Source organism: Lonchura striata, chromosome 1 (assembly GCF_046129695.1).
Source record: "Lonchura striata isolate bLonStr1 chromosome 1, bLonStr1.mat, whole genome shotgun sequence".
Taxonomy (NCBI): Eukaryota; Metazoa; Chordata; class Aves; order Passeriformes; family Estrildidae; genus Lonchura; species Lonchura striata.
Window position 1 is genome coordinate 132983261 of NC_134603.1, and position 261438 is coordinate 133244698.

Genomic DNA, 261438 nt, shown 5'->3' on the forward strand with positions numbered 1-261438 from the left:
TAATCATCATCATGAAAAGAAAGTAATTTTAAGAAAATCTACTGGTTTTCTCAGACAAACAAAAACTATTCTTCCCTAGAGCTCTGGAAGACTTGCTTTGAAAAACAGGTCAGTTTATTATCTTGTCCTAAATAATACTGGCTAAAAACTAATCTGAAATATCTTTCCTACTGTCTCTTCCATGCCAGAAATATTTAACTGTGGGTTATACATCCCCTGGAGTTTAGCAGTTCATTCATTATAGAAACAACTCCATGCTCTTGCATTTCTGAGAGAAAAACCTAATTTCTTTCCATCAATCCATGCTCAAACCCCAGATTTGACTCTTTAGTTTTTTCACCTAGTGACAAAGTCAGACTAAGAAGTTAATGGCCCTTCTCTGCCCTGGGTGTTCTCATTTCTTCCCAGGTGCTTTGTTCCTGCTGCCACACCACATGGTCCCTTCACCTGCACTGCTGCTTGGTGCTGGAAACCAAGTTAGGAATTAGAACTATTAAAAAAAATAATATTATGAACTTTACCCAGATCAATCCCCAGTTTGTTTTCCGTAAGATCCATGGCAAAAAAAAAAAAAAAAATAAAATCCATCGGAACTCTAAAGGCCATATCCTACAGCAGAAGGGCAGGAGAGAGGTGCTAATATGGATATAAATCTTGAAAGTCACTGAGAAACTGAATGGCTGAGTGTTGGGTTGTCCCTGCCAGAAGGTGGAAGGACACATGAGAGAATGAAAAAAAATTGTGTTTTTAAAAGTATGCTCCCAGACTAATGAACTGGATTTGTTAAATGCTATAATTTCTTCATCTTTAGTGAAGTCCGGGAACACCTGACTTGTTAAAAGAAAGCAATCATTATACAGGAAGGTATACAGGTCAAAGTGTCGCATTCTGAAAGTAATAGCATGATGCCATTTGTATCCCAGGGGCTACAAATGGGATAATTTTCATGCTAATCTTTGCAGTCATACTTACAGTGTTCACAAAAGGGAAAATTCAATCATCCACTATACAACAAGGTTCAGAGTTTCATAATAGTTTCACTATGTAAATTGACTTTACCTGGTCATCTGCTCAGCTGTCTGTATTCAGGAGATGTCTTGAGTTTGATTCCTGAGGCATAGCAAAGATGTCTGAACAGACTCACTGTTCGGAGGTGAAAATCTTTGTAAGGAGTGAGGAAAATCAGACCTCACATGTATTACAGAAATGCTCAGCATATGCAATGGACTAAGTAGAAGAAATACTCCAAGTACAGCCTTGTGTGAGTCATTATATTTTACCAGAGGACTGATCCAGCTTATTCCCAAGGCTTGTCTCTGCCTCTGATATGTGCTATTTGTGACTAGATATGGCATCACTGAAATGGAGAGTAGCTGGGTTCTTGTTCTCTTCCCTGTGACATCAATGCACACCAGGAGCCAAGCGAGTCAGAGATGAGTGAGGGTATTAGCTCTAATTCCCAGCCTTTCATACCACTAATCCGTTATTGAACCGTTAGGGCAAAATAGACAATTTTCAAGTTTTGTCCCCAGGATGATTTCCTCGGCTGCCCTCCTACCTCTCCAAGAAGTAGCAGTACCCAGCATAGATTCAAGCAGGAAAAGGAAGGTTTAAGAAGCCACCTAATGCTCTGTGCAGAGATCACTGTCTGGATGGATATAGGAAATCCATTGTTTTATTTCTAGCTGCAGTCAGTAAGTTTTCACACTGAAGATGAATCACTAGGAGCAACTGATAGGCATAGTAAAACTGGAGGTTGTTAGTCTGCTGATGAGCAGGAGCCAAAGGCTAAAAACTTTCTCAATGCTGTGAAGCACTTTGTCCAGCAGGCCTAGCTTGAGCTCTGCCTGAAGACATTGTTTTCTTTCAAAGTCTATGAGTGCCTCTGTTTCTTCTGTTCCATTTCACATTTGTTGGGTGTCTCAAGTCACACAGCTGCCACGAAGAATGTTTGGAAACAACCTCATCATGGAGGCTCTGAAAAAACACCCAGGTAATACCCTCATAAAGAGGGAGAGAGCGAGCAAGAGCTCTGAGAAGAACTCACCATGATCTGCGAGGCAGGGAACAACTGCAGGATGCTGAGATGCACAGGAGGATGTAGCTGTCTCAAACTAGGCACAGTGGGGCTGGTTCTGGGGCAAAGGAAGACTGCCTATCTCCTTCTAAATGGGCTGTAGGAGTCTGCAAAGGGCACCTGGGCACCCCATGCCCTGCAGGCAAAGGTATCTCACCCAAGGGAGTGCCTACATTCCCCTGAGAACCCAGGGGGATGTCTCTGGGCGACATCGCTGGACACTGTGGGCAACAGTCCTGGTGTGACATCCTGCTGTGCCCAAGACAGTGAATTCACCCCTAGAGCATTTGGTTTTCATGGTGAGTGACTCTCAGGGCTCCAGCTGATCTGCTGCTCCCTTGGCTGAGCAAAGCACACCCTTTTGCCAGGGTCAGACCTGGAACCCCTTGTGCAGGAGATGCTGAGCCATGTGAGAGCATCTTAATAGAGAGGGAACTTCATCCCATCCCTATTTCTGTCCAAGGGAAACCTAAACTCCACTTCTATTAAAAAATATGAGAAAATGTCTCAAAGTGTGGAAAAAAGTGACATGCCAGATTTAATTCTTCTGCTTGACCTTTTTTTTTTTTTGACAACTTCAGCTCTCATCCTCAGGAACATCAACCTCATGGACCATCCAGAGCTCTTTTTGGCACTCTGGGGACTGCTGGACATACATCACTTCCATCTCAGCAGCTCCTTTGCTGGTACCAAAACAAGAGGCAAAATATTCTTCTTGCTCTTAGATTTATTCAACATCTGCACATACAGACATGTAGCTCAACTCTTTCAGTTATCCACACAGCTGTAAAGCAAATTACAAAGTCTTTGGTTTTGACCTAGGATTACTAGACATGGAAATTTGCCTAGGATTACTAGGATTGACTCATCCATAACTGGAGTATGTCAGAACAATAATTCTTTGAGGAAAGAGAGATTTTTGCGACTGATCCAATAGGAATTTTACATCAGCAGTATTCCTCTTATAGTGTGAGCCCTGAGGACATATTTCGGATGCATTCGTGACACAAAGAATATCCTAAAGTTCTGGGGACAGCCTTCTTGACACGAAGAATATCCTAAAGTTCTGGGGACAGCCTTTTTTTCGACCAAGATGCAGGGAACTTTCTGAGATGGACTTACTGTTTTGCTCTCAGCATCAGAGAGATAGGTAGCAGTGCCTTTTTTCCCTCAATTCATGAAATGAAGACACAGAGATGTGAAGTACAAGCCCACAAAAAACAGTAACCAGTATTGCTTTGGAATAACAGATCTGATAAAAATATTTTTTTTTTTCAAAGAAAGCTCCCTGAAGCACAATTTAATCTCAGTTTTAATAATTTAAAAGTATTGTGTTATTAGCCTCACTTTCTTATAAAAGCACTGAAACATTAAACAAGACTACATTAGATTAGGGATTCTTTTTATAAGAAGAATATCTATGCTAGTTCTCTGAATAATGTCTAGGAAGTTATTTTTTAAATGACCTTGTGAATCTTTCAGCTTTTTTACATTGTATTAATGTGAGGAGACTTATTTCTAGAATTCAAAATGGCAGGAAAAATCCCTCATTTTCTTATAAAAGAAGTTATTTCCTCAACCATTACTTGTAAGTAAGTGTTAATAGAAACATGTGATTATATATAGACACATAAATAATATATATTTTAAAACAACAATTATTTGAAATATATAGCCAAGATTGGTGGTATTGTCCACAATACATAGAAATTTAAAGAGTCAATGATGCTGACATTCCTGTATCAGCAGTTTTAGAAAGGGCACAGTGGCATAACATTGTGAAGAAATGTCCTCACATGAGCATGATGCTAAAAGATGAAGAGCACAGAAAGGAAAGAGTTAAATGCACAACAACTGTGTTTGAATCATTCCTTGAATCCTGAATGTTGCTATAATGATGAAAAAGCAAAATAATCAGACAATTACTACTATAAAATCTTTGCTGATGTAAATGACCACTTAGTAAAGTATTACTGCACGACTTACAGAAATTTTTTATCAAGTGAACAAAGAATCAAAAGTTTCCAGCCTTTGCTCTAATAAAAATTCTAAACTTGATGCTGGGCACAGCCCTCACAATGGGTTAAAAACCTGGGCCTGCCTCTTACATGTTCTATCCCCTGAGATCTGTCTGGACAAACCAACCACTTCCTTTCGTCAAGGATGTTCATACCACAACAAGAAAATTCACGAGGTCTTGGTCATCTCCTCCTATGCAAAATCCTATAGCAGAAGAGGGGCTGGGGGAAAGAGCACCTGAAATTTTTCCTGCCATGAGTTGAATACCAGTGCTGGAGCTTGCCTGTGGAAACCCAGCTATGGAGCCCTACATTGTGCAAGGCAACTGGGCCATCCCATCACTACAGCTCTCTATCAGCCATGGCCCTTTCAAGATGCTGTGTACAAAAAATCCCATGATTGAACATTAAAACAACATTTTCTATAGCATAAGCCCCAGAGAAATCTTAACAAAGATACAGGTTTTGTAATGTTTATATCCATAAAAGGCAAAAATTGGTTTAATGTGTCCCTTCATCTTTCCCACTTTCTAGCTCCTCTTTCCCTTATATTCAATTTACTATCTGTTCCTTTAGGTGAAGGGATGGAGCCTCACTGTATCTTTTTCTACACCCTGTTAAGAAAAAGGCTTTTATTTTAGTATATGAGATTAATATCCATTGTTTGGTGTGCTGCTATTGCCCTCTTCAAGCTGTATCACTGTATCAATGAGGACCAGTACAGGAGCTGCAGAGGTAGATAAATCATAAAAAGTGCCAAGTATATAATGTAGCAAGGGCTGAGTGTGATAGCGACTAAGCAAGTAGTGTTTGCTGTGAAAAGTGGTGTTATGAAACAGCATTTCTGTTACGAGTGTAGTTAAGAGTGGTTCTGCACTCATTGACTCTCATAGAAAAATCTTTTTCCTCCCTGGGACACAAGAAAATCCCATTTCAGACTCAGTGCTTCTCTAAAGGCTCTCAGTACTGCAGGCATCAAGGTGAAGCCCCTCTATGGCTGCAGCACCTCCTCCAAGGCTGCAGAGCCTGATGCTGCTCCAGCTGCTCCTCTGCCTCTCCTCAGCTGCAGCATCCCCCATACTCATGAAAATCACTGGTGCAGGAGAGGTGCTGGGGCTTATATATCAGCTAGAACCTGTTGGGACACACAACTGAGAGTATAACTGAGCTTGGTGATTCCTATTGACCAGGAAACATGTTGCTAAATGGGAAAGAGGATTTCAAAGCCTCAGGTTGCTTGCTAAAATAACTCAAAAGTCAGTGTCTTCATCAATGTGGCCCAAGCAGGACAGGTCAGCCTCCAGACAGGTTTCTACTTAGGCATTCTTCTCTAAGTACATGGAAGTGCAGCCTCTGCAGATCTAAGGTGTCAGCTCTTGGTCTGCTTCGTGCTTCCTCTACACTTCATAGCTGGGAGTGTGCTTCTCTTCCCTTCCTCTGACACACTGACAGTTCACAATTCACTTTTATTTAAAATTAAATCAATAAGAAAAACAAAGGATTAAATCCATGAATGATCAATTCAGCTTCCTGATGCTGTTTTAGGCATATGACATTACAAACTTCTATTATTACTTAGCTTAATTGATTAAGGATTTAACATGCGAGTAAAATCACTGGGAAAGAAATTCAAATAAATGGGCTCCCCTACCATGAACAGGTGAGGGGCTGAAGTTGTCTGGCTCACCATATAGATAGTTTTGCTGTTTATTCTGATCAACTTGGGTGCCTGTGCCAAGGCTGAATTGTTAATTATGATGCACACTTGTTTTGTGAATAGATTTAAAGACCAAATAGAGTTCAAAGGCAGTTGAGGTGCTTTATAAATAAGTAAAGTTCTGAGCATGGCATAGACCTAAGGACACCTCTTATGAGTCTCTCCTTCCAGAATATCAACTTCCACAAATGTAAGTGTGATTGCAAAACCAACTTTATGAGCACAGCAGGTCCTGCACAGATCTTTGGAGCTTGTCCCTTCTCTGATCACTGTAATTAATAGTCAGTTCACTGTAATTAATAGTCAGTCAGTTTTGGGACTGACTGTAGCTTTTGGTATCAGGGAAAAAATGGGACTTCTACCAATTCTTGAGCAGCTTCTCCACAGTCAGTGAGCTGAGTAAATACCAGCACTTGATATCTACCTCAGAATGACAGGTAAGAAAAATGAACACTTGTAGATGAACATGCCTTTTGGATTCACAGATAGGGTTGAACAGGCCTGATATTTTGCCTTTTCTTCTGTAGCTGTTTATAATCAGAACTATGCATGGAGAGAACAAATTTTCTGATTATATTTTCTTTTATTATTTAAAAATGAGAAACAGCAGTGTCATCTTAGTTGCAGAGAATAAAAAGCAAACTGTTATTAAAACTAGGACCACTGTTTGTCATGCTAACACACTAATTTGCATTCATTTCCCACCTTCTCGTCAAAGCACTTTGCAGGTTCCTTGTAGATTTCCTTGCAATCATTGAGAATTTCACCCTTTACAGGATTATAACCTCATTGAAAGCCAAGGAGGCAGCAAGAACTGATGAACCTCTAAACAGAAAATAGGATGCTTTCATGAAAGGGGTCAGAGAAAAGAAGTACTTTCCAAGTCAGGAGATGTTGAGTGTTGGTATGCCAAGATTCACAAATGAGCACATGGGTACTGCCAACTCCATGCTGGAATTACTCTTTTTGGGAGAGGATGGGAGATCCCCGAATCCAAAGGTGTTTCAGAAGAGGCAGCATGGGCCCACAGTGGGCACCAGCTGGCACTTGCCCCATCAGGGCTTCTGGTGACACTGCACGGCCAGGGTCATTGTCACTCACCAATGGGCAAACCAGGCTCCAAGGCAGCCAGAGCCTGGGCTGCACAGACAGGGCTGCAGAGGTGCCAGCACTCAGCACCTCCACATCTGGCACTGCCTCAGAGAGGGCAAAGGAAGGGTGGTCTCGTGCCTCACTCAACACCAGACTGAGGAGTCACTCAAGCAAGGCAGAATATATAAGATCCACACATATGGAAATGGGTTTAGTGCTTTTTCAACCACTAACACTCACAGTTGCAAAGTACTAACAGAAGCAAGAACTAAATACAAATCAAACTGGACTTGAAATTCTAGAAACCATGAGATTTTTAGTTGTATAAAACTTTAAAAACTTTGGAAATGTGGTAAATATCATGCTGTTTCTCTGAGCAGGTGAATGTAGGAGAGGGTAGAGGAGTTGGTAAAAAATATGTGGGCAGATGATTTGGTAATTATTTACATAAGTGTTCCTGTACTTCCCCTCAGAAAGTAGCTAGTCCTCTCCATAAGTGAGGTATGAAAGCACACTGAACAATAGGTCCATTTTCTTGCTCTTAAGAATTCTCCAAAATTGAACCCAACACAATTTTTCCCTCAAGTCTTCTGTTTTCCACTTTGGTTTTTAACGCCTAAAATTGTATTGAAAATTAGACTGTAAAAATGGTTTTCTGGTGGCTGTATGACCATGAGATTTTTATACCAGGACAAAATAGTTTAAAAGCAAAATTCTTGCTTCCCTGATTAATAACTTGGCACTTGTTCTGAGTGGCCTTCCCCCACCTCCTTTTTTATTTGTTTATTCACTCATTTGTTGCTTTGTAGTTGTTTGTTTTTAAAGCCTTCTAGTTCTTTATTTTTTGTGCCCCATCCACAGCTATAAAAATTCAAATTGTGAGTTTTGACTTCAGAGGTATTTGTATAAATTCATTGCTCTCATGAGCATTTGAACACCTCTACAGTCTGCTTAGGAGGCTGTCAGAAGAAGTCTACCCTAAACATGAAAAAGTAAGTACCTCTAGTTACCCACACTGATTTTCACTGACCACTTCTTTCATGACAGTGATTTTATTTTCCATGTGAACCTAAAAACTCTGTAATCTGATTAAATTTTAATTATATGAGCAAGAACATCCATATTATGTGAGTGGAATTCAGCCTGGCTGTTACTATGTGGATGCAGTAGCCATAATCACTTTGAGATATTGTGGTTATTTGTTTCCAAATGTGTCCTTAGATTGATAATATAAAACCCTGACTGTCATTTGATATAATTTCGAACAATGCTATTTGGAGGAACCAAATGGTCAGTCATCAGAGCAGAGTGGGGTCAGAAAGTTGCATTTTATCAGTTTCATAATAAGATTATCAGAGGACATGATCAGCACACGGTGAGAAAACAAAACACGGTTTCTTTGCTGTAGATAACAATAGCAATAATAACAACAATTATAGTACTAATAATACACAGATGTATGTGCTATTTCATTCCATTGTTCTCAAAGCACTTCTACAAAGACAGGTGAGATGGTTTAACTCCAGTAAAAGGTAGATAGAAGGAAATGCATAACTGGCAACCAAATATCTTGTTTTCCCTGCCCAGCTAGTGTCACACTCTGTCTTTCTCTCACTGTACTTGGCTATTTGTTACTTTTGTTTCTCTAGTTCTACAGTATGTGTAAATAAATAAATAAAAGTCATAGGAAAGCTAGATGAATTTGCAGTTTCTTTAACCCCAAAGTCATGGGAGGCTTGCAGCAGAGCTGAGCTATGTTAGCAATTTTACAATTGTAATGTGCAAAGCACTAGAGCTAACTAGTGCTAGACTAGTGCTAACTAACTAACTTGCTGACACGGCTGAGGACACAAATGTGTGGCGAGCTAATGCAAATAACACTTCCTTTATTTCTCCTCTGATAGCAAGGAGTCTGGCAGTTTAATAGGTATGGAAATAGGTGCAAGCAGTGGTCATGTTTTGGACTAAATTCCTCATACACCAGCCTAAAAGGGGCATATATATGCCATGCTTCTGTTTGATCAAAGCATTCGTGTCCTGAAATGTGGACTGCAGGTTCTGGGGCAGGCAGATCCTTCTCATGCCCCAGTACAGGGGAGGGAAGCTGTTCACACTGGTGGGATATGGCGTGGGTTGGACACCAGTCCTGCAGTGTCAGAACCACAGTCAACAGAAAAGATGATATTTCTGTCCACCTCTTTCCGAGGAACCACAGACATCAGGCAGTCCTGATACAGATTTAATATCTGGAAAAATATTTGCAGCAGCATGTGTTATTATTGGTGTTACAGCAGCACCTAGAGACCCATCCTGGGACTGGGATTCCCTCTTCCTGGCAATAGGCAAAGAGGGGCTGAAGGACCCTGCAATTAAGAGGTTACAGTCTAAATGGAAAGGACAGACAACAACTGGAGTGAAAGTAGTTGAGAAGCTGAATGAGGGGTTTGCCTCTGCCAGCAGATAGCCTGACCATCCTTGGATTTGTTATCACCTAAGCACAAAGGGACCCACAACCTGCTGGTGAGCTGGCTGCACTGGCACACAGTGTTTTAGCCTGAAGTTTAATATATGGCTTATCTTTGGGCTTGACTTACCAGGAAAGACATTGTTAGAAATGGAACAATATGAATTGTTTAATGTTGTGAGCCAAAACAAGAAGTTTCTAGTTCATTGAGGAAGTTGTGACGTCGAAAGACCTGCGGCTGAGGCTATATGGAAAATAAATATTAAGATGCCAGTGTTCATCCAAATTAGCTGGCCTTTTGGAGTGCTGTTACAGTGAGCTGGAAATCAGACATTCTGGACTTTATCCAGGTTGCTGTAAGAATAGGTCACTTTTTCTGCCCATTGCCTGAAATAAACAAATATTACCATAATACTTAATTTTTGCCTAAATCAACAGAAAACCACAAAAATGCTAATTTTCTAAGAGTGCAGTGTTTTAATTAATGGTAAAGACCATATTTCGTTTAATGTGTTTCTATTTTAGGATCCTAAAGTCTCAGGTCTGGAAAGCTAAACACAAAATTGGAAGGATAATTAGAGACATCATGAAAATATTTGCCTTACTTCCTTCTGATCTTTCAATACATTCTTGAAAATTGTGTATTCCACCACTAGAAATAAAGTTTTCTGTGTGTCTATAGAAAAGAGAAAAATAGGTCTTGGCATAGCATTTATTCATTTTCATTAGAAAGAGCACTTTCCCAACCATGACTTTATATGAGTAAGTAACATAGTGGAACCTAATGCAAAGTGAATATTTCCTGTATCTTGCAGGAAATGCTTTCAGGAATCACCATCTCCAGAGAAAAACGTTTAAAAAATATTTAAAAAAATATTTTCCTCTTTAGTTTTAGTTAGTGCTACCTTAAGGAAAGTTTTTACTCTTTAAGGCCTATGTCTGGGTAAGAATGAAGCACAGAAAAATATAAGCTTCACTAGAAATAAATTAAGCCAGGGATGCTTCTGTGTTTATTTTCCTGTGACTTCCTCAAAGTAGTGTAAAATCAGATCATTATGTAGAACTTTCTCTGATGCTGAGGAGTGAAGGATATCTTCTGCTCTGGGAGAGGCAGTCTTCAGCACTCAGCCTCCTTGGTAAAGTCCCTTCAAATAGCTATATTAGCACAAATTCCCAAAATCTGCTTCCCTGTTTCAGATTATTTCATAAGGAGGAAAAAAAAAGACAATTTGTAATTTTTCATTTCCTAAATACAAAGTTTCCAGTCCTAAACTTGGATCATCACCCTGAAAGCACACTAGAAAAAGATAACTGTATAATTTTACCACACAAACTGTTCCCCAATCAAACAGCATTCCCAGGATATCCCATCAGCTATACTTAATTCTTAAATCCCTGAGAAAAGTCCTCTGAAAAGAAATAGGGTCAACTAGTCCACAAACTGTTTTTTAGAGGGCATACCTCTCTTCTAAGCAATCTTCCTTCTGAATAATGACCTGGCTCTAGTTAGAAAAATAAAAAGGAGCTTCCATGGCCAAAGAGGAGGTGTTAGGAAGTTTTGCAGGGTTTTTTCCCCTGTGCTGCTCTTCCTCATGCTGGACACAAGCTGTGGGTTGGAGGAGCCAGCTCAGGGTGCCAGCACAGAGAGGTGGCTCCTGGGGCCATGGGGCCCTGAGCCCACCTGGTCCCCCAGCCCAGCCCAGCTCGGTGTGGTTCCCCTGCTCCCCACCCAGCCGAAGGCTTGGCTGAAGATGGTTTGGGAATGGCAAAGATCCCACAGAGTGCGGCAACAGCTCCCAGAGGAGGCTCAGACAACGTCAGTGGTTTGCAGGATCTGGTTCAGAATGCTGAAATTCAAGAGATTATGTGTTTGGTGCCCTCATGCCCTGACACGTGAGTGCCTCATCCTGTGGTTTTCTTTGGCCAGAATGAGAATTTTGGTCTTTTTTCGCTGCATAGATTTCAAGTGTAAGTCTGTGTTTTCTTGGCTATTAACTGTAGTACTTACACATTTTGAGAGGTTGGGAGGGCTTGCCAAGGCACCATTCAGCATCTCTTCCCAAGGCAACCTTCTGTTAGGACACAAAACAAGGCAGGTGAGGCACTGTGATTCCTGTGCACTGGTGGGAGCTGGGGGGAATCAGCAGGATGGATCCACAGTGGTCAAACACCACGAGCTCTAAGGTACCGAGGTCCCCTCTCCCCTGGCACATGGAACTCACCTTCCTTGGGAGACTTCTTCCAAAGCCCCACTGGGTGCAAGTGGGCAGATCATCATCCCGGTTGTGTTAAACATAATTTTTAATAAACTCACTATGGAGACTTCCATTAACTTCAAGAACCAAGATCAGCTTTGTAAGAGGGCACAACTATTTTAGTCAATGTGATTTAGGCATATAGTCACACACTCAGTCTGACTTTAAATAAGGTTCAAAGTGATGCAGTTTAAGTTAAATTTTGTTTACAAAAAATTAATAAATGTGAAGTTATTCTTCATTATTTGCTTTAAATTTGATTGTCCTTCCTCTTTCAGCTATATTGTTTTCCTAATTACATTTTGCTGACTTTAGTATGTTTAGAATTTTAATACATTCAGTTACAGAGTGAATTAACTCTTCAGTTAGTAAATAGAACAAAGTATTGTGCAAAAGCATGTACTAGCCAATGTTTAAAACAGCCCTTAGGCTTTTGTTTGCCAGTACCTCTTCCCTATATTTTGGATTGCTGCAGCAGTGCCCAAAGTTATCCAAGTCAGATATACAGAAGAATAATGATTAGCCTAAGGAAATTGTTCCTGCAAACTGGCTGTTGTGTACATTGTTGGTCCCTTCACCAAGAAAATGGAAATGGAAATGGAAAAAATACCAAAAGCTTCATATACCCACTTTTTTTTTTTTGTTGGTTGGGTTTTTTTGTTTGTTTGTTTGTTTGTTTGTGGTTTTTTTGGTTGTTTTTTTTTTTTGTTTTGTTTTTTTTTCTGCTGAATAATCTGAGCTGTGGAAATAATATAGGAGAATATGAACATCCAGCATTTTGACTTTACAAAATTCAGGAACCTCTTAGTTGTGATAATCTCAGCTGTGAAATAATGAACAGGACTAGGAAACAAACCTCTTGAAGCTGAAGTTTGGCACTTTTATGCAGTGAAGGAGCAACTGCAGAGAATAAAATGGGACCTGGATGATTGGTGGACACTGCTGTCAGCAACAACTGGGTTTGCTGTTCTCTCTGCACTCCTACCTGTGTTTTAAGGGAAGGCACCAGGAAACATTGTGTCCTTCTGATGAAGCTCACTGATCATAAAATACAAGATTGGTTCTCTGAAAAATTAAATGTAAGTTTATTTAAATTGCCAGTGTTTTCCTGGATGATTGATACCCTAAGGAAGGGAAGGAAGATTTGTGGGGTTCAGATGAGAATGTTAAAGTCACAGGAGAAAGAGACGGGGATCTGGCTGCAGGTGAGCTCTGTACTACAGGAAAATTGTTGCCTCCAACCAAGAACTGAGCAAAATGAAACAAAGCAGATGAGACACAGAAGAAAACTCTTTGGAGAATCCAGAATAAGGAGAGGAATATTGGTCAGAAGTTAAAATTGTTTGGAGTCTTCCAAAAATTTTGGGATGTTTATGAGAAAACTGATACCAGGTGGGAACTCTGCAAGGAGATGGCAAAGAAAACATTAGAACAGATAGTAGGAACAAATTCAAAAATAATGAAAAAAAAATGGTTTGATAAAGATTGCAGAAAAACAGCTGAGATTGACATATAGAAATGTTGGAGCCTTCAGAATCAGAATTGAACTCCAGATGAGAAACACTCTAAAGCCAGAAGAAAACTCGAGATCAGCAGTGAAAGTGGAAAGGCAATACTTCCATGGCTTGGGAAAAAAAAATAATTAGGTTAGAAAGATCAGTAAAATAAATACATTTTATAAGGGTATTGATGTGTGGAAGAGAGGATATTAACCATGTCTATGTCTGATAAAGAACAAATAAGGAATCATTTTCATTATAAAAAACTCAATTACAGAAGGGCAAGGAAAAGTGCTTTTATATGTCCACTACAGGGAGATGTTTAATAGTGAATAAAAATATGTCTCCCAGACACATGAGCTATTTGTGGAAGGATTAAATTTTGAAGTGATTCAAGAGGCAATCAGGACCTCAGGAACAACAAGACACCAGGTGCTGATAATGTTGCCATCGAATTATCAGACATGGGAAAGAATATGGAAATACTTTCCCACGATTTAGAGGTTTTAAAAAGAATTACAAGACAATGAAAGCAGGTAATGAGACAGTTGTTGGGAAAGAATAAAAGGAAAAAAAAATTAGAAACAACAACTCCCTCATCTTATTGCTCTTTATGGCCCATAGTATTCTCTTGGTATTTTTATCATCACATCCCTTTTAGTGAGGCTATGTATGAAATATATGTTCTGGAAAAAAATATCTTCTACAAATTAGCTGTTTTCATTTTGCCATTAGTAGAGAAAAAACTTAGATTATTCTTATGCTATATTTTTTATATATGAGTTAAAATGGAAGCCTGTTGAAAACTTTGTGCATTTATCAGAACGGTGTGACTGAGCTTGGACTGTGAAATTAGAGTACAAAATGTGGAATTGCATCTGTTCCATTTGAGAGACTTAGGGCAATATACTAACACTACTGCTGGAAAGAATAGTACAGTTACAGCACAGCTCCCAAAACATCCAGCTTTTGCAAACATAGGTGCTGCTTTGGAAATTCTGTGAAGGCAAAGCAAAGACTTGAAAAGCATTAGGAGAAAACCAAGACCAAAGTGCAATGAAAACTTTGCATTTTGCTTAAGTAATCAGGACAGGGAAAAATATGCCTTTAACAGGAAAGAAAGTGCAAAAGTTGTGAGAGATACAAAGAATGCCTAGTCTTTAATATTATGATTTTATTATAGATTTAAAAAAATATTCAAATGATGATACACCTCTAAATTGTCACATTCACTAGACAGAATCATAGATCATAAGAATCTGCAAAAAGAAGATTTCTTCTGCTGTAATTTCATTTAACCACGTTGTGGTTTTAAGTCCAAGTGTAAAATAAACCCCATGTATCCATTCACTCTCTCTCTCTCTCAACCTGGTGGAATGGGGAGGAGATTTAAAGTAAAACTTGCATGTTGAGATAAGAAAACATAATGATTGAAAATAAAATAAAATACAGTAATAATGGTGATTGATAATAATAATAATGATGATAATAAAAGAACCAACAAGTGATGCACAATTCAATCTCTCACCACCCACTGACCAATGCCAGACACCCATTCCTGAGCCCAGATCTGCCAACTCCTCCCAGTTTATATACTGGGCATGGCTTTCCATGGAATGGAATATCCCTTTGATCAGCTCAGGTCACCTGTCCCAGCTATGCCCCCTCCCAGTTTCTTTTGCACATCTCCTCACTGGCAGAACATGACACACACACACACACAAAAAAAAAAAATCCTTGACTCAGAATAAACACACGTTAGCAAAAAACCAAAACATCAGTGTGCCATCAACACCATTCTCGTTCCAAATCCAAACCACAGCACTGTGACAGCTACTGAGAAGAATTTGATTCTATCCCAGCTAAAACCCAGGTACCATAATAAAATGCTACAAACCATCTATTTGTATGGAGTGATAGGCTATTTCCAACTATGTGTTATGGCAATAATAAACCAGTATTGAACCAGTATTCCTGGGTCTTGCATTATTCTTTAAGTCAATGTAGAGTTCATGTGTAGTGCTCAAGTACGATTAGAGAGGGTCAGTTTTCTAAAACCAGCCTTGTAGCTAACTTTAAGGATTTGAAGTTTCCCAGTTCTTCTTATATTCCTAGTGGTAATCCAGGGTCCAAGTGTACAGGCACAGCACAAGGTTAGCAGCTCTGATTTAACAGAATAATCAAACTAGTACTATGAGTTTTGCAAATACATTTATTTTTCCAAGTTTTAAGACTGATCCCACAAACTGCACTGAAGATTATTATCCCACCTTTTTTATTAATGTGAATACAGTACGCACAGCATAAAATTATTAGCAGACACTGTGTGCTGGTACACTGAGCTCCCACCTGCACCTAAGAAAAGAACGATCATTTGGAGGTATTTATTATCCCCATCTTGGCTGAGAGTTCAGAGCAGCTTTCCATTAGAGGAAGAAAAGAAAACAATAACAGACACAGAGGACACTCTTTGATGAGAAACTGCCTAAAAAAGAAATAATAAGCTGAAAAAGATGGAATATAATGGGTGCCTAAATTTCCAACAAAAAAAATACAGCTCAGTTTCTGAAAAAGGATGTAAAACTGGATGTGATATGTCTTCTTCCCTCGTGAGAAACCAGTTGCTTTTTTCCCAATATCCAGATCAGTGGGCAGGCAGTTTGATTCCTGACTCCACCCCTGTACCTCTGCAGGACTGAGCTCTGCCTGCTGCCGACCTGGCAAAGGAGGGACACCCATCCATTGCCTGCAATGCCATCTCCTGCTCTTAGACCACCTAAAGGCACTGAGGAGATATCCTAATTTTTATTTTTCTACTCTCCCTGGTGCTGTCTGAAGCAGGAGATGGGTGGGCAGAAAATAAAAAAGAGATGGGACAATAAATATGGGTGAAAGTTATCCAGCACAGGTTGCAAAACCAAGTTCCAATTGCTGGAGTGAATTCACAGTGCTAACTTTCAAAGCAAATGTTTCCATGGAGTGACTAGGCCAGGATTTATCCTAGGGCTGATGCTGGTATGAATTGCAGTGAAAGGTAAGTTCATGCAAAGCACATTATGTGGCCTTGCTGTGCCAGAGAGGGAAATTGAATTCCCAGGATGCCACTTGGTGTTCACACCGAGCAATTCCTGCAGGACCTTTCTTTCCATCCAATGGGCTGTTTTTTGGAGGATTTCCCTTGACCCACAGTTTTTGCCAGTTTTAATTAGTATGCTGGATTTTTGTTTCATTGCTGTATAAGAGGCAATGTGACTGCTGCCTTCATTGTTACATTTCTATTTTCTCAGATGACATAAAATATAGATCAAAACACATAGCAAAGAGTAGCATACTGCCTTACAACCCCAGAATAGGAAGCCAGAGAAGATTATGTCTTTTCAGTTAGAAAAACTTGTTTCTGGTGGTTTTTTCCCCCAAAATAGTTACAAGCTGAGATCAGAGAAGTGCTGGTTGTAAACCAAGGCTCATAGTACAGACAGTAGGATTCTAAACTTTTGGGACAGGGAATTGGGCAACACTGAGCTAAAAGGTGTGCTAGAGGGGAATCTTGGGATTGCATTTAAGACTGAAGGGATGCATTTAGTCTGTTGTTTTCCCTGCATCAGGTTTGAACGTGTTTCAAGCCATAGTTCTGCCCTATTGTGGTTAGATATTACATTTCTGTTATATTTCCTACATGAAGAAATTGGAGCTCTTACTGTGTGTTTCTCTTGGCTTTGTATTTTGGGACTGGCTGCTGCCTGGAGCCCTCTGTGATAAGGGAGAGAGAAAAGTTTATGGAGGCATTTGTAGGTATGGTTGGAAAAGCAGAGCTGTCAACGAAAGCATCAGAATGGGAAAGTGATGAAGCGGTAGGCAGGAAAAGTTATGAAAAAACTGCATTAAATTTGGAAAAAATGTGAAGAAGGGTGAAATCTTTCTGCAGTACAGAAATATTTCTAAATTACAGACTGCTCTCCTCATAGTTCTGTTGCTGAAAATCAAAACCACTGCAGCATGGCCTGAGTGCTGTAAGCCGTGAAAACTCACAGCAAGGGCCTGGCCAGCAGTATCTGTGCATCTTGTCCATGGGAATACACTCCTGCTTTGTGGATAAAGGACTTCAAAACTCCTGGATCTCCTGATAGTAAAAAAACTAAAAACTCAAAAATTTAAAATTAAAATTTCAAAATTTAAAATTTAAAAATTATATTTAGTGAGAGAAAGCAGATCAGAATTGCATGGATTTGTTTTCTATATATGGAAACATTTAGAACCCAAAACTGTAGTCATTCTATCCAGCATCTAAGTAACTCCTGAAAAGTACAGTCAGAAGGTAATTCAGTTGTCTACAGGTTAAGGGAAAATGTGAAGTCTATTACTGAGAAAAGTGATCCAAACCCTTAGAGGTAACAGAGTGGCTGGCAATTTCATTGCATTTAATAGCATCTAAGGAAGATTTTTTCTTGCTGAAGTACTTATTATTAAGTGAGGTAAATTCTGTTTATTCTATTTTGCATTTATTCTATCTATGCTTATACATACCTTGAAAAGCAAATAGATGTACTTTTTCTGTTGTAAAATAGAAGATAAATAGACAGCAGAAAAAAAGTTCGATTTTTTTTCCTGGTGGAAAATACATTTTTCAGTTAAAACACACAGAAAGTTAGATTCTAGGCATATTTTTAGCTACAAAAATGGAAACTTCTAAGTAGTTCTTTCAAGCAATAAAGAAATCAAAGCTGCCTGCAGAACACAGGCAGTACTTACAAAAATACTGTTTTGCTGAAAACTTAATTTCACATCAAAATAACATTTGAGAGAAACCTTTTAATCAGTCAAAGAACCTACCATGCTGTTTGATACCCTAGTCAGTCCTACAGTGTCCTCTTTGCTGCTCCTGCCATCATCCTGCAAATCTTATCCATTTCCTCATGGAGCTGTGGATTAATGCCCAAGCTGTGAAGAATTGTTCTGCCTCCAAACCATTTCCTATCAGAGAATGGCATCCGGGGAAGGATGGTCCTAAAGGTTAAATCTTCTGAAGACAGCTGTGGATCCACAGGATAAATTACTCTCTCAGTCCTCCCCTGCACAAGGACTGCAGCTGGTTGAGCATCTCACATTTTTCAATAGCTCTTCACCGTTTTTCAGCTGCTTAATCACCAGCTGATTCTGCTGTAAGTCTCAGCTGTTCAGCACTTCTCCCATCCCTGGTGATGAGGAGGATCCATGTGGGTCTCAGTTTCTTTCTTTGACTGAATCTGAGACCCACAGATCCAGCCCTGGAAGTTGTCTTCTCCATCCTTCTGTTGTTGCACTCTATTGGTCTTCTAGTGTCTGCATGAAAAAGGTCAATATGGCTTAAGAGCTGCTTTAAAATGTGTATAATGATTAATCAAAGTGTCTTTGCCTAGAGAAGGGAGGGAGTTTGACATGGGGTAGTCATGGTGTATAACCCTAATGCTGGTGGGAAGATGCAGGCAGGTAAGGTGCCTCACACTGCTGTGTGACACACACCGACAGCAGAGAAGGTAGCTGGGTCTATTTGTCTGTCCATGTCTGACTTAACCTTTATCATCTTGCTGTTGGCACAGAGATATTACCACAGGATCACCAGCAGGCATTAATCACCCTACTGTGAGAAAAACAAGAAGAGAAAAAAAAAAAAACACCAAAAAAATAAAAAGATAGCTACAATTTTTCCTCTCTGAAAGAATGGATTTCTTGAATTTATTTACAGAATGCAAAAAGTGTCTCCAAGATTTATATCCATATATTAGCTTGAAAAATCTTTCAAGATTTCTGGCAGTTTTCAGACATTACCTCTAAATGAGAGCTCTTCTAGCATCCCTCATCACCGAGTCAGGATGTTCAGGGTTTCTGAGGAGCTTTGTTTATCTGAAACCCACTGCTTTCTTTCCAGTTCCCAGTGCTGGACAGCAATCACTTCTGGGTGGTCTTATATCTGAAAGAGAGGATTGCTTTGTCACAATGCAGTGACTTCTGAATAATTAACCACCAAACAAGCCAGACCACTGCAGTTTATTCCTCAGACTCACCTCCATGAATGAGGAAGGCTCCATTCTGCTCTTTACAGATGGTCTGTGGCTAGAAAAGTGTGTTGCAGAATTGCTTTAGCTGGGAACAGCAAGTGGATTGCCAAACTGAGGGCCTTAGAAAGGGACATGAATTAGCAGAGCTGCCATCAGAGGACTGACACAAGATGCTTGGCCACCCTTGTTAACCCATTTGCAGTAATGAATGAAAAAAGAAGCCCATAAAATACTTTTTTTTTTAAAGGATAAAACTGTGGCACAGTAAATGGTTGATTTATATGCTTGGGTACCTGTTTCTGGATAAATGCTAAATCTAATAGAAATACTCAGGGTTTCATGCATATATCCAGACTTGTGAAACTTTCCAGATATTGATCTTTCAGATGTTGTCTATAGAAAAAGTGGACATTAGAAATGTAAAATTTTATTAAATGAGGAACAAATAAGATACATTATCAGTGATGTGACTGTGCAATTTTTTTAGCGATAAATCTATATATGCAATTTAAAGCAAGTTTCCATGGCTGGTCTTTATAACCTTCCCATCATGAGTCTTAAAAAGTTTAAAATTAATACTAAAGCCAGACTCCAATGCACTGATTGTTCTACCCTGAGAAAAGCCATATTTGAGCCTGGGATGGTTTGGTCATGTCAGGATATGTCTGAGGCTTAACACACACAGCTGTACCACTGCAAAAAACACTTGAAAACTCATTCTGTCTTCTGCATTGCTCCCCCACTGCTTTCACGCCCACTTTTTCACAGAAAGCATAACCTAGATCTATTTTCTTGACAATCAGGGAGGATTTTCCCTGTAGGAACCTGGCTGTAATATGACATACAGGCAGAAGTGCAGTGATTATCATTCTGTGTGCGTGATTTGGGTGCAGTGAGGGACCACACAGCAATTATCACTGCCTTGAAATGGTGCTTTAAGATGTTAGAGACTCCAAGGGAAGATTTTTTTGCATGTTTCTAGAAGAGATGGGAAAAGTTAGAAGAATAGTGTCTGAAAAGTCCTCTTTTTGATTTTACTTTGCAAACACAAGCACTGTGAGCTAAGGAGAGAGAGTCACTAGATGTAAGACGTTGTAATGGCATTTTTCAACTGATTTTGTCATTATCTTTGCACAGAATGCATCCACATTTTCAGAGGGGAAGTACAGAGATAAAAGATAAATGCTTTTTACAGTGCTTGCCAAAAGAAATTCAAGTATTTGTTAATTCTGGATGCGTATATGTCTTTTGACAGTTGTTGCCATCATTGATCTTCACTGTATGGATATAGTGATGTAGGACCCATGGGCTTTTTGTGTAACAAACGGAGCAGGCAAACATGAATGAAAATGAAGAGTTTTATGTTTTAAAATCAATTTATTAATAATCTATTTGTGCTGGGGAAGGAGGAGGTGAGACCATATTTAAAAGTACAAAGATGTTGCAATGCTGCTCATTTAAAAAAAATCTGACCTTACGAAGAAATAACGTGTTATACCTAAAAACTCTGGCTGTAAACTTATCCCTGACTTTGAGTCTCACCCTGTCTGCTTGCACAGCAGTGCTGTGGGCTCACTCACTTATTTCTTGGGCAGGTCAGGAAAGACAAACGTGGAAAACAGTGGGATAAACCAGTCCTCAGCCTGAATGAGGGCAGTAAAATGTGGTCATCAGTCTTTTCCTCATGCTAGTAATTTTTGATGGAAGATGAAATTAGATTCAATGACTAAATAAAAAATGATTACAATCCACATAAGAAGTTCATTTTTGGATTTCAAAAATACAAGACCTCAGGAAATCTGTTTCATGTACTTGAACTGATTTAGTCTGTTGGGCAACTGTTTGCACTGTTTTTTGCTATGGTAGAGGTAATTTTCTTCACAGTAGCTGTTTTGGGGCTGTGTTTTGAATTTCTGCTGAACACAATGTTGGCAACTCAGGGATGCTTTCATTATTGCTAACCAGTACTTCACAGAGTCAAAGCCCTTTCTGATTCTCACACCACCCCACCAGACAGGGGGTATGCAAGGAGCTGGGAGGGGACAACCAGGACAGCTGACTCCAATCACAGGGATATTCACAGGGATATTCCAGACCATATGGCATCATGATCAGTATATAAAGCTGTGGGGAAGATTGTTCAGGAGTTCACTGCTCAGGCACTGGCTAGGCATCCATCAGTTGGTGGTGAGCAATTATTTTAATTTTCATCACTTGCCTTTCTTGAATTTTAATTATCTCTGCTGTCTTCTTTTTAATTTCTGCCTTCTTGTTGTTGGTTTTGTTTATTATTATTATTGTTGTTGTTGTTGTTGTTGTTGTTGTTAACTCCTCTCAACCCAAGAGTCTTCACACTTATCCTCTCCCAATTTTCTTGCCCCCATACAGCCTGGGGGAAGGTTGAACAGGCAGATGTCCGGTGCTTAGCTGCCATCTGCAGTTAAACCATGACACTCTTTCATGCCAAATACAATGCTACATATCTTTTAGTGCTGTCTGGAACTATTTATGAAGCTTGTGCAATTCTTGCCAGACTGGTGTCCCTATGTTCTAAATAAACGGTCGTGTTGCATTTGAAGGAAGCCTGTCCCTGTGTAGCAGGTATTTGGCAATCTGAAACTCCACAAGAAGTAATTTGACACAAATCCAGCTCCCTATTCAAAGAAATATTAACCTTTCATAATAAGCTGCAATTCTTGCTGAAAATTCAGTACATACCTAAAAGGAGTTTCTTGTATAAAACTATCACTTTAGTTGACCTCATAGATGAACATCTTTGCGCAGAACCAGCAGAGGTTATGACTGATCACCAGTCTAAGTACTCACATTTATTAAAGGACAGTGGAAAAAGTCCAAGGACTGCTTCAGCTGAAGTACCAAATTCCCTTTACAATGGTGTTTCACTGAAAATGGATCTGTTAAACTGCCTTGTCTCTATGAAGCAGAAAAGTAGGCTGTGGTTTTAGCTTCAGGAATCTCAGACAACATGGAAAAAGGAACTGCGACATGTCAAAACAGTGGAGAGAGTGAGGTCATGGATACTCCACCTCCATCCCAAGTAATCGCTGCCTGGGAGTCCTGGAGCATGTGAACATTTTCTTTCCCCTTGAAGTGGAGGCCTGGAGGCTGCTGGGGGACCCCTTGGTGCTCACATGAATGCAGTGCTGGGACTATATGTCATTGTCATAGACAGATAAACACATGTAAGCATGACCCCTACATATAAACCTGTCAAGAATTTGTAATTATAGACTAATCTGGAATCAGTATGCATTTTCACCTTCTCTGTTTTGGAGGTTTGGTGATCAAGAAATTGCAGCTCCAGCGGTATTGTTCTGTCTAGAATTAGGCATGGTGCATCAAAAAGGCAAGGCTGCTTCCTCAAAAAAGAGTATCCCATATAAACTGAGCTGGAATCCTTCTTCAGAGTGTCCAGGGAAACTCAGAATATCCTTAATCTGCAAAAGTGGGATAGAGAAAATCAAAAGTGCTTTTAGGCTTCCAGGGTGACTGCACATAATGTTTTTCTGTAGCCTAGCCAACCATAATAAACTTTCAAGCAGCCTTGAAACCAGGATGCAAATGAAGACAATCAGAAACATGAAAACATCAATGCCATTTTACTTTTCCATTATTAAAAGTTATGCAGGCAAGAATATCATGATATGCCATTCATCTGCAGCTTCTAACTAGTAACAAGATTTTCAGACCTAGATCATTGAATCTAGGTTTTTCAGTGGAGCTAAATGGATTCATTTGAGAGCAGAAAGTGTGAAACAGGCTGAGAATCATGCATTGTCTCCACTTATCACCATGCTATATGTCTGAGATAATGAGTGACAAGTTCTGTGCCCAACGACATGGAAAATGAGAAAAATTATAGCATTAATCACAGTGGTGTCAGTTCTCTGGAGAGTTGACACTTAGCTATGTATTAGGTTTGTAGTTTACAGTGTAATTAAATTAATTTATTTAGCTAAATGTTATTAAATTAATCCTTATTAATCTCATATGAAAAGACAGAGTGAATTTGAGGGTAACGATAGCATTATTTCATCTCTGCACACAAATAAAGAAATGGTATAAACAGACATCATGACATAAACATAATGATAGAATAACTCTCTTACCAATATCACACTAAAGGTCATTCTACTCAACTTTTAGGTGTCCACCCGTGAGTAGCAGTGGTAGCTTATGGACAATAAGAATGGAGGTATGTCCAGCCAGTGGATTAGGGATTCTTAAGCTAAAAGTAGAATGTGGGCTATTGTGCTTACTAAGCAGTAAAAAAGCACTTACATTAGTAATTTTGGCCATGGAAATATCCTGCAAAAATAAGTCCTATAATTTAACTGTAGCCCAACAAATAATTCTAAATTTTTAATTCTAAAATTTCAGTTTGCAATCACAGCTTATGAATACTGGCAGGATTGAGAAAGCACTTTTAGCACCTAGACAAGCTTTCCAGGACTGCCTTTCCTTCAGACTTTGAGGAAGTTAACAGAATTTGTTCACAATTGCATTGCTGTAAAGGTCATGAGATCTCAAACAACATAAGGGATTAGAGACACAGGCCAAAAAGAAGCCTTGCCCACTCAGTATTCTTGTGTCAACTGAGATCAGTACTTCCTTATAAACATCAATAGATAATAAAACTGAAAGTGATTGCCTGAACCAACAAAACAACCCATCACTAATGGAAATACTACTGACATGACTTTGAAAGGCAGTGATAGATGAGAAAGGAAACTGAGAGAAAAAAACAGAAACTCTGAGATGTTTGACTCAATTTTGTGTGATGTCTTTCTTGGGAAAGAGGAGGCTTTGGAGATTTAGTGGCTGTAACCCTCTCAAGCAAAAGAATCAAAGATAAAAGGCCTTTATAAGGCAGTGAGTTGGCACAGGACATGGGATAATATTACTAAGATAGATACTGCAGGGTATCATAGGATTGGATTAAGAGACAATTAATGCTTGAATTTCTTTAAAGATAAAATATTCTTTCATGTTGCAAGGAAAAACACATTGTTTACTCTTCTTCAAAGCTTAAATTAATCATAGATTTTTTTAATTCCTAATTGGAGTCCTTTATTTTAGAAAGATATATTTAATTTTCAGTTAAGTTGAAAAGTCATTTTAAAGATGAGTATTTTCCTTTTGTGAAAAATTACCTTTTCTTGTAATTTTTTCTCTTTTTGAAAGTCCCATTTAAATATAAAGACAAAAATGAAGCTGCAGGCTTTGCTCTTAAAAGTGCATCTCTATCACTACTTTTTTGATGCATGAGCATGATAAACTCTTTGATGTGGCCTTGAGAGGATCCAGATTTTCTTGGATTCATGCAAACAAAATGGATATATCTTCAAAGCAGAAAATCTTCCAGCTCTTTTTGTCTATAACAGATAAGCACCCCTTAAAAAGAAAGAAAATGGCAGAATTTGTACTTTAAAAAAGAAGGATAGAGTTTAAAGATATATTTCATTCTGTTTACTAGCTGGTTATGCAGGTTCTATAGTTATTTGTTTGTAAGAAATATTTTATTCCAGTGGTGTTTAGGTGCCAGGATATTTTTGCATGACCCTTAAGTACATTTTAAAAATAATTTTCTTTTTTTACTGGTCCATAAACGTCCCCAGCTGGGAAGCACATTTCTGTCTTTGCAGGAAGAGAAACATGCAGCAGTATGAACATGACAGAGTGACTTAGGATCTGAAGTTTTATCATCTGCTACTGATTTACCCTTGGACTATTTAGTGAATGAGTTCGGACTTGTGAATACAAACACCAAGAAAACATATGGCTGGACTCTCAATCTATAGTAGCACATAACAATATTATTGTTATCTCCAGACAGTGTCCATCCTCAGACAATATGCGCTTATTAAAATGCACCATACAAAATGAAGTAGTTTTGATTTTTGTTTGTTTCAGCAGCTGGAGCATGTCAATCAGCCATGAGGCCATGGAAGACCAAGGATTTTAGGATTTTGGAATCACAACTTCTAGGATAAAAGAAACTAAAAAACAAGATTACATTTTACTTCATAAGTTGCTTGAATATGTTTGAAAGAATTTTTTTTGACAAAAATTTATACAAAAAAGAAAAACTGAAGAGCATAAAACATTTTGAAAATGTATGCTTCAGTCTTTGTTTATCAAAGTATTGTAAGTAATTTTTCATTGCCCCTTTCAATGCCATTTGATCAAAAAGTAGGAGAATACTGAGTATCTAACACAATCCTAAGTATCTAACACTAATATATTATTTTTTGTGTCATACTTGGAAATAACTTAATTCAAAGTTAAGACTAATTCAAAATCTCATTTATTCTCAAAGACTTCCTGCTATGGAATAAAGTTTGAAATGAAACAATTTCCTTTGAAAGAAAGGATATGGAGCTAGACTGAGGTTTTAGTAGAAAGAGGGTGTCCAGCACTGATCAGTTTTTCTGGCAGCTGGGAGGGAATAAAACATCAAGGTATCATTAAGATCATTGATGTAACATCCTTGAGTAACCTGTAGTGAGCTGTGATATTAGGAATTTTCTACCTAGTGCCAAGACACTGTCTTTCAACTTCCATGAAGTAACCAACGCTGGTACCCCCCTCTGCATGTTAGGCAGACTGGAGGCTCCCAGAGAAAGGGTTCACATGATTTTGTGCTCCCTCGACATCATGTTCTTCTCTTGTCTTACTGTGTGGAACACATCGTGCTGGAAAGAAGGAGAAATCTAAACTGTTCTTAAAAAGTCATAATTCTCACAACAAAACAAGTCAATGCAGAGGGACCTGCCAGTGTCCTTCTAAAACTATGACAAGTTTGTCACTTTGTCTGAGTGTCACAGAGAAGCTCTAACTTGGTTTTGGTTATGGACAGTTGGAGATGATGAAAATTAATGTGGCAAATGAAAAATAAGTTTGTACAAACCACTAGAAAGTGAGTTATGTTGTTTCTAGCTGGAGACTAAAGGTTGTCTTTCTTAAACACAACAGTAAAACCAGGATGCTGGAAGCTGATTTACAATTCACCTACCATTGCCACAGCTGTGATTCAGAATTTTGGGTTCACTCTCAGACCTGTGTATGATGCCACAGAACAGAGTTTTCTGCTTTCCTGTGGATGCTTGTACAGCTACTCTCAGCCTGCAGATACTGCAGAGCATGGGGAAGAGTAATGAAAAGAGGAGAAATGTTTCTAACCTGCAAGAGTAAAGAGGTATCCTAAGTGCTTGAAGAGGTACTGATGTGCTACAAACTGGAGAAAAATGGAGCCATTTTCTGTCCTGTTATTTATACAAGAATAGTTGAGTCCCTCTTAAAAAATGTGCTAAGTTTTTCTGACCTTTTGGGGGTTTTGGCTCTGTTGTGTAAATGACATTCTAACCCTTGCTGGTAAACTTCCTCTGCTGATCCAGAAATGAAAGCTGCCAATAGCTTTGTTTGAAACAGAGGCAGTTTGTTCTGGCTAATCCAACCAGAAGTGTCTTTGTATATACCATTAGCTATTTTTTTTCATACCTGGCAAGGAAAGCAAGAGGCTGATAAATGATTATTCTCTTACCTGCTGGCTACATTAGAATGAACAGGATTGCAAGCAGCTGTTGCAACAGCCTTAACAGAAAGCACACTTACTCCACACTAAAAACTTTTCCAAAAAGCATAGTAGAAATGTGTAAATATCTTTTCACTTAGTATCATACTAAAAATTGCTAAAAGTTCCCTGGATCCCACTGGTGATGGTACTTTTTGCAGCTTAGTGCAAAGCAGAAACTGGCTGAAATCTTTCGGTCACATTGGTTTCTGATTCCTGCTCCCCTTTTTTTTCAGCAGTGTTCTGTGTCTTTCTGGTCTGGGAACACACGAGTTCAACAATCTGTCACTGCTGTCCTAGGAAAATGGGGTATTTTAGTACTTCCTGCATGCAGAGCCTTGCCTCCTGGGTTCAACATCTGCAGACAACAGCCAAAGGCTATTAGCATTACTTTCTGTATTGTTACAGTGCCCAGAAATTCCAGGCAAGAATCAGGCCTGATTGTGACGGGCGCTGAACGAGCACAGCTGGAGTGTCCTGCTCTGAAGGATTCATGGACCTTTCAGCAGTAGTCCTGATTATAATAATTTACAGACACTAGCAGAACCTAGGGCAATTTAGCCTGTGAAATATATAAGTATGGTGTGGAGTAACTCATGAAAATGGCACAAAGGCATATTCACATAAAAAACTTAATCCATGTGCCAAGGTTTAGAAGACTAATTCATTCTATCGCCACTGGACAATGGGGATGATACAAGAAGCCATTCAAAGCCCTGAATCACAACTTGGAAAAGCTCTTGCCCCATATTCCCTGGAAAAAAAAAAAAAAAGATGAACATAAATTGTAGGCTTCATGTTTAGGCAGTTTTAACACCTCCAAACCCAGAGTTTCACAAAAAATTCACCATAAATATTCACTTCAAATAAGTCTGATTAAAAGCATACTAACACTAAATAATTCTGAGAATATGTGAAGTTTTATAAAATTTTAAAATCATTGTAAATTAAGGTAGTTGTAAAGGCTTCATATAATAATTGGAAGTTTTAATTTCTATGGAGTCATCTCCATCCATTTCTTTTTACCATATTACCATATTAATATTACTTTTTATTATTATTACTTATTACTCTTACTATATGACCATTATTATTAGTTATTACTATTACTATATTAAATACTGAATTTAACTTCATACCTAAAGTTATGAGCATACAAGCTTTGCATTTCAATGTCAATCTAAGTAAAATTAATGGAACCTTATTAAACCTAACAAAAGAAATGCTTCTATGTTCATACAGCAGTTTTAGAAGCTATTATCATTCACCTATATAGATGCCATTTGCCTATAAAAGGTAACTTAGGCTATATATGCAATATGTAGACATTTATATAAAACATAAGATTTTTCTATACAAGAGAAAGATATATTTTAACATATTAGAAGTTTTGCAATATCATTGTTTTCTGCCACAATCTAGAATCACTAGAAAGAAGATAAGAATGAAAGGCCACAGGAGATGATTCTGAAGGTCTGTACAGACCCTCTGTGCAGCTCAATATCCTCTCTCCAGCTGGGTCCCAGAGGGAGTGAGTGGAGGGGAGCACAGACACAGGAGAGCCCAGGGCCACGCTGGATGTGCCAGGCACAGCCACGGCTCCCAGGCCTTGGAGACCACAGTGGCTTCTGTGCATTCAGGAACTCTGATTGTGCTCAGCTCATCCAGCCTCCCATCACCCCATGCAAACTTTGAGCTTCACCACCCCCTGCAGCCAGACCATTCACATGACAAGTTTTCCAAAATTTGTTTTGAATAGGTCTCCTTTTGGTTTCCTTTGATGTCCCCTGTTCTTTAACTGAAAAAGCCAGAAAATCAACAGTGCCTGATTCACGTTGTCCCTGTGTGCTCCATGATTTTATGGAGTTTTAAATTTGGAATAAATTTCTAAAGAATCTTCTGTGCAGCACACTTTTGGTTCTCAAAAATTTAAAGAGAAGATTGTAATTAGCAATGATGTCAGTCCCTTCAATAGATCATTCTCTAGTGGCTTTGCATATGAAGCATATGTAGCATATGAAGACATTTTCTTTTCTAGGTATCAAATTTTTAGAATCTATTTTTGTTAGTGAACTGCAGGAAAGCACAGACACATGCACACATGAGAACAAACATTTCATTTGCTTTCTGTGAGAGGAGACAAAAAAGCAGTGCTTGCCAGCTTCATATTGTTAAGATGATTCCTAAATATCATGAAGGACTGTGAAACTTCCCATTAGCTGCAGGCACACAAGTCTTATATTTGATTTACTTATAAAAACCACATTGTACCGTGTAAAGCAGATTTGCAACTTTTTAAGGATATTTTGAAGTCTAGACACTTAGCGTTGTAAAAGAGCCTGACATGATTAACTCCACCTCTAGGTTGAGAAATTGATGCACATTCTAATAGTTCACAGGCCATCTTTCAAAAAACCCACCTTTCTGTCATCTCAGATTGTTTGCTCTTATGAATCTCACAAAGTCTGAATATACTTCAGAAAAATGTTCAAGCATTATTCAAAATTATGGCAACTCCAAAGGCTTGCTGACATTTTTGAAGCTACTGAGTAGCACTGAGGTATCTATGTAATTCATCTGCAGTGTAAAGCAGGTGAGGCAGCTGAAGACAGAAATACTTGATTTGATTGTTGCTGTTGTTGCTCCATGCAATGTGGAAACTGAAGGCATTATGGATGAGAACAGGGCAGGACAATTGTAATTTATGATGCATGGAGTCACTATGGAAAATTAATTCTTCCATACTTGATAGGGATACCATCTATTATAAACAAGGCTTCAAATAAGTATTGCATCATTATTTATTTGTTGTTATATCAATTAAATGTGTTTCAAGTACCATGATTTTGCAATTTTTTAATGATTTACAAATCTGGACTATTATGAATAAGCAGCAAATTTCTCCTGAGGAGCACTGGAAGACCTTAACCAGATAAAGATGCTCAGATTTTGGATAACCTGTTGGGTAAGAACAGCTGGGTTGCAGCTGTCTGGAGCTGGAGACAGAGGGCAGGGCACTGACCTGGAGCTGAGGTGTTAGTACAAAAGATGCTGCTGGCTTTCCTTGGCTCCCAAAAAGCCACAGGTGGCTCTGGGACAGTCTCAAGAGAGTGAAGAATTAGCAAAGTTGTAGACAGAGAGTCTTTGCCTCATTTTTTCAGAAGTCTGTGGTGTATTATGTTAGTTATTATTACTATTGATAGCAATGTGTGCTATATCCAGCATATTTATTATGCTTAGCATTAACAACAGATGCTGCAGGATGATAATACAAATGTAAAAGGAAAAATAAAGCAATAGGTTTAACAACTGTGCAGTTGTTCATTGCTTCTTCAGTACCCCATTAATCACACAGCTCACTGATGGATATTGGCTGTGAACCAATGTGACAGATGGTGAATAAAAATCAATGTCTTTTAAAAACCACCCACAGAAATATATTTCAGTTTTACATTTTGGGCCTGCATCTCTTCTCCTAGCTATTAGGCAGTGCAGCATAAATACACATCTCTGTGAATAACTGCAATGAAAAGAGATCCAAATCATCTTTAAGACAAAATACAGGGACATTGCTTAGAAATAAGTAAACTTATTTTGGAATTTATTTTCCAATGCATTATGGAATTTATGCTACCTGATAGTACTAATATAAAATGCAATTGATTGTGTGTTTGAAAATCAAATGGAAGTAAGGAACTGTCATTGAGAGACTGATCTCCAGGTGACACAAAGAGTCATATTTGAAAATTTTTCTAGAGATTGCATAAAGGAAGGCTAATTCTCTTACCCTATACCCTTCACTACCATACTTGTTCTTCAATCCTTGTGGCTTCCTCTATTGTCAAGACCACAGCTGACATAAAAGTCAACTGGATTAATCTTCTCCTCTTCCAGTATTTTTTAAAATGTACTAATTTAGTAGCATTATAAAATATTCTATAGTTGAGGTGTGAATACCTTTAGAATTTTCATGCACTTAGGTATATAGATACTGTGTTTGTTGTGAAAATAATTTTGAAAATAATAATGCTAAAATATTGATTTATCCTCTAGCAAAACCACTTGGGAATACCTTTAAATATATTTATTTTAAAGAAGAATACCTTTAAATATTTTTGATAGAAAATAAACAAATTTCAAAACTTCAGATGTTTTATTTACGTACTTAAAAAAAGAAAGTTCTAATTTCCATTTCTAAGTGAAGCTTTTTCAGACTTCTAGACTGCACAAAGACATTTCCCTATGTCATGTTGTCAGGTATAGGCAACAAGAAAATACCTATGAAAAAACTTCCACTCTGATGAAAGCCACCCACTGATTCACACCTAGTTTGCTCCTTTCCATTTTGTTACTTCACTCTGTGACATCTGACACATTTGCTTTTGATTACTGAACTCCTTTAAGCATGTCCCTTATCTAATTTTCAGAGCATCTGTCTCTTTTCAAGATATACTTACCTAATATTCCACTTATGGTGCTATTTAGATTAAATACGAGATGTGAGTGCAGTGATTCATGTCAGTGCCCTGGGTCCAGCCAAGACAGGGTTAAAATCAACCCTGTCCTGGCCGGAAGCAGAATACAAAGAAAAACCTTTTGCCAGAAAAAGAATGATTCTGAATTCCACCAGGACAAAAAAAACAATGGATGCAAGATTCCACTGCATCTCTGAGCTTACAACCACCTGGGCAGAAACCAGATAACCAACAATAGTTCTTCAGATGGCATACCTGAAATAGATGTGCAGGCTGTAGGAGATGGGTACACAGAAAATGTGGCATTATTACTTGAACAACAAAGCAAGAGACTGGGACAAAAGCCAGGAGGGAGAAGCTGGCTCTGGCTGGCTGTCCCAGCAGCAGAGCCCCAGCTGCTCTCAGAGGTGCCACCAAGCTCAGAGCAGGGCTGGGCTGGTCTCAGTGTGCCACAAGGGCTGGGTGCATGAGGGGCAGCCCAGCAGCAGGAAGGTGGTGCTGGCTCTAAGCAGTTTAAAGTGCTGGCATCATGCAGGCAGCTACAAAAGTCAAAGCAAAATTTTTGGCCTTTTTCTTTAGTGGTTAGATATATTAACAAGACAAAATCCTGCTACCAAGTTTGACTGGCTAAGTATAGTTAAGGGCACATAATATTGTCTTGCCACTTTAAGTTTTAGATCTAGCCTTTTTGTTGCTTCTGCTAATACTCAGATGTTTTACTGCAAATATTTTGTATTTTGTTGTTGCTGTGGTTTGGGATTTTTTTCCTAGAAAACTTTCTTAGCAGTACTCCTAAAAGAATAAGCCAGTAGCTACACAGCAGCACTGATGAAATTTCTAGTATCCAAAGCATCCACAATTAAAACCTGTTATTTCAAGTTTTTTTACAATAGCTTTCACAATATTCTATTAAAAGTTAAGGTACTTTTGAAATGCTTTTGAATATGACATGCAAATACACCTGCATACCTCTAATTTGCAAAATACTCGTTAAAAACCAATTAAAAATTTTTAAATATTTAACAGCTGTAATAATTTTATATTGTGACTGAACTGTCAACAATAATTCTTTATTAGCAGCTCTCTGCACTGTAAAACTGCAGGCAGCAGATGCAGTGTAGCTGAAGCACATAAAAACAATTTCACAAAGTGTAAAATCAGAAAATCTGAATATGTTTTCGTTAAATGCTTTGATGGTCATGAACTGATTGCAAACAGAACATCAAACATCAGGATAAAATCTCTAGCATATTAAACATCTCAAACATGGTATGCTTCAAGGAGGTCTGTGAGACAAGGATCCATACCATGTATTGAAGACTGTGCTTCTAAAAAAATTGCAGCATAAAACTATGGATGGTCCCAGTCCAGAGCATGATCCAAGGGTGATATGTGGTCCAAAAGTTAACAACAACATTGCTTATTTACAGTGGGCAACGTAAGCAAAGGTGAGCAGAACTGCTGCATCTTGTGAATGAAAAGGAGAGTTTTCAAATCTGACATTTCTCTACTTGTGTGACCTTTTAAATGTGCCCATATAACTGCTTGGGCAAATCTGAGGATGAATGGCTCTAACCTTGCATCCTTTCAATTATTTCTTGGGGAAACAAGTTACCATAGGAGAATGACCTGCTACAGCCAAAGTCTTCCACTTCTGTTCCTCTATTCCTGTCTTTCACCTGGAAGACACAAGGCAGCTGCCCACTCACCCTCTCTCCTCCTACCTCACATATCCTGCAGATCCTGCAGATCTGCACTTATTTATGCTCGGGTAAATAAGTGCACATCTGGTTCTCATTGCAGCACATGTAATCTGTGGAGAATGCACTCCAGCACTGCAGCCAGAATTCTGTGCAAGAAAGGCCACAGTGAAATGAAGAGAGAAGGGCACTGGAATCCCACCAGAGATCTGGAGAACAAGGAGAATGAAGCTGAAATAATACTGCCCTTATTGTGTGCAATGACAAGACTTTAGTGCGTGGGTTTTTCTGCACTCAAAGGCCTTTGGCAAAGGAAGATTTCACTTCCTGTCAAAACAGACAGAAAAAGGACACAATCATATAGACAACAAGAGTAGCTGGGGATTAAGAATAAAATACAAAATAAGAGGCATGTGAAAATGCCATGCAAATACACCTGCATGCCTCTAATTTGCAAACACCATTTATTAATTGTATCAGAGCATTGTGATCCCCTTATCACATACCAGGGATGGAAAACCCAAGGAATGTTTGAATACTTTCCGGATTATGTAGTTCAGGTAAAAATAAAATTACTCTGTTACCAAGTAAATATGATCTTACAAAATCAACCAAAGAAAAAGATGCTGTCTTCTGGCCAGAAAAAAAAATATAAAATTTTTAATAGCACATCTAAAATTATCCTAGATCTGCACCATTTTTATTTGGGTTTTGCAAAAAGCCTTTGCAAAATCTTTAGGGAGATACACCAAATATACAGAATCAACCATCATGCTTCAGAAGAAGAAAAAAATTTTTTTTTAATATTTCTGATACTGGAGCTTGTAAAGAAACAGAGCACATGTTTTTCTCCATTCTGCTGTCAGCTATTTTTTGCTTATCTTCATTTGATGCTTGGCAACAACAGAATTTATTTTCCCTGTCTCTGTTGACTGAAGTGATGTGGTCCCTTCCTTCCCGGCTCTCAGCACTGCTTGTACATTACTGCAGAGGGTAAGACAAGCCATTAGATATTAATTTTACAGACTAGAGCAGTAGCTATTTTGCAAAGTAAAAGTATAGGATGAGAGAAGACAAGTCATATATACTCTGACATGTGAGTAGGCTAAATCAGAGCAATATCACAACACAAAGCAGGAAACTTCTGTAAAACTTGAATCCTCTTCACTAACTTCAGCATTCTGAAGAAAAAAGTTGCTCATCACATGGCTGTTACCCAAACACCTGCTCTGTAAATTAACCAGTGATTTTCACCTCTAGTGAGGTCGATAAAGTATTTCAAACCCATCCTTACAAACTATGCTGATTAAATAAAATGGACATGCAATCATTCTGTTCTAAAACACGTAAAGTATTTCTCTAGAGACTTATTTAGTCCTCTTCTCCACACTGAAAATAATTAGATCCTCAGAGTGAAGTGCCATACAAGTTTGGTAAGGACAGCAGAATTACTAGTTTTCTGTTCATTACATGGTCCTTGCAGCAACACACAGGAAGTGATGAAAGAAGACATTACACCAAATATTTTCCAGAGGCAGCTTAAAAACTCTTCTCCCTGAACCACTGCAGCCAGATTCATTTAGACCATTCACAATCAAAGATTTGATTTAAAGAGTGTATCCAGCAGGAACTCATCAACCCGTGTCACTAAAGAATTAAAAGCCTTAGAAAGAAACCCCTTCTCTGAACCCAGGCCAAAGTCTAAATTTGCTCTAATTTCAACAGTCTCAAGCAATCATACCCAGCACTTGTCAGGACAGCCACCCCTACAGCATGAAGACCTGGACTTTTCCAAATTTCTGTCCTGGTTAACAACCATCATCTTTTAAGACAGGGAGAGCCAGGAACTCCTTTGCATTGAAAACATATGTTTTGCATTTTGCAGGTGTGATTTGAGCCCTGTTCTCACAACAGGATAATTCCTTTCCCTCTGTGTGTGAGCTGGCAGGGAGAACAGGGACAGAAGGTATCATTCCCCAATATAAAAGGGAGAATTTAGGCACAGAGGAGTAAGGATAAATATTTATTAATTTGAATGTCCTGTTTGAAGAAGTAAGGTCTGAATTTCCAGAGCTTTGTACTATTTAGAAATGTGTTCAAAATAAGACAAATTGCAGAGACTCCAGCTGTGGTTGCTATTTATGCTTTTATAAACCAGAGCTCCCAAGTCAGCTGGAAAATGGGTAAAAAGAAAACAATCCCGAAGACCGCCTTTGAAAACTTTGATTTACTTGATCTGTCCAGGGCTACAAAAACATCAGTGGGTAAATTAGAACTAGGCCTCACTTTCTGGGGCAATGTTCTCTGTATACGGTGACTCCTTTCTCTTTAGTACCTGCCTGATCCTCAGTTCAGTGTCTGTGTAATAAAACAAATTGAGCTCCTGATTCAGTCCCAAACCAGTTCTACACTGGGCAGCATACATCCTGAAGTCAAAGACCACAATGACCATGTACAATGCAATTTCTAAAATAGTAATTTTCTCCACAACTTCTCTATGTTTTGATTAAAAAAATATTCTATTAGAAACAAAAACCTCAACCAAACAAAAACACAGTAGCTATTTAGTACAAGGAGTCTCAGATTCTGAAATCTGGGCATGTCATCTTTTGCTTGTTCATTGGACCAAACTGAAGAAAATCTCATAATTTCAGCATATTGACAAGTATCTTTCCCACCAGAAACATTCTGGTTCACTGTTGCTTGAGCTAATGAACCTTCAGTAATGCATTGTCATCCTCCTTGAGGACCAGCCCTGTAGAGGGAAAGAGATGTTCTGAGACCAAGAGATACAAGTCTTCTACCAGAAAGGAATGAACTTTGGAAACTCTGGTTTTTCCCAAGGAAAGGCAAAATATGGACAGTATAAAGTCATCCTCAATTCAACCCCTCTCACCTCTGGCTCTTCCTCCCTCTTTATTGGGCAGTTCCTCTGCACCAGCTGAGCTTTGATGCTGAGATTGATAGGTAAATGCATTTTGGGATGCAAATGGTAAATTCTGGAACTAAATGAAGTATACCTGGCCATGTGCTCCCCCACAGAAAGTCTTGCTTAGCTTTTTTATTTATTTTACTTTCTGGCAAATATAGCTGACAAGATTTAATGAATAATTAGTCTGTAAAAAATACATGAGCAGTGATAAGAAAAGGTACATCCACATTGTATTCTTTTCCATATTTCTATTTTTTGCTCTAAAATGAGGAAAAAAAAGCCCAAACCCCAAACATAAAACAAAACAATGGTTTTTTTTGGGTAATCAGGACAATATATTTTACATTGACCTTTATCTTAAAAAATAGGTGAAGCATGTCATCAGAAATTAAATTAAATTATTCAGTCTGTGGTAGATAATTAAAAAGACAATTTAATTTCAAATGCTTAAATTCTAGAAAAGTTATATAACTGAAAAAGGATTAATAGAGAGAAATATTAAGTAGGTTTAAAATAAAGCTGGATCTGGAAGTAAAAATTTTATTTTACTACTTTTTTTCAGAAGTAATGCACATACCAGCTTATGAAAATTTTCATAAATTCATGCTATATTTTGATCTTTTGTCAACAAGAAAAATAACTTTACAATTCCAAGCATCAATACTCCTTTCTTAACACTTATTGAAATTTTTCTTTTACTGTCTTGACATGACATTTTGACAAGTGATTTGCCTAACATTGAAAAAAAAAAAAAAAAAAAAAATAGAAGGTAGGAGACAGTTTATCTTTCCATTTAAAGAGTTTAAGTTTGGTAGGCTTTTTTTTTTCAGGTGAGATCTTCAGGAATTATTCTTTTGCCTGGTTACCAAATTGGAAAAAAAAAAAATCACCTATACACCTCCAAAGAAGTGTCATACCTTATCATTCCTTCATTTATCCACTTTCATTTAAAAATCTGTAAGCAAACACATACACACTTTGGCCCCGATCCAATCAGAACATAATTACTTATGTAATGCATACATAATTACATCTTTAGTCAAAGTACCTACATGGCTTCAGCACAAGTACCTACATGGCTTTAGCACATAATTAGATCCTCTTGGCATTAAAATCTTAAAATAGATGAGGAAAAAGAAGTGCCTCCAGTATATTTTTTTAAAAGCTGAATAGTATTTAGGATAAAAAGCTGAATAGATTTTAGGATAACAATGCCTCCTGTTGTTATCCTAAAAATCAAAACACTTCCAGCAAACAGAAAATGGACACTTCATAAGAGAATTTATTTTCAGGCCAGATGATGAACCTGAACAATTTGGCATGGCACTAATTTAATTCCAATTAAGCCAAAAAGAAAGAGCTTGAGCCCATGATGTTATTTGGCAGAGGTTTCTGCACTAAAGGAACAGCTGTTCTTGTAAAGGTTTCTGTCCCTCTGGAGTCCCACTTTAAGTAGTGGCTTAATGTAATTTTATTCTATTGAAGAGGGAAAGAGGATTAAAAAAACCAACAACCCAACTCAAACCAAGTCCTTTTATTAATAGGTGAACTTGGTACCTCTGGAAGATCTTTTGTCACAGTGTAGAGATCACCCATTTTTAACTGGCTGCCATTAGCCCCATTTGGTAAATGGGACCAAATAATCAAAATTATACCACCAAAACAAATCACAAAAAATATCAAAATTTTCATCAAAATGCTGACGTATACAGTGGCAAACTACTGGAATGGATGAGGACAGAAACATCAGGAATTAACAATATAGCGAGAGAGAGGCACGTGTATCCTTCACAGTGCTTCAGCAGTGTTAGAGCAATGAACAAAATTCCACATGATCAGAAGCAATTGACCTGCTGTGTCAATGTATTCATTAGACCTGAAGTCCCTGGAAAAGCTTCTTCCCCAAAGCACTGGATTCAGCTGCTGCTTGCTGCTTCAGGGAATTGTAGCTGCCTATTTAATTTTTATCAATCAGCAATTAATTAGCAGTTTCTTACAGAAAACATCTGATAAACAAACATAAAATAAACTCATACAGAATTCCCTAATGATGGCCTCCTCTTCAAAACACACTTGAAAAGAAAAGCTAGTATAAGATCTTTTAAAAAAAGGAAACCAAAGAAACACTCTTTAGTTTCAAGTGATTTATCCAGAGTGGAAGACGAATGGTCTTTGCGTGTTTGTCAATTGTTGGTTTATACTTTGCAAATACAAGGACCTGCAAAAAGACAAAGAGAGCACTAGAATTGCCTAGGTTCCTCCTTGCATAGGTTTATAAAAACCCTTTCAAACCTCAGGGCTAGGGGTAGAGCAGAGGAAAACAGAGTAATTTAAGGGAAGACTAAAAGGAACTTTTGTGTGAACTGATTTAATGGCTACTTGAAAGGTAAATGTAAAATTCTTATTAAGGTTATTTATTAATCTTGTCTCCTTCAATTTCACCCCTGGGTGGGTCTTGCCTGAGTTTTAGCAGAAATTAAGTTATTTGAGATATAAGGAAAGCACAATACTACTGATTTATTCTCTCTCTTGTTCTCATACATGAATTGTAACCTACAAAATGTTCTCACCTTGCCACAGAACACATCAGCAATAAGAAACATAAGGATTGTATAAGAAAAGAGTGAAAAAAAAGCTGTAAGTTTTATCTCTTCAAAGCAAAGTAGACTGTCCACAACCTCAACTGCATGATCCTTCATTTGTGATGCAGTGATAAAGTTGTAGGGTGACAAATTTGCTGAGAAGTTAAGAAAGAAATGTTGGGATGAAGTATGACATTCTATAATAAAAAAGTGGACCAATAAGACAAGATGTAAAAGCTGTGAGCCATCCTCATAATTCTATTTTCTGAGCAAATATGGAATTTTTGGACAACTCATTCTCCCTGTTGAAAACTCCCTTTTCAAGGAGAGAGGGATGAGGTGATCTAATTCAATCATACTTTTTTTGCTGTCACCCAGCTGGAGCAAGAGATGGGATACAGCTCCAGCTCTATATTGAGAAGAGGCAGGCTGGACTGTCACACTAGTGGCTTTGGGGTCAGATTTTGGAAAGCCTTTCAGAGGATGCTTTTGTCTATGATATATGTGCATCATCGTGCAGGCTTTGCTTGCACAGAGCAGCCATTGCCCTTGTGGATGCAAACAAGTCTCTGCTGACATCAAAGTGTGTTCACGGTCTTGTGCATACCCAGCAGTTTCTTGGTGATGTGAGCTTTTTTGTTTCTCTAGACACAACAGACCGTGAAGCTTAGCACATTGGGGATATTTTCACCACTTTCTCTGTATGCATTTTCCCCCTCTTTGGCCAGCTGTTCGCCAGTATCTCTTCCTTCATCTGGACTTACAGTCAAGCACAGGAAAAGGGGCTTCTAGAACATCCCTTTCTAGTACTGTGTATTTGCTGGAGACAGCTATAGCCATCCCCAGAATTTGCTTCTCTATAAACACAGAAGTACTACATCTGCATGACTCAAGAGTGATGTTTGGGGACAGCCTGGTGTGCTGCAGGTGTGCTCTGACCCAGCTGGGAGCAAATCCCAGTAAAGAACCAGGCTGCTGCTGGAGGCAGAGAAACCTCCTGGCAATCACAACCACTATCACTCAAAGTGAGAGGAGAGCAGGATGCTGCCAGCCCTAGAGGAACATGGCATCTCTTATGTACATGTTAATGTTGCTGTGTGTCATGGTTTGACACTGGCACAATGCCAGTGCCCCCATGAAAATGCAATCTCTCAATTGAATGCTGTGAAATGAAATTGAGAACAGAGCAAATCAGGCCCAAGCTTAATAACAGAAAGAAAACTTTATTAAGCTACTACTATAGAAGAAAAAAAAAAGGGAAAAAAAAAACACACACAAAGATCAAAATGAAAACCTTCTAAAGCATTCCTCCTCCCACCACCCAACTCCAACAAACCACAGCGAGACCAATCTGGACCCCAGTCAGGTTCCCACCCTCCAGACAATCGATACTCAGTCCATCGAGGGAACAGAGTCTCTCCTGTGCCACAGACCCCCCAGGAAACACAGCTGCCACATCCTGTGTTTCCATGTCACACATGGCACCGCCCGGAGAAAAAGTTTGCCATGGTGACCCTTCTCCTTTCCATGCACAGTGCTCTCACCACCAATGCATGGCTGGACAGACTGCTTTTAGGATTTTTCCTTTCAAGGATGCCCTGGTGTGAGGGGAAAAAACAACAGTTCAGTTTTTCATTTTTTGGGACCACAGTCTCCCCCCCATTTTCCCCTGGGGCCAAGAGTCCAAGAACAGACATCTTCTTCTCTTCTCCTTCTTTGAGGACAGGGGGCACCACCACAAACCCTCTAACTTTTCTCTGTTCACTCCACTTCTGTCTTTTCCCAGCTGAAGCATGGTCTCTTTGGCTCACTGGCATCTCTCTCTTGGAGGAGAAAAATTGGTTCAGTCTATGGCCAACAAGGAAAAGTCCAGCCAAAAAAAACCCCACTCCATCATCTCCTCCCACCTAGAATTTCTCCTTCTAACATCCCAGGGTCCAAGCTGTCTCTCTTCCTCTCTTTCAAACTGAGGAGAAGAAAAATTTCACAAAGCTTTCATTTCTCAGGAAGGGTTAAAAGTCCTGACTCCCAGGAAGGGTTAAAAGTCCTGACTCCCAGGATGGCTCGATGCCCGGGCTCTGGCTCTCACAGGCAGCTGGGCACCTTGTGGCCCCCAGCTCTTCTCCTCCCTGCAGTGAACTGCTGACAAAACCTCCGCTGTCTCTTTCTCTTGAGAGAAAGAGAGAGACTCTGGGGGGGAACAGAGACATCCCAGATTTCTCCACCCTTCCATCTGCAGGGGGTTCCAGTCCCTCCACCCTTGGGCCCACCTCAGTCAGGCCATGGGCCTTCCCCTCCCCACCCAGCCACGGCCGGGCAGGGGAGAGGCTGCACTGCGGCTGACCGGAGCCAAAGAGAGAGAGTTCTCCTGGGAATTCTGCTTTTAACCCCTCTGTGTTCTCAAAGGCGTGTCCACCTTCAATTGATCAATATCCAAATTGACCTCTTCCTTCCAAGAAAATTCTTTTTCTGTGTCAAACCACAGCACTGCAGTGCTCCTTGTACTGAAAGCTGGGTGTCCCAGCCTGGCATAGTGCTGGCCCAAAGCTGAAAGACCTGACCAAATCCACAACAACTAGAAATCTCACACAGCTGAGCCACTGGGCTTTATATCATGAATTGTAAGTCAGCTGCTGATTTGAAGAATGGTTTTGGACTGTCATGTATGCCTGTATGTTTTATCAGCTTAGCCCAGTGTTACTGAATTTGTCATTTCTCCTTTTGGAAGGAAAGGCTGTTCAAAGGCAGCACAGCTGTTTGTGCTCTGGAGGATCTAGCCATGCCAATAGAGGAGTTTCAGAATAGGAGCTTTAAAATTCTCCTGTCACAGCAGAGTGAGGAATGATTTGATTTGCTCTGGTGGGTGATCACCTGTACGTACAAATTCATTATCTGCATTCCAGGTGTCTAGGGAGATTAGTAATTCACTCAAGTGTGTCTCTGGTGGCTGAAGAGTATATCTGAATTCCTTGCTGTGTCTCCCCACTTCACTGTCGGGAACGCAATCAGAAATATTAAGCACAACCTTCCAAATTATAGTGGCAGGAATTTGTCAGTCCTTGCTTGCATGATGTGATATTGAAACCTTAAAACACACAAGTCTCAGGGTTCATTCCACACCAGTGCCTGGAACAAGGTAGAAGGGACATGTAAAAAATAGATTGTCATCCCAGACAGACACCACAGTTATGAAATTAATACCTTGGATACCTCCCTGACTAAGGCTCTCCAGTTTCCTAGACCTATTCTCCAAAATGTTCCCAATCATACCATCGTGGAGCCTACCCTTAAGTACAGCTAATGCCCCACCCTCTAAGATTCCTGTGGGATCAGATCTAGATCAGATCTAGATCAGATCCAGAAGGTGTTGCCAAATTGCACCTCACACACAGCCATCAGATCAGGCTCCTCTGAATCTGTAGTAATGTATTTGTTAATGTGGCTGAGAGGCTACGTATCATTTGCCTTAAGGGGGGTTATGGAGATAATTTTCTTATAACAGTTTATACAAGAACATGTCTGACATATTTTCTTTTTGATGTAGCTCTCTTGCTTCACTTCCTAATTTTTAATTTCCAGAATCCTGTCCCCTCTTGCATGTTCTCATGCTGGCCCAATGGACCTCATGTTCTGCACTTCTGGTGACCCCAGTGGAAAGGGAAAGACTACTCATAGAATACAGCCTGCTGACCAATATGCTGTCCTGATGGGTGCTAAAGCTGGATCTGAACTCTCTCATGATGAAGTAAAATTGAACCTTCACCATCCATAGAATGGTTGGATATTGTACAGCAGAGGCAGCAGTGGTGTAAGTCTCGGTACTTAATTTTTATGATCATCCCATTCAATGGGGGATGGATGCTCTGCTCATATCTTGAGGCATCAATCTTTCCCTGTGTATTTTACACAGTGTTTATTCCAGTACTCTGTATTTCATCTACATCCTTCAATGAATCTTGCTTTTGGTTTTTTGTGCTCCTCTGCAAAAAACAACCCCAGCCATGAAATTAACTAAATGAAAAGGTGGATAAACAACACAATTTGAAAGGTTGCCCTGTTAGAAAAATTTCACTCTATGAACAAAAAATGCCTGAAAACAAAGTGATCTTTCACTTTCTAGTAATGAGAAGTACAAGTTACTTGGGGCTTTTGACAGCAGTAGCTCTCAAAATTGTATGGCAACAGTTCTGAGAACAGTGACCCCCTCTATCAAATGAGGATGAGCATTTCTCCTCAGAGCTGATACTGGAGTCAATATACATAAATTCTTTCCAGACTCAAGCTTTAATTCTACAACCAATTCATCAGAAATACAACATAACTACCTCATACAGGAATCCCTGGTGGCAGCTATATTGATAATCTCTCTTGGATTAGAAAAACCTGCTCCATGCAATGATATGACGTTGTAAAGAAATAAAAACCAGCTCACTTATAAGTTTCTCTCACTTTCTTGTCTGAGAAAATGCTTCTGACATGCCTGGAACCTTTGATTATTCCTGGTAATTATACAAAGTTCTTAAAACATTGATAGTTGACTGTTCTAATTAAAATGTCAGGTAAGAAGATCACCAGTTAAGAAGCCCTTGAATCAGATACTTTCCTTCCCAGCTCCAGTCTTGGCATCCAAAACAGTGACCACTTTGGTTATAGAGCTTAACTTGGATCACAGTAGAGCACTTGGATCCCAGCTCTCTCCCCTTGGGACCCTGCCTTGCTACAAGTTCTGTATGAACTGATGCTTCAGTCTCTACTGAGTCCTGCTGAAATCATGATGGTGGCTGAGGATGAGAGATGACCAAGCTTCCTCATTTTGATATTTTATTAATAAAATTGTTGTTGGATGAATATAAATGAATGTTAATAGTCAGCAGTGATTATTAAAGGATAAGGGAGTAATTTTTTTTCAACTGGGGCTAATAAAAATTTTCAGACTATTTTTTTAGCAAAAAGGAAAAAACACAATATATAAGGATGGTTTTTCTACTTCAAAATCTGTCCAAAGGTTCACAGAAAGATGAATATTTAAAAGAGCAACTTCCTTTTGTTTTGGTTCCTTTGCAAGCAAAGCCTCAAATCTATACCAACAAAACTGGCTGTTTTAAGAAATCTCTTTGAAGACTAAAATACTGTCAATAATCTGTTCTCTACAATTGAATATCTGAATATCTATACACATATACATAACATGTTTTACTTGTCTCTTCCTAATTTAAACTGGAGCAATCAGAAAACTTTCAAAGGTTGTTTCACTGTATTTTAGGCTGAACAGTGCCCACTCATTATTAACTTTTTCCCATTTACAACTGTGTGTGAATCTCAGTTAAAATTTTCCTTCCTTATGGAAAAACCCTTTTATTTTTCATATTTTTTCTATGACTTTATGGAAATTAGTATTCTTTTTTCCCAGTTCCAACTGTGAAAGTAGCAAAAGAAATACACATTGTGCATCACTCCCTTGGAAGTCTAGATTTGTCTTTTTTATTATTGAGGACATATTTTAGATTACTTATTGGTTTTAGGAAAGTCAGTGCATCATCTTGTTTAATGAGCAGTTTTCATAGAGCTCTTTTTTATTTTTATGCCATGATTTCTGACTGATACAACTGTACACATCTTCTGCTGCACAGACCCCCTGAGAAGCTCTTTGTATTGATGGATTTTTTAGGCCTATTATATTATATTATATTAGCCTCCAGGCATTTGAAGTAATTAAAGGCAAAGGCTGCTGTTGTAGTAACTCTTTTGGGGTGTAGTGACTGTGTGCAGCTTGGCAAAGATGCTGCTGCACCTTTATCAGGTTCTAAACACTCACAGCCACAGAAATCACACTTCTACTGTGGCAAAGCAAGGGACCATGTAAAGAAAAACATATAAAGAGAATTGTGAAGGTTAAATCAGCAAGAAATGAGTCTATGCTTTCAAAAATAATGGATCAGGATAAGGATAATGAGCACCCAAATGGACCTATAAATGAGCACTCATTCATTCTATATCATGAGATTTTTGAACCCTGACATCCCTCAGCCATCTGAGGTCTTTTTTCTGAAAGATTTCTTGTAGCTAACCCCTTGTCTGGAGGATTAAAAAGTTTTGTAGGTGGATAATGATCACCAACACCAAAAATCTATTACTAGTAATGTAGAGCAATAACCTTTTAATTATCTTGGGGTGTTTTTGTTGTGTGGTTTTTTTTGGTTTTTTTTTTTTTTTTTTTTTTTGGTCTGTAATGTTTTCACTTTTACCCCCCTCCCCAAAAAGCTATAGTTTGTCCATGAAAGACATTCTCAAGATACAGATAAACAGATGCAAAAACTAGCGCTGGTGGGATGCAAAGAAATTTATATATCCCTAAAAGCTCTGACACTTCTTAAATATTTTTAATTAAAACTAGTCATAAATTAGGCTTTTTCCCCTTCAAAATTTTGTCCAAAATGTGAAATCCAGTTATATGGCTTTGGCTTCATTAACCCTGTATGAGCTGCCTTGTGTTCTCCTCATCTGAACAGAGATCAAGAAGGTGCAAATAGCTGTATATGATGGAGAATTGTATTTAAAAAGCAGATTAGCTCTCAGAAAGCCTGTTAGTAGCCTGTATCCAGAAAATGTAATTCATTTCTTTTGCATGAAATTCATGCGCTACCTAATGAAACTTTTCATTAATGGGCTGTTGCATACACAACAGCTTTGTATCTGTAACATGAACTTTTCACTTGGAGTTCTCTTTATTAAGTGCAAAAAGCATACCTAGTTTGTACACTGGCCTATCTGTGCAGAATTTAGGCATTAACATTTGAAAACTGATCCTATATCCTATTCAAGTCAGGAAATGGATTTTATATACTTATCTATATGCTGCTGAAAAGGATCAATTTGTTACAGCTGAGGAAAGAATCCTTCTGTCAGTAACTCTATAAGGGCCAGCTACGATAAATTGCTGCCAGCAGGCTTCAGTGTAAGGCCCAAATTGATCATCCAATGCTTGTTGTGATTTGGATGAGTTTCTGACATGTAGGATGCAAGGAATTGACTGGAATCTTGCAATCACAGTACCTGTCAAAGTATTCTATTTACTTTTCTGCCAGTTTTATTATTAACAACCCATTAAACTACCTGATTAAAAAAAAAAAAAAGACAAAAAAGAAAAGCCATTTCTTTTCTTTGCATGCATTTAAATGGAGAAGGGATTCTTCTTGCTTTGGTCCATGACTTTCTGTGTGGAGTAAAAAAGTTGTAATGCTTTTGCATTTTCTCAGTAACTTCCTAGAACCTGATTATCATTTGGTGGTCAGAGACTCTAACCACCCTTATCAGCATCATTAAGAGATGGTTGTCAACTTTTTGATATATGGCAGCAATTTTTATTGTAAATCTATAAAATGCCTTTGGTTGCCAAATCTAATAAAAGCTCAAAAGGAAATTTTTTTTTTTCTAGCTGTAGGCAGCCAGCCATAACCATGTAAGATGATGAAGAAACAAAAATGATTTATTCTTTTCCAGTGAGCTCAATCTCAACTTCATCCTTGATAAACAAATCTTTACTTCGAAATATAACTTCTTGCCTTAAAAGTGGATAGGACAGAAGGTGAACCAATTACTGAATTTAACTTCTTAATTTAAAGTCATAGAACATTTAAGTGGGTTTTTTCCAGATTTATCTTCCATATATTCAATCAAATTCTATACACTGGATATGAAGGTCATAACTTAAATAAAGCAAACAATGAGCTTTAAGCAATATGATCAATAAAAATTCAGTCTTTGTAAGGGTCTCAAAAAGACAATGGAACTAATATTAGGTAAATTCTGCTAATAAAAATATGTAGTGAGATGGTAAATAATTTAGAATGGGAACATACTTACATTCTCCTAGATGTTTACTAGTCCCTTTGTTTATTACATAACCCATAGGCATGGTTATATAGTATCATGTGTCAAAATACATGGATGGGAAATCCCAGAGTGAGCTCCCTGACAAGAGATGCAACAGTGACAAGAACATGACACCTGGAAAAGAGCTTTCAGCTCAGAAGACATACAGACTTTCAGATGCTGAAGCTGGCACCAGAAGTCTTAAGAGTTTGTCCTTGCTAGCGACCTTGTGAACAGATGATCTTGCTTAGATCTTCTTTAATTTAGCTAGAGATTAAATAGATTACAATGCAGATGGTGGGATCAGCGAAACTGCTAAAGCTGAATTAAGCCCTTCAATAAAGTTTTCTACAGTATCTCTGGAAATATGTCACAGTTTAAGCCTAGCTGAAAATTAAGCACCACACAGCAGCGCACTCAACCCTCCTCTCCCCAACTAACCTGATCAAATTGGGAGGAGAACCTAAATAAAACATATAGATTGAGATAAAAACAGTTTTATAGGGAAAGAAAAAGCCACACACACAAGCAAAGAGAAACAAGGAATCAATTCAGTTCTTCCCATGGGCAGGCAGGTGTTCAGCCACCCCCAGGAGAGCAGGGCTCTCCTGGACGACAAACACCATTGCTCCAAAAGTCCCCCAGGTTCCTCCTTCTTCCCCCACACTTAGTATGCATGACCATGACGCTCCATGGTCTGGAATATCCCTTTGGTCAGTTGTCACCTGTCCTGGCTGTGCCTTCTCCCAACCTCCCATTCACTCCTGGTCCCCTTGCCAACATGGCAGAACGAAAAGCAGGAAAAGCCTTGACCCTGTGTAAACTCTGCTCAGCAATAATAAAATCATCTCTGTTTTTTTATCATGTGTCCAGCACAAATCCAAAACATAGCCCCATGCCAGCCACCATGAAGAAAGTAACCCTACCCCAGCCAAATCCAGCACAAAATGGCAAGCAGAGGTTTGAGACCTTGTCAAAATGGAACAATTCTCTCACTCCATTTGGGGAGTGAGATTCATTCTACAAAAAATATTATCTGAACCGATTAACTGTAAGAAAAACATTTGACTCACTAGATGAAATCAGTCTCTGATCAGCTATTTACAGTTTGCAAGCAGAAGCTGGCAGACATGCTTATCTGTAATTGCTTTTTTATTGAATTTTGATATTGACTGTAATCCGTATATACATCCCCATACCTTATTGAAATGAAGGCTTAGACTTCATTACTTACTTTAACAACAGTGTAATCAGGAAGTGACTGAGAGGAAAACACAAGAGCATGACAAACAAACAAAAAATAAAAGACAATGAACATTCAAATACTTCTTACAAGCAATATTACATAGGATTGCCTTATGGACTAATTGTAACTCACAGACACACTCCAATTACAATGGAACCTTCAGTTAACTTGCATTTCTTCCCTCTGCCATAGAAGTATGAGACTGGAACACCTGCTGAACTATCAAAACCATCAACATGACATACTCCCTTATTATACAAAAGAGGAATGATATTTGAAAGCTCCTTCCAGCCCAGTCTACCACTAAGCATTAAACCAGAACCAAGGCTCCATCACGTTAAAATAAAACTACAGTACAGAAAACCAATATAATTCACAGCATCCCATTCTGCATTTCACAAACATCCTCTTTGATTCAAAGGCATATAAGTATTCCTGCCTCTCTTAATTAGCATAAAGACTTATTGCAGAATAGAAACTTGAGACAGGGAGGCAAATAGGTAGGAAATAAAAAGACCATTCATAAATATACAGTTCAGTAGTTTCCAGAATGTATTAGTATTTTAATTATTTTCCTGCTCCAATCCTCCATGAATCTCTAGATTATTTCTTTCAACACAGATGGTTATAAAAAAATCAGTCAGCACAGTAAAGCATAACCTTCCACTCCCTGCTTTTTTTCTTGCTTTCCATGCCTTCGCTTGACACTTAGGGACCTACCATTGGAATACTGTTGAGGCAGTTATTGGTGTAAAAGGCACTGTCTTGCTTTAAAAATAAGAAGTTCAGGCTGCCCCTATTTTAACAACTTATTTCCCTGTGCCAGTTTGAATTAATTTATTGTGTCATAGGTCAGAACTAGAGGCTACATTTCTGTCATACCCATCTCCTCCTACAGGAGTTCTTCACAAGATCTTATTGCCAAGGGAGGCCCTTGTGAGGCTGACAGCACCATTGCATTGCAATTTGGAGGAGTTACTGCAATGTGCCTTATCCTAATAATTTCAGTGACCTTACATTTATTTTCCATGTCACTCAATTTATTTTAATTTTGCAAATTATAGTAGTCATAATACACAGGTACTCTATCATCAACATTTTTTAAGTTGATATTTTAAAAAAGTCATAGTTTTTCTGTGGAAAATACCAGATGTGCTAGAATAAAGAGAGGAATATTGTAGCAGTAAATGCTGTATCTTTTAATACAGCCTGCACTTACAGAATATATAAGCACATAATAAATTTATAAATATATATAATTGCACATGTGCAACTGCGTGCCTGTTCCTTTTGGAAGCTACTCTGTAGTTTGAGAATAAAGTGCTCAAGAAGTTAATTATGTGGGTACTTTGTCCTTTGCTATGGAATTCAGGATTTAAAAGGGTTTTGAAAATCTAGGGCAAAATGTGAATAGAATCCATCCCAACCTGATCTCTGAGTAAAAAACTTCTGTTACATATAGTAAAACAAGTACAAATGCAACCAGAGTCAAAGAATCTAATCTAATGTTGCATGTAATTCAATATAGAAAGTCTTTGTTGTGATATCTTGCTATACCTAACTTTTGTTTCTTGTTCTATTTCCTAAATGGTAACAATCTCTTTTAAAAATTACAGGAGCAGGGTGGAGCAGCATGGGGCAGCTGCTGTGTTATAGCAGACCCTATTTTGGAGCATTTTTAACAGCTCATAAAATGTTTCTCACAGAAATTGTCACTGCTGCGCTAACATCTACTTGATGTTTCACAGAATATCTTGATTATACAAGTATAGTCTAAGCACACTTATATTTGTGGGTCTGATCTCCATGTGTCTAATCACAGTCTATACTCCTTGCATTCTTGATTGGCAATCAACTTTGTTAAAGCAAAATTTGAGAAATTACAGGAAGTCTAGTTGTTGGATCAAGGAGAAGAGATACAAACCCACTGTGAATACCTGATGAATGGAAGAGCCTGTGGGACAAGACAGATGTGAACAAATAATTCACTCTCCACAGGGTGTAATGAAGAGGCAAGTAATTCTAAGACCCAAAACAAGATCAAGAAAAAGAAAGGAGAATATTTTTGAAGACATCAATGTGGAAGTTAAAATATCCATGGCTCATTATATTTGGAGCATAATGTTCTTTGAAAGGTAGAACAAAAACTTTGGTTAAGACATCTAATTACTGCAGAATATTTGAAGTCAGAAGCCTTACATTAGTCTGTAGCAGACAGCCCTTAACACAGCTCATCTCATGTCTGAGCAGCAGTAATTGTGGTAGATAATAACAACAACAATGCTGCACATAATAGCAATCGAAGGGCAAGTAGTGCTGCGCTGAAGAGTGGCTAAAAGCCAATGAATGTCTCTTTTTGAAGACTGCAAACACTCTGGCAAATAAAATGTCAATGTTTTATTAGGAGCAACATGCTCCTATTGGGATCAGGATAAGCTGTGATGAAAAATACCAACTTTGAAAGGATCCCACAGCCTTGCCATAAAATATGTATTTCATTTTAACTGGAGGAAAAGAAAATCAAATTACTCATCACCCCACTGAAAGACAGGCAGCAAATTCATCCATATTAAAACCACCCTAAGTATGTCTGTGACTTTTAAGATGAGCACACATTGCTCCAAAAGCACTGTAGGTGGATTGATGATGCAGGCAGATACCATCAATCCACCCTGGAGCCCCCCTGGTCCAGCTTCCCCTCAGCAGCAGAATAGAAACCTGCCAGAGGAAATTCTGAGCTCCAGGGTATAAAAACGCTTTCAGTTCTTGGATATCAGTGTCAGCTTGCAGGATCTGAAGACCATTTCCATAGAAATGCAGTCTAAAGCTGAAAAAGAGACACTGTGGCATCCTGCTCCAGCTGGTTTGCATGGAATTTCCCTGTGACAATGTTAGTGGTCACCATGGATTTTAGATCTGTTGGGAGAGCAAATCTGAACCAAACCGTAGGGAATCTTTACATAGTTGTTTTTAAAAAATGCATTGCAAAGTTCCATTTTTCTGTGTATATCAGCCAGTGAGTCACAGCCTTTATTGTTACCTCATTTTATTGATTTTTCCAAAGATAGACCAGAGAAAATTGAAATAATGTGAAAATTGCTCCACTGTATCTTTCATATTAAAACAAAGCAAATACCTCTGAGATACAAAATCCATTGAAAATTAATCCACCAACAGGTAAGGAACAAACTGGTAATAAAATATTTGTTCATTTGTTCTTAGTTAATACGTAATTAGTTAATACGTAAACTTGTGAATCAACAAAATAAAATAACAAAGTCCCCTGACCCTTGAAATAAAATATTTTCTCCTCTGCAATAAATGTTCAGGCATTTGCATGTCATTAAATGAGTAGTTTAGAAAATTGCAAAGAGAACTGGCAGGAAGAAAAATGCAGTCCAGATACAGCTGTACCTCAGCAGCAGAATACCATGAAGTCCACTTCCAGATAAAACTGTATAATAGTATATCTGAGATAATACATGAGAGAATTGTAGAATGGTTTGTGTTGGAAGGGACCTTAAAGATCATGTAGTTCTAACCCCCCTGACATAAGCATGGACACCTACAACCACACCAAGTTCCTCAAAGCCCATCTAGCACGGACTTGAACATTTCCACAGATGGGACATCCATAACTTTTCTGGACAGCTCTTCCAGTGCCTCATCACAGTAAGGAATATTCAACACAGTAATTGTTATCTGTAGACATGGTAGCAAAAAAAAGCTGCTAAGTAAAAAGAGTCAAATTCCTGTTTGAACCAGTTTATGGTTGACAATATTTTTAATTTCTCTAATTTGAGATTTATTCATTTATGATCAATGTCACTGTTTGCATTAAGGAGCAAGATGTGTCCCTTCATTGACAGAAGTTTGTCAAGGGAATAAGCAGAGGGCAGTAGCCCTGAAAAATTGTGCTCTTTGTATTTTAAACAGAAGCTTGAGAAATCAAGCTTTTTTCACCATTGTATTTGATGAGACTGTTCAGATTTACAGCTCTTTGATGATCTGATCCTGAAAGCCAAAAGCATACAATTGAATATTGAAAAATGGAAGAATGCAAGTAAATATTATAGAGTCTTGCAACACAGCCCTATCCCTTTCAATGATAAAATCTATTGATAAAATGTGGCCAGATCTGCAGAAACAGAACCTGCACATGGTCCTTAGATTAATGCCATCAAACCTGCACACAGTTAGTAGGGTCAGCTGGCAGCAGGATGCTTGCACAAGAAAGAAAGGAGAGAATTGGCACACCATAACAGCCTGTTACAAATGGAAGATGAAAATGGTTATTTTAAATTAATGTAACATAAGAAAAAACATTTCAAATACATGCCTTTTTGTTGGCTCACTTGCTTTTCCCTCATCAAACTGATCACACAATGACATGAGCAGCATGGTGCCATCATGGCACTGGGTTTCCTAACAAAATGAAACAAACAGAAGATAAGTTGAACATAAATATATTGGCGGTTTCTTTCTAAATAAAGTGAGAAAGCTTTTATTTGAGGAGAGACATCTGTATTTAACTAGCATTTTAATGAGATTTTAAAACTGCCAAGGTAATGTTGTCAGACATGTCAAAGTTAATTGAAAGCACATACCCTACAAAGTTGTTCTGAAGGCAAAAAGTCATTATTCCAGTGTTCCTTCTAAAAGTGATGAGCTGCTTCCTGGCCTCTGCTGTGAGTGGAAATCCATACTAGAAGCTGCAGACTAGTTTGCTTGCTTGGAAAACCACATTTGAATTAGTACACTGGATAAGTGGCAACATGTGTGAATTGGTGTGTATGATAAAGCAGATTCTCAGTGTTTATGATTAGAGATACAAGTGGGAGTAAGGCAGCCTTCGTAAACTGTATTTTATTTATTTTAGACTAAATAATACCATTGGATAAAGGAGAATGCTTTTCCATGTTTAAAGAAAATTATATATTATAGAATAAACCCTCTCTCAGCAAAGAACAAATTATTCTGTGTTGAAAAGAGGATGTTAATCAAATTAAGGCAGCTTGAGAGAAGGATACCTAGCATCTGGGGACATGGAGTAGATATGGTTTGCATCTCACAGAAAAAGACCCATATGCATAATTCTATTATGATACTTTTCATTAAAGTACATCATAACAATATCCCAAGAGAATAAACTCATTGAACAAGATTATATGATCTCACTTACCTGAAATCTATGAAGTCAGCTTTAGTCCAAGGTATAAACAAAGTGAAATTCCCATCCTCATACAACATTTTAATTTTCAGACAAAATGCACAAACTACTGGTATAAAAGTAATTAGAAGGCAGAGTTTCATTGAGTTGTATGAAAGTAGAACTCTCAACTACTAACAATGTTACCTCCTTTTTTTTTTACTTTAATGAATTCTGAAAACAATTGCAAAACAGAATTACTTAATGTATCATTGCTGCTGCAGGAACGTGAGGGTTATATAAATTTGTGACAGATTAGATAAACCTATATTGCAAAAGCTGTTCTTCAAGTTATCAAATCCCTTTCTGATCTGGTCTGTGTACTTAATAAATTCAGCTGGACGGGAAGACTTTCCCATCCTTTTAAAGTTTATCCTACTCCATACATTTCCAACTGCCTAGGAAAGAACAATTTGTGATATCTTTATTACAAATGTTGAATACCTAATATCCTAAACATTTATAGACTTGCTTAACTCATCTGGCTGAATACAAGAAGATGAAGAGCTGGATCTTCTACAGACAGGCAGAATTCAGTGCCACAACTGATTGATTCTCAGATGTCATTCTCAAAGGTACTTGTGTCAAAAGTGTTAGAAAAACTACAGATAAGGATGCTTAGAGACATCCCAGTAAAAACAGTAGTAACAACAATGAAATTTAAGGCAACATTATGCTTACTGTATTTCTCCTTCAAAACATTTCTCCTTCAAAGCATTTCTCTTTCATTGTTCCAGGGTTGAAATATCAAAAATATACCACCCATTGTCTACAAGCAGCGGTAGCAACAGATCCCAGCTCCTACTGACTCCATGTCCTGCACCTCCTGTGCATCTCCACCCACACGCAATATCACTGAAGCTTTTCTGTGTCCTGCCTCCCAGGGTGCCTTCACATCCATCAAATGCTCCACACCTACTGGGATGAGTAAGTGGCAACATAGTTAGGACTAGTTCAAAGCTAGAGCTACTAAATGATCTGTTGCTCCCCTTAAGGATTTATATTTGACAGAACTAAATAATTTTTTTTAGTGGTATGATGCATTTGGATCTTGCCTGTTTATCCAGTCACTGGTCCTCATCATAGTTTTTAGAACTGAACATTTTGGAAAATCCCATCCACTGTCAACTTTGGCTGAAATTAACTAATTACTTTCAATACTGCAAAAGGTAGAGAAATGGGCTAATGAATTTAGAAACAGAATCATTTTAGGGAACTAAGCAGAGAAATTATACAAAATCTGTAGTGAATGCTGGGCTCCAGGACGGCTTAGATGAATGGAGACGAGAGATCTCTGAAGGCTGCTCTTGGGATATCAGGTTTATTAGGGATGGAGAAAGGTCTTGCTTGGAGCTGCCAGACGCAGCATGTGGCAAGGCCTGAGGGGATGGGGGAGGGGAGAGACAAGGGGTAGAGAGGATGCTCTAGGACAGGGTGGAAGTTCCAAGAGGGGGGAAGTTACAAGAGAGCATCTGGCCCCCCAGAGACCTCTTATCAGGGGGCTTCAAGGTGGTCTAGAACAAGGTTTGGGCCAATGGGGTCACAGACACTTGATGTTTTAGGGAAGGGTTACAGGTGCAGGGTGAACCATACATTTTGGGGGTTGAGATAGAACAGTCCATTTGACTTTTGGACCTATCTGCCAACAAAATATTCTCGGGCATCTTCATACTTCCCTTTACAATTCACTTCCTCTGAATGAACTGCAGCTCACCATCATTGGCACAGAAAACACAGAAATGCTGGAAGCATTCTTTGCCGTCCTTCTGACTGGCTCAGGCATTAACAGTTTTCACACTTTCATCCCACACAAAACATATACCTTACAAAGTAATTTTTGATTGCTAGGCCAAGGACAAAGGCTGAAGGTCAGACACATCAGCCCTCATTATACAATGGTGATATGGCAAAGCACTGACCGAATATCTAAGACATTATGAATCCCAAAGTTGACTGAGAGCCAAGCACTTTCTATGTTCGAGGTTCAAATTTCTTACTAGCACAGCAGAGATAGGCCCTGGCCTCCCTGAGTACCCTGTAATGGAGATAATGAAGACAGAACATCAGCTGGAGGTAAAATTTCTGAAGAAAAAGAAAATTTGATGATATCTAGAGATTTGTATAGAAGATGTTTTTCTTAGTATTTTCTTGATTATGCTATTTTTTTCTATTTACTTGAGATAGTAGCATGTCCTGAACATAAAAAAAAAATAAGTGATAAAAGGGGTTTGATGACAGTATTTTGAAGGACAGAATGGAAACTATAATGGCAGAGGGCTCATTAGAGAATAGTAGCATGAAGAAAGGCTCAGAAGTACTTGTGGGAAAAGGAAGAGTGACATGTGAAAGGAAATTATAATAAATAAACTGAAGGTGGCTGAAAGTACCTAGATAGGACTAGGGCCATGAAAAGGTCTGATCACAAAGGTATGTGCTCTGAATATCTCCTTTAGTATCACAAGCATCAATGAGTCAGACTATGTGCCTTGTGCTAATGGTGACAATAGCACATCACTACAAGTATTTAACTGCTTAACATCAAGTACAAATTCATATAATGCACTAAAGAGAATTCTTTTTGATTGGAGAAGGGGACTTTTGCTGCCAGAGCAGTTACATCTCTAGAGATACACCTAAGCATTTTAGTGAGAAGCCAGTGTCTGTAAAACTGTGACTCTGGGCCATGTTGTGCGATTCTTCAGCACCTTGCTACATCTCAAGTACTTCTTCTTCCTTATGGAATTATGACAAAGCTGAAATAAAAATCTTTTAGTTAAGCCTTTCAGTCTGCTGTTCAAGCTGAAGATTCTAAGAGGTGAATCAGTGTACAAGGCTGAGAAGAAAGTGAATGTATGCATCATCTTAAATCAGCTCTGAAAAAAAGACAATAAACCTAAATGAGCCTGTTTTTAAAGGGGCTTCACAGACCAGCAAACCCTTTGCAAAGTACACAAACTACATACACCCCACTGAATCAGAGGGAGCCCTTTTTAACATTAATCAAGATCTTTCCAGGAGGCTCTTGTGGGCAACTTAGTTCATTGGAAATTAAGTCTGAAATGGGTCAGGCCACGACTTCAGTGTTTATAAATTTATGGTGAAGGAGGAGAAAGAGGAAGAAGTACTCTGGGCACCAGGGCAAAGATTCCCCTGCAGTCAGTGGTGAAGATCATGGTGAAGCAGTGGTGGAGCAGAGATGCACCTGCAGCCAGTGGAGGACCCCACCATGGAACAAGGGGATGCCCAAAGGAGGTTGTGATCCCCTGGGAAGCCCATGCTGGGGCAGGCTCCTGGCTGGACCTCTGAAGCTGTGGAGATGGGACTCCATGCTGGAGGAAATTTGTTGGCAGGACTTGTGACCCTGTGGAAGGGACTGGAGGTGGAACAGTCTGTTTCTGAAGAACTGGAGCCCCTGGGAAGGACCCATGTTGGAGCAGGGGAAGATTGAGAGGAGGAAGCAGCATCAGAAACAATGTCATGGATTGACTCCTGCCTCCATTCCTCAGTCCCCAGCACTGCTGAGAGGAAGAGAATCAGGAATAAAGTAAAGCCTAGGGAGAGGAGAGGCATTTCCTTGGTGGGGAAAGGCATTTTTAATTTTTGGTTTTACTTCTTATTAAACTACTCTGATTTGATTGGTAATAAATTAAATTTATTTCTCCAAGTCAAATCTGTTTTCCTTGTGACCTTAACTGCTGAGTGATCTCTTCCTGCCCTTATCTCAGCCCACAAGCCTTTTGTTGCATTGTCTCTCCTCTGTCCAGATGAAGAGGTGAGTGATAGAGCAGCTTTGGTGTGCAGCTGGTGTCCAGACAGGCAATTCAGCAAATTCCTTTCACAAGTTGTAAGAGAACACTGATCTTCTAGGATGCTTGTTAGAGATAAGCACTAAAAATCCAGTGAAGAGGTGACAGGTCTGTGATGCTTTGACTTGGATAATCACTGTCAAATCAATTTTTTTTTTAATGCCTTATATACTTAGATGTATAAATATAGAGACCTGACAGGTCTTTCTTGAGCAACTCTTATGAGAAATGAGATCCATATTGAATTAACTTCAGTAACACACAAAAATAGTCAATGTAATTCCCAGTTTTGTCCTCAGCTTGGTTGTGTTGAGGGCTGAAATACAAAACCTGCAGAAACATTACCTTCACAGCACTCCTGCATACTCTTCTCTGCCTCTCCATATAAATGCACACATTTCCTGCAGCAGCTCTAGAGCACCATTCTGCCACAAAGGGAGATAGATCAGCCCTCAGCAAAGCCACATATGAGCCTCTGCAGCTTTTACAGACCCACACTCATAGAAATACCCTGAAGAGAATTTAGGAGACATGAGGGAAGACGTGTACCACAGTCATGTTCTCATTAAACACCGTATCTACCTTTTGTAAAACATAATAAATTACAGTCCAATGGTCACAAAATCTCTGAGGTCAACACAGACTAGTTTTCCTGTCACACCATGTCCTGGGTATAAGCTAAGTGGAGAGGATTCTGTCTATACACAAAAACTGTTTTTTAGTTTTTCCTCTAAAGTATAGAAATACTACCTTCAGAAGGGAATTTCTCACTGCTTGTAGAATACATCTGATTTGTTGCCACTTCAAGGACTGTAATATTTATTTGCATTTAGTCTTTGCATACTTTTGAAGGTTAGGTTGAATGTGTTCTTGTTCATGAAAACAATTGCAAGAAATGTAAAATCTAGATAGGTAGCAGCCTTAGAAAAAAATATTTTAGCATCAGATAAAAGTAAGATTTATATTTAGAGGTATCAATTCCTCATCTTGTTAGTGCTGTGCCAGCACTTCATGATTACCCTGTGTGAACAGAGAACAATACACCTGTGAAGGGTGAGCTTAACCTCAAATTCTTGCATGGCACACAGGATGCTTGAGTGGATCCAGCCGTAGACTAGGATAATACTCTAAATCCTGGGAGTGCCAGAGATGGATTTATTAGGGAAAAAAAACCCAATCAGCTATCTAATTTCTCTTAGGAACTGACAACTTGATTCTGCCATTCTTAAAATAAGTATTTTATTTGGTAGAACAATACTACTGAATTTAAGCATGCAGCTGGAGAACTTGAAAAGATGAGTCTTGATCCTCTGTAAAAACAATGTCCATTCAGTAACTACAGGCAAAAAAACTGTACTTCTTAAGATTCTACAGCCTCTTTTTTTTTTTTTTTTTCAGAAACATATGCTTTTCGGGTTCTTCCTAAATGTCCAGATATAACAATCTTTCAATCTTTGGGCAATACAACAATGGATTTTTCTCAATTAACTTCCTAGAATATCATAAATCAGGAATAATGTATTTCAAGTATATTTTACCTGTCTTATGAAAATAGAAATGGAGAACTGCTTGAAGGAATGAATTAATTTCATATGTTCTTCAGGCATATCTATTTTAATCATTATTTTTTTAAAGCTTTAACACTGGGACTGAGAAAGGGGTTTGAAATACATATCCCATTTCTAGCAAGGAATAGGCTGCTAACTCCTGCTTTAGATAATGTAATTCCATTATTTCTATATCCTTCCATATCCAAACTATTTCCATTTCCTTCAAGCCAGCTAGAAGAAATACAGTGCATTCAGTTTCACCCTCTGGCTGATAGGCATTGTCACAGCACTGCAATTTAAAGTTTGCAAATATTTCAAGAAGCTGATTTAATGCACTCACAATATACAGTTGCTTTGAGCTTTTTTTTTCACTCCTGTAGGAAGCACTGCAATAGATTTTCTGGGCAGATAGTAGATTCTCCATAATAAGAAAACTTTAAAAACAGACCAGATGAATACAACAGAATCATAGAATTGTTCACAGGAAGTGTAATTTCCAATTTAGATCAAGTTTTGCAGGATCCTGACTAATAGGTATGCCAATTGGAGGAAAGACAAGTTTCATCTTCTCTGTAATACACTTTTAGGCAGTTGGAGAAAAATATCAGGACCCTCTCTAGTCTTCTCTTCTCCAGGCTGAGCAAAACCAGGTCCCTCAACACTCCATCTCCAGCCCACTGTAGAGATTTTCTGCTGGAGTCTCAAAACTGTCATTCCTTCTCTGCTAAGTCCCACCTTGCAAGAGATAGATCTGGACACAGCACTCCCAGTGTGGCCTTAGAAGTGCCTTCCAGGAATGTGCCTATTCCTTGTCTTTCTGGCTGTGTTCATTGCTTGCAAGGAGCTGTGCTGACTGGTACTCAACTTGCTGCCCACCCAGGCCTGGCCCCCATCTGCCCAGTTTGCGCCCAGCTGTATTATTCTGTCTAGCATGGAATTTTTCACATACACTCATTTATAAAATATATATAGTATAGAATAGTCTTTATATAATGTTTATATTTAGATATATGTTCATGAGCTGATTTGGAACAAATATTTTTTTCTGGAGCCTTTTTTATGACTTTAATATCCTAACATTCTTGCTTTACTCTTTGGTGTAATACTGAACAAAAAAGCAGGTAATCTCTCCTGCTTTGTATACAGAAGTAGATGAACTTTTTATAGCCTTAACTGAATAAAATATTTTCACCTGGTTTTACCCTGAACTTAAATGCTGTTTTGCTTTACAGTAGAATAAGAAAAAGTATTTATTATATACATTTATTATGGGCCATTTATTATATCCATGGACCTGAGCATCTTGAATTATATTTTAAATTTTATCAACCAGTCCTTGAAAATCACTTTTTCTGTTAATAGATCCACAATTTAACACACACTTCATAACAGTTCACAGACCTTTGGAGGATCTCAGGGGTTTAAATGCAGTAATCAACAGTAAGTAGCAAAATGACCTACTCTTACGCAAAGCAAAGCTGAGTCACAGTAAGTTTTTACCAGTGGCAGCTTTGTGTAGAAAGTCTTTAAAGTCATCAGCTTTTCTAAATGGTACTGGCAGATGATTTTTTTCTTATGTCTAACATGCAATGCATAATATTCAGAGCTGTTTTTAAAAGGATAGCTAAGAAATGAGAATACAATTCTTCAGTGCCTTATTTTTTACTTATGGCATGGTTATGGAAAAGTCTTAAGGGCAGATACTCACACCAGCTCTGAAGATCGAATTTTACAGCTTTGTCACATATTTTTCAATTTAGAAGAATTGAAAATTCAATTTACAAGAATTTTCTCTTTAGAGTCAACTCCTGAAGTATGCAGGACAATGAAGGAGAAGCCCTTAGAGACATTTCCAAGGGCACTAGGGGACTTATGCCATTGCTGAAGTATCTAAATACTTCATATATTCATCCCTCTAGAGCTGGTGAGTAGGCACAAGTTTATCAAGGGAAAGAAAAGGAGCAAGAGAAGAAGGGTTAAGCAGCTCAAGGTCTATCTTCCCATCTCCATTGGAACTGTCAAAATGAATTCATTTCTCACTCAAGAGGCAAAGTTTTAACAGGAGAATCTGAAATGTTGTTTTATCAAGTGTATCCTTACTCAGGCAAGGACTTGAGAAAGTTGGCAGAGTTACCTTCTTCCTATCCCATCATCCCCAGGGCTGTGAAAGCTTCACATAATATTTGGCATTCTGGACTGGTGGGTCAGAATAATACCTGTGCTAATTCTACAACTGACAATACCTTTTCACCTCCACATAGCTACATTATGGGGTACCAATATTGTGCTAGGAGGTGTTTTCCACTCTGAAGGAGCATAATGATGATCAACCAGTTTGGCTGTCAGCTCAAACCTGTCTCTGATTATTTTCTGCAGCAGATCACCAAAATATAGGACTGAAAAGAATCTGTAGAGAAGCCAGACAGTTTATCTCTCTCTACCTAATCCCTGATGGCAGCTGGCAAATAGTTGAAATCTGTGATGGAAGTTCACCATTGCACCCCTCCATATCAGCTGAAGCAGTGATCTCATGAAAGAAATTTTTATTTCTAGGCTTTGTGGTCTACACCTTGTTTTGCTTTGCCTGGAAAACCGAGTAGGGAATGGGAAGGAGATGATTAAGAATGGGAAGGAGATGGTTATTTGGTCTGAGATGACTGGGTACAGCAAGGACTTACCTAGTCATAGGAGACTAGACTGTACAAACTATTTTGGACTCCATGGGGTCCTCTTCAGATCTTCCAGGGAGAAAGATATGACACCTTACAGATAATGTATTCGTCTCCATCATCCTTCTTATCACCACTAAAACCTTGCTGAATGAATCCCTAATACTTGGTTACTCACAGTTAATACCATGACATCTGACTTCTTACCTGCAGCAACTAAGAAATCAGCATCTGCTTTACTTTTTAATGATCCCTTAGATCTTCTCTTGGTATTTTCAGACTGAGCAGATTATCTTACAACTTCTTGGACCACACTTGTTTGGCAGCTGATTACTCTCACAGCTTATTGTCTTTTTTATCTAGCTGCTGCTTGATTCTTGAATACAGTTCTCCAGAAAGAAGCATCTTTATTACTTAAAGCAAGAGCTACAGTCCTCATTGCTCCCCATCCGGGCCTGAAATTTGAAAGCTAAATGAACATGGAAAAAGGAGAATTCCTTACTACAGTGACCTTATAGTTACTTGGCAGAAAGGTTTGAATCCATTTCTTTCTTGAAGAAATTTTCCCCAAGTTAAATCAAATAATTATGGATTTTAGGGTCATTCAAAAGTTTAAAGTGCCCACCCAAATCCATTCACCAAGAAAAAACTCTACTTTAAAACATGGTTAACTAACAACCGAAATTTGAAACCACAAAATCTTTTGATTTATTTGCACAAGACCAAAAATAGCTATGGCCACATGCCTCTTAATACTTTAATGAAAAATTTTTAAAATCTAGGAAATTCCTAGCCCCAAAATTACTTCTAAAACAAATTTCAAATGTCACTCTTTAAAACATCCAATATTTACATTTAAAAAATAATATTATTTTAAAGATATATTATATTTTATTATTTTAAAGATCTATTAATATATTATATAAATTATGCAGATTTTCTAGTGATTTGGGAATGAATTTTCTTCATAGCACATTGTACCCTATGAAAAACCCTAACATCTCCAAATTTCTGATTATTTTCTACTGAAACAGGATAGATATTTATAAAAAGCATTTTCCCACTCCCCACACAATAATTAGTTCACCGAATCTGTCTCCAGCCCAGGGCTCTAGATATGAAACATTAGTTGGGGTACAACAGCATTGCTGACTGTATGTTTGAGATACTGCATGTTCTATGTTCCTGTTTTCCTTCAATTTTTCACAAAAACCCGTGAAGGTTGCTCTCCTAGCTTTCTGCCCTTTAAATTTAGTCTCCTTTTATTTTTTTTTTTTTTTAATGCCTGAATGCCTCAGAATCTCCTTTGTTTAAATTAGGCTGGCCATTTTAATCTTTTACATTTAGTGTTTAAAATGTGAGAGTGAGCAGAAACCCTTCATTCCCAGGGACAAGGGGCATAAGAGATATTTGCTGCTGCCAGGGTGCTGGCTGTGAGCCAGCACCCACTTTCTTTTCTCAGGACAGGAGAAAAAGCATCCTGCTGGCATGAGAGGAAGCAATCCAAACCAAGCAGCTCCACAGCACCTGCAGGAAGCACCTGATTGCCTCTGTCTTGTGTGTGAGAGCAGCAGCTCCTGCTGAGTTCCTGCTGGCATTCTGAATGCAGCCGTGTTCTTCTCCCACAGAGGGTGAAAATAGGTCTAAATTCACATTGAAATGGGTGGTATGATACGCCACCCTGCTCTGCTTCAGTCTGCTCCTGGATCATGCTAATAGGAAAGTGTTATACTCGACTGATTCAGCCAGTGAATCTGTCTTCTCACTGATGCAAATTAGACAAAAACACTTGGAAGTCACACCTAAGTGAAACAACAATATGAAGCAGGATAAGTAATCCCTACCAAATAACTCCTGAATTCCATTTGCAAAAGCTGGGACAGCCAGCCAGCCATCAGCCCCAAGGAAGAAAGAATATGGCAGAGATGCTTTTCCAGCTGACACTTTCTGAGATGCTACAAGCAGTGGAGAAAGAGCATTATCAAATTTTTGTGGGGATTCCATTTTTCTGCTGACAAGTACCGCAAAGACATTTTAATGCCACTCAGTTTTGCATACACTTTGCTGGGAAATGTTTTCATGGAGTACACTAATTAAATGCTCATTTATAGTCACCAGATTTTATTATGACAGTATTTTTCCTCAAAATAGCAACAAATCTTTCTGCCTGAGCTGTGCTGCGGCCAGTTGACAGGGTACAGTAATGCTAAGTAGCGACAAGAAATAATTGTATTTGTGAGCCACAAAACACAAGTGTTACACAACTAATTTTGAGGGGAAGGGCATGATGGGATGGCCAGAAAGAGAAAGGCCACATGCTGAAGGCAGCTGACAGAGGTGACAAATGCATTTCTTTGGGCTTTCAAAAGTAAGAAGAGTTGGGAGACCTCTAGAGGCAAATACAGCCTGGCTGAAGCATTTCCTGGGCTCTCCTTGATTTGGCTGTGCTCTCCCTGGTGGTTTCCATACTAAATGCCCATGGCAGGATACACTGAGTAGTTGTGGGTCAGTAGGTCATCTTCATGTAGGAAAATAAAAACTTAAGTTGTGAAAAAAATAATCTTCTCTTACTTAATTCTTAACTTTCCCAAGAGATCCTCTTACTCATTGGTAGCATGGTGTTTCTGTCTCTCTATCTATCTATCTATCTATCTATCTATCTATCTATCTATCTATCTATCTATCTCAATTAGCTCCAAAGGAGAGTAGAGGAGAAAAAAGTGCATGAAAACAATTAAATTAAAAAATAATTCTAATACAATGACAAAGAGATTCTAGAGACATATTTGGCGAAAAGAAAAATAAAGGAAAGGTGATGGGTTTTCAATCTATGAGTGCCAAATTGGAAGAAAATAAACTCTTATTTTAAAAGCTCAAAATCTACCACAGAAATACCAGAAGTAGAATCAGAAAAAGATTTTTAGGCTTCTGGAACACAACTCATGCAAGTTCCCTTCTATCACATCCAGATTAGGACATCAAAGCAGATGAGAAGATAAACAGGGAGCCATCATATTCACTCTCCTCAGAGTGAAACAGCCTTTAACTACCTTTCAGGAAAATACAGATGTCTGGGACAATTTCTAAACCTTTTTTGCCACATAGCTTAATGTGCTTTTGTAATGGAGGGAATCGTCTTGCCTTTTGCATGGCCTAAATGTCTCTTGAGGAAATCAGTGTATCTAAACCTAGAAGTAAGTTTTTAGCACAATAGGTACATGAGATGAACTTTCCTGCATGATGGGGCCAATGCAGCATCCCACATCATCCTGTCTCTTAGAAACTACCAGAAAAAGTGTTTTGATTTCATCTCAAAGTTATGAAGCAGAAAAATGGTGACAAGTAGGAGGAGATTTCTCTCCTCCCCGTTCTTCCTTCTTAAAGTAGTATTTTGCCTGCATCCTCACCTAGTACTCATATTCTTCACAAATTATGAAATTTTCAACTTCAGTATTATTCTTTGCTACAATTATTCTTTTAGTTATCTAGATAACTAGATAATACAACGTGTGCAGTTAGAATACTCAGAAACTAGCTGGTAAGATATATTTCAGTCTCAAAAAAAAAAAAAATCCAACCAATTTTGTCATCAGTTTCCTACAAACAGCATAATATACGCAAAAGCATAGTAAAACTCTGCTCAGCACTTCTGCTTGTCTCTCTTCACTCTTCTCTACAGATACAAAAGAGCACTGGGAGCTGAGTTCTTAAGCAAATATGCAGTAGGGTACTTGGACCCAGTTTTACAGAAGTTATCTAGCAGTTATGCCAGTGAAAGCATCACTCCCAACTCTCTCTGAGCTATTCCAGTTAGACATTTTTCATTTGCCTCATGAGGCTAATGCTATACATCCTTCTTGTAACAGCTGCTGAAACAAAAGATAGTCTCCCAACCTGAATGTTGTAAACTCAGAGGAATGAGTCCTTTCCAAGAGACTTCAGAGATGGTTCCACTAAACAAACCTTCACTATTTGGATTGCTTTATTTTCTGAACTAAATACATTCTACAGTAAGAAAATTCATCTTGATATAATGGTTTTTCTCTGGGCACAAAGATCTCTTGCAGTTTAATAATAGCTGCAATAAAGAAACAGACAAATAAACAAAATCTGTAGCCCTGTCTTTCAAATATTTTTGCATTCTCAACCTCATGCTGAAAAAAAAATCAAACCATAGAGCAAAAAACCATAAATGAAAACACATATCAAAAAGAGCAGATTCCTTCACCATTTCACAGGAAAACAGTTTATTAAATCTTAAACAGCTGAAAGAATATCTCATAAGCATTTCATACTGGAAAGTAAAATGAATTTGCAGAAACATGTTCAGCCCACTGGACATTATGTGCTTGTTATTAAATGTTATATATGGCACTGTGATATGTGACTGAAGTTACTCTGAGAAGAAGGGAATTATATCCTGACTTTCCTTGGAAGAGATTGGGAACACCTTTAAATGAATGTCCTAGATCTTTAACAAGAATTGTGTCATCTGAAATATACAACTCATACACACATCATCTCATGCACTTGCAGTAAATATAATCATTATTAGAAGAATGAAACCCACAAAGGTTTTAGTTTTGACTATGGTCTAATAAATATGGAAAGAATATAAGTGTTAAACAATTAATTTATGTTTTAAAAGTTACTGACCCTCAGTTTCCAACTCATCTTCCAGCTCATAGAGACATGTGGTGAGCCACGTTCCATGCCCCAACAAAATTCAAGAAATCACTATGGAAAACTCTCCTTGCAAACTGAGTTCAGTGATGTTACATTGAGAAAAATTATGCCAGCCTCACAAAAGATTCTGATTTGCCTAAGATTACCTTGCAGTCAAACTTGTCCTACCACACCTCTAATGATATCCTTAGAATTCACCCTCTTTAGAAAGGGTGTATGGAAATTATAATTATTGAATTCACACCATGTGCTCAAACTGGTACCAGAAATTTTAAGCACATCTCTCTCAAACTATTTTCTGTGATTTGCAGCCTTCTTTGAGTATTCAGCTAACATTTAACTTATGCTCACAGTTCAGAGGGGAACATTACACTGGACAACAAATGGTCAATATCACGAAAGAATAAAGATGCAATTGTATAAATGTGTATGCTTGAGTAGCGTGGAAAGAAGTGACAGTCCTGGATGTATTTCCTGACTGAATTTGAATTATTTTCACATTCTGTAAGTGACAAAAATCAGGCTATGAAGAATTAGAAAAGAAGGACCTTGTTAAGCCCCTGTGAGGTGAAGCACAACTCAGAACATAACAGTACAGAAAACACAGAACATAACAGGATGGAAAACTATGCCATATTGCTGCCAACTGGCAGCAAAAAGTAACAGTATAAGAAAGGTCCAGCATAAAAAAATGACAAAACTACAACATGCAGGAAGTTACAGGATTGCAATTTATTGTCTGAGACATTTGTTATTTATGTGCACAATTCAGATTTTTCACTGTCATCTGAAAGAAATCTCTAAATCTTTTTCTAAATCTGTTCTACAGACAAGGTCCAAAACACAAACAGGACTGAAATGCGTTGACAGTCCTCTGATTGAAAAGTTCTAACATTCTTGCTTTTTGATATTCCGCAATAACTAAAATGACTGGTTTGGACTTATGAAGGTGATAACTACTGCATCTCCTCTCTTCCTAGGATTTATTTTTCTCTTTGAAATAGCAGTGTTTAAAAACAAAACACAGAGGAGTATTTTAGACATGACTGCCTCCAAAGGCTTCATGATGATAAAGAGCTAAGGAGGGGGTTGTACCCCAAAGCCATAAAATATATCAAAAATAGAAATAGAGGGAAAAAAAAAAAAAGTGGCAGACAAAATGAGATTCCTCTGGGAGATCTTGTTACATTTAAATGTCTGGACCATCTAGAGCCAGACCATCTAGACCTCTCATCCCTGTCTCTGTATCTGTTTCAAATGACTGAAGAAGCACCAGCCTTACAGTGCTCCTTCAGAAATACAGGACTGATCTAGGAGCTCTTCATCTGATTTCACTTAAGTGCCAGGAGGAAAGGAGGTGAGCTAAGGGAGACCTCAGATGCACAGCCATCTGTGCCTCTGCTGTACAGAGTGAATCATTAGGTTCAGATGAAGGCAAGCAGCATTTTAACGCTCAGACATTTCCCTCAAGATTTGTGTTCTGTGATTTGCAGCTCTCTCTGAGCATCTGATCCTCAATAACTACACTTAGTTTCTATTAGAAGTTTGGTTGGTGAGATTTAAATGGGCAGCTGTTACAGGAAAAACAGCATCAGATTTTCAATTACTAACCATACTGGAATAAATATGTCAGTTGTGTGCATGTGTGAAGAGAAGTGAGAGGAGAATAACACTGGAAGTGAGAAGGTGAATTTGTCTTGTGAATCAACATGATAAGCATGAATTTTGTCTCTGTAGTGCTTTCGTGCTAGATCTCTATTCCAGGCTAGTGTTTGGCCCCAACTGCATGCAATCACTTACTTGTTTTGTCATCAGAACCTAAATTTAAGTCCTTTGAGATGCAAACATTCTCATCCTACTTTCTTTAATATGTGTTGTATATTTAGAAATCTACTCATAATTATGCTCCCAATTCCATACAGTAAGTTTAACTATAAAAGTAGTAGCTGATGTTCTCATGCTAATCAAACCCTCTAGACTCACATGGGTTATAATTATGATGCTGGATGAAATGCTGAAAATTAATCCCTACTCTGCAGATTCCTTACAGGCTGCAGAGTGAAGGAGGAGACTATAGGGAAAATCAGATGTATCTGGAGAAATCTGAAGTTTTTCCTCTTCACCTACTGTCTCTAAATATTGCATAAAGATGGTTACCCTTTTCCAATGAATTCCGCCAATATCATCTTTACTTAAAAAGCTCAGAGAAATCAATTAGTTTTCTTCTCTAATGTATCTTTGTGATCCCGATAACCAGCCATAAAGGCAGTTAAACATTGCCCAGCTTCCCTGTACTACATGCCATTATGGCCAAGCATGTGTAAAGCCCCTCAAGCCCACACATGGATGTGTGATCCCGAGGCTCTGGCAGGCATTCTGTGGGTGGGAGACAGCAGTGCCTCCCTCTAGAGACTACAGTTAACACCTCCACCCTGAAAACATCTCCCCACTCAAGGACCTCTATGTCAGTCACTCATCATGGTGCTGTGAGAGAACTTTCACACCCAACACAACACCAATTTGTTTGGAGGGCCAAAACCTAATTTTACACATGTCAAATTGAGTGACAAACAAATGATGAAAATGAGAATGATTAAGCCTACATTTACTGGAGTTTAATTAGTTATGTGTCTATAACAGTTATATTTTTCAGGCAATGAGAGTTTTTTAAAATGCAATGCTAATCAGAAATACGAATTTCTGTCTAGCAGAGTCAGGATTGGAACCAAAATTCACCTTTTTCACAAAACCAGTATTGCCTTTTAGCACTGCTTTAGTTTAATTTAAAACATATACTGAGGGGGTAAGCAAAGCCTTAATGACACATAGACCCCAGGCCACTCTTGCAAAGATAGATAATTTAATCAGTATGAAAATACATATTTCAGTCTTGAGGTTTAATAGATTTTTACAGTACTTTGAACTTCAAATAATGTGAAATTTCTTGTTTTAAATACATTTTTGTATTAAGGGGAAACTTACATTGATGTGACTTCATAAGTATGTATGATTTATTAAATATGCCTGCTGGTGGTTTGTAGACATCTCATAAGGCTCTTAAATAGTTTCTAGTGAAATTTTGTGTAATCTAGAATATTTTATGATTTATATACCGCACAAGCACTAGAGAGGACATTTCTTGTAACTGCCAGTGCATTTAATTCTCCTGAACAGATTTTCTTTTTGATGCTTGGCTGACATTCTCTCTAGAATCATGTACAGCTAGACACTGGCTTAATGAAGCCTGGGGTGTTGGATTCCAAGTGAAGATAGAAAATACTTGCTCATTCTGAGGGAATCAGATGCCCACTCTTTGGAAACATTCCCTAGATTTTCATTATCTTGTTTGCTTTTCCTTTCCCTTCTCTACACAGTGCAAGCAAAACCCACTGTGTTTCTACTACCAATATGGATAACTATTGAGTGCTGTACTAATGAAAACAAGTATTGCTAAATTAAAATAGCCTCTTCTAGAGAAAATTGAATGTGGCAGAAGTACAACAACTGGAATGTCTCTATTCATTTTTGTTTATTCTTTGAAAACTTGGATACAAGTGAACTTTTTGTATTTTTCATTTTCTATTTCTTTGCTTTTGTTTCTCCAAATTAATGACTGAATGCATTGTTCTTTAAAAAACCCAAAAAACACACTAAAACCCAACAAATTATCTTCTAGAGGCATATGTCAGGGTTTTTTTCCTTCACTTTAAAATGTTTTGGAGATCCTCTTAGAACATCCTGAGTTGTGAACTGAAGAATCAACTCAGGGAGATTAAATGACATAATATAAGTTAAAAATATAAATTTAAGCAAAGAGACAAATGTAATTACCCATGCCTTTTTTGTACATTAAGAGAAATACTGAGATTATTGTGCATTATGCAACTGATTTAAATAACTCTATTGTGACATTAAAACAATTTATACATTACTCTAATGAGTTACCTGATATTGGATAAATACATGAGTCCTGATTTTTCAGGTTTCTACAAAACAAAGCTAACAAAAAATTAACAATCATTAATTTTGAAAAGAGCTGTTTTAAAAAGACAGTTCTTGAATAATTGGATAGTTTATGGGATTAGAAATAAAACACTGTTCTATTCTTTAAATAATCCTAGTCTAAACTGTTTGCGTGTTTTCCAGACTCTTGAGCATTTCTGTAGTTCTCCTGATGTTTCCTTTCATGTTGGGAATGGACTTCTGCAACTGACAGTAGTTTCTTAAATATGTTTACCTGTCACTCTGCAAACCCCTAATTCTGGAGTGATCTCCTTTTCCAAAAATGAAAAGCAAAATTATCTCATTAGGGATGCTTGGTCTGAATGGCAGCTATAATCACTCTATGAATTTCCCCCTCACAGAGCTGATGTGTTTTCCAGCAGGCAGGCTTTGGAAGCCTGCATTGCTGCTGATAGTGCTGTAACTGTTCTCAGAGTTTTCAGCCAGATCACTTCCAGGAGTGAAGAATACCAAGTTGTATGTAAATAATTAAATATTCCTATGTAGGCCTTATAGGGACTGACATAACTTATGCTAAAACCAATGGCAAAGTCCCATTCTTTTGACCCTGAACTGGATTAGGGTGAATGTATTACCTTTTTTATTTAAATGATGTGTTTTGCAAATTCCAGTATTTTATCCAAGTTCTGAATATAGACCTCACTCAAATGCATTATTTACAATCATTTTATCAAAAGATACAGCATGCCTTCTGTAGACAGCTCAATGCTCACACCTCCCATGCTTCAAACAAACCAAATCTGAGCAAACTCTTCTTTGATAATACTGTGCTCTGGGTAATTCCTATGGGGTACACCATGCCAAGCAAAAAAGATATATAACTTATGACAGAAAATAACTTGTCTCCATACAGCTTGCAATGCAGGCATCTGCAAAAGATTTTGGAAATATCTCTACACAATTGATAGATCCAGCTGGGAATTTTTCTTTTGAATTCTTCACCTGACCAAGAAAATTAGCAGAGTGCCTGTCACAAGTGGCATCCTTACTTCTAGAACCATTAAATGAAAAAAAAAAATACATTTACAGAATAAAAGATGGTGCAAATGAGACAAATTACACAACTGCAAAATTTACATACTGTGTGGAAAAATATTTTCCCTCATAACAAAAAAAAAAATCACTGAAATTTTAGAAGGTTTGGACCTCCCTCACTTTTCACGTACAAAGCAAAACTATAATATCACAACATAGAACACTAGCTCAGCCTCTTCTCTGCAGAATTCAGTGTTGTAATGACTCCTGAGCACAGGCGGAAATAAAACCATTGGGTACAGTTAATAATTTCCAGTAGTTATTTATGGGTGGGATCAGTATTTCACACACATACTAAGAAGTAAGTACTCATGCTTGCAGTCCCATGGGGCACAGGGGAATTGCTTAAAGCAGAACAAATGAGAAAGTGCTGCTTCTGTGTCAAGGTAATGGTTAACAAAATAGGAATTCATTAAAAAACCACCCAGACTTTAGGAAAGCTATTTCCAGATTATGGGATGACAGATTTATACTTAAGCAGATGAATACTATTCACTAAGAAAACAGAGAAACATGCAATCCATTTTGAAAAAAATATAAAACCCATCAGTTAAAATGTGATGCATTCCAATTATAGAATGAACAGTACTAGCTGGGTAACATACAAAAAAACCCTAAATAGCTGGACCTTGGGAGAAACTGGCTGTCTATTTTGCCTCTTTCAATTTACTGCTGCAGTGTCAGGAAGGGGCAATCTCCCACTTTCCCTAGGCTTCAGCATAAGGTTTTCCTTCTGAGCAGCTCCTCTTCCACAAACATCTGAAGCATTTAGAACTGTGACTCACCCAAGCCCACCGCGGGGCAGCTGTGGCATGAGAGGGACACGACTGCAGTGAGTCCATAGGGGTGCTGCTCCGTGGTGCCAGACCTAGTGCAGCTAATGAGAACATCCCCTGATGTAACTTCTCCTACCAGAGAATGCTGTGAAGAGTGAATTGTGGCACTATGAGAGCTCATAAAAGCAGCTTCCACTGTTTCTCTTTGGCTTCCACTGGTTCTCTTTTCTCCACAGGAGATAAAAAGATAAAAGGATAAAACCAACAGTGAAAGTTTAAATCCTAAAGGGATAACAATTTACATCAGTATTCTTTGAGTCTCTCAATTCTTATCATGGTTTCCCCCCCCACCCCAATGTGAAGGAGGACAATTTTCTTCAATGGTATTATCTGGAGGAACTCTTTTATCAGCTGCTGGGAAAAGTGGCAAAAAGTTCCTTTTTCTTGGACCTTGGTGCATGCTAAGCCCAGCACCTCCTTCGGAGCACTAAGCTCCCTTGTTCCTGTCCCTCCCACCCTTCTCAGAATGGCTTGAGCCGCAAAAAGGCAGCCAGCTGCTTTTGCATGCAGGTTTCTGTAAGAAAGGCAAGCTGTAAAATTTGGCTGTAGTCTGTAAGAGAAAGTGGCAGCTGGAAGAAAAACACCTGAGAACTGCTTCAGCAGGTGCTAACTTTCCATTCAGAAGTAAGCCAGGCGACTCTAAAGCCAGGGTTCACTTTATTTGATGGCAGCAAAACCCTTCACACAGAAAAACGAAATTAAAAAGCTGTCCTCAGCCGGGTGGCGGTACCTTTTGAGCAAGTTTGTTTGCCTCCTGACTCCACCTGCTGGGAAGACACCCCACTACCTGCTATCCGCGCTGGCATGTTCGTCAGGAGCGCTGAGGTGAATCACCGTGCGTTCGCTGGGCTCCCACCCTCACTGTGGCTCTCTGGATATTTAAATATTGGGCAGCTTGCAACAGTCATAGCAGAAAAGTCCTCCCCTGCACTACTTCATGCACCACCACTCGACGCTCTTCCGAGAGGTGGTGGGGGGGTGTTGGCTTAATTGCCCCTGGATGCCCGTGTAGCTGGGGTCTGCTTTTCTGAGGAGACCAGAGGTACCCAGAGGTGCTTGGAACCAGGTCTTTCACGGCCTCTTCTTAGAGTTAGTTTAAAACGTTTACATGACTTCTGAAGCAGAAACGGGAATTTAGATGACTCTGCCGTCGGATGAACGCTGCGGCCACCTCTTGCTCATCCTCCCCAGCTTGGTGGACGGTAGGTAGATGGTTCATGCAAGCTGGAAGAGCATCAGAGGAGACGGGGCAGACGGGAGGACGCGGGACAACATCCCCGGGGCGCCCACGGGCCCCAGCAACCCTCGATCCGCTGCGGGGGCAGCGCCCCACCCGCCCAGGTGCCGGATCGCAGGGGTCCCACACTCCACGCCCTATGCTCCCCAGGCTTTCCTTTCCAAAAGATGCCCGCGATAGAAGCTCAACGCTGGCTCGGATCTGAAGATCTTCTCCTCCAAGAGGAGGAGGAGGAGGAGGAGGAGGCGAGGTCGCCGGCCGAGCCTCTGACATCGCCGGGTCCGAGCTCCTGCGGAGCGACGCACCCCCAGTGCGGATAGAGCCCGGCCGATGGCGGTCCGGGAACTCCCGGCCCCGCACGGAAGGGACCTCCGGTACAAAGGACAGTCGGCCGGGCTGCCGAGCCCCCCTCCCCCGCGGGGACGAGGGGCATGGGGGACGCGTCCCTGCCCCTGGCCGGGCGTCTCTCGGCCCCGCGCAGCAGGACCCCCGCTCCTCGGGCGCTGTGTGGGGAGCGCCGCACGGCCGCGCTCCCGCCGCCCCCGCAGCGCCGGCCCCGGCACGGCCGCCCCGCCGGCGGCAGCGCCGGAGCCGCGGGAGGCGGGGGCGGGGGAGGCGCTGCCGCCGCCGCCGGGCGGGCTCCGGCCGCCCCGCACCGACGTCGGCGCGAAGCCCCGCCGCGCCCGGGGTGGAGCGGGGAGTGGGCGCGTCGCGGGAGAGAGCAGGCAGATGCTTCCCGAGGCGCAGCCCCGCCGGAGGGGCTCGACCCTGGCCAGTGGCTGTCCGCCCCCTCCGGGACGCGAAGACCCACCGGGTGGGTCTCGGGGAGCGGGCAGCGCCATGCGCCCCTCCGAGGAGTGAAGGGGCGGCCGGGCTGCTCGGGTGCGGGCACGGAGCCGCCGCGGAGGTGGCCCGAGGTGACGGGAGGCCGGGAGAGGTGCCGCGCCAGCGTCGGTAGCGCTGCCACCGTAAGTCCTGGCAACTTAGCCGCCAGCCCTTCCCACCCGCCGCCCCCGGGACAGCGGCCGCGGGGCAGGCGGGAGCGGGGTACCGGGGGGAACACAGTCTCTGGCTGGCACTGCACCCAAAATTTAGGTGGAAGAGGGAGTGGGTTGTAGGAGCTCCGACCCGCTGGGCAGCGTGTGCGGGGCACCCTGTGGGAAGGGGCGAGGGCCGGCCGGCCGCCGCTGCCCGGAGCCGGCGGTCGGGGCGCAGCGCGGGCACGGGGCACGGTGGATCCCGGAGTTTGCGCTGCGGCTTCTGCGCTGGGGAGCAAGTCAGTGCCGGCAGCGTACCGGCTGTAGAGCAGCCGCTCTCCGCGCTGGAACTACAGCGCCTTTAAATGACACCTGAGTCACTAGTTCGTGCTTCTCGGGCACGTCAGATGTTATCTCCGTGTTATTTTTCTTCTGCTGGACCGGTATCTGTACTTACTTTGGCGTTTCACACCGCAAATGTAATAAACAACATTAGTAGGTTTTAGAATATTGCCATTGATGACAGTAGATTGATGTAGGAGGCTATTTACTGAATCTGTCCAAATACAATATAGTGCCTGTCAATTTTGTCTTTAAATTGCTATATTGATTTCATTCTTGTAGGTTTTTTTGACAAGGTTAATGTAGTTGACAATTTGCAAAGGAGAGAAAAACTTCTGGTTTATTTTAGTTACAGAATGGCAATTGTAGCTGAAATGATGAATGAAAAAATCATTCATAAAAAAGAGTCAATAGAAAGATGTGTGTCCTAAGACCTCTCAAAGTCAATATTGTCGATATCTAACAGATTATGTCTTCCTGACAAGCTTTTACATACACTGGTAACCCTTGAACTTCTTAAGGGTAATGCAGTGTGTGATACTCTTCTCAGGACTGTGCACTTTAGAGTTAAGTAGTCTGATTAGAGGGAGTATAGAATGAATTAAACAAGGCATCACAATATAATGCCTTTGCTTTTTCATAGGCACTGAATGAAATTAAGGTCTTGCTTCTGCTCCTTTTCCCCCTCAGTGGTTGAAGGATGACGCTGTTGGGGGAACCCTTGTGTTTGGTCAGCGAAAGGGTCCTTATGCTGCTTTAGGGCTGTGTATCAGGGCTGACCAGGATGACATTTCTTTGCTGCCAACAGCTCAAACTGCAGGTGGTGTTGAGCTGAAGAGAGAATTTAATTCACCTCTCAGAATCCTAGGCATAATTGTCAAGTAGATAAATTAAATACAGGAGAGCTAATACTTCAGTGTAATTTCTTCAGACATGCGATAACCTTTGCTGGTAGGCAACTTTTGCTAAGCTACCACTCTGATTCTTACTATAGCTGTCATATGCTAGCTGACATGAAATAGTTCTGAATGAACTAAAAACTGTGTTTCTGTATCTACTGGTATGTATTAGAGTATGAAAACTCTATAAATCTTGGGTAGATGTTGGTCCTGTTAAGATAAATGGCAAAATCCCAATTAACCCCTCCAAAGGGTGGGTTTCAGTGTACATCTTCATTATCATTTATAGTGAGTGACAACCAAATTTACTTTGTAGTTGAAGTGGCAATGTTTAAATCTGGCTAGTGATGGCACTTCAAACATCTCTACATGTAACTGCTTTAGAATCATGGATAAGAGCCACACAGCTCTTAATAGTTGTTTTTAAAAGCTATACAGAGTAAACTGTATTGTTCTTTCAAGAGGAATAGGCAGTTCAGATTTGACTTACACTCCAGTTTTTATGTTTCATCAGACTTAATCACTTTTTCATAAAAAAGTTGGATTGCAGTTTGCATGTGCACCATATTTTAACCAAAGTATTCAAGCAGCAAATAATATTTTCTGATTATTCTGTTTATGGCAAAGAAGTTTACAGGTAAACTGCTAAATATTTGAGCTACTATAAAAATCTCAGCAAACAATTAAGCCATGTTACAGTTTAGTTTTGTGCAGTTCCTAAGCTTTGTTGAGAGATGAATGAACAGAAGCATCTTTTCCAAAAATCTAAATGAAATAGTAATGAATATGTCTACAATGATTAGCTTCATAAACTGACAGAATCTAGTTCAGCAAACTTTTTCTTTGTATGTATACAGCTGAGTGATTTTGAAAAGAATCTGAAAAAGTTGAGAATTTTCATTAACGGTGGAAACAATGTTCTATAGAGGGTTTGATGAATTATTTTTATTCCAGCTCTCTTGTAGATTGAGATAAAATGGGATGTTTAAAACCTAACCAGTTAATTTTAAATCTTTATCTGTAGACCTATAAGAAGCTACATGCAAGTCCTATTACATAATAATAGCGGTGTGACCAGCATATCTGTCAGTAATTCCTACTAGTTTTGTATAAGTGAAAATGGAGGAAGAGAGAGCTTATCATGACTCAAAGTTCCTGAAAAATCTATTAGATAGGAAAAACGACTTTTCTATGTTTGTTTTTTTAATGCACGCAAATAGAAGTTTTGGGAAAATAAGCAACTAAATAATTGAGCTATACTTGACTGAAAGTTATTCTAGGAAATGAAATTCAGTTTTGAAAGTGATAGTTGGTTCTATGTATTACTAATCTGGTAAACTCAGTTTTGTTTTATTTCTGGTAATGTGTTTCTGGGTCCTAACTGTTGTCATTTGTCAGTATTGAAGCTCATATTAATGCCAGCACAGATCTTACCTGGGCCTTTCAGGAGTGATCTTGTTATGTGCTGAGCACTTTCAACCATTGCTTGTGTTAGAGAGGCATCCAGTCAGCTCCCTACCTAGAATGACACACACAGAGTTAAATTCACTCTCTTGAAAAATTTGCACTGTAAATAGCCAAGAAGATCTAAGACATCTAGCCAAAGGCCAGATGATGATCTCGGTCTGAAACATGAATACTCTATGTAACAACAGTAGACTGTGTACCTTTTAAGAAGATTAAATTCTTAAAAGATTAATTGATTTTTTGATAAAGGTACTCAGAAATGAATGACCAATATCTTAAGGTTGTATGTTATTTCCGACTGATCTTATTTTCTTCAGTATTAATCTCTATATTTAGTAACATTGGACTTCCATAGAACAGCATATAATTACACATTGTTTTATGTTGGTTTTTGCTCTTATAGCCACTTTCCATTTGACATTGCTTTTAGTCACTTCAATGGAGTGAATTTCGAAGTAACTTAAATAAAGAGACACACTGAATTGCTCACAGGGAGAACTAATATAAGACAACAATAGCAGAGGGAATTGTCCACGTCTCAGTTAAGAAGGAGCACTGCTAACAATGTTGGGCTTGATAGTTACCTGGAAGTTACAATTGGAAAATCCAAATTTCCTGCAAGTGTAGTTACAGCCATTTCAGATGGACACCTTTTAATCAAGGTGGTATCCACAGCTACCACAGGAATCTTTCTTCAGGGCATCTTTTGAACAAACCAAGGATATGGCCTTGCCTTAGCAGAGAGGCTGTGAGCTGTTCAGCTGGCCCCATGCTTTTGAGGTGACTCTCAGTTAAGGAGCATGGGAAGGACCTGGGGGTGGTAGCTGCCCCCTGGCAGCTCCTTTTGACTCTTTGTGCTGCTCTGGATGTATGCAGAGATTTACCACTTAACCAAGGAAGTACAAGAAATTTGGGTGTTCAGCCATAAGAAGACAGTGTAGTCATTGGTCACAGTGGATAGGGAACAGCACTGGGAACACAAGTACATATCAAGCACATCAGAGGTATGCTGATGCTGTTTTTCCATGGTTCCCAAAATGCCTTCAGAATTAGAATCATTAGGTAGATAGGAGAACTAGAACTGGATTTAGCAAGTTACATGTTGAAGTGTAGTCCTGAAAGATGGCTTTCTACAAGGATCAGAATAACCTGTGTACTAGAGACTGAGGAAACGTGTGGAGGAAGACTCCTGGGTCCAGGGGCTGGATGGATGGTGCAGTACTCATTTTCTTGCATAGCAATATTGTACACAAAACCAACTGAAAAATGCATTTCATGTAAGTGCATCTTATCTGCTTCACCTCAACATGATGGCTACACTCCTTTTTCCAAAGTTATCATGTGGGGTTCAGGAAAGGTGACATAGTGTGGCATCTGAACCCTGGATTTTTTATCATTTTTAGTATAGAAGACCTGATACTGATTTGGCAGAAAGGCTGTTCTCACCACACTCCTAGGACTGTTTTTTGAAAAGGCATGCATTTCAGTTTAATATGTCACATTTCAGTGTTGCAGTTCCAGGTGACACTGTTCAGCAAATAATTTCTTGCTTGCTCATATCCAGCAGTGTATATAAGAACCAAACCACTTCACCTGTGGTTTCTGATGAATAATGTTAACTATTACCAAGAGTTAGATGAATAATACATTCGATAAATTCAAATAAATAAGCAATATTTTTAAATGTATGGTTTCACTGCATTTTATTCAAGATAGCTCTAATGGTTCATATTTTCCAGGAGAATTAAGGTATGATGTAAACTTTTTGGTGGTTTTGACATGTTTATTTTGTGATGTCCTCATTACCTCGGGGTAAAGCAGGAGTTATAAAATTGTTATTATTCAAAAAGAGGTGTTTGAAATGCCTTTCTTTTCCTGGGTGGTCTACAAAGTGCTTAACTGCCCCTCAACAATTAGAAAAAAATATTTTTATTCTGGTTATTTCTAGAAATTGAACATCCTTCAGGCAATGCCAAGTGAGTTTACAGACGTATTTAGAGGTTGTTTGAGTCAAGATGAATTGTGCCATGTCTTCAGAGTTGTCTTCTCAGAATTAAGCTGACAATTAAAAATATCTCTTTTAAATATATTGCATGCCTCTGAAAATACAGTATTGCCTTTACAAAGATGTCAAAGCTTCATAAAGAAGATTAAGACTGTGCTGTGGTATACTTGTAGAAGAAAAACAAACTAAACTTCTCTTTCACCTTTTATTAGTGACTGGAATGAGACTCCACATTTGGCAGTGTCCCTTCAAAGGTCAACTACATTTTCTGTTTGTGGTTTTTTAATAATGAAATATTTGCTTGCTTTTCAGTGCTCACGTAAAAAAAAAAAAAAACCCTGTAATTCATGGCACTGTTTAGAGCTTGATGGAAGACAGAGAAAAGTAACCACAGACTGAATAATTTCATAGATGAATTAGCCAATTCTGTTTCTCTCAGGCAGCACTGAGGCATTATCTAACATCAGAAAGCTCAAGTGACTGTAGCATCTAAGCTATGATGTATGCAGATGGATGACTCTTTTTTAATCTTGATTTTCCTCCAGCTGATATCAGCAATGAGTGTTAACTGATTAGAAAAATCACAGGTAGCTCTTCAGCTTTATTTTATTTGTATCTTGATGTTCCCTACAAGTGTTGCATGCCAGAGCAATTATCCTGGCATATTGTAGCAAATCTAGCTATCACGATTTAAGGGAATCATTGAATACCAGCTTGGAGAGAAGCTCAGCATGATCTGGCCATGTGCTCAGAAAGTCAGACGTGTCCTGGGCTACACAGAAAGCAGTGTGAGGTCAAGGGAGGTGATTCTCCCACTCTGTTCTGCACCTGTGAGACCCCACCTGCAGTGCTGCATCCAGTTCTGAGACCACCAACAAAGCAGGATGTGAACCTCTTGCAGCAGTTCTGGAGGAGGAATGTGAAGTTGATCAGAGGACTGGAACACCTCAGTTGTGAGGACAGACTGAGAGAGTTGGGGCTGTTCAGCCTGGAGAAGAGAAAGCTCCAGGAGACCTTATAGCAGCCCTCCAGTACTTAAAATGGGTCGACAAGAGGGCTGGAGAGTGACATTCTACAAGGGCATGTAGTGATAGGACAAAAGGGAATGGCTTTAAACTGAAAGAGGGCAGATTTAGATTGTATCATAGGAAAAACTTTAGATAAGAGTGGTGAGACACTAGAATGGGTTGCCCAGAGAAGTTGCAGATGCTGCATACTTGGAAGCGTTCAAGGCCAAGCTGGATGTGGCTTGTGATCTGTGAAGATGCAACATGAGTCCTCAAAAGGATTTTCCTGTTTAAATTTAGCCCCCATTATGGTTCAGTGCCAAACTGGTGATGTTTTACTCTTCCTTCAGTACAAAATCAATTTATGTCTCACTTTTGTGCAAGCTATATTCTTTTGAGAAGAACTATCACCATGTGATTTTTTTTCCAGCTTTATTTGATATAAATCTCTGTTCACATAATCTTAGTGACCCGTAGCCTTAGTAGCTTGTGTTCTGTAGTCTTCATTACCTTAGGCACTGTGCAGGTGCTTCATCACTGGTTCCATCTCTTGCTTTGCACTTCCTGTATAAACTATACATACATACTATACTAGCTCACTAAACTGGATGAGCATTTCATACTCTTAAATATGCTGTGTGCAATCTCATTCAGCCTTAAATATTTAAGGACAGGAGAGAGAGGATGCTCACACCTTCACTACTTAGATTGCTTAGAGAAACTTTCTGAAGTTTTTTGGATTTGGTAAAAAAAGGTGTCTATTACTGATGAGTGTTCATTGACTAGAAGCTGGATGCCTCTGGATAAGAACTCCTTTTGTTCTCACCAGCCAATCCAGCTCCTAATGGGATCTTCATTTTCTTTTGTCTTAAAAACAATACAGAAAGAGAAGGTAAATTTACTGCTGTTATCCTCAGCTGTGCTGATACTGCAGAGGTGGAAACATTGGACTGAAGGGTATGGGATGTAGAAATTACATCAAATAACACAAAATTTAAAGACCGAAACATTTTGGAGGAAAGGGAATACTCAGAAGAAAGGGGTATTTTGAATGCTATATGCAGCTGAGCATTTGGTGGCAGAGATAAACTGGGAAGTTATGCTACACAATGCCTGATTAACTAATAGACAGCACTGTCTTACATTTACCTATATTGTAGCGGGGGGGGAAATTCAATTTACATTTCAAAGGGCAGTTTAGTCAAACTAGCTTAGAGAATCTCTGGTAAATCTTTGGCTTTGCTTCAGGGTGTTTAAGAACATTGAGAAAGTGAAAGAGTAAGCCATAGACAGCTGATCACAGGCTCCTTACTGTGCAGAGTTGTAGTGCTTGGAATTTAGCAAGTCCTCTAAACTCTGATCTTGATTAAAATTCGATGATGGGGAACAAATGGTGTGAGTGGAGATTTCCTTTAATATTTTCAGGACCATTTTCACAACTACAGACTGCTGAAGGGTCTGACTCTTTTAAGACTTTGAGCTATTTTGTGTTAGAATACAATGTTTTCCTCTGTGTTCAAATGTTGCCAAGTACATTTTGGGTTGAAGCAGGATCAAATAATAAATAACTATCATTGTTACCATATGTTCTCACAGATAAATCAGACCCAGTATTTTCTTGTCAGCTGTTTTTCCTTGAATTTTTTGGTTTTATTGTCTCAGAGTATTTCATAGTGTATACTTCCTAAAGACTGGAGTCATTTCAGCACTGAACAGAAAACAAGCATGTGTGGATTTATAAGTGTTTAAATATCTGCTGACTTTATTGGCAATCAGATTTAAAATGTTTTGGAAGAAAAGTATTTATCCAATGAAATGCCTGATGTAATCAGAGGTCATCACTGGAGAAACCAGTAGGTAGCCACCAAATAAATTTATCACTTCTTTTTCATCTGCTGTTCAAATTTAAATGCAGAATAATAAGCCAAGTCCACACCAGTACTTTGTCATTGTTTAACTGTCTGAGTTGTCTGCAGAGTGACAGAAATTACACAAATCTTTGCATTTAAACTAGCAGCCTCCCCTTTGTAAGAGGAAAAGAAGTGGAGCTTAAATGGCCTATAGTGTGTGAGAAATTAGTGTGATTAAGCCAGAAGGAGATATGTATGCACTGTATGCAGAAAGGGTCCTGAGGAACCTCAAATATTAACTGAAAGTATCTCCATCCCCTTGCAAAATATTGGGACAGTGCTTTATTAGCATCAAAGCCTATAATTTATCTACTTATTTACATAACTTTCAACACATGGCCAGTATATTATTTACTGTAATGTGAATCATCAAATGCTACAGACATATCATATACCACATCAAAGAACATGTTTGATGAGAGGTTTCTTGAAGTGATGAATTATATTTTTTTTTTCAACTGATGTGTAATTCCACATGGAGAAATCACACGGGTTTAATATTTAAAGAAAGTTAGTTATGCTAATTACTTCAGTATAGAATTTAATTCTGAACTAATTTTATTGTTGAAAATGTTCAATTTTTTCAGAAGTGAAAATTAAACATATTAATTAATTACAGGATTTTAAAAATAAAATCTTGGGTTTACTATCACTATAAAAATACTTTTCCAAGTGATCAAAATTTCAGTCATGTGTAAAAAAAATTATATTAAAATACTATTTTAATATTTTAAATTTCACTGTAATATAATAAGTGTCTTGAACTCAACAGCAGACATGGTTTGGAGGGACAAGGATGCAACAGACTGGAGGAGATATTGGGAGAGAAAACAGCCTTATTCACAGTGCATACTTATTATTAAAAAATTATATATATATATATCTTAAGACTCTTGGATTTATTTGGAAAGTTTTAGCCAGCTAATTTTCACAATCTCTGAAGATCTCCTCCAGTGCATGATACATTCCTTTGCTTATGTTCACTAATTCTGGTCGCCCTTTTTGCCTGAGAAGTCCTTGTGCTAGCATGCAGTGGAAAATGGACTTGGCAGTAGATGGCTTCTGAGTCAAGACTGAACCTTCCACAGTTGTGTAAGAACACACCCACACATGTACAGCCCAGATCTTCTAGAGATTCCCACTGCAGTCACAGTTTTGAAGTAGTATAAGCCAGTTTGTGCTGACTAAGTGAGAGCTGAGAGAACATGCCTAAAGGGCAAAAAAGCAGAAAGAAGTATGAACAGTATAGAAAGATGGAAATGGTTTCACACATGGAAGAGGAATACTAGAATTAGGAGTTAGTACTGAGGACCGGTAGAGTCGGGAGTGTGGGGCAGAAGTCATCTGAGAAGGACAAGCTTGTAGAACACATTAGATACTGAGGGAGAAACTGACATTTCCAGCAACAGGCATTTAGAGACTAGATGGGGGTAGGAGCTTGCAGGACATCAGAACATTAGGATGAAGATGTACTGGAAAAGAAAGAATTATCTCCCCCCTTCCCCACTAAATATACTGGAGTTATGAAGCTGGGAAAAATGGGAGCGTTAAGAAAGGGAGACAGCGAATGACTGGGAAGAGATTCAAACTGCAGTGGCAGAAAGCTGTGAAGGAACTAGGTCTGGCAAGGAATTGTAAATGGTACTGAAAGAATGGAGAGTGGAAAGAGATGAGAAGAAACAGCTAATGTCCGTGAGGAGACAGGAGTACAACAGAAAAAAGTTCATGATGGAGAAGCTCAGAGTAGAAAGAGGCACTATCCTTGACAATGCTCCAGTCATACATGACCTGCCAGAGCCTCACCCAAATTCTGCTGTCAGCACACATCTGTGAAGACTTTTGGTGAAGAACTTTTGTGTTAGCGTTTAAAGGCTCTAGTCTCTCACATGAGCCGTTTTCACCACGTGTAAAACACTGGTGTAATGGATTTATTGTGTCAGGTTCAGTGGGTAGGGTACAGAAGCTAATTACTTTTAGCAGCTCTTTAGTACAACACATTCAGTGTGTGAGCAGGGCTTGCAGGCTGTAAGCTATGTACCAGTTTTTATGATAGTAATCTAAACTAAGCTCACAGACAGAAACTGGAGAAAATGTTTTGATACTCACACAGAGAAAGGCTAGAAGTGTAGACCTTTTGAAAGAAGAAAGTTTCATTTAATGTACAGGTTTGGTTGATGGAATCTTCTTTTTGCTGGACTTAAGGCAAAGAATGAGGAAGATCCTGCTTCTCATATGATTTATACAGAGAGATGAGAAAATTCGTAGCTGTCTGTAAGGCAAAAGTTTTGAAGCTGGCAGAGGAAATGTGGATAGACGGAGCAATTTGAAGTATATGGTTTCAGAGAGAGAAATTCTCTGTTGAGCAAAGAAATCTTAGGAAAGCTGAAGACCTACTGAGTCCTTTGGTGTGAGTGAATCAACCAGCTGAAACTGATTAAAAATAGACTGTTTTTGCTGAGGAGCGGTAAAAATTAAATAAAAGTATGTATGTTAGTGGAGGAGACTTGAACATCCTAGAATACCACTAGAATAACTAGAGAATAAAAGATACAGATCAGATGAGGGCACATTTGGTGATGGCATGTAGATGATAAAATGTGGGTCAGCTGTCATTTGTGTACATAGTCCCAGAGAGAAGCAGCAACCAAAGTTCATGTTAGAAGCATGGTCCTGAGCCACAAACCCAGCAAGTTGCAGTGACCATGAGAGCATCATAAAATGAAAAATGAAAAGCAGTTGTTTAAGAATATGTGTGCTAAATACTGCAAAGAAACCAAGGAGATCAAAGGTGAAAAGTGTGCAGCTGAAGAATGTTGCTGAGGAAAGCAGCCAGCAGAAATGTTGATGTTAAAAAAAAAAAAAAAGGAGATTTATAGTGGTGAGATATACATCTTTTCCAATAAATTAGGAAAAAGTAGCCATAAAAATGAGCATCAGTATTTGGGACAAGTTTTGTGACTAACTAGGAAAATTGGAATCTGTGACATACAGCATAGCTAGTAATATACAAGAACATTTATTCTCTGCAGATGAAAGTCCAAAGATACAAGTAAACACCCAGATATCTCTATAATGGGCACTCCTGCAGAAATAATTTTGCATAGAAAGGTTAGCTATACATTAAATTTGATAAATACATTAAAAGCAGAAAAAAAAATAAAAATAATATTTGGCCTGGCAGGTCTGTGTAATGGTTTATGAGCGTGTTTGAAAACAGAGGATGCCAACTTCTTGCTGCAGAATCTACCTAGAAGGCAGTACTAGAAGTGCACTGCTCTGTGATAGCTATTTCCTCTGTGAGCCCTTGGCAATAAAGGTGTTAATTAGAAAAGTGAAGAAGGCATGGGAAAGGGTGCACTTGATGATGGCAGTAGAGAAGGAAAATGATAGGGTATTCCATGTAGGCATAGATATTAAAGATCTTTAAGGCAATGAATCAAGAACAAATCAACACAAGAACAATCATGCAATCATGCAGGAGCAAAACAACCCACTCATGCTAAATGTCATCACTTCCAGGCCCTCTGTAACAACCAAATTCATTATGTTGGATGCACAGTTTGATACTGGAAAGCCTGATAGGACAAGGAGAGCAGCTAATTAGTGCTTTCCAACACTTTATCCAGAAGGCAATGTTTCAGAAAATCTGCTGGTAAATTATTTGCACATGATATATTGAAGAATAAAGGTCTTGGAATAGCAGAATGTCTCACACTCTTACCAGAGTGAATGCCACTAAAATCCAGTAGTGTTAATCACATGATACTGGGGACATTTAGAAATCACAGTCACATTCAAATCATTAGCAAGTAGATGAGTGGTAACAGTAGAGCACTGGAATGGATTGCCCAGAGAATGTGGAATTCCCCTCCTTGTGGAGATTCAAACTAGGCAGATCTAGCTTTGAAGTTAGGCCTGCTTTGAGCAGGGGGCTTACTAGATTATCTCCAGAGGTCCTTTACAGATAATTTTGTTCTATGACTCAGGGAACTACTGTGGTCTCGAAAGGAGGCATCCACGCATATCCAAAAATGGAAAAAATGTATAAGAGTTGAAAGCACTGATCTCTCCAAAGGAAATTAAACTCAGAGTAGGGTAAGCAACTCATCTGCTGAATAACAGAAATTATGTCATCTCTATAAGAACCTGAAGGAGGAACACGCTTTTATGTACAATTAAAAAATGGCCTAGGAAATTTAGAAAATAGACACAGTTTGCCTTGAAATAAAAGGCAACATTCCATGGGAAAATACCTCTACAGGATCTGCTGCATGAGCTGTGGATATTGCAATAGCAATGTACATTTATGCAACATTAAGAAAAGCACAATTCACTGTCAGCTATCTTTTAAATGTTTTTCCTTCCATGTGTTATATATTGCTTCTTCATCGTTCATGTGTATGATATGCTGAGCTACTGAAAGTAGGTAGTAAGTTTTAGAAGTCTTTGATTAAGGAAAAAAATGCCAACCCATCAATGCGACACTGTGGAACCATAATAATGCAATCTCTCACCAAACAGCAGTAGTTTTGAGGTTAATTATTTGTCAGTGAAGCATTTATATTGCAGAAATGAACACCAAGGAAAAAGCCATTTTTCCAAGAGAAATTAATAAATCTGTTTACCATGAAAGGTTATATGTAGTACAATAAACGAGATCCACTGACTACCAGTGATAAAGTATCGAAGCACTGTTTAAGTGGGCACTATTCATCCTTAAAAACCCAAGGAGGAAGGATTCCAAGGGCAAAAGAAGTGTGAGAACTTGCATTTAAAACTGTAATAACTATTCCCAAAAAGGCTAAATAAGAGTTATGCAAGTGGTTTCTAACTTTGGAGTTCCCTTTATAAGCTGGAAAAGCTTTAATTATGACTTTATTACACAAATTTGGTTTTATGAATTTAATTCCAAGAGAAGAGACCTTATATGACATATGGACAACCAGTGATTTACAAACACATACAGTATTACAGGCAAGTACCATGTTTTCCTTTTGAAGATCTCTTAGCAACATTGAACTCAGAGTCTTTGGAAAAAATATAATCCATTAGTAAAAGCAAAGGTGGAAAGAGAAAACAGTGTAGTAATTTAAGTGCCTTAGACTTAAAAAAACCCTTGAAGCTAAAGCTGTTATACTTAAAATACTGTTGAGAGCTAAAGTGATCTTAATGCTGCTGAATAAAACTCATCAATCTTCAAGAAGGTGACAGTCTGACAGCCAGTCTGTTAGTGTTTAGCTTTAATCCTAGTCCATGAAGAACTTACATTTCTCTGAGGGTCATTACCATTAGCCTGATAAAAGAAGTACATCTCTGTTCTTCATACTTTGATTCCTTTTAAGGTATTTTTTTAAGAGCAGATTTTACACATTGCAAAAGAAATTAAATGCTGCAAGGGCACGAGGTAGCTCCCATAGCTGAAAGAACTGCCATCCTGTCAGAGAGACTGAGATGTGTCAGGGGCAGGTTTTTCTGTGACAGGAACTAATACAAGATGTGATATTTTATTCAAAGCAGTTAAAATGGGGTATCCTGTAAAATATCTTAAGATACTTTTTTACCATACTTAAGACAACTCTAGAATTTTCATGGGTTTTCATGCCTGTGTCACTGTCTGTTTATAAAGAGAAGAATATCATAGTGGCAAAATCCTGTTTGGTACGCTGACTTCCTCAAAATCTGCTAAATCCCAAAGCAATAGGATTATATATGAAGAGTTCCCAGGTAAAAGTAAAAAAAGAGAGACCCCTTTTGAACCTTTTGAGACCCCTTCAGATATCCACATATCTATTTGAGAGAGAGATCTAGTCATAAACTGCCTTTTCTCTTTCTCCATTTTGCTTAATTTGTACATTATTATTCCTGAGCAGTTTCCTCTTTCTTAATTCCCTTTGAAATTTCAGGATAATCCTTGTGTATGGACAAAGCATGAGGGTGGAAATTTTGAGAAGGTGTATTTGGTTTTCTTTAAAATCAATAATCTAGAATTTTTTCTTATAATTTTATTAAAGCAGCATTTCAAAAACTATTTCCCATAGTATCCTCATCCTAAGTGAAATTTTAAGGCAATAAAGAGCAAGTAAGAAGCACTGCCAAACAGACAGGACAAAGACCTTCTTGAGTGTACAAGCTCACTTTTGTGATGTGACTTCTCCCAAGAGCAGAAAAAGGGAAATCTATCTACATTGTTTATTTAGGTAGAACTAGAGGTTTCTGTAGCTATGAGATACACTCCTAAAGTATGCTCTATATGCTGTGCTACGTCAAAGGAATTAAATAGCAAAATATCATAGAGCTACCAAGGAGTGTGAAGTTAGAACAAGGTAAGTAGGCACACCCTGGTTTGGGTGAGAAAAAGGAAATGTGTGTTGGTGGATGACAAGCACATCTGTACTGTTACCATATCAGTTATTGCAACAAATACTTCTTCCAATTACAAAAAGAAGGATACTTTTAGAAGGCATATTGATACTTCTTTTAAAATTAAGTAAACCAAGTTTGTGACCCCTTCTGTATCACACTTGTTAGATTAAAGCCTTAACTCTTACTTTAAAATGCAGAACAGAAATAATGGTAAACAGATTTTAAGATGCAGCCTTCTCATCAGGAATAGAAGCATCATGGGGAAAGAGTTAATAGGAAAATAAAAGAAAAAATGCTCATGAAATATGGCTATTGCTGCTGCTACTACTACAAGAGAAAAAAAAGAGGCATGAGAAAATGACAGAAAAGAAAGAAAACTCTGAGTTTGTGGGAAACCCCAAGCTTAAGGAGCACTGAGAGGTTTTAATTTTGAATTTTCTTAGTCCGGTTTTAAGGAGCTACCCTAAAAAGCAGTCTGTTTCAGTTTAGTCAGATCTACTTCACCCACCTCTCAGAGCTCTTGCTGGAGGTTGATGAGGTGCCCGGTAGGTGGCATCCTTTTAACACAGTGCTGGCATCAGTTGGTTTGGGTTGAGGTTGTGGTTTTTCGGGTTTTTTTCTTAGTTAGAAAAAAAACTCTTTTTTTTTTCTTTTTTGCAGAATTTGAATGGATGATCACATAATTGGCATATGCAGAAGTTATATTGTTATGAGAACTTTTATTCAAGGTTCTCAAATCTGGCATTTCCAAGCTTCAAAAAAATCTCAATTTAGGAATCTAAATGGAAGAAAGAGAGGGAGAAAGTGTTTTTCCTCATTGGTTCAGAACAAGTTTCTGAGGGAGTTTACAGTGAGCTACATGTTCACAGCACCTACTGAAATCACTCTGTGTTTTCTGACTTGAAGGCTCTGGTTTAAATTAAAGACTTGTTTCCATAACGTGGTGATTAGGATATCATATTTACATTTGAGCAATTGATGCCTGAAATTGTGACATCTTGTCATCTGCACTTAATTAGCCTCTGTTATATCTTGTTCATTTTTGGAATGTATTCATTTTTTTCTTCCTAAGAAATAATGATCATGATAGCTGGGGAAGCCTGTGTTATCACAAACCCATCTCTGCTTCAGTGTTTGCACACTGTTCTACATGAGAATGATGTCATCAGATGTGATCTGAACAAGCACATGCTTCAGGCTGTTAGTGTTTGGCACAAGGCATCAGCATCAGGTGCCAGCTCTCCATTCAATTAGAGCAGTGCCCCCTCCTACAGCACACAGATAATTCACAGGCTGATTGCAGGTGGAAAATAGATCTCCTTAACTTGCTGAGAAACACATCATGGATCAGGAAGTTGAGTAGCCAGGGATATCTGGGGATGTCTTGAGAAAGTGTTTCCAAAGAGCTCTTCTGCAACTCAACTTTCACCTCTGGGTCTGCTTGAAGGTTCACCTTGCTTGGGGCAGAAAAGCAGAAGTTCACTGTGGCTGGAAACAAGACCAACAAAGAAGTTCTCTGTCACTGTCTACTAATACAAGATCTGAAATAAATACACTTGGTGGCTGAACAAGTCTCACTAGTTCCAAAGCCATCTTTGCACAGAATAGGATTTACAGATCTGTATCAAATGGAACATAGCGGGAGTTTTTAAACATTTTTCTGCAGTTTACTACTCTGAGGTTTGTGGATTGACATGGGGATAAAGATGGCATAGTGTCCTCTGCCAATCTGCAACTCGTCTAGTTGTATATGCAAGTCCTGGTACTGTAATAAATCAATTATATTGTCAATTTGCATCAGACTGAGACATCACCAAGAAATTTAAAGAAAGTGAGTTTAAGATACTGGTTTATTTCATTTCTTATGTTATTTGTTCTGAATACGTATTTAATCCAAAATTATGTTGAAGATGTTTTTTTAAGGGGAATACAGCTGGTTTTATATTCTCTATACATGTGCACTCAATGTTGTGCTTTTCACATACACACCAGTCAAAGAGTTCACCTCTATAACTTCTTCCATCCCTGCCTACTTTGCCTGGGACAATCTATCCCAGGGAAAACTCCCCAAAAGACAAAAGTAAAAAAGGATGTGGATTATTGCTGGTAAATATATAAAATAGAAACAGTATTTTCAGAGCTAGAAAAATTAAATTAAAATAAAAGTATGGGAAACCTTTTTTTGGTTCAATTGTTGAAAAGTAGTATCACATTGAATGAATATGTCTGAGGACTACAAGGATAATTTTCTAACCAAATGTGAAGTGCAAAGTCATCTTTCTGAGTCTGCAGACAGACCATCTCTATTTATCCACTGCCAACCATAACTTTCCCAGGTTGTACCAAGCTGAAATTCATATGATAGGATCATACCCACCCTTCAGAGTGTGAGTGGCAGTGTATGAATCAAGCCAATTTATAAATCTGTTACTGCTGCTTGGGAAAATCTCAGAGGAGATGGATTAGTAGCATCAGGGGAAGGAACCCAGTAAATAATGTTTCAGGCCTGGATAGACTGATAAACTCTTCTGAAATAAGCAGGCTGCTGGAGGAAAGTGAAGGGGCAAAATTCCTTCTTCCTTTGACCCCTCAGCAGGAATGGAGTTTCAATATTTGAGCTAGACATGGGGGAGAGATAATAATGCAGAGAACACACTGGGGCAGTGCTCTCTTAGTTGTCAGAGCACACACCATTGCAGCAGACACAGATCTCAGCCCTTGCTCAGTGATGCTCCCAAGCTGCTTTAGTGACTCAGCTTCATTGCTGATGTTAAAGCAGTAGGTGGCTGGTAGCAAGGACTGTCTGTAATCATAACTCGAGCTCTGTGGCAATTGCTTAATTAATCAGCAGCCTGTTCAGTGCATCTGGGACAGCTCACTGTGCAGGCATGGAGAGCTGTGCTCACACAGCCCCCAGGGGTGTTTCACATCTGCAAATGTTGCAACTTGGTCCTAGATCTGGCTGAGGAGTGCAGAGCTCAACATTGCTGAGCAGGTACCTGAGGACGGTCATGTAGGGAAATTTCTTTCCAATAAAGCTAGGCTTTATTGCTTGCTACTAAGTGGTCTGTGGGACAGACTCCCCCCATATTTAAGCAAACTGGGGTCCAGTTTGAAGAAAGGAAGAATTATTGAATGTCTCAATGCAGAATTAATTAATTAATCAGATTCTATAGGGAACCTTTATCCCTATGAATTATTGAAGTTTCTTTAAATTAAACTAGCATCTGTCTCAGAGTAGTTTAAACCTACTCTTCAGGGCTCTTCAAACACCAAACCAAAACACTGTTCCCATCCCAGAAGATTTACCAGCTAAGCCAAGAGAAAGATGTACTCCATGTGGTTAAAAACAGATATAGTTTATGAGAGACTGTAGTTAATAGCAACATATTCAGTAATACTACAAGTTTATTTGGAGCACTTCTTCTGTGGCAGATGTTTCAGAAAATGTGGGAAAGTTTAATTATATAGTTAGTTAATTAAGAAATTACAGCAGGCACTGAATGAAATTAGGGGCTATAATCAGGAAGGGAAAGTTTTTTAATAGATCAACTTTGAAAACAGAAGTGTGAGTAATGCTGAGAGACTTAGAGGGCAGGAAAAGAGACAGTAAGATGAGTCAAGTAGGATTTTGACACAGCATTGTCCAGTATGAATAAAGAAGATATGGCAGACTTATAGTTATTAGATTGTAGAAGAAAACATGGATTCAAAAGAAATCCTGATATTAAAAGAGCAAGTATGGAAGAGATCCAGAGGATAGATTGGAGTAAGTATATGGAAATTTTGAAATTAATTTTTAAAAGAATTTAAAAAAAAATATACGTGATGAAGTTTTTGTAAGAGAATATATAAATAGGTATGGGTCTTCAAGTTGGCAAAACTCTCTTTAGACAGCTTTGTCCTGGAGCTTGAGTCTTGTAATAGATCACAATAAATAGCTGCACTGGATAAGCTTACCAAAAATAGAATTGTGAAGGTCCTTCTATGGCATTTTCCTCTTATACTTTTTTGCTTGATGGCAATATTTCTTTAGATTACATCTATATTTAGTGATACCCCAGATAGATTTGTGGCTGGATTGTTGTATTGGTGTTTGGTTATCCAGTAGATTCCTGGGTTTGTTTCTATTTTGTTTTTTTGTAAATGCTTCCCAAATTGTGTCCTCCTTTATGTCCTTTAAAATATAAAACCTGTAAAAAGAAAGCAAACTTCACGTGTGTAGCAGCTACTGCTTTTTGATTAGTATTTGTTCCTGGTTTAGCTTTTGAACCTACTAACTTGAAGCACCTTTCAGTTGCTTTGCCTTTTTACTGAAAATGATGTGGTTTTGACTCAGGGAAGAGAGTTATTGATGGTGAAGTTGCAAAGCAATGTGTGGTTTGAAGAGGCAAATATTTGCTTGAGCAAGTGCATTTTTTTTCATATTGTGACACACTGTGAGTTTAATAATTATTGCTTACTATATCAACTTGGGTATGTCACGCTCCTTTTTTAGGCATGATTTATGTGATTTCTGCTCACATACCTGACTTGATATTTGGACAAGCCCTCAGGATCTAATTGTGCTTCAGCTGAAATCACCACTAAAACCAACATAGATCAAAAAAGTTACTAATAATCTTGTGAAATACCCAGAGTGGGAAATTCTGAGAAAAAATTATTGATGTTATTCTTGATTTATTGATCAAGAATTAGACAAGGGATAAGTTAACAAAATTACTGAGCAGTTCAGAATGCAACTGTATTATGCCCATACTTGGTTTCATGTTTATCTATTAATTACATTTTCCGCAACTATCTCTGCCTTCCAGATTGGCAACACATATGCAAAACACATTTAAAACTATTTTGCCACAAACAGACAGAAGTAATGAGCTCATTTCTATGGAAATAATTCAACACTGCCATTGTTGTCTGCCTACCAACTGATCTGTAAAAATGTTTGTCCAAATTTATTATCTTCTCATTTATTGAGAAATGCTCTTATTTTTATAAGAGCATAAAATACACATAGGAGGTAATTGATTCATAAATAAACTTGACTTTCCGTAAGATAATTAATCTGGCTTTAATTCAGAAGAAAAAAAATTAAATCAATGCTAGCAGGTAGCACTTGTAGGGGAGAGAAATATCAACTGTGAGACTAATTATTACTTGTCTTGTGTTTTGCAATATTTCATCAATGCAAATCCACTAATCCATCTGAAGGTGATCCTGCTCACATTTGCAAATGTAATTCAAAAACCTTTGCATTGAATAAAAGTATCTGCCGGGAAAAAAAAAAAAAAAAACCCAGACAAGTAAACTAACTCTAAATCTATTCCTATTTGATGTTTTCATGAGCTTTCATAATTTCTGAGGGCAACAAGGGAATGCATCAGAAAATTTATTTGAAAAATTAGAGTGGGAGTCAAGATTTAGATTCTCAGAAGATCTGGCTTCAAACACACAAATTAAGGGATTTATCCAAATGCATTAAGTGATGGGTATACTCAGGTTTCCTTTGTGCATTTTAGTGTTCCATGTTTCTTCAGCCCTTTTCAGCAGGATTACTTCTACCATTAGTGAAAATTTGTCAAGTAAGGTCAAGCCCCAGAAGGTGAACAACTGGCCTGATTTGACATCTGATGTATCAGATTTCAAGATTTTTAAGCTTCAAGATTGTTGAAATAATTCTGGAAAGTCAGCAAGGAACACTAGAGTGTAATGGGTGTTTTCTTAGATGATAGTCTTTGTCCAGAATCAATACTGAACCAATACTGCAGGTATGTTTGATGACTAAACACAGAGAACAGTCAAAAACAAGATTCTGCTCATTACTTAATGGTAACTAAGGACATTACTTAGTGTTTCTGTTTGTTTATTTCTTTGTGAGATTATTTAGACAGATAACTATGCTGTATAAAACAATTTCCAGCACCACAACAAAACACAGAACAAAAACTTACTTCATTCCTCCCCTGGTTTCCTCTGTTCCAGTCAATAGAAGGCAGGAAGTTTTTGAGACTTCTTCAGCAAAGATTTGCTGAAAAACTATCGAATCCAGATATTTCAATTATATTGTACCTCTATATAGTCTTCCTCCATGCAGCATCAATAAAACTAGAATGGCAGTCTTTCCCTGCTGACCAAGATCCTGTCAGCAGATCCCAGTGAAACATATAGTGCACAAAAAGTATTTACAAGACTGGTCCTTAGATGATGATATGGTACTGCTGCAAAGGGTTGGAAGACTACCCTGATGTATCTCAGAAACAGAAATTAGAATTATTTGGTATTTAAGGTGTAATTTGTAAAGTACCTTCTAGACCTTTGAAATTAAAAGTGCAATAAAGGCTGCTGCTATATCAAACAAATAACTGAAGAAAAAATATTCTTAAGTAGCTGCCATAGTACTTGCTATATTTTGTCATGTGTGTTCATAATACACTGCTAGTTTCAATACAACAGAATTAGAATATCAATTGCCTGTTTTTATTAGAGCACATTAAACTGTTTAACCAAAGTGAAATTGATTGCATTGAATTGCAAATTTGAAGTGAGGAAAAGCAGTGGAAAATGAAATTAGGTTCACTAGAGGGAAGTTAATATGCTCTTTAGCTCTCCTGTACAATAATACAAGCTTGAAATATGACTGCATATTCTGCTAAAATTAGGTTATACGTTTAGCTTTGTTTATTAGGCTTTACATTGCCTTTTGGTTGTTTGCTGAAGCTTCTCTGGGTCTTAATGTCATCAAAATTAACTCATGCATGGCTACCAGGCAGATATGGCACAAAGCTGGTCATCCCATTATCTCTGGTTTCACCTGAGTTGCATGGGAGCCAAATCACTCATACTGAAGTGAAGGTGAACTCAAAAGCTCCCCAATGAACTTAACTATATTTATAGTATAAAAATAAACAAGTATAAGGAGGCAGGGCATTTTGTTTTACTCTGATTTACTGCTCAAAGGTCTGCAAAACACAACACTCCCTGCCCTTGTGAGTCAGTGCTGGAGCTCAGCTGCACAGAGTGCTTTGCATTCCCACGGTGCTGCAGGTATCCCAGCTAACAAGGAAACAGACTCTGCTTATGTGATGGGAAGACAAATCACACTGAAGTTACTGCTGGGTTTGATGGATGCTTTTCCCCTGGTATGGAAAGGGGAGTGTTGGCTAGCACTGACCTGTATTAGGAGGAAAATAGTAAAATACTTAGGGGATAAGTAGTTCAGATTTTCAGATCCAGACTATGTAAACATGTTTGATGTTGAGATATAATGTTGGTCGTTAGTGAAATGGCTACATAGAAAAAATTCTCAACATTTACTTTGTTTCCCTCAATGTTTATGATACAGAGGAGCAGTGGTGTAGTTTAAGCAGTTCTGTGCATAACTGTCTGAAGAGGTAATCATCACATTTAAGATTATAGCTATACTTCCTGCTAGCTTGACAGAATTCTTAATTTTCAGTTTGATAATAAGAACAACTTTTTCTTTAGCAGGTTCTGCTGGCTAAATTTATTGTGACTGTGACAGAGACTTCTCAGAAGTAGCATTTGCACTCAGGTTTGACTGAGTGTTTGATTGCAAACTAATTTTTTGAAATGGCATTAACAGAATGTGGGAATAGTTTCCTAAAATCCCAATACAGGATGACAAGGAACTGTATAAGGATAATATAATGCACAGCAAGGCAAAATTAATAAATTCAGAATACCTAATGCAGCCTGATTTTAAGAAAAGTCTCTAGGGAATAGGTAGCAAAATGTTTGACATTTTGTACTGCATGTAATATTGGAGTATCAAGAGGCCCTATAGCTTGTATTTCTCTAATGACAACTATTACTTGTGTAAAATTTGTGTCCCTTATAATTATCCTGGTGCTTATTATGTAAGTATATATGTTGCTCTGACAATAATACTGAAAGAGCTGCAGGCATTGTGAAAGATTTGCATTGTACATAGTGGTATCAATGAAATGAACATATCTTCATAATAAAAAGTACAACACATTAAATTTACAACAATGAAAGATTTTTCTTTCAATTTTTTTAAATGTATGGGTCATGGGCAGCACAGACAAAAAGGGTTCTTGTACAAGTTTTTGCTCATGTCCTTGTGAAATTCCAGAGCAAAAAAGTTACTTTGATGAATTTCATATGTCAGAATCCAATAAAAGTTGTCATTAATGACTAGCTAAGTATGTTTGCCTTCCTTATGACCTTTGTGTGCTTGCATAGACAGTGAATATATGCCAGCATATTTGACTGGGATTAAGAGCAACATGATTTAGATTTGACTTGCTTTATCACTTTATACAAATAATTTCATTACCTCAAGCCTGTCAGTTATTCCTTGTGGTGAAAGGCTTGTGACCATGTACTTAATAGACTGTTGGAAGTTATGTGAGTAAAATTTTAGCACCTTTCTCAATTCTGATGTCTTCTGGTCTGTTCTCCAAACAATATGTGCATCTTTATTTTGGTAAACTTTGAAGTACTATTTCTGTACTAGTTTATAATTTAATATTGGTATTGATATTATTCAAAGAGAAAAACCATTTGGGCTGAAAATATTAACCTTATTTGATTTTTCTGAAATGTCATAGGTATAATAGCAATAATAATTTTAAACAATGTGTAATGTCACAGTAGAGTCAATAATTTTGAGGTGTGTTAATTTCCATTTTCGGTTTCATCTGAGGAATAAGAAAAAATGGGGTTATAAAGATGTTCAACTATCTATCCCTGTTGTGGGAAATTTTGCTGATTTTGAATATAGCCAGAAGTTTACAGGGAATAAAAAGTACAAAAGTATCCCAAATAAGAAATCTTAGGCAGATACAGGGCATTTGAATTGAACCTACACTATTTTTTAATGGTTGTATTTGTTGTATGGTATGAATTAGCTGATAAAGGAAAATGTGAATGAGGGAATGCAGACTCAGTTCATATGAGACTATATAGCAGCTCTGGTAACTACAGAAAATTGTCTAAGGGATCAGACAAAAGTATGTCATCTCAGTTTAATAGCAGAAATAATATGATCATTCTTTTCCCCATGTGTTGCCACCAAAAAAAACCCAAAAAACAAAAAAAAAAAAAAAAAAAAAAAAAAAACCCAAGCTTTTCCTAATGGAATCATGACACTTTCCAATGGAAAGCCAAAACACTTTAGTGAAATTATTATTTTCCCTTGGCCAAAAATTTGAATATAGATTCAAGACTTGTCATTCTAGCATACGTCTATCTTTTTGTGGGAAACTGCCTTTACATGACAGAAGAATCCTGAAATATTGGAATTAAGGCTCCTAATCAACATGCTGCACTTCTCATTTGGCTTTACCCTCATTAGTGACTGACCCAGATGATACATACCACACTCCAGTGGCTCTCTGACACCATAAAAAATGCACACTGGAGTAGTATTTTATGCAGTTCTCTCCAATAAGTAACTCAGAGTTTTAAGGCTTTGTAAGCATGTGTGTATCTCAGGCTACATTCCCAATCACAGCAATGCCACCATAACTTGAAACCTGTTGGAGAAGCCTCTGGCACACACAGCCTCAGATGATTTACAGCTCTCCCAAAAGTTGCTGGATGAAGTTTGGAAGCTGGCATGGGCCTGGGATGTAGCTGGCATGTGGATACTCTGTTTTCAAAGACAAGACAGTTGAATAGTACATGTAAGAGTTATTGCATGTCTTAGTGCCAGGGAACTGTTTAGGGCATGTTTGGATAAGTAGTACAAATGTAATCTCAGTGTCTTTCTTGAATGTGCTACATTTTGTATTGTGCTCATTCCCAAGTTCCATTAACAATTTTCTGTTTCTATAAGCTGAACTTTAGAAAAGAACAACTGTAGTATTGTTTTACAACATGTATGTGTAAATTCATCATTTCAAATGCATCTTGCTAATATTAATCTGAAGACAGTCTAAGCATGCCATGAAATACAGCAGTTTATGATTCTAAATCAAGGACTACACTGATAGTATCTTTCTCATAAGCTTAGGAAAGTTAGATTTTTCCATGCTGGAATAATTCATACTCTCGAATCTTACAAAAAACATTGCCTTTAATGGGAGTCTGTTTCACTCAAAGGGAACAATAATGGGGATCCATTTGTCTTCTCTGTGTCCATATAGATACCCGCCTTCAGGGAAAATAAGGGCATTGTGAGACAGAGAGGTCGGCTTACCACTTATGGTATCTCATGAAGACTTGTGCATACCAGAGACCTGGGAACTAATAATTTTTCCCTATATCAAAACGGTTTTTTGCAAATATTAGGTTATATAAACGTTCAGTCAGGTGTACTGGTGGACCAGGGTGGACCAGCACCCCCAATAGCCAAACTCCAGGACTTCCCAACTTTCTGCTGTTGAGCTGAGAATTTTGGCAGGTTCTGTCTCCATGGGCTGGAGCCTGAAAGCTCCAGTGGAAATGAGGGATTTGGGGCCAGTGGTGGGGGCATGGCCGGGTGGAGCTGTGGGCTGTGAGCAGGGAGCCAGGGCGCTGTGCGGGCGCGGGGCTGGGGTGCCCTGGCAGCTCTGGGGACAGCAAGGTGGGTGATCAGCAAGCGTGACAGGACCAGGAATGCTGATTTCACTGAGCAGCTGCTGCCTGCAGTGAGGTTATTTCCTGGAGGAAGTTTTCATGTGCTGGGATTGTCAGAATGAAATATTCTCTCAGTTTCCAGTTCGTGGGAAATTAAAAAGGGATTTGTTATTTGATTCAGAGTAAAACCAAATAGCCCTCTCTGCTTCCCACCAAAACTTTTTCACAAATCAGAAATGCTACTCCTCAGCCAGCTTCACTCAACAAACAGGCCACTGGGAGAATGTGCTTAATTCATGCTTTTATTGAGATCTGATTTTGCAGGCCAATGCAAGACTGAAAAAACAAATTTGTTCATAGATAAGGTACCCATTGTAATACTAAGCTTCTAAATCAGCAGTTTCTGCATTTGATCAGTTCTTTCATCTTTACCTATGGTAATAAAACTCAACTCTGAAGCTAATGCAGAAGTGCTGATCAGAATTCATCCCAATGCTTTTCAGAAAGCCAAAATAACATTTGGATTAGAGAGCACAATACTTTTCCTTGAATGTTTGGAATATTAAAACACAACTCAAGCTATAGATTTTAAATGTCAGTACTCAGAATAATATCTAAATCACACAAAACCCAAGCAAAGGAGACATCTAGATAACAGAGGCCTGCTTTCAACTTGTGACAGAAAGCATAATAATGGTTTGTTTTTGTTTTTGTTTTTTTTTTTTTTTGAGACACTGTTGGTGTGGAACAAGCATCCTCAATCTATACAGCATCTAAGTAAGTATCCTCTTCAGAGTTCCTGAAATGCTTTTCTGACAAAAATGTTTGCATAGCTCACCCTGTGCTAAGTATTAATTTTTACAGTTTACTGCTCAGAAATAATTTTTAAACTTGCGTTCATTTTCTTGACCTTCAGAATCCCTGGTCCAATGCCTGAAGTGCTGACCAGGAAAGCAGCCATTCCCGGTAGTGGGGACTTATTTGTTATTGATCAGTTTGCCATAGATACCTAGGACAAGGGATTTTTTAAACAGGAAGGTGTGCCACCATCTCCTGAATTTGTGGTCTGGTTTACAGAGAGTGTGAGTCATTATAGTCCCTTGTAGGGGACTTTTCATGTTTCCAGATGTCCTATGTCATGGCCAGGACAGTACTGTTACAATTGCAAGGCAAACAGCTCTTGGCAAGTGGCATTTACCAGTTACAGTGTAAATTAGTGTGGAGAAACCAGCCAGCACAGCCCTGTCTGTGTCAGAAACTGGATGGTGAATAAAGCTCACCTGAGTGAATCTTCAGCTGCAGTGAGATGGGTAGTTCATCAGCAGATGAATAATGTAATTAATTCTGAATTAGTGTTGGGGAATCCCAGCACACTTAGGAAAAACAAACTCATGTCCTCAAAGATGCAGTTTGCTCTGCCTGTACTCCCTGGGGCCATGGCTGCAGGCAGGGGAGCTCTGGCTGATGCTGGCACCCCTGAGAGAACTTTGTTGTGGTTTTCCTAGATCCCAGAGAATTTACTGAGCAGGGCTCTTTGTGCAAGTCCACTGGCTTCAGACAGAATATGGTGCTACTAATGTAACAGGGGAAACTGGTAAAAATCTGGCTTGAAGTGGTTACTGTAGCCAGCCTTTGGTCCTTTGTTTTACTTGGGCGTAGTCTCTGATCTGTTAGGGAATAGAGCATAAAACTTGGTTCCTTTCTTCCACAACTAAAGACACACAAGATTTTTCTGTGCCCGCATCACTTGGTACCAGGAGGCAGTCAACCAGCACCAACCAGAGGGATAAAATAAAGGATATTTAAACAACTTCAGAGAGTTATGCCTCCAAAAATGACAGTAACAACACAAAACTGAGACATTGTGGACTCATCTTTGCAGTTTCTTGATATATTTCAGAAGATTTTCTGGATTATATTTTTGATGTGATATAAGATTGTTTTTATCATAGAACATAAGTATGTATCTTTAAATATACTACTGGGTTTGACACTGTAGCATTGTCTCAGAAAATTTCTTATTGTCATAGAAAATTTCTACCTTAGCATTGCTTGCACAGCTATCTACTACTATGTCATAGTATACTACATAGTCTACTACTATATATGAGTGTTTCTATAGAAATGAACAACACTAATTGTTTTACTGGAAGCAATGAATTGTTTTTCTGGTTGCATAATGAACAACAGGAAAAATGTTAATTCTTCATAGAAGCTTCTAGAAGATTAATATTTTACATGAAGTATTGATACTGACAGTTCATACCATTATTCTCTTCCAGTTTCAGGTGCTTTCCTCATTCATTCCCTCTCAACAGGGAGATATCTCTCTCTCCTAATTTGGTTTTCAAGGTCACTATTGAAATAGTTAGTTTTTGGAGGAAACTAGCAGATATTCCATCATTTCCTAAAACTCCTTGACATACCTTTAAGAAATATTAGTGAAAACCCTGTCTGTCTCCTGGCAAAATCCTATAAAAGCTGAAAACTCTTAAGGCTTTGAAACTCAAATCCAAGTTGTGTACAGACATAAGAGGTCATTCTTAGTCTATTGAACCTGAGCCCTGACAGGACAGAGGCCTCATGGCAGATTCAGCTCTCACTGATGCCAGCAGAGAAAAGTCCATTCAAATTCTAACATAGCAACTTCATGACATCAGGAGATGACAGGTGCTTTAACTCCTGTGCAGATTTAATACAACAGCTGCTTCAAAAATTAATACATACTAATATATAATAAATTGCCTTTTTAAATTGTTCTCAAGTAGTAATGTTAGAAGTGCAGGCACTTTTGTTTAGGAGATTTTTCATTTAAAATGTTTGCCAAAGTGCTTTAAAAAGCAATGTGAAATTATCTCAGCAAAATGGTTCTAAAATGTGTTCATTTTTGAGAGACTTGCTTCTTGACGCAAGTCTATAAAGAAGATGATCTTGAAAGGCCAACATCTTGATTTTAAAAAAATAGAAAACAGAAAAAACCACAAAATATTTAATGGTAACACAAGACAGAAGTTTTCAAATTTTTTTTTTTTTTTTTTTTTTTTTTTTGGGAAAAGTAGCATTTGTGCATTTGGTCTAGAAAAAACAAATAGTTTTATTTAATAATGAAAAGCATCCATTAAGAAAACACCAAAACACTGCATTTGTGTGATTTTTAATCCCTTCATAGACCTCCAAATACTGTCAGCTTCTTCATTTTGTTTGTGAGAGCTCACTGAGAAATTACAAGAAAAAGATAAAGAGGAATGATTACTACAGAAAAAACTGAATTGCATCTGCATAATGTATCAAGAGTTGTTTTGGTGGAGACCACTTTAGATGTATACTGTCCAAGTACTTCCAACTCAGGTTTCTGTGTTTATTATGCTAGCAAAATACTGTAGTCATTGAAAGACATACAACTCTTGGGATAACTCCATGTACACGTCACTGAGAAATTCTGGTGCAATTCTTAGCAAAATTTGTTTTGGGGATTATGGCTCTGGCGTGTTTGTAATTGCAGTCCTAAGAGTGGCTCAAAAGCTAGAGCTAGTTATAACTTCTACATCATAAGGGCAGATCCTTCAATGCTTATTGAGAAAAATTGCTCATTGGTTTCAGTGGGAATTTAGCCTCATCAATAAGCCCTACAAAGGCCCTAGAGAGTTCCATTTCATAAATCAATTATAGTTCATTCATCAAAAAAAGCTAATTCTGATTCAGTTTAGAACAACCAATCTCATTTCAAATCATTAGTTACCTAATCATGAAGGAAATTAAAATATTGTTAGAATTAATCATGTGTGACTCAGCAGTCCAAGAGACCTTCAGCTAGCAGATTGAGTTGAAACTTTCCACTATGCAATATGCTAAACAAATATAACTGGGGATTTTATTAGATCAGAGCATTGTCTGTGCATAAGGTGGTTGTGAGGAAAGTCTAGTGTAAGGTTATTGATAATGCATGATGAAGACAAAGCAGTTCTGATAAAGGATGTGGTTATCTGAAGAAAGCAAATACAACTTGAGGTGAAAATCTTGCTTTTCTACTCAGAAGCTGTGTTGTCAGCAGAAGTAATGACAATAGTATCTGTAATACTGTTGCCATTATAAAAATGATGGAGAAGCTACCTTTGCTTTGTAAATGAACTCCAGTTTTTTTTTTTTTTTTTAATTTATTAGATGATGTTTAACATAGGAGGTTTATTAATTCCAGAGGGGGAACTGGTCTTACTGCTTTGGGATAGTACTTTGGGACTTTAAAGCAGTGGTTGGTGCAGCTGTGCTCAGATAGGAACCTGTTGGGCTGCTTGTCCTCAAATAGCTTTGGCCCCTTTCCAGAAAAAACAGACAGAAGCACTATTTTGTGGTCCTATCAGTAAACATGGCAAGAAGTCAAACACGTGGGAGCTTGTGTCAGCTTTTCTTTTTTTCCTTTGCAATAATACTCCATGAGCTTTCATAAGTCATGATCAGCCTGTTTACAAAACACATCACAGCTGTGTAAATAAAGTGCCTCCCTCTGGCAATTATATAGGCATCAGGACAAAATGCAGTGCTGCTGAATTCTAGTTATACTACTGCTGAAATCTGATTGCAGTATTACTATAAACAAGAAAATAAAATACCTAATGGGCAATGGGGATGAAGAAGGTTTGAATGGTTATTTTTGCTTTTCCTGTCTATTCCTGTTTCAAATATGCACTAATTCTAATGCCCTGGGCATGAATCTCATGTCTAATCTATTGCATTCCTTTAGATTAAATTCAGGTGGTAATGCTTTAATCATATTTTGATATTCATATCTCATTGAAGAGAGTAGTATTTGTTCTTCCTTTTATACTGATACTGAATTGGATAGTTCTCTTTAAAACTGAAGCAAGACTGTGCTTCTCATGCCTAAACTCCAAATTTACTGCACAGTAGTTTGGCTATTCAAACATAATGAGAAAGAAATGTGCTTCAAATTTGTAATTACTAAAACTGCTGCACTCGTGGGTTGCTCTGTTTTCTTTTGCTGCTCATGACAGCACTATGGTTACAGTTCTATTGATTAAAATAATTAATATTCTAGGACAAATAAGATAATAAAGCTTTCCTGTGAGTGTATGCTTTCTTAATTAATTAATTTGATTTGACTAGTTGGCTTTAGTTTCTTTGGTATCAGTAAAAACCAGAAACCTCAGAAAGTGTCTATGCAATAAAGGTTCTGTGCATTTCTGTATGTCCATTATTAAATAGGTTTCGTGGGAAATATCAGAAGCCTCTGATATTTTTCTTTTCCCACACCTGGGAAATACCAGTCATTTAAAGTCTCTTTCTGACAGCTGTGGTAGTTTTCTTAGCATAATTTGATCTCAGTCCAGAGCTATGATCTTCATCCTTCAACTGGTGAGGTCTCATTGCTTTTTGGGGTTGAGTGGTGTCATTATTCCTGCAGAAGTACCATCTGTAATCTGAAATCTACTGAAGTCACATAAAAATTTTCTGCTGATATCAGTAGACTTTGAATTAGGTTTGAGCAGTTTCAGCATAAAGACAAATAACAACTTTCATATATGTTAGAAAATTGCTTGCAAAGCATAAAAACCCATTTGACACTCATTAAAACACCCATGGTTTTGGTGAACTTTTGTTGTTCATGACTTCAGATTGTAAGCTAGCTGTTTAGTTTAAAAGGACACTGAAGGTTTTCCTAAATTAATTACAGGCTCTTAAAGTTGCTGAAACAAGTAATTTGACCATGATTACTTTAATGCAAAGTAGTGATTTTACCCACAAAAACTGCAATTGGGAAAAAAAATAGATTGATTCTCTGACACAACTTGTTTTTAGAAAGATCTATCATGAAACTTGAATTCCTCTGATAAGTTGTGTTACACTCCAGTGAATGCTGTGGGCCACCTTGTGTGAGCAAATATTATTTTCTGTGAGTAATGGCTGCAAAGACCAAGCCATCTGTCAACAACTGACTTCTTTGTACTTCTTACTGCTTCAGTTGCCTTACTCTGGTAGCTAAATGAGATGTTATAATTAGGAACCCACCAACACTGTATTCATTTTAGAGGTCAAGTTCTGAACACAATTTTCTGACAAATCTCCCAGTACTGTCTGTGGGAATGTTATTTGTGTCAGGATTAAGTTCCTTATTTGACTGTTAATTTCATGGCTGGGCTGCACAGCTTGGTAATAGAGAAGCTCATAAAATAAAGATGCCCTAGTTCTGTGACTAAACTCTGTAATGCATGTGAAAATTGGTTTTATCTTTTTATAATTACAGCTGGTATTTCAGTGTTCACTGCCAGCTCCCACTTTCCTCCATCCACACCCTCTTTATTTCTTCCCGATACTGGCACAAACATTAATTTGATCACTTTCCAAGATATTTGTAAAAAAGTTCTCTATAATTTATAGCTGATCCTGACAGGATTGCTGAAAATAAACAACTGATATGTATCTATATAGCTGTGTTGACATTCGTTCTGGTTTATGTTTTCAGAGGACACAGGTGTAGATATGTGTTTTCTTTCTGTCTCAACAATCAGATAAGTAAAGTATCTTTTAAATACCGTAAGAAGAACAGCAATTACAGCTGTTTTTTGTACCAGTTATGTTTTGCAGCTATAGGAATTATTAACTTCTCTAAAAAGCCCCCATTTTTTATCTTTGCTTCTGACACACAACAAGCCTATACTTCATTTCCTGCATCCACTGCAGCAACAGACCTGTCTGCTCTTGTACTGCTATCTGTGTCTATCTTAGTACATAATTTGGTACAACAGGAGCGAAACAGAAGATCAATGCAGTTGGTGCTTATGTTTGTCACATATTCATAGTGCACGTATGGATATTTTACTCCAGCCTAGGGTTACCCTGGTTCCTCAAACTAAACTGATGCCTCTGTTCCTATGCATGATCACCAAGACTGGCAGCAGCCAGAGAACAGCAAGCTGGAGAGGTGGCATTAAGCAGTGAAACTGGGAGAAAAAGCTCCTAGAGGGAAATTACTCCCTCATGTTGATTTTTTGTTGTTGGTGGCGGTGGTGGTTTTTTTGGTCAGTTGTTTTTATTTTCCTTACTGAATGGAGAGTGGACCAGAGCTTCCTGCTGTTGCAAGAGCACCTCGGGTAGCAGACAAGGTCTGAGTACAGTAGAAATGTCTCAACAAGTGTTTTCTGTGACTCCGCTCCTATCCCTGACTGCCTGTCCACACTGAGGAACAACAGAGGTCATGTTCTATTAGAGATTCTGCATCAGCCTGGGCTGGCTCCTCCTGGTCCCCAGGCAATCAGCTATCTGGTATTCCTCCCAGCACACAAGCTTTCCCCCATTCCCATAAGTGGACACTGAATGGCACAAGTCTCTGTCTGGGACCCAAGCAGAGCTGTGTTATGGCATGCTGCATGCACAGCTGGACAGTCACTGGCACACAGCTTGACGCTTGTACAGGCTGGGACTAGGAGGGGAGCTTCTGATGCAGTTAGCTGTCACATCATGGAGTTCACCCACAACTCAAGACCACAGACATTTATTAAGGTACAACAACCTTTGTAACATGCATCATCTCCTCTCAGTCACGATCCAAGTGTCAGAAACATCATGCTACTCCCATTCCACTAAAATGGCCTGCACAGAAACATATGCTGGTCTGAACTGGACTCTGGAATGCTGACACAGATTTGCTTTGCAAAAGCACTAGATGCAAGCCAGAGAGTCACTGCTGTTTCTGCTTTTGAAGTGTTCTTCAAAATACTTGTGAGATGCATGGACAGGATCACAGAGTGACTGAAGAGTGTGCTTGGATAGATGTTGTCCTGTATCCCAGAGCAGAGACAGCCAAATGCGCAACATAATCAAAGACAGTTCTCTCCAGGAGACCAATTCAAGCTCTCCAGAATACAGGTACTCCTGCTGTGCTGCCCCCAAAAGGCAGTTATCGCCCTTGCTCATCAAGAATGATTTTCATCCTTTCAAATTTAAGATTGTTTGGCTCATCAGTCCTCTTCACTCATCAATCATGATGCAGCCCTCTGAGCCTGCCAGTGCTAGGCTGCTCCTCAGGAAACCTTCAGCCCTTTCATGGCACAGTATAATTAGCACCTTCTGGAGTTTTGCATCTCACCACTACAAAAGAGATAAAAGTCAATAGTAAAAGATCAGAAAGGGTGGATGGACAACAACTGACATGGGGAAGTTAGATGAGGGTTCCAAGCTAGGATTAGAGAAGAGGAAGGGGGAAGGAGTGCTAGAGATTCAGAGTCAAGGGCTGACTTTTGATTATAAATATGGCATCAGATACACAGTATTTGGTTCATTTTATGGGTGCCAAAAGACCTCAGATTTTGGCAGAAACACTTTGGGGTTTAAGAATTTTTTGACGTTCATGCATGTGGGTAGAACTCTGTGACAACACAGCCCACTTTGGACTGGCCCTTTAGTTCTTTGGGGCAAGCATGCTTTTCATTTATACTTAAGAGCAAAACTTCTGGAATAGTTTTCTCCCAAAGGTGGAAGCCAAGCAACTCCACCAACAAAACTTACATGCACTAAGTGGAAATACTGAAGTAATCTGCTTCAGAATTCCTTTGCTCTAAAACAAAATGCTTATACAGATAGGGCCAGTGAGTACCTTTGAAAATTGCTTTTTCATGCTGTTGCAGTGGATCTCTGTTCTTTTTTCCCTTTTTTAAAATTATTTTTTTCAATTCTCCTACTGAGACTTCAGTGTACTATCCTATTCCCACATATATTTCTAGTCTTTCAATATCCCTACCTGCTCTTCCTGACACACTAGTTCTCCCTTGCCTTATCCCTTCTGTTTTTTCTTCTCTTATCTTTGTCTTCCAGAGCAACAAGCTCATTCTAAAAGTTTTTATTATTTTTCCTTCCTTCCTCTATGCCTGTCTCTTCTTCCTCACGATGGTGTTCAGCTGCTCTCATCAGGTATTCTTTGCTGAACCTTCTTCTTCCCTTCATCCATCCTGTCCTTGTGTCTCTCCTGAATTCCATCCTGATTTCCAGCTGCATCTCTAGTGCTCTGGCACTTTTTTTCTCTGTGGGTCCTCTCATGCAACACTTGATACATAAATAGCTTCTAACAAGTACATACTTGATAGTAAAGTACATCCTGCAGCTTCTGCATTCAACCATTTGCAATTATTTGGTCTCATCTGCTATTACCTTAACTGACATTATCTTTTCTTCCCTGTCTCTCTCTTTGAAAGAAAAGAACATAGGTCAGAGACAGGTCTTTACTGCCCTCTGTTTAAGGGGTTCCTATGTTCAATATCTGCTTGCTGTTGTAAAAAAATTTGTGTAGAATAGCCTGGCTCCCTCATTTAGATCCATTAATTAACTTCTTGCTTGCTGTGTTCAGACAGTACAATGTTTTTATCTCTATTTTTTTAATATTTTATCTGTGATGTCTTATTTGTGCTCGTAACATGCAGCTCTCAGAGTGCTCTGCAAACTAGATCCACAGCAGGTACCCTGCAATCTGCAGCAGAACAAGGCATAAGAACAGTTCTTTCACCACACACAAGTTCTGTGCAGACTCTCCTGATGTCACTGTTGTGTGTGATACCTTTATTGGATTCTTGTGTGGCTGTACTACTGGTTGAATGAGCTATCTCAGTGCAAAATTCTGAAAAAGCTATCTTGTATTGCTGGTCTTGCTTATTTTCTCATAGATAAATAGTAGAAGTAACATCACACTAAAGAAAGTACAATCTTGCACACAATTCTGTTCACATGATCAACAGTGGATGTTTTCATTTTGAATTCAGTAGCAAAAAACTTGAAAAATACTTTTATTTCCTAGTTTTCATTATATCTGTCAGATCTACATTGAGAAAAGCATTGGTTTTTCTTTTTCCCAGATACTGATTGTCAGGTGACACAAATGTTATACATAAATACATGTGCTAACATAACAAGTTTTGTTACTTTCAAAAATATGACAAAATTACTAAGAAAAAACACTCTTCATTTCTTTCACACCACCCTTGACATATTTAACTTTGGTAAATTGTGTGAGTGATTTCAAATTCATGTTTTGTGGTATGGGAATACAACCAATTTTCTTCAGGAAAATGAGAAAATTAAGTCTTCTCTTCTGAGACTTCCTTAGTTATAACATGGGTATTATGATATTCACCCTTTAATAATGCATATAATTTATTTCAACATAACTGTAATGGCTGGGAGATCTAAACTGACAATTTACAACTCATCAACTTAATTAGCACTTCTAGTCATCTTTGTGACAATGAATAGTTCAGATGAGTCTTGGAACAATAAGCTAATTCTAATTCGAAGTGCATGACCCAAAAGAAACCAGATGAATGTTAATTTTTTCAGTAAAGCTCAAAAAATTATGTTGTAAAGCTTCAGCTTTAAAGGAACCAGGAGTCATAGAACCACAGAATCACAGCTGAGTGGAAGTTGGAGACATAAGAAGGTCTCCAGTCCAAAATATTTAAACTTGAAGTCATATCAGCTAGAAGATTAAGGTTTCTTGTGTCTTTCTTCAGCTGAGTCTTGAAAATCTGCAAGGATGGAGACCATAAGATCTCTCTAGAAAACCTGCTCCAATGAGTGACTGTCCATAAAGTGAAAAAGTTTTTTCTTATATCCTGTCAGAAATTTTTACTTTCAATTTATGTTTATTGTCACTTGTCCTCCTACAGTTTTGGTGGCTTTCTGCTGAACTCATTTCATTTTATTAACGCTGCATTTTTTTGTGGAGAACCTGAAAATGTATGCAATGTTCCAAATGTGATCTAACAAGTAGCAAGTAGAGATTAATAATCATGTCCCTGAATCTTCTGCCTGTGCTTAGTACAGCCCAGGATACTGTTGTCCATCTTGGCTGCCAGAGCATGCTGCTGGCTCATGCTGGCTCATCTTGCAAGCTTCCAAGACTCCCAGGTGCAGAACTTTGCACAGATTATCATAAAATTTCATTATGTTCCTGTGTCAGCCTGTTCCTGCAACCTGTGTTCCTCTGCATGACAGACTTGCCCTTAAGGCTGTTCTTCCCAGTTTGGTGTCCTATGCAATTTTGATGGAACTGTACTCAATCACCTCCTCCGAGTCACTGGCAAGGTGCTGGAGAGACAAGGTGTTGGTCCTGGAACAGAGCCATGCAACAGTGCACTTGTTGTTGCGCTTGTTGAAACCTTCTAGTAGTGTGTGAGACATTGACTGCAAGCCTGACTGTCCCAACAGGTTTTTGCCCCTCCCAAGTGTCCTCACACTCAGGCTATAAAGTTCTAGTTTGTTTACTAGGAATAAGGTGGAAAGGCTTGATTATGAAACGTTGCACATAAAAATAGTGTTGTAGGATGAGCAGTCAACCTTCGTAGGGCTAGGTACAATCAGCACGCTGAATGTGAGAATGAGCAGGAAGGAACTGCTCCCCAGTGGGCATTTAGATTTGGGATGATTTTTTTGAGTATAGATTCTAGTTCATTCTTTTTTTCTCCTCTGTCATTCAAGAATTGATTGTGGCTAATGCCCCTTAAAATGTTAGAATTACTCAAAATTTCTGTATCATTACTGCATTGCAAAGGGTCCAGGATTTTTGCTGGCCTCTTCTTCTAAAGGTCTGGTGTTGTGGTATTGCAATACTTGTGTCATATCACCCATTTGGGGTTGGTGGTAATAGTAAAGGTGCGGAGGCTGGATTCCCATGCAGAGGAGTGCACAGGAATCAAAGGTGAACCTCCATGCCTACAGCTTGGGGGGCAATAAAAACAAATAATAGTTTTAGCCTGTGCATATTTTCTGTTTTACTCTTTTGGGCAGTCCATATAAATTAGGATTGTATAAAATGTAGAAATGTAGAAACTGCATAGGTTCTAGAATAGCCAAGTAGGTGACCTCACTACTAAGCACTGCACACAGTGTCATATTCCTGTAGGAAGAACACTGAATATGTCAGTCCAAAACAGTCTACAGACTAAGAAAATAGATGTTCAGATTTCTCTATGAAAATAAAAGGGGGTATTGGATGCATGTTTTCCTCTTTCTCTTTGACATAAAACAACATATTTATTCCTTCACTGCCTACTGAAAGTTGCTTTGGGCCTGAACTGCAAGGTCGTCTGCACCAAAACAGTCTCAAAGACAGCATTAGTTGATGTGGGTTGAAATCATGCCAGAGCGCATTCGAACAGATAAGAGGAAGGATGATGCAAACTTGTTGCTTGCACCATACCCAGATATTATTTTAAATAAAAGTATAAATATAGTTGCAGTGGATTTTGACAGAGGAATTGATAATTTTAGAGGCTTAGTTTTAGGTGTGTGGGAACTTGTAAAGCACATATAAATATGAACTATAGGTACTTCTTGGAAGGGCAATTTTTTATGTGCCCCCCAAAAAAAGTATTTAAATTCCAACTGTATCTTTATTTGGTTTTCTAAATCATTTTCTGAAACTTCCCTGAGTGTCTAGTTCTTTTTCCCCAATATGAGTAGCAGTACAAACAGGGAAAGGGTGCTTGTTAACAAAATCAGATTTAAAATCAGAAGAGGTTTTCCAGCTCACCTGGATGAGCTTTTGATAAGGGCCTTACTCATAGTTTATATTTCCCACTGCTTTAGTCTTTTGTGGTAGTGGATCTTTATGAACCTGAGCATTTATAGGTCTCAACAAATAACAGATATATTTCTAAATTGCCAGTTGTCATTGATGAAGCAGAAGGTGACAAAACTTTGTATACAACAACCCTTACTGGGTAAAAGAAAATTAGATAAAGAAAACATTTAAACCAACTGCCACCAAATAAAAACCTCAGCCAAACAGAACTCTGGAAATCACAAAATTTGACAAATATTCACTTATCAAGCTTCACTTTACAATTGGATTGGGCTGCCCAGAGTGGAATCTCCATCCCTAGAGGTGCTCATTTGGCATGTGGATGTGGCACTTGGTGATATACTCTAATAGTGAACATAGCAGTAGTCAGTTAATGGTTGAACTCAGTCTTCTTAGATGTCTTTTTCAGCCTTAATGATTCCATTATTCTTTCTTTGTAAATGTGTTGTGTTAGTTTATTATATGGTATTTTTTTACAGCTATATGTCTTACCATCAGAGTTATAGATTAAATATACACATATCTCAAAGAATATGCATAGTGGCTAAAATGCAATTATGTGAAGATTGATGAAAGATATAAAGTGCAAAATCATAAGATGAAACAAAAATTGGCTTGTGTTTTATGTGCTTCCAAAGCCAAACATTTTATCATCACAAAATTACATCAAACATTGTCATTAAAAATAATGTTCACAGAAGATTAGGGCAACAGTACAATGGTTTGTCTTTCTGCATTTCATCCTTCCTAAATTTTGTTAGATTAAATAGTTGCTAATAATTGTTACAGCTTGTTTTGGTGGACACAACTGGCAATTTAATATTTCTGAAATTACTGAGTTCCAAGAGCTTTAATACTCTTTAAAATATTGTGGTACTGATGTGCAGCATCATTTGGCTTCTTTCTATCTGCCTGCCCCTCAGCTTTTAAAGAAATGACATTATGCCTAGAAGCACAATATTTTTCTTTTTTTAAAAAAGTCTTTAACTGACACTTTCCATGATCTTTTGATGCCACCCATTCCTTAATGCCTGGTCGCTGAGAATTTTTTAACATTACAAAAAATCTCCCAGTATATGCTAGCCATTGGCAAACATTCTATTATTCACTTGGTTTATTCTAGTTTAGGTATTATGCATAGCCTCTGGGCTTCTAAAACACCCATACAAGTGAAGATCTCAGTAACCGTCTGCCACCTGAGGAGACAGAAGATTATTTCCCATTTATTTTAGAACTGTGTAAGGCATCATCCTTTAATCCTCGTCAGTACATGTCAGTCTTTTACTTGATCATTCACCTTCAAGGCTGTAGGTATTTCACCATGAGAACAAATGCTTTCAACCCCTAGGAACCGGCACAAAATCACTGGGTATCATGCCATACTTGTGTCATTGGCAATTTAAAAAAAATGCAGATACTTTAAAAAAGCAGTCCTGTAAATTAGGAGTAAAACTGCCATGTGTGTATGTACTAGTTTATCCTAAGTATAACAGAGTTAATTAATCATTCTGCTTAGAAACTTGATATTCTGGTAGACATAATGTTGTTTATAAGCTGCTACTGCTGCTAAGGAAAACTCTCACAATCTGTTATATTTATCCATCATTTATCAAAGGACAACAAAGATAAATAAAAGATGATGTCATTGCTGTGCATTCAGCCACCACAAAGATGCTCTGCTACAGCTGTCATCACAATAGGGAACAAAAAGAAAATGTACACCACCACTGGTAGTGTAACTGCCTGCTCCTGAAAGGGACTTGCACAGCAGTGCCATCTCCTCCTTCCAGCATGTGAGGTGGAGCTGACTGTGATGTCAGTCAGGAAAACCAGAACCCTGTCAGTTGTCTGAGCTGCCTCTCCAAGTAGACCTGTGCTTTTATGGTACCCTCCATAACCATAGTGATACATCCATTTCCTTTTACTATTTAGCTTTCTCTTAGAAGACATTTAGCAATGGTACTTTAAACTTCCAGTTTTGCTTCTTCGTGGAGTTGTCAACAATATCCTAATACATTATTGTAACAATATCTCCTTTCACTGTCAGACCCTTTGTATAATGGAGAAAATGCTTCAGTAATTTTGGGCTATTTTTTTCTAATGAAGTTGCTTGTTATTCTAGTGCTTTTGTCTTATATCAGTTCTGGGATTTGCTTTTCATTAAGCCTAAAGTCTCATAAATTTTAAGATAACTGGCATCTTATCATCTTGGCATCTTATTGTGTACCACCTAAAGGCACCATTCATGCAATATCTGAACTGTTTACCAAAGAACTGAAAATCCATAGTGTAGCAAGCTGAATGTAAAACTACAGAGAAAATGGAAGTTATGAACAGAACCACATTAAATGTTCAGGGAATGCAGGAAAAAAGCCATTTCCTTGTCTGAATCAAAAACGTTGATGGGGGAGGGCTGTTGTGGAGCCCACTAGCTTCACTCCCATTGTCCAGGTGTAATTCTTCATCTGGCTATAATACTGCAGTAGCCTCTCCTACCGTGTCTTAGTGAAGAGACAAAAATGGCAATTTTTTCTTTAGGAAGATGACTCAATTGGTATTGCAACCAAAAGGCCAAAAGGAAATGACTTTCAGCTGTCAGCCACAAAAGTGACCATTGAAATGGATTATATGAGGTGTTCCTCTGACATGCAGCTACAAGGCAAGAGCATGGTTAAACAGATGATATTGAAAAATAGCATTTTTCAAATAAAACCAGTAGATATTAGATAAGACAGCAGATATATTTGCATTCATTGGCAATATAAGTGGGGCTCTGGCTCCATTTTTTTCTTGTCAGGTTTTACTTGAAGTGTAAAATCACATGGTAAATGTGAAGCATGAAAGGGTGAGCTGTGTTCCCTTCCTGCCTATAATTAAGATCCATTACCCCACAAGTTAGTGTAAGACCTAAATGGCTGAAGTAGCTACCTTTTATGAAGAAGTAGAAGTGGTAACAAGTCTGCAGTTTGGAGAGGAGAAAGCCATAGGGATGTGCTCCAGGTTTACAAAATCATGAAGGTGGTTAATGAGATAAATGCATGTCAAAGTCTTATTCACCAAGTCCCACAAGGCTGGAAATAGGGAGCTATAATTCCAAACAGATAAAAGTAACTGGTGAACCAGTGAAAGTTCACTGTTGCCACAGGACTCTGTGAAAAGCAGAGTATTGGCAGGTTTTCCAAGAGGGATTGGACAAATTAACAGTGAGCTGATACTGTTGGGGATTAAACAGGGATGAGGAGACTGTTCAAAACTGCCTTACTTCAATAGCCACAGACTTACTTCTCAGATACTGTCATCATCTCTTCTGTCATGAGCAAATACTGTTTTCCTATTGCTGCATAATAATAAAAGATTTTCTATAAAGACACCAGGGTACCTATTTGAGTGCTTTCTAAATGTGCATATGGACTGTTTTTTCTGATGTGCAACCAGATCTTCTGTCTGGAATGCTATGCTCATTGTCTCTTTTCCTGTCATTCGTGGACAACAGAAATTGGAAGTCATGGACAGCCTCTTTCCAAATTTCAAAATGCTGCTGACTCTTTCCTATATTTAGACATCTTCTCCCATTTTTTGAGACAGCTTTCTCACACAGGTTTTATGTTACTCTCCTCTGGACATTAATTTGTCCCCAGCTTTGTTAAAAAGCTGATTTGATAAGTGTTCAAAAGGGGACATTATACTCTATAGACAACCTCACGTATGGGTGAGGAGAAAATTTGGATTTTAAAACTGAAATAATATCAGGCTCTGGAGAGAGCCCCACAACACTGATATACCTCATTTTGCTGACGGAAAACATTTTGTACCAAGTTCTTAAATCTTATTTTTCAGCTGGGTCTGCATCCATCTTATAATGCTGTCATCTAGACCATGTTTCCCAGCTTTTTTTGTGTGAAATTTTCAGGGACTGTGTTATAAAAATCCTGTTCAAGTCACACCAACAGCAGTCTCAATGGTTAGATAACCTGGCGTGAAATTAGTCTGGCTCGATACAATTTCTTCTTGACACACTCACAAAGATTGTTTCTTATCAGGGTATTATTTACTAGGTAGTCATAAATTGTTTGCCTTCTATCACAGTTCAGTATCATTTTGTATATTGAAATTAGGCTGAGTTATTTAATGTCTTCAGAATCATCTCATTTCCCTTTTTTATGACTAGGTCATCCATCATCTTCAGGGGCATCAGTCATGCCCCTGTATCCCTCTGGAAGCTCAGCCTCCTTAGGTTCACAGTCTCTTTTCCTTCATTCATGGGGCTTTTCTAGTCTGCACTGTGCTAAGAGTTGCTTGACAGTCACATATCTCGGGCATTATTCAGTTAGTCAGCCTCTCTCTCTACTTCTAAATAACCCCGGTGTATCTCACTAATGCACCAACCACTTGTTAGGGAAAACCCTTAATTCTCTTTCTTGGACCACCTCACATCATTGGGAGCAGCCCCTGGTGAATAACCACTTTGCTGTTCCCCTTAAAACCCTCTTGTTCTATGATTTTTATTGACCTCAGCAGTGGTCAGTCTGTTCAGGCAGTTGGTTGGAGATCTTCCTTTTACTCCATTCTCCCTCTGTATTGACCCATTTCTCTTGTCATATAGCTAAGTTTCCTGGCACAGATATATTTTCCTTTGCATGTTTTCCTTCTTTGATCAACACAAGGGGTTACTGATCTGTGACAATGTCTCCTGGATATTGTCCTAGTATACATAATGGTTAAGGACAGAGTAGGATTTAAGGAACCAATCTACAAGGTAAAAACAAAATATGGTCATGGTAACTTCCTTAATATTTTAGTTCTCACAGTCTCATAGTAAAATAATAAATAAAATACAAATAAAATGCAAATTCAAAATAGAGGTATTGATTAATTGCTCCAGTGTGTGTTAAAAATACACTGCTAACCATAATAAATCTCTCTTTCTTGAAAAAACATATTTTGAATTCTTTCAGAATTCTTTGAGATTCCCATACCCATTTGCTCTGAATAAAGCAGACTATCTTCCTAACATAAGACTTTAGGTATATAAATCAGTTAAGCCAGCTATGACATGACATTTCAAAGCTTCTATATAGTTTAAGAAAATCAGCTCCTAACAGTACTAAAATATCTCATTGAAACACACAAATTTAGCAATATTCCTCAGAAGAAAAATGTTTCTCCTTCTTACAGCATTTATGTTTAATCTTGTTTCCTATCTATACTTTTGCTTCCAAGAATTATTATGACAGTCATTAAAGTAGACATTCCTTTTTAAATCTATCAATCACCATTGACATTTTTTTCTGGTTTTTGGCACTTTGCATTTCTAGAATCACAGTCTTTCCATCCTTTGCTAAATGTCAAAGATGACACAAAATACTATGTTTCACTGTTCTAAGTAAAATAGTTTTTTTCTTTTTTAAAAAAGAGCACAAATTCATCTTCCTGAATGAGCTAAAATAAGCAGTGGTTCTATATGTTTTCAAGTGTTGCAAAAATCAGAATACAATATTGGTAAGGCTTGTTTCCAACACAGCTGTATCTCCTCTAACAGTCATTTTGACATAGAACAAATTTCCAATTATTTACTATTGCAGACTGTTCTAAATTCATTTATTCTGAGTTAAAAGCACAGCAAATATGCTGAAATTATGATGGTAGCTTGAACAATTTATTTTCTGCAGTATCCCTTCTCTTCAATGCTAATGTTAAAATGTAAAGCTGCTTATTTATTCCTCAAGATCTTTTTATTCCCTAAAGGATTATTTTAAAAACTTTAAAGCCTATAATAACACTGCTCTGGTTTGGTTTAAAAAATTATGTTATTCATGTGATCTAAGAAACAGTTGGATGAAATGTCTTTGTAGGCATGTCTCAAACATTTTTCAAGTTTTCATTAAGTCATTTTTCATTTTCCCTGTTAAGAAAATTTTACATCATTGGAATCAAAATAGTGATGGAAATGCATTCCCTTGATAGACTTAACTGAGAGGTTTCAAGCATGTCCAAGGTTTCAATCACTCTCATTCTTTTTGTGTGGACAATGGCAGGTTTGGATGAGCCAATCCAAATTTCTCAATTACCCTTTGTGAAAAATGACCTCTCTTTATGGAAATTGAGAAGAACATTATTTGTATAATTAAAAAAAATACTGAGCTGGAAAGATCCTTGAACACTTGAATTTATTACCCATCTCAGAGATTTGCATTTCGAAAGCGAATATATTCCAAAAGTTTTTGCTTTGTTTATTTTGGTTTTATCTGAGAAATATATTCCTTTTTTCTTGGTAATAGAGAAGCATGGACTAGTTTTCAAATTCCTGCGTATAGAGCAATTGCAAATAACATGCAAATTTGCTACAGAATAAAAGTGGTATTGTTGACAAATTATTTTAATGCACTATCATGGCAGTACTAAGAAGTCTTCTTTCAGTCTCCACAACAAATTAATGAGGAAAAAATGTGGCATGCCTCTAACTCAGTAATATGGAGAATTTTTCACAATTAGTTAAGGCAGTTCTTGCTGGTTTTAGGACAGTGCTTTAGTCAGATTTCCATTTTCAATCAGATATGTGTTTCTGAGTTCTACGTACATATATGACTGATGCTAGTCAGCTGCCTATTTTTGTAGTCCAAAGACTGAATCATTATAAATAAATAGACCCTGATCTAAATTTTAATTCTTGCCTGGAAATACTCTGGGATTCTCACATCTGGTTCCCTGGGAATGCTTGCCAAAAGAGAACAGTTCTCATTCCCAGCCAATGCTCCACAGAAGGCATCAGGAATGGCTGCAGTGGCTCATTCACCAGTGTCACTAGCAGGAACAGCAGTGAAAATGAGCAGTGCAGGTTAGGCCTGTGCTCCTGTTGTGCCATACCCAGGGTTTTAGCTCCCCTGCCTGACTGCAGGTGAAATGCTAGTCTAGTCTGATTCTTCATTTATGTTGTCTTCCCAGGAGAGGTGTTGAAACAGAGGATTTCAAGCATTGCATGGGATGTGCTGAAACAGCAGCCACATTTCTGAAGGATGGGGCTTTTAGTAAATTTTGAGACTGGAAATGTAAAAAGAGCTGCTGCTGCTGCAAGGCAGGTAGAGGTAATGTAAACTGATTTCTGCCTGTGTCTCCTAGATGAGACATTATTTTCAATCTTTCTTCTGAGGCAGACTATCAGCAGTGATGGAACTGTTAGGAATTGAGAGCTACATCCCCAGGCCAGTAGAAAAGGGCACCAGACACAATTCAAAAGTAGATCTTCCAGGCTCTTTGTAGCTCCTGTTACAGAGGGGTTATATCTGTTATATCTGGGGTTTAATCTGTAGAATATTTCAGCTAGGCAGTGATAGTATCTTTCCCACAACCCCTGAATACAGGCCAGTCATTTTAAAATTCTTTCCTTTTGTCACTCTACTAAAACCTGTGTTAACTGAAGACAAATGTGATTTTACCCTAAATGTTGGCCTGAGAATAGAAAAGGAATGTCAACTGAGCTAACCCATTGTAGTGGAATGATGGAAACTTATTTTTCTGGGTTTTGTTGTTTCTGAAGGGACAGTGACTTACCATGATCTCTGAGCAAATGGTGGAGAAAAAATTATTTTTTATAAAAAAGAACAAAATCTCACATTTCCTTTTTTTTTAGCCTAAATTAAATAACAGGTTTACGTGAAGTTTCAGAGAACCATGCCTTTGTCCTCTCTTCCATGTGATATCTTACTAATGTCATTTAGTATCAATATTGCTTCAGTTTAAGTTTGCAGTTTTAATGGACTTCATGGCTCTCCTTTCTCTTTAAGTGCTCTTACAGCAACATTGAATCATGCAAATCTGTGCAAGTACTTTGTCAACAACCATTCAGCCTCCTGAAGTGTGCTAGCCATTTCTAAATTTACATTTATTACAGTGTTATGGGCACTAAGGATATCAAACTATTAATAAAATTGGTGTGAGGAATCTAGCTAAAAGGAAACTTTCATTTTCAGTTAGTACAAAAATAGGAAATACTTTTTTCCAGGCATATCCAAGCTAGAGTAACCTAAAGTCTGCCAATTTCTTTTCTAATACATATTCCTTTGCATATAAATATGTAATTGTAATGAAAAGTCTCTCAGTCAGGTCTCTGTGTACAATTTTACCATTTGTAGTAGAAATAATAAGAAAGCAATATCAAAACAGAAATAAAAAATATCTTATTGCATGTAGCATTCACTGAACACTGTTCCTAATTCATTGTCTGTCTCAGTAATCAGATCTCCATCAAATCATGAGGAAACATCTAAGATGAAGTAGTGTATAGAAGTCTATTGGTTTTAGTAGTTTGACAAAAAGAATATACCTAAAAATGGGTGGGTTATTCTCTTGGTAGGAGAAGGACTAGATGTTACTGTATAATCCATTGCCCTACAAACTGGAACGCAGGTCTAACCTCTCCTAAATAAGAAGATATGAAAAGCCTGAATCAAGATTTGTACTTAAATGCTGTGCAGAGAGCTTTTTATGTTTTGTTTTGTTTCATCACATATTGAAAATGCAAATATTTAGTTTGAGGCTATTAATATGGAAGACAAAGGTCAAATGCTCATCTTATACCATGATTCATATTTGAAAGAAAATTAAAGCTTAAGTGACTTGGCTATAACTTCAGCCGAAACTTGCTACACTTTGAGCATCACATTCTAACTTTTTATTAATGCTTCCATGATAATTTTTGTAAAGAACTGATTTTATCTGGTATCATTTAGGTATTGTTCACAAATGTGATATTTTAAACTGTTGATAAGGACTAAAGAGAGGCATTTGGAGAAGAACTGTTCTCTGCCTGTGCACACCTGCACCTCAGAGCTGCAGCTGGCATCTCCACAGGCTCGTCACTGCTTGTGCACCATGTGCTTCAATCTAGCAGATACGGGTTTGTGGTGAGATGAAACTGTGAAAGCAAAATGCTTGCCAGTATTCTTCTGAGAAAGTGATAAAGGATCTGAGAGAGTAATTAAGGATCAATATGAAAGTATTCTCTTGAAGCTGAACTTGTTGCCGTTTTTAATACTAGTTACTACAATTACTGTCAGGTGACTGAGTTACTACCTAACACAGAGAAATCCTTGAATTTCAAAGCTCTAACAAGAATCTAGGAGTCTATGAGAGACAGTGCAGAAACCCTGCAGTTGCCACTAGTTTAAAAGCTGGCTTAGGTTCAGCTAATATTAACAATGTGCATGTCTGCTTGTTAAGCAGGTATATGTAGCTGTAATACTTAAGATGTATGCAGAGAGGAGTGATGAAGAGTGACAGCTGAGCAGAATGCTGCTTTATGTGGATGTTAAATATTTCCTATTTCTAAATTAATCCATTTGTCATCTCCACTACTTCTATCTATTAATTGGTGCTTAAAAGTCCTCATGTTGCATGTACAAGGAGAGATATGCAGCGTAAATGTGATAAGAACCTAAAGTGCACAGCAGATAATGTTCTGGGATATGTAATAATGGCCCAATTCATGGTCAATGGTCCTGTTAAAATTTGTCTCCCATTGGATTCAATTTAGGAAAACATGAAAATGCAGACCTTAGTCTGACTCCCTTAAATTATCTCTCTCTTTGCTGATTGGGTTTTCCTATAAATTATACCAATTCATAAAAGGCTTAATCTTGGAATGAGGAATGTTTGCATATGGATTTCTTTGTAGCCAGTAGTCAGTGAATTAACAAGGTAAGAAGAAGTCTTGAGCTCACTTTTTGGCTGCTGGAACATGCGAATGGCTTTATATGTCTGCTTTTGCATTAATCAGTATTTTAGTCAGCAAGGGGCTCTATCTGTATTCATGGCTATTGTCACACTGTGAAGACGTTCACTTCCCCAATCTACATTTCTATCTGTGGCATAACTGCTTTGAGTCAGCTACACAGGGACAGATCGTGGCCTCAGAATGAGTGAGCATGAAACCTGGGGCATAGTACAATTTGCAGGCTTTCACTGACTTCATAGGATATAGGAAAATGACCATAGTGCAAAAAGGCCAAGGTCTAGCACTTCAGGCCAGTCTTTTCACAGCCTTCATATGTGATATCTGATAGATAAAGAGAGAAAGTTGCATTCCTGAAGATGAAACATTGCACCATACTGCTGGGCTGAAATAACAGATGTGCCAGCTATGAAGAGTTTGAAGATGCCTTTGGCAAGGAGCACAGCACAAAGGGCTGATGACACGACACAACATACACACCTGCACACATGCACACCCTGTCTTGTCACATGAACATCCAGAGAAACAAGCAGTTTCAGAGGGCTTCTTTGTTTCAGAGTGTTGAGCACAGAGAGTGACACAAACAGCACTCTGTTGGAAATTACCAGTGCTGCCTGGTTTTAGCCTGTGACTGAATATGTGCAGAAAAGTTGCAGTCTTGTTCCAGAGGCTTCCTCACCTATTCCCATAATCCCAGGCATCTTGCTTGGCAAGGAATAGTCATGGCAGTGGAGCTGGGGTTTCATGGGAGGACACTGATTTTCCCTCTGCAGAGCAGGAGATGAAGATAAGTTGTTATCTGGGTTGTATACCCAGCAAACTGTGCTCATCCCAGTGTTGTGCAGAGCCTGTGTAGCTCAGGAACTCAGTTTTTGCTCAGGTTGCACAGGCAGCCAAGGGTGAGGCACGGTCATGGCGCCTACAGGGACATGTCTGCTGTGCACAGGCCTCACAGACATCCAGGGCTCTGGGAGCAGCAGGCAGCTCTGCCCACCCTCTGTTCAGTGCACAGAAAAATTCATCATGAGGGAGCAATTTCCCTCTAGGAGCCTGTCCCTTCCACTCTCACTGTTCAGCATGAAATTTTTACCCTGCTGTTTTTCACCACTCCAATGGCTGAGGCTGCTCCTTCTCTCCTGGCTGCCACAGAGGACAGCAGCTCACAGGGTACAGAGTCCCTGGGGCACAGCAGGCTGCTGGTAGCTGCCCATTGCCACTCCTGCCGTGGGGGATGTGCGGAGAAAGCTGCTCTTTTGGAGCCCAGCTCCTTCTGCCCTTCACACCAGCTCTCTGGCAAGAGCAGCGGGCCCCAGCCTTCCTGAACTGAGCCCTGGATAACCTGGGGTCTGCTCAGCAATGGCTGCAAACAGCCAGTGGAGTTTATATGCTGTATAGTCCATCAGACACTTAAGGATACGCCAGCTTCCTTCTCTCTCTCTCTGATGGACAGCTGAGTCAAAGGAGCTGCACTTTCCCTTTTCCTTGCTACAGCATGTTGTGTCCATGCTGCTGCAAGTATTCAGAAGGGTATGGACCAGGAAGTCATGCTGGAGCCTCACAGCTGAGGACATGTTAGAGAGGGAAGAGAAAAGGAAGAAAGAACATGGATGCTGTGGTTGAAAGGCACCCAACATATGAACAAAGCAAACACAGCAGCCCTCAGTTTGCCTCAATCCTCTGGAGATCTTCAAAGGTGGTGGAAATGACAACTCTTTGTGAATACCCTTTTGCTTTGGTGTCAGGACAGTAGTAAGTGGCTTCCAAGAGAAAAAATCTTGACAGTGTGCCAAGAGGAGCCGCAGTAAGATTTGGTGGTGACTCTGGGCCCACACTAAGCTGCTGTTCATCCTCACAGGTCAGTGCAGAGAACAGGCAGTGGCTTTGAGTCCTCCACTGCTTGCTGCAGACCTCCAGGTGTTGTGACTTCTCCTTCAATTAGTCCATGGTGATCAGGTCGTTTTCATGCCAGCCTTTAGTATTTCCTGTTTTTACTGTTTGGCTACACTACTTCATCCGATCCTTACACTTGAACTTCTTCCATAATTCTCTTCCCCCTATGATTTTATTATCTCTAACACTCATCTCTTCCAGTTAATAAGTTACAAGCATGCTTCTTTCCTCTACCATCCAACTTTTCTTCTTTAATAAAGTTTTCCTATTGGCTTCAATAGTTTTGCAATAAATATCTGCAGTTGGAGAGGGAGCATCCTTGCTTTCTGAAGTCACAGATTTTTATCTCCAATTGTGCTAAAAGATCCCATTCTCAGCCTCTGGCTATACCTTCTCATGTGCATTGTAGAGTTCTGGTTCCTGTAGAACCTATCAGGCCCTGGTGCAAACTCACTGACGCCACACATTCTGCTCACCTGCCTCAGCAGGGCTTGTGCTTCCCACTTCTGAGGCCATTCCTCCAGTCTCAGGCTCAGGGACACCCTGGGCTTTCTGTGTAGCTGAAGAAGTAGATGAGTGCATCTGTTTGAGGAGCTGAATTCTGTTCCTAGGACTCCAATTTGACAGAAATGTCCCTTCTGCTGTTCCAGCTCTGCAGATGGTACACACTACATAGCTTCTGATTATACTGTCAGTAATATATGCATAACTGATAGAAAAATGGATTCTGGAGTGTAGTAGGTCTTATTATTCTTTGGATCTGTTTATAGTAAATACCTCTCTCATTCCTAGAATTATTGCTGTCGTATTTAGTACTAAAATTACAGACTAAGTGGTGCAGCAAAGTATTTCTATGACATTCAGAAATAACAGACTCAAAAGACATCAGTCTAAATATACTGAGCTGCAATATGTTCCAGAAGTTCAGTCCTTTAAATGTGCCTATTGCAATAGGACTGAATTGGGCTGTGATGGGAGTAGGATAAGGATGAATGCTATGTCAGTGTATGGTGAAAAATAGTCTTGTAGCAGAGGGGTTGATTGGACCTGTGAAGTCAAAGACCTATTTCCCTGCTCTGCTACAGATTACAAGTGCAAACTCAGAAAATGCAACATAAAATACCATTGACTTCAGAGGCCTAAGTTAGAAGGGCTAGTTCTGGAAAAAGGATGTAGTGTTTTAAAGCATGAACAGCTAGATGCATTGCTTCTACTTCACCTATTTGTACCTATTCTGAGGGCTCTCATCCACCCCTTTTCCCTTGAACCTTGAAATCTATACTTAACCTGCTGCTGAGACACTTATCTTCCTTTTTTCAGGGGTGTTTAAGTGCTGGGAAAGAGGTCTTAAGAGGCAGGATGTTTTCAAAATAGAGTGCTGAACTCGAAGGCACAGATCAATAGCTGTTGAAAACTCAGCTTACTGCTATATTTTGCTGCTATTATCCCTCTCCAGAGTCCCACTAAGTCACCAGGAGTGTCAAAAGAAGGATAATGTACTAAGCAAATCTGATTTTAGTTCTGTTACATCATTCCCCTATCTGCTCCAATATTCTTCTAGGGGTTAGGCTAATTTTATTTTATTCTTCTAGGGGTTAGGCCATATTAACCTGGATGTTTTTTGGAACCAACCTCAAAGAAAATGTTTGCAGGTCTGGCACAAGGAAATGTTTGTAATGCTGTTAGTGATTACTTTTTATGAGATTATTCTCTGAAATAGGTGACTCAGACCTTGTGTTGGCTGTAGTTTAGAGACAAGACATGAATTCTAATTTCTTATGAGTTAGCCTGAATTCATGAATGGAAGAAAACTCTTGTCTGGCAGAGTCACAAACACACACACACGCACACACACACACACACCACACGCACAGGCACTCTCTCAGGAACTGGTCTTCCAGAGGCCACAAAGTCCCTTTAACTTTGTTCTCAGGCATTGTTAGAGAGGGCTCTCTGTCTGTAAACCATTCTGTCTTTTCCTGAGGGTTTGGAGGGAGGTACTGTTTCTGTAAAATATATGTCAGCTAACTAAATTTATTCTGATACTGTGCCTCAGTATGAAATCCTCTGTAAAGGCTATGATTTCTTTTTCAAAATGAGATCTGCCATACTTCCATTTTCTATATACCTTTTGATTACAAATTAAAGGAAGTTCAGGTAAATAATCAAGAGCAAATATGTCAGTTTTTAGCTTGAAAGAATTCTTTGCACACCCTGACAGATAAAAGTTGTAACTAAACATTTAATTTCATTCCATCTAGCTTCTCCATCCTTCAAGCCTCCCAAAGTAGCAGAATAAATACAAAGGCAACACTGTTCCAAGCAGCTGTGAAATGAGTCCTCTGTATATAGTACTAAACAATTCAAATGACCAGAACTGAATATTCCTGTTAAGTTGTGTTGCAAGCATCTGGCGATCTGTGAGCTGTGGTTGTCTTATCATGCTCTTTTCTTCCTACACTTTTTTCCACTTGTGTAACCTGAGTCCTGTGCATGCCTTGGGACTCTCTTGAACAAGGTGCTGTACCAGCTTGCATTGCAGTTATCATGGTGCGGCTGTGGCCCTAATTTTGAGACTCCCTGTCACTAAATAGTGAGGATTAATAAGCCTGTCCTGCTCCTGTTTCTTTTCTTCCTGAAGCAAAAACAGTCATGAGCTAAATGACTTTATTGTTCAGGCAGATTACAAACTGGAAATTTAATAGAATGACAAGCTATTTCCATAAATAAAACAATTAATTTATGTTCTTTTTCTGTTCTGTGGGCATATTGCGCTGGTAAAATCAGAAAGGTGGAGTCAGTCTTTGAGGATAAAGCAGGTTCTATTTAATCTTGCTTTATTGTCAAGTATTTCAAGGTTCTCAAGGGCTTACTAGTTCACATTCTTATTGGGCATCTTTCTGAGGGTACAATAAGAGGATTGTGGAAGCAAAATGTGCTTTAGAGGCAGCTAAAATTTTGAATGCCTCCTTCCCTTCGCTGATTACCTTACCTGGATGGGCAAGTCCAGCTATCCAGGTCTCTGCCTGGGTGGAACAGTCCCATAGACCCTGTAAAAGCCTAGGGCAAGGATGGGTGAAGGAGACAGTCCTGGTCATAGGCTAGAGTGAAAAAGAGTGAAGCAAAGCAGCGTTTGAACAAAGAGCTTGTGTAAAATGACCTTCCCATATAATGGGATACAAATATTTCACTGGCTACTTTTATCCCTCTGGGCTGTACTTCTAGGAATTAAACAATTCCTCCATTTTTCAAAGATGTCTATACAGATGGACACATCAGGCACAAGTTCAGTATTTTCCTGATTAGATGATTAGTAGCCAAGACTGCATGAAATTGGTGGGCGTGTGATCATGCAGTTTATCTGCAAAAATATACCATCAGTTTTTCTGGAAATTTACCTTAAATTTTAAAAACCTTAAAATTTTAAATTTAAAATTTTAAGGTTTTTAAAATTTATCTATTTTTTCAACATTTCATAGGATTGTTAGTAGTCATCCACCTCATGTGATTAGTCCAACAACAGAATAATTATTCCCTGACAAAACAACACAAAAATACTACATTGGCATTCTTAGGAACACTCTGGATATCCATGTGCAAAATCTTGTACTTCTTTGGGCCCTCTTATTTCTCATGCTTTCCCTTTTTAGATTTTGCTTATGGATATAATTATTAAAATTAGTTTTGAAAAACTAGCAGGAGATTAGCTGCTAGTTTGCATATTTGAATGGTTTTATTCAATGAAGATCAATTTACTAATTTTTAAATTAATTTTCTTTAGTGCTTCCAACCATTTGGAGAGGATTCGTTATTATAAATTATTTAATCAAAGTACTGTATTATGAATGCCATATTTAATTAGTAAAGATATCAGGTAAACTGTTATAGTTTTTCATTATAATTATAAATCTACATATAGTTATATTAAAACTAGGAAGTCAGTAATCAGTACAGTGCTGCAGCAATCTGCGATGTGTATCTGTTCTTATAAAAGATGTAATTTGAATTTATTTATGGTTTCAAGTTCTCAGATGACATAGATTAATGATGAACTGCAGGAGTTTGGACCAGCAAAAATTTTTGCTGATAATATGTAAAGGCTTAAAATATTAGGAAAAAAAGAGTTCTTTCAAAGGTTCTTTCAAATTAAATTTTAATTTAATTTAAGTTCACCAATAGTTACTAATAATGACTATGTCATGGTGACAAAGTTTTAAACTAAGAAGTAGTACTAATCACAGGTCAGAAACGGTCAATACTTTGAAAAAGGTGAAAGCCACAATTAAAGAAAACACACTCCAACTAGATTTTGCTATCTCCACAACTGTTCATGTTCATACTATAAGTAGAGAGAAGAGTGCTTGCCAATTTGAGACCTTAAAATGTTATTGTCTAAATTCTATTAATCCTTTACAGATTTTGTGGAACTACTGCTGTTTCTACTGCATTGAGTAAAGATTGTCTTTTCACACAGCCTTCTTCGGCATAGTACAAAGTGACACTATGAACAACTACTTGCAAATAGTCAGACCAGACTAAGAATTCATTATAGAATTTGTTCTGTTCAAAGGAGAAGCCCAACGTATTCCTGGAGAACTTATATCACTGGAGGTTTTACCTTCTGGGCTCCCAGCTGGGGCACAGGTTAGTCTATGATTGCAAGAGCTCAGAAATAGAGATGGTGTTAGACACCAGAGCTCAGTCCCATGTGCAAATGCATGAGTACAAGAGTTTTCTGTTAGAGTCTGTTCAGCTAGGGAGTGCTGCTGTTTAGTTGTGTAGCATATGTTCTCTTGTTTACATCAAAACAAATGTACCCAAGGCTAGACTGAGCCAGGGGCTCCTGGGAGAGTACTTGACTGACTCTTGAAATGTAGTGACTGGTTCCAGAATGGATATTGCAGTTCTCTGGAGTACAGCTGTCAGTTAGCTGTGTTTGCCTTTCACTGTTTGCAACTTCTTGACATAAGTTAAATTTCAGAAAGGCAGAGATTTGACTTCAAGGAAAACCAAAGACTAAGAAAGATGAAAAGGTGACAATTGACTTAGTGATACTACTGATATGGTAGTTCAGCTTTACACCCTTATTAGCAAACAAGGAACAAAATTATGCATATCTTATTGGGTTCCTGTAATTCTCCTGAGATAGGGCCAATTACAGATGAAAATATATTGATGAGTTTATGCACTAGAGAATTTTAGTCTAGTGTTTCACCTAATTAAATCCTAACAGGATAAAAGAAAAGCACTCCTCCCTAGAGATGCAGGTGGGGGCATACTGCTAATATCTATGTATGCTACACACCACTGACTGCAAGACAAGGCTCAAAGTAACTGGGTAGTTCTGATAAAGCTGTCTTCTTAATGGATATTTGAGAGTATATACTTTCATATATATGTATGATCAAATGATTGTCTCACATTTCTTGTCATAACCTCCACCATCCCAAACTCAGTGAAGAAGAGGTACTGATTGAAGAAATTAAATAATTCTTTAAAATTAAGTCAATAACTTATGTAGATGTCGCACAATTATTCCCCAGATTACAACAATTCAAATGAGCAAGAAAGACATTTATTGTAGGCCTTCTTTTGGGTATTCCTTCTCAAGACATATCTTGAGAGATTTACACCTGAACCCCTGTAGGACATCATCTTGTCCTGTCATGCATGGCTCCCCATACATCTATGGGGAAAACTGGGAATGCAAAATCATATTCCACTGAAGAATACTAAAGTGGTTTAGGTGTCTTGAGAGCAAACACCAAGTGCTGGAGCCTAATTCTGTGGTAAGAGAAGAACACTGCTGATGGCTTGAGTAACAGTCTTGTCTGCTCCCTGCTAGCAGGGGCTCACACCAGATCTGTCTTGCAAAATCTTACTCTTTGAAGCCTTGCACATTCATCCACAGGTTTCTTCAGATAATAGGCAAGCCTTCCACTTGGATTATGAGTAATACCTGCATAAAAATGGCATCCTTGCAACTGTAATGAAGTTAGAGCAATGCAGACCTTTGATCGTACTCATTTGGCAGTGAGGGCAAGCATCAGTTATAAACAGATAAACCCAGAATATGAGGTTTGCCATGCATTTTATGGTAGTTTCTAACACATTGCTTATCTGTGTATCATAGAATCCTATCTGTGACTCAAATTTTAGAGATATGTAATTATAGGGATGAGCAGCATGCTACAAATCAATACAGATACATGTGAAGCAGTACATAGATTTTACCATATAGTACATAGATTTTTACCACAAGTTAGCAGCACAGTCTTTACTTCTGCTCTTGATCTGATCTGACAGAGTGAAAAGAGCAGTTCACAAACCATTCATATATTCACAGATAGATCTCACAAGTGTACTTGAAAGCCTGTGCTACAATCACTTCCATGCCTTTGCACCTGTCAACCAAGAGATGAAAGTAAATCTGAGGGCTGCCAATATCTTCATGTACAACTATTTGCCCAGCCACCATGTCTTATAGCCTCTTCGTCTGCAGCAAAGAGAGCTAGAAACCACTATTTTTATAAAAACAGAGCATTCAGGAAAGGCTGCCTACACATGCAGGCTGATTAAAGCATGAGTTCTTTGGTCACAGTTTATTGTGAAACACAGAGAGGGGCCACTTGAGTCTCAGGTAAAAATAGCAATATTAAAAGGCAATTTATATCTTAGATTTTTTCTTTAATGTTTTGTTTTGCAAATTTCATTAAATACAATCAGAAATAACTGGCTTACTTTTTTATGTTACATCAAGAGCGATCTCTGTTGACTGACTGAGATGGAGTTGGAAATCAACAGAAGGCAATGCCTATTTATTTTTTCAGGCATTTTCAGCATCTGTTGAACTTCAGCATTATTGCTATGCTTTTCAAAGCTTTCATCCTTACAAGACAGTTCAAGAAGGGAACAACAGCAAGAAAGGTTCATAAGGATGATTTTTTAAATATATATTTTTAAATAGTCTGTCAGCCTTTGCTTTTCAGTCCTTGAAAATCCAGCCAGCATCCTTCTAGTATTCAAGTGTCATTCTAGAAACTGAATCATATCCAAAGCCCATACTTCCATAGTGGAGCTCTCTGTAATAAACTGTTCTCTGAAAAATTGCTAACAAACCTTTCCAAACTGTAGCCATTTTCCAATAAATACTGCCACAAGAAGGAAGTGTATGAGAATGAAACACCAGTCCTGGAGTCAGTCTTGCCAGCAGCTCTGTCCTGTACTTGATGCTGGTTGCCCTGGTTTCTGTCAACCCGGGACATTGGTTTAGTATATCAAATTGCTCTTTTATTGGACCTCACATTCCACACCTGAAAAATAGATGTAGAATGTTTTGCTTTTTTTTCCAAGACTGAAATGTGAACCATGCTTAGAAAAGTAGTGCTAAATGTTATGGTTTATGAGATGCACCTTAGTCTCATGTCACTGTAGCAACTTCTGTGTGTCATGAGAAAGCTGGGGCTGTGGAGCCCCTTCAGAAACTCCTTCAGCTGCCATTTCCACCCTAGGAAGGACTGAAGAGACCTCAGCCAAATGGCCCCAAAATATTCCCATAAATGGAAAGTTGCAAATTGTTCCCACATTTATCCCAGAGGAAAGCAGAGATGTCTTTGATCTTGTCTTTTGTCAGCCATTTTCACCCCTTTGCACATTTTGGCCTTCCTGAGAAACTTAATGCCATCAATGCCACAGTACCCCTTATCCATGTTGCAAACCCCAGTGTGTTCCTAATGTATTGTTGCTGAAAATAGACTTATCTGTGAGAAGAAGGGTAAACTGTCACAAAACATACAATATATAACTGCAATGTAATGACTCTATCACCCTTAAATAATAAAGAAGTATATGGACAAGTCATGCATCTTTTTTATTTAAGAAAATTATCTGTAAAATACTGGAATTCCGGACTTTGTAAACAAATACTGAAAAATTTGGGCTGCTGTTTGTTTATTAGAGCTTCCTACCTGCAACTCGCCTAAAAATGTGCTTGTAAGGGAAATTGTTTGCACTAGGACAATGTAGACCAGGTAAAAGAATGAATAATATCTCAGCTGAAAATTCTTCACAAAGATATTGGAAGTACTTTCTTAAAAAGCAGCTTATTTGGTGTAGAGTCTTTTTAAAGTCTTTAAAAAAACCCTGGCATTTTTAATGTAAACAAGAAACTGTTGCTAAGCCCTTTGAAAATAGTCTGGTGATACAATGAATTTTTTTTTCACTTGTGATCTACAGGTAGCTAATTTGAGGGATTTAATATCATTAAACTGCATTATAGTAAATTACTGCAATTTATTTTTTGTTTTCTGAAAAACTGTGTATAGATAAGAGTGTAAATGTATTTCTAGTCTGAATCAGACATAACTGGTAATGTCCCTTTCTGTTCTTTTTAATGTTGCTTGGCATTTTTGTATTAAAATATTTTTTCTGATTCATAGTTTTGAGGGACAATGCCAATTTTTGAAATAAAAGCATGCAGCAACATATGCATTTCTATAAAGTTCTTATAGGATAACTTAATCAGGTTCAGAACAGGCTATTTGCAAACAAAAAGGATAGAAAGACTGTATATCTTCTCTAAGCATAGGATGAAAGAGATTTTAAGTTTCTAATCTGGAGTGCAGAATGAGCATAAGTACCTTACTGAGCATGTGCTAAACACAGGTTTTAGCCTGTGCTCATTGTTGTAGCTCTCACTGTTCTGAGTTAACCAATTTAGAGAGTCTGTTTCTCGTGACTGTAGGACTGTAGCACAGCAAGGCCAAATATGAGCCCTCAAGTGAAGGCAATGTGGTTTTATTTTCAAACAAAATCTGTTCTATTCATTCACACTCTCGTAGCACATATTCACAAAGACACAAGATACGTGTGCCCATGTCATGGCTTCAGCACACAGATTCCACATTTTACCCAGGTTGTCTGTCCAGGCTTTCTCAATGTTGCTTGGAGGATAAGGGATGGAAGTCACTGAGCCCTCCTCCCTTTTCCTTGCTGCTTTTTAGCTTGGAAACTCTCAGCACTATGTGTGCACTGCTTTTTGTATGATTATATGGGTCTCTTGTGGCTCCTACTCTGTCACTGTCTTCTCACCACCATCTCTAAATGCACCAGGTCTGCTTCAGACTGTTTGTAAGTGGCCTTTATTTTAGTATATCCCTTCTTTCAGTCTGTCCTCTGTGTCCTTGGTGCTGGGTGCCCTGAGAAGATGCACATAAATTACTTGGAATCCTGGGAACTGCTACATCTCTCCTCTCCTGGAAATTGTTCATTCCAGGGTTTCTAAACCTAGATATTCCCAATAATTCTCCATTCAAGTGACCTTAGCATTTTTATGACAGATGATTCTTCAATCCATCCTGAAAGGTTCTCAGGCTGCATTGCTGTGCAGCGGAGAATAATGGGCTGTAGGCCTGTTGCTGCCTCTGGAGCTCAAACCAATGTAACAACAACATTTAAATTCACAAGAACAATAATGACTCAGATTAAGAGAAAGAAAAATAAAGTAGTCAGATGCCTTGCCTTCCCCAGTTGCCTATCAGAAGGATTTTCTCTTTGTGGCTTAGCTAGTAGTATCACAGTCAGGAGCCAGCAGACAGCATTAAGGACAGCAGGTATCAGGAAGTAAACACCACTGGAGTGACTTGCTGATTTTGTCTTTGTTACCCTAATAGGGAAATTGTATACCACTTCCCATGACTGTATTTCTAACTATGCAGGTGACACTGAGTTTTGAGCTATTCTTTTGGACTGAGTCTTTGACTCGAACAAGCTCCAGTTTGATGTCATCATGATTTTTGATTTGCAAATACTGATTTGGAATGTACTAAAGCACCCCAAAGTATCAAGGAAGGGTAGTTCTTGCAGTGCTTGCTGCTGTTGTTCCCCAGTAGAAGATCTTTGGCAGTTTCATGAAAACCATGACATGAAGTTCATGGAACCAATGGAGAAATGCATAATTATGTAAAAAGAGACATTTAAATGTATTAATGTATTAATGTATCATGTCTTACAAGTACTTGTTTGTCTCGCTGATATGAAATGAAAGAGATGAGTGTATAGCACAGATATCACCTGGAAGCTATAGTGCTTTTAACATTCCCATTTTTTTAAAGAATATTAACATGAAAAGACCAGACTTTTCAAGTGTCATTCAGAGAGGGACATTTATTATTCCTTGGCCCATCTCTTACCTCAGGCAGCCTTTGAGAGTGTCTTTGCAGAGAGAAGAGAAGATGCTGAGGAGGAAAGAGCATGTTCTCACAATATTCTAAAAAAATCAGTGGCTTTGTGTTCTAAATCTTAAATTGCTAGTAAGTGTTCACATATGAGAACATAACAGCTACCAAAATAAAATAATAATTTCCCCTTTTTACAATACTTTACTTTTCCTCAGAGAGAAGCATATGCTTTGCCACCTGCACTTGAGGTATTTGTTTGCTACTGCAATTTATATCACTAGTGATATCAGACCAGTTCTAAGAAGGGCTTTTATTGAAGGGAATTGTGTTCCTTCTAATATCTGATTACTCTGAATTTCTGAAGCACCAAAAGAAAAGAAATGCTGCCTAGATGCTACTTGTGTTCATGCTGAGCTGACCTTCATCTCTTGAATGTTGGCATTGAAGCCAACGTGTCTTCTTGGCAAGTAAAAGACTCTTTATACGAGTGTCACAATTCAGAGTGAGGGTCAGGTTTATTATGTTGATAAATCATCTTCATTAAGAATTAGGTTACACTTATTTCTGCACACTTATTTCTGGGAAAGGACAACATCAGTTGTCTCACAGAGGGATAAAGTAGTGACTCAGACTAACCGTACCTACCAGTCTAATTTGCTTGCTCTTGAGAAGAAATTTTTTGCAACCCTGCACATGAGTGGGTTTTTTCCTTCATCTTCGACAGGACATTGCTGCTGGTCCACTGAAATGCTCTAGCTGAGTCTCCAAGTTCCACACTCAATTATTTTAAAAGGAAAAGGTTTGAATGTGTCTTTTCTTCCTGTGTCTGAGCAATGATGTACCAACATCACCAGCATGACAAAAGGTAGAGCTCTAGGTTTTCAGAGTTGGTACTCAAAATGAAAGCAAATTAAAAAGCATTTAAAATAATAAGGGATGTAAAAATCTTAGTCATATTAGACCCTTATACATCTGCCAAAATCAAGTGTTGCGACATAGGTTTTTCTGGCACTGAGATAATGGAGCCTGTTGTGAGAGCCAACTTTTGACACTAATTTGCAATGCATTGCTATTACAAATTTCTAGGCTAATCCCTTTGCCAAGGTTTTGCTTGCTATGAAACCAGTTTACTGACCTCCTATTAGGAATTCCTGCACCAATTATATCCCTGTCTCCTGTGCAATATAGCAATAATGGATAGGTAAAATAAAATTGCCATTATTTTATAAGTATTCTTGTGTATTTGGAATGAAAATTATTTGGGATAGGATACACACCATAGCTATGATACAGGAACTAAAATGTTTAACTAGCATGATTTACATTTTTATTCTGAAAAAATGGTTTAGCCATTTCCTTTCTTGGCCAGGAAAATCATCTGGTGTATAATGAATGGGTTACAACATGATTAACATTTCCAAGGGAATGCAGAAACTGGTCTTGGAAATAGCAGCCTCCATGCTTTCAAAGTTTATATTTGAAACCTCAAGGCAGATTTTTGATGACTGCTCATAATACTCTCATTAATCATAGAATCATAGAATGGCTTTTGTTTCAAAGGGACCTTAAAGATCACCCAGTTCTACTGCCCCTTTAGTCAGGGACTCTGCCTAAACCAGGTCACTCAGAATCCCATCTAACACAGCCTTGAGAAATTCTAGGGATGGGTCAATATAAACTTGCATATTGTTAGTGAAATTAAGGTTTAATTAAGAGACCAGGCACTCTATGGGTTGTGCACCTTAGCCTGGCTGTTTTTCTCTTGAGTTAAAAACCTAGATATCTGCAGTGGTAGTGCTGCTGTGTATGGGAATAACTCCCATTTACTTACAGTAAAGGATGAGGATCTGTCCTGTTGTATTTTAAATTGTTCATGTTCTGTGTCTTCAAGGCAAGGATTCCATGTGGAACTGAAGGACTGGTTCTTTGTTAAAGGTTGCAGCATTGATTTGTTTAAAAAGACTTTGACATTGAACTGTGAAGCTTTTGAAGAGTACAATTTGGCTGGACAGATGTACTGACACAAAAACAAATAAAGCACATTAATGTATTTTATAAACCCACTGAAGCAAGATTTCTGTGATGGTGATTCACTTTAGCCTGGACATACAGAGAATACAGTTATCTGATTGATAACGGCATAACTACATTTATAAATAAATTGATCTTGAGACTCTGACAGATGAATTAGAAAAAAATGTTAGTGAGAAAGAGTCTAATAAAAATAAATGTTTTTAGTAACTCTGTTCGGCTCTCTTTGATTTTCTGCCAGGAGGAAGTCTTCTCTGTCTTGGTCTGAGTCCCCTGTGTGTGAGAGGTTTCCCATCCCAGTTGCAGTGGTAGCAACCTACATGGTGGTCAGCCCACGGTGGCCTCACTGCTTGCATTCATTTCCATGGCATGGGCAGCCCACTTTTACTCTGCTTATACAGCTCTTTTCTGGGACTGCTTGTTATGGGAGGAAGCACTGATAAGCTGCTTCCATATAGGTGTGAATTTATATCATACACAGATGCTTATTCCTAGTGCTGACTCCCAACTTCTCCATCACATGATGCAGGAAGAAACCAGATCAGGAGGCAAATTTTCTAGATGAGGAAAAGGATAAGATAATTGGTTGGTCCCCAAAAGTACTGGATTATCCTCTTGTTCTTCAAGCACATTATGATGTATATTTTGTTTTCCTCTGTGTATAAAGTGATGTAAGTTATCTGGTCCATTATTTCTCTTGCCAGGAGTAGGGAGGACTGAACATTCAAAATTGAGTCATTCTCATATAGCCCACACAAAGGAGACAAAACAATTTGTATCACTTTGTTGCACTAGCTCAGATCTGTTTCTAATACTTTGGTGGCTTGTCTGCACCTTTTACCAACAGCACTCATTTCAGGGGAAGCAATGGTTACTATGCCCCAGGAAAACAGTTTAATGGACCAGAGGCATACAGAAAGACGTGTGCTGATTTAGTTCATACTGTGTTCAAAAGGGCAAGAGTCTTGCTGATGCCTGTGCCCTGCTCTGCAACTTGTACCAGAACCTCTGTATGCACAATGTAAACTGGATCCTTTCCTCTAGGATTAACCCCAAATCTCTTTTCACTGTCATTCCCTGTGCCTTTCCCAGTCTTATCAAACAAAATTGAGGTTTTGTGTAGTGTGAGACTGTTAAATCAAATAAGACCAGAATATTCACTACTTCTAAAGACTATGCTGGAATATTTTTTCAAGAAGGGATAGAAAACAGATTTTGCAATTCCTTACATTGCCTAAAATACAGAAATGCTATTTGTAACAGCTGTCTAGTTAATGAAAATATTATTATTTAATGATAATTTTAATACTCTCTGGTCTTAGTTTCAGGTTTGTCATCAAAGTTTATGACTATTTTTATCCTGTCCCTTATTTTTGCACAAATGTCCTTGTAAATGAACAAAAATTACCACCTTTCCCAACATCATTCCTTCCTCAGTCAAAACCTGTAGTTAGCACTGTGCCCCAGTATCCTGTCCTGAAATAGCTATTGCTTTTCTTCTGTGGAGAGAATTGTGAAAAGTTTAAGGCTGTTGCATTATGAAGGCTACAGATGGTTTGCATTCTCCTTCCAAAGACTCAAAATGCCTTCAATTTTTCTTTGTGGCTCAGATAATGAAGGAGATACTGTTCTTGTTTTTATATGAAAAACCTATTAACACTTCTCCACAGAGTACAGAAAGCTGCAATTCAGGTCTTAGGCTGGCAAACATTTCCTTGCTTCTGTTCTGTGCACACTTACAGAGGGGGTTACGCTTGTCTTGACAATAATTTCTAAATCTGTAAATGCCAAAGACACTGGAGACCTTAACTATTTCTCCTCATTCTGACAAAATAAATGGGAATTAAATGTTTGTGTAGTAATTTGCAGCAGTTCTAGTCAAGTATATTTGCTGTGCTTGAGAAAGTATGAAGTTCCCTGCATAGCTCTTTCCAGAATACAGAAAATTTTACATCTAAGGTCTAGTCCCCTGTTCATACCTTTTGTTCTCTAACTGCATCAAGGACACTAGGATATACAAATCTTACATTACACTTACAAACAGAAAGGGAAGAAAACACTGTAGGAAAGCATGAATTGGCAAGGAAGTTTGCAGATACCACTATGACTTGTTTTTAAAGTTTATTTTCCTTGGGTGTACCTGTTTGTTATATCATTATGGCACACTGCATATTTGTAAAAAAAAAAAAAAGTATGTATGACTTGATCAGTGGGGAAAGAGAGAACAGCCTATGTTTTGGTGTGAAATATCTATCACCATAGTGGAGAAGGCATTCTCCTGTCAGCATTCATAACTTCAAAGAACTATTGGTGCACTTGAATCCTATGTATTTTCTAAGAGTGCAATTTTTATAATCGCACAAGAGCTTCCTGATGTATTTTTATGCTTCTCAAAGCAAATGTTTATTTCTGGAAGTCCTTAAATAGTGTTATAATGATGCAAATTTCAATGATTTAATTCCCCAAATGTGTTTAGTGACCAGGATCTTTAGGTAAACTGCTACATGTAACCAAGATGTATGTTTGTCTGACTGTATTTGCCAGGCTTTTTTGAAAAGTGCAGTTACTCTTAGGTTTACTTTAAGTATGAAAATGATTCTTTGCTTCTATTTTCAATGGAATATAAAAATTTTGCATAGTTTCAATTAAAAAAAAAAGCCTGAAAACAGAAATGATAGTCCATACATATGAATTTAGAAGGCTCAGGTGAAATTGCCTTAAATTCCAGTACCAGTAGAGTGTGTTTGATGCTATTATCTGATGAAACTTTATCAGTAAAGAATTGCACTAATTTTTACACTACCTCATTCCCATTTTGGTACCATTTTTCGGTCTTAAAACTGGTTAGGGAAGATATTCCACTGTTTTTATAACATAACTTCAAGTAAGAAGCAATGTCCTGTTCAAGTCGTAGATTGTAAAGTGAAAAAAAGTAGTTAATTTATATCCAGGAAAAAAAAAAAGAAACAGTTTATCTTCTGTGCTGGCATTAGAAATCATGGCTATTCTTTTTGGAATTAGAGTGTCACAATCCACAGGCTTTTCATTCTGTCTCCTCAGAACAAAAATTTATTTCTGTGTCTGACAACTGACTTTGGTTAACTTCCAATACATGAGCTTGGCTTTTGAAACAAAATTTCAAGAAATAGCCCAATATTCATATAGACTCAGAACCTGCATCCCTGGAGACAGCTTTACACCATGATTTTAGGAAATTGTGGAGATTAAAATCTCTCTTGGCATTAGAACATGTGTTGGGCTTTGTTGGAGCTTCAGGTTGTGCAGCCTATGGAAGGAGATTGGAGCAGGAAAGCACACGTCAGAGTGTGTTAGCAACAAGTCTGTATGAAGGCTTTGTTGAATTTTATGAGTCTTGTAATTAAGCAGGACAGTGAACTTATTCCTAAGCCCTCATTATTAATTTGATTTGAGCAAGGCATTGTTGTTTGTGTGGACAGTGCTGTGTACCTTAGCTCAGAGCTGCAATTACCAGGGAGGATGTCTGAGCAAGAAATCCAGGATGAGTAAAGAGATTTGTCTTTTCGTCAGCTTTGCTCTCTGCAGGAGACTGCCCTTCTCTTTGCAGCAGCCTTCTTTTTCTCTGTCTGCTTCAAACTTCTTTTCATTGAAATCAATATCAAATGTTGACTTTGTTTGAACAGTACTACTGACACAAAGTAAGGCCAAAGTTAAATCAGAAAAAAATATTTTTTGCAACTTCAAAATTGATAATAATTTAAGAGTTGTTACATGTAATTTACATTTATGGGCCAGATGTTTATTCCTGTTCAATCTGCAGTATATAACATTATTAATTACTTAGTCCTGGAATTAAGGCTTGAATCCACACTCAAAAATTAAGGTACTTAAAAATATTTTTTATTTAAAAATCAGTTTGCGTTCATTAAAAATAAATAGAACAACAATTTTTCACAGAAAATTTTTCCTATTTCAGATATTTTAGGTCTCATAGTCTGTATTTCACTGTCTCATATAGTCATTTTTTATAAATGCTGCAATCCAATGCTTGAATTCCCACACTGAAGAACCTGACATCAAAAATGGAGTTACTAAACAATCTTTCCCAAAACTGTCACTTCTAAAATTAAAATCTCATATGAGATATTTATTTAGCTATAGACATCTGCTTGAACCACTGACCTATATCCTGGCACAAGAATTCTCAGTGAGACCCTATTATACGCAGTGCTGACAGTATCACTTTTTTTACAATGGTTAAGTCCTGTGCAAACAGAAAGATACAGAAAAGTCTGAAAAGCCACAGTCCTGGTCTTCCAAAAAATTGAGTACTACAAAATAAGCAATTTTTTTCCAGGGAATTGTCACTGCAACTGTTGGAAAAACGGCCCCACATTAAATAAAGATGGAGCACTGGTGAGTTTTGCTAAGAAGTATCTATGCATTGTTGAGTATCCTGCACCCAGACCAGCTCCAAAACAATATCATCACTTCATTTGCTTTCCTTTGAAAATGAAAGCTGAAATGCAAATGCAGTGTAATGGGAGTTAAAATTACAGCACTAGAGATAGGACATTGATTTTCAACACATCCAAACAGAAGAGTTATAAAATAATTCCAAGGTCACTTAATAGGCAAAGGGGGATTTAGGCTCTTTTGTATATCTGTTGGTAACTCCTTAATTATCTCACCAGAGCAGAGCAATTTGACAGTATTCTGACCAATAGCTATAGAGAGAAAATAAAATAAGGTGCACCTGGTAGAAACAAGAAACAGACCCTTTAAATAACTTTAAGCCATTAGTTTTAATGAAAAGACTGTTGCTGCTTTATTCCAGAAGAGATGCAAATAAGTCCTAATCTTCCAACTAGAATCTTTATTTTCATCTAAGCTTTGCTTTGTGCTTTAATCAGCAGCATTTGATCATATAAAAACAAACATTTCCTGGTTTTCAAGTAGGAGATATTAGTCAAGATTTGCTTGATATATATGATAGTTGTAGCTTAAATGAGAACCTAAACTATATAAAATGAAAAATGCAATAAAAAATCTGTTAATTTTTTTTAATTAAGTCAAACAGGTAATTTTGTTATGGTATGTGACTAATACTTTCCTTGAAAGTGAGGAAGTGATATATGATTGCCTATGGTCAGAGTTCAGAGCTTTGACACTGTCCTAATGTACTTGGGCCTTTCCCCAGGAGCCCTTTTGTACAGGTGGGACCCCTGATTGCAGCACTTTTCCATACCATGTCAAAGCACAGAGGATTTATTTCATGTGCATATTTCAGAGTGTCTTTAGTTAAATGTCCTGCAGAATAGTATTGAAGTTCTTCCACCCTGTTACACAGACAACTGCCCACTGTCAAGCCACTGTTGATTCCTTTGTGGGCAAAGAATTTAAGAAGGGAGGTGTCCCATCCAGTAATATGAGAGAGCAGCCCACAACATAACACATCCATTGACATCAGGTAAGAGACACCAGATGTCATCAGAAGCCACAGAAACCTTCTGCCAAACTGTTCAGGGTGTAGATGGCCTGCTGCTGCTGATCTGCTGCTTTGCCTCCAGAAGGTCTGTGGATGCATAGATAGAAAGGGATAGCACTCATAATGTGCACCAGGGGTCACTAATTTCAGAAACCTAACATAGGATACAGCACCCCTGTGTGCTGTGTCTGCATCTCTTGAAACATGAACACTGTAAACCAGGTAAATGCTGTGTATTCCTCTTGAGCACAGGAATACTGGCAGTGCCAGGATGCAAGTCTGTGTTGCATCCTTTTGGCTGAATCATCAGATTGAGGAGTTGGTTCAGTATCTGTCATCAGACTAAGGAATGGGTTCAGAATCTGTTAGCAGAAGTCCTGGTACTAGCTGGGACCTAATTTCAAGAGCTCCAAGCATCTGTTTTCCTCTCATCATCTTGCATGACTTATGCATCTGAATTTCCCTGTGGAGGTCAGTGTGTTGGCTTTAGCCCAATCCTTTCTGATCGAGTAAAAGCAGCTCTTGGCAAGGATTCTACTTTCTGTTTGAAGTCCTCTCCTGACTTTTGCAGTTTGATGGCCAGAATGGAATAAGCAATTTTTCTTTTATGCTGCCTTTCATGTCAAAGGTAATGTTCATACTTCAGTTCATGCACCGATTATTTTTTCCTCATATGTTCTGCTTTTCCTGGCAGAACTCATGAAAGTAAAGCCAGATTTGTGCTGCTAATGATCAAGTTACAGATAACTCAGTTTAATGATCTAGTTTTGAGTCAAAACCTAGATCCACTGAGAAAAATGATACCAAGAGCAGGATTCAAGACCTGCCCATTAGCTTAAGTCTAGCTAAGCCATTGAAGCCATTGAAGTATTAAGCCATTGAAGTGCTGTACCAAAAGCTGGTTTTACTGGACGTAGATCAAATCACACAAGAAGGAAGTGACATAAAACCATATTATGCAAGTCAGAAAATAAGTTTATTATTTGTTTTTGTCCCATTATTCTAATTTGAATATCAAGTAAGCAAGCCAATCTAGTAGAATTATTCAGTAGAGATGAATGGCTGGACAAGAGTTAATGCAAAAATTCAAGGAGCAAATGTTGCATCATAGGAGCAGTATGATTTTTCACATCCTCTCCCATTACTGTGAATATGATTACAGGAGATGCATGAAGAAATTACTTTCATTATTAAAACACTTCAAACCACAAAATGCACACTTTTGGTTATTGTCATTGATCACTCCCCATATGTTGATGACACTGGAGAAAAAGTGGAGTTTCATGCATTTGATACTGCCCAGGAACCACAACAAGTGAAAATTTTTTATTTTATACCAGCTGCAGTAAATTAAAAGATTTAACATAAAGTTTTTCAGCAGCACGTACCCAGTCCCCTGCCCAGCAGCTCCTCTCTCTGTGTAGCAATGTGATACTGCATGTTGGTGATAGGATGCAGTGGGTGTCCAGATGCAGCTTGCTATGGGGAGCATTTCTGAAGCCGTGCCTAAACAAGGCTGACACAGATGGATGCATGGGCTGAGTCCTTCTTTGTTTACCAGCTGTTTGAACTGTACAATCTGAAAGCATTTAATCCCTCTTACAGTGGTTCTTTCAGACCTCACTTCCTAAAGTAGCTTTTGTGGAGTCGTTAATTTACTTGTTCATTTTAGAGTGGTTTGCTTGTTTTGGTTTTGGTTTGGGGATTTTTGTTTGATTGGGTTTTTTTTGCTGTTTATATTTTTGCTGTTTCTTTTGAAGTCTTTTCAAAGGGATTGTGGGATTCATTATTTGAATCTGGATTACCAAGTCTTTTCATTAAGAGGGAAATTAAAGTTGAATGAGTTTGTCATGGTGAGATCCCTGGAGCAGAAATAAATAACCAGAACTCCAGAAGCCTATCCTAATTCTATAACAAAGGGCTGGGGATTTTGAGACATAATACAACCAGCTAGGTAGGGTGTAAAGCTTTGAGATAAATTCCATATGAGTGTTTTACTGAAACAGTAAGGGAAGCAGTTAGCACAATATTCACTGAAAGTAAACTAAATTTATATTGCACCAGATTTTCCTTTCTATGCTGTGGAACTCTGTGCTATCATTATAGAATTATGACTATATTTAAAGAACATGGAAATAGTATCTTCTGTAAAAAAAATCCACGGGTGAAAGGAAGCAAAGGATAGTGGGAAAATGCTAAATGTAGGGAAGGGAACTATGAGTATAAGGTGTGGAAGGAGAAGTTTTAGGACGTATAGGCACAGTAAAGTACATTCTGCTACTTGTGTCTTTGCTGTGAACTGTACTATTAAACTGTGCTACTAATTTCACAGTGATGTCTTCCTCAGTCAAAGAATTTTTTTTTTTTCCTTGTAGATATGTGAAACACCTGCTCAAATGGGATCATTGAATGAGGCTTAAAAAGTGGTATTTTCTTGCACATACTGGTAAAAAATTAATTAATAAGAACTCCCAAGGCTTAAAATATTATGGATATTTTTATCTTAATAAAGAAAAAATATACAGATGCTGTTTACAGTCCACAAATAAAATACATGGCTTTTGCATTGCATTTTTGCTTTTCTATGTGCAATGTGTGAGCTAGGTGACATGTAAATCCTGATTTTACTCTAAGAAGCCAAAGCTGAGCCTCTCACTTCCTTGGTGAAGCACTAAGTACAGTGCAGAAGATCCAAAATGCAATATTTTGATTGTTAAAGAAAAAAATATCCTTTTGGTGCTTTTTAAATTGGTGGTGCCTGAAAAATATATTTCATAGAAAGGTCAAGTGCTGCATCAGGATGAATACTTGGCAAGCTTTAGGCAAAAATGGAGTTTTTGCTTTTTACTTTTGCTTTTTACTAATAAGCAAATAAAAGTCCGAGAACTTTCCACCACCATAAGGCCAAATAAACACTAGAGGGGCAAAAGGCCTCAAGACATGATCTCTACAGATCTCATAATAGGCTGTGTTAAATTCCCTACATCTTGAGATTTTATACCTCTCTGCAGAAGTTTACACACATACCCATAGACACTTGTACATTTGGATTTAATGAGAGAGTCAGGATGAGAAACAAGGTCAGCTACAGGTGCTTTTGAAAAGACTGTTCTGACTTCTTTCCAGAGCCATCAGAAATCTTTTCTGAATCTCAGTACTCATCCAAATGCGCTTCCCTTTGTGTCCTCTATCTGCTATATGAAGTACTTTCCATATGAAGGCACTTTGGCAATGTAATTTATGGAAGAGACCGTCTATTATTTTTCCACATGAAGCTTTAGATCGTGGATGGATATTTGAAGTTTTTAACATCACAGAGAGTCTAAAGTTTCAAGTCTTTTAATTTATTGCCAGTGAAATAAATATTAAAGTTGGCAGCCTATGGTGTAACAGGAAAATCTTCCTGAGAATTTCATATTACTTCCAGAGTTTTATTTTGAAAAGTCTTACAAATAGGCTGCTACATTGGAAGCATTTATTTTCTTGTTTAACTTTATCATTTGTGATCCAGATTATCCTTTGTCTCTGTGGCTGGATTTGGTAGGAAGATTTGGGGAAGCCCTAAGCCTACCTGTTACAGAAGCATTCAAGTTCCAGCTCTATATGCTAAACTAAGAGCAGTCCTCTGGCACCTGCATGGGTCTGGAATGTGCTCAGAAAGGAAAATTGACTCTATGTTTTTAGCTGACTCAAAACTTGGAGGCTTGTCCTTAGTGGCTTCAGATGTCATTCTGGGGTTGGTTCTGAATCCTTTGGGTACTGGAGCCAGAAATTAATTTCATCTGCCCCAGCAAAATAAAACCCTGCTAACGACATTGTTCAGCCAGTGTATATCAAGACTTTACCAAAAGCAAACCTTGGCATAAGGAAGCATTTGGAATTAAGAAACACATTATAAGTGATTGTAATTGGACTTTGACTGACTTGCTTGAGAATTGCAGTGGTCCCAGAGGCTTCCAGTGCTAACTGTGGAGCAGGTGGGAGCCAGACCACACGATGCTTTACCCCCAGCCTGCCTTACTAGCCCTGGCTCAGGGTCTTTTGAGAGGCCCTGTTCCCCACTAGTGCCCACAAACTTAAGCTGCACATTATTTGTTGGGCTAGAATGTCATATACAAAACAGCACATGAAAAGACAACAAAATCAAATAAATGAACTTTAAAATAATAGCAGTAATATCAAATGAGACAGTGACATTGCCAAGAGGCTAATAAAAAGAAATCAGTATACCATTTAATGGGCTCGGAAGAGACAATATAAGTGACAAGAAATCATTCCCATGTTAGGCCATTTTCCTTTTCAAGGGAAGTTAGTTCACTTCCCATTGCTGTCTCAGAGCTCCACTCAACATTCATAATGGAGGAAGAAAAAGCCATAGCTCACAGAAAGGCAGTTCTCCTGGAGGCAGTGAGAACCTTGGCACTTTGGAGATATGGGTCTGATCTTACTCCCTGAACAATGGACAGCAAAAGCAAAATCTGTGAGAATCAGCCTAAAATCTCATTGTTGCCCTCAGAATGCAGGGTAGAAGAGATCTTCAGTAAATGCAGCTTAATACACTAAGCTTAATTCACTAACTTCTCTAGAACATATTCATGATAGCTCATCTTGGCAGAAAGATGAAGACTTATAGATCCAAAGCCTCTGCTCTGCTCCTCCTGGCTGGGAAGTTTGTGGTGAAAGACCTTGTTTCTCCTTTATACGGCTTTCTCATGCTTCATCATCTTTCTTGGTCTTTTGTTTTGTTGTTTGTTTTTGTTTTTGTTTTTGTTTTACATATTACATCCACTACTAACTTGCCAGAAAATGAAGGTTTTTTCCATGGACTCTAATACTTGGGTTCCAGTGAAACCGCTGGGATAACTGGCTGGTCATTCTTAACCATGTGTATTTAGGAGCTGTGGAAGGTATTGCTGAGACTCTGAACTCCACAAGTGTTTATGAAAATTCTTCTGCTTATTAATATTTATACACAGAGGAAGAGGTCACCAGAGCTGCTGTTTGCATGGCTGGCAGCTGGTGTCCCTGAAGGGTCATTGTTAATACTGGTAGTGAGGAATGACTGACCTTTCAGCTCACAAGGTGCATTCACATGCTTCAGCCACCATCAATTTTAGCCATCTCCTGATCCTGTTTTCCTGCAAATAGTGTCTCATCTGGATTCAACTGTTCCTCTGGGAGACTTGGATGAAACTGGACTCCAGACTGCAAGCCCAGAGCAATGTTTAAGACAAAGAACCAAGGCTTTTTATAAAATTTTCTTGTAGCCTATGAGTGAGTTACACCAGTAATGACTTCTCTCACTATTTAAGTGATTCCCATTCCCTCATCTGTATTCCTTGTTAATCCACTCTAATTTACAGATAAAAAGAGGAACCATGAAAAAAACAGTAACCTTCTTTCTGCAGGTCTTGGCAAAGATGCATTTTACCCTTTAGTTTAACCTAAGCACTGTGAACTTCACCTGCCCAGTTATTATTGAAAGTACATCTCTTCATGTATGTTAGCCTGGAAGCCTTCCACAGAATTTTTAGTTGCTAATAACTACCTCTTGGGAAAATGTCAGTTCATAGCACTTTACTATATGTAAATTGCCCTGTCAAACTTCTGAAATTGTGGAAATTTTGATGGCTACATTCAATTTAACCTTTTATAGTAATGGTGCCATAATTCCTGACAGGGACAATAAAACATCCAAGCACTACATCTGTGATATTCAAATAATCTGTAATAACTGATGCAGATAATCTTATTTTTAATGATTTACCTTTTTTTTCTTATATCCCCATCAATCACTACGTTATTGTATTTTTATTCATCTTTAGAGTAGATGTAAGAATAGTTTAAAATGCAGTGACAGCTTTGGGTCACTTTTCTGCTCATTATAGAGTAGGTGTAATACAGAAGTATCTGTGTTGTAGTAGATGTAATAATTTAAGAGCATAGGTAAAGCAAGATGTATCAGCAGAGGTAAAAAATCTTTAGATAAACCAACTGGTGTATTTGTAAAAGTTAGTTGAGACCTCAGACACGCAAAGGCTTTTCCAGAGACTGTCACAGGAGGGTTTGAATGTCTCAAAATGTGTCTCCTTTTATTATAGAATTTAAAATACCCTCATAATACTTTAGATACAACCCTTAGAGATCAACAATTATATACCCTGACCTCAAATCAAAATCAAGATTTTTATTCATTATTTGCAAAACTGCTATAAAATCAGAACCAGACTCAAGAAAAATGCATTATTTCCACACAGGCTCATATTTTTTGAGGTTGAATTGAAACCTACATCCAGCTGTAGCATGGACTATTCTGCCAAGTGAAAACAAAATATTTTAAATTTATGTCATGTACATTTGATTTAAAACAATCTATTCACAGGATTTTCACACTTCATATGACTTATATAAAAACACTGACATAATAAGAACTTATAATATTTTTCTTGGTTTTTTTCCCCACCCCATAAAATATTCACTTGCTTCTAATAATTTATAGGACTGTATACTTAGGATAAAAAAAGACTAGTGGGAGTTTGCCTGAGGAAGGATTGAATGGAAAATTGAGAGGGAACTGGCTAAAAATAAATATTAAATAACTACTTTTCTTTGCAGTATGTGCTGCAACCAAAAGAAAAAAAAATTAACAAAAAACTTAATATGTGAAATCAAGAAAGGATTGACCAAATCAAGTGTTGATCCAAGAGGCAAGAACGTAATGTATGATGTAATATTTATCCAATTATTTGAAGATTCTTTTGGTGTGATACAGAAAGAATTTGGTAATTGGAAAAACTACGTTACATTCACATCTTACACTGTAATTTTTCTTACTTCTCCCTAACTCTTTATGTGTGCTTCCAAAGTCCATCCAGGTCTGCCTTGTCATTATATTCTTGTTCCACTGAACTCAAGAATTTTTTAGAGTATTTTTAAATATATTGACAGGTATGCTTGGTATGTAAGGTCTAGGCTGCAGGTAAAGTATATTTGGGGTGGTGTTCCAGCTAAAGTTATAATGCAACCATGCACGTGGCTTTTTCCTTAACTCAAAAGTTTTGACTGAAACTGTGTAGCTTGTTTCAGTTTCTTTAGCAATGTGTATTTAGCTCTACCCTTACAATTCTTCTTTTTAAATTATACTAATATAGATCTTATCCACAAAGGTGATATGGACTGTGAAAGCTGTATTCCCTGTTCAAATATTATATATAGAGAGAATAATTATAAATTTCTGCTTTAATTTTGCAGGCTGTGCAAAACATTTTAGTCTGACATAAATATATGCAATTCTTTCAAAACCTTTGTTTCACAGCAGGGTAGTATTCATCCCAAGCTTTTGTCTGTGTCCAAGCTGCACTGTCTCTAAGATTAGATAATTGCATATTTTCTTATTGTACAAGCACTGTTGCAAAGTTCTCCCGAAACTGCAAGCACTTTTCAAAAGACATTTTGCAGTTGGGCCTAAAAGGCTAAAATTATACTGTGCTACTGTGTGACATGATAAGCCAGAGATTCATAATGATGCAGCAAAATGGCAAGGAAGTGTTCTGCTTTGAGGAACGTTCAGTGATGAACTAGGCATTCCTGCAGTGTGCTTGCTCTCATCTGTTCAGTGTGGACCAGTGGCCAAAGCTGCTTCACTCAGTCCCACTCTCCCAGCACTCTGAATGGCAGGAATGCTGTGCTATAGATTTTATTCCTCTGCTTTGTTACACAGCTTTCCGGTTTTTTTCCTCCTTCTTTGTTCCAAAGATTGGAAATATTTGACTTTATCATGGTAACATTTCCTGGCACTTAGCAAGATTTTTAAAATATTGCTGATTTTATCTTGTTAACCATTACTGAAAGCAGAGCTAGTAAAATCCTGAGTGTTGCTTCAGAATTGTAAGGTTTGCATTCAACTTCAGTATTTCAAATTTGATTGTAAGAGCTAAAAAAAAAATTAAAGCCTTCATCATCAAGTGTGAACATTGTGAACTTAAAATTGTATCCTGGGCTGCATCCAAAGCAGTGTGGTGAGTCGATCGAGGGAGGGGATTCTGTCCCTCTGCTGCCTCTGATGAGACTCCACCTGGGTGCTGCACCCAGCACCCATAGGAAGAATGTGAAGCTGTTGGAATGAGTCCAGAGGAGGCTATGAAGATGATCAGAGAGCTGGAACTGTCTTCTATGGAAAAAAAAACCTGAAAGAGCTGGAGGTCTTTAGCCTGGAGGAGAGAAGGCTCTAGGGAGACTTTATTGTAGCCTTTCAGTAGCTAACAGGTTCTTACAAGGAAGATAGGGAAAAGTTTTCACCAGGGTTTGTAGTCACAGGAAAAGATCAATGGTTTTAAACTGAAAGAAGTTAGATTTTGACTGTATATAAGGAAGAATTTTTACAGTGAGGGAGATGAAACCCTGGTACAAGTTGCCCAGAAGTTTTGAATGCCTCTTCCCCCAAAGTGTTCAAGACCAGGCTGGATGGGGCCCTGAGCAACATGGGCTGGTGGAAGGTGTCCCTATCCATGGCAGAGGGGTTTTGACCTAGAGGATATTTAAATGTCCCTTCCAGCCCAAACCACTCTATGATACTTTGATGGGTGCTGAGAGCCTGATGTAATTCTTATGTGAGAAATCATCGTTTTGTAACAATGAGATTATTTCAAGAGCATATCCTCTGAGTAGTGATAGAAGGCAATGAACTCATTTTTCAGAGTCACGGTATGATCCATTTTCTGTCCTGCGTTATGGCTGAAGTAAAAACATAATTGCATGTGTTGTTTCTTCTTTCACTGCAAAAGCATAAAAGTCACTTTTCTTTTCATTTCAATTCCACAAAAGCTTGAATTGTTCCATGCAGGGGCAGATGAGCTGTTATTACTCAGCATCTCCTCCATCTCTAAATCCCTTCCTTTAACCACTGTTTGTATCAGGAGAGCTTGTGGAGCAAAGGCATAAAATCTAGTCCCTCGGGTACTATTTCTGGGTAAAATAGTATAATATTGCCAAATTCAGAAAAAATGCAACAAGGTACAGAGGCTCCTGTAAATGCTGAACTCCAGAATTGCTTGGTATGCAACTCTTGACATAATGCTGTCAACATTTTGAGCTAGAATACTTCATAGAAGACATTTTCAAAAGTCTGAAACTAACTTTTTTGAAACTAATTACACAGTCAGGTTTGTGTAAGTACTCCACACTTTGTCTGCCAACAAATCTGCTGAAATACTTTGCTAATCTCTTCCTGAAATTTTCTTTGCTTTTACTTGGAACCTCATAAAACCCTCTGTTCAACAGCCAAGAGGATCATTAGCAATGGCTTTCTAAGCTCTGAAGAATTAGAGGGAATTCTGGCTACTGGGGTTTTTTTGGCTACTAACAAGCAGTAGGCACCACCCTCAATTTACAGTTATTAGAGGATGCACTACACCCACCCATATGTACATGTAAGACAAATGGGATTTGAATCAGTGCTCAGCTATATACCTCAGCACCCTCCTCCTAAGTTATGCCCTGGCAGGTGGAAGGAATCAGCTCCTCTAACATCTTTGATGCTTTATTTTCATGAAATGTTCAGCCTTTCCTGAAAATCTTCTGGATAATTTGGCTCGTATATTTTTAAAGTCCTAGATAAATAATTCTTATTCAAACCATATTTATTGGCTTTTTTGTTGTTTTTGTTTTTTCAAAGTATACTTGTCTCTGTTGTATTACCCAGTCTAAGAACTACCATCTTCAGTTTCCTCACTGGTGTGTATGATCACATTGGCTGCTCAGATATGTAATGTGGGGGCTTAGAAAATTTGTGATTACCTTAAAAATAGACACAGACAATTCTGTAGCTACTTTCTTCCTATTTTCATCTGGTTTATTGGAAAGTATTTGGTTAAAGGGAAACCTAAGGTAAAATAACCTCTTTTTATTGACTGTTTTTAAATGGAAAAATGAAATACCAAGTGTTGAAGCTCCCATGTAATCCAAATGAATCAATAAAGTGGAATTATTTGGTCATTTCCTCTGTGTAAATCTGAAATTGCCTATTTGCCATGGCTGATAGTTTCAGTTTGTTAACATAGCACACACTGGAGATGAAGTTCACAGTCTCCACCAGGCAAGCTAATGGAAACTATGATCTGTTACAATAGCAGCTGAGCAGTCATCACAAAAATTAGCATTTAGGTCTCCAACACTCCCAAAATAAATTAGATAAGCTGTGAGTGTCCTGGATACCTGCAGTTTTAATGTTGCAATATCTTTATGTGCCTGACACCAGAAACTGAGAATGTGGAATTTTTATTTCTCAGGTGATTCCTGAATGAAAAGGAGGGTTAGACAAAATGCTGAGGTACTGCACAAAGGTAAGGCACAGAGAGTACAGGAGTAGAAGACAGTAGATACATATCCTGCCTTGCCTCATCTCCCTGGACACTTAACTAGAGGCTGTAAGGAGACCCATCTCTCTGCCTGAGACTGATGGTCATCAGTTTTTGGCATAATAACTGAGGAGCAAACACGATTCCTACTGGAAGTACCAGGAGATCCTGGTGCCACTTAAACCATTTCAAGACTATTGCAGGCTCACAGCTAGAGAATGTGCTGGGAGGGACTGGCTCTACTACCATCTCAGGGATGGGGATTGAACTCCTGGCATTTCCTCTCCTGTTGGGGCTATAAGTACAATGATGGTCTGCACAAGACCTGGGATTGTAGAAGGGTGATATACAGCTCACTCCCAAAGTAACCTAAATGAGGAACCCAGGGGTAAGATGTCCCACTGGGAGTGAGGGGATAATTTTAATGCTTTCCTCAAAAGTATCTGCATGTTTGGCTACACACACTGACCTCCTCCTCCTCCAAAATCCTTAAACACTCAGCAGCAGGATCTGCTGGCTTGTCTGTGCCTTGCCCAGTGGTGTCTGCCCAGTGTTTCCCAGTGTTACTGAAGGCAGAAGAGGTTGGTGCCTTCTGTGCTGAGTGGCAAGGCACTCCCCAGGAGGCTCTGCAAGCCTCTAAATAAGAAAATATAGAGATCTTGTGGTCTGAGGTGTGTACTCAGCTAGTCACCTTGAGAAAGCTGCGTAGGGTGGAAAAGAATCTCCCAAAGAGACTTGCAGCTTAGGAAGGTTGCAAGTGAAGTTTCATAAATTCTGAGTATAATAAACACACTGAGAAAGAGATTTTTGCATTACACTTCTGTACTTAGCCACAACTTCTCAAATTCCCATTTTAGAAACCATTTTTAAAACCATTTCTTTATCTAAAGGTATGTCAGCAGCATTGTGAAAGATGGCACTGCAGATTTATCAGAGCAGAATAATTAAAGAAGTTTTTTCCAGTCTTTCTTTCTTTCTTTTCTTTCTTTCTTTCTTTCTTTCTTTCTTTCTTTCTTTCTTTCTTTCTTTCTTTCTTTCTTTCTTTCTTTCCTTCCTTCCTTCCTTCCTTCCTTCCTTCCTTCCTTCCTTCCTTCCTTCCTTTCAATTCTTCAGAACATGGCAGAGAATTATTGCTGTTCTGCCTTCTTTTACATCTTCCTCATACACCCTTCTTTCTGACTAAATCTAATTTCCCTTGTTGGCCTTGTGCAAATTGCTGTGCAGGGAAGGTTGTCCCATTTTCTGGATGACCCAATGGTAATTGTAATGGAAGGCCTGTTCAGCACCTGTAGATAACTGGACAGAGACAAAAGAGATGTCATTACTGAGTAGGATCCTGTGTTCATCCTCAGATAAGTTTCAGGTATAATCCCAAGGTTTCAGTGATACCACTATTATATCTGAAGCAGAAGGAATACCTTAGCACACAATGAGCTACATAAATGCTACTTTTGCAGAAAAAGAAATAACAATATTCTAGTTCAAATAACAGTCAGGGATGTCATATGTAACTATTATAAGCAACTGGGGCAGAAGAATTAATACAATTATGGAAAATATTTTTTTATGATTGATCCCTAAATATGGATATTCTAAAATTGAAATGCATGCAGCATGTTATGCTAACTTAACATTGAGTAAGTATGTCATTTGACTTAGGGAAAAAGACTAAATTTTATAGGAACAGAAGTCAGCATAGCACCTAAAACCTGCCTGGAAACTCCAGCAAAGGAAATAAATTTTGGTGTAATTTTATACATTGCCATAATAATCATACTTACATAAGCTCCCATGATCCCAAGAACTATCAGTGCATTATCTGTAATTCCTGTTGTTTATGGTCATAAGCATCAGCTCAGGAAAAACTCACGCATACCTTAAAACATCTGCAATACCTGTTCTTAAAACAGCTTGAAATATTATTGTTTCTCCACCTGTAATTGTAAAAAAGAAAATAAATTTAAAATCACATTTAAATAGATTTTTAAATTGTACAGCTGAAAACTAATTTCCTCACCTCTTCATAGTGTGGCCCTATAGTGTGGCTGTGGAGCTGGCACAAGTCAGGTGGTCCTGAGCAGCCAGAAGATGGCATGGAGAACAGCTTCCTGTGGGTTCTGCCATGGAAGCCCGTGTGTGCTTGAGTCGTGCTGCGAGCACACACTGGGGAGCAGTCTCATTTCTGTTCCACCCTCTGCTCCTGGCAGCACAGCTGCAGCGCTCTGGGCTGTCCAGCCTTCCTTCAGCTGCAGGCGTGCTGCCCATGGCCCATAGTGTCCATGCCAAAAGGTGATCGTTCTAACACAAATGACCCAAAACAGCACTTGAGCATACTGCTTTGAGCATCATCCCAGCTTGTCTGGCATGTCACACCTCAACCTGAATCACTGGAGATGAGCCATGGAGATGTTGGTTTGTTCCTCTGTCTGACAGAGTCCATCTCCTGGGGTTCCCCTTGTGCGAATCTTTCTGCCTCCCTGTTGCTTCTGCCCTGCCCATTGACCAACAGTTTGTATTTGCATGTATCTTCTAATTTCAATGAGATCATCATCCTTGATCCAGTACTGATGCCAGCTTAAGTGTGCTGTAGTGTAATGGGCCAGTCTTATAGTTGAAAAAAAAAAAAACCTTACTCAGGGGCTTTATAGTCTGATAGTTAAAATATTGTTGTTCAGCTATTCTTGAAATTATTGCCAGTAGAAAAGATTTCTGTGAAAAAGACAAAAAAGCACTAAATTTTATCTGGCATGTTAGCCATTCCTATGGTCACAGCTGGCTAAAATAAAAATTACTATAAATAAATAAAGTAGCTAGGATTTAGCATGGGAAATAGTTCTTACTCATTTACTCATATGTATTATTATATGGTGCAGTCATTTTAGTTAACACAAAGGGAAATGATGTGTTAAATATTTTACAGATTGCTTTTTTTAATTAGGAGAGACAGGAGAAAGAAACATTTTAAATAGTTCTTTCAGTAGACAATTAGTTCTTTCAGTAGACAATAACAAATGTTCACAAAATCTCATGAGAATAAGATTTACCCACATCTACAGCTGTACCCAATCTGGTGTTGCAGGCATAAACCCAGCCTGGTGCTGCAGGCACTCTTGGCACAAAGTGCAGGAAAAGCAGGTATAGCAGATAAATTCAGCTGGCTTTGATCTTTCTTATGCTTTCTAGGTCACAGTATTGTGTTAATCTCTCTGCCATTGGAAGAAACTGTTGTGTATTTTAAAGGTGTTAATAGTATGTAAGGCAAAGTGCTCCCTTTGCCAACGTGATACCAATGCCTACATATGCAGCAGAAGTGATGATGCTAACAAGAATAGAGGCACCTACTAGACTGGCTTTACACCACACTGCAGAGCACTTTGCAGTACAGTGAGTAACTGGATGAACACCATATTCATGCTTGTACTCACTGTACAGCTGTGCAAGAGCCATTGTTTTTATGTTCTTCATTAATCTTTATTGTCGGTTTGAACCAATACAGACTGCAGGGAAGAGCCTGGAAAATATGCAGACAATTCCAGGCATTTTTCTCTGATCTAGATGTCCAGTTTTTGCTTTAGTTGAGTTGTCTACCATGAATAATCAAATGCAAGTTTGTGGCCCACAGTGTAACTACATATTATTTCTGTATCATTTGCATCTTGCATAACTTTTGGCACAGCAGAATGGTTCTGGGAAGATTCAGATAGTAAGAACACTACTTCCTATTAGAGACAAGTCCTCTGAGCCCTCTTTGCCATCACTTTATGTTTCATGTAATCTCAGTCACACATGACTGCAACATGTGCTACACATAACTGGGTCACATGTGCTACATTTAAGTGGAAGTGCCAAACCTTTATCACATTTTGACATTATGCATTTCTGCTTTAGATGAAGACAATATTTCATTTCCCCTCTGAAGATGAGTGCCCTTCCAGACCATTTAAAGATGAGAAAAGCTGTTACAATGCTGTTGCTGAGACAAATGTTACACAAGTCATTGTGTTATTCACTGCATGTCAACTCGACTAGACATCCAAACCCCCATGCCTTTTTCTCATTAAATTCATGGGTTTCAAATGTGTAGGGTGCTCACGGGATTGTTTGTCCAGGTAGAAAACACCTAATTTCTAGTTTTTAAGCTGTCTGAAAAATGAAGGTGTGAGAGTGCTTGCTATATTACTGTGACTGAAGGTGATCACAGCCACATGTCCTGTGTTGCTCAGCACATACACCACGAGTGGTCTGTGAGACACCAGAAGGCACAATGTGTTTTGACAAAAGCTGCATTTCTCACTTAAATAGAGAACTTACTTTTATATAAAACTTAAAATGGTGTGTTACTGCAAAGAACTCCACTTGCTTGAACTCCCACAACTGTGAAGCAATGAGATTATACCTGGATGATTTTCCACATAGGCCGGATAGGTGTTGATGCAGGAAAAGCCCAGAAAACCAAAAAGTTGCTGATCCAGTTCCCTTCTAACCTGGGGAGCCATGTCCATGCTCTGCCTCCCCAGTACTTTGAAGCAGTCATGCTGGATGGCCTGAGGCTTACACTGCTGTGTGTCTATCCACAGCCCAGCCACCCAGCTGCATCAGGGGGCGTGTAATCCCACCGTGTTGTTCCCAGTTTCTCTTTTCCTGCCACACAGGCTTGTTCACCTAGCTAGAGATGACTCAAACTCTGGCTTTCCCTAGCCTCATAAACATGTCTTTAGAGCTGCTATTACACTTATTTGCAAACTGGATCTTTCTGGGTTTGGCAAGTCAGGTTTAAAATATCCAGATTGTTCATAGGTCTGCAACTCTATATTAGTTTAGAAGCATCGGGAAAAGGACAACCAAGGTAGCCTCAGCTGACAAGACACAGGGTTTAACATGGATCTGCTGCTGGTGACCTAGTAATATGGAGCTGTACCCCACACCATCTGTACTCACCACCAGAGATCCACAGAGGAGACTAAATTTAAAGTGTACCAATGTTCAATTAGACCAAACTTGAGCACATGTAAGGCCGGAGGTGCTCAAACAACCACACACACACAGTCTAGACTAAGTCTAAAAATATGCTCATACACAAAGACAAGGAATTTATCATAAAAGAAAAAGTCCAATTATGCTTTTATTTTTTGTTGTTTAATTCCCAGAAGGGTCGTCTACAACGTGTCTCTCCAAGAAGACTCCACAATGAAAAAAACAACCCAGAGTTGCTTCTTACTCATCATCCTTCTAACTGTAAGTCCAAGAAAACGGAACTGCTCATGACACCTGCTGCATTTAAACTTGTGGTGATGTTGACAAAAATGAGTACCAAGTTATACTTGTTATACTCCACAGGTGAAGGAAGAGTTTCCTTACAAATAAAATTCAAAAGAAGATAAATAAGATTATCTAATAAAAGTTTGAACTTGGTGAGACAGAACTGCAAGTCTGAAGAGGATTATGCATATGACTTTTCATTTCTGTGTTTTATAGGCTAAAGTGTATCATGGGAATATGTGTTTGAAAACTGCCCTTAATGTTGTTCTGTGAAACAAACTGAATTAAGTAGTGATGGATTTTCACTGTTTATAGTTGATCTGCTATTAGGAAAGCAACCAAAATGAAAAATAACCTTATAAATATATTTATTAGTTCAAATGCTATTTTCAACTGTTTCATATCAACATTACATTTATTTTAATGTATGCAACATTGTTGAGTAATTGTGGTTCTAAACATGTTGTAAATTCATTTCTGCCTGACTAATAATAATTCATATAAGTTGAATCCTTTTGCTAATCTCTACTTGTGAAACCTCAATTTATTATTGATCATCATAAAATCATAGACATTACAGGCAGTCAGAATTGAGAATACTGCCCAGAGCCTAAGTTACAGAATGATCAAAATGTATCTGAGTGATGCTGCTGGGAACAACCACCTCACTACCCTGATGTGGTACGAGTAATTTGCGTGATGTCTGCCACCTTATTCCTCATCTAGCTCTAGCTCTGTGCTCCTGAAGAAAACCTTCTTCTTCTTCTTCTTCTTCTTCTTCTTCTTCTTCTTCTTCTTCTTCTTCTTCTTCTTCTACTTCTTCTTCTACTTCTTCTTCTTCTTCTTCTTCTTTTTTCTTCTTCTTCTTCTTCTTCTTCTTCTTCTTCTTCTTCTTCTTCTTGTGTTTTCTTGGTTAGCTCCTCCTGCCTCTACTTCTCATCTTCTTCTTTAACATTTGAATGTGAAATATCTCTGTGCACCTCCTCATCAAATCCCATGCTGTAGAAGCAAAAGAACCCACATGCTGTAGAAAATATGTTGGAGACCATAAGCAACTGCTCTACCTGCTCTACCTGGGTTGTACCTCTCCTCTTAGCCTAGCAGAGTTTGTCTACAACCCTGCTTGCCCACTTAAATTTATATAGATAAAAAATGAAAGGAAAGTAGAGAACAGTAAGAGAATGATGGATAGAAGGAGATAAAAAGAAAACAATTAAATGAGATAATGGAGAATCCAGGAGAACAGCAAAGAACACATTATTTCAGGAAAATATTGAATCCATGGTTCAGGATTAGGACCCTTCATCAAAGAAGAGCTGAAGAGATGGAGAAATAATTGAAGAGAGTTAATACATTTCTGCTTACTTGGTCCCAAGAAAATTTGGGACCTGAGGTATACTAGAGTATTCTGGCGTTTGTGACCATTTGGGCTGGTTGTTCTACCTATCCTACAGGGGTGCATGTGACAATGCACTGCCTATGAAATCACCCATGGACAGAGATGTCTGTAACAAAGAGCCGGAGAGAAACCAGCTTTCTTCTGGTTTGAATCCCATCTGATCTGCACAGCTTAATAGGGGTCTTGACAAAGAACAACAATTCTTCCTATAAAAAAACAATGCCAAAAAAAGAAATAGATCCAGCTTATTTTTGCTCCCAGTCAAGTGACAGGACTGTAAATATTCTCATAACTAAAATTGTCAACAGCACTTTGAGCACTTGAGGTGCTTTAACCTACAGTATGGGTTTGTAGGTCAGCCCTGGGGCACTGATCCTTGCCCTGTTGTCCCCAGATCTTTTAAATCTCTCACCCATGAGAGCATGTGTGCAATGTTAGATCTGTGTTCATTTCTGCAGCACTCCAGGGTAGGATTTATTTTAAAAACTCTTTAGTGAGATCTGCATTAATTTTAAATATCTTTGCACCAAAGAGCAGTTCATATTCTGACCTCAATGGATAACTTAACTTACATTTTCATGCTTCCAGTCTCTATGTGCCTTCCTTCCCCACTGCAGTGGGAATACTGTGCTCTACTTTGACATTTCTTAGGTTTTAATGTCCCTTTTGGTAGGGAAGAAGCCAAAGTCACAGAAGTAGACCATGAATAAACTTTTTTTTTTCCTTCACAAAACTTATCCACAATAGTGCTGTGAGACCAAATATGAAAAATATTTTGCCTCAGACATTTTTCCAAAAACTTCCCCATCTGCAGATGGTAGAAGCCATTCATTTTTTGCATTTTATTTATTGTTTGTGATGAATAAAGGGTTTCTCTCTTTCAAAAAGGCTGTTCCCACTCTGTTGGTTCTTCAAATCACTCTGTTGTTCATAGAACTGTGAGACATGTCAGCCACTATCTGAGGCTGAGGAAAATACAGTAATTAAGGTGATTTGTGAAACAGACAGGACTGATCTCCTATCTCTCTCCTCTACCCACCCCACAAGACAGCCTCTAGATCTCCCTTCTTTGATGACTTCCATGGTTTTCTGTCATTCTGTCATTTGTGACCTGCACTCCCCGTTGGTCACTGCGAGTTGTTGCAAAGCAGCCCAACCTTTTGAGGTTTTTGTTTTCCCCTCTGGGCTCCATGCTCTCTGTTTGTGCTGTTTGGCCACTGTAGGTGCTGGTGGTTCCCCTGTGGTGGTCACCCCTATTGAGCAGGGGAGACTTTTACCTGAAATCTCTTTTCTTAGTGTAGCTGTGATTCCGTAACACAATCTCAGAGCTGGAGCACACCCTGCCCCTCTATACAGAGTCACTGCTTTCCTCAGATTCTTCTCATATCTCTCCTTCAATTTTTTGTCACAGATAAAAGATTACTTACTGGTGTGTCCAGACACTTCCTTCCCACCACCTCCTTTAGACTTGTCACCGAGGGCTTTTGGTACCTTCTGATAGAAACCATCTCTTTTATGCATGTAATTTTTTGCATAGAATTTATAGCCCTTCCATGTACAGATCCATAATAACCCGTCTTTGCCAAAAAAAACCTGAAGCATCAGTTGTTCCAAGACCTAATTTAGAAATACAAGCAACTCCCTTGCTTTTGGATGCAGGATAATGCCTCACCATATAATCATCTACTATAAAAAGGGAATTCCACTGGAAAATTTAATTGTTCATTATGTCATAGCTCACTTTATACTGATGCTCTCTAGTTTTTTGCAATTATTGAGAGCCACAGAATGTGGCTGAGATTTTTTTTTTCCCTCAAGTACATGAGTCCTGGTATGCTGGAGCAATTAGTTCATGTCCTCAGTGCACATGTCTCTTCACAAGAAAGATGGAGCACCAGCACAGTGTGCCCAGCAGCATCAAACTTCTGAAAATGAGGAAGAAGAAGTTTTGGGTCTGTCCTGTGTGATCGATCAATTTTTGAACATTGACAGAAGAGATTTCTATTCTCTGCTTTATTTTGTCAAGTAAGAACTGTGCCTACAAATGGCCCTGGAAATGATGATTGATGAAGTAGTTTTTCCCACATACACCAATTTTGTGTCCTGAGCCAACCACAATATGCATAGTAAGGACTAAACAGATACTGCAGCTGAAGGCCACACTATTTTTAATTAGGCCCACTGGACCAATATTCTATTTTAAAATAAATTCATTTTGAGTGAAAAACAAATTGTGCACATTCACTGAGTCCAGATCTGTTAAATTGTTACCAAGCCCTAATCACAAAGATCTGCAGAGTCTGGTGCTTCTTTCCAACACCTGAAAGACTCGTGAATAATTCCTGTTCACAAAACATTGAAAATTAATTCTATGAAAAGCGAAATGTAATTTTCAGAGACTGCATAAACTGGTGTATTTTGGAATAGAGCTGTGGTAGGGTAGGTTCAAGCCTCCAGAACCATTAGTCAAGCACATGCCACCATGATGGGGGAGCTGCCCATGGTGCACCTGTTTGATCCTCACAGCTGGGAGGGCAACACGCACTGGTGGAGTGGTGTGGCCACAAACTCTGCTGGGCTCCTGCTCCTGCTCAGCTCAGTGGCTCTCAGTGTCCACCTCTGAAACCCATGCCTGTGCAGGTACTGTGAGAACAAGCCTTTTCCTGCTTATACAGCATCTCTTCCAGCATCTTGTCCAGAGCAGATCTCCCATGGGCCAGAAGAGCTGCTGAAGATCTGTCACCGCCTCCTTTGTCTCGCTTCTTCTGAGCCTTCTTGCTGTCTGGCACCTCTGGCAGCCCAGGATCTTCCTCAGCCTTGGATGGTGAGATCCCCCTGGGTCTCATCACCTTAGGCCATGCCTTTGGAAGCTGCTGTTCTGCATGTACACTTCACTCTGTAACTATTTATGGATTGCTTCACGCTGTAAGTATGTGCACTCAGAAGTTCTGAACCTGTTCTCACACAAGGGAAGCTCAGGAAAGCAAATTGCTGATATTTTAAGGTGGCAAGGATTAGTGTGAGACTTTGGGAGTCAAGCTGCTCATCATTTCCCAAGAAACAGGAATGCTGTATGCTATTCACCCAGTTTCGGGGATGATCAGGACGTTTTAACTACATCTTTGCTTTTTTAAAAAATAAGGCTGTTGCTATGCAGCTGATTGCAGCAAAGAGGCCTCTCACAGGAGGATAATCAGGGCTTCAAGAAAATATCCATGAAGTATTCTGGATTAGCCCACGGATTTTATCAGGCTAAAATGAATGTAAAGCTTCTTCTGTAAGCAAATTTTGTAGAAATGGAAAAGAACTGTAAGATTTATGATTTGATTTTCAATACAACAACCTTGTCTTCATCTACTGCACCTGATAATCTCATGCTTGTTTAAACAGCTGCCAAAATCTGCCATGTTAGTCATATGGGATCTCACTGAGATAATTACCATCCTGCTCCAACAGAGGTAGAGTATGGGAAAATTCTAACATTCAGTGATTAAGTAAAACATGTCATGTTGTAGTATTTCCCCAAAGAAATTGCCTGCTGCTTCCTAGCACACTTCTGATGGATAGAAATGATTATGTTTACTGAATATCTTATGCTAATGACCTTCCTAAGGTATCAGTTATTTTCTTATCTGTCCCAACACTAACAATTGTGAAAAGTAGTTCGAACATAATCAAAGTATGAGAAGGGCTCTGAAACTCATCTAAATATCATGCTGAGCTCTTGCTCTAAAATGTGATGTATGGAAGAATAGAGTTTAGTGATCCACAAAGAGATGACTGCACACAGCAGTTTTAAAAGAATTATACCAAGTGAATGTTTGAGCTGTTGAAATCAATAAAAAATAGTTAGAGCATCCAGAATTTCTACTAGTCTGAGCTCACCAATAATTGTTGCTAAATTACTATTTTTAGTGGAAGAGGGGGAGAGAAAAAAGACAGCTACAAATGCCTTCTTTTCCCAAATGTCATGTACAATTAGTGTTAGTGTCCTGCAAGCTCCTTGATGGCAGAGGAAAAATATTTGGGGATGCTTATTCATCATGTCCAATATTTTGTGGGGGAAGAAAAAGTGAAAGACTTTTATGTTTAATTTATATGCATTCTCCCTTGCAGAAACGCAACAGCCTGGCACAGGTTAACAGCAGTTTGTCTTACAGAAACCAGGGCATTGTTTGTTCATTCTTGTATAATTTAATAATGAAGTCAAATTTTTTGCAGAATCCTTTATTCATTCTAGGTATAAAGTAAACTTCAGCATTCCCAGCAGCCTGTAATTTCTCTTTGTAATGATAATTCACTTTTTTATGTCAGTCATTTGTCACGTGGTGGCTTGGTGGTCGTATGTATGACGTCATTTACTTGGACTTTTAGGAGTGACATCATATGTACGGCTGCTAAACTGCTGCATGGGACATCACTTAAACTGTTTTCTCCTGAAGATTTCAGTACATTTTTAAGCAATGATCACATTGATTATTGTGAATTATTTATTTCTCCTTAATAAAGAATGTTTATAAATGAATGACGCATTCCTTTATTGCATAAACATCATCTATATTTCCATCTGAAGTAGCTGATGAATGGATGGGAAGGCTTTTTAATGTGCAGTAATGGAGTCTGAAAATTTAAAATTTATTCCATATTTTATGTGTTCAATATTTGTAAGTAGTTGCCAGGTGAAGATTAATTGACCTGGGCTTTTTTGTGGTACAAATGCATCTTTTAAGTCTTAATTTCTAAAATACATTGACAAAACAATTAAAACATTGTAGCAGAGATGAGTTGAAATCATTAATTCCACGAGAGCTGCTACAAATGCTGACACTCAGATATTCAGGGGACATTCCCAGCCTCTCCCATTAACATGATACAGACTAAACTTTCTCTCCCATGTAGCCATATCCAAGCTCCTGCTCTTTCTGAAAAGAGAATAATGACAGAGAGATGTATTCCTGCCCCATTTGCCTTTTTCTGACTGTACAGTAAGGAGTGAGGAAGACTAAAACAAATAATAATGTCTGACATTACAAACTGCATCAAAATTCTTGTCTGACTGAACTGCGGGTATATAAAGGCTGGATCATCAGCCCACTGGACTGACTTTGGGAAGTCAGGCTTTAAATTCTGGGTGGTGGACATGGGATTCTCTTTTGCATGGTAAAAATCCAGTATTTGAAACAGGGATATGACTTCTCCACCTCCAACAAGCCAGAAAAATAATATTGCATTAATCTGCTGAAGTGGTAGTTTGATTTAAATGGAGAAGAAAATTGTGTTCAAGCTTCAAAGGCCAGCTTTTTAAATCTAGCCAAACAAAAATGAGGAACAGTGATCAAATGAAAGAGCAGATTTAAAGGGCATATCACAGATGAATAATCCCAGTGACATACCTATGTATAACCCCTTAATTTGATTTCACACACAAACTATTCAATTGCATAAAAAGTGCCCAAAAAGATTTTTGGGCAATTAACTTTGAAAATCTGAGTCATTGTGTTTAGTAGAAATAAAAATAAAAAAGGAAAACAAAAAAATTAAAAGAATAAAAGTCATTTAAGAGACAATTACAAATCCAGTGTTATTCCAACTTTTATCCAAACTTGCTTTCATTTTACTGGAGACCATTAAGTGATTTCCACTGATGAGGTTTAGTGACATAACTAATTCATATTTTTATCTGTCCGAGTGAATTGTTGGCCTAAATGTGGGCAGTAGAAATTTTGCTGGCAATTTCAGCTGCTCCAAGATTGCCTTGTGCAGGGGCAGTAGATTGGGCGTCCTGGTTACATGGCTGAGCACTCTTATATAATTTTGTACACAATGCAAGACACCATAGGCATTGTCTACCTTCAAGGATCAGAATATTCTCATTAAACTCTACCCAATAAGACTGACTTCTTCAGGAATTGCACGCTGCAAGTAACAAAACTATCTATAAGAGTAAAGGTGACTTTAGTGTCTGAATTGTGTTTCACCCCTCAAAACCATCATCCCACACATAGATGTTTTCCCAAACTGGCCCAGAATTGCAGAGAAATTATCAAGAAGAAAGATATTGCATCAGAAGTCCTCCTTGGAACTTGAAACTGTTATTTCTGTCTTGAGAACAAACAGCTTGAGGTATTATTCAAAATAAGAATGGGGAAAATTAGCATGCAGTATCTACTAACCACTTCAGAGCAGCACCAGAGCCTGTGTCATGGACATGGACATGAAGGGCTAAGACAAAGCTGAGGTTGTTCAAAGAATCTCATCTGCACTTTCCTGTGCTGGATTTACGATTTTGCTTGGCTGGTTTTTAAAGGTTCTTGGGGACTCCAGCTGCTCCTCTTAGTTTTTTTTAAAACTAAGAAACATGTGATGTTTGGCTTTGCTTCTGTATTTCCTGTTCTGACTTTCTAGATATTTAATTTTTCACTTGTATGGCCAGGTGAAATGTTCCAAATGGCTTCATTGCCCAAAGGTACCTTGGGGGGAGGGGGAGAGGGTGATGTATACATATATCTGAAATTTATATAAAATTATCTCTGCCAGAAAATATTTTCATTCTTATTCTTCCTACTTTATTTCAAGCACCTACTTAAGTACAACAAGATTGACTGCCTCCATGTCCTCCAGCTAGCAGGTGTATACAGTTGAAAACATCTGTGTCAAGAGATGAAATCAGATCAGATTAGAAAAACATAATTGATTTGATTAAACTGACATGGTTTGGTACAGAAGTATCAGGATAAAAGTAATGGCTTTTTTTTTAATGAAGTCAAACTGTGGTTTTGCTGTGTATTTACAAGGGTGGTTTAGCATGCAAATGGAGAGGGATACTAACATATTGATGGACTACAATTGCCTGTGATGTGACATAAAAAGGGGCAGCAAAATGTAAGAAGTAAGCCAATATTTGAACTTTCAAACCTGTCATGCTTTAAGTTCAAACAACTATGAATGCATGCCTAAAGATCTCTGTATTAGCATTTGCTGCTAAAAAGGTCAAGTTTTTGTGTTTATCAGAGTCCTAGACTTTGAAGGAGCCTGCAAATGAATCTGAATGTGCTTGTGATGGCTTTAGTACCATTTAGTGTCGGGGAAAACAGAGGGTGATAATAGGAAAGTGCTACAGCAATGCTGCTTTTGAGTGGGGAAGCAGTGGAAGTCATCTTTTACAAGCAAAGAAGAGTCATGATACAGGATTGAGGCAGAACAGGACAAAATAAACCTCCACACCTTCATTTCTGCTCACAGACCTTGGCTGTACAAGTGGGGGAGGGAAAGAGGGATAGACGGAGGATGGAAGGAAGGATGGAAGGAAGGAAGGAAGGATGGATGGATGGAAGGAAGGAAGGAAGGATGGATGGATGGATGGATGGATGGATGGACGGATGGATGGATGGATGGATGGATGGGTAGCAAAAGGACATAAGTGACCTCTCTAGCTGAGATCTTTGACTTCCAGAGGCAGTGATCTTTTCCTTTAACCGACAGGCAGCTCAGAATGGGATAATTCAGAAGATGCCACTATATCAAAGAGGACCTTGCTATTTAGACTATCAAGTTTAGGGAGACTTTTAAGGTACTTAACTAGGAGATAAAGTCAGGTATTGAGGTTTAAACTCTACCTGGTGTTTCTATGAACTGTTGCAGAAGCTCAAAGCAGGTGACATAAAACATGAAGCAATCAGTTGACAGCAAAGATTGTGTCACTGAGATGTTTTTTCTGCACTGTCTAGAGTTAAATCAGCATAAGTAAATAGAAATTCATGGGTTTAACTTTGGGAAGACAGAAAATTCTCTTGCAGACACTAAATTAAATGAAAATATTTTGATGACTTTATCAAGTATTTAGTGACCCTCTCTTCACCAAGAAAAATGGCTTGGTTAAAATATTATGTTTTCATGAGATAAATTAATAAAATTCATTAATTAGCTTGTAAGTAGCACAAGGCCCATCATAATGATAAACATATGTGCAAATAAAAGGCCTTTCAAGAATTAATAATAAGAATTTCTGATCCTCACTTTTTAAAAATGTAATTCTCTTTGCTTATCCAGTTGTACTAACAGCTTTTCCTTTCCATACAGAGAATTGTTCCAAGTCTTTCTTCTACTGTAAATTATACTGATCCTACATTAGAGCCTGTAGTAACTGAAAATTCAATCATACGGCAGAAGATTATAGATTCACAGTTCAAATGTTATGAAAGGATGAACAGAGCTCCTCCATACAAGAAAAAAGGTAAAAAGGGTTTTTAAGAATCTGTATTTTGACATGTGTGGTTATATAACTATAAACAAACATTTTTTTTCTCTATACTAACCCAGTCTTCCTCAGTGTGCAGTTTCCTTTCCACAAGCAGTAATCAAATTCACACTTAGCATCCTCCTAAGTGCAAAGAAAGGAAAAAGTCTGGAAGGAGCCCAGGGAATTGAACAGCTCTTCATTCCTCTGTCCCTTACATTTCTGGCTCAGTACTTTGCTGCTTGGGTCTCTCTTGTTCTTGCTTGGGGGATAGCATTTTCCTGAACCTCTCAGCAAGGTCACACCTGATTATGAATCCTAAATATAAACATTGTTCTGTTTGCATCACTCAGTGTTTCAATTTTTTTGCCATTTATCTATTGACTGCTGTGTGTTGTGTTCTGTACCAGCACAAGTTCCATGTACTCTATATTCAGAAGCAACAATAGGAAAAAGGAGTTTATAAAACATCTTTATTGAATACTACGCATATGTGAAAATTAATATAAAGGGAAATGACAAATAGTAGTGGTGCTGAAATTGCATATAAAGCAGCATTTCTGTTTGGGACTGAGAGTTCTGGTCACTTTTCCTCAAAGAAGATATGAATGAAGATACGAGGAGCTAGAGAAAAAAATATCAAGTTTGAGACTTATGCATGTAAACAACAGATACTGAGGACATCGTTTAAAGGGAAAATATATTTTAAACAATTAAAAAAATACCTAACCTAATAACGGTGTTGGAGATAATGTGGGATTTTTTTGTAATACAGGAATAAAGACATTTCTACAGCTCTTATCTTAAAAATTTTACTGGGCTCTGTAAGACACAAAGAATAATTAGAAGTTAAGAAAATCAGGTCTTTGTGTAGAAATATTTGGGAATGAATATAGAGATCCCCACTGCTTAAAATAGGCTTTAATTCAGGTGAATAATTAGGAATACCCACAAGCAGTTAAACAGGGTTATTGGATAGAAGGAATGATGTTTCAGGCATAAATAAGCCTTTTAGTTGCTGGACTTGCAGGAGAAGTAACTCACTGTTTCTTGTTAGAGTACTCTTTTAGTCTCCAGATCTATAAACACCTGATTTTTGCACCCATTGTGAGTAACTGCTGGATTAACCTTTCTTTTGCACTCAGCTTGTGTGATAAGTTGCAAAGGGCCGATTTTCCAGCATGAGCTGGGAATTCATAAATATCAAGACATGAATTCCTAGTAGTGTTCTCAAGGGCAGTGCTGTCACAGGAGGACAGCAGGGAAGTGCCTGCAGTCCTTCAGTTGGCAGCCAGATCTAAGTGACACCACTGGGGCTGTGGGTTCATGGCAACATGCACTTAATTTGTTTATAACCCAGAATGAAGATATTGGGTGACTACACAATGGTGCCAGCAACACTGAAGTTGTGTTCTGAACTGAGGATATAAATAAAATGAGGAACTCAGGCACATGACCACCCCTCCAGAGCAGCACACTGTGTGTATATATATATATATATATATATGTCTGTGTGTGTATATGCATACATAGATAGATAGACAGATAAAGATAAATGTGAGCATATATATATATATCCTAATAATTACCTTGAAAGACAAGCCCATGATGCATAGATTGACCTATGTGATTATTTTTATTTATCAGGCCAGGCAAAGGATTTAAAATTTTAAAACTAGATATTCCCTCCAACTCCATTTGGCACTACTTTTCAAAAACAAGCTCAAATTGCAATAATTTTCTACTCTTCTTCTTCTTTGATATTACAAAAATATTCCTAAAAGTTTTTCAGATGCATTTCAAATATATAGAAGAACATGACAATGCCCGAAGGAAAGATAACAAACTGTTGATATGATGATTAGTTAATTAAGTTAACAAGTAACATTAGCACATTTAACTTGATAACTGAAAAATATATGTGCATAAAATCTTAGCTAATGAAGAAAAAGTGTGCATAAAAATTTCTTTTCTGAACCAGATTTAATCTGGAAAAACTTAACTTTGGAATTTTTATGCTTTTTATTTTTAATCAACAACTACTTGACATACAAACAGTTATTGGTGCAAATTGGAACCATTCAAGTGTCTTTTTACTGTTTTCTTGCTTCAGTAAGAAAGTTTATCTGTGGATAGTTTCAAAAGCTTTAGAAACAACTAACTACCCATATGTTAATAACTTGCTTCTATTTCTTCTATTATGATTCCTTCAGAAACAGCCTTCATTTTAATACTTCTTCAGGCCCAATATGAAAAAAAGCTAAAATGTATCTTATTCTATTTCACTTTAAGCTGATGGTTTTGGTGATAAATACTTTTTCCTCAACACAAACTGGCTTTGAATAAAAAATAGCCAGGAAGTGTAGGGGGGGTTTAATGTGTTTCTTGTATAAATGCACAATGAGTCATGTTGCACGTTACAGCAAGAAGTCTTAGAGCACAATTTCTGAGGACCACGGCATGTACAATCTCTGTAACAGAGCAGCAGTGAGCTGTGTTCTGCCTCCTGGCACTGCTGCTGTTTGGGGGCTGGGAACATCCCACAGCCTCAACAGCATCACCTTCCCAGAAGGGGCATGGTGAGGACAGGGTCACATCATGCTGACCTAAACATCAGCAGGCAGAATCTGCCTGCTCCACATCAGTCTTGCACCTGTTTCACTGGATTTGTAGCTACATCATCAATCTCTGGTGTCGGACAGGGCAACAGCCTGACAGGGATCTGTGTCTGCTAATGTTGCTTTTTGCTGGGATGTCTCCACAAATGCTTCCTATCTTTACGTTTCAAATGCCTGATTTTCAAACCTACTGAGCAGCAAAAGGTGAAATGAAAAGTGGATGTCTCACGGGTCTTTGGGTACACTAGTGTACGTGCTGACAGAAAAAGAATCAAGAAGTTTGTAGGATTGGATCTTACATTCAAAGTTCAATTCAACATGCTTTAAAATGTAACTTTCTGGTAAAATGAACACCACTAACATCAGGTCAGTAAAAACAAGTACCTTGTAGCACCTGAATGACACTCTAAGTGTAGCAATATTAAAAGGATATATTACAAAAAGAAAACTTGATTGTATGCAGGACCAATAATCCTTGAAAGGCTAGAACAGAGTGTTTCAGGAGGGAATTAACTCTTTTTGTGGAATTAACTCTTGCAATCCTCTTGAATGTCCAGGTCTGTTCTGCAACCGAACATGGGATGGATGGTTGTGCTGGGATGACACACCAGCTGGAAGGCTCACTGCTCAGAATTGTCCAGATTATTTTCCAGACTTCGATCCAACTGGTACAGTATTTCTTTTTTATCATTTTATCTTTCAAAGGTAGTCTTCAGAACATTTGTACCATTGAGTGGATGTGCTCAATCCAGTGGTATTTTTGCAGCTCTGTGAAATCTCAGAAAGTTTGGTAGAAATTAAAACACATAAAACTTTTGGGTTCAGTAATTAGCATATTTTAATTTTTAAAATATTTAATATGTATTTATATTTATGTAAATATAACCAATGGATTTATGGAATCTAGCTTGTGAAAATGTCCGCTTCTGATTTACATCAAAATATTCTTAGCACCTCATTCTAAGATTTTTATTATGAAGAGAAGATGCTTATGTGCTTGAAATATGTATCAGTATGTTCTTTGTTTGGTTTATATTGGAAAATATAATTTTATGAAAGAAGATGAGAAGAAATAATGTTCTTTCAGTCTCTGAGTTTCAGTTCTTAGCTGAATTATTCATACAAATACTAAAAGTAGACTGAGAGAAGTAATTGAAGAATGCTTAAAAGGAAAAATTAAAAATCAATGGAAGTATTTTTAAATAGATACGAGGAAATATTAGACACAAGTTTAATTCTGCAAAGAGTACTGTTTGAAGAGAGACATAATTGTGTGTTCCTTGCTCAGGACATGTTACTTATAGCTGGTCCTTAATGTCACATGGTGCTAAATTCCACATAGTCACAATGTACCAATTGCAGTTAAAATATATGAAATTAAACATTTGGGAAGGAGAGTGCATAAATCTGAAAAATTTAAAAAAGCTTAACCCCATTGCATGTGCCCAACAGGAAATTAAGGAAACAAACTATTGCATAGCTGGGAGTTAATGATCCAGCACCATTAACTAAAATTGTTGATTTTTTTTGAGCTTATTGCTTATTTAGAAACTGAGAGTTTCCAGATTGAATCAAGCCCTGTACACATTTTGCTGAATCCAATTTACAATAGCAGCCATATTGATTTTTATTTCTGTTCTTCATTAATCAAGCTGTCCATAATTACAGAATTCACACAGCAAGGTGCAAATTTCTAATGTTAGACCCAGTCTGGCCTCCATTCAATCTTTGGTGAAGGAGTGCTTTTCTTTCTAGTGAAAGTAGGCTTTGGACAGGATGGATCAAACGAAATCTGTTTGCTCAGGAATCCTGTGCTTGGAAAGTGAGCTTGTGTGGTGAGGTCACTATGCACTTCCTGTGGAAACACCCTGAGACCAACCCAACACATCTTTCCAGCAAGTTACACCCCTGAGACAGACAATGGGCACCAAATCACAAGGTCTTGTCTTTTGTGCCCTTTCTTCACAAGACTTGATCTCTTTTCAGTACAGTGTCATAGTTTTCAAGAAGAAGTCTTGGAGCAGGGTCATGATCATGGCTCATCATTGGAGCATCTGGGAACAACAGAATGGGAAGCTGAAACCCTCAACTGCAGGATTGCCTTTCACTCAGGCCTCTCTCTCTGTGGACCAGTACTTCAACCATTAGACTATTTGCACACAAGATTCCAAAAGAGCATTTTAGAAGAATTGGCCAAACTTGGTTCAGTTCCCAGAAAGAAGTGCCTGCATTCAGGAGAGAGCCTGAGACTCTGGATCCTGAGGTTGCACAAAATTTTTCCTGCATGCATATTAGTAGTGCCTTTAAGATGTGGTATGTACCTTCTGCTCCAGACCCCATTTTACTCATTATATCCTTCCTACACAGCAACAGCCTTTTTTATGATTAGGAAGATCTACTACAAGTCTTTTCCTTTCCCTGCTTCCATGGTTTTCAACAAAGAAAAAAATATATGGCACTAACAGTCTTGTTTTATGTTATATATTTATATAATCCATGCAATGCTCGGCTTGTACCTGCAGAGGTGGGTGTTTGGCAGCCTTGTGATCAGAGAAGTTCCCCCATGACTAAAGGTCCTCATCCTTCATAGATAGGAGTGATTTCAGAGCCACTCTCCTACTTGCTCCCCAACCATCTATTCTCAAGTTTTCCTCTTGTCTGTCTCCAGTGACTTGTTCTGAACTAATTGCTCTGCTACAACAGCACTCTTCAAAGAAACACTTGAAGCCATCCATGGAGAAGCACCTCACTCCACTTTGTAATGTTCATTAATGCCAAGGCCTGTGGCTTGTACACTGATTGCAAATCACTCCTTAATGTACAAATGCCTGTCATGAAGTCTGGCCCACAGTGTGTGCATACTGCAGTTACTCTTTCTGGTAAGATTTAAAGGTTGAAATTTGTGAATTTTTTAGTATTCCTGTTCTCTGTACACAGCCGTAGGAAGAAAAGCCTCCTTCAGTAATTAATTTCCTACTGTTCTCTCTGCTGTCCTCTTTAGGAGAAATACCTGTGGTCTTCTGGACAAGTATTTTCCTCTGGGGCATTTCTCTCCTCCTGTCAGACTCTTTGCCTGAATCCTGGTCAGTTAACCCTGTTTCCCAGTTTTGGCAGCAGTTCAGCATCTCCTGGTTGAGACAGAGCTGCTTTCCTAGAATAGCTGTTGAGTAACCCAGCATGTGTTACAGATGTGGCATCAAACCAGTGAGTAGTCAGCCTTGCTTTGCAGGTGGCTGGTTGTCACATGGAGACTTAATAAAGTAGGAGGGAGACAAGAAATAAGGGGGGGTGTCTACAAGTCTGTCAACTGCTAATGAAAGTGGCTGCCACTAACAGGTGGCCAAAAGCACAGGCTGAACTGTCCTGAGAAGTCTATCAGGTTTTGTATCACAAGTCATTATTTTCTTTGGTACCTTATTCATGTTAAACAAAATATAGCCAGCTTTTCTGCTGAGAAACAGAAACTTCATCCTAAAAAATAGCAATTTTCCATGATGAAAACTGTAGTGACTGTCAGATTTCCTCCCCACTGAGTCTCTGACATCCAAATACCTCAGTATGTATTTTAGGCATGCAAGTAACCCCATGGATTTCTGAAACAAGTATTTCATGCAGCATTGGTTTGGGCTGCACCATGATCTGCAAAACCACTGTGTATCAGCTAATCAATGGCTATGTCACTTCACTAAGAGGCCATCTACAGCTTTGAGATCTGAAATAAAATAATGTCCTTCCTCTGTATTTATTTTTTTGCTTTGATACTTACATTGTTCATAATTGAAAAAGTGAAACATTATTGTCGGCATAGTATCAAATCCTCCTCCCATCCATATCTGTGGATGCCAAATACCAGCCCTCTGTATCCAATCCCCAACAACATTCAGCACTGATGCCAAGAAGAAATTGATGGAGTATGTTGGCAAGTAAACAAGGTGAAATTGTATTCTGAAGAAAAGAACACAGAAGCAAAGTGAAGGAGAACATGTTCAGTGCTCTCTTCATTTTCTGTCTGACAACTTCACAGTTAACTACCAAGTGCAGTCCCACCTATTTCACTGAACTTAGATCAGTTCTTACTAGACAGGAATCTGTGTTCTGAAAGAAGCAATCTCTTTCTCACAGTGCACATCATGCACAATGTGATAATGCATAAAAACAAATCAATTTGTCTGGAAAACATAACAAGACCTGCTTTAATGCCAGTGACAGCAGGAAATTCATTGTCTTATCCACTTCTGGCTGTGAAGCTCTGAGCAGGGCTATTTTATGTGCTCCTATTCAGGCAACATGTAATTCTCTCAAATTGTATTTTATATTCATATTTTAGACAGGTTAAATCTTTGGTATAATCCCTCTGAAATGGCTCCAGGTCACACTGAAACTGGTAAGAGTTTAGGTTTTGAGGAATGCAGTATGTAATTCATGCTGGCAATATTCTTACTAATGGAAGAAAAAAAAGTACATTCTAGCAAGGCAGGTTTGCCGAGGGGAACAGGAGGAGCTGAGCCTTGCCCTGTGCCACCTGTGGGCTGTTGGGTTTGTGGCTGGGGAGTCTTACATTGCCCCCCTCACTGTCCCTGTACAGTGCCTTTAGTCAGGATTATTTTGGTGCAGTCATACAACAAGGGAGCCAAATGTGGAAGTTTTTTGTGGCTGACACCCCTTTTCATCTCAGTTTCACTCTCTTTACTTTTTGGCAGAAAGCAGTGTTTAAGGGCAGTATCCACCCCACTTTGTGAACCAAAGGTGCATTTAGCAAAACTCCCCTCAGCTCTCTGCTTTGTTGGGTTTCTGTCTTTAGTTCCTTTTTGTAAGCTGTTACTCAAAACTCTTCATGTAGCTCCAGGAGAAGAGTTTCTAGAAGTGCAATTTGGAAGCAAATCCATATGCATCCATAAGCAATTAGATGATTATTAATCAGATGATGATTAATGTGCTGTTGCCTCTCACAATTGAAGAACATGCCTTGCTTTCCTGCTGTGCCACTGGGAGAGCACTTGTCTTGCTGCAACAAAATCTAAATTTTGGCTGCATTTAACTAAAATAGTTCTGGATTTCTGCTGGTCCTATTTTCTTGTCTTGAAGGATATAATTTAGACAATTATAAAAATGACAAAACTGAACTCTTTGTCCGGCTGCTTCTTTTCTCCCTACCCTTCTGTGTATTTCTGTCTTGCTCCTTAGCAAGTTTGACAGCTGTGTTTTAAAAATCAATTCCTATCCCCATACTGCCCAATATCACTGTTATAAAGATTGTAGTTCTGCTCACTAAGACACTCTGAAGACAGTGATAATCCTTCATTTATTAGGATACTGGAATTGAAGTTTTCTAGGATCTTCATTGCATTATATGAGATCATTTTTTTCATTTTTGAAAATGTTTCTTCCAGGATATTTTACTAAAGATGTAAGTAAATCAGATGTACAACATCAACTATTCCTTCATCAGCAAAACAAAGCACTGCACAGGTCTATCCAAACAATGGCAAAGAATTCAGTGTCTGGTATGTGCTGAGCATGACTGCAACAGTAGAGAACTTTCTTCTTCCATCTTATAACTCACCAATAAACAAAAAACTGATGTTGGCTCCTTTAACATGTGCTAGCTATAGCTCTGGTCTAATTGTGAAAAGCCTGATTGATAGAGCTATCATGTTGTTCCAGAAATATTAAGATATTTGTTGCATATAGATGACTGAAGGTTTTTTAATGAGCATATGATTCATAAAAGCACTATTAGTGGCATAAACAATACCCATGGAAAAAATTGCTACTGGTTAATCTTTCAAGACACTTCACTGCTCTCATGAAACTTGCTTTGTGGATGAGATTACTCTCATCCATTTTGCCAAGACAGTTCTTGAAGTGTCTATCTCTCTCAGTTAACTGCAAAGATTCTGCACAGCTACCTATGAATTATGTAGCTTTAAGGTTCCTACAATCAGGTGAGATCAGTACAATGTGATGTCACTGTTCTTCCACTGCAAAGAATGCAATGCCCAAGTGGTATCCCATCCAAGCTGATAGGGTACAGACAGAGCCTAGAAAATTAGTGCTTACACAGTATTTTAATAATCTCAAAGCCCAAACTTCCATTTTGCCTTGCTATTGTTGTCTTACCCATCCTAGTATGTGTGTATTTTTTCAGACTTTACCATATTCTTCTGGTTAACACAAAGAACCAACACATGCCCAGGTTCAATATCCCCCACCTGCTACTGGGTCACTCAAGAATAACTTGCAGTAGAACAGTGGTTGGATTGCAGCTCTGTTTCTGTATAAAATAGATTTAGAAGAGATGTTTGACCTCTTTGAGTCGCTAGTATGGACAGTAAAGAGGGCTTATTCCCCAGCCGTCTATTCTCATGTCACAGCGAGAAATCTGTGGCACATCAGCACTTTCAGAGTAGGATTAGTTTTCAGTCGGATCAGTGTTTGTCTGGGACAAGGAAAAGTATAAAGTGAAAGGTTTGTCTCTAACTTAAAGAGGCCACATTATACTCTGGCAGAGTGCCTACCCAGGCACTGAAGTACAGAGATGATGGATGACATTGCCATACGTTCTCTGTAGCAGATTAACAGAAGCCGTGCACTTCGCAGAGTGCGCGGGATAATCAGTGCAACGCTTGCACACTGTGTTCCATGGTAGCATAAGCATTAATCTTTCATCTGTGACTCAAAACTTTTTCCAACTTTTGATAGTATCTGGCAATGAGTAAAAGGGAACATTGCTACATGGGCAGTCTGAGATTATCTCAAAGCTTTAGCTGTGGAAGGCTAAAATAACATGTACTGTTCCTCTTGGTATTGTTGATGCACGTATTGATATTTAACAAGTCCCTCAAAACAATGATTTGAAGTCCACAATAATTGCAAAAATATGTTGTGTTCTGGAGGATTTTTTTTTTTCTTTTTTCTGCAAGGTCACTATAAAGTATATTTGTATTCAGAGTAAAATAACTCATTCTGTACTATCTTTACCTTATCCATATGATCAGTTCCTTTCTTTAGGCTTTAGGAGTATGAATCTTACAAATTAACAGAACTATTAATCATCAGATGAAGAAAAGTAAGTGGGAATGTTAACCACAAAAAACGAAAATTTCTATGTTCAGATTCCTATGGTCTCTGTAAAAGTGTATTGACTGGAAATGCTGATAATCTAAGTATAAAGCAAATCAAATTATAGAGCTGGAAAAGGCAAAGGAAATTCAAGATAGACTTTTCAGACTATTTTAAAAGTCAGAGCAATTAAACAGAATTAAAAAACACACTTTTCATACGTCTCTGTGACACTATCTAAGAAAACATCAAATAATTGTTTATTATTTTATACATTTATGATTTTATCCTGTCTTTGTTACTTGGGCAAACATTCCAGTAACTCCCATGTGGCTAATGCTTGAGGAAAGGCCAAAGAAACTGGTCCAAAACTTGACAGGTGATTAGGAGTGACATCTGCATCCAGGGTGCCCCTGGCAGGAGTTGAGGCTGTCGGGGGGCACAGACACAGCCCACGCCTGCAGCTCTGGGCATCCCGCAGAGCTGAGCCCCCCCTGTCCCCCAGCACAGCACAGGACATGCAGAGCCAGGAGCACGAGCCAGGAACACCTTCCATGTGGCAGGGCTGGCAGGAAGGATGCCAGAGCCACCTGTGCGAAGGAGCCAGCGCCAGAGACACCTGTGTAGAGGCCAAAGGCTCGTCAGATTATTGAGAGAGAGAGCTCTGCAGCCATCTTAAATTAAACTGGATACATGGGACCAGTGCCAAAACGTTTGTGAGGCTGCTTCTCCCTGTGCCTGCATGCTGTGCAGACCCTGAGGAGAGCAAGCAATGCTCTGACTCTGCAGGTCAGGATTCCACCGGTGGGGAGGCTGGGAGAGACTTCTCCACCCCTCTGCACAGAGCCCTGGGCTGGGCTGGGCTGTTGGCATCTCCAGCACCCAGGCTCTGGTTTATACATTACCAATTGCCCTTTATCTACACAGTTTTTTTAACTCATTTATACTTGAAACTCTTCCTTCAGGACTGGCATCAGCACCTGTGGTTATTTTCTCTCCCATAAACTGCTGTCAACAGCCTCTTTAAATGGATTATTATCAGCTAAATACTGTGATATATACCCTAGTGGGTGCAGTGAAACAGGAGACAGCTAAACAAGCTTACTACCAGTTAAGTCTCAGAAAAAAGCAAAACAACAAAACAACAAGGTGTATATTAATTACACATGTTGAAAATAATTTCGATTTTATTACACATTTTATTCCCAAAGATATTATTTTATATGGGTTTTTTTAATTCATAATATGCATATATTAAAATAACTATTATTGCAATTTATCATCAGAGAGGGCCTCAAAATATTGTGATGAAACTGGAAATTGGTTCCGCCATCCTGAGAGCAACCGAACTTGGTCCAACTACACCCTGTGCAACTCTTTCACCTCTGAAAAATTGAAGGTATGCTGAACTTAAAGAAGCAGTGGTTGTTTGGCAGTGTTTTGGGCTGGGCTAGCAATAATACACATGAGAGAGACCAGAATAGCCCTATCTCAGCTTTATTTGTTGCACAAGACTTAAATAATGTTGTTCTTGTTATTTTAGCTTATCCAAATTATTTAATGAGTGCTCAAACCTCAATATTGGTTTACTGTGGGGTGGATAATTTAGTGGTTATTCATGTGATAAGTTTTGCAGTATTTTTCAGATACATTTTTAATTCCTGTGATTTTCCCTGATTGACCAACAATTATAAAATAATCTTTTAGAATCTTTTTGCTTTCTGTAACAATAATATTCCAAGATGTTGATGTCTTCTCTTCAGGGCTAGTAATATTAATGTAAGTCAAAATTATTTCTCTTAAGCAAAAAGTATTACCCTGTACTCACACTCTTAAAAAAATTATTTATTAAGGTATCATTAATCCAGAAAATCTTACAAGCAGGAGCACATTTAACTTTGACTTTTACTGAAATAATTGAGAGTATTTACAATAAAGAATTAAGAATTTGCATCAATATTTCTAAAATCAAGGTGCTAAACTGAAAGAGAAGGACTAAATATAAATGCACCAAAAGAAGGAGAGAGAAATCTGAGAAAAGCTTTTAAAAAATTAAATTAGGGAAGCTCATAAAAAAATATATTTCTCAAATGCAAGTGGAGGTTCAGGAAAATATGATTACAGATTTGTGACAGAATAATTTGTGACTATTTGGAACAGTGGAAGGAAAATATTCAAGAAGTAATTTGATTTGGGGTTTGTGTTGGAGGACCTCTTCTTACACAGCCAAAAAGCAGTATGCAGGTATATTTAGTAGTAACTGAGCCCAAAGGGCCTTGGAAACGTCTGTTGGACTAGGCAGGAGGTGAATTCTAAGGGTTTTTGCAGCATGACAAACCATCATGGTAAAATGAGGCTCATCTATGTGACAAGGTAAGAATAATAGTAACAATATTAGCTTACAGAGGCATTACATGGAAGCACCATAAATATAAAATTTTTCCAGATGTTGGCGCATGTAAGGAGGCAAAAAATTTGGTTCTGTTACCTATTATCCATGCCTTTCAGAAGAAGAATTTTGAACATTATTCATGCAGTGAACAGACAGAATATAAAGGAAAATTACATGGACATCATTATTTTTCTAAAACAGAAAGTTTTGAAAAATGCAGAAAGAATCTATGTTTACAGAAATACCAAGTTAGATTATGACCTTTAAACCAAGTCTTCAGTAAACAGAAATGTGCCTCATTTGAAGACTGTTTCCACTTACATACACATAATATATTCACTTTACTGAGTCAAAGGTATTACTCTTAGAGAATTCTCTTCCCTCAAGAGTTCTAGAGGAACAAGGAAGAGCATTTAAGTTTTCTAAATCGAGGTTAAAAAATCTGAACAAACAAAAAATGTAATGAGTCAGCATGTTGTGACATGTCAAGGAATGCAGAAATTTGTAAAAGTGCTCATTATTAGTTTGAAATTAACAGAAAATACCAATATGCTAAGCTTTTGAGACAGTTCATTAAAAAAGACTTATAGCCAGTTCTTAAAAACATAATGATAGACCATATGCTTTGTTTGCTGACATTTCAGCCCATTTTGATCTGTCACCATTGTTAAATTTTAAGGCTTTTTTTAAGCATTTGGCATAGTAAATTTGCAGGATGCAATAAAAAAGCAGTTGCTGAATCCCAAATATAGTTGCTTTAGCACTTGAGCACAGAAAGTTAGATAGATTGAATAACAAAGAATACTCCAGGGTGTACATAAACTTGCATGTAACTATCTGGGGGTCTTTCCTACTTCTAGATATTTTAGGCTATAGGTCATATAAAAGATAGGTAGAAAAATATATTCTTGAACAGATCGTCTGTAAATTAAGTTCAGGCTTTAAGAATATATCCATTTAATATTGTTAAAAAACCACAGCAATCATGTAGTCTAAGTGGAACAAATGTCACACGTACATAGGTGTACCTCTCCCACTACTCTGTATAGGAGAAAGTTGTCTCATCTTCTCCACTCTCAGGCTGTCCTCTCTGGGACTGCAGGTGCCCTCAGAACAGGTTATCAAGCTTTGGTGCTCAGTAACAATGCAGTGGTTAATCTTTGTGAAGAACCAGGTGACCTAGGGTATTTTCAGTAAACACTAATCGTTTTCCCTAACTTGGTGAATGGTATTTACACTCAGATCATATCTCTTCTGCGTGGTCAGATCAGTGTAAATGTGACTCTGGTTTAAATCTGAATCAGGCCACCAACACCTAGGTTATTTAATGAAGAAACTTATTTGAATGTTGTAAAATGTCTCGAGACCAAATTACCTAAGATGTGCACCTTTACTATGAGGAATGGTTTTGCTTTCTGAATTGTTTTCATATTTGTTCTCAAGGGAAAGTTTAAAACTAGTTGGAAACACCAAAAGATATGTGAGTGTCAAAACTTCACGCTACAAAAAGCAAATCACCTAATCACTGAGAAGAGGAAAATTACTCATGCATAGCAAAAGAAAAATTAACAAAGTAGAGCTAAAAAGAGAATAAACCCAGCAGAGAAACTGAGACTTCCAGTGGTGAAGCTGGCATGGCATTTAGCCTCCTTCACTCGCTTTTCTGACAGATCACTGAAGCTTAAGAGCTTAGCTGAGACCAAAGTGGGATATTTAAATACCTCAAAATTCTGATGTCCAGGTGCTGTCCTGCAATTTTATTTTACAACTGGTGTAAAAAATTTGGCATAAATAATTTAGATTTCCCTGCCACGAGTCACAGTGCAAGCCCAATTATCTGTCCATGGGTACTGGATTCACAGCACTGTCAAACCACTGAGTTGCCCAGCACCAAGGTTCACACTAATGTGAACCAGAATTTGTCTCAGGATGTGCTGTCCTTGTGTGGTGTGCATTGAGGATAATGGTCACCTCAGCTGCTGCATTCATGACTCTGAAGGCCATGGTCATAAGCCCCCTCTGACTTCTCCTCTCCAAAAAGGAGAATCCCAGCCTTTGTACCTGCAGAAACTCAACCTCAGCTATTTTAGTTGACTTTTTCGCCTTTCCTTACTATTCTGTGTTCATGGGATATGGAGACTAGAAGCACACATGCATTTAAGGTTAGTGCTGTAAATTTCAAACATTTGTTGTTGTTTGGCACCCTCAGTGCCTTTTTTTCATCATAATCAATATTTTGCTGGCTTTTTGGCTATTATTACACAGTAAGTCAATGATTCAGAGAACTGGCCTGGATGACTCCAAGATCTATTTTCTGAGTTTAGTTTCCAGCCCTAAGTTAAGCATTGTGTAGACAGGATTTAGATCACTTGTCCTAGGTCTATCAGTCCACTTTTTTCCTGTATTAAGGCTCATATCTTTTTGTCCCCTCAGTCAAATGAGGCCCTTTGTGAGGGCCTCACTATAATCTGGAAGACCTAAGTATCACCTGGAAATTTAGAAGATTTTCTGGATCAGCTCATTGATTAATAAATTGAACAAAAATCCAGCCCTAATACAAGTCCTGAGGGCAGTTAAGTACTGACTCATATCCAAAAGTGACCATTAAGCTTTTGATCCCTGCTGTTTAAGCTTCTTTCAACCCATAAAAGTTTACTACCAATCCTGCAGCAACCTATTTTATTTAATTCGCTTTTTTATATGTGTGTGAAAACTTGTCATGGCCATATTAAAAATATATATGTATTACTTAGAGCTTGGGAAAGTTAGTGACACAATGTGAGCAGGGATTTCACCAGATTTCATCTGATGTATTTCAGTATGTTCCTGACGGAACAGATCTGCATATGTAAGAAATACATCTTTAGATCATGAGTCATTCTATTTAATAGATTGCTGATATTAAAAATATATGGAAAAAGAATGTTTGAAAGAAAAAAAATACAAAATGGAAGGTTGGTTTTGTAGATTCCTTCTTAATGAGAAAACAAATGAAGTGCCTGCAAATTGTTCATGCTTGCCTTTTCTTTTTGTTAAATTGCAGATGGCATTCATACTTTATTATATGGCAATCGTTGGCCACGCTTTGTCCATAACATCCCTGTTGATTTCCTTGGCAATTTTCTTCTATTTCAAGTAAGTGTTTCTTACAGACACTCTCTCTTCTTTCCCTGAGGCATCTCAACCAAAGGAAATCTTGGAAGTTGTCATGGCAGTGAGAAGCAGCTCTTCTGAGTGCCTTTTTATATAATCCTGATAAAGAAGTCTGAGCACAGGCTCCTCTCACCAATGGGACCTCTCCCAGTGGAGCATAGCCAAGGCCAGGTTGTTATGTTTGTCAGGACTGGTGTGGAAGTGCAGCCCATGGGGAAATGGTGCAACTGGAGATGCAGTAAGGCCTTTTATTTACCTATTGCCTGATGTTCCTTAAGAGCATGTCCAGAGCTTGCCAGGCACCATAACTGGGGCTTGGGGCAGTGACTGGGAGCTCTAAGAAGAACAGCACTACCAGCAACTGAGGCTGAAGGACTGAGCTATTGACCTGAGTAGGTGCTTACAGAATTCAGCCCTAAGAGTGAATCTGGCTCTAGTGTTCAGCCTGTTATCCTCATTAAAAGAAAAACAGAATACTGCTGTATTAGAATTTTAAAGGAGATTGATTTTCACTGAAAGCAGTACAGCTACTGTATGGCAGCTTAACTAGAGCATTTCAATCTTGTTCTTTAGTGAATCTGTCTACTGTCAATTAGATGCCTCTGCCTCAACTGCCAGACAGGAAGAGTAGTAAAAGATCAAGTCCCAAACATCACCATCACCAAGAATAAGACTAGGAAACATAGGAAAATTAAATGGTTGGACTTTTAATAGATTATAAGATTCTATAAGATTGCAAACTCCAAATAGGTGGATCCAAATACAGGCTGTGAATTCTGGTAATTTCCAAAGAGGCAATTTGATATATGCCTGTGATAAAACATCTAAATCAGCTACAGAGATAGCTAGAAACTCTGCCAAATGAACTGATGAATTCCCTTCCCATCTAAGAAGATAAATAGCACAAAACCATAGCAAAGTAATGCTTTGATAAAACTGGAAAGACCACAGTTTTATCTGATTTGGAACCCCATACCCTGGTTTGAGTTCTTTGGGACAGTAAAGGCAGGATCTGGTCAAATTAGGTATGCTAAAAGGACCAGAGAGGTGACTCCTTGCAGCAAGCAAAGCAGGGTCAGCCTGTCTGACTCACTGTGAGCTCTGAGTCATGAACAACAGTCCCAGGCTGCACTGAAAGACTGGTCTTTGCAGCAGCCTTCCAGACAGTAACACACCTCCTCCTCTCTTTCCTCCTCCGCTTCTCCTTCCCCTGCCATGACTAAGCCATGGCACAAAGGTTATAGGGAGAAGAGAGAAAGGAATTAAACCAAAGTGCTTCATAATGGGAAGACAAAGAGGAAACCAAAGTACAGTCACAGGAAAGTAAGAGTGAAACTGTGGGAGCAGGGCTTGTGTAACCTTCAGCTGTTTTTATCATCTGGCTATGACAGCAATAGATTATTTGACCTTCAGCTGAAGGGAAGCTGTCAATCAGACAGTCCATCAGCTAGCAAGAGATGATTTCAGGACTGCGTAATAGCCTTTGACTTTAGAGGCAGTTTGCAGGGATTGCAGTTTCCCACATATAAGGTTTCGCTGGCAGGGATTTATTTTCAGTTCACTTTTGGGTATCAAGATTCATAATGATCTGGCATCACAGATGTTGCAGTACTTTCAGAAGGGAATAATGAATCAGTAGTGATGAGCAACACTAAGCAATGTGAACTCATAACAGTTGAAAGTATTAATAAAGTAGAGTGTCTAACAGCTTTATGCATCACCATATTATTGCAAGATTTCTATAATTGCAGAGTGAGACCCCGTTATCTTATTTAATAAAAAACAAAATAAAGAGGTACTCCTACCTCCAAATCACTTCCAATTGAATTAATAAAACAGACATTTGTATAAAGACAGATGGGGAGTACAGCAAATCTATATTTGCCAGAATAATAGATGGTGTGTTATGAATGCACCTGCAATCTAGTTGCTGCCAAGGATTTTAAAAGGAGTTGAAGCGTAATGGATGGAAGGACATTTTGTGAAATTTTTGGGGAGTTTTCCCCAGGGGCAAGGGAGGACATGGTACAAAGCATGAAAATAATTTGATAACTAAACAATGTTGGGGGAGAAGAAAATAAGTGGACATGAAAATGAGTGCTTTCAGTATTCATACATGAGAAAAATGAGCAGTTCTATGAGGAAAACATTCTACTTGCAACAGTAAACTAGAGATAAGAACAGTAAAGTAAGGGTGACTGTGAGTAGGTAAGAGAACCTGTCTGAAAAAGGAAATGTAGGAGACAGAGTCAATGTGAACCACAGGGGAGACACAAGAAAAACAGCAGACTGAAACTCTAAAGAGACAATGGATAGAGGCTTGGAGACACAAAAGCTCGCAAGTTTTAGACATGGATAACTAGCTTAGTTATGTATTTTTGCATACTGATTTATCAGAATCACACAGAATCACAGAATATGTCGTGTTGGAAGGGACCCTCAGGCATCATCAATTCCAACTCCTGGCCCTGCATAGCACCATCCCCAAGAGTCACACCACATGCCCAAGAGTGAAGCAGAGTAGGGAGAATACAGAAAGATGGTGGGGACAATGCCAAGGAGCCTCCAAAAGCTTCACGAAGAAATTATTAATATCATGAAAAGGGCCAGGAAGAGAACTAAAACAGGTCAAAGGAGAAGATTGCAAATGATGGTCAAAACCACCAGAAAGGATGAATCAAGTAAGAGTTTAGTTCCATTTTCTCCTCTTGGTGTGGACAAAGTCAGGCAGATGTTGATGCCATTGTGATGGCAAACACTGAAGGTCAAATTGGAAAGTGAGGGTATGGAAATAAATGTTAATGCTACAGGTGAATCTTTAACACAAGAGCTGTAATCAAGGAAAAAAGGAAATACTGAGGGAAATGGACAAGAAAGTAAAACTAAGACAGGATGGCAGGTAGGGAAAGGAGGCTGGGTGGCAGACAAAGGCAACATGTACTGAAAGACAGTCCAATTTAATACATGAATAAGACTGACAAAAGTCAAGTAGAGTAATGAGGAAGGACAGGAATGGGAGTTGAGACACACTTACCTGGCTGAGATTATCATAAAGAGTCCCTGTACCAGAAACCACATAGAAAGGCACCTCAAGAGACAAGGGTCTGCATTTCTGTGGCCAGGAGCTGAAGAGATTATTCCCAGTTATAAGGAAATATTTTATTTCTTGGGAACAGAACTGATGTCACACTAGTCCTGTTCCCAGGGCTGCAAAAGAAAGATAAACAGTGAAAAGTGTGTTATAGTGTCCCAAAAAAAGTGGGATTAAGTGGCATAGTCAAAGTATTGTGATGGAGTAGGAGGACAAAGGAAGACTCAGGACTCAATAATATCATCAGAGCATAGGAGCAGAAAAGGGAAGTCAGAATAGATTTGTGATGGAGACAAATACAGGTGGAGTAAGCGCAAGAATGTAGAGTAGCTCCAGTGTAGTAGCTCCAAAGAATGGTCTGGTTTTTTTCACTACCATGTCCTACAGAGAATCAAACAGAAAGTTCATGAACCCAGCCCTGTATCTGGTGCTCAGTATTTGCCAATAGCTGGTGCTAAAGGAGTGTTTTATAATCAGGGCCAAGTGTACAGACATATTCTCATTCCTAGCCACCAGGATCTGCATCTCATGGACATCCTGAACAGAAGATGGTGACTTGATAAGTAAGGAGGTCTAAAGAAGTGATAAGCATTACTGGATGCTAATAACCATAACCAGAAAGATGAGCTCAAGCTAAAGAACTCCATGCAATGACTTGGCAAGTAGGTGTAAGGAAAATAAAGAATAAATGGCAGGGGTTAAAGAAAGGAAATAAATCAAGCAAGCAAGCAAAATAAGCAGAAAATAGTCCAATTGGCTAGATTAGCTCTCTCTTTTTGAAGAGAGTGCACTGTTCATTGGCCTCCACAAGCAGAGGAGAAGGAAGCCACAGGCTGTGTTCCATTCCAGACTGCAAAACACTCCTAGTGCTGAGCTTACCCCAGTAAGACAGTAGCATTTCTTAGCTGTTCTTTACCTAGCAGTTTTGCCTCCTCTCTCAGTGATCTAGGTCAGCACATCATTATCTAACAGCTCCATTACTGCCTCTCTGCAATCACCCTCTGTCAGCCTGGTGCTGTGCTCTGGGGCATGGGGAGCTGCAGGGGCCTTTTCCTCTGCCTCAAGGATGTATGAGGAGGTGAGATGAGTATTTGAGTATGAATTAGAAATGGGAGATTATTTAGGTCTGAAACTGCAGGTTCTGAAAACTTATGAAACTCAGCTACCCACAATATTATCAATCCTACCTTCCCTAAAACCAGTGATTTCAAGAGATTTCTTCTCCTACTGGGCAGGAAAACAACCTCCTCTGGTTTGGGATCTCAGATGGAGTTAGAAATATGCAGGATACCAACCCAAATCCCCTGTAATTTAAAGAGATTCCTGTCCAAATTCCCATCCTGTTCCACTAATAATTCCTGAAGTAGAAAATAATTTTCATCTGAGTATTTGAGAAATTGAGTCACCAGAGAACAGTTGCTTATAAAGCAGTATTCCTGATATTCATTACTTGCATCATGCATATCCAAAAATTCTCAGGGTTCTGCTTCACCACTTAATATCTCAATTACCATGAATTAAAAAAAGGCATCAAGAGCTAAGAATGTAGCTGGATAGGTCTTTACAACATGGTCTAAGAAGCATGTGGTGCTAAACAGGTGTAAAAACAAACCCAAAAATTTTTCAGAGGTTATGGCCGCAATGCTAGGCATGTGTTTTCCAATTATGCCTTGCCAAAAGACATTCTTGAGAGACTGTTGCCAGAAAGAGCTTGTTAAAGTGACATCAGAGGAAAAATACTAATTTACGACATGTGTTACATATTTTTCAGGAGCCTCAGCTGTCAAAGGATAACACTGCATAAGAATTTGTTCTTTTCCTATGTGCTGAACTCCTTGTTTACAATTGCCCACCTCATTGCTGTCGTCCCTAACCCAGGCCTTGTAAAAAGAGACCCTGTAAGTACTGCATGACTCCTCTCCATCCTAACACCCAAGTAAAATCACTATGGCCGTGCCAAAACCTAGAACTCCCATTCCTCAGCTTATGATAGCCATCTGTGAAAACACACACAGAGGGTGCAGATTCTGAGAATTTCACCCAAACTTGCTCAGATCTTTCACCAAGCAATAAAAACCTTTGAATCTTGTACAAGCCCCAGACTTGTTCCAGCCAGCTCATCCATGCAAGTATGTGTCAGACCTCCACTGCTCCTAGCAGTGACTACTGATGATTCCCAACAAAGCCCCTGAGCTGATAGATGCCTCTGGTGACTGCTTGTCCTTCTTCACAAACCACACACAGGGGAGGGACAGGATGGAAAGAGAGATGGCTTATTTCAATATAACACACAAAAAGGTCTATTTGCTTCATTTTTTAACTTGGGAGACAGTAAATCAAAGCATTAGTTACCTTCACTGCTCTTAGGTAGTGATACAAACTGTGCCAGCCCCTCAGCTGATAAATATATATGGCAGATCTCAGTCATCCAGCTCTTGCCCCCTAACCCAGCAATTACACTGTGCTCAGTCCTTACAGCAGCCCCAGCCAATGTGAAATTAATGCAAACTTGGTAATCTCAAGTTTCATTTTAACACTAATCAGCTTGTAGTCTAATAGGACCATTCAATTATAATTCAAACATTTATCTGCCTCTAATTTCATGAAAGGAATTAAATATTAGCACCTGATATCTGATCACATGTGTGGCTGTCAAATGTGTTCTGATTAAGTAAGTTAATTAAAGCAGAAAATATATAGCCTAAAGAAAACATCACCAGTCTCAGAAACCATCTGGAGATTAAAAAATAGAAGAGCAGAAGAATAATTTAAAAATCACACATTTTGTTTCTCTTCATTGCATAGCATCATGCGTAGATAGCCTGTGCACGAGATGCAATGAAAATACACTTGATATTTGAAGATTAAAAGCTAGCAGAGATATCAGACACCTAAATTGAAGTAAAATCATTACCTCAGGGTTAAGAATGATACTTTCTGGCAGCACAAATAAATTATCTGAAATAGTTTAAACTAAAAGTTGAGGGCATGGGACGGAGTCTTGTATGTTAAGATTTCATTTTAAAACTGTATCTAGTGTCTTTTGGCCTGATCTTTATTGGAAGTGAACTCTCAACACCGGTGAAATCAATGAGAAAGCTCTCAGAGGCTCCCATAGAGCCACACAGCCACAGAACTGGTTCCAGCCTGCTGAGCATCACATGTTGATACCCCCAGCCCCCATTGCTATGGCACAAATAGTATAAAAGTGACAGCAGTGTTGCCATTGCTTTGCAATTTCTTCTTCTGAAGCAAATTTGCATGTCTTTGACTCAGCAGGGAAAGGCTGTCTACAGACAAAGTACAAAACTTGGGGCCAGAAATCTGGGGTGTCTCATTTCGGTCCCACCATCAAGTACGGGATGAGGGTACACTCACTTCTTGATCTTGCCTCATATTTTAGATTTCCCTCCCATAAAACAAAAAAAAAAAATAATAAAAAGGAGGTAAGGTGACATGCTAATATGTTCAAAGCCGCCCAACAGGAGCACATTTTTAACATATAATGAAATTACAGAAAATCTCTATATGAGTGTATGAAGTCTTAGAGGATTTATGTTTACAATGCTAAAAAAACCCACAAAAATTCCTATAATATTTTTATGCTAATGCCTATTAACAGAGCAAATGACAGCTTTACAGCTTGGGTTTTTTCTACTCCTACTGCACCCTTTGCTTTAATAAGTCCATTTGAAGATTACTGCTTCTGACTTCCTCTAGTTTGCTGCACTTATCCACTTTCTACATGCACATCTTTGGAGCTTCACAGGTTCATGTATGTATGGCTCTCACCTTTCGTGTATACAGACATACTGAAATGTGTAGATTGAATTTCAAGCAATTATGGATACCACTCAGGTAGCAGCCATATACTGAGATGAGGTTGCTTGTATTTATTCTGCAAAATAATAAATGTGTTTCCACCCCAACAGTTCCTGCCTTTTTTTTCCTACCTAAAGTTTCACAATAGATTTTAAATGTGAAATGCCATGGGAAAATACTTTCAGTGATTCATAATTTATGAGGACCTCAACAAATTAATATAATTTTGAAAGAAGAAATCTCTTAAATAACAAGGACAAAATTCAGGAGGAGCAAGAAAGGAAATACCTTCCTAACTCAAACACAGTCCCACTCTCCCTGTGACCCAGGGAGAAACAACATGAGACAATCCAAAGCATCATTTATATGAGGAGAGTCTGTACCACATCCTTACTCACATTGCTGCTAAGAGTTAAATCCTTTGATGATCATTCTGCTCAGGTAAAATGGTAAGTCAAGCAACTTTTATAATAATCTTAACTTGCTTATTTACTTCATGTTTTCTGGTTATCCAATTTTCTCTCTCTCTGTTTCTCTTTCTGTCGGATTTATCTGGATCTGAAACCATGGAAAAGAAGGATCTGAGTCCAGGTGGCCATACAAGAAATGAAGAAACAATGGGCAAGGCTCAAAGACATTTAAATTAAAATAAACAGGACATGTGTATGAACACTGATTTACATATACTGAAAATTTTCACTGTTTTATCTGAACTAGGAACTGCATTAATTATGCTGTTACTGGAACTGCATTCATAGGAAGAGATATCATCTATCACCTTCCTAAATGAGACTGACTCATAGTAGAAGGGTGATCTATGGACAGCACATTATGTACTCCATTAAAACCTCCAGAAATAGAAATAAAACTCTTTCTGATAAATCTCTCAATATAGTCTTACACATCAGATTTGTATTTTTCATTCTCTGTATTCCACAAGAGTAGTAATTTTAATACTCAGTACTGATGGGACTAAAGGGAAGTGACAGTTAATGCCTGAAGCTCTGCTAATGAGAAATTAAGCAATTAATCAGATCCATGGGCATCATATAAATATGCTTTTAGGTGGCACTAAGTTTGGTCACAAATTAGTAAAGTCTCAGTAATCAGAACCTATTCCACAAAGGCTTTTAGAGATCTTACTGTATTTTTTTCTCTTTTGCGTTCTAGTAGAGATATCTCTTCTCTTACTTCTGCAGGTTCTTCTGTAGCCTTTTCACCTTATAAGTGGTAGTTTCACCCTTTCTTCTGTCATTATATGGTGTGAAAGTTTATATTTTGACTGCAGTTTTGTATAGGCCATAGCAAGGGCCAGTGCTTCACTGGAATTTCCTAGGAGCCCTGTGTGGGGTGTCATGCTTGTCCATGTTATGTCAGAGAGTAAGGACACAGCAACCATGCAGGCACACTCCAATCTCACAGTCAAGGCCCATCTAATTGCCACACAGCTTCTTTAGGCCTTAATGTGTAAACAATCTGTACACCCTCTTATATGGGTTCAGTAGCAGACCTGGGATGGAAGAACCCAAAGCAATCCCTGTTTAATTACATGCACCACGATTCATTTCCTCCTGGCAGCATCTGTAACTAACTCAGCCCTTGGACATGAGGGCTGAGAGGATGGAGGCTGTTTTTCCCTCCTTGTGTAGATGTAGATACATTTTAAAGCTCTTGAGCCAGTTTACCACCCTAGCTGATGGTGGAACGTGCACTCTTGTGTCTGGCAGGAGTCCATAGTCCCTTTCTCTTTGTAAGCATTTCACTAAGCTTGATGACAGTGTGGGTATGAGGTGGGATGACAAGGGATACTTGTCATCTGTACTGCCCAAAACCCATCTCCTGGAACAAGCAAGCCTTCAAAGCACTAAGGTCTTCTAAGCATCTTACTGATTTCAGCATTATTAGTTAGACCAAGAGAACACAAAGTCTGGTGACCACTAACATTAAAGTTTTGAAGCAAGCCCATGGTAGTAGCAATACTAAAAATTCTAGCTTTCTTGTGGACACCAGAACACTATAAATAATTGTTCCATTAACAAATTAAAGTGAAAACCACAACTGCCCAATTGTGCTAGGTTTTCCTCCCTACCACAATTACAGCAAAACTGTAAAACACTGAGCTAGGTGGACAGAAATAAAACACTGATCTGTGTAGACAGATGACAAGTGTAAAAGAATAGTTACTGTAATTTATGGGGTTTCAGTACTGGTATTCACCTGTTCCCAAAGGAATAGAGAGACAATGTAAGACAAGAAATCAAAGGAGATCTGCAGCATTTTGGGAAGAGTGTCAATTTGGGTACTTTTTACCATACAAATGTTATCTTCTCACCTCTTCTTGCTTTAATTTCCTGCTGATCTAGCCTGGCAGAGCATGGGGGTTTTAAAACATATTTTTATCAAACATGGTGGTCATAAATTATATCAGTGAGGACAAATGGCAAAACTGCTGCTCTCTGTGACCCGTTTTCCTTGGTTGTTCCAGCAGTCCCCATCATGGAGTAGACTTCCCTGGAAACAGCAAAGGTCGAGATCCGCAAAGGTCGATATCCACAAAGGAAAGGGGCGCTTCAATCTTCTGAGTTATTTCATGTATTATATTTGGGGTAGAGCTTCAGGAGGTGCCATTCTTGTTAAATAATTTTATTCTTTTTTTCATGTGATGATTTCCACAACTTTTCTGTCACTGTCAAAGCATCTCTGAAGTCTTTTATCTTTGTACATATTTTCTTCCATCATCCTTCCATTAGATTACTTATAGGAGCCTCAGCAGCCAGTTTAGCCACCAAGAGGTGACACAGGGCCTGGGCAATTGTGAAGTCAATAGAATGAGAGCAAGAACAGGAAGATTTGGCATGAATGTTGAAAGTTAGAGAGAAGCTGTCCCCACTAAGAAGAATTTCTGAATTGGACAAAGCACCATATCACATTGCTGAGGTTCACAGCTGTGGTGGCTGAGCCCACGAGGTTCAAGCAAGCACAGTTCCTGATTTTTATGTGTCTGCAGAGGGGTTACCACAGAGGTGGCAGGGGAAGGAAATTCCTACTCTATCTGTGCCCTCATCCACAAAGAAAGGGAGGGATGATAGCTTTCATGCAGCACAATGCAAAAATTTTCATGTCAAAATAACTCCGACTCTATCAGATCCTGTGTATGAGCTCTTATTTAGAAGCCTGAGTGCCATTTCCTCCAGAAATGTGTTTCCAGAAAGAACCTTGTAATGCAAAATGCATTTTTGCCCAGAAGCTGAAGGCATCAAATCCCAGAGCTCATTCCCAGGTTTTCTGTCCGCATTTTTTCTGCTCAGGAGAGGTAGACCTGCACTCAAATGCCCACTACAAGTCCAAACTTCAGAAGTAAATATCTATGAAAAGTCAGATTTAACCTGCCATTCTGTCTAGTCATTATTCATCTGCACCATCTTTGGACCCTGATGCTCTGCCATTGTGGCAGTGAGAAGTGAGCACTCCCAGCATAGTTGTTCCCAAAATCAGTAGAATCTCAGGAACCCAGTTCTTGCTGTTGTTCTTCTGTTTAGCCACAGTGGCCATTTGCAGCCATGAGGCTGTTGAAGCAAAGCACACACTGCAAAGCACACGCTTTTTCTTTATTCAAAACGAGTGAATCCATTCCAGATTTGCTGAAATTCATGACATGTCTCCAGAACTGCTGCCCAAGGAAGGTGTGCTTACTTTACCCTCAGATCTGCACTGTCTCCAAAAGGCTGTCTTCCACGGTATGGAATTGTGTTTGACTTAGACGTCTCTCTGAGGCTTTTTTCATTTTTGCTTTTGGTCTTCCTAAGAGATGGGAGAGATGACAAAGGGAAGATGATGTAAAAATTTGGGATAGTACCTGGGCAACCATAACTTTCTGTCAATTGCGCTGTCTCCAATGTGTCTGAGAGACTGAGAGTTAAACAGATGATAATATGTCATTAGTGCCTAAAAACACAGGCATAGAAAAATGTCAAGTAGACACTCCTTAAATGTCAGATCAACAAGTGCAGATGCTAACAGTTGCCTTTTGATGGATTTTGTGTTACACTGTATGGACATGTCGCACCCTGATGGACTTCTGTTTTACACAAGGCCTCCCACACTCATAGAACATTTAAGCAGCTTAGGTGTTGATATTTCTCTGTGAATATAAATCAATTATATCTAGAAACATTCAAGGCATCTCTCCAAGTTTTCCTTGCAGTATGCCTTTAAAAGGGTCTAAGTGAAATGTGAGAAATTTGAGTATGAATTGCCAAAAAAGATTTTTCAAAATCCTTCAAAACATTGGATTCTTAAAAAAAATAATTCCCCTCAGAAGGGCAGTACCATAATGTTTCCAAAACACAATACTCCCCCCAATATCATGCTGCCACAGCCATTTTCCTGGCTGGGATTTGTCTGATTAAATGGCAGTGCTTCCTGTAGAGGCAGCTGTGTCTCATTCCAAGACAATTTACCTTGCTCTAAAGCTGGTGGCTAAAACAAGAAAAGTGAATTAAATGCAGAGTGCTCATTTCTCTCCAGGGACTACATCATCCTATACATCTATACCATGAAGTCAGACATGCCCTTCAATGACTGCTGTGCTGTGCACACCAGCAGTATTGCCCATTTTCAGCCATGTCCCTGCTACCCTGCATTTCTTGAAGGCATCTAAGACCAAACAGAAGTAGCTTGAATCAGAAGAGAAAAAAAAATGAAACATCAAAGTGCCTTTACAGATGACAGCCAAACATGTGGAATAAGGGTATGGAAGAAGGACCAGTAATGACTTTCAGCAAGAGTCAACCATCAAGAGGCTTGGGTTAGTTATGCACATGACCTTTAGATTTAGTTGACAGAATGAGCTATTGGGCAATAATAGATCAGTTTTTTGGATAAGCAAACTTCTTTGCTCACCATCTCACCCCTGAGTGGCTTATGCTTGCATACACCCAATTGACTGACTTCAGGATTTTCTGGCATTCCCTTGGCCCCACATCCTTTGAAGGGTTGGCAGCTCTATCTAGCAGCAGGTCACCCCAGGAAAGACACTGGAGTAGCATCTGAGCAAACCCAGAGAATTAAAACACTCATAAACATTTAAGGTCAGACATGCCTTACATTTGGACACCTGTTTTGCAGACACGTTCAGCTGACCTAGTCACCCCATGCTAAAGATAGACAAACCTACATTCAGGATACCATCCATCTGGCTTATTTTAGATATATCCTTTAGGATGAGGTAATTTTTACTATAATCTCCATCATCTCTATCATTATGTTTTGATTACAGAAGAGACAGACTGGATGTCTATATTTAATATCACAAATCCCAGTTGTATCATTAGGAAACTCCTGGAGCATTTAACTGAATCATGAGTGGATATATCCATGTCATCAAAGAGTACCTAGTCCCCAGGAAATTCTTTTGCAGGTCTAGATCTTACACCTCAAACATAAGGTAGGTGTATTTGACTGCTAGATATGCTCCATGTAAACTACCCTGGCTCAGGGCTCAATGCCCAGAGCTCAGCTATGCCTGGATGCAAATTTGAGTAACCTCTACCTTGTCATGTCATCCTGTGCCTGGCCACTCTTGCTCGGGTGTCAAGTCTACCATGACAGTTGCCTGGAATAGCAGGAGCTCTTAACCTTTTTGTCAGGGATTGCCTCCCTCCACTGGGAGAAGGTGGCAGCAGATCCTCTCCAAATGAACAGCAGTTTGCACTGTCTTGTGCTATTTTTTTACACAGCCCTGCCCTTGTTTTCTCTCCCTCTCTGCTGGCCTATCTGCTCTCCTCCATCAGTCAGGATCATACCTACAATGGCTCCCTTAAAAGCTGCCTCTCTCTGGCAACACCACTCAGAAACCAAGCTGATAAAACCCCTTAGGAATGGTGAGGCTGTTTTGCCTCGCCTCACGCCCTGTGTCACACTTGCCATCCTGCAGGTGAGGAGCCAGTGGCCACTGCACACTGAGACAGGGCCAGTTGTGCAGTGAGAGCCCCTCTGCCCTGCAGAGCTCAAAGCTGCAGTCCAGGGAGAACTATTGCTACCACAGCCAGGACTCAGAGAAGTGCAGATGTAGCCTTATTAATTCCTGTCCAGAATGTGTTAATCTGGGCTGGCTGCTTTGCTACAGCATAGACATGGATACACATGCTGTTACCAATATTCCCTGTTGCTTAATTTCATATTTTCCTGTCTTTTAACACAAAACCTGGTAGCCCTCTGAGAACTATGTATATTTCATTCTGTAAATGGTTAAAAAGTATATTAAAGAGTTAATCTCCTTCCAAACCCCAGTATGCCAGGTTTCTGACTGGAACACAGTTTAATGGTGAATCATTGCAGATACATTGTATAATGGTGTGATGTTCTGATAGCCAGTGATTTACAGCTACAACACTTAGCACAGTCTTGCTTTGGAAAAAAACTTTTATTGCTTATTTGTGTAACATATGGATACCTGGAATTTAAGAATATTTTCACAGAATAGTGTTCTAATAGTCAGAAAAAAAACATACAATATTTTAAAGCAGAGAAGTAATCAAACTTGAAGCTGCTCCTTTAAAATTATAAGTTTAGAATGTTTGAGAACATATTGTATTGCCTTCAAACTCAATTTGAATAAATCCTATCTGGCTTCCATGGCAAGCTGTAATCTCTTCGAGGAGGGTCCTTTGCTGCCATGCACTGGGGAGGTTTCCCAGAGGAACTAAGTTAGTAAGGTCAAATATATTTATTTCCCTTTAAACAAAGAAGTGTACAGCTGTAGTGAAGGCTCATATAGCTGGCTTGTTTTAACATGGATAACCTTGGCTGGGCTGTTATCAGCAATTTATTTGAAATGTTGGTGGGGGGCATTTCAATGGATAGCGAGCTTTGGAGAAGAGACATTTCCATATGCACACTAAAGGGCTTTCCCACACTTGCTTTCCACAGGGCAGGATCTCTGGAGTTGACAAGGACTGATGTAAAATACAGACCTCCCAGCCTGCCCCCTTGAGTTCCTTTACCCAGGAAAGCAGTGCAGGAATGGGCACACACAGGAATCTGGATGACTTTACTGTGCCAAAACAGAGTCAAGCCTTGTGCTCTGACTGAATTACTAGCACAACCTTCCTCAAAAACTAGCAGGTTTATTTCATATTAGATTTTGTTATTATAATTGAAAGTGGAGTTTGGGGGTTTATGCAGTTCAAGAATTTTTACTTGACTTGCCCCAGTGAGGGTAAGTGCTGCAGTTAATGGTGCAGTTTTCTGTCCATAAGCTATTAACCAATAACCAAGGAGAGCCTTAACAGAGAAATTACAAGCACATGTGATGAGAACCTGCTGGATTAGCTGAGGAGAGCACTATGCCAATTACATTATTGTGCAATTGCAAGGTCTTGCATAGGCAGATGATCCTTTGGGATTCCTTTGGCAGGACTGGAACATTAAAAGTATTTATTACATGCCAGTATACCCTGCAAAACATCATAGACACCATTTCTATATCTTTCTTGTAAAAGGAGAGTAAATTGATTTCTTTCTCCTCTGGGAAATGTTCCAGAATCCTTTTGAAGTACTTTTGTTGCATACTGTAGATGTGGTGTTTACAAGATTTCCATAACTCTCTGAGAGATTTGCAAGTGAGAGGTAGGACAGACTGTATTACTGTTGACCCCTTTTGCCCCAGAGTAATTAGGCCACGCTCATTGCAGTCATTGGAGTTTGCTTTTATGAGGAAGGAGAATCAGCAATAAGGGACCTTTTATTCTTTGGGTGCTGTCCTGCAGATCTGTAGAGAATCTTTGTCTCTGTGCCCATCAATGCAATGCAAACATAGCCAGAGGCAGCCTCCTTGCTCACAGATTGAGTTTATTTCCACACTGTATTCAACCAAAAGAGGGTCATTCTTGGTCATCCTACCAGAAGCACAAAAATAGATGCTTTTTTAGGTGGTTACCTGACTTTGAGGGCTGGTAATTTTTTCCTGATAATTTTTTCACACTTCCCCTTGCTATAGCCATCAACAGGACAGTGCAGGACAGTCCTGTCTTTTTCCAGGCTGTCAAAAAGTGGAGTATTTGTTTATTCCTTTGTTCAGGAGACCAACCTGAGCAACAGTCATGGGGCTGCACTAGAAAGGACCCTGTGCTGCTCATTAATTAGAACTCACTAGCTTCAGTCACCTGCACACCTGCAGACTGAAAAGCTCATGACTTTAAATTCCCCTTCAGAGTGTGAAGCTCCTGCAATGATCCTTTCCTGGATTTCACTGTGCTGAATATTGCACAAGACACAACAAGGACAGAGTCTCTGCCTCAAAGAACCTACAACAACTTTTGTCTTTGGCAGAAAATGAATTTCCTGCACATGTTTTTATCTCAAAGTTAGCAGGCATAAAATCCTAGATCTTGGAATGGTTTGGTTGGAAGGAACTGTAAATATCATCTAATTCCAACATCCCTGCCATGGGCAGAGACACCTTCCTTTAGACCAGGTTGCTTAGAGCCCCACTCAATGTGGTCTTGGTATAGGAGCTTTACAACCCTTCTGGTCAACCTGTTCAAGTGTCTCACCACCCTTACGTCAAAAATATCAGTCTTTATAAATTATAGATATCAGTCTTTATAGATTATAGTAAAGATTTATAAATTACAGTAAAGAAAACAATCAGTTATCAAGCTGGTGGAAAATTTGCTTCTGTATCATCTTGCAGTTTTATTTTACTTGTTTCTGTAAAAATAAACACTATATAAAACTTACTATTTTTGCTATTTTCTCAATTAAGATTAATATACACCAAGGTGATTGTTACATTTGTCATATTTTATTTTTACTAATCCTATTCTTATCAGTAAAAGGTTCTCTTTTACTGAAAAATCTCTTTTACTTGCTCTGAACAAAGAAAAACTGTTTTACTTATTGTAGGGAAATATTTCCTTTGCATCACTTAGCCATAGCTGAAATACATTGAATTTATTGCCTCATCCAAAGCAGACTGATTTTTGTTTCCTTTTGAATAAAATGAATTTAACATCCTATCTCAATGCACTGTTGTGTTTAAACTCCTTATGATAAGTTCTTCACATAAATTCTCAAATTAATGTGATGTGTACGAAAGCACTAGTCATAATAACCCTTTATGCTTTGCCAAGGGTTTTCTTACTTCTCTAACTTATTAAATCAGAAGTTACTAAGTTCCTCAAGAGTCGTTGTGTTATCTGCATGTCCATTGCTCTAAAGGATAAGTAAAAGATTTCATTTTTGAAGCTACAAGTCATAGTTCAAATAGAGGATACACAAAAGAAGGAGATGTTGGGAAATGAAGCAAAAGGAGCTCTACAGCTGTTAGGGAATGTTTTTTCTATGTGTGCATTTGTTTGAGCTACAGAAACAAGTTCCAGCAAATACTGACTTGGTTCTGGTGGAAGGTGTGTCCTGTCAGTCTGTGCTCAGAGGGCTGGTGAGCAGTGCATACAGACAAGAGGCAAAGAGGAGCAAGGATCCTCCACAGCCACCATCCTTTCAGGTGGGCAGTATGAAACAGGGAAAGAATTAAGTCAAAATGACAGATTTGAGAAGTATCATGGATTTTACTGCAGAACTCACCATCTGTGCTCAGTTCCTCCTCTAGCTGTTCCTAGAGCCCAGGTGACTGGATGGAACACTGGGACAATTTGGCCCTGGCAAGAGCAGGACCAGCCCACGTGCACCATGCAGGCAGCCTGAGTCACTCCCACTAAAGCCATCAGGAAAACGATGCCTTGAGCTCTTAGGTGGCCCCTCTGACCTGCAGCTCCTCCACAAGAGGACACAGTGCTGGCCCAGCCCAAACCTCAGAACTGCTGTGATGGCTCAGGAAGTTTGCTTGCGTTTTAGAGGCCAGGGTGGCTGGCTGATGCCAGGGAGGGCACCTGAACCCGTGTGCAGACTGAGGCAAGTGCCTGTCAGACAAGGCAGCCCTTGTAGGGATGGGTTATCAATAAGAGGAGAAGGGACAAAGGTAAGCCACCAGCTAGGAGGCTGCATTGAGTCTGGGCTAGGAAACAAGGCAATAAACATATTGACCCAAACCTGTGAAAAAGAGTCCAGGAATTCTATAAGAGCCTTAATGAACAGTTTTGCCCACAAAAAAGAAGCAAATACATCTTCACTTATTTGTTTTGGTGGTGGTGGTAGTGGTGGTTGGTTGGGCTGGGCTGGGTTCAGTATACAGTCATTTTGGAAACACTTTTAAGAACTGCTCAGCCACAGTGTGGAAAAAAGATGTAACAGTCTGTTCTGTCCTGCATGGTGAGAAGAAAACATGAATTACCAGAGAATAAAAAACAGTTCTTCTCACTAATCTTGTCAGAATCCTATTTCCTTACCTATCAATAAACCTATATTTTCATGAATACCAACCTGCACAGCAAATATTGAAACAGAACTAAATACACATGTATAGGCAATTGGGAATTGGGAACAGAAGGTGATGGACTGGATGACTGAGAAGATTTTCTGATCCAGAGGGGCAGTCCAGACAAATGCAAAACATGCAGTTCCCCCCTCTGCTGAACTGCAAAACTGTCTCTTGAAAGAGACGAGTCCTAATGACATCTTGTACAGCCCAGGTAGTCAGCTTAGAAAATATCTACAGAAGTTAAGGGAAAGAAGTATTCTCCTGTGGCAACAGATGGGGACTATTACTTTGCTATCACTGCTATGACCTCAGATTTCCAGGTAGCATGTGGTGCTCCCCAGAAGCAGTGTGTGTCTGCCAGAACAGCAATGCCTAACCACTCCTCCTGGTCCTCCTGGGTTGTGGTGACAAGGAAGTTCAGGTGAAGGACCTCACTGCCCTCTCTAAGAAAGCAAATGGACATGAGACACATTCAGAAGAGGAGCAGCATCGTCCCTCACCAGCTGGCACTCCAGTAGTGGACACAACATGGTTCCCTCCACCATCTGCCCACTGCTTCCCAGAAATGTGTAGCCACAATCCCTTGTCAAGGTCTGTCTGCAACCTTGTCTGAACCATGCAAGGGAACTGCTTCACCAGCTCCATTCAGCTCCACATGTCAATTTGTTATTTCATCAAAATAGAGCAAAGCTGTCACCTTGCAAAGAAGTAAAGACAGTATTCCTGGTACCCTACAAAAAGAATCTCTGCTGCCACAAAAACTTGCACATTCCAAAGGGATTCAGAGCTGGTGGCTGTTTAAAGCGTAAATGACTTTGGCTTAGAAGAAAGATGTGAAAAAACTTAGAAAAATTTTATCAAAAGGAAGTAATCCAAATTGGAGCTCAATGTTACTGTCTTTTCCACAGCCCTCCTTTGACCTCTAGAACAAGTTGTTTGCTTCAGTTCTAAAAAAAACCATACTGAGTTTTGAAGGAAATATTTTTTTGTACTTTTTGTAGTGCTGTTACTGAAATTTTCTTCTACTTTGTGTGGGCTTTTACTTAATTTAATTTATAGAATCACAAAATCTCTAGATTGGAAGAGACCTTCAAAATCATCAAGTCCAACCCATGCCCTAACACCTCAACTAAACTATAGCACTGAGGGACAAATCCAGTCTTTTTTTAAACACATCTGGGGACAGCGACTCCACCACATCCCTGGGCAAGCCATTCCAGAACTTTGCCACTCTTTTTCCAAAAAACTTTTTCCTGAATCTCTTTTTGTCCAGGCTAATTTTAATTTAATTTAATTCAATTCAATTCAATTCAATTCAATTTAATTCATTTAGTTCATCTTATTTATTAAAGTTTGAAATCCTTCTCACTGATAGATGATGAAAAAAACTCACCAAAAAACACAAAGAGATGGGAATTTTTGCTCCCCTTTGTTTCCTTATAGCCTAGCAGCATTTGTCTTTGCCTACTTAAATGCAAAATGCTGGTCAAGTGTGTGACTTTCTCTCATTTATCTAACAGGTAAGCTGCAAAGTGCTGCAATTCTTCCATCAGTACATGCTGGGTTGCAACTACTTCTGGATGCTCTGCGAAGGCATTTATCTCCACACGCTGATCGTGGTGGCAGTGTTTGCTGAAGAGCAGCGTTTGCACTGGTATTACCTCTTGGGCTGGGGTATGTATGTTACCATTTGTAGCAGGATAGTCAGTGCACTCAGATATTTTTAATTCTTCTAGTACTTATGTATCACTTATGATCTAGTTAATATCATTAGCTCATAGCTTAAGACCAAGTTCTTGGACCCTTGATTTGAGCATATATAGTTACATGGACTTAGAAACTTTAAAAAAACAGCACAAAAAAAAAGTATTTTTATTTGCTTCATCTTGGGATTTGCAGAAAAAAATGCTTAAGCTCTGTTAAGAAAAGCTAGGGAGAAAATATATTTCTACTCAAGTCTATATCTTTTCTCAAAGAAAAGTTGTTTATTTCTGTCACATATATGCAAAAACATGAATGTGTGACTGTACCTATAAAGTATAATTTTCATGGAATCAAGAGGAAAAATCAGTATCTGTGTCTCACCAAATGAAGCAATATGCAGCATACAAAGAGGAACCAGAATTTCTCTGGAAGTGAAACAGTATCAGATATATCTTGGCACATGTTGTTTTACAGGAAAAAAAATGATTTTACCTACTTGTAGATAATGGCTTTGCTGTCAGGACTGGTTTTGTCCAACAGCATGTGGTCACATTCATACTGCTCGAAGAACCATGACTAGGTCTGGTTCTTCATCTTCAAATATGCAATCTCTTCTCTTTTCATTAAGGAACCCCTTGCCTTTTTAATGGGTAACAGCAGATATTTTTCCTTTGGACTACCTGTTTCAATAAAAGACCACATAAATATAATCAATATATTACAATGAATCTTTTACATTTAAATCACTATTTAAAACCCAGTCCACATCAGTGTTGGCAGAAAATCAATACTGAGAGGTTTTTTCTCCAATTTGGCAGCCATGAATCTCTGCCCTCATTCCAATTTCTGGTAAGATAGCTCCTTTATCTTGAAAGCACTGGTGCAGCAAAGCAGCAAATAATGGACCTGTACCCATTGTCCCACTGTACACAGGGTTGTTCCTGCAATCCTGTCTGAAGCAGACACAATTTATTCTATATCTGCCATCCTCTTTGATGAAGTTGTACTTTCTCAACATTATTTCATTTACAGCAGGAAAATAGAAAAATAGCCCTATTGCTTAAACAAATAAAAATTAGGACTTTTAAAGACTAGATTAATGGATAATTAGATAACTAGGTAATTAGATCAGAGGAAAATTACCCAGTTCTATATGTTCTGCAGAAATTTAAAACACTATCTTCAAACACAAGTTAGGCATCCACTATTTGATCCTAAATAGGCAATAACAGCAAAGTTATCCCCTATCTGGATTTTCATTTTAAAGTCTAGTTATTTACTTTCCTCTTACAATAAAAGGCTTAGTACTCTCCGGATAGCTACATTAGATACAAAGAAAATTAACATGATTTTCTAGTTTATATATTTTGTAGTGTCAGATAGCAGTCTTCAGGCATGTAATAATTTGCCTTTGGAGTTTCTTGTTTGTTTGTTGGGTTTTTCTTAATGAGAACTCCAGCATGCACTCTTTCTTTTTATGAGAATGGCATCTTTTCTAAGAAGAGATGTACTTGTAATGCTTTTGGAATTTTAAGTGTATGAAACATTAAATGAAACATTAAATGAACATTAAATTAAGTATATGAAACATTAAATGAAGACAACCTTCCTGAAGAACCCTAAATCAAGCTAGAGTTTCTGCACCTTGCCAATCCAAATAGCTGAGTCCTCTTGGAGAAAGCAGTTGTGCTATTACAAAAATCTACTAGTTTAGAATATTTCAATATTAAAAGTCTCATAGGGCTATGAAACAGCAACCCAATGTGACGAGTAATTTTAAATACTTGCTTCCAGACAAAGCTTTTTCATGTCTCACAGAACAAGGCTTCCCGAAATAGTATCACTCCATACCCGAATATGAAAGAGAAATATGGTATAGACCACATCCTTGCATCCATTTTTTTTTCAAGTGACATTGAATTTGGGCAATTCAATTTAATGTACCTGTGACACCCAGCCTGCGATGAAAGCTAATTAACCAGCTGTAGTAGTGCTGAGAATGGCACCAGTAGCACAGTGGGGAATTCAGCGAAGTTACTCAATAAGACACACATCAGCATTTGAGGTGATAATTAGCACTTCCTAACTAAAGTAGAAATATTATTAATATTATTATTAGCAAAATGGTCTGATTATGAAAATCTGATAATTTTGTATGAATCATTGTAATTCCACTGATTCCAGAAGGAGTGGTAACCCAGACTAACTTTAAACATCCATCTATGTTAATCAATGGACAGAGACATGTTTCTCCAAAATGCAGTACAGAGGAACCAGAGTAGGCTGTGCTCTGAATTGTAATTCAGAAGATAAAGGTAAATGTCCAAAATGAAGTTACTCATTAGTCATTGCTATTGTTAATCTCTATGCAAGAAGATCTGGCTTACTTTATTTGGAAAAACCACGAATGGTATTTATAAAATAGCTTTAGAAGAAAAATATAAATCTGAGCTAATATAAAAACATGTACAAAAGGTCTGAGGTGATTGAATGAATCCTGGCACGGGCAGATGTATTTCAAGGCTGATGCCATCAGCTGACCCCTTGTCTGGGAACCGCTGCTGAGAATGTCGTTTCTTCATTGTTATTGTTTCACCAGGTCAGGAAATCACCATTAGGCAGGACAAGGAAACAGTAGTAACTGTGTGCAACAGTACAGTTCACTCTGGCTGCTTCAGGAGGCTTCACTCACATGAAAGTGAAAAGGGAGCACTGACCTAATTGCCAGTTTGTGCTGTAAAAGACCTGGCATGACCTAAAGGGATATGTCACATCTGTCCTTGGGATGGCTGGGCACCTGCTCTGCTTATTCACTGCTCACCATGTGCTGGTGGGACTGATACATGTAACCATGACCTCACAGTCCTTGATGCTCACTGCTTTTCTGGCCCTTTACAAAGGCAACACCCAGCCCTAGAAGAGACCATCCAGCCTGCAGCTAGAAATCTGAGCTTCAGAGAGTCATGAGCTTCTTAGCCTGTAACTAGCTAATGAAGACTTTCCACTGCATTCTTGGGATTTGCTTTTGAGTTTGTTGAGCCAAATATCCTAGGTTAATGCATTTAGCAGAAGAAAAAAACTCTTTTTACATCATATGGCATGTTCTACTTGCAATACTCCAGGCCACAGTTTTCAGCTGAAGAAGTTTTTTGCTATTACAGAAAGGCCCCTTAAAAATTGCATTTCAATCTTCCAACAAAACTGGCCCAGTCTTGCTCCATTTCCCAATCAAACTATTTTCTCAAGCTGTCAATCCCATGAGCTTACCCTGAGGTTATAAACTCCTTTCTTTTTATTATGACCTTTTTGTTGTTTTATTGTGGATCATCATCCAAAAAGGTAATTCTGCAGCCAGAGGCCTAGGAATCACTTTCTAAAAGCATATAAAGGAGAAGACAATCAAGTTTGTTCTCCCACAGCTGCATTGTCCTCCCAAGGTAAATTGCAATAAGAACTGTCTTTTTTTAGCAGTAGAGTAAAAGCTATTGCTTAAAGATGCCTGAAAACATAAGAGTCCTATTTATGTATCTTTGGACCTTGTTCTCACTCCCCACAATATGGCTAAGGATCCTCCATCTCTTCTAAATATTTTTATGAAACCACTAATGTGTGAAAAAACAGGAGATATGTTCTTTTAATCCCTCCATGATTAATCATGGTATCAATAGGATATTTTCACACATTTTAATTTATAATTGTAGAATATCCAAAGCTCAGTAGAAAGGTCAGTGGTTCATAGAGAACAGGCAGCAGTAGCACCAAAGGTGTGTGCCAAGCTCTGCACAGGACAGGCAAGGCAGCAGATCATGTCCAGCATTGTGAAAGCTGTACAAATAGGTCAGCACCATGGTGCAGACTCCCCAGTTCCAAGTTTCTAGCCTATTGGGAAGGGATATGGCATTTCAGCAAGCTGAAGGGAAGTGAAAAGGAGTGGACCAGACTGCCACTCTCAGTGTCAGGCTGGAAATAAGAACTGGAGCTTTCTGTTCTGTTAAGCATGGCATGTTGCCAAGCCCAGTGCAAATTTGTTCCCATCAGCTCCCCGTCAAAGCCTCCTTTGAGGTGTCACAAATAAGTCAGGATATGTGGATTTATGGTATTCACAGCTCTTCTCCCTGTTGAGATAAAGCTGCATGGAGTGGTCTTGGCTGCACAGATGCTGAGAACCTACAGAACATATCACAAATTCCCATCCCCAGAAAACCTCCTGGGTCCAAACACTTTCTCATGCCATTGGCTCCAAAAGAGAAACTCTTCCCTCTGTTTCATATTGCTCCATAACCTGGCATGCAAGTCAATGTGCCTCTCTCTTGCTCAACAGTTATTTACATGATTTTAACAAGTGTCCCTGGTTTCCTGAGGGAAGACTCCTCTGAGAACAGAATGATCCCCACATCCTTCCCACACTCCCTGCTCACACCCTTCCCTGCAAAAGTCACAGCAGTGCAGGGGAGCCTAGCAGCAGCTTTGAGACACCCCAGGAGAGCATGGTCTGTGGATTTTGCTTCTCTTTTTGGCCTGCCTTGATGTTAATCCCTTTTGCACCTCACCGTTGAGGTGTTGCCAGGATCTGGGTGTGATGGAATAAGTTCTTTCCTGAAAGATGTGATTTCACATCCATATGTTTTGTGAACAACAGACTTCTTTATGTGTGGCACACATGAAATTCAGGCCAAACAAATATCAAGACTGATCTATAACTTTAATCATTTCAGGGTTCCCTTTAGTGCCAGCATCCATTCATGCAGCTGCAAGAGCCAGATACTTCAATGACAAGTGAGTAGCATATCTGTTTTTGAATGAACTTACCTTTCTTTAACTGTACAGCAAATTTTATTCAAGTTAATAACGAATATTAATGCTGTATTTCTCCTCCAGCTGCTGGATGAGTGTTGACACACACTTGCTTTATATTGTTCATGGACCTGTAATGGCAGCTTTATTGGTAAGAATGTTGTTTGCTATCAACAGTATAATATTTTAGAAATGCTGCTAATCCAAACAAAATAGAAGCTTCTGTACTATAAGTTTTTTGGTCAAAACCCAGAAGTAACTAGAGGTTTTCTCTACTCAGTGTAACAAAGGACAGGCTCACAACACTTTTTTCCTGTGAGACTTGAGATGAATACACTGCATTTATGTGACATCAATCATTTAACTGTGCCTTAGCTGGAGTGAGCTGGTTGCTCAGCATGGGTTCTTCAGGTCACTGAGTTTGTTCCAAAGGTAGGGAGCTAAAAGAGTCCAGGGAAAGAACTCAGACTGGGCTGTTTGAGTAGGAGGACAAGATTCAAAGCACAGCTTGGCAATGTGCATACATGTAACATTTGGTATGCCAGTTGTGCAGTTGGGCAGGGTAACCCTGACCTTCCTGGCAGATGCAGAAAGGGTTTTACTCAATGCAAGCCTCAAGCTCATCTCATTGTGTCACCCAAGATGCACTTTCATCTTTTTATCTACCTCTTACTTGCAAACGCCAGCATGGACATACCTGCAATATTGCCTCAGAGATCAAACAATAGAACAGTAAGTACTTGGAAAGCTTTGAATAAACAACTTTGCATATAATAGCTGAAAAAAATAAAAAAATCTTTCTACCCTTTCTGGAGAAGCAATCTTTAACTTCAGCTATATGAAATAACCCATCCTTCCCTGCCTTATAGGTAGTCTGTTGGTCCCAAAGAATCACAGTTATTTTAGGTTTATTGGTTCAATCTTGACTGTATCTGCTATTGTAATGCAAATTACCATCTGAGAGAGGCCATTTAACCTTTGTTTTTGTCATTGTGATCCCAGTCTGTACATCTTGGCCACAAATAAAAAAGAAGCAACTATTATGGAAAAAGAGCAATCTTCAGCTGTTTTCAAAATAAGACATTATTATTTCTGTATTGTGCTTATGTCATTTCCAGTCTTATTTTTCTGATGAAGATGTCAATGTCTACAGTATGTCCTGCTTGATTTGCTCCAAAAAATCCCATAGTGGCAGGCTTATTCAGAAGAGCTGAGGGTTTTTAATTTTGTGAAGTCTTACCTAGATTTTCACAGTTTCTTTCAGAAAATCTAAAAGTGAAGGTTAAGCAGAGTGAGTGAAGTCGGAATAGGATGGAGAATAAGGTTTAGATTTAATGTTGACTGGGACCTCAGAAGTAATTTAATATTCCTCTTTTCTAGTAGAGCACAAATGTAAAACAGTTGAAAGGTATCCCAGTGTAGTTTAGAAGTGATGAAATATTCTATCAGAGCTTGCTAATCCATTGTTCTGAAAAAATTCAACTGAAATTTCTGGTGTGCATATATATATATATATATATATATATATAATTTGAGCTTTTGAAATACCTATGGAAGTTATACACTTACATACTTATTTCAAAAAAATTGGCAGGAAAAAGAAAATAAGTACATTAAAGTTCCAAAGTGTCAGTGCCTGATTTTACTGTAGCAGAGTGGAAAAGAGTGATCTGGGTACACTGGAGACCAAGGGGTCCGTGATCCAGGGATGTCCACAGGGTAACCTCTGAGCTCATTACCAGCCTGGGTCTGCCCTCCCTCCTCCTGCAGGCTCTCAGCACATCCCACAAGGAGCTCTCTGTGAAGCCAGGGTCAAGGGCAGGTCACTCTATGCTGAGATCAGATTTCCAGAAATAACTGAGGAGAGGAGATGCTGAACTATTTGGTATCACTGATCATAAGGATCAGAGGCAAAGTTTTCTGCCCTGAGACAGCAATTGTTACCTGTTCCCTGTGGGTAGAGTACCACAGGGTCCCTGCAGTCTGGTGGAGGCAAGAGATAACCTAGGTTTTCCTCAAGAACAGCCTTACACCCCTGCCCACAGACAAGCCTGAAGTCCATGGAGCATATTCCCTAGGGAATATGTGGGCTCACATAGGTCTCATGTGCCTGGAGACATGCTGGAGTTAATTTCACCTGGCAAGATAGCTTGGCAACTGTCAGACTCAGGACGGAGATATAGTTCTTTCTAGGGAAAATTTTGTCCACCCCATTTAAACTTCCAATGAAAAAATTATACTTAGTGTTCCCTGAATCTGCCCACATCAGTGTCAAAACATCCATTGCATCCTAGAACTAACCCCTGCCTGCCTGAAGAATCCATGCAGGCTCCAAAGCATGTAGAGATGCTTAACAGATCTTTCCTGAAAATATTCAAGGTATTTTCCAAGACCTAACTGCCAAGGAACTGCCCATTATAAGATACAATAAAGCTAGAAAGCTACAGTTTACTACCATTTATGTGCTTTTTATTTTTATTTTACATACAATAGCTTTGTTTTTGCAGGTCAATTTTTTCTTTTTGCTGAACATTGTTCGAGTTTTGGTGACAAAGCTGAGAGATACCCACCGTGCTGAGTCCAACATGTATATGAAAGCTGTCAGAGCTACTTTAATCTTGGTGCCCTTACTGGGAATTCAGTTTGTTATTATTCCCTGGAGACCAGAAAACCGACTTGCTGGAGAAATATATGATTACATCATGCACATACTAATGCATTACCAGGTATGTAGCAGCTTCCATGCAGTTGAATTCTTTGATGTTAAGATAATTTACTCAAAGATACTGTTGCCAGGGGTTTTTCCCTGAAGCTGAAAATAACTGGCTTTTCAGTTCTTTTCCAACCATTTTACAGTATTGGATTATCTGGATTTCACAAGCAACACCACTGGATAAAGAACAGATACAAGATAGGGGAAACCATGTAATAAGTCACCAACATTTCTAAACTGTGGAGAGAAAACTGAGGGCTTTTATGTTCAGCACAACTTCTGTTGAAGTGCTCAAATTGACTAAAACTAGTGCTGTGTCCTTAATATTGAAATAAGCAGTGTTAGCAAACTTGTTCAGAGGGAATGCCAACACGGAAAAGAAGAACCAGAGACAACTAAATTTTATTTGGGAGTTATATTTCCAGTATTAGGAGGTTTAAATTATCAGACTGACACTTTGATTTCAAAAACACTCTGAAAATACAGCATCGTTCAGTAAATCTAGTTCATTTACTTTTGAAAATAAAACAAGCCAAACCAAAATGAATTTAAATGCTGGATTATCTGGTTGACTGACTGGAATATATCCAGACCTATATTGACTAGGAAAGGAAGTTTTTCAGTGCATTTGTGAGTAGTCGTGAACATTAGTGAATACGGTGACCACTGACCACCTTCTTGGTTCCATTTATATGGAAGGTAAGTGGAAAAATTATTTTAATGCTTTAATAAGAAAGCAGCTAAAAAAATCAGTAATGCTTTTTCCTTAAATGAAATTATAAATGCCAAATGACATCAACTAAAATCTATTCACCCTGTCAGATTATATATCCTGCTTATCATCCTTATCCCTTCAAAACTGTGGATGCTCCTGCTGCTGCATGGATAGATTAACTGAAGTTATAGGTCTACTTTTGAAGTGTATGACATCTTATATTACAGTTCTTCTTAAAAGGAATGACAGCTTTGTTTCTTCTATTGTTGCCTGTATTGTTACTTTTTCATTTACAAGAGCTAAAAAGGAATATCTCCAAACTATTTTTTTGGTGACAAGTTATTTGATTTAACAGTTCTAACAAGTTAAGATAAGACAGAGTGTTACAATAATCACTTTACTCTTAAAATATCTTTTAAATTCCATGCAGTTGTTGGAGAATTGCAAAACCAATTAAAATTGTCTAAATTAAAAATTCTAATCGTAATCATTATGCAACAGAAAATCACCAAACTGAGGTTAAAATGGAGGCTGCACTGATGAAAGGGGTTGGGTGAGAGTGGGATCCAAGGCAGGAAAGTTTCATCCCTGATGGGTTCCTTCTGCTCACACGGAAGAACTCTTGACACTTGTGTGCTATCTGCTAGAATCTGGCCTTTTGGAAGGTCTGTGCAGTTGTCCTGCTGGCTGCAGCCAACTGCAATCCTCCCTTTTCCACTTAGACTGGATTTTTAACTGTAGCCTAAAATAAACATTCTTAATCCTTTCCCTAACATTTCTTGTATGCATATTTAAGATTGATTGCCAGCTGTATAATCACTCCTCTGGTACTCATTTTCTTCCAGCGCTGGTTCTGTAATTACCTGACACTGTATTAGCTTGTGTAATGGCTGTGCTTCCCTGCTAGCTATTGTGCTCCCATGACCCACAGCACAGCCAGCCTGTGCAGACACCAGCAAGAGTCTGTGGGGTTTTGCAGCTCATGGCATGTCAGTCATACACAAGCAGGCATCCTGGAAAAATTTACCCTTTTTTTTTGGTGCATAATGTTACATGTTCTTCATTTCTGCACTGCTTAAATGAGAAAATTTTATGCATTTTCTAGAAAAGAAAGAGAGGCAGGTTTTCACAGTACATGACTTCTTAAAACATGAAGGATTGATGTATTATATAATTCATGTACACAAAAATGGTGCAAACAAGCACTGCAGTCTATTGTAAAACTCACAGAATTGAAGATAAGAAAGAATTTTTTCACAAAAAAAAAACCCAAAACATATAATGTTATTTCTTTTAGAGAATAGTTTTCCTGGCTGAAAAACAACACACCATAATTTATTTTATTTTATTTTATCAACAAACTAGGTTTCCTCTGCTGAAGTAATTTTTGAATAGCAGCAGAAGTCTGGTTTTGATCTGTCCCCCTCTTTTTGTGATGGTGTCATCAATGCTCACCATTTTAAGCAGAAGTGGTTTTTCAAATATGGTTGTATAAACAATTAATGGACACTGAATGTCTACTGTGTCTTTAACACAATTGACCAAATCCTTCTTAACAGATCTGAAGAACAAATTTATCATTATGTAAATGATAAAAAAATGGAAAGCTGGCTTTTGTGCTGCAAATGGGAATGCATACACTTTTCCTGATCAGCTAACCAACTTCCCATTAATCCTCTAAATACAGAGGTTCATGTATCTTCTCCAATATCAGCTCTTTAGTCTCCAGAAAGTTGAAATGAAAAGTACATCAAGCAACAGAAAGACATTTCAACTACTATGTTGTGGTTTAATCCCAGCTGGCAACTCAGCCCCACAGAGCCACTCACTTGCTCCCTGCACTGGCATGGAGGAGAGAACTGGAAGGGTAAAAGTAAAAACAGGGAAAACTCATGAGTTGAGATAAAGACAGTTTAGTAGACAAAGCAAAAGCCACATATGCAAGCAAAGCAAAATACAGAGCTCATTCTCACCTCCTCATGGCCAGGCAGTTGTTCAGCCAGCCTCAGAGAAGTAGGGCTTCATCACACATAAAAATGACCTGGGACGAAAAAAAGCCAGCACTCCTAACATCCCTCTTTTTCTTCTTCTCCCACTCTATATGCTGATCATGATGCCATATGATCTGGGATATTCCTTGGATCAGCTGGGTTCAGCTGACTGCATCCCCTCCCAGTTTCTAGTGCACTCCTAGCCCACTCACTGGTGTGAGATGAAAAGCAGCAAAGGCCTTGACTTTTGGAGGCCCTGCTCAGCCATTGCTAAAACAGCCCTGCATTATCAACACTATAGCCAGCACACATCCACAGCAGAGCCCCACATCAGCTACTGTGAAGAAAATGAACTCTACCCTACACACCTTAATTGGAATGACATGCTGTAGATGCATCAATTGGGATGCTGTAGATGCATCGATGAACACACACAGATATTTTATTTCACAGGGCTCCTAAATTAGGCACCACAAAACAAATATTTGCACTCCACAAAAGCCAGTGAGTTGCAGATCTACCTTAAAGGACCTGATTTTCAAAACCTGGTCAGTGATACTGAAATCTCATGAAAGATGCAAACTCCCTCAGGCTTTAAAGCATTAGGATACTGCATATGCCAGCTCCTTGCACACCTCTGGTATGAAAACACATAACCTGAAAACCCCATCATGCTGCCCAGTGAAGACAAAATGGTACACCTGGGCAAAGGGAATGCCTCCTGTGAAGGAGTGGCACAGCAACAGCCCTCAGTCCTGCATGTAGCTGCATTCAGATCTCCATTCTGAGACAGAGCAACAGAGATGTGGCTTGTGCCTGATGAGCTGGCAGGGCCCCCTGCACCTCTGCTGGTGCTGGGGCTGGAGTTGACACTTCCTTCATCCTTGGAACCACTGAAAACCTTTTGAGGAGTCCCAGGATGTAAAGAGACTGGGGTGCTGGTGGTTCTGGTACCAACGATGACTACCCCAGCCTCTGATTTCAGACATTGGTCCGTAGCAAAAGCCTCACAAGAAAAAAGGAAGAGTAGAAAATTAACTGCATGATGCAGCAGCTAACCCCATCTATAGACATAGTCCTCCCAGAGCTCTCAAACCAGCCCAGGGATGAATAAGCCTCAGCTTTCAAGCTCCCTACACCAAATGTCCCATTCTAATTCCAGCACCTCCAAGCCAGGTTTTCATAAGCTGTCAGGTTACATAAAATGGCCCTGTCACTGTGGAGTTCTGTGAGGGAGGGGTGGAGGAACAGCCCCTGAATCAACAGCAGTACACAAGCAGCTAAAGCTACTCCTCTCAATACCTTGGTGACTGGGGCTCTAAATGTGTAAGTCTACCTCTAATGAGGAATTAAAACACTATTCAGCTTGGTTTTTATTGGCAAATGAAAAGGGTTTTTTCTGCTGAATAGAGGATAATCACTGTCTTTTTCTCCAAGAGTGAGATCCCTTGTGTGCCCCTCAGCAGCTTCCAACAGCACCTTCAGGGCTGCAGCACCCGCCCTGCCAGGCAGGAGGATGCAGCTCACAGGTGCCTGGTCTGCTACAAGGATATTTTGAATCTTTTAGCCATGGGTTTGGACTGCATATATATCCACACTTCCTCTAAGTTTTAAATTCAGCTCTCTATGCAGCCTTATACAGAACAAAATTAATCAATTTAAAAGTAGCCTGTTAAAAATAGTGAGAAATTTCAATGTATTTTAGAAGGTATTCATTCCATCTGTTTCCCAGTTTAAAAGGAAATAAATATCCTCTATAATGCCAAACCAGGCAGAAATATTTTCTCCTTCTGTTCAAACTTAAGGTTATAGGACTGCTTTTGACAACATAAGCATTTTTTCTTTATCTTCTGTTCTTTTTTTTTTCCTCTTTGACTTATTAGTAGTTTAAAAACTTTTTAATATTTTAAGCCATTAAGGTTAGGGAAAATATATTTTGCAAACTGAATACAATAAAGTGGCAATTTTATATTAAAATTTCATGCAAAAAATGACAGTAATGAAATCCCCATAGAGAGCAGGAGAAGCAAAGCAAGAGCTTTGGCTGCTGGGATGTCTCTATCATTTTGCAGGAGCTGGGCTGTCTTCAGCCCTCTCATGGCAATCTCCCCACCTCAGTGGCAACTGAAACTGCACAGACACATTCTTTGCTTTGCTTATTTTTTTTTAAATGCAACATAAATTAAAAATTCATAATGCAGTCATTTACCTCAGAGATGCTGTATGGGTGTGATGTGAGTGAAGGTGGTGAGAAAAGCACTGCTGTTTTTCTCAAAGCTTCTAATTTTGCCAAAATAAGAGAGGTGGGAATGGGATGTACTTCTATGAACAACCTCAGCCATGTTTATCTTTTTATTTTTTCTTTTTTTTTTTTTTTTTTTTGTTTCGCTGTTGATTCAGCTCCAGAATTTAGAAGTGAATAGACATAGAGCAAAGTCCACATAGAGAATCAAAAACTGATTTTTATATTATGACGACCTGTACATTGTCTTCTACCATCAATAGAGAATATATAACCCCACTAAAATCTTAACAGCAACACAGTATATGGTTGATTAGGGCAGAAACTCGGGCCCTGGAGATGGTCAGGAACAGCAGGAATAAGTGCATCCATATATGCTTTCTTTGTTTAATGAAGACATAAACTCAAATAAAAAAAATAAAAAGAGGTATGAGAAACCTATGTAAATTTGCAGTCTCTACATTGGTATTTTTTATTTGTTCATTTTTAACCTGAGCAAACTACTTAAACTTCTCTTCAACACACTCATGTCTTCTAGGAGAGTGAAATACAAATTAAATACCTGTCAAACAAACAATTTACTTAGACCAGTATAGTCCCTTAAACACTGGAAAAAAACCCATTACAGTGTTAAGGTAAGGGATGTGAAGGTCTGAGAGCTGCTGTCTCCAGACAATCACTATGGCATGATTCAGCTGAAAGCCACATTCATTTGTTCTTCACATAGTTTCAAAAATAAAGAATTTCAGAAGAAGTCATTAAAGGTCTTCATCTTATAATAAATATATTCTTTATTTCCACTTTCAACACCACAGCCAACATTATCTTGCTGGGAGCAGACAATATATCACAGGTTAGTTTAACAACTCCACACAGTGGCAGAGAGATATAATTGACTTAGACAATTCATCCTCAGCAAGAGTTGTATCCTGAGCAAAAACTAGTAGCAGTTAGAATTTGGAAGATATGTTTCAAAGAGATATGAGAAATAACCCATGGGCCTTAAATTAAATAATTAACCTTCCTGTAGTCTGTCACATGTTTTAATAGATACACTGTAGAATTATGGTCATCCCAAGCCCTCCTGGCTCCTGAGAGACAAAGTTGGTGGCTGCTGGTGAAATCTCAGTAGCTTTACAGCTGAAGATAACAATAACCCTCTGAACTATGGGCAAAACTTTATGTATAAAAAGAAGAAAAATAGACAGGAACAGGATCAGAAATAGGAATAATAGAAACAGAAAGAGAAATAGAAATAATAGAAAGATAGATGGCAGAGTTCAGAGGGCCATGGCAGGTGGAAGAAGAGCAATTGGATATACAAGGAACAGAATACAGAAAATAATTTCTTCAGCCAGAACATGTACAACATGCATGGTCTCAAAATAACAAGAAGACAGGTGTGCTTTCAGCTCACTCTAAACTAGAACAGAAACTGAAAGGGATATGAGACATCACTCCACCTTCTTTAGTTTTTCTGTCAGAAGCTGGAGGAGAAAACATTCATTAAGGTAACTGAACTCTTGAATAGCAGAAAAGTGGAGCAATTGCAGGATATAACAGAAGAATTCTAATACCATGCCAGAATTGAAATGGAAAATTTCATTCAAAAAAATGGCTTCACTTCAAATAGTTCAGGTTCAATTTCTGTCTTTAGGCAAACTGAGGTTCCCACATTCCCCCTAAACACTCTCACTGAAGAGTAAACTTGAAACAAAATTTCCCTGCTTCTTTCTTTCCCCCTGCTTCTTTCTCTTCCCGTGCTGTCTTCTAATTTTCCATGCCTCATGTAGACTGTCCATTGAGGATCCCTGCTCCCAGAGGAGATCAAGATCCATCTGCTTTGCCATTGTGGCTGACTGCTGTTAGTGAAACCACATTTAGCAGAGTAGCAGATCCCTGCTGCAAGGGTGCCCAGTGCAGTTCAAGAGCAGAGCTTGTGCCCAACAAACTGTGCACAGCACAAAAATTGGTACAGGCTGCAAGGAACTGCTGCATTTTCTACACTTGCAAAAGTTTTGATTTAGGAGTGTCTGGTCTGGCTTCAGAGCTGTAAGGTTTTGTTTGAATTTGTGGAGCTTCTTAGCCAAAACTTATGGACAAGCTATTGTATTGTGTGTATTGCGTACTGCATGGTGTGATTTGAGTTTTTTGAGAATACTCACTGCTTTGTCAAAATATGAAAGGAAATTTTTATTTCTTGCTATGTCTACCCTTCATCCTCCTCCTACGTGCTGTTTCATGTTGATATTTGAATTTATGTCAAATTACAAATTCTGCATCAGAGAAAACCTATTAGAGAAAAATAATTGTCATTATTGAAGTGGTCAGCACTTGTCCAAACCAGCCTGTGTATCTTTACATAAGCATTTTCTTAAAAAGTTATTGCTTATCCTGTTTGTGGTGCAAAATATACATCTGAGAGTCCAAGACATTTTGCAAAACATTATCTACAATTCAACTGGTAATCATTTAAATGAAGGTTTTATAGAAAAGATACAGCTGTAAAGCTCTTCACAGCAGCCCTTGGGAACATAAGCTGCATTGCAGTTTTCCCCTCAATTTCACAAACTGCCATATGTTTCGTTTATAATAACTGCTTTAAGTAATTTAAAATTAAGGCATTTGGCTCCCAGTGATGCTATGTAATCCTATTTTAATAAGAGCAAGTGTAGTTAGGACATGGACCAGTGTAACTACATAATCCTGAATGGCAGGCTCTCTGTGCAAATATTATTAATTTCATACTTTGCCATCTCATATTCCTGCCTTGGCCCTGTTAAATCTTACAGCAACAGTGAAATGCTTTCTGAACAGCTCTGGTGATGAAGAAATTAACTTAAAGCCATTTACAACCAAGCTATGATGTGCAGTGTCTCTTGTTTTCTGCCTCCCTACCCTCTAACTCATGTGCTGTGGTAGGTTTTTTCCTTTTTCTTGCTGCTTACACCTCTTCTCATATCCTCTCTATCCATTGTGATGCCCAACATACCAGTTCACTCATCCTGACATACAGTTCAATTTAAAACCTTCCTGGGATAGCTGGATTCTCTGTGTCTGGCACTTTTATCTGGAAAGCTACACTCTGGTGAGTGAGTGGCAACATACAGGACAAAATTCCTCTACAATCTCTGCAGCAAAATTAGTGGCAGTGTGGTTCTCCTCTAGAAGCAAAATAAATAGCTACCTTTTATTTTCTTTCTCTACCTCTCTTATATATAAATAACTTCATAGCCATAACAGATAATCTATGAAATAGTAATTTGGGGTGGGGGAACAGTTAAACATTATGAAAGGACAAAAAAATCAATTTAATAGCATACCTGTGAACGATGGGGAGTGTCTGTGATGCAGAAGAAGTGGATTCATGTTTTTATCCTGTATCCATCAAGTCCAAATTTCCAAAACACAATTAAGTTTGTATATTCTGATCCCTAAATTCTTTTCTTTTCCTTCTCTTAGGGATTACTTGTGGCTACCATATTCTGCTTCTTCAATGGTGAGGTAAGTACATGAAATGCAGAAAATGAGCAGAACTTGTAAAATGGTCATCCTGCTGTTCATTAATGCAGATGTGAAGCATGTGGCACTGCAAACTTTGAAACCACACCAAGTTGCTTTTACTCTCTGCACACCAGCAGTGGCATGTATTTCTGACAGCTCTGAGCAGAGTGTGACTGGAATATCCCTGAGCAGATTAATCAGGTCTGTTACCACTACAAAGCAGCTAATGAGGTACAGGCATGACACTCTTGCCCTACTATCTGCAAGTTTGAGATGGATGTCTAAGTAAAGGAGAAGAACGCTTTAAACCCCTTCCTGCCCCAGAACAGCAGGAAGGACCACAATACTCAATAAGAAGCAGAGAAGACATTCAGAGATCTGTGTGAAGAATGCAGAGGGGAGCTCAGGCCAGAGCTATGGCAAATCCATCCCTGGTAGCACTGTCAGAGGTGGAGGAGTACAATTGCTTGAGCTCCTTTGAGGATTAGTGCTGGCCTTTTTACAGTCAATGTTTCTTGTGTAGCAATTGAGAAATAAAAACCCTTGAGGCAAAGACCTTTCCCAGTCTCTTACAGCTGGATCATATATATGAATTTACACCTACAGTGGGTTTTAGATCCACTTTACTACTACTTTTTTTACAAAAAATAGCAGGTTAAAATATTTCAAGAACCATTTAAATTCCTGCAGTAAGCTATTTTTCCAAAGATGGTTGGCAGAAGAAAGCTTTTTCACCACATCAAGAGCATTCAACTGTAGCAAAATAAAATACCATATATCTTAGCAAAGCTAGGAAGTCCTTTAAAAAGTTTGTTTTCAACTCAGAGCAGATTAAATAGATACAGAACAAACTTTGTGATGCTAACACTCAGTAAGTAAACTTAGAGAGACATTTGTGCTCCTGTTTATCCCTGTATATTATTAGAAACCAATAAATTTCATGTAATGATGTGACCACACGTTTTGATAGAGACTGGAAGCAGGCTATCTTATTGATAAGGTGTTACTGGCTGATTTGATAACATTCAGGATAGCAGAGAGCATTAAATTCTGACACCATTTGTCAACATCTCTGTACATTTTCCTCTGGTTGGCTCCCTGTGTAAATGTAGAGAGAAACTGAAGGATAAAAAAGATGAGAAGTCTCAGCTTCAGTTCTGTAGCACGGCTCCACAGGAGGCATGAAAGAGAATGACAAAATATGTGCAGCTAATCACATCAGAATCTAACACAAAGTGAGAGCTGTAAAGATCATGGTACAGAACTTCACCGTTTCGTGCAACTAAACAAAGTTGAAGACATGTACAACTCTTTTCCTAACACATTTCTGTCCCCTGTATCTGCAGGCTACTATCACCTTTCTCCCTCTCTCTTACTGTCATCACTCTGACACAGCTGAATATCCATGTCCTGGAAACAAAGAGAAACTTCTGATACTCCCTAGTATGGAGGATCTACTGTGAAGAAAGTAGGAACCAGTCAGACAGGTTTTGAAGCATCCTCTAAGAGTGGCTGTGTGTCCATCAGTACTCCAGTGTCTCCTCACTGGCCTCCAAACAATGTGTTACCCCAAAATCCTGGTCTTGAACATTGCCTTCTTCACTCCCCCCAGTGTCACCTCCATTTTTTTCACATTAGATTTTGCAAAACAAATTCCCTTAATGTTTTATAGCTTTAGTGCAAAAGGTTGAGTCTCCATCTCTAATGAGAACACCCAGATTTGTCTAGGTTAAAGGTTGTAGCAGTGTTAAAAATGAGGAAAGGTCACACTAAAATGTGCTGAAAACATAAAGTATCTTAAAGTACATTTGTTTCCTACTTTCATTAACTGTCTCTAATTCCAAAGTACTTTTGGCAATGCTACAATGTCAGAAGAGCATGTTCACCTTTACAACCCCAGGAATACAATTCTCAAGGTATGCACTAAGAAATACATCTGAAGCATATGCTTGCCAATATGCAAGATTGATGACTCCTTGGTGGAGCAGCTGGTCAGAAACGTTAATCAAAGTCAGGCAGTAAAAACAAATGACTGTAAGGATGCAGGTTTCTCAGACTTGTGTGGAGGCATTTTATTGGTGCTTGGGTAATTTTCACCATTACACCCATTTTCAAAATCATTCCATCTGCTTCAGATATGCAGACTGTCAGTGGCAGGAGTGCTGAGAAACCCTCTCATTATTTTCTTCTAGGAAATTTTCTTTTGGGAAGCTTTTTTTAGAATTTCCCATCACAGTGAGCAGTGTCAAAGTTGAGACCTCTCTAATACAGGCTCAAGACACTTTGGTGCTACTTGCAGCAGCACATTGCCCATAAACACTCAGCAAAGTTCAAGCACTAGAGTAGCTGGGCTGGGCTGGGCCAGAGGGAGAGGATGAAAGGATTGTGATCCTTTCCTCCCAGTTGTTTCTGCATTTACACAATCTGTAGATATATAAGACACAAAACCTATAGAAAAACAGCAACAGACTAATGCCAAGCTGGTATTAGTGCCTTCCAAAGTGAGCACTAATCTGAGTTGACCAAGAAAATTGAGCTAACTTCCCCCAGTCCTTGTATAGGCAGAAGTACACACGCCAAAGACACAGTCTGGTCTTCAGTCATGATATAAGATTGTTTACAAGCTGCTTGCCGTAGAGGCTAAAATTATTTCTCATGAGAAAATTCAGTGTGGGGCAAGGAGATTAATTTTAGTACTGCAGAAGCTTGGCTAATCTGGGATTTACTTTTTCCTACTGGAACATTTAGTTTCAAGACCGAAATACATGAACTTAGCCAGGACAAACAATGCTAAACTCAGAATCACTTTAGTGTGTTTTATAGTGCATTCATCACTACTGCTTCACTAATCTCACTTTAGTACCATGAGACCATCTATAGAAAGGAATCTAATAACAAAAAGCTGTACTAATATCTTCATTCATCTGGAAGAACACATAAACAATGTATTTTTTTTTACTTTTGAAATTAAAAATCTTCTTGTATATTTTCATATAAAATCTTGGTGTCCAGTAGAACTGTAGTTTCTGTCCAACAGCAGTTTCGTACAGATGACACAAAGTCTCTGCAATAGTCTGCTCACCAGACCACATTTTGAAGCCTGGAATTGCTTCTAGACTGCAAGGCTGGACAATGGAATGGAAAGTCTATCTGGGGAAAAAACCGCCATGTATCTTATGTGCCAATGAGGTGTGAATGTCTAATAGAGAACAGGAAAAACCTTTAAAGTCTTGAAGACTAGAGTAAATAAACTTGGGCTCTTCACTGCTTCAGTCTTTGCCTTTGTTTGCCTGCCATCACAGTGGAAAGCAGGGCAGGCATCACCGTGCACCTCGTGGTCCCCAGGTGCCTCCTCAGCCATTAATATGTCATGGCTGTGCACGTGATTTTCAGTAATGCTGCTCACATATTTAAAATCCATGCCTGAACGGTTTTAGTTGGCACTGAGTTACGATCATCTGAGATTCTTGGAATCGTGGCAGAAAACTAGATTAGCAAGTTCTGTTCAAATGCAGCAACTTGTACAATCCATTATCCATTTGTGGCCAGATCCTTGTACAAACAAGCAGTTCAGCAGAGAACAGAAAAAAGACACTTTGATCTTGTGCTCTCACTGCTCTGTGGAGCCTTTTAGACCTGTATAATGGCACTTCTGACCATGGGCTGAACTGAAGGGCTGTGGCTGTTGTCTACTCACCATACATACAATGTAAGCATCGCTCTCTTGGAAGAAGAAAATTATAAACTCCTCATGACAGGCTCTGTAAGACTTAGGGACATTGTTCTTCCCTCTCCAGTTAACCATCTCAGACCTGTGGTTGCCCTGGTGGACTGTCAGACTCCAGTTCAGCTGAGAGCAGTTGGGGAGGTTATTAGGAGCTTCTCACCTGCACAGGAGCTCTTCTCCCCATGCAAAGAGTGATCAAAGCCGTGGGGTCTGTGCAGGGGGCAGGGGAAGGAGAGGGCCAGGAAAGCAGCACAAAGTCTCTAAGAGCAGGCTCTTGCTGCCTTCGCTGAAGATGCTGACATGAATCCAAATGGATGAAGTGCTGTGAAATGCAAACATGCCCAGCTTGGGGCAGAGGTGAAGGCCAGAAGTGCACAGTGGCTGGTGACCGTGGTGCCGTGGGGGAGGTGGCTGTGGGCAGGCAGAGCCGCAGTGCACACACAGGGTTTCTGCACTATCCTCCTTGTGTCTGCCCTAGATGCCACCAGCCCAGCGAGATATGGGGAAAGTCACTGTCCTAGTACTTCTGAAGATTTCTTCTTCCAGTTCCTCCCCATTGCTTCTGGGGTAACAAAGCTACAATATTCATACTTTAACATCAAAAGGCAATTTTAAAGTGACTAAAATCTTTACAAATTTTAACTTGTGTAATATTTCTGTATCAAGTACTGCCACTGCATTACTCTTTGACCGAGTAATTCTTTCTTAATAATAAACTTGGGTGATATTGTGATAAAACATCCCCACATGCAGCTATTTCACTTCAATTTTCAACATTGGCATAGTAAACCTTACTCACAACCCAAGTAATTAAAGTTCCATTGGGACCCTATGCCTTTCCTGTGCTCGATATCTAATTAACTTCCACAGAGCCACTTGGTTTTTTTCCTTTATGTGTTAGGAGGAGGTGAATAGCAATACATTCTCCAGATGACAAACAGTGCCCACCTCAGCAGGACCATAGAAACTTGTGGTCACACAGTGACCTGTCATCACAGTGCCCTATGTGCACCTGCCTTCCTCTGGAGGAGAGGGTAATTTACATCAGATTATTGTGCCAAACTGCTGCTGTTCTCACTTTGTGTTGTTCAGAAAACCTAAATGAATCAAAATCCTGATCTAAATGAAGAGCCAGGATTTGCCCATTTTATGCTCATTTCACAACACTATCAAGAGCTGCCTTGAATGGACATGCAGCTGGCAGGGCTCAATAGTTTAAATAATTTCCTAGTAGCATGTATAACACCACTCTTACTGTAAGTGTTGAATAAAATATCTTATCCTTAGCAGATGACTGTTCAAAGGTTGAAATCCTCTGCCATGCAGAGGGTTATGACCATTCTATATTTTGTGAGCACAGAATCTGTTCTTAAATTACCAGAACACAAAATCTCTGTTTAGCTGTCCTGATCCTCTATCTCTTTCTACAAAATTAGTCCTGGTGAGTTCATGAAGTGTACTTGTACTTTGCCACTCATGGCAAAGTCTCATTACTCAAGGCTGAGCTTCTTCAGGTATCAAAATGCATTAGGTATTTCAGGGGCAATAATCCATCAGCAGCATCAGACTTTCTCTTTTTCCTTTCCTTTCCTTTCCTTTCCTTTCCTTTCCTTTCCTTTCCTTTCCTTTCCTTTCCTTTCCTTTCCTTTCCTTTCCTTTCCTTTCCTTTCCTTTCCCTTTCCCTTTCCCTTTCCCTTTCCCTTTCCCTTTCCCTTTCCCTTTCCCTTTCCCTTTCCCTTCCCTTCCCAGAGAATTTGCCTCACCATAGCCGTGTGTTTCCCTGGCAGGTCCAAGGAGCTCTGAAGAGGCAGTGGGCACAGTACAAAACGCAGTGGGGCCAAAGGCGCCGGGAGCACTGTTCCACACGATCTACCTCCTACACGGCCACGTCCATCAGTGAGGTCCCTGTTTACCTGTACCATCACGATGCCAACAATGAACAGTTAAATGGAAGATACGTAGAGGACTCTGAACTCGTTGCATTAAAATCTGGAGAAACGTCTGCCTAGCTCAGCACCAGCCACTGCAAACACACCGTTTCATGTTCTGCTTGTGAAAAAACTGGGGAGAAGGGTGGGAGTGTGGATGTCCAAGATGCTGTGTCAGAGTGTAGGCCCAGGCAGAAGGACACATCCTATTCAAAGCACATCAACCTCTGACAACAATGATGTAGAGGGAGTGAGATGCAGACCTGGAACCGCATTTCTTCGTGTGCACCGCAGCAGGGAGTGAACACGGACCCGCCCAACAGGCTGTGGAACCTCCACATCTCCTGATACCTGTATGAAGTGACCATCTGACATTTGTAACAGCCCCAGGTAGCCAATACCAAATAGGAAAGGAAGAACCAGTATGTGGCAATTGGAAACCTTCAGCACTTTTTGCTTTTGGTACTTTTCCTTAACACTAGATTTTAAACCATCAACTATCACAAAGTGTAACTGACTTGGAGTCCTTTATTTTTCCCTTTTAATGAGCTTGATGACTGCTTAAAAGATTTTGCACATTGCAATAAAAATCAAACATATGAACAGCAGAAAGTCATTTCAAAGTACTGAAATCTTGATGCTTTCCAAAGAACGCCACAAAATAATAGTATCCCCAAAGGATACCCCAAAATATTACCATCCCAGTGGCAGGGGCATAAAGCAAATTAAGGTGAAATAGTCATTGTATACCTCAAGATTTCAAACACCATCAGAGAAACAAATCAATTCTTCAGGCTTAATGACACAAGTCCTGAAGGCATCTCAAAATAGATTACATTCACCAATACTGGTAGTTCAAGAATATTTATTTATAGAAAAAATGTCACCCTATTACTCTTCCCAGAAACTCATCATTAAGACACAATTCTCTGACTCTGAATAAGCTGTGAAATTTGTTTGGGAACTATGTTTTATCTAATAGGCATTCTGAGTTGAGTGCTAGTGCTTGTCTCTGTTATAAATTTGTGATCATGGCAGAAAATGTTCCCGTGAAAGAAATCAGGAACCAATATCTTAGCACAGGAATCATCTACTTTTAGAATCTGGTTGCTCTTCTGAGTTCCTAATCATTAGATAGTCTTGCCAAAAATCTTTATTATCTATTTCTGCTTCTATTGAAATTAGCACAGTGATCCCTGTTAACTTGGATGAGCAATGAACAAATCTCTTCAATGTTCAGGAATGAGTTATGCAATACAGTGCAATTCCTCCACAGTGATTTGAATCCATTTTTAAATATTTTATCCAAGCTGATTTTCCTTCCCTGAAACAACCAGACTCTAAGCGTTACCCTGAATTTGTAGATTTTAAATGGAGAAAAAAATGTATGTGTCTAGCTACATGAGTCACCATCTCACTGGAAAAGTCCCTTCCAGGAATGAGTTCACGAGGCAGGGCTGTAAAGCCAGCACTGTGAGAATGGACCAGATTTGCCCTGTCCATACATGAGGCAATGCCTGCAGGGAAGGAGGATGCTCTGTTTTCACCACCAGCACACCCACCAGCTGTGCACCACAACACACTGTCCACAGAGTGAGGAGGAAGCTGCCAGCTCTGCTACTGTAGAACAAAAGAGGAGCTGGGGAACAAGAAGGAATTGTCTGCTGGCGGTGCAGATCATCGCATGGTCAATCCAGCGGGACACTCACCGGAAAACACCATCATGTGTGTTTGTTCAAGCCACATATACCTATTTTTCAGACTTCAAGGAATACAAAGACAGATATTTTTTCAAACAACAGTATTTCTCATATTGCTATTTCTACTTTCACCAGTGAACAGCAGGAAATGGAAGAACCAGTTGTTAAAGACAATAAAGTGACTCTGGCTCTGCTATGAATCTGTATTATTCTGAATAGCTTTGGGCACATTGCACTTCCCAGGAGGGCTGCAGAAGGCATTCCTGCTTTCTAAAGTCATAAATGAGCTGATTGTAAAAGAAATGTGCATAATATAGAGAGTTTCATAACAAACACGTTGGTTTTAATAATGTAAAGTTTACAACATGTAAGTGCAAGTTGTTTCACAGTTGGTTATGTTCCTGTGGATGTACAAAATGGAAATGCTTTACCATTATACTGATTGTTTTCTTTTTTCTATAATGATATTTTCTTGCTCTGTTTAGTAGAGTGCTCTGAAAAGTCAGATTCAGGATCTGAGGTTTAGGATATTGTTTGCAGCTTCGATGTGCTTGTGTCAGTCTTTATGGAAGTTTTGGTTTCAGACAAGGGATGATGATTTCCAGCCACAAAAAATTTGGTATAACATACACACTGAATTTAGGGCTGTCATCACACTTGGGTTTTGTTGGAAAAGCTGAGTTTCAAAGGTACTTACTGAGTAATTTCTAATCAAAATATTTTCCAATGGGAAATGTTATTTTCCTTCATCTCAACATGGTTTGAAATGCCATAATTGCACACACAAGGTACATTTTATTCTCTGCTTTATAAATAGCACCATACACTAGTGACAGTAATATTGAGAATGCTGATACAACCTCAGTAATTCCAAATATGACACTAAGGTGGTTTGACTCTAATAGATTTCACAAGAACAGCAGAAATACATAATTAATGTATCAGTGTATCAAAAAGTACAGAAGGAGCTAACACTCGAATCAGTGGATTCAAGATGTATTTTACGAGAAAAGCAATCTCACATTTATCACCTCTGCAGTATCTGTTTCCTCTCAAACACCACACCCAACACATGAAAGCTCAGTTTAGTGAGCATTTGCTCTGGCAGAAGGTTTTGTGTGGTTGCTCTGAGCAACGAAATCTATCAGGAAGATAGATTTAGATGGATGCTGGTTGTTATTCTTTATGAGGTACAGAAACACAGCACAAATTAAAATATTTGTTGTGGCATGGGATGTTTAAAGTAAGACTTGATTGTTATTTTATTTACATAATAAATATATTTTATCTGAAATAAAACAGCAACTAAATAGAACAGACAATTTTCTCTGTATTAAAATTGTTAGCAATAATGCTACCTTAATTAAAATACTAGAGTGCTCACATAGCAAAATAACTCTGCTCTGGGATAAGAACAACCCTGCAAAGGTGGTGAATTTCTGTTCTCTTCTCCAATTCTTTGTCAACCCAAATAATTATTAGTAAACTTACAAAGATGGAAATCTGAAACACTGAAAATGTGAAGGTACCTACAATTTCCACTACTAGCAATTTTAAAAATTTGGTGTGTCTTTGTGAAGCTAAATACTGCTCAAAAATTTGAGGATTTGTAACCTAGAAGACATTTGCATTTACACAGTAATTGATTCCAAGCCAATGAGAACCTGCAGTATGAACATGCCCTCTCGCCCTCTACACAACTTTTTATATGTACTTCCACATGGATCCCAAATTTGTATTTAGGAACCTCTTTACTGAGCATTCAGAATATAATTGAGAAAATAAAGTAAATCTCAGCATCACAAATACAGATCAGTATGCTGCCCTCATCCTAATAAAGCACAGAACCAGTGAAATCAAGTGCTGAGAAGGCTCCCATTGCTGAGCACATTCTACTGCTGCAGGAAAAGGAAGCACTGGGGCAAAATGACTGACCAGGCTGTGGTATCAGGAGTCCCATAAAACACAAATCAGTAGTCAGCACTGGGGATGATTTAAGCCCAGCTCACCTGCCTTGGCATAGGAACCATTTAAATGACCTGCTGAAGCTCTGTCAAAACTTATTTTCTATTATTTTATAGCAGCAAAGATGGGCACTATGCTCTGCTGGAGCAGGAAGGTATTTAACTCTCCTTATATGCCATTTAAGATTTTCTCATAATCCAATTTCAGGACCTCACAAGCCTATCTTTAAAGAAACAATTATCTTCATCCAATTTTTAAAGGACATCAGCATTGATTTTATGACCCTGGTCCCTTTTTCTCTCACTGCAAGCAAAAGAAGCTTTGAGAAGTGACCACACTACAGGAGTGTAATGTGTAATGTGCAATGTGTGCCCATGCGTGACTACATGCAACTCTCCCACACCCAAGTGCTGGTGATGTTGGTTTGCATAACATGGTCAAAGAGATACAACTCCTTCCCTCATATGTTTTGCATTTCTTCCCCCTCAGTATCACTATCATAAGACACGTTTATTTCCCAATCTGTGCTTTCTACACATCTTCAGGAGAAACATTTTTCTTTTACATTTTACAACTCATGCTCACTTGCTCTTGGTCCAAGACGTACTCATCAAAATCAGACTGGAAAATGTGTATTTTGATCCAAACCAGATTATAGAATTCAGGTGCTTGGCCTACACTGTCTTTTAAAAACTACCTACCGGAATTATGGAAATGTTAGGTGCAGATTTAAAACTAAGTTAAGGATAAAAGTCTGAGCACACAAACCAAGTATTTTCAGAAGCAGAGTAACATTATCTTTTTTACTTTTGACAGAACACAATTCTGTTATTTAAATACATTTTTTAAAAAATAGAAAAAATCTAAACAGATCTTGTGAAGTTGAAAGTTATACAAAAGGCACCAAAAAAAACCAACCATCTGGAAAGCCTAGATAGTATGCATACATATGAACAGTAAATTATTATAAAAGCTATGTTCAGGTAGAAAGCAATCCATTGTCCCAAAATGAACAAAATCTAAGTCATGAGTGGGAGAGGCTGCAGGTCAGAGAAGACTTGTAGCCTCCAGTAAGTGCCTTTATGCTTTCTGGGGTCTCCATATGGAACACAGACAACAAGGGTCATCCATCATCCCACTCTCATCCCAGATGTGTTCATGATGGGTAGATAGATTTAGATGGATGCTGGTTGTTATTCTTTACAAGGCACAGAAACACAGCAAAAATTATAATATTTGCTGTGGCATGGGACCAGGACCAACATACAACCAGGACCAGAGATACTGGCTGCACTGCATTGCTCATCTTCCTAAACCTGCACTGAGATGATCAAAGGAGCTGACTGGGAGATGAGCAGGAGCAATGTCTTTTCCAGCTGCGTGATAATGCTGAGTTATATCCTTAGCATGAGATCTACTGTTGTGGGGAAGACTGATCATAAACCAGGCAGCTCCTTGGTATGGAAAACCTTTTAATTTCACTTTGCTCTGGGTAACACAGTAGTAATTCTCACTGACTTCAACAGTGTGACTAAAGGCAGGACTTCTCCTGATTATAAAATCACTCTGATTTTAGAGGTTATCTAAATATCAAGCAAATACTGAAAATTCTTGGTGTGATAGAGTATCACCTGCATATTTGACATCAAATTCCTGGTTCATCTGTATTATGCTACATATAGACTCCTTAAGTTTACAAGATACTATCTTTTGTATTTGCCGTGGTTTTTCTAGTAAAATGTTTGATTTCTACTAGCACCATGTTTATATGTGTTACATGTATTTGACAAATTTCATTGATTACTTGGCCACTAACATATATTTTACATGTTACATTTATAAGTATAGTTGCTTATATGAAAGGCTTGGCATATAACAGCTTCCAGAAGATCAAAATAAAAAGAACACAAATGGCTCTCCCAGTCCATGCTGAAAAACATGAGAGCTGGAAATCCCTTGTATCCTACTCTCCTCTCTTATTTCCTACTTATTTCTTTAGTTCTGAGCAAAGAGGGACAACGTACCTCAGTCCAGATGGCAGCACAAGGCTGATCAGCACTAGATTGTATGGATACGTGTTTCTGGGCAGTACACAGGGAGATGTACAGCTTTTCCCACTGATCATTGCAAGGACACGCAAGAACTTCCCCCAGTGTGTACACGGATGCATGCAAGATACCTTTAGGTATATGCACCATCACAATTAACACCCCTGCTAAGAAGGGGTGAGAGAGAGTTCTGCAGAATTTGAACAGTCTGTGAAGTAAGAGTCATGAAGAAAGAGGCTGTATTTTAGGTGCAGAGACAGCATTGCCAGTATAGGCTTCCACATGAAAAGAATTTACATAAAACAGCTGCCTTTAATGAGTGTCACTCTACAAATGGTCAGAGCTCATATTCTGCCTGCTGCAGATGGTGCAGGCAAGCTTAACAAGTTCAGGCCCACAACGTATGAAGACAAGATAGTTTAAGAAGAGGTTTTCTTATTATATTACCCTACAGGCTTTTTTCTTCTATTGTCTTTTGGCATATAGCAAATATTTAACTCCCAAGGACCCAGCCACCATGCTCACGATTGCTTCTCCAGCAGCAGAAGGGAGGTGTCCCTCTGGGGAGGCTGCAGCTTTGAACTGGCAGCAGTGTAGAGTCTTTATAAGAATTATGGTGAGAGCATATCCAACAAAAAGTAGACTTCAATTTTGAAAAAGAAACTTCAGAGATTTTTCATTTTAATCCTCTGTTGTAAAATTTCTTCCCTATGGAAGATTCCATGGGGAATAAGAATTAGAAAGGATGTGGAAGGACAAGAGGTCACTCCAGATGTACCATCACCTACACGATGAATAGTTTGTCACGACTTGTCAAGTGTTTATAAATGAAGGAAAAAAAAACAAAAAATAGATCATATTTCTCATTTCTAGCTATGGCCCATGTAGAAAGAAGTTGGTATCAACTTTTTTTACACATCAGGATGTCATGAGCAAAGAGCTCTGTTTTTCTGACTTTTTTTACATTACACAAGTACTAACTCTTCAGTGCAGGATGATGCATCAGATACCAACAATGCACTTTGGCAAAAGAAGTGAATGCACTAAGAACAAAGAAATAAAATAAATATATTTGATGCTCAGCATATATAGTCATCACAAATTAACAATATTCCTTCAGTAATCAAAATACATACAATAACATCTGGATAGAATTTAAGCAACTCCCTGGGCACATAAGAAGTTTTCCCCTTTTTTTTTTTCTATGTCTACATAGAATATTACTGTATGTTCATGCTAGGAAAGTTTGGTGCAATTAATTTTTATTAGGTGATGCTTGAAATGCATTTTTCACAAAAATAAAAATGTTTGAAAATGTAGCAAGACTTTCCATGTTGACAAATCTGAGGCACATTCAAAAGTCACAAATTCATGGTTCATTATTGATATTAATGAAAAGACAATTATAATTGTATATATATATATTTTTATATATCCCTCTCTTTGTATACAAGCCAAGAAATTCATTATCTGCTTTAGCATTTGCTACATAATGTAGCACATTATGTGCTGTACATAAGCTGCACTTTGGTCAGTATCTCTTTGTAAGAAGATTTTCTACACATGCTGGATTACAGCTAAAATATGAGTGAAATCTCAACCTTACTGAAGTCAGAAGCATCAGCTGATTGAGCTCTGCCATAACAAGGATTTAATCCTTTACAGATCCTGTTTTCCCAGTGTTAAAGGCTATGGATGGGTGAGGGAAAGGAGGGCTTGGTACTGCATCTGTAACAGCCATGTTACCACAGGGCTGCAAGTACATAGGGGCTGCTGTTGTCTTCTCAGGTCACTCCCCCAAAGAGCTGTGGAGGCTGATCAGAGAGCAAGGCTGGAGGGAACAATGAAGAAGTTAAGCCTTGCTCTGACATTTCCTTTCACAGAAAATACAGGAAGTTGTAGATCTGGAAAGAGTTTTCAGAGAATCTGGAAATCTTTTTCTTCTCCAGCCCTTAGGTCAGGCAGTGCCTGATGAGATCCATGTCAAGCTGAGTGCCAGTCAATGGCCCTTTCTTAGTTTATTTTGCGTGTTGCACAGATGAGGTTTAGATGCAATTTCGTTGGTCTAGAACTGAAGAACTTTGGGAAATTTTGGCTCTGTGAGAGGCTTCTTTTCACAATTAAAGTCAGACTAATTTTAAAATTGTTGGAATGTCTTCTGCTAAGCTATTCTGATACAAACGAATAGCAAACCACTAGTTCTTAAACAGTTCAATAGCCCTCACTCCCTCAAAAGCTTTCTGAAAATCTCTGACAGCTATGAGCTAGGAGAATAACAGCATTAGATAAATACCTACTAAAATCAATCAAAAACTTGTGGTTAAGGCACTGGCCTGCATGGACTCAGCAGACTTATGTTTGGGTCATGTCCCTGCCACAGACATACTGTGTGGTCCTAAGAAAATGGTTGCAAACCAGGTGCCAGACTCACTGAATCCACTGAAACTTCCACTGACAGATTTAGGGGCCTATACTCAAAATTTAGATTTTTTCCTCCAAGCATGTTTTCATTGTTGAAAATTCCCAGCTTCTCAGACCATTTTATTATAGATGCATTTAAATTGTTCCTAAGTCCTAACCAATGCTCCCATGAAGGTCAGTGGGGAAAACCTGTCCCTCCACCCCTGCAAACAACATATTCCTGACTGACCTGGCTTTCTGCTTTCTGACAGGAATTTTGTACCAAAATCTCCTCCTTAGCAATAGTGCTTGGTCATGAGCACTAATTAATTTCTTCCCTCTGGTTAGTGAATTTTTTAAAATACTTAAAACATTTCAAACAGTTAGAAGGAAATACATCCAACAATTTATTCTGAAAGAGTCCAGTCTTAAGAGAGACCCCACACATATACATATATTTATACATTCACATATAATGCAAAATACCTACATAGACTCTATACCTGTAGTTCCAGTCATCTGACTGGGGTTTAAGTGATGCAATTTCAGGTGTTGCTGGGCAGGCAGGTGATTCAGCTCCTATACCTGATGCAGTGCTCCAGCAACTCATTTGCTGAAAGGTGGCTACTGGGCTGAGGCATAGCTGATATATTGTACATATATGATATACATAGCTGATATATGTGTAGCCTGGATATACTGGACATATTTTTAAATGTCTATGTAGTTGAGAGAGCTGAAGCCTCCTCCATGAATAAGGTCAATCTCCAGATAAATGTTAAAAAAAAGAAAAAACAGTGTATCAAATTCATGTGACCCACACAGTATTATCTGCAGGCTTTGCTATCAACCTTTTGAAGTTAATTTTCTCCTTTTCTGCTGAAAAATTGCCTCTTTCTGTTCAACAAAGCAATTTCTCCTGTGCCTACCACCAGTGACAAATTTACTGAGAAAGTAAAAATCTCCTTTGTGCCAGAATGACCCAATGAACCCACCTCTGTACAAGGGCAAAATGGACATAGGCAAGGCATACCTGACCTGTGAGTGAATGCCAGCAGCCCTCAGAAAGACAAAACCCAGACTGGTTCACTAATATCAAAAATATCAATGCTCTAGCAGAAATTAACTTTTCTGAAGTGTTTGTCAAGCTTCTAGGAGAGAGCTCCTTCTGAAGCAACATTTCACTTTAGAGGAAGCACCACCAATTAGCAGTATAGTCAAATAACATTAGACAATTCTGCCTGCATGGGACACTATGGTGTTCAAATTTGTCCTAAGAATATTTTCATTCAGTCAAGGCACAAAACCTTTCAGTGTTCTACTGAAAGGGAGAACTGGTAGAAAGGTAAAAAATTACAAAATTTGCTGTACTACTTCCCAAATATAGTTGCATTTGTTGTTTTGCTTAGTGCATTAAAAAGCAGCTCAGGAGAGTCTGGACCATTTCTACCCATCAGATTCATTGTGCTGGCAAATGTGTTTTACAGATACATGCTTTCTTGGCATCAAGTAAGTATCTATGTAATGAAACCTTCTGTACCTAAACATCTGCAAGGAAATAGGGGGGAAACCTTTTTATTTTCATATTCCCCAGACAAATAGAAAGTCTTCCTCATCTGGGGGATAATTGCCCAAGGGAGACCTGAGGGTCTATCTTGGCAGGTGTTTTAATAACATTAGACAAAAAAAGTCAGGTCCGATAGACAAGTACCAAGCTGTTGTATTTGATATTATAGTGGAAAAAAAGTAATTGCATGTTAAAGATATTCCATTTTCAGTGTGGGAACTCTTCTCCAAGTCTTCAGACACTTACTTTACTTCTGGAGGGGTGCTTATTTCTCCTGGTACCAAAGCACTCATTGCCCATCAAAACAGATTTCATCTCCCCACGGGTTCTTTTCCATAATGTTGCTTGTAGTTCTGAGCTGAAATGCAGAATAATGGTGTGTGTCGATGCAATTTAAAAGCAACAGCCAAAAATGATTTTCCATTTACAAATCGAAAACCACACTCTGCTTCACACAGAACTTTGTATATTTCTCTGCTGTCTTCAGATATTGCTCTGAAATTCTTCTCTGCATGGCTCTTGAGTGTGAATGGATTTTGTAATGACAAAATATCCCTAACAAATATTTTTGCTCATATGAATTTCAAGGACATAGGCAAGGAATGGTTTGTATTGACTGTATGACACTGACATTTAGAATGGACAGGAAGTCTTTAATATGTTTTAGCAATAGGGAAAGTCTAGCTGTTCAAAGGTGTTTTAGTACCATGGTTTTCTAACATTCATTTTAGGATGATCTCAATCTTAGAAAATTTTCCCTCTTCCTCTGGTGGGTCAAATGTCTGTACTCTTTGTTGTTCTGCTAAGCATCACAGTTTCACAATGCCATTTGGCAGAGCTTGGAAAGCTTACAAATTTCTGTCAGAGTAATAATCTCCAAACCAAAACTCTGGTCCTACTGGTGTAGGAGCAAGGCAGTGAATACTTCAGCAATTCTAAATTTAACCCCCAAAATAATCTGCCATAGCAAGATATATTCATAATAGATCCATACCTCTGTTGTGATTGCCCAAATAGCCACCTTATTTCTTATTTCACCTTATTGCCCCCAAATAGCCATCTTATTTCTCCTAAAAGTCTAAACTATTCCTTCTCATTAAAGCCATGAGAAATTGCCACTGTTTCTTGCTGGAAAGCCTCCATCCTTTTGCCATTCTCCAGCTAATTTAGCATTAAATGAATGGGACATTCTATCTCTGATGGACAGTGTGGTTCTGTCCTTTGCCGGCAAGAGCCCTAGCAGTAAAAGTTTTGGTTAATGTCCATCAGCTGTCTTTAGGTTTGGAGTCCATCTCCACCATTTTTGCACTTTAAGAGATCCAGAATAGACACAGACTAAGAGCAATTTTCCTACAGTTTTCTATTTTTTCAAAACCAAGATGTAGCACCTTGGAAAATATATCTGAAATCAATGGAGTTCTGCTATTTTTGTTACATTTCAAAAAACATAGCTCATTGGATTCCTCAGGAAACATAACTGATTAAAGCCAAGTTTCAGTGTGGTCAAATTAGAAGCAGCTGAAATATTAAACCTAAATTTCCAAGATGGAAACTACAATAAGCAAAATACAATGTTGCAGTTGATACTAAGAAACTGGGATTAAAGAGGAGCTATGATGGATTGTGGTGGTAGAATATACATATTCTAATTGCATTTTTGCACAGAATTTAAAATGAAAAATTCATGCCAGAATCACAGTTTGGACATTTTTCTTACAGAATAACTTTTCATTAGTTCATCTTTATCTTTCAGAAATCTTTGATTCTTGTCTAATTCTCTGGTACAACTGACTCTGTCAAACTTCCACATTTTGAAATTTTCTGGAGGCCTTGTGCATGAGTAGGGTCACCTCACTCCTCGGATTTCTTGCTGAGAGTATGCCCTGTTAGATTAATTTCTCTTCTGACATTGAAAGAAGGTGTTGAAAGTGAAGAAAATGTGTCTTCCTGTTGGCTTGGTTCTGGGTTCATGTTTTCACTGCCCTAAGGGAAGGACTGGGTTGGGATTGTTGTTATTCCTTTGCTGGTGAAAATTCTTGTTTTACACAGCTGTAGGGCAAAATGTGAAAGGCAAAAAGTTTCCCTCTCAGCCCCAGACAACAGAGAATAGAGTGACTAGGCAAAAATAAAAAAAAAATAAAATAAAAAAAATGCTGGGGATATATTAAATCCCTCCAAGCTACAAGTTTGTCTAGAGATGGTATTTGCCCCTTTAATTGCAGCACCACAAAACAAGAAGACAACTCTATTGCAAACAACTTTTCTAGCTTTTCTTGCTCTAAAATGTGTGCTGTGGGGCAGCATATTATGTGTTATGAGGTTACTTCCTTTCTTAGACTTGGAAGGGTTTCATAAAAAGAGCATCAGAGCCAAAGCAGAAGTCATAAGTAACCTCCCTAAAGCTGAGAAAACCCCACTGAGCCATATATAGAGGGATTTGGAAGGTTATAATTTTTCTGACAATCCAACTGTAATTGAACATATAGGAGTTAGCACATTTGAATTCATCTACCTGTGAAAACACATGGGCTCCAAATGGAGCCTGTTTCCTATATTAAAAAAAAAAAAAAAAAAAAAAAAAAAAAAAAAAAAGCCAGGCTAGAAATCTTTCAAATCCCACTACCATTATTTCTGTTTAGAGAAAATGTCGACAAAGCTTGTGTTGTTCTATTTTTATTTGGTTTGAGTTACAAATGTCTCTAAAGAATCCAGAAAACGCTTCTGTGCATGCAAAATTTTTAGCAGTTATTTGGGTTTACTCCTAACTGCTTTGGTTTGGGCTTTCTCCTGACAGCCAGTAGGAATAGAAAATTATGAAATTTGCTGTACTCCTCCCAAACATGAGATTCACAGAGTCCTTCACTACTCATAGCCATCTTTCAGGTTCTGTTTAAGTTGTGATTGAGATAATCATAATCTTTATTAAGAATATTACTTATTTAAGGGTTTTCATTGCCAAAAGATCCTAGGCAATGGCTAGAAGTGCCATTATCTGGTTACAGCAAGGCAAAGTCAAGAGGAGAGTCTGCTCTATGAAGAGCTCAGGACCCTGTCCACAGACACTGTTTCCACAGCACAAGCTGAAATTACACAGGGCAGGTGAGAAAAGGGCTGATGCCCTGGCATGGGGTACTTTCTACTTTGAGGAATTCAGCCTGCAAAGCACAGGAGTAATGCAAGATCAAAAAAAATTATGTGTTTTCTTACAAATATATGTATATTTACTGTTAAATATGTGTGCCTCTCACCCCAGTGATAATGGATGCCAGGAACCTGCTGTGTTTGGAGCAGGCAAAGAAACCAGGAGGCAATTAGGCTGCTGTGCAGCAAACTATCCCCAGAATGAACAAACAGCTTTGTCTTGACTAAAATGGTATTTCAAGGTAATGAAGCTTCTTTTGACAATAACTATTTTATTAGAGGTTTGTTTGTTTGTTTGATTCTTTGTTTTTGTTGGTTTTGTTTGGGGCTGCTCTTACTTGTTCTGCACCTTGGGATCAAGGAGCTCACAGCCCGTGCAGTGGAAGGAGGAGAGCCTTACTGACAGACTCCCACCCAGCATGCAGCTTGCTGCTTTTCCTCCTGACATGATTTGCCTTACAAAAGTGCCAGCAGAGGTTAACACTTCATTAACATATTCCAAATCTTCTTTAAGAAGCATTTTTGTTATTTTCTAAGATCTCTCACTTCCTAATTAATTTCTCTGTAATCTTTTTTCACTGTGCCTCAGCCAGGGGAGTATAGCCTTTAATGAATTAAAGAACATCTTATTTTTGTCTTAGAGCTCCAAATATACTGGATATTTAATTCAGGTTTGTGCTAAACTAGTCCACCCTCCCCTTAGGCAAGATTTCTTATCTAGAAATAACATCATTTGTTAATACACAGTTAAAAGGCAATTATAAAAGTGCCAGATTCCTCTCCTCTCTCCACATGTTAGATATCCATTTCTACACATCCAGTTTGAATCATAGAAATTTGACTATTTTCTCTAACTATAAAAAAATAAATAGATACATTTCACACTCCAGATTTTTTTTTCCTTTATCTATCTCAGCCATTTGATAGATGTGGTAGAGGACAGTGTAGTGAGGACATGGTAAAATGCAATGTGGGGAAGGAGAGGGAAAAGGAAAACCCTGGCATCAGCTTTGCTTCCAGAGAAAATGCAAAATAGATCCATTTCTTATTTAATTTCCTTTGTACTGAACAATGAACTGTTGAACATCTTTCCTCTGTTATGGTCAGGAAGAGGAAAGCACACTTCACACCAATAGACCCAGGGGGAATGGCAGCAAGAGAAGAGCTGATCCCACCTGTGAAAGAGAAGGTGGGGCCACAAATGATGAGCATAGAGAAAAAATGCACAGTAAATTGAAACCTCTGCTTCTGTTAAAGCATGTTGTTTGGTGTTTAATACTCTAATCCTCAAGCTCAGCTTTTGAAAATATTTCATAACCTAACCATGCAGGCTACAAAGAGAAAGGGAGTTTCACAGTCTCTCAGCACTGAAAATCCATGCAGCCAAGAGGAAGGGAACACCTGTTACATGCTCTTCTGGAAGACAGGGTTATAAATTTTAGCACTAAGGACTTGGAAACAAGTTTTTTTTTCCCTGAAAATAAAATGTGTTGCTTTTTCTAAGCTTCTCTTTAATTTCTTGTCCCATTGAAAACCCCACCAAGCCACTCATTCTCCAATTCCCACTAGTATGAAGTGTGGATGCTGTCTAGGTTAATTTCTAACAAAACCGCTCTACACTTTATGGCAAAAGGTCTTACTCTCCAGAATTTCACTGACATGAAAACTTTAGCAATTGTTCTAATTACAAATCTCTTAATTATGCCTTCAAATCCATGGTGCCAAACAATTACAGCTGCCAATCTCAGCAAAACAAGCCTCAGAGATGAAAAATTATTGGATTCTATAACAGTGATGGACAGGAATTTTACATCTGTTCAACTGCTAAGTGAAACAGTGAGGATCTATCAGGACTGAAAGCTGAGTTTCGGTCTGAATGACCCTCTCAATTACCCACTTGATTAATTGGCTGTCTGCAGTTTGCTGCTGTCTCCATTTTCAGGAGTCTGAGTTACCTGAAACATGTGCCCCTGTAACAGCCATGTTATCAATTCCCATAAGATTCAAAACAGAACTGATAGGACCAAAATTAGGTCAACTTCCAAGCACTGAAACCAAGGAGATTGTTGGAAGAGCTCTAGAAATTATTATTCCCATGTTGCCTACCCATGCTTCTGCAAGATGTGGCTGCCTCCACAGCTGATACATGAATATATCCTTTTCCTGGTCACCATTAAATCAAACTACTGTGAATTTCAGGGCTCAGGCTAAGTTGCAAGAGCTGTCTCTGATTTAGAGACTGCACCCTTTAGGCCTGAAAATTATTGTCAACACTCTGAGCGATACATGGGATAAAAGTGTATTCTATGAATTTTCTGTCAAATGAGTTATGTATAGCTGTATTTTTCTTTCAGTCATTTTGCCGCAAGTATAAATAACATAAACAGAATATATACTTTTAGAAATAAAACTATACATTGTTTAGCATATGCTATAAAATAAACATATTCTGTGAACATATTTTTAATCATTTAACCAAACAGGAAAACTCTTCATTATGTTTCAGAAGGCTAATAGAATAATTATTTTGGTTATATGCTTGAAATCTATAATTTGGAAAATAAATAGTGGCAACTACTCTTATTTAGAAATCTTTCTAAGGAAGCCAATAAGCAGTATTTTATCCTTGGTAACAAAACACAGAGTATTCACCACAAAAATGTGCTTACCATGAAACTAAACAACAAATTAAAATTCTTGTATTATTGCCTTGTGTAAGGAAAAATATTTGTGCAAGTCTTAGAAAAGAAGGAACAGGAAGAGTTTTTTTCCAGAAGTTTATAGTGACTTTGGATTACTGCAATTAGAATTCCCAGACTTGGATTTTACTTTAAAAGAGCTACGGTTTTCATAGGTCAGATTCTCAACAGAGTCTGGGTTCGGTCTGTTTCGAAAGGTGTCACAAGGAAGACTAAATCTAAATCTAAATCTAAATCTAAATCTAAATCTAAATATAAATATAAATATAAATATAAATAATACTATATAGTTTGTTAATATACTATGTGTACATTAATATAGCATTATTATGTATTATAATAACATATATACTATAATTTGGAACAAACAGTTGCAAATTCAGTGGAAAAAACCCTCATTTAATTCCAGGAAAAATTTCACTTTGGAGAAGGATGCTCAGAGAGAGAGCTAGGGTAAGGTAAAGAAGAGAATTGCAGAGTAATTCACCAGCCATGCTACCAAGGGAAAGGAGCAGCAGCTGTAATTAAAGTGAGAATCAGGATTTCCTTCAGAATCACAGAATCATAGAATGGTTGGGGTAGGAAGGGACTTCAAAGATCATCTAGTTCCCAGCCCCTCTCACTAGACCAAATTGCTCAGTGCCCCATCCAGCCTTGCCAATGTCCCCCAAGCCTCTCTTGCCCCAGCAGCTCTCTCAGCAACCTGGCAATATTCTCAGCAGCTCCCTGCTCAAATCCTGCTTTGCTGCATGTGGGACAAGTGTATCCATGAGCAATTTCTGTGCTGTTTCTGAGCAGGTGGAAATAAACACCTGCACTTTTCTTGGTTGCTGAACCCTGGAGGGTTTTACTGCCTTATGTAAGGCTTTTGACTACCGTCAGGGAAAAGTATCACAAATGAGATTGGGGAGGAAGAAGTCTGTAAAGCTGTATTGCAGTCTTTATGGGGAAATGAAAACACACATAAAAATTAGAGTATTTTATTTCACAGGCATGGCCTCAAAGCATTGAGTCGGTAGAACAGGAAGCAGAAGTGTTGTAAAATAATCTGGGATAAATTGCTCATAGGAAAGAAATCCACTTCAAACACATGAAGAGGAGTATGTGTCCAAGCCCTTTTCCTTTGCCTGCACCCACCAAGGCCTTTGGAGATGAACTTCCTCGCTTGGGCCTGAGAAAGGAGAGAGTGTGAATACTCCACATGCTTGAGAGGAGATTGTTAGATTAGGATCCAATATCTACAGCTGCACTGCAATGCATTGAGTTCAGTAAGAGAGGAGAAGAAGAGACTTGGCTAGCAGCCCTGCGTGAAAGTCACACCAGGAGCTCAAAGCTTCACTGCAACAGAGCAGAGCAGGCAGATCCCTGACTCAGTCCAGTGTATGTAAGACTAGGGAGGAGCCAGCTGGAGGGTGCCAGGACTGACTCCAGGGTAGGTATGGAGCTGGAAATATCCCATCAGGGGACATGGCAAAGCAGCCTGCCTGCAGTGCTGCACAACCCCCACATCTGGTCCATGGTCACGGGGCACTCCGACCAGCTCGCTGTGATTTACGAACAAGGCATTTCATCCTTGACTGACAGCACTTGTCCCTGTCCCTGCTGACCCACACACATTGTGCCAGTTAGCCCATGGCAAAAGTAAGGGTCTCTAAAATATGTTGGGAAAGAGAGGAAGGGGCAGAAAAAAGCGGGAAGTTATCTTTGCTGAGACTCAGAGCCCTTACTCCTACAGGAGAGACAACAGTGCCACGCAGGCACATAGGAGCCATAGTGGTATCTCCTGCTTTGGAAATGGGGCTGACAGAAGAGGAAGAAAACCTTTGATCTTTTGCCCAGTGGGCTGCAAATCTGTTCAGAGCAAAGAGATCCCTGCTTGGGAGTTAGTGAAGTCCAGGAGCCCATTGTGCCACTTCAGCAAAGGTGCTTTTATCTAAGGATTCCAGGAGTAAATAAAAGTGATGGGCTCTCTGGATTCACAATTCTTACTATTTAATATCCCACCCTGCTGTTACAGGTCTTTGTAGCTTTAAGTTGAGAAACACATTCCATCTGTAGTCTGTAAGCAGGTAAGAGACATCCTTTCAGTGTAATGTCCCCACAGGACCCAGTGGCTTTTCTCAAAATCTCCAGAAAGCTCTTGGATGCACCTCAAGAAAATATCTCCTCATAAACCTGACAAGGTCTCAGGAGCCAGAGACACAGAGGGAATTTGGTGCAGCAGTGTGAGCAGAAAACCAGATGGATGAGATGATCAGACTGTCAGTGCAGGTTTCTGTTGCAAACGTGGCAAGAACAACTACACCACACTTTTTTCAGCAGAATAGATTTAAATTTGCTTTTCCAGTTGTCTGATTTTCTTTTCATCAAAGAGAAGTGGAACATTTGTATCTGCAAAAAATCTTCTGAGGCCATTTAACATTACTTCAAGAGCTCAATTATTCTTTAGAAAGTCCTACAGTCTTTCCCCACCTTTAAGAGAAATAAACATGTTGTCCCTCAAGAAAGACAGAATGAAAGCAGATATCTAGGCAGAGAGAAACATACACTTTGGAGGTTTTATTTGGCCAAACACTAGGGTTCTGAAGAGTGATGCAAACACAGGAGTCCTACCATGAAGAATTAGCTCTGCTCCTTGCAACACACTTGTCTTCAAAATTCCACTAGATTCACCACCAAATATTAGTGTTCATTAGTGTTAGGGAAAAAACAATGATAATGAGAGTTTGTCTAAATAGTTCAGTGAAGCCATTGCTGTGCCAATTCATTCCCAAAACAGTGACTGTAACTAAAACACCAGGCACACAAGCAGTCCCTGCTACAGCTGCCTCTGTGATTTCCTTCTGACTATGATCTGCTCAAAGGTAAAATGTCCACGTTCACCCTCACCTGTAGGCAGGACCTCAGGTTTCCCTAAAGCAAAGGGGTGCAGTAACACAGGCACCAAAGTGGAGTGGGATAAAGCACCAAGAGGAAATGTTACCAGGGAAAAGGGAAAAATTTCCTATTTTACATCAGCTTTATATCCAATTGCCCATTTTACTGCTTTTACTTTATTGCTTACATGAGGGGATAATATATCTTCTGGTGCCTATGTAAAAAGCACATCACACCAGAAAAAACAGCCTTAATAACTATTCCATAACCAGCAGGATAAATGAAAACAGAAGGGCATTTTAAGGACAAGTTATGCCTTTCCCTGAAACTTTGCAAATTTGATATACTTCACAAAAGTTACCAAGAATAGGGAAAGTTTACTGTCTTTGGATCATTTATAGATAAACTCAATGACAAGGTGTAGGAAAAATGTTTCCATTTCCTGACTTTATAATCAGCCAAATCGACAGACTCTTAGGACTGAATCACTCTGCAAGTGCAGAAATAGATTGCTTTTGGATCTAATACATCCTTAGACAAAAATCAGCTTTCCATTTGTCCACTGCCTTCAAAGAACATCTTAACAGGCAGAATGTAACAATATTAATTAATGGGGCGAAGAGAAAAAGCTGTTGATTTTGTCCCCAAGAAATTTTCCCTAATGGCTCTGTTACTGAATCAGTTCAGAATATTATTTCAGGCAGTGGCACAAAGGCGTGGTATGCTTGCCAGCTCTGATAAAGATTGATGGCTCTAGCAACAAACAGCACAAGGGGGCAGCTCCCAGCTTCCAGGGCTCTTAAACCCTGGAAAGGCTGTTCCCTTGGTGCAGCAAGACTGTAAGGAAAAATTATAGACCTACAATCCTTAAGCTAAATAATACTTATTTACCTAAAAAAAATAGGTAGTTTATGAAAAAGTCTTCAATAGTCTGAATTGTTCCTTTGAACACCCAGCCTGTTTGGTTCTTCATTCAATATATCTGAAGCCACAGGTTTGAAAACTGACCCTGCCACTCAAAGAAGGTGCTAATTTAATAGTTTGGTTCAGATTTAAATGTAGTGGCCCTTAAACACTCTTCTTTTTTTTTCTGTTTAAAACTTAGCTAAGCAGTTTTCCAAGTGCTTCAATGAAGTGGGGCCCTAAGTATTATATTTCTAAATAGCCTATTGTTCTGCAAAATGTGCTAACTTTTCCTGCCTAGAGTGTAAGTGTAAGAAATTGCTGTTATTCATGTCCTGAAGTCTTTACCTAGTTCAAAGAGAGAGTAAGTCCTCCTTGGCTTCAGCAGTGACCTTTTGTGGTTTTGAGTGTGGGGTACAGCCCACACGGCTCACAAAAACTGTTCCCAAAATTAACAGGAAAAAAAATTTAATAAACAGGCAGAGAAAACACCTCAGAAACTGCCCAAAGACTCATCTGGGAAATCTACAGGAACTCCACTAAAACTATGTAGTTTTTTGCAGTGCTATTGCTCCGGTGATTTTTTTTCCTTCATCATCCTCTTGTCACAAGATATTTGCTGAAATGAGAGAAAATTTCATTTCATCTATAAGATACCTGCAGAGGAAAAATGATAGGTAAAAATAAGGAAATATAAGTCATGCAATTGTCTTCCAGAACTGCTTGCCCTAGCAAATATTTTTCCTATAAAAGTAGATTGAAAGGAAGAAATTTGATGTGAAAAGCAATATTTACTAATTTCATTTTTCCACCATATGTTGAAAGGCTTGGAAAGAATAATTATTTTTAAATGTAGCGGGAAAGAAATCTCAGGTGCCTCTAGCTTGTTAAGAGAAATCCTCTACCATTCCTTCTACCTCAGGGGTAAATTATGCATTTTCTAATTTTCCATTAAATCTGCCTTTCTCTTATTGGTTCCATCACTTTAACTGGGAATATCCTAAAATTTATAATTATTTGCTTATAAGTCTTTCATCTGTAGGGCTGCCATTTGACAGGAGAGCCACTCTAGTTGGATTTATCTAATGCAGTAAGTCCATTTCTGTGCACAAGTGCCCAGAGGACAGTAAGAAGCTGCCTAAACTCTTCCCTGCTTCTCAGAGGGTAGGCTGATAGAGGACACCCTTACTACATGACTGCCTCAAATATTAAATTAAATTTTGTGCCTTTGTTCACAGTAGCCATGCCTGACCCAGCAGCAGTCCCATTTGCAAAGGCAGGAAGTTTGGGACCAAGGTGTGACTCCACCAGGTCATGCAGGTGCTGCCTCCTCCTTGCCAACAGGTCTGACATTTATTTGGTCTTTTTCCTCTGTGCAACCAAGCAGCACATCACAGGGCACAGATTGCCGAGCATGTAACTGTAAAACTTGGGAAAGGAATGTACTTTTCTCTCAGAAATAAATTGTACCAGCTGTGAGTGACTCCTGTGCACAAAAGTGGTTGTTAATGTCACACAGAATTATGGCCTTGCACACGGCCACATGACATTTATCACTGTTTGACTGTATATTGAAATAAAAATGTTTACTTGAAAATTCCCCAGAGCCAAACCCTGCTTTCACCAATATTCAACCCAGGGATGTCTTTCATGGCAGAAAAAGTGGCAGTCAGGGCGTGTCTCTGGCCCACCTTGGTCAGTCCCCATGGCTCAGAGCGAGCACATCGCTCCCTTTTCTGCAGGTGAACTTCCCACAGCTGTCAGAGCACCCCACGCAGCTTACAGACAGTGGCAAGTTGTTGCCTGACTTTGTCATGTTGAAGTGTATGCATTCTGATGGCCACCAGCTCTTTAAAATTCATTTTCATAAGCACATTTTCACAAAGGTTGAAGACAGCCTTAGGATGTACTGTCATAACTCAGTTTTCCCTCCCCTCAGGAACAAACTAAGCATGGCAATGCAGAGCAAACAGTGCCTAGTCTGATAGACTTCATAATATATATATATTTACCTTGCAAACAAAACAGTGAAACTTGAAAAGAAAAAGAAATATTCAAAGTGATGTTTCTTAACACAGAAAAATAATTCATCAGTCCTTGCAGGAGACAATAAAACTCCTCCTCTCAGAGGATCTAACTGATTTGCATCATCCTTTTAGACATGCAAGAGGCATATGTGAGATCTATCTTCACCTTAGATCAGCTCCTTGTTCACTTTATTTTGTACCTAATCTAAATTAACCACCTAGTTTTCATTCACAGTGAATGAAGAGAGATTTCTAGAGATTTCTAGAGGTTACTCATGGCTCTTAACTTTACATGGCTAAGTTAGAAGACAGTGACTTTTCTCTTTTTTTTTTTTTTCTTATATTACCAGGAGATCAGAACTCACTCCCTCACTCCCTTTAGAAAGGATTAGCATCAGCTTATGTGTTTTAGGAAGAGTTTCTGTTCATTCTTGTAAAGCAAGATGACTGACTATGCACCTACCCCTTTTTTATGGATATGGCAAGGTAGATACTTTCTGCCTAATTCTGTGTCTCCTTCAGCAACATCTTATCACAAAAAGTTAGTCACTTACTCTTTCTGAGTCTTTTATCTGCTTCCAGGTTGCCATCAATGCATCTGCTCTGTATGTCCTCTTGCTCTTTATCTGCTTCTTCTGCCCTTCTGTACACACTGATATGCACAAAGTAAAAAAACCTGAAATATAAATTGCCTTCATATTCTGTGTCAGGGTCCTAGAGGAATCTATTCAATCAGCTACCTAAGCTCTTGCCTAAACCTGCATGAAGCTCAGCTTCCCATTATTGCAGCTATTGCTTAACCAGGCATTTAACAGTACTATGATTTGTCCTGGAAGTCATTTACCACATTCAGAAGCTTCAGTGAAGTAATTTCAATAATTATCTAATAGTAAAAAAGTATTTGAAAGAAAATTTAAAAAGCCAAGGAGAATACTGAAGGATTCAAAAAGTGACAGAAAGCATTTTTTAACATAAAAATTAACATACAAATATTAGCATGCAAACATAGGAAGCTATGTTTAGTATTATATATATTTTGTGCAGCAAAAAATCCTTAAACTGCCTTTTAATGATTGGCACATGAAAACAGCATTCATCAAAGATGACAATACCATGCAGATATTGGTGAATTGAAAACCTTACTACTAAGGCAATTTCACAGAAAGATTTGGGTTTTTTTCCATAAAACCTCCTGTTTGCTTAAAACCCAAAACTGAGGTCTAGCAAAAAGAAAGCAAGTCTCTTGTTCATTGCACAAGTCATACTTAGATACTAAGTTAGATACTAAATTGATCTGCTGGGGTCAGGGGCTGCCCCTCCAGAAAGGCATGGATTTTCTGCAGATTCCATGTCGCCCCTGCCACACCCAGTCAGATGTCTCCATTTTGCTGGGGAACCACAAATTTCTCTGATGATGCATTGCATTCATGCCTTTTCAGCCATATGGGTTTGGTTTTGATTTTTTTTCTATCTGCGATTTCCTTTTTGCAGATTGAACTCAGCCTTCAACTGCACTGCTTGACAAGAAGCACTTCCATTTTATCACTGAACCCTCTCCCCAACATGGTGGAAGGATCACAGGGCAAAATTACACCCACAGCACAGAGCGGGGCTTATAGCAGTGTCTACCTAGAAAGTGGTTTCCACAAGGTGCTCAGGTGTGAGATTTATAGTCAGAAATGGTGGCTAAGCTGTAGCAAAAGGACGGTATACAAAGAGGGAACTAATTCAACAAGGCTCCTAACATTCTTAAGAACCTGCCTTCCTCCAGAAGAATCTGGGTGGTGACTGTTGTCCCAGAAAAGTACAGACCTTTAATCTACACCACACAGCCATCCTTTCATAGGTATTCCCAGGTTATGCTCTCTGCTCTAGCCACTTGCTATTTAATCAAGCCAAACAGCTAAGTTCTTCCATTTTTTCCCTTAACTTCCTAAATAGATGTTTTTATCTTAACTGTTCTTCCATTATTTATAATGCTGTTGTGAATTACTGAATTTTACAATTGTTATTGTTTCTGTGTTGTGTTTTGTAGGTGTCACAAGAATTCACTCTTCTCAACACTATAGAAAGGCAAATACAGACAGACAAGGGGTTCAGGAAATCAGAAAGACAGTGCTGGACACCGTGACAGACACTATTTGTGACATATAAATAACTGTGTAAGTTTCTTATGTTTTGAAAATGTAAAAGCAAAGGAAAGAATTTTGAGAAGTGATTTGCAGAAGACCAGCATGGTCAGCAGGAGGGTGTTATTGGTAAGTCATTTTTCCCCAGACATGAGGCACAGAACAGGAGAAAGCACAATGACTATCAGTATCACTATCAAGATGAGCATTGTGGCCAGAGTGAGCTTCTTGGGCTCTAAGTGAAGACAGACAATTCAGATTCAATGTTGTAGAGGACTGAGGGACAGCAAAGGATGGAGAAAGACAAGCTGCCCACTCACTGCAGACCCTTCTTGCAGACCTTTGCATGTGTAAATGCTGGTACCAGAGGCAAGGTCTAGGACAGAGCTGTGGGGGTCTCATTTTGCACATGCCCTGTCCTGAACCACACAGCTACACTGACTGAACTCTAAGTGAGGATACTGCTGAAAGGATAAAGGGATTTCATTTTTTAAAAAGCCACTGCTGATGCATTTTGATACAGGTTAGCCTGGTTACAGACTGCATTGGCAGGGCAATGGTAGGCTGCACGTGGTGATAAGTACAATCGTGGACATTTCTGCATGCACTAGCTCTCACACAAAGCTCGTGCCCACTGCTGAGATGTTTTACTGCCAGACAAACAGAGCAATGACCTATGGAAACACCATGTGAAACCGGGGTGAACTCAGCACTGTGGTGGGTAAGCTGGAGAGCCATGAAATAACCCAGTGCCAGAGCCAGCAGTCCTTGCCAGCTCTCATCTCACAGTGATTTATGGAGAAGCCTTCTAGAAGTATTTTTCCACAGTATTTAATCATAAAGTAGCCTGGAGGTTTCAAAAACATTCAAAACTCCTGGAAACAGGACTTACGCTTTTTGGCTATTTTCATTTACAATAGCTAAATTCTTACCTATCAAATTTTCAAATCTAGTACCTTAAGGGCAATTTTATAGAGTTGTGGGCAATTGGTAGATCTAAAGCTGTTAATAAGCTTAATATGCAAGAGTCTAGACATGCTTTAACTCATGGAACAACAACTCCGTTAACTTTGTTAGCTTAATGAATAGTCAATTCTGTTCCCACCAGTTTATAACAATAAAACATACAAATGCATTTTAACAAGAAAATACTTTTGTTTTGAGCTGGGAGAGATTTTCTTTCAACCCAGACTGTCCCTTACCACCTTACTTTTCAGCACACAGTCCTGTAAATAGAGAGAGCATCATAAAATATCAAAATCACAAATTTTAGACCTTCCACTGAAGTTACAAACCTGGCATGATGCTGGTTACAAACCAGCATTGGACTGGCAAGGTAGCAAAGAGAAGTTCTCCACATTTTCTTTGAGCTGGTACTTCCAATCCACCAGTGGACTCTCTGTGAATCCCAAAAATGATGGTCATTGTTAAATATCAGAGATTTGGTAGCTGGTGTTAAGTCCTTTTCAAATTAAAAATAAATCTGTGAGTATTACTTCACATTTACATAGGGAAACTTCTCTTCCTCCATAAAAGGATGTGATGCTCACGCCTCTCAGAAACAGGGTATATGTGAATTTTATATTGAATTTTAATATTGAATTAAAGGGATGAATACCTTTTATTCCACACCATGGAAACGTTGCCTGTATTTCCAATTCACTTAATGCGCTGACATTTTTTCTTGATTTGGGGATGTTTTTCCTTCTAAAAATTTCCTGACAGGTAAAGAGACTGAAGTTTCCCTGGAAGTGTTCCAGGAAACAGCAGACACACCTTTGGTAGGTTCACCCAAAAGCCTCCTTAGTTGTCTTTTTCATTCTCAGCTCCATAACAAGAAAAATTGAGCTTGATGGTGCTCTCAAAGAGCTCTTACCAGTCATTTGATTCAAAATTTGGCTAAATTGTCAAGATGTTTCTTCCAGCTTTCACTACTTCATGTTTCAGAATCATAGCACAAAACAGTCTTCAAAAACACACAAATCTGAAAACACAACCCAAATCTCTGGGCAGCTTTTATCCCCAGGGTATTCTCAGTTCCCATAGCATAAGCCCTTAGATTTCTAACTTTGTTAATCAGTTACTAACAGCTTCATGTCTGAGTCAAACTACTTTATGTCCACAGAGAATGGTCCCACAATGGCAGTAGCAATTTGGAGCAGCAATACTGCAATATTGCCAACATTCAAAAAAAGTTTTTCAGAAGAGATCAGACAGAACTGGTGGATCTATAAAAGGATGAGTTTATAGTCAATGCAGAAATTAAATCCAGTAAAAGCTATGAATTTTATCACTCATGCAGTTTCTTCATTCCATTTTTTCATTAATATTTGTAGCAACTGTGAATGTTATGACTCATAAAAATTGTTGATTAATTTTATTGCAGTAAGTTTAAAATTTAATGGGTTTGATACAATGACAGAAGCATTTATATTTACAATATGAATCTCAGGATGCACAGTTCTACCTAAACACATCCTGTAATTCTCTGAACGACAATACATGAGCATTTCTTCGGGCATAATAAAATATGAAATAACTAAGGAATATATTATTATCACTGTCAGTAAGAAAGGAAAGCATCAATTATAAAACTCACTCCCGTTCTTTAAACTCCACTTTAAGCACCTAAGTTCAAAGTGCAGAACCTGAAAACCCATCTGCTCCTGAAGATTTGTCATTACTATGCACTGAATTGTTGGCAGTAAATGACTTTAAAAGCTTAAATTTCTTCAAGTATTTATGTGCACAGTAACCCAGGAGCCAGAACAGCAAACCTTTCCAACACTTCAGGGCTGTGAATTAAACAAAGTAGAAGAACTGCTAAAAGCTAAAGGCTGTGGTCATGATCTTACATCCTCATTGTCCATCTACTTCTGGATATTTATTCCAAATTAAATGGCAAGAGTTTGTAATCAAACAGGACCTCTGCCTGAGGTCAGTTGACTCAGTTTTTGAGTCACTGACTAAAAAGGTCTTCTGGTGCAGATTTTAGGAGGGCCAGAAGAAAATCAAGAATTCTTGTCTTGAAGCACATCAAGGGAAAACTGCTGTTGACTTATTCAAACGATCTGGACTTAGTTTTTATTCACTGAATGAATTTCTGAACATGGGTTGTGAGCTATGTCTGACTCTTTTGGACAATTTCACTTTAGTGGGTCTGTGTTAGTACTTCAGAACGATGGGTTTTATTATTATTTAGATTGTTCAGAGTAATTTATTTCAGATATCATTTACTGTCATTTATGTATTAGATGTAGCTAAAGTCTCTTTATTTTGGTCTTTAACAGCTGCTATTGAGCAAAATTAAATGAATGAAAAATGGTCACCTTGGTCTTAGAGACACCAGCAAATCACCATTTTAAAATCTTGTAAATAAAGAGATTAAATGCACCATGCAGCAAATCAAACTCTGATAGATGACAGGAGGTTCATTTTTGCAATTATGATCCAAGTTGCCACAGCAAAGCAGTGGCAGTGCCCATTTACAGAAGGCATGTGCAGGTTTTTTGTTTGCTGGGCTAATCTCACCCACAATTACACTTTGAGACCTCAGGGCCTCATTTCTCCTGTTGACTGATAAAATAGAAGAGGATAGTTTTAAGACACCCACATCTTCTAAATATGAAATGAAAATATTTTAGCGGCATCTGTGAATGACAACAAAGAACATTACGGGGAGGATGCACTGGATATGCAGGATGAGTTGAAAAAATTACCATGTTTTGCAGAAATTTTCTCTCTGACTCTGGCAAAATTGGAGTGTCACGTTTCTATATCTGAGAAATTACCTTAGAAAATTGTTATCAAAATGCAGCATGTAAGTCCATCCCCCATGGAAAACATTCCAATGGGAGCCACTATTAGAGGACTCGTGCTACTTCATGGTGCTCTCATTGTGTTTCATAGGCTCTATCTACACCCAATTTTTACCCACGATTGCTTCAGTCAGGCCTTTCCCTGTATGTTACCTGCTACAACTGCAACCAAAATCCTGCCTGACAGCAGGTGCTGGCAGCAGCACCTCCAAGTCCTTGGGCTGGAGCAGGTTGAAGGGACCTGCTCTTACCTGAATGGGGAGCTGCTTCCTGTTCTGCAGGGTGCTCTTTGATAAATTACTGTAGGCTTTTGTATACAATACATATTGATATTTGAGTCATTTAATGCAGTACACTCTGCATTTTTCTTTCATAAATGGAAAAATTTGGATTAGATGCATAACAACCAGGAGAGGAGCACAGCAATAAGAAAAAGAGGACAATGAAGATGGGCCCCAGGGCTCACCATCTGAGTCCAGCCCTCTCCAGGATATGTTACTCCTGCCTGGCTTAGCCCTGTGGGGCTCTAAGGCATCCTGTATGCATGTAGCATTATACAGATAAAACTGATAGTAGAGGACTAGGGAAGCTGCTCTGCCCAGCAGTGCCAAAGACCTGCGCTGCTGCTACTGCCCTCACTCAAGTTTTGCCTCCTGATTCACCCTAGGTCACTGGTTATCTGTGTTTAATATAGCAGCGTTTTGTATTGCCTACGTGTTTTGCAATGAAATATTCTGAATATTCTCAATCATTATATAACATTTCTTCATTCAAGCCTACTCTGATTCAGCAAAGTATCTAAAGAAACATTTACTTGTTTGAATGATCCCATCTCTTTCAGCCCAAAGTCAGAAGATTTTGAAACATGCACTGCAGTACTTCATGGTTAAGTGCAAGTGAATAGCAAAAGCTATTCTGCTGGTGGCCATCAGAGCTAATCCTTCTTTACATAAATTGGAAACAGAAAACAAAATATATTCCTATAATGAGGAAAATAGTATTATATGAAACATTCAAATTTTATACAAATGTATGCACTTGAAGCAGTTTTGCACAAAGCATCAAAAAGCAATTTGGAACTAATCTATACTTTTGAATTTTTGTCTTAAAATGAACCATTCTGTATTTGAGAAATAAGCAATATGTTGACTTTTACATAAGGAATGTTTCTGGGAAGGCTTTTTCCCACAAATCTGCCGCTTTGTGGTTTGGTTTTTTGCTTGTTGCCTTTGCCATGCCTGAGCTCTCAGGGTTAGTTTCTCTCTCTGCGGCTCCACAGGAGGTTCCAGTTTGAAACGCAGCAAGAGTTGCATTGCTAACAGAAACACAAAACATCATATGGTCTGTCTGCTCCCAACCTGCTTACTCTCAGTAAACACAAAACAGCCAAACAACTTGCCAGGGAAATGGACCCAGAAGAGTAAGCATACTGAAGGAAATGAATCAATCTATCTGCTTCAACAGCAGCAGCTGGGATTGCAGAGAGGAAAACAGGAACCAGCTGTAGACAGCAGTCCACAAGAATTTGCTCTGGGTGCATTGTTCTTCCTTAGTATGAACTCTCTGTATTACCAAAACAGTGCACAGAACCTGACTTCAACAGGTAAAGGCAAAGACTTTGAGGAGTCAAGATTTGATGTCCATTGACTCCATTTTGGATCAACTCCAGCAGTGATTATTTAAAACACAATCAACATGAAAAATTAATGGTATTATGTGTCCAAGGGACTGGGCCTGTTTCAATAGCTACCATTCAGCTTGCACACATAAAAAACCCTCTTGGGAAGAAATGCAAGAGTAGCCCATAGAATGATGCAATCCACTATGCACATACAAATTTACCCTCAAATTTCATTTTCTATTAAAACTTGCTGTTGTTATGAGAAGAATGGCTGAAGTACAAAAAGCTAATTGTTTTTCTCTGGTAAAAGTGAATGCTTGCCATGTCTTCTGTGTGAGTATGAGGATGTAGTACAAGATTCCAGAGCATGCCGTTCTTATCCATCTGACAACTAATTATGCTGCACAATATATCATGCACAATTAAACAGCCCCTCAAACATCAATAAAATCTAGTCAGCCTATTTATTACAGCCTGCCTGAAAGCCACAGTTGGCTCTGCCTAAGCCTTCCAGGGTAGCGTCTAACAAAGTCAAGGTATTATGCTAAGACTGAACAAGAATCCAGATAACATAGGGCAATAAATGAGATTTTTGCCGTTATGACTTACAGGCTCTCTAATGGCCTGAAATTGCATAACCTGATGCCCTGACATGGGCAGGCCTGAATTTAGCTGTTTAACTGTGACAATAGTCCAATTGTCTGGCACTTGTTGCCTAAGCTTATTTTGGTTGACTTACAGTTTATACTTTAATGAATACCTATGTTGTGTGGACCAAAGTGCCGCTGAACTGCCTGGAATGAAATTGGTGTGGAAGATGGTAGGTTCAGGATCATACTGGAGGTCACAGATTATAAAACAAATCATGCTGATAAAGTCAGCAGTCCCTACAGGAGTGCAACCTTGCTTTGCTCTGAAAAAACAGTTCTCATTGTAAGAAAAATAATAGAAAAAACTAAGTAAATGGAAAACAGTGAGTAGCATTGAAACAAACTGCTACAAAAAGCAAACAAAGTAAACCCAAGTGGAGCACAACAGAAAGGTGTACAAAAAATTACCACTGTATTTGTCCTGGCCCAGAGGAGGGAGATAGGGCACCTTTTTCTTCCTGGTGAATGCTGCAGCTCTTCATTAACCCACCCAAAGGTACACACACTGAAACTGGAGAATCATTGCAAGGGTGAGCATAAGAAATATACTGAGAAGGAAATTTTATTTTATCATATTTTTACTCTATTATCAAGGATCTCCAGTATTAATTTGAGTAAGATATAAGGAATAAAAATATATAATATTGCAACTAGACTAATGATGTTATTATGATTATGATTAGACTCTAAAAACTTTTCATTTATTTTCTCATATACATATGTTCTCCTTTTTGCTTATAAAAGGAATTTGAGCATAAGAGTAAAATTATCCTAAATATTTCCATCCTGGCCCACAAGTTACTGCCCCAGCTGATCTCCCATCCAGACAAATTATACAGCATGTCTTATGAATAGTAATCTGTTATTAGATTGTTATTGGATCTATTTTATGTTGTCTCAAACTCTCAAATGTCACTGTATTGCAGAGAATGACTCATTTGCACTGCATAGCAAATGTGTCTGAAAAAGCCAAAGGTGCTTCTGGGCAGCCACCGGGCAAGTGAAGCTTTTGTCACACTGCAGTCAAAGTCAGAGCTAAGAGTTACTCACTGCACAGAGGGGTCTGAGTGCAATTGGCCATTTCAGGAGTTTTACTCCTGATAAACAAAGAAGGGGAGAGAAAAAGAGAAAGACAAGAGAAGGAGTCCAGAAAAGGGGTTAGGATCCAGACAACAGAGAAATAATCTGTAGAGCAGTTTGAAGAATTGCCCTGGACGGCATGTTTTGAGTAGATGGCAGTCCAATTGACTCATGCTTGTATCATATATTCTCCTACATCCTTCATGAATATGACAAGCATACTCCTGTCACCAGTTACCAAGCAACTGGAAACTGTCATAAAATTAATATTAATAAAAATTCAAAAATTCTGCCATAAAACTTAAGGGTTTAAACTGTAAACAGGAAGCAAAGAAATATGCATAAATGGAGTGATTTGGGATTTTTTTTTAAGTGCTGCTTATTTCAAAGTATTGATGGACTATTTTTATTCAGAACTGTTTTAACACTTTTTGACTGAGACAACATGCTACAGTTTCTAATGTAAATCTGGAATTATACAAGCTGTAATTCCATACTTCAAGTAGAGCTCCTTCCTTTGCAAGGTATAAAGACACTAGCAGTTCCAAGATACATCTCTGAGAAACAACCATGCAAGTTCCTAAATCAAATGGTAGATCCATTTCATATGTTGTTTCCCCTAACATAAATTCATTTAGAAACAACAACACATTCCTGATCATCCAGAAAATTTGCTGATAAGCCAGGAAATGCATATGCAAGGTCAGAGGCAGCTCTCTTTCACAGCCATTGAAGAGTCAGTGGAGGTTAACATTTAGTTTAGGTAGTTTGGGTAACAGGGAGTCATTTTGATTTTCACAGGGCTGCCAAAGCCCCCATGCAGACATGTATATATTAGAAATGTTGTGCATGCTAAGTCCAGCATCTTCCAGAATCTTGGGACCCCCAACTCCTGCTTGGTGTAGTCAATTTAATCATTTTAGCTCCACCTTTCTAGACATAATATGTTTTAATTCCTATGACATTGTTCCATGAATGAGATTTATTTTGCTAAATTGAATGCAGATAAAATTTCAGAATGAATATATGGATTTTATCTATTTTGCAAGAGACTTGGGGTTTTAGTGTTTTTCCAGATTTTGGTGTTGTCAATTTTTAACATTAAACACCTGGGCTTTTAAAATGGCTACAAACAAAATGAGTAAAATCAGGTGGGCATCATTCTTCTTTCACAAGCAGAAGAATCGATTCCAGGACAGCTCTTTAGTCATAGGGTCTGTGTTTGGCTGCACCCAGGACCTGCACAGAGAAGCTCCTCATGGTGTTAGACATGCACACAACTGAGCTGAGTGGTTAGAAACCCACTGGATGGGTCTCCTAATCAAAGGATTGTGTAATTTCCCAAAATATGCAGCAATTCCTCTATCAGCACTACTAAAAGTACTGCTAAGCAGAGCTTAACAAAGGCAGAACTGTCAGGTCAACCTCATTAAGCCCCTCCTAGGGCAAACTTAGCCATGGCCAAATCTTCCAATTTTGCTTAAAAAGCTCACAGAAGAGGATCTCTTGGCAAATTATAAAAGACAGCACACATTCTACTCTTCTGAGCCTTCAATTAAAAATTTTAAAAATCTAAAAGTAAAATTGAAATATAAAACCTACAATATGGAAGTAACTTTAAAATAATAAAATTAATAAAATAATAAGACTAAAGAAACAAAAGCAGGAATTTGTTTTTATAGATGCTGAAACTCTTGCTTCTTCTGTGCCACCCAATAAAAAACCCAAAATAAACTCACATTCTCAACAAAGAAAAGGGTTGGAACGAAGTCCTGCCCTTCACACAGCACCCCACACAAGCAATTAGAGGATGAAGACTAAAACTAAAGGTATAGAAATGTCTTCAGCAGCACTAGGACCAAAGATAATGGTAATCTCAGCCCTGATATTGGAGCATTAAAAAAAGATCTGTTTAAGGCTAAGGACCCAAGACTCCCCACAGATCTTTACATAAGTTAAAAAAAGAAAAACCAAGGAAAAAAAAAGAAAGAAAATGGATAGTGTATTTAAAATTAATGACCTAAGGGTAATTGGTACTTCACTGACTCAATTTGCAAATGGATTACGATGGAGAAAAATGTCTTTGTGACAGAGTTCACATATAGCAATGGCTCTGAGCACATACGTGTCTCTATAGAATAAAAAGTACATTGGACTTTCTATGGAAGAAATCATTTCCTTCTCACTTTACTGATAGATTTCATCTCAAAAATGTTATTTCAGAGTTTTTTGTATCTAATTGGAATTCACTGTTTGATATACTATTTCATAGCATATTTTTACAGAAGGTTCAATTTCAACATTTCGTTTCAGGGTGTTTCTTGTCAATCCTCCCTTGCACTCTCAGTTTTTTCCTCACTGCCTTTTTGGTGACTGAAGCCAGGTTCTGCCACCTTCCTGCTGCTTCTGTGATCCATTGGTATTTTGGAGAAACAGTTCTGGGCTTCCATTGTTTCAATTCTCTTTATCTCAGTCATGACAGCGTCCTCTGTATCTTGCATTTTATTCCTTCCTATCTTTGAGAAACTGTGAAAGCTTCAGTCATATTCCTTTCTAGCTTAAAACAGCACAGTGACACTGAGGCTATATGGTGTCACAACAGATGGTTAACTTCACAGAAAAGCTGTGAAGAAAACCTAATGACCTTGTTTGCAAGACTGCAGGAAACAGGAACCTTCATCATTTCCTCTTGTCCCCTCCACATTTGTGGGTCATCCTATCCCTTGGGAAGGGGAAATTATCTTCCCAGCTGGCTGACAGGATTATTTAGCTTCTGGCTGACATTGTGCATTTCTATATTAAACTAAATGCCCCAATGTTCTAAAAACATCCAATTTTCAGACACTTTATTCCTTGCTCAGGTTTCTTCCTCCTCTCTTCCAGTTAAGCGCACATGATTGAACCATTGGCAATGGCCTGATGGCTGCTGGCTGCAAGGGCAGCACCACCTCTTTGACCCCACCTCTCCTCCTGTACACTCCTGGAACTGCCTGGGACCTTTAAATTTTACAGGGAAAATACAGGCCATGGTGCTTCAGGTAAACATTGAGGCCACATTTAGGAAGATGGTGGCATGCATACATGTACAACCAAATTGACATTTGGGTAAAATGAAGGTTGGGGGAGGGTGGCTGAGTCAGAAGAGAGAATGATCTGACACAATTCATCACAAAACCAGTCTGTCTTTTGTCCGTGAGCTATTGTGAGAAGCAAAAATAAAAGCAATTTGTCAAAGTAGTCCCTTTCCTTTTCAGATTATCTCACTCTTAGAGACAGCAATGGGAGGAATGAAATTCTAACTCTTCTTCCAAAGTGCATTCAGCCTTTTCATAGCACAAATATTGTGCTCACAAATACTCCTCATCATTACACCTAATTATTTGGACCAGCCTAATTTCCACAAAATAGGCATTCTAAACAACAAACAATACACATATACCAAGTCTGCAAATGACTTTTCACTGATATCCCGGCACAATGAAGAATGGCTGCTTATATAAGAACAATGTTTTCCATGCCTTCTAGAAGAAACTGCTCGATATGTTCTTCATTTTCATTCAATCAGTTTGAATACAAAATAATGATTAGAGATAAACATGAAAAACTAGATATTAGGCTGACTTAATAGATCATAGGGGAGGAACTAGAAGGGTTATTGTTTCTTTTCCATGGCAGATGACAGAGAAGCCACTTTGCTCAGTTGTCCTCCTATTCCTCTCCATATATTGGGGTAGATAACGGGAGATTCTGTCAAACATGCAGAGCATTTTGTATTTCTCTGGTCCCTTGTTGCTTTAGTCCTGAACCTGATCACCACAAAACCTATATAAAAAGTAATCCATTTTGTGGAATTTTTACCATTTGTTCCTCTCTTTAGGAACATATTGGAAATATGGTCTCTGCAAGGTCAGCCTGTAGCCTGGCTACTCTTCTCACTCTACATCCTAGACCCTGCAGATACCCTTAGTCAGCCTTGCTCCAGGGCTAGCATGGAAATGCTTCTGTAGCCAGAGCCCAAGATCCAGCACATGCTGAAAGGCAAGTCCCTGTGTCCTCCTTGGAGCATTCTATTAAAACCAAGATTAGAAGAATCAGATCGGATTAATTTCCTCCTTTGATTGTACTTGCATCTTCTCATCTGTACCTACCAAACAAAGGTTGGTGCTTCAGAGCAATGCCCTAATTCAAACTCCAGGAACACAGAGGGCAGGCAGCAGAGACTGGCTGGTGATTTCATGAGGAGGAATGTCCTCCCTGTGCACTGTGACAAAGAGCTTGTGACCCAAGAGAGAGAGACAGCCCTCCGTGTGGTCCCCCAGGCTGCTCCGCTGCTTCAGCAGCATGGGGAAGGCAGTACAACACACCAGAAGATTACTTCCTCTTGGCAGTCAGGTGTCCTCTGGTCACCAGCCTCTAGATCCTTGTCATCCAGCCTGGGGTTTTTGTCCAGTTTCTCCCAATCTTTCTTTGGCTGGCTGCCCCCACAACTTCCATCACTCTTCTTGGAAAACTCACACAGCCAGGATGGATGGCACAATGCAGGTCACAAAGGTGCCATGAAGGCATGGCTCAACACCTCAACAATTGCAGGGCTGGATTCTGCTTTCCACTCCAAGGGCTGATGCCCCAGCCTCGCTGACAGCAGTGCTAACGTGGCTGTCTGGACAGAAGGTGCTCTCGGGGTCAGTCTCTGGGGAGCAGGGAGGGAAGCATCTCCACTGGGTGACTTGGCACCCCTTTGGGAGGAGGGATGAGGGGGATCCTGTGCTGTGGGTATACACAAGCCAACAGAGATTAGCCAGACTTGGCTGCAACCTATGTTATTCTTAGATTCAAGCCCCCCTGAGGCAACAGAAATCATTAATTCCATATTTTCACTGAAACCCCAGCAGGGTGATGATGGTGCCCATGACTGGAGCTCCTGAGTGCTGTTGACAAGACTCAAGTAAGCTGGAAGGTAATGCCCATGGAAAGAGAGTTCCCCCCCCAGACTGCCATTACTATGCTCTTTTTGGTCAGTGCACAGTAGAACGCAAAAGAAAAAAAATGCCAAAAATTTACCTGTCAGTTATGTTCAAAAAGAAGCTAATGCTTTAATCTCTATTCTCCTTCACACTGTATAAGTAAAGCAAGGTAAACATATTAATAAAATATTTAAAGAAGCCCAGTGTTCTGCATTTTTTTGTAATTTTCTTTTCCTAAGAAATCAATGTTTATAAAGCAGCAAACATGAACACTATCCCATTTTCAGGAAAATATGTGAGAGTACAGAGTAGAAGAGCCCAGTCTGAAAATCCTTCACTGACCTCATGAAATAGTGACAGCAGAAAGGCTCATCACGAAGTACCAGATAAACCCAGAGAATATTATACTTATATTTTTTAGGTTGTGATACAGGCACATACTGACCCCCATAAAATTTTTTATTTATTTCAAGATTTTTTTTTTTTCTGATTCCTACAAAGAGCACAGTTCAAAATATCCCACATGCATGTCACTCAGTTCAATTTCCAGCTTTACTGACCATTTGTTAGAGGTTAATGAATATGTTTTAATTATTCATACAATTCCCTCCTTTCAAATGCAGAAACTGAAATTTAATACAGAAATTACTCTCAGCTTAAAGACAGGAGATAAGAGTTCCCAAGATAAGAGATAAGAGTTCCAAACTTCTACCCAAGTTCGTGGGAACTAATCATAATCTTCAACAGAGCCTACTAGCTTAGAGTCTGCACACTCACCCAGGCAACCAAAGATAATCAATTTACTGCCTCAAAAAAATGTCTCTAGAGATATTATCCCATCATTTCCCATTATTGAAGACATACATCTTAAAAAGTATGGATAGGCACAGAAAAAAAAAAAAAATCCCCAATCTCTTTACCTGATTATTTCATTTGTAAGAGTTTCAGATATGAGCTTTACCAAAAAATAGTATTTGTAAAAATAAAAAAAAAAAAATCAAGAATTTTATATCCTAATTTTCTTGTGAGCAAGCAAGATTTTAAATCTCATCTACACTCTCCTTGAACCTTCCAGTCTAGCTATTTTTGCATATTAATTCCAGTATTTAGGTCTTAACTCAGTACCTTAATATAACTTGAGCTTCAAGGAAAATAAAAATGTGATCCACATTGGCTGTTTGCCTATTGTTACCCTGTGAAAAGAAACAGTTCATATTTCAGCTTCTCCAGGGTTAAGTCACCAATGCTTGCTAAAAGTACAACTTGTGCCTATGGAATCATGGCCTAACATCACCTCACAAAATGTTATAGATCATCCCATTTCTTTTATACCTAGGGGAGTAAAGAACAGGAAAACATAACAAACTTCTCTCCATCAAGCACTGAGACAGAGCAGAACCTGAATCAAAGCTCAGGATGACTCTGTGACCTGGCTGCTGTGGTATACAGTAGTTCTAAGGTGTTCCCTCTGTGGCATCCTTTCTCCTGGCCAGGGTAGCCACAAACACCAAGAGCTCTCCTGGCACACAAGGCAAAAGCACCTGTGCATCACCCAGAGCCCTGCAGCTCAACGCAGACATTTTGAGCAAAGGCAGAAGTAAACATCTCACTAAAAATAAACACAACTCAGCATAAAGGTCTGAGAAGGAAATGCCTTTTCAAACAGCAGAGACACCAGCATAGCACTGGGATGCATCTGCATGGAGGAAGGAAGAGCTAATGGCATTACAGCCATGACACACCACTGCTATTCAAGGCAAATATTTTCTCTAGTGAAATGTAGCATATTATAAACCACTCATGACCATTCAGCTACTTAGAACATTTGGCTGCTTAAATATTCTAACTGTGCTGGAGGAGACAGCTGAACTAGCAGCTCAGGGCCAGGAATTAGCCCCAAGTCAAACTAATTTACATAAATGACATTTTCCGACACTTCTGGAAATAAATGGTCCTGAAAACTCACAGATGCTTAGTACTGTGCTAATAACTGCCAGGCATCTGAATTCCTGCATTTGTTGGGGTCTGAGGTTTCAAGGGGACAGCAAGCTGTCCCAGAGCAAGCTACATTTTCACCAGGCTGCCCTTCCACTGCATTTCAGCTCTATTCCCCCATGCCCTGACCCAGGAGTGTTGTACATCCAAAACAGGTATCCTCCCCGAGCAGCCAGCATGACTATCCATGAGTTTTCCATTAAGGGCAAGAGCAACACGCTCCACCAAGTGTCCCACTCGCTGCTTTCAATGATTTGGGCTGTGCTGGAGCTCCTCTCCAGCAGGCTCACCTGTGCTACTTCCTGCAGACCACACATCAGCAGCACACACAGGCAGCGGCAGAGGGAGCAGAATGGTAACTCAGGTGTACTCCAAACTCAGAATTCCAACTCAAATTATGACCTTGTCCTCAATGGACACCCATTACTCCTACAAGGAAACACCTCTGCACTGCCTACCCAGGCTTCAGTGTCGGTGTCAATGACAGCAGAGAAACAAGTAGTGGCTTTTTGTTCAATTTTATCATTCTTTTTTTGTAGTCCCTTACATCACACAAAAAGCTCTGTGTGTGTGTATATTAACATTATAATATAAGGATGAATTTCAAGGAACACAAATTTGTGGTGCATATTCCACATACCATCCCTGCAGCTCTCAGCAGCACCAGGATCATTTTCCTGGACAAGGATCCTTTTTATTTTAAGTTTCAAGTGGCATTTCTTTTTTATTGTTTACTGGAATACAATGAATGGGATGACTTTCTATGTATGAATAAAAATTACTAGTGATATAGGGCAGGAAATACATACAGGTACAAACCCTGGATTTATTTGTAAAAAAAGATCTTCAGAAATACCCACAGTCATTTTGCACATTAGAACATTCATTTTGTGCTTAGTGAGAAGAGCACATCCCTGCATCTCTTCTCCTAGATCTTCAGCTTGCTCATACACTTTTTCAAAGATTAACACAACTGGACAGGTATCTGATAATTTTAAATCTGACAATATGGAAATCTGTGCAAGATAATCCACAAATGCAACACAGATCTGCACATCTCTGCTCTGAAAGTAGATTTTCTTTTCACATATGTATCCACAGCTCCAGACCAAACCAGCATAGCTGAGGTATACTGTCGAGATTTGGTTTAGCAGAATAGCCAAGCAGACCCAAGTTTAGTTCATATACAATCACTTTTAGTTTGGCTTATACATGTAAAGTCTCTGGGACTGGGCAGAATACTCTGCAAAATTAAGCACTGGATTCACAACACAAAACCTAAGGTTACTCATGTCATTTGTTTCTCAGACATGTATTTTATCATGTGGCATGCTATTGATTTATGCCTACTTAAAAAAAAAAAAAAGGTGTTTGTGAAGGCCTGAGTATTACTTAAAGATGCTGTTCGACATAACACTTCATGATCTCATGGATGAACAGGAGATCCTTAAAAACCAAGTCTCTGCTGTGATGAAAACCAGCTCTGGCAGAGCAAAAAAAAACCACACTCACAAATACCCTTAAATAGCCAGCAAGCACAGAAACCTTGCTGCTTGCAAATGGCATTATTTCCATATTTGCACCATAATTGCTCTGTCAGTACAATGTTTAGCCTTTATGCTATGCTGTTTGAAACAATGGATAAAATTAAAATAGATACCATCAAAAATACAATAAATCTGCATTTTTTGGACCATCTCCATTTGTGTAATTTACAATATAGCAGGTCTTAAACAGGAAAAGAACCCAAACAGATCACCTTCACAGTAAGAAGAGGGGATCCTTATAGTTTCGTGCATTCTGTGACACGATAACAAACACAATTCACATCCACAGCTTTGCATTTGGTATCTATCACAAAACATACCTATACCATCAACATCTGAAAAAATTAAGAGGGAGTGCAAGACTTTCACAGAAGCTTTGAGGCAGCCATCGATCCCCCATCCTTTTTTGTCCCCTAAGGGGATAAGGGCAAAGAAGGGAGGCTGTTCTTTCAATGAACACAAGCTGTAATTTGCACCCCACATCTGGGGTGCACTAAGCAGATCTGGACAGGGCTTGGTTTTTCCCACTGAAGATCAGAAGCGAGCCAAGATTTTATTGTACACATGGCAACACTCTTAGTGATGTGGAAAAAATGGAACCTGGAACAGTCAATTACCTGAAAATGTGAAATCATGGAACACCCCTGTTGTGCCTTCCCTGATGAGCATTACAACTCACACCCCCAGGGGCTGCTCTGTGTGCTGTCCCATCCGCTGCAGCACTGCTGATCCAAGATGGTCTTTCCCACCTGCTTTGAATAATTAAACCAAAGCAAGGACCTCAATCGTACATCAGGGCCACACAATCACCTGGCTTCCTGCTATTTTTGACCTAGTCCCTTGCTTTTTGGAATAACAGTGTCACCATCAAATATAACTGAGAGAAGCTGACAGTAGAAAAGCCAGCTGTGTGCTGATCAGTTTAGGTACAGGCTGTGCTAACTAGACACTTGAAAACTGCCCATCTATGTTCCAGGTGAGTCTGACAAGTATCAGAGGACTTATTTTCTGGGCACCAGGATTTAATGCCTTCATCAGGTTAAAGAAGGATTGACAGATGCCCACCTCCCCACTGCTGGCCAGTCTCAGAGAAACTGAAGGCAATTTTCTTCTATAATTAAAGTTTTGCAAAATACTCCTCTAAAACATAAAGGGTATTTAAGCTATATTCTCTACTGCAGAAAAAGCAGTATAAGAGGCTTATTGCAGAGAAGAACAAAG

General features: G+C 38.7%; 1 protein-coding gene and 1 long non-coding RNA gene across 8 annotated transcripts; one reads left to right on the plus strand and one right to left on the minus strand.

Annotated features, from left to right (window-relative positions):
• Nucleotides 1–18132: 18132 nt before the first annotated feature.
• On the minus strand, nt 18133–71921 carry LOC116183208 (uncharacterized). 2 transcript variants are annotated; one of them, XR_013341126.1, is made up of 5 exons: nt 71322–71921; nt 51898–51983; nt 22438–22615; nt 18928–19069; nt 18133–18441 (listed from the first exon to the last, which is right to left on the minus strand). It is a non-coding gene; the product is annotated as an uncharacterized LOC116183208 (long non-coding RNA). The 2 variants fall into 2 exon arrangements; XR_013341125.1 differs by lacking the exons at nt 18133–18441; nt 18928–19069 and having other exon boundaries at nt 22231–22615.
• A 355-nt stretch (nt 71922–72276) lies between these two features.
• On the plus strand, nt 72277–226717 carry CALCR (calcitonin receptor). Of its 6 annotated transcripts, none has more exons than XM_031503834.2 (14): nt 73291–73577; nt 98856–98901; nt 155503–155590; nt 165093–165246; nt 168425–168535; nt 176216–176328; nt 180365–180456; nt 185337–185463; nt 199289–199442; nt 204188–204248; nt 204351–204417; nt 206774–206992; nt 215390–215431; nt 220946–226717. In XM_031503834.2, the coding sequence occupies exons 3-14, from the start codon at nt 155543–155545 to the stop codon at nt 221165–221167; spliced, it is 1410 nt and encodes a 469-aa protein (XP_031359694.1). In that variant the 5' UTR covers nt 73291–73577; nt 98856–98901; nt 155503–155542; the 3' UTR covers nt 221168–226717. The 6 variants fall into 6 exon arrangements, with proteins under 6 accessions (XP_021407406.1, XP_021407410.1, XP_031359694.1 ...); XM_021551733.2 differs by having other exon boundaries at nt 155506–155590; XM_021551731.3 differs by lacking the exons at nt 73291–73577; nt 98856–98901 and adding an exon at nt 72277–72574.
• Nucleotides 226718–261438: the final 34721 nt, after the last annotated feature.

What these genes read in the sequence shown, in the direction of transcription:
- CALCR (XM_021551731.3), top strand. Translation starts at nt 155,543, where the DNA reads ATGAAAAAAACAACCCAGAGTTGCTTCTTACTCATCATCCTTCTAACT. An exon ending in TCCTCCATACAAGAAAAAAG is followed by an intron (nt 165,247 to 168,424) that starts GTAAAAAGGGTT and finishes TTGAATGTCCAG; the next exon opens with GTCTGTTCTGCAACCGAACA. An exon ending in GCCTTGTAAAAAGAGACCCT is followed by an intron (nt 185,464 to 199,288) that starts GTAAGTACTGCA and finishes TTTATCTAACAG; the next exon opens with GTAAGCTGCAAAGTGCTGCA.